This window comes from Schistocerca piceifrons, chromosome 7, assembly GCF_021461385.2.
Source record: "Schistocerca piceifrons isolate TAMUIC-IGC-003096 chromosome 7, iqSchPice1.1, whole genome shotgun sequence".
NCBI classification, from domain to species: Eukaryota; Metazoa; Arthropoda; class Insecta; order Orthoptera; family Acrididae; genus Schistocerca; species Schistocerca piceifrons.
Genome location: NC_060144.1, coordinates 447,236,422 through 447,443,542, shown reverse-complemented (window position 1 = coordinate 447,443,542; position 207,121 = coordinate 447,236,422). Strand labels below are relative to the sequence as shown.

Below are 207,121 nucleotides of genomic sequence, written 5' to 3'. Positions count from 1 at the left end.
ATAATGAAGATTTCAGAACCCTTAAGAGTATTACCGACCTCACTACCATACCAAAAGCTGATGATCGTGCTAACAATGTACACTGCAGAAATTTTACAACATGATTTCAGCGTCAGCTCCACTGCACTCCCTGTAAAAGAATCTTAATACTAACTAAATTTAGTGGAAGGGGTTCAAGGCTTTCCTATTTTTAGTTAGCTGGTAAAATAACATCGAAAAAGCAGTTAAGTTTACCATTGGAAATTTTATTCTACTCACAAAACATTGTTTATAAATTGCACTATTGATAAAAGGAAATGTTTTAATACAGGATGGTAAAAACCAACTGCGTTCAACAAAAATGTGAACAAATATTCCCTGAATGGGTTTCCAAGTTCTACAATGGATCGAAGGATGACCTATGCCATATCACATCTATAATCTAGGTTTAAATTAAGTTTCACAAAAGAGAAAACTATCAAAATGGTCTACAGTGACCCTCAATTATCTTTAATTACTTATCTAACTTGTTGTAAATTACAGTGGCTGATGTGGCTTCTCAATAACTATATAACAGAAAAATCAACGCGTTTCAGATTTTTACTTCAAGTGGCAAATGTGAACACCATGAGCTTTAATTGACGGTCGACACTAGTATTACGCAAAAAGGGGGTGTAACAGATGAGACTTCTGCAGTTCTGAGTGAAGCTTTATGCGCTGTTATGCGGCATCGCGTGCGTTCATTACCTTGTCGGTGTTCGTCAGGGGGCGGCGAACAGCGCAGCTCCGCTCACCTCGCCGTCTCGGAAGCAACTCTCTCCTAACTTCTCCTTACTACAATTTACCGAAGTTGGTTTAGAAAACAAAACTATCTGGCTGTGTTTTCATCTGACCAATCAGGGTCTCAATGTTAACCTTAAGCTCCGTCTCAAAAATTCTGTCTATCCAATGAGAAACGTTATACTTTTCGTGGTGGGGCAATGTTTTTTAAAGTTTGCAACGTAACAGAGACGCGAGAAAGTGTCACGCTAAAACTTGCGGGTGGTGTGGTCCTAGCGGTTAGCTGGCGACGTGGGTGTCCCTTATCGTAGGGCCTTCCAGCTTAACACGGTTCTGCTCTCGGCTTCTGTTCTCGTTTCTCCCCTCAGGACTGCGTCTGTCTCACGGTGGGAAGGTATGACTTGCATTTAGGCATTCTTGTGTTAGTCTGTGGTATTCCAGTTGCTCACTCGTTACTCGTATTACTTTGGTTAATTTAATGTCACGATTTATTCGGAGCTATGTGACATACTACTGGATTTGCTTATCATGTCAGGGTTTTCATGGAAGGTGTTGGATTTGCCTGACACCTTACAAGTTATCTATTTTTTTTTCAGGAATATTGCAATTTAAGATCCCAAAGTTGATCCTCTCTTGGCCCTTATGGTGGAGCAGGGGGTTCGAGTTTGGTCTCATTGGAAGTCACTCTTCAAAATGAACAACTTCTGTTACAATCTATTCTTAACCCGATTTGAAATTTTCCATGTGTTCCAAAACAGTTTCAGATGGCTCGTCCTGTATACAGAGCGATTTAGCTGCCTCTACCCATGAGTTTTATGCAACCCACTGTGCCTTCAAATATCACACACAAGATTTTCATAGTCTCTCACTCTCTACTTGCAGGCTATTTGTTCTACAGAAAGAATGAACAGGAGATTACGTAGGAAATTCAATGAAGTTAAATTTCGTATTGTGATATGTTTTCGACAGAGGCAATATTTTTCGAATTATTCAAGAGAATCGTACAGATGTGGCCTTCAAACGCGTTTTTCTTGAATGCCTCGAAAACTATGGCCACCAGCAGAAGCGTTTCTCAGTAAAATTTCAGCCACATTAAATTTCCTACGTAATTTCCCATTCATTTTTTCTATAGCAGTAATAGTTGGTGTGCAGTGAGCAAGATAATATGAAAATTTCACATATGGCTTTTGAAGGCGTTGTGGGTTGCATAAATCCTATCTGTAGGGGCAGTTGAACCACCCTATATATCAGGTATCGGCAAGGCGTGCCAAATTTCACACGTACTCGGAAGTTCCCGGAACAAAGCCACAATTCATTTAGTATTGCGGTGCGGCATTTAGCGGTCAGCACAACTCTTTGATTTCGGCGGAATCGTGGTTTTAGCTCTGTTGACTCTTCGCTGTTTGTTCGTGGAACGGATATTCACAGGACCAGTGGCTGTTTGCACATAAAAAGGCATTCTTGTGATATGTCGTCATAATCCTTTTAAATAACTGGGAATGACAGATGAGAGAAGATGAGAATTCTCAATTCGCTTAAGCGATGGGTAATGCTTATTTGCTATGAGATGACGTAATAGTATTATGTAGAAATAATTTAAACTATTACATGACAATGAAAGAGCAAAAAATCGCAGCGATCAAGACCCGGGATTCATTGTTGTATATTAAGAAGCATTTTTTGCTAAATTTGCAGGTATGGAGCACTTGAAGAAATTGATAGTATGAACAGTAAAATTTCCATTTTTAATTGCAATAGTTTTCAATGGGAATGAACGAAGAGTGTGGAGGTTTCATATATTAATGCAAAGTATGTTGGTTAAGTCAAGAGGCTTCCCTGGAACGATTTTTAGATTTAAATCTCACTGTAGCTGATTTTATGAAGGAAAACAGAATGGCGGAAGCAAATTTAGAACATCAGAAATAAATTGTAGACATCGAATTTTAAGTAGTCACACTCCCCACCGTGCGACACTCAAAGGTAACTTCTTTCTGGTTTGATGGACATGAATTTAAAAAGAAAATCTGACAAAGGCAGTCCAGTTCCCTAAGGTCACTGGCGTTGAAGAAAGCACGAGGTTTGAAGAACTCATTGTGGCCTTGCAAGAATTACGATAGTTTTATAAAAGTTTTGAGGATACTGTCAATCTTACATCTGTTTTAGAGCTGTTTCCGAGACCGTTTGCCGTTTCAATTGAATGCGCCATCGCGCTCGTGCAGATGTAACTGTTTAAGCTGCGAGGTAATTTCAGTTTTAATTACAAATCTTTTCCCGTTAAAACTATGCAGTACGTCTACATCCCTTTTATCAGCTAGATTTTGCAAGTCTCCGTAATGAGGTTGCAAAAGTGCTACAATATTTCGATCAACATATTTATGTGAAAGACCTGATTTGGATTGCGAAACTAAATGACACGATTACGTGGCAATTCCAGTGCGAAACTTTGTGAAATTGTTTACGTTTATCTGTATGCCGACATTTTGCACCAGAGACAGATTATGTTGTCTTCATCACGCCAAAAATAATTACTTAATACTGAAAACTTATTTAGTATGTGGTCTGTGTTGTTGAGAAATGTTAAATATACAACCAACTTGTGTGCAGTACGACTGTACTGCCGTTTAAATGCGGCATGTTTGCCGTTTTACCCTCTTACCCCTCCACACGATCAGACAGCGCGGCATGGTGAGGGGTGCGGGGAGGATGGGGGAGGGGGAGGTAGGTGGATGAAATGTGAAGCCAGACTGAGTGCTTTGGCACTCGTGCCCGGTCATGGCCTGTGAACCGAATCTCGGCCATCTCTGTTGCATATGATTATTTTTATCTTTACCACACCAAATAACTCATTGTCCAGAAGCAAAAGTAAAAAGTTTATCAAATAAATGTTGTTTATCTATGAGAGAGACATTAACCAGCGTGACTGCACTTCTTGTAACTTTGTTTGTTATTAAGATACGTACAGTGATTAAAGATTTTTGTGTGTACAATATACAATAGTACCACAACATTTATAAGGATGGCAAAGTTTATGCTCACTGTCTGGTGTGCTCTTCCATTCCCTCGAATGTAAGCTCTTGCTCCCAAGTAAGCGAATTTTCTGTAAATGTTGGATCGTGTCTATTCACTCTAGTGGAAACAGAGCTTCAGGCTTGTTTACAGCAGGATAGGTAAGAAATGGCCCAGAATATATTTCTAACCCTGACATGGAATTGACAGTCATTAGTGAACAAGAAAACTGCCCACTACAAAAAATTGTGTAAACCATGATTTCGATCCACCAATTGGTTCCTGTTACATGTCTGCTCATGGTGCATAAAACACTGGATTCATTGCCGAGTGTTTTGCGAAGCACAGTTCATTGAGACATGTATGGGAATGTTTGTGCAAAAGTTTAAGACTGGAATTTTTTTGCCAAACGCTTTGAGCCATTCCCAGTATGTTTCGTGATCTTTATTAATGAGGATCAGTCCTGTTTCAGTAGTATTGTTTTCTTATTGTCTTATTGTATTTTCTGGGCCAGTTTTATGTACTGCACTCTGCATTATACTAAATCTGATTTTGACGCCATGTGAGGGATATGCTCATAGTCTCTGTTAATGAGATGTTTACAGTAGCTTTGTATTTTTGGGCCGGCCACTGTGGCCGAGTGGTTCTAGGCGTTTCAGTCCGGAACCGCGCTGCTGCTACGGTCGCAAGCTCGAATCCTGCCTCGGGCATGGATGTATGTGATGTCCTTAGGTTAGTTAGGTTTAAGTAATTCCAAGTCTAGGGTACTGATGATCTCAGATGTTAAGTCCCATAGTGCTTAGAGCCATTTGAACCATTTTTTTTTAATATTTTGGTGAGGATGCTGCATAGTTGAACCATACTATAAAATCCAAAATAACAGTGAATGTCATTTGGAAGCAAAGTTAAACTGATCATCTGCGTTGCTTTAATGAATACTCATAACTAGCGACGTGTGACGTCTAGTGCTAATATTTATAAATAATAACGTTGCAGCGAATTAAGAACATATGTTGTATATTTCCTGATTACTTCTGATTATTCCGAATTAAACGTTTTTTTAAGCACATGTGTCAATACACAAATCTTATAAACATCATAAATATGTTCCCGATACTTTAAAAATTTACTGTTACTCTATAAAACTGATTATTATTTCTAGTCGAAACGTACTGTTACGTTAAAGTAAAACATGAGTTGTTGTATCATGTGATAACTAATACTTAATCACTAGTAACTGCTGTAAAACCCTATTTCGAACTCCAGATAAGAAATAAAAGTATACATTGTTGTAGTTAACAACTTACAATGCCATTTTTTAATCATTTGGATAGAACATTTTAAATAATCATCATAAAGTTCATTATTTAACTGATGTTGCGCTAAATGATGACACCACTTTCTCCAAGTATGTTCATGACATTTAAACGTTTTGCAGTTGTGTAAGAAACACTACGATGAGTCATGTACCGACATGGTTTATTGGTTTGTAACCCACTGACACAAGTAACAAACAATACCAGAGAAGTTTTGTCAGCATCCAGTAATCATTGCTACCTTAAATTAGCCATCACATTGATTTCAATATGATGTTCAATGTCAGATTACCAATCTTAATCATATCAATTATTACATTGGTATGTGTCTTACGAAATCAATTCTCCGTTTTGTAACCAAACACTTTATTAACGAATGACAGACCTGCCAAAACAATGTTCTTAATTTGAACTGTAATAAATAGAAATACTTCTGAGAGCAGTTTGGTTTCAAACAGTTAATTTTGAATAGCAGTTATTGTGAAAATATTTGGAAATCATTATCGGTTATTTAAAAAGACAGAAAAATTACTAAATTCATTATTTCAATTGGCATAAAGTACTTAGTGGCTGTATAATCAATGTAAAAAGCGCAGTTGAACGTCTTTTCATATGTATTATTTTAAATGTAGAAGCAAAACAGATAACTGAAAACATTTTAAATTAATAAAACGAACCGCATAATAGGGCAAAATAAATACACAATTCTTAATAGTTACAAAGGTGGATGGTAAACACTTTTAATAAATGTGAAACTGCTTTGTGAGATGACACACAACTGACATAGTTAAGCATTTTGATTGTTCAGAAGATATTTTTAAATGCTTTCTTATTCACAAGAAGTAGGTTCCAGATGAAATATTTTGCATGAATAATAACCTTCGCTTTTTCTCTGGTTTTTAATCAGGCTCGCTTATATTCAAACCATATCTCAGACGTTATCAAAACCTTTGCCAATACATTACTACGAATACGACGAAGTCCATCACTCTAAGTAACCCCAAAACTTCACTATCGTCGATAGTGGGCGCCAAGGAGGAATCCCAATTCTTCTTTCAGAAGGCTCAGCAGACTAAACATCGCCAAGATGCATTATTACCCAAATTATCTGACATCTACAACACAGTTCGGTTAGGTGAACTGGAAGTGACACATTAAGAGGAAGAAATGGCTACTCTTACCTGTTCTTACCATGCAGTTCGTATTTTGTCCCACTGTTACCGAACAGTATGTATTGGTGAAGCTACATGGGGAACATACGATCGAGGTGGTTCCACCGACTATAATATAGGCTGCGATGTGCAAAATTTGCGAACCGGGAATATACTTTTTGATCAAGCATTCTCGGTCATATGGACAACTTTAGTCGTATACTAACCCCCGTTATGTTAAAGATAGATTCCATTTTACCCCAGGTAAACAACCACCACACTGAGCATTCCGAACCAAGAATGGGATTTCTACTTGTCGCTGACTTTTGACAATAGTAAAGGTTTTAGAGTATTTCGGGTGAAAGCACATGATTGATCCCGATTAAAATCCAAAGCAAAAGCAGTGGGCTATGTTCATGCAAAATTTCTGGAAGCTGCATGAGCTTTCAGTGAGAAAGTATTGAGATGAAATACTCTTGCCCTCAGTCAAATTGCTTTCATATACCAACGAATGATTCCAATACAGCAGATAACGTTACAAACTGAGAGTGCGGACACGTAGTCGTGTGGGGGAACAATATCTTCTGCTGTATCTAATGATTTCGATATCGAGTCAGAGAACAAGACTGTCTACTTGCTTCCACAAGCTAGATGGTGACCAACGAGGGAGGTGGTCACATCGGACTTATTTTTCTGGAGCACAGCTATCTTCCTGCCTCCTGCCTGCAAGCTTGTTGTCAAACAAGACGGAGTACACTGAGACGCTACTTGCTCGTGTCCCCACTGTTACAGAACACTACTACACACTCCGAGTGGTGTGTCACCGTCAACGGAAAACAATCCAGACGTTCTCATCTCCAACAAGTTTACCTCGTCAACAATCCGCTTTGTGTGTGTCGCATGCGGGGTGCCAGACACGGAAGATCATCTTTTCTTTTGTGGCCCGGTCCTAATGTACTGCAGCCATAGTGGCATCGTCAAATGTTAAATGCGGAATCAGCACCAGCATCGTCAAATACATATAAATACCATCACGTGCACCGCACGAGTCATGTTGTCAGTAGTACTACTGTTTAAAACAAGCTGCCGTACAATAGCCACAAGATGTTTGTGTTGTAAGTTCACCAGATGTCGCTGATGTCGGCATACACTAGTTTTCAATAATTAATTGAAACAGCGAAAATATAGGGGGATACAATAGTTGAAGTCTGTAATAAGCTTATAACGTATAAAAGGCATTACAGTAATAAAAAGCAATAAAAAGAAGAACACGACAGAAATAATATTGTTAAAAAGAGAAAGAGTTATGAAACAGTGGTTAGCATGTGCTCTAGCGCCAATATTCTAGATAATGACATAAATATTGGACACCGTTGATAGGGCACCGGTTAATATTAAAAAACCATAAAACAAATCGCTGAAGGAGCCACAATTGTAAGAAAACATAGTGCTGCACATAATCAGCGCCCTCTGTTAGCGCTAATGCCAGAATTCCGCACAGGCGGGAAGTAGTTGGAGGAACGTGACCGGCAGAGGACCTCTCGTACCCTGCGGTACTCCGTTGCAAGCAAAGAATGATAAAATTCCGTAATAGTGGATGATCCAAGAACATACTAGAGTCATGCGTAAAACGTATGAAAACGAAGTAAATATGTGATGCACTCAGTACTAGGTGAACTTATCAACACACTGTATATAACAGAGGCGTGCAGTGCTTAGAGTAAAACATTGTCAAATAAATCAAAGTAGGCATTGGACACAAAGTCATTTTGCCAGTTAAGCGATTTAGTTGGTTATCTGTTTTTTGCTTTATGAATTTCAAGCTCGTCTAACAAATTAAGAGTACGGCCTTTTTCCACTCTGTGAAGAATACGAATACAATGTGCAGCTCTATGTTTTCTTTCATTTGTGGCTACTTTAGCGATTTGTTTTATGGTTGTTTAATATTTATGTCATTATCTAGAATATTGGCACTAGAGCACATGCCAACTACTGTTTCTTAACTCTTGTCCGCAGCTCGTAGTCGTGCGGTAGCGTTCTCGCTTCCCGCGCCCGGGTACGATTCGCGGCGGGGTCAGGGATTTTCTCTGCCTCGTGATGACTGGGTGTTGTGTGATGTCCTTAGGTTAGTTAGGTTTAAGTAGTTCTAAGTTCTAGGGGACTGATGACCATAGATGTTAAGTCCCATAGTGCTCAGAGCCATTTGAACCATCTTAACTCTTCCTCTTTTTAACAATATTACTTTTGTCGTGTTCTTCTTTTTATTGCTTTTTATTACTGTAATGCCTTTTATACGTTATAAGCTTATTACGGACATCAACTATTGTATGCCCCTTTATTTTCGCTGTTTCAATTAATTATTGAAAACTAGTGTATGCCGACATTAGCGACATCTGGTGAACTTACAACACAAACATCTTGTGGCTACTGTACGACAGCTTGTTTCAAACAGTAGTACTACTTACAACATGGCTCGTGCATGTGATGTCATTTGTATGTATTTGACGATGCTGGTGCTGATTCCACATTTAACATTTGACGATGCCACTATGGCTGCACTACATTAGGACTTTGTTTTTATGATACAGGTATGCCTCTTCATATTTAAAGCGCACAAATGTAAATTTTGTCAGTACTACTTTTCATTATGGTCTATGTATTGTTCATAAGCTGTATACAGTTTGCGAGTGTATTTGTTTTCCCCATTTTTGCTGCAGATCGCCGGCCTGAGTGGCCGAGCGGTTCTAGGCGCTACAGTCTGGAACCGCGCCACCGCTACGGTCGCAGGTTCGAATCCTGCCTCGGGCATGGATGTGTGTGATGTCCTTAGGTTAGTTAGGTTTAAGTAGTTCTAAGTTCTCGGGAACTGCTGACCTCAGAAGTTAAGTCCCATAGTGCTCACAGCCATTTGAACCATTTGCTGAAGATATGATGATGGTCATTAAAGACCGAAACCGGTAATCTGTCAACAAAAAGTTTGTGACCATAGACGTAAATTAAAGGAAACTTATTACATATACGGGTCACTGTCTTTTCGCGACGATGTCGTAGCTTGTGATATTACATATGGTACCCTCTCCTCCTCTTTCCTTTACACCTTTCCTAGCTATGTAGACCTATTGGGATAGGCGTAGTTAGGGACCAACGCCCGAAGTTGCACAGATTTGTTTTTGAGGGTCAAAGTGGCGGTGACGAATAGACCATTTTTTTCAGTGTAGGTTCCTTTATGAACAGGAAAGTGAGGGTGAATAAGAAAAGTGATAAGCGTCGCGGCTTCTCAATTCTGAAGGGAAAAAAAAAGAGAAAGTGGCTCAGGGGTTACCGCACTGGACTACAGTCTGCAGGACGACGGTTCAAATTTACGTGCGGCCGTCCAGATTCACACTTATCGAGATACCCATAATCGCTCAAGGCAAATGCCTAGACGATTCCTTTCAAATTTTACTGCCGATTTTCTTCACAATCGTTGCAAAAAGCCAAGCCTGTGCTCCGTCTCCTCGATGGCGACGGAACGTTAAACCCTAATGTATGCAACGTATTCGCAGTTGCCAATGTGAACACCCATCAGCTGTGTAATCAAATGACGACAATGAAAATTTATGCTGGACGAAAACTCTAGCCCGGATTTCCCACTTATCGCAGGCACTCTTCTTACTACTACCCTATACGAGTACGACTTGCGGGCACACCCAAACTTCCATGTGTCTACAGCTGTACTCGTGCATTCACTATATATATTTCTGTACGGGGGAGACATTTTAACTGAATGTCGCTCGCCCAGTGTCGGCGGCTAAATACGATATAACATTGGCGGTGTTATTCAGATCACGATGCAATTTTTCTTCTGGTATGCCCGAAACAACAAACCCTGCCCGACTACATGAAATATTGCGATTGCGTTTAATGTATTTCCTAACGGCTGTAGTTGCCGCAATAAATGAGCGATGCGACTAATACAGAGTGGGTTCACGATAAGTTGTGAACTATATTTTCGCTGCTGCCTCGAGGGGCCATATATTGTCCCAGCGCGAACCTGTGCTGGTTCGCGATATTTTATCGGTTGTTATGAAACTTCCCCTTTGAATGTAAACAATAACTGTGCTGGTAAGACTTCTACGTTACTTGATTTTCAAACTCCAGAGTGAAACTGAACGTACTGACTCTGTTTTCTTTTTACTTATTCTGATCATCACACAACTGACACACAAAATTTTAGCGCAACTCAATCTGACTTTCAGTAATCCCTACAAAAGAGTAGTCCCGACTAACAATAACCCATACCCTTCATGTATCACTTACCTCACACAAAAATCTTCGTTACTCGAACTACTGCAATACAGCGAACGCCAATACTGCCAGCTGAATGAAAAATTCTAACTACTAAAGGCACTAACTACTGATAGGCATATAGCTAGCAAATGAAAGATTTTGGCAGAGAACAAACAATGTATTTACCTTGATAGTGTTCAAACATCCAGTTTAACAGATTTCCTTTTTCTGACGGATACACGCCCAGATCATCCTCTCATATTAACATCTCAAAACTCTGGGATTTCTCTCCCCACATCCATCACTCCTGGCGGCTCAACTCCAACTGCCCAACTCTACGGACTGTTCACGTCCAACTGCCCAACACTACACTGACGAATAACTTCCAACAATGAGTGCAACCAGGCCACAGACTGCACACAGCGAAGTCCGCGATTTTAATACAGAGCGCTACGTGGCGTTTCCAACGTAAAAGCCTAAACAGCCACCGAGCGAGGTGGCGCAGTGATTAGCACACTGGACTCGCATTCGGGAGGACGAAGGCTCAATCCCGCGTCCGGCCTTCCTGATTTAGGTTTTCCGTGATTTCCCTAAATCGATCCAGGCAAATGCCCGGATGGTTCCCTTGAAAGGGCACGGCCGACTTCCTTCCCCATCCTTCCCTAATCCGATGAGACCGATAACCTCGCAGTTTGCTCTCTTCCCCCAAACAACCCAACCCAACCTAAACAGCCTACTTACAGTTGTACTAAAGCTGAGCTGATCACTGACGGGTCTGAATATCCGAAGGAACATTGCGTCATAATTCTGAACAACACAGGCACTACAATATCGTACTAAAGCCTAATCTTCTTTCCTTTTCTGGATGATTACCAGCTATACAATAGTTTTCTCCGTGTTGACAACGTACGCTGGGGACTTCAAGTTTGGTGTATGTGGATAGTGTTTCGAATTGAGGTTTATTTCACGGACTTTCAGTATCTCAGAGTGCTAATTCCATGCGTAACCGCCATAAGCCAGAAGTGCGTGTCGTTCTATGAACTCTTAACTTGTGCAGAACGTATAACCAGATTTTGAGTTTAAACAAATGAAACGGTAAGACCGTTCCTACACTTCTCATGTGGATTAATGGTCTTAGTGACTATCACTTCTCCATTAGTTAAACCATAGAACTGTTGCCCAAGTCTTGTGTTCTTTCGCCAACAACATTCCTCTGACGTTTAACTACCGAACGAACTGATGTCCACCCTATGAAAAGGTATTGGTCATCCGTGACCAATAAACAGCAGCAGAGTTTCTCTCCTCTGATTAGAATTCAAATCTTACAAATCGCTGTATCTTCTTTAACAGTTCTCCTTTATTGCCGAGGTTCCCTAAAATGTTGTAGGCAAGAGCCTGGTTCTCCCTGCTTTATTTATGCAGTGACCTCTCAAACGGCAGCATATCTTTTGCCCATCGAGCCCAGTCACATTCGATGATGACATGGAGCATGAGTCGCATGAGGAACTCCGCAATCATTACAGTAGCTATTCACAGTGTGTGCTGAAGCCAGCCACGACAAACTCCCCACAGGGGCAGTCCAACGACTTACAAGTGTCTGTTTCATGAAACTAGTGAGGCCAATAGTTCGAAAGTTTGCTGTCTTTCTTCTACTTTGATGATTTCCTTAATCTCTCTCGATGCTGAAGCTATGTTTTCATCTAAGCCTAACTACTACGATGGTCATCCAGTTTCCCTTTTTTTCTACGAAACAAAACATAGTTACATGAAAAACTTTACTGGCAGCAGATACAGTAATGTGTCAGCTATTTTTAGACATAATCATCACCAAAACTGAGATATTTGTTATGTTAAGGAATCAACTTTTGTACTCCTTTGCTCTGGAGGTCTGCCGTCTGGAAATGTAATCAGCGTATTACAATCATCTGAAGTTCTTCGTTATATTGAAAATGCTGATCGGCGCGTAGGAATTTCCTGAGATGCGTAGAAAGATGGGAATCGCTGGAAACGACTTCAGTACCGTATAGTGGGTGATCAGACTGCTCGCAGATGAACTCATTTAGAACAATTGTTATGTACTGAGCTGTATGTGGGCGACGGATTGTCATGGATCAGCACAACGCCTGCACTGAGCATTCGAGGCCTTTTGTTTTGGACGTCTCGCTTGATTTTCCGCGGTATTTCACCGTGACCGTTTCACAAATTAAATGGGCAAAATGTCTTTTGTGTCCCAGGAGGTCGCGCACATTATTTTTCGCGCCTACACAGTCTGCACGTATTCTTGATCGGAGCACTGTGACGCCAACGCATCGACTGCTACTTGATTTCCGGGCTAAAATGAGCAATCTTTCGACTTAAAGCCAATGACAACCCTGCCGAGGACCTCGTCACTGTCATCAATGTACCTGTGGAGAAACTTCCTGGCAGATTAAAACTGTGTGCCCGACCGAGGCTCGAACACGGGTCCTTTGCCTTTCGCGGGCAAGTACTCTACAACCAGGCGTGAGTCGTGCTTCGGTAGCTCAGATGGTAGAGCACTTGACCGCGAAAGGCAAAGGTCCCGAGTTCGAGTCTCGGTCGGGCACACAGTTTTAATCTGCCAGGAAGTTTCATTTCAGCGCAAACTCCGCTGCAGACTGAAAATCTCATACCCGTGGATAAATATCAACGCTGCTCCTAAGTCATTCGTTTAGTGTGTTCTGGTTTCAGATTTTTCGGCAAACACCTGGCGCAAAATTTTCTGACCAGTAGTTACTTAATGAGAACCAGTAATTTGTGCCCCCTACCACCAGTTATTTAAAGAATCCAACTCCCACACATAACACAGCTTCCAAAGTCTATTAATTTGCGCTCCGTTTTAAGATAAAGCTACTTTATCATGAATTTCAATATTTATTGCGTCGTATCTCCAGAAATATGTGTCGTATGATGAAGTTATCGACGCCTATTTTCGTAGTCAACGTACAATGACCACCCACAAATGGCAGGCACTAGCAGTGGAAGGTATATAAAGCGTGTCGGGAAAATGCTGATAACACGCAGCCGTTCTCGTAATGTGGAAATGGACAGATTTATCTAACGTCCCAACGTGCACGATCATTGGCTTACAGGCCCAGGGTGGACGCATTTCTGCTAAGTTCGAAAAGTGTTCTTATGCCACCGTGGTTAAAGTGTAACGCGCTATCCAAAATCGACGCCGAGACAACTGTAGTGCACTTCGGGACAGAGGCGACTGGGTGAACGATGGCTGCAGAGATGTGCACGGGCTAACAGACGTGCATCTGTTGAGCGTCTGATCGCCAAGATGAACCAGGGGGCTACCGACAGACCCTCCTCAACGACCGTTCAGCAAGCGAAGCTGCGTCTGGACGTCCGCAGCAGACGCCTGCTTCATGTATCCATATTGATTGATGTTCATCGGCGACTAAGGCTGAAATTAGCACGACAGTACCCCAACTGGACGTCCACTGCGTGGCGACAGGTGGTGTTTTCAGATGAATAAGGTTCATGCTCCATCGGACAGATGGCGGTTCACTTGTACGGCCGTTGGCTTTCGGAAGAACATCATCCACACAATTCCGAAGTTAGTAAGAGCCAACAAGTGTGAGAATTATCCCACAACCAGCTTAGCAGCTCATTTATCCAAGTTCCTGATAAGAATAACATACGCAAGAATGGAAAAGAAAATTGAGGATGTGTTAGATGACGATCAGCTGGACTTTAGAAAAGGCAAAGGCACGAGAGAGGCAATTCTGCTGTCGCGATAGATAATGAAAGCAAAAGTATAGAAAAATCAAGACACATTCATACAATTTATCGACCAGCAAAAAATTTTCGATAATGTTATATGGTGCAAGGTGTTCGAAATTCTGATAAAATTAGGCGTAAGCTATAGGGAAAGATGGGTAATATAAAATATGTCAAAGAACCTAGTCGGAACAATAAGATTGGAAGAAGTGCTCGGATTAAAAAGGGTATAAGACAGGGACGCAGTCTTTCGACACTACTGTTCAATCTATGCATCGAAGAAGCAACGAGGGAAATAAAAGGAAGATTCAAGAGTGGGATTAAAATTTATGGTACAAGGATGTCAATGAGAATGTTCGCTGATGACATTGCTGTCCTCAGTGAAAAAAATGGTTTAAATGGCTCTGAGTACTATGGGACTTAACATATGAGGTCATCAGTCCCCTAGAACTTACAAGGGGAAGGCCTCAGACACGGCCAACCGATTCGGCTCAAATTTGGCAGGTCGCTTGTGTACAACCTAATACGAAGGACTCTAAGATATTTTGGGTCAACACTCCCGCAATCTTGAGAAAATCACCCCGAAAGGTTATGACGAGCAATCGACTCAAAATTGGAGGGATCGATAGATAATTGTAAATAGAGAATTTTTCATCATCAGGAATGTGGTCCGCAAACGCAAAATTTTCCAGAAATCGAGGAAAGAAACTTTTACAAGTGCCGCTTCTGTACCCACATGGTAAACGACTTTCGCCGACAGCGCCGATAGCGCAATGGCCAAGGAATCGGAAAACCCGGGTTCGAATCTCGAAGAAACGTAGCGGATGTTATTCTTTTCGTTTGTATTTTTCCATGTCTCAATTGATAGGGACAGGAGGGTTAATAAGGTAAGTAAATCAATAAGGAATGGTAATAATACTTACCTTATTAACCCTCCTATCCCTATTAATTGAGATATAGAAAAATATAGCCGAAAAGAACAACATCCGCTACGTTTCTTCGAGATTCGAACCCGGGTTCTCAGATTCCCAGCCAGTTGCCTTGACCGTTGCGCTATCGGTGCTGTCGGCGAAAAGCGTTTACTATGTGAGTACAGAAGCGGCAGTTGTAAAAGTTTCTTACCTCGATTTCTGGAAAAGTATGCATTTTCGGACCCTATACCTGATGATGAAAAATTCTCTACTTACAATTATCTATCGATCCCGCCAATTTTGAGTCGATTGCTCGTCATAACCTTTAGGGGTGATTTTCTCAAAGTTGCGGGGTGTTGACCCAAAATATCTTAGAGTCCTTCGTTTCAGGTTGTATACAAGCAACCTGCCAAATTTGAGGTGCATCAGTTGGCCGTGTCTGAGGCCTTCCCCTTGTTAGAACTACTTAAACCTAACTAACCTAAGGACATCACACACATCCATGCCCGAGGCAGGATTCGAACCTGCGACCGTAGAAGTCGTGCGGTTGCAGACTGAAGCGCCTAGAAACGCTCGGTCACACCGGCCGGCTGTCCTCAGTGAAAGTGAGGAAGAATTGCAGGATGTGTTGAATGGAATGAACAATCTGATGAGTACAGAATATGGAGTAAAGCGAAGAAAGACGAAAGTAATGAGAAGTAGGAGAAATACGAACAACGAGGAACTCAACATTTCAATTGGGGACCACGCAGAAGACTATGTTAAGGAATTCTGTTACCTTGCGAGCAAACTAACCCACGACGGACGGTGTAAGGAGGACATAAAAAGCGGACCAGCTCTGGCGAGAAAGGCATTCCTGGCCAAGAGAAGTCTTAAAGTGGGAATGAAACTTCTGAGAATGTACGTTTGGAGTGCAGTATTGCATGGTAGTGAGACGTGGACTGTGGGAAAACAAAAACAGAAGACAACAGAAGCCTCTGAGACGTGGTGCTACAGACAAATGTTGAAAGTGGACTGACAAGAAGAAGGGGCACGATGACAGGTCATCAGTTAAGTCATCAGTGTATACCACAGTACTGGAGGGAGCTATAGAGGGTAAAAACTGTAGAGGAAAATAGAGACTGGAATACATCACACAAATAATTGAGGACGTAGGGCGCAACTGCTAAATTGGCACAGAAGACGAATTCGTGGCGGGTCGCACCGAACTAGTCAGAAGATTGATGATTCAAAAAAATAAAATGAAAGGTAGCCCCTCCAGACCCTTTCAGCATGGTTCAATCAGTATCTCACAAAAAAGATTTTCATGAGAGCAGAATAGCCATTTGTGAGAGACTCCGAAAATCACTTATTTTCAGTGAATTATCCACGTAAGTGACAATATCGTTAACTAAAAATTATGTGAAATATAATATGAATCAGAAGACAGAGAGCGGCTTTGACATATTACTCAGTTGACACCATGAAAGGTGGCTACACTGAGCCACTGCGCCAGAGATTGCGCCAAAGAGTATTATTAAGCCGCCTCCACAGTGCTTGTTGAGAGCTCGTAGAAGTCAGTGCCTGTTAAGAACTCGTAGAAGTCAGTGCGTGGGCAGAGCTCGTAGAAGACAGTTCGTGTTGAGATGTGCTAGTGGGCAAGGCTTGTCGAGATGTTGTAGTAAGGAGTGTTTGTTCCATGTTTTATCCAGTTATTTGATGGGAGAGATAGCAGATGTTATTCTAATGAAGATATTGTAATGATCAGAGTGCATTTCGTCAATATATATAAAGGTAAAAACCACTGTGTTCTTTATTATGTATGTGTCTGAAATAATGCATCATTACAGGTTCAGTCAACAAAGCATCTGGCTTGTGTTCTTGTATTAGAGTGTAACTCTGCTTTCATTACGCGATTATAGTATTTGTAATTTTCTTTTATCACGTCAGTAAAATTGGTATTTAAAAATTCTTGTCTTGTTGAAGAAGAACCGTGCCAGATGTGCGTTGAGTCATACTTCCACATACAGAACAGTGATACTTGTGCTTGGTTTAGTAGGTTTTATAGTTGCTGGGGACTTAATTAATTAATTGTGTCAACGAAAAATTTCATTTCATTCTTGTTGTTGTTCTTTGCAGTCAGATAGCGTAATAATACTAGTCAGGGCCAGCCGTTTACGAAACAGCGTAAACGGACATAATAGCTACCAAAAATATTTTCAATCATATTTAATTAAGCCCCCATGCACGTGGCGACCGCTGCTTCGGATCGTCCCTTGAAATTCTTCTGATTGTAAAAATAGTAGACCGTAGTATTGTTGTAGCAATTTGTAGTTAGTAATTGTAATCTATTTTGCATGTGTAGATTCTTCTAATGGTATTTTCCAAAATTTAAATTTGTTGTCTTGTCTATGGGTTTGACAATTTAGTGCAATTATTTCAATTGTTCGTTAATCGTGTTTGAGGGAAACATCTCGTGTGAATGGTATTGTTGGAGATGAGGAGTCATTGTGTGTAATTTTCGTACAGTGACGAATTTTTTATGTTTTGTAAATGATTACGCGATCTATGAAAAAGGCAAAAATGATGAATAGTCAGAATAACGAAATTGTTGACAATGCGAACTCGCCAACACAGGACAACAGTATGATGAATAATGGTATTGAAAACAATTTAATAAGCAGGGAAAATAGTCCGGAAACAGTTCAAAATTTTTCTCAATCAGAAAATTCACAGATTACGTGGTTAACGACAGAGGAAACGGAGCAGTTGATGAGTGCAATATTAAATTTGGGATCACGAATGGAAACACTGTTAGAGTCACAGTTTGGAACAATTAGAACTGAGATGAAAGCAATGACAACACGGTTATGCTCAAAAATAGCAACAATTGAAACAGAAATAGGAACAATTAAAACCGAGATGAAAGCAGTGGGATCATAGTTACGATCTGAATTAGAAACTGATATGGGAACAAAGGAAACACAGTTAGGGTCACGAACAGGGAGATGTTTCAAATACATGAAAGACGAATCAAATAAAGAAATTAGAGAAGAAGTACAACCGATTTTGAAGGCTCACAATAATAGCTTAATTTCAACAGAAATCAGACAAGAGGAACAGGGCAGGAAACAGGAAGAAAAAGATCGCGTGATAGTACAGAAATTTTCAGAGTTAAATTTACAACGTGCAAAAGATAAGGAAGAAATATTTGAGAGAATCGAGGAATCCGTACCAAATGACAAATTAAATAACCTAACACAACAGTATGAACAGTTAACTACTAAATGTGTTAATACTGAAACCCGAGTCGCGACACTTACGGAAGACGTAAATAAACAGAAAGAACAAATAGGTGATTTATCGGAAAGAGTTGAGGAAATTTCAGACAAATTGATAAATCTTAGTTTACTTGGGGACAGAGATTCGGATGATACAGCTCCATTACCATTCGCAGAAACCGAAGAGTACCAGAACATAAATAAACATGTTGAAAATCAGGAAAAATTTAATGAACGCGTTAAAAGGGAAGTTGAGGCATTACGAAAGCAAGTCAAACAGATCGAAGGCGAAATTGTAGGAAAAGACAGCAAAAGAAATTTGGAATCACAGATAGCAGAGGGGTTTGATGAAAATAATTTGTTTCATTTACGGGATGCGACAAGAGAGCGCCAGGCGCGCGAACTTGACAATAATCGTCATTGGGACTGGGAGAGACGCGGTAGGTCTTTGTCGCCACGAGGCGAAAACTTTGACTATAAACACTTTTTGACTGTTCGGAAATTTAAGATCTTCCGCAATTCTAAGAATGACATACATCCATGTGCATGGTTAGATCAATTTACGTACGCACTTCCGCCAAATTTGCCACTAAGTCACAAACTAGAAATTATGTGCGGCTATTAAGGTCCTCAGGGGATTCACTACTCTAAGTGAATATGTGCCGTAGCGAGCATAGGGCCCCGAGCTGTAGTGGTGCTATTTCCCTTTTAGTTTTCTGTACCGCTGCCTACTCTTTTACTATTCTTTGCATCTGTCAAACCAACTCTTCGACTATCAATCTATCTAGTCAGTAAGTAAACAATAACCGGATATGACTGTTTTACCCAAAAGTGACTTTGGAATTTACCATTTGGACTTATTGTACCTTCAGCAGCATTCTTTCGTAGCCTGGATGAAATTTTACCTTTTTATCTTCGTGACAACATTACTTCATATGTGGACGATATTCTTATTGCTAAACATTCTTGGAGTGAGCACAACAAAATTTTGGATTCATTGTTACGTATCTTTGCAAGAGTTGGTATTACAGAGAACTTGGAAAAATCTGAATCTGGTCGTTCTCAGGTGAAATTTCTCGGTTACATTATTGCTACAGAAGGTATTCTTCCTGATCCAGAGAAACTAGATGCTATTCAGTTCGCAATGACATTCTTTTTAAACGAAAATCGGTCGACAACTCAGTTTGGTTAGTTTGTATTCCTGATGAGTGGGTCAATAAATTGATTTGGTATACGCATTTCAGATATGCACACTTTGGTCCCAGCAAATGCTTTCATAAATTACGGGAAAATTGCTACTTCAGTAATATGGAAAAACGTATTCGATCTGTTCTGGCCAAATGCAAATTATGTCAAAAGGCTAAGCCGCCAACAGTTTCTCACAGAGCACCGTTGTTTCCTATCATTCCAGCGAAATTAAAGGACATGGCTGCAGTTGATTTGTTCGGTCCAGTGGTTCGATCTACTAATGGTTTTGCGTACATTTTCGTAGCAGTGGAACTGACGTCAAAATATGCGTGTCTTACACCGTTACGCAAAGCAACAGCTCGTTCAGTATCTAATGCTTTCATCAAACATTTTCTTAAAGAAGTTGGTCATGTTGATAAGGTTATATCAGATAATGGATCACAGTTTCGTTCTAAAATTTGGCTTCGTACTCTACAGCGTCGTAAAATTAAACCAATTTTCATTTCACTTTTTCACCCTCAATCTAACGCTCCAGAGAGATGGACGAAGGAAATCAATAAATTGTGTCGTCTTTATTGTCATCAGAATCACAGAACGTGGGCTCAGTATCTTCATATTTTTCAAAACATTCTGAATGAACTCCCTAATGATTCAACTTCTTTACCGCCTATACTGATATTAAAAAACAAGGCACCGACAAATCGCATATCTGAAATCGTTCCTTTTCCGCCTTCACGGAAACTGTGGCATTCTGAAGTTGTCAACCTGGCTCTACGAAATATTGCATCTGCGGCTGCTAGAAGAGAGGGATCAGCTAAGCGTCCTGGTCGTTCAAAAATCTTGTCAGTTGGTCAGAAGGTGTTAATTAGGTCTCATCGTTTGTCGCACAAAGGAAAAGGCTTGTGTCGCAAATTTTTTCTGCTTTATAACGGTCCATATAGAATTCGTAAAATTATTCATAATAACACTGTCGAAGTAGAAACTCTTAAATCTCGACGCTCTAAAGGAATACATCATATATCTAACGTAAAAATTTTTGTGGAATGGCATACTTTAGAGAAACTCACAGCTACATGTAAACATGCGGAGAGTACAAGGATACCGCGCTGTGTTTTGGCGGCGGCACATACTCAAAGCAACAGTCAAGTCGGCGCGCCGCACAAGGCAGTCGTTGACCGCGAACAATTGCTTCCTACGTCACGCGCCTACAGCTGATCGAGCGCGATCGAGTGCGAATGCACTGACAGCCGTAAACAAATACACAGTTTAATTTCTCCGATTAAATTCAGTATAAAGCTGTAGTGACTTGATGAATTATGTTATTAACATTCAGTATTTTTCAGGATACGGTTGTATAAAATATTTAAGAGCTCCAGGTAAATTCTGTGTGTCTCCGACGTTAAGAGGACTTGCTATCGAGAAATTTTCAGGAAGAATGTAATTTCGAAGAAGAAACTAATAAACTAAAAAGGTAACTGTTAATTGAGTTCATTTTTCAGGTAACATATTTCCACTTAGGTACGTACTCTAGACGTAATTTGCTGCTCGCGATTACGTGATTCATACTTTGTGCTAAATTTCATGTTCTATGAAATTACTTGTGAAGCGACGTGCTTGCGTACGTTAACTGATTTTGACAATGATTATTAATGAACTGGGTTGTAACTTGTATATATTATGCATCGCTTGGCTGCTATGCTTTTTCACTGATGTCATATTTTTTTTTAATTATGTGCCTGCTGTGCTTATTTATTTAAATTATAATTGTAACCTGATTTATTGTGCTGATGTGTTTAGGTATGTAAGTTATACTTTGTGATTTATCTGCTTGCGCCTTCATGTTTGCTTATTAAGATGACATATGAACATTTATTTGCTTATGCTGATATGATGCTAATGACATGTTTACTACTTTGCGTATGGATTGCATATTTATACATATCTGTTGTTGTCATAACTACTCTTTAATTTGGTATATAGAAATGCTGATATACTGTGTACAAACATAGAGTTTAGGTCACACTATTGTATCAATTATAGATTGTTTGCTTGGCAGAGCCTCGTTGTAAGAATGGTGCTGCATACACTTGTTGACATTCTGTTCTCTACTGGTATATTTACTCGCTATTGCTTGTTTTGCTTACGCTCAGTGCCTTATATTTTTAAGATAAGAAAATGAACTGCTATAATTCGACGAACGACATTAGTACAAGAAACTTCATAGAAGTCACATGAGCTGAGGTTTTATGGACGCTGTATAAATTTATGTTAATAGGAAAGAAGCTAACGACATGACATACCGAAACTAGGTTTAGACCATTGACAGTCATTACTCTGCATTTTTCGTGAGCAATTGAAATAGGAAGTGACACTTGATACAAGAAATACTCCACATGTTTGCTTCTGCCATAATTCTTGAAGTGGTGTACACACTGTGAAATATTGTGATCATTCACATTCCGTAATCGTACTTAATTACTGAGAGTTATTCGAACTAAGTCTGTTAGAGGTCATGTATGCATTTCTTTTGTTTATGATTCATAATGAGTAGAAGATTTGGCTCAGATGGATTACACAGAGGTTGTGTGTTGACAATGTGTCTTCGGATTGTATGGGATGATGAGGTTTGCATTAGGATTTTATCTGTACTTGTTCGAGGAGACTGACTAGAGGAAAGAGTTGTTATGGAAGTGAAATGATATTGGTAATAAGGTTTATATGTATCGACGCATTGAAGAGGTATTATTGAGGTATTATTGAGATTGTGTGAAGTTGATGATTATTGGAGTTTTGGTGGATAAGAGGTAAAGTAAGTGAGGAGCATATATTGGCAATAAGGTTTATATGTATCGACGTATTGAAGAGGTATTATTGAGGTATTATTGAGATTGTGTGAAGCTGATGATTATTGGAGTTTTGGTGGATAAGAGGTAAAGTAAGTGAGATGCATATTTCTTTTGTTGGTCTTATGGAACAAGGAGGATGAAGAGAGCAGACTAGAACACTAAAGTAGAAGGAAGATAATCTATACACACACTTTGTTAAATCACTAAGCAGTATATACTTTTTTTTTGAAGAGAGGAAGTATTTGCATATCTTGGCTCACTGACAGTTGTTCAACAACAGTACATTTGCTCTGGCTTGGCAAACATTGGTCTTGACATGATGACTATGACGTTGACTATTATTGACTGTTATACTTTGCTGCCACTACTACTTGATACACATGATGAACATCAGATTTTGACAGAATTACATTTACACAGTTAACACTATTCAATTACACAGTAGTACTTAATGTGGACGAAAGATGAATGAGTGTGTTTTGTGTGTTTTCCTTTCCTAATCCTACCCACCTATCTCGTAAATATTATTTTATTTGTTTGTAGTGGCTTGCACTGACACCCATAAATATTATAGGTTTACTGGTATTTGTGTATTTGTAATAGTTAATATGACAATTATCTGACATCATTTGTGTGTTTATTAGAAATTGTATGTTTAGTGTAAGAGCATTGTAAAAGCATTTGTATGTGTATTCAAACTATTGTTCATGCCTGAACTGTCTGATTAGTGATGGTAAATATTATGAACTGTTACCTGCACTTTATCAACGTAATGTGTGACACTTAGGAATGATTAATTTCTGCTGATGAACTGACTGATCAGTGATAGTGAATATTATGGACTGTTACTTGTACTTTATCTACATGATTGGTGTCACTAGGACATGTTTAGTTTCTGCTGATGAACAGTGTGATTAGTGATAGTGAATATTATAGACTGCTCTCTGGACCTGCTCAACATTACTGGGTGCACAGATGAAGCTACTTCTATGGAAATGATGTCACTTGCCGGTGTCTGCACCTACTCAACATTGCTGGGTGCCACTGATGGACTGCTGCTACTGAACTAATGTGACTTGTTGCTGTGTGTACCTCTTCAACTTTACTGGGTGCCACAGATGGAACTGCTTCTACTGAAATGATGTCACTTGTTGGTGTCTGCACCTGCTCAACATTGCTGGGTGCAACTGATGAACTGCTTATACTGAAATGAAGTCACTTGTTGGTGTCTGCACCTGCTCAACATTGCTGGGTGCAACTGATGGACTGCTTCTGCTGAAATGATGTCACTTGTTGGTGTCTGCACCTGCTCAACATTGCTGGGTGCAACTGATGGACTGTTTCTACTGAAATGATGTCACTTGTTGGTGTCTGCACCTGCTCAACATTGCTGGGTGCAACTGATGAACTGTTTCTACTGAAATGAAGTCACTTGTTGCTGTCTGCACCTACTCAACATTGCTGGGTGCCTCTGATGGATTGCTTATACTGAACTAATGTGACTTGTTGCTGGGTGTACCTGCTAAACTTTACTGGGTGCCACTGATAGACTGCTTCTACTGAAAAGATGTCACCTGTTGGTGTCTTTTTTTTGTATAAACTAATCATTGAAAGCATTTTATGTGAACATTTGTATAAACTGATTTTTTGTGTATTGTGTGAACTCTTATGTAAAGCCACATGTATGAAAAGAAGTTGTATTGCTTACTGTGTTTCATATATTAGGTTATTGAAAGGTCAGTGCAAAGCCAAAATTTTAACTAATTATGTGATATTTAGGTATTAATATTATCTTTTATTTTTGTCTGTATTTTTCTGGACGAATTTGGTGGTATTTTCACCACCAATGCTGGCAAAAATACCATCAAATTCTGGCCTGTGGAGGAGGGGCATATGAAAGGTGGCTACACTGAGCCACTGCGCCAGAGATTGCGCCAAAGAGTATTATTAAGCCGCCTCCACAGTGCTTGTTGAGAGCTCGTAGAAGTCAGTGCCTGTTAAGAACTCATAGAAGTCAGTGCCTGTTAAGAACTCGTAGAAGTCAGTGCTTGTTGAGAGCTCGTAGAAGTCAGTGCGTGGCCAGAGCTCGCAGAAGACAGTTCGTGTTGAGATGTGCTAGTGGGCAAGGCTTGTCGAGATGTTGTAGTAAGGAGTGTTTGTTCCATGTTTTATCCAGTTATTTGATGGGAGAGATAGCAGATGTTATTCTAATGAAGATATTGTAATGATCAGAGTGAATTTCGTCAATATATATAAAGGTAAAAACCACTATGTTCTTTATTATGTGTGTGTCTGAAATAATGCATCATTACAGGTTCAGTCAACAAAGCATCTGGCTTGTGTTCTTGTATTAGAGTGTAACTCTGCTTTCATTACGCGATTATAGTATTTGTAATTTTCTTTTATCACGTCAGTAAAATTGGTATTTAAAAATTCTTGTCTTGTTGAAGAAGAACCGTGCCAGATGTGCGTTGAGTCATACTTCCACATACAGAACAGTGATACTTGTGCTTGGTTTAGTAGGTTTTATAGTTGCTGGGGACTTAATTAATTAATTGTGTCAACGAAAAATTTCATTTCATTCTTGTTGTTGTTCTTTGCAGTCAGATAGCGTAATAATACTAGTCAGGGCCAGCCGTTTACGAAACAGCGTAAACGGACATAATAGCTACCAAAAATATTTTCAGTCATATTTAACTAAGCCCCCATGCAACCATAACAACGATGTCACATGCGACCATGTGAGAAGCGGATCACTCAGCACGTGCCGAGGCTCTTGGCACAATATCGACGGGTGTAGCAGACATCCACTTCGACAGCTGTAGATGTACGCTTTCCGGAATGGCGTTGTATTGTTTCTGCCGGGTGTGAAGAAGGTGGCAACACTGATGCAGCACAGTAGTTCAGCGTATCTCATTCGTTTTGTTGCTTCGTCATGAAAATCATATAAACAAATATTACGCAAAATTTTTGTTTGATTTTTACAAAGTTAAAAAAGACACCACACTCTTATCGTGAAGCCATGGGCCGTCAACCCTGGACAACCATAAGATAAAAAGGTATTCCCTCGGATGTTATGGATTTCGTATTTCGTCTTATCAGTGGGGCTTTGTGTTATGCCATCAGTCAATTACGGTATTCCGCCAATCCTACGTGCTACAGTTCCTGGCAGCTTGCTGTCTTGTGTGAGCGTTCGTTGCATCATGTAATATTATTTATTTTCTTTTTTTACGGTTGCAGGACCGAAAGATGATGCAAATAGGTTTGTACAAAGTTATGGGGTGTAACGTCGTTTTCATCCTTTAATATGGAGACCATCTTCAGCGTCCAGCGAGGCCCGTTCTCAGGAACTCGGAGCTTATCACACAAAATAAATAGGTAAAAGTGTACTTACACTGCCGGCAACTTTTCCGTTGTGGGCGGAGGTTGGTAATGGTTAGCGTGACGAATCATAAAGTGTCAACGAGACGAATCATGAGACAGATGTAGGTTCTGATTGAGCCAGTCGTACCTAATTCCCTGTGGTCTGCATACAAAATTAGCTGATACTTTGCGCTCTTAGAATTTAACCACAACATCGGAATTTTCTGAAAAATCAGAAATAAGACATGTAAGTAGGTTATTGCAATGGCGAAAGTGTATCTTGGGCTACGCTACACGTCACTCTATTAAGGCAATCATATTGTACTGTTAAAATTCGTTGGCTTCAGCAGCTCACAAGAAAATTATCGCATTCAAATCGAACGCAGATCTCAGACTGCAGTATAGATCAGACTGTCAGCACATCTAACTTGCCGGCCGGTGTGGCCATGCGGTTCTACGCGCTACAGTCTGGAACCGCGCGGCCGCTACGGTCGCAGGTTCGAATCCTGCCTGGGGCATGGATGTGTGTGATGTCCTTAGGTTAGTTAGGTTTAAGTAGTTCTCAGTTCTAGGGGACTGATGACCTAAGAAGTTGAGTCCCGTAGTGCTCAGAGCGATTTGAACCATTTGAACGTCTAACTTTTGTCCATCCACATTCACTGGTTTCGTCAACTCACTACTAAACTGTCACATTCCAACGTACGTCGAGTTCTGTGTACGGTAAGGGTCACTCTGTCACTTGAACCAACTTTCTCCAGTTACCAAATAAATACGAAAGTCAATAAGTATCCTTAAAATTCATAATAATCATATCAATAGAAATCATTTCGCTCTCCCTGTATCGTAAAGTAAGTCTTCAAGTTCTATTTTCTGCAGAAAGAAATAATTAGATTCAGCAATTATCATTTGTTACCTTATACTATCGCCAGACTGGCTACGGTCAACGTCAACGAATTGTCAACATCAGGACGCAACACAAGAGCCTTGTGCTCTACATCATCGACAGTTCTGTTTTTAGCCCGGTTATTTCTGTTTTTCTTCCTCTTACAGTGTACCATACCCAACATTAGGCGTTTTCCAGTAGAGCCATCGGATCTGTACTGGCTCTTTCAAATCTAGATATTTATGGAGTCTTTCCCGCACCACACTAATGCCACACGACTCTTCAACTTCCACTATCGACAACAACATCAAAGTTCCTAAGCTGCATCTCGAGTTTAAATAATTACTATGGCCCTATTTTAAAATGTAATAAAGTTATTTCTGTTTCTCATGCAACTACACAAAATATACATATTGGAACATACCATTACATCCATATCGACAGTTAGCGGATACAAAACAAAAATTAAAAATCTAGTTCCGAAACATAGTTCATGTGACAGTACGAAGCTGACACTTTCCCTACAGGAAACCGTACAGAGTAGATATTAGTACTTTATTTAGTTGTACAAAGGTTCAATATATTTCGCTGCTAGTACAGATAAACTGAAAATATGTTAAGTAGGAGATGGTACAAATCAATGGACATGTCTGTACAAAAGTGAGGCTATATCGTTACAATTTCACATGTAACTGTCTCCGCATCTAATTGCAGCGCAAGGCTTTCTCTGCAAACGTGCTGTCGCTGTATTTCGATAAAACACAATACTCAAGAGTTCTTTACTGTACAAGACTTGACGACACCACAATGAATAACGGTTGGGAGTAAATCATTCTGCGATTAACTTCGACTTTCCCTGTTTGTTGTGCCAACGATTATCGCGACTCTGACGAGGCCTGGGAGCAATCAGCGACTCGCGAATAGCGCAGTTCTGGGCCTGACAGCCTGAGAACGCAGTTGTTGTAGCTCTGAGAACTGTGCACCCTGCCACGGCGGCTGCTTTAATCTGTATCGCCCCGCGCCAGCTGCTTACGAAACGGGAGTAAAGTCCCTCTCCTGGAGAGGTTATCCTCTTTCCCGGTGTGGGCCTGAAGTGAGATCGAGGCGGGATTGGTTCTCGGCCAAGGGAATCTCTGAGCTGGCCCCCTCTCCCGCGTGTACATATAGCCGTGCGTATGCTGCTCAGTCTCGTAAACCGGTCCCCACTCAGTGTCCAACTTTCCAGCGCGAGACACATGCACTAGTAGAAGGCGTAAGTACTGCCGAGTTTCTCATCTACAGCTGATTTTTGTGCTAATGGGCTGTCACTGAACACAGATACAGCACAATACGTGCTGTAGCAGGATCTTGAGAAGGGGAATAATCACTACAGGATAACCACAAGGATCGGTATTAGATCTTCTCTTTCATAAATTTGCCATTGTACATCCAAGAAGTAGAAGTATCTCTTTTTGCTGGCGGTGTAAGTATTATAATCAGGCATAATGGAGAAACTCCAACGTTTGTTTGCTTGAAAACTAATAGATGATTCTCTGCAAATGTATTGTCACTGTATTTGGATGAAACGCTGTACTTTTAGTTACTTACTGCACGTGACTTGACCACGCCATAATGAATAACGCATGGGAGGAAATAAATGAAATAGAATATTCCCCATTCTTAGGTGTTTACTTTGTTAATATTCTGAACTTGGAGGCACATTTTACAGATCATACACGTCCAAGCTATGTGAGTTTTACTTTACGGATAATATCAGTTTTTGTGATGAAACTGTCAGAAGGCTGACGAATTTTTCCCATTTTCAGTCACTAACTTCCTACAACTTGATGTCCGAGGTAATTCGTCGTTGACAAAGAAAATATTCATTACACAGAAGGAGGTAATTAAGATAATTCGTGCTATCAACTCTAGGACTTCTTCTAGACAGCTCTTCAAACAATTTGGCATATTGACAGTACACTTACAGGTTTACTAAATTCGTTTTCGACTACCAATGAGACTTAGAAACCAACTGTAATATTCATAAATGCGAAGTGTCTTCTAAGAGTAACGGGCACTTTTAATTAGTCCGATACGTGTGATTTTTTCGTTGTTGTGGTGCGATATATGTCTGAAACATGTCTATACAATCAGACATTCTTCACAAAACTTTAAGTGGCTGGCGGAATGTGGTGAAGATGTAGATTTAGCCTGTTGTCAGCTGTCGAAAAGATTACGTTTGTTTTCTATGAAAACGAATCAGAGAATTCAACGTTATGTCTTCCATGTTGGGCTTTAGTAAGGAGCTGCGATTGTTTATGACAGTAAAAGTTCAAATAAAACAACTATATGCGATAGTTGCTCTTTTTATTTCATCCCACGATGCGTTTGGAGAGGTAACACTCACGTATTCAGGTGGAACAGTGACATTGTCTTACATATTTGCTATCTGTATGCAGCGGGTTGTTTGTTGTTGTTTCATTTTGCTACAAATACATTTGATAGGAATTTGTTAGCATAATAATTTCAAACGGTGATTGAGTTTTTATAATCTTTGTGCCTTATTATGCTAACAAATGACTCTTATACGCTTCTGTAACGTCCAAGTAGCAAATATGTAACACAATATCATTGTTACACTTGAAGACGATAGTGTAAACTCTTGAAACGCGTCTTAGAATTGTTTTATGAATTTTTCTTGTCAGAGTGTTTATATTAAATTTTTCCTCGACAAAGGATTAAATCTAAAATATTGCTTTTCGTGAGCCTGATGAGCAAAACAACGGTTTACGAGTGGTATACCTGTTTCGTAGAAGGCTGTGAAGATTCTGAAACTGACGAACGCTCAGGTCGCCCCACCACATTATCAACTGTCTAAATGTGGGCAGAGTGAAAGAAATGATTACAACTGATCGCCGAATCACAGACATTGTTAAGGATGTATTTAGTATGAAACGCGTGACAGCAAAATTTGTTCAAAAATTGTTGAAATTAGAACAAAATTTGTTGAAATTAGAACAAGAATTGCTGGAATTGGACTGAAAACGATGCCAAATGCAAGTGGCATTGTAGTAACTAGATGAAGTCAGCAACGAAGCAGAACTACTGAAATGTGTCATGAAAAGTGCTGAAACAAGATGTGTTTGTCCACTACATTTCCGGCATGGTCCAGCAGCAGTAATCCAATTTTCAAATAAAAAGGCAGTGTACGTTGCAGAGAACATCACCATTTTGCGATATGCTTGTTCACCGCAAGTCTATCAGCATACCGATTTTCTCCATGATTTGGCTTCCGATTTTATATTTGATGATTGCGCTTTCCCAATCCATGAAGGCTATCTTATGGTGTTTACTTCTGGACTAGTGACTGTTTAAGAAATTCAAAAGATATGCCACTGACACGAAATGCGTCAATTTTAAAACAAACACTTACAACGAAGACTCCCTTTGTATTTGATGATGAAGCATGGGTTTAAGGATATGACGTCGAAACTGAGGCTCAGTCGTCCCAGTGAAAGCATTCTGGATCGCCAGACGGGAAAAAGTTGGACAAGTGCGGTGAAATGTGAAGATTATGCTCGCTCTGTTCTTCGACTTTAACGGCATAATGCGCCATGAATTCTTGCCACAAGGTCAACGATCAATAAGGAATACAATGGTACGGTTATTAACAAAATGTGTATCTTCAACCTGGTTCGTCGGTCAGATGATTGCCTCAAACCCCACCCTGATTTTTCCTGACTGGCATACCGATTCTGAACTATACGGTATTCCGAAAAACTTTTTGATCGCTCCTTATAATCACCCCTTACACTAGAGGGAGAAATGACTCACTCCATTCGTCAAGCTTTGTGTCGTGCAAAGGGTACACGAGTGGGCCTTCGACTCCTAAAGCCCATATCAATGATGTTTCGATGATGAATGGTTCACTTGCTGACGCTTGTTGCTGGCCCAGCATTGAAATCTTCACCAATTTGCAGAAGGCTTGCACTTCTGTCACGTTGAACGATTTTCTTCAGTTGTTGTTGGTGTCGTTCTTGAAGAATGTTTTTCTGGCTGCAGCGATGTCGGAGATTTGATGTTTTACCGGATTCCTGATATTTACGGTACACTCGTGATATGATCGTGCGGGAAAATGCCCACTTCATCGCTACCTCGCAGACGCTGTGTCCCATTGCTCGTGCACCGACAACAATAAAACGTTCAAACTCACTTATATGTTGATAACCTGCCGTTGTAGCAGCCGTAACCGATCTAACAACTGCGAGAGACACTTGTTGTGTTATATAGGCGTTGCCGATAGCAGCGCAGTATTCTGCCTGGTTATGTATTTGAATACGCATGCCTATACCAGTTTTTTTTTTTAGTACTTCAGTGTAAATTGTTCGTGTACTCGTTGACAGGTTCTCATCAGTGTGATGCAGTGGAGCCTCTTCCTTTGAGCCCCACAGTTACGCTTGCTGACGGTGAAGGTACCCTTTCTCGAAGCCGTCGCGTAATTGTAGCGAAAAGGGTATGCGATGGAGTCGAGCGTTGTGGAAAACCATCTCGATAAAGGCGACGAGCAGCTCTTCCATTACCGTGAGCTCCGTCTTTCAGAAGGATCAAGTCGGTGTATTCTGCAAACGTGTACTTAACCATGCTGCTCTAACACCCACAGACAATTGAATGAGGCTCGAATCAGGTCAGGGAGGTAGGAGAAACATCAGCTGACATCAGCTGACATCAGCTGATACGACGTATCGACCCCCCACCATGACTGTCCTGTTGCGTACCTGCTAACAAACATGTCTTTAAACGGCTGTAGCACGGAAACGGTGCTTTTCCAGACATGGGTTTCGATTCGAAATGTTATGTACTCACTCCGCTCCACAAGTCCTACAAGTTTGTAACGGGAATTCACAAAACCTCTGTGTGTTAATGGTGGGCATGTTATCATCTTTTTTACTGAGAATCTATACTACAATTGTCAAACTGACTAGTCCCACATCAAAGAGAGTGTTCGCACTTGCTGTTCATGGCCCACGTAAATAACGTGCTCACTAATTAGGTCACTGTTCAGCGCTGAACGATTATTAGTGCTGGTTTTCGTTTGTTTTTTTTTTACTTTTTTTACCCTATTCCACAACAAATGCAGGTACTGTGGGTGGAGGGGCTTACGTCCAAAGAATTTTTTGGTGTACAATAAGCGATGTTTGCGTGGCTTGGTGACTTAATGGATAGGTGTTAGACCACAAATGGAAAGCTGTGGAGTTCCATTTCCAATCGACCACTGCACTTTCTTAACCTGTTATCTCTGACAATGATTTGATACTGTAAAGTAACCCGAGGTGCATCTTGCTTCAGAATGTAGGGGCCCCCTATAACTCGCTGGGTGAGCCAGTTCAAAGGCCGCCGGAAGACAACGGGAATGTTTTGTATTTTTCCAGTTACGCTTATTGTCATCAGGATTTAATAGGCCGAATTTTATAGGTCTGATATTTACAGTGGCTACTCCACTTCTGCTACAGTTTAGCATCTACCGTGATTTGTACTTTAATTCAGTATCGTGTGGTGGATGTTCTGAAATAGGATAGCCGATAGGAGGTTCATCGAATATGTAACTGAGGAACCGATATCTTGATTTTAGTCTTTTTGATCCATGAAGGCTATCTTATGGTGGATGACGCTCACCGATAGTCTTTTTGAACTGCTCGTTATGAGCTATCATGTTAGACATGAAACTGCTGAAAGCTGATGCTTGGTATTTTCCAGTGGAGTGGGCTTCGTGCATCTCGTGGCTACATGAAGGCTTGTTTCGATCTTCAATGTATTTGTTGATTTCGACCAGACAGGGCATGCGTACTCTTCTGCGGAAAAGCAGAGTGCTAAGCCGATGATTCTAAGCACTGCAGGTTTGGCGCCCTACTTATTGCCATTTAGCCTTCTAAGGATATCGATCCTTGCAGCTGCCTTATTTCGGGTTTTCTCGCAGTGATCTTTGTATGTCGACCTGACTTAGAGGTATGTCTGATGAATGGTATACCCATTCTAGCTAACGTGGATCTTTCTGTTTGCAAGGCGTCTGTGTAGATGAAACCTTCGTTTTAGTTGGACTTGATTTGGGAGAGTTGTCATCGTAATCTCTTGACATAGTTTTTAGGGACTCCCTCAAAGGTTCATCCTTGTGCTGTGATACCCAAATCGTAAGCATAGAGAAAATGTCTCGTTTCTTTGGGTATTGGCTGATCGTTGGTATATATATTGAACGGAATGGAATGGTTCGAATGGCTCTGAGCACTATGGGACTTAACATCTGAGGTCATGAGTCCCCTAGAACTTAGAACTACTTAAACCTAACTAACCTAAGGACATCACACACATCCATGCCCGAGGCAGGATTCGAATCTGCGACCGTAGCAGTCTCGCGGTTCCGGACTGAAGCGCCTAGAACCGCATGGCCACCGCGGCCGGCTGAACGGAATGGAGCTAGAATAGTTCTTTGAGTTAGGAGGTTTGTCTGCTTCCAAGAGCAACCCTTTATCCGTCTAGAGTGACGTAGAACTGTTGGTTCTGCAGCAAGGCTTCTATAATTTTTACTGCTTATATTCTCTAGTAATATTAAAGATATTGAGCAATAGTTTTTGGTGGTTTACTGTATAATAGGTGGCAGTTAGATCGACCAAAGCCAAGCCCGTTATTAATTTATTTTCATGTTGTTGTGGTCTTCAGTCCAGAGACTGGTTTGATGCAGCTCTCCATGCTACTCTATCCTGTGCAAGCTTCTTCATCTCCCAGTACCTACTTCAATCTACATCCTTCTGAATCTGCTTAGTGTATTCATCTCTTGGTCTCCCTCGACAATTTTTACCCTCCACGCTGCCCTCCAATACTAAACTCGTGATCCCTTGATGCCTCAGAACATGTCCTACCAACCGATCCCTTCTTCTAATCAAGTTGTGCCACAAACTTCTCCCCAAACCTATTCAATACTTCCTCATTAGTTATGTGATATACCCATCTAATCTTCAGCATTCTTCTGTAACACCACATTTCGAAAGCTTCTATTCTCTTCTTGTCCAAACTATTTATCGTCCACGTTTCAGTTCCATACAAGGCTACACTTCCTACAAATACTTTCAGAAACGACTTCCTGACACTTAAATCTATACTCGATGTTAACAAATTTCTCTTCTTCAGAAACGCTTTCCTTGCCATTGCCAGTCTACATTTTATATCTTCTCTACTTCGACCAACATCAGGTTTTCTGCTCCCCAAATAGGAAAACTCATTTACTACTTTCAGCGTCTCGTTTCCTAATCTAATTTCCGCAGCATCACCCGATTTAATTCGACTACATTCCATTATCTTCGTTTTGCTTTTGTTGATGTTCATCTTATATCCTCCTTTCAAGACACTGTCCATTCCTTTCAGCTGCTCTTCCAGGTCCTTTGCTGTCTCTGACAGAATTACAATGTCATCGGCGAACCTCAAAGTTTTTATTTCTTCTCCATGGATTTTAATTCCTACTCCGAATGTTTCTTTTGTTTCCTTTACTGCTTGCTCAATATACAGATTGAATAACATCGGGGAGAGGCTACAACCCTGTCTCACTCCCTTCCCAACTACAGCTTCCCTTTCATGCCCCTCGACCCTTATAACTGCCATCAGGTTTCTGTACAAATTGTAAATACCCTTTCGTTCCCTGTATTTTACCCCTGCCACCTTTAGGATTTGAAAGAGAATATTCCAGTTGACGTTGTCAAAAGCTTTCTGTAAGTCTAAAACTGCTAGAAACTTAGGCTTGCCTTTCCTTAATCTATTTATTTTCATATCCCTCTATATCTTTGTGCATGCCATGTCTGGACAGTACAAGATTTTCTGCGGGATTAACTTTGAATCAGTGATGTTATTGATTCGATTAATGGTCAGCCTTTTCTACAGTTTGAATAGGTAGTAAGTAATGTATGTAGTGGAGGTTCAGTGTGGGCTGTACGTATCGCAGCCAAGCCAAGTAGGTATGCCAACGCGGAACCAAGCGACGCTGGGAAAAAATTAGTTGCAGATTTGGCCACCAGGTGAAAAACTGAATCTAAACACTGTTTGTATGATGGTATGATATTCTCGCTGTCATTTGACAAGCCATACCGTGAGTGAATAGTATGGCCATCGAGGAGAGAGAACGAGCGAGGCAGCACAGTGGTTACCGTACTAGACTCGCATGCTGGAGGACGACGGTTCGAAACCGCGTCCGGCATCCGGCCATCCACATTTATGTATTCTGTGATTTCCCTAAATCGTGTAAGGCCTTTGCCGGGATAGTTCCTCTCAAAGGACACTGCTGGTTTCCTTCCCCGTCTTTCCCTAATTCGAGATTGTGCTCCGTCTCTAATGACCTCGTTGTCGGAGGGACGTTAAATACTATTCTCCTCCGGGCAGAGAGACCGGCGCTGTTTTATGTGAACCGCAGTAATTGCAGGGCTGCATTGAGAGAGCATCGCCGACTGAATGATTTGAGGAGAGCGCCGATGTCATTAAATGATGCAAAGGAAATAATGAAAATCGAAAACCCGGGTGAGCTTGGTGTGGCACCTAGAAGAGGAGGGCGTCATATCCTGGTGAAGTTATCGACGATGTTGCTGTTGCTGCAGCTGACCATCCAGAATGTGCCCTGGGTAATGTTACTGCTCGTGAAGTTTCATGACAATTGTCCATCCCATGGTCAACAGTGCGGAAAGTTTTTCTGTCCCAAAATAAAAATTATTAACATTCCGTAATATTATACGTAACTGATGGCGACAGGAATACAAAAGTTAAAGATGTCTGTATAATTTCATTAGAACTACTACTGACATCTTGTTTCTCAGCAAAGAGCTTCCAGAAAAATGTCTGTTGTCATGTTGTATGCGTCAGGCAGTAGACCACGTAGAAGGAAATTCACTACAAACAATCTCATCAGTTTAACGCACATATTATCATTATTATCATTAATATTAACTTTAACAAGCTTCACAACCTATGAAAGCTGCTTGGTGTTGCTTTCACAAGCCTCAATGAGTGGTGCGTATTATTCGCGACTGCCTCCTTGGACCAGTCATCCTTTGCCTCAGAAGCCAGGCGTATTTGCTCTCCCTGCCAGTGACCGTGCCTCCCCTTGTGTAGAACGCGCCTTCGGTAGTACGAAGGGTAGTGTGGCTACCACATGACGGTGCTCCAACTCTTGTAGCCTCTTGACTGTGGAGTGAAAACACTAGTACAGGCACGAGATCCTCAATTGCCTGGTGTCTCCTCATGAGTGCTTTCAGTTATTGAAATTTACACTGTCAGAGATATTTTATCTTCAAGTGGGTGTACTTTGGGTGTACCTCTCCTGGAACATATTTCCGATTATATGTCCGTATCACCCGTTCTGCTCCTTGTTCTGCAGTTTGTCACCATTTAACAAAATCGTACTATATAAAGTGTCTTAGGCTTTTAGAAAGTTATGCAATGTCAGAAGTGGACTTTTTCGGCAGTGATATCGCTCCTCTTTTTCCAGTAAGACGATGTCAGTGACGGGCGAGCCGTTGAAACACCCCCTGGCGGAGCTTCTGAGTGCCGGGTTCGGCCACCGCTATCGGGAGGGCTTCGTGGTGACGCAGCCCGGTGGCATCGTAATGCCCGCAGAGTTCCTGCTGGATGCCCAGCGCATACTAGACTTCCCAGTCAAGGAGGACGACGTCTGGCTGGTCACCTTCCCCAAGTCCGGTCAGTCCTTAAAAAAAAACAACTAACAGTGTGTTTGGTTAAGATGTCGACAGTATGAAATAGTGGAATGAAGTAGCTTTCAAACTTTCTTTATTGTCTTATTTGTTTTCTGTGGTTTTAGTATGTAGCAGGTAAGCACGCAGAAAAAAAAAGTTTACTACCCGTTAAGAGAAAATGTTAACTGCTCTGTCGCAGTGGTAACACCGGTTCCCATCAGATTACCGAAGTTAAGCACTGTCAGCCTTTGCTATTAGCTAGGTTGGTGAAGGTCAGGGTTATATCCGATCGCTGTTGGCAAGCAGAGTGCACTTACTCAACCCTTGTTAGGCCAATTGAGAAGCTTCGTGATGGAGAAGCAGCGTCTCCAGTCACGAAAGCTAACAAAAGTCGGGAGAGCGAAGTGCTGACGGCTTGCCCCTGCGCGGTAGTCTGTTTATCGGTCTTAGTGGGCGTATAAGACATGTGCCGGGTTGGGGGCAATTACATGGCCCCGTTTAGCCATTGTGGTACTGGTTGACTCAAAAAAGCTTTTCATGCTTACCCCGCACGGGATCTCGTATACTACTTGGCAAATTTGCTGGATTTTGTAAGTGACTGGTACGATTTTCACGTACTTAAATCAAGCGCCAGAAACCCAGGTCATGTGTTAGATTTCATCCAAATAAAGTATTTGTCAAGTACAACAGGAGCGAATTTATCCATTACGGAAATGTGCGTTAAATAAGTTGTATTTCAAAAACCATTCGGAACGGAGAATATATCCGCATGAAGTTTTTTACTACAAATGAGTATTTCTGTTATATCCCTGAATACGGACCATTCCCTTGGGACATCCTACATGCTTTCCTCACCGCGTCACCAGGCGGTATACAATCTCGTAATGGGAAATTATCATCATGTTTTGTCTTATCACTGCATAAGGCAGTTCGTCTGTGAAACAAGAGCAGCAGTTGTGCTCACCGCAGCAGATCACTAACAGGATTAATATTTAGTTACTTATTTATTTTTTTATTGTTTATTTAACCTGACGAAATTAAGGCTTTAAGACCCTCTATTAAATCCGACCAGAAGCAACGCATACAAAAGGTATTACAGAACGTCTCAATAGTAATAATAATAATAATGAAGTTTTAAACATGGCTGCATATTATAATAATAGTGAGAATAACGATAATAATAATATTGACTGACACTAATGACAATAATAGAAATAATTACACTCCTGGAAATGGAAAAAAGAACACATTGACACCGGTGTGTCAGACCCACCATACTTGCTCCGGACACTGCGAGAGGGCTGTACAAGCAATGATCACACGCACGGCACAGCGGACACACCAGGAACCGCGGTGTTGGCCGTCGAATGGCGCTAGCTGCGCAGCATTTGTGCACCGCCGCCGTCAGTGTCAGCCAGTTTGCCGTGGCATACGGAGCTCCATCGCAGTCTTTAACACTGGTAGCATGCCGCGACAGCGTGGACGTGAGCCGTATGTGCAGTTGACGGACTTTGAGCGAGGACGTATAGTGGGCATGCGGGAGGCCGGGTGGACGTACCACCGAATTGCTCAACACGTGGGGCGTGAGGTCTCCACAGTACATCGATGTTGTCGCCAGCGGTCGGCGGAAGGTGCACGTGCCCGTCGACCTGGGACCGGACCGCAGCGACGCACGGATGCACGCCAAGACCGTAGGATCCTACGCAGTGCCGTAGGGGACCGCACCGCCACTTCCCAGCAAATTAGGGACACTGTTGCTCCTGGGTTATCGGCGAGGACCATTCGCAACCGTCTCCATGAAGCTGGGCTACGGTCCCGCACACCGTTAGGCCGTCTTCCGCTCACGCCCCAACATCGTGCAGCCCGCCTCCAGTGGTGTCGCGACAGGCGTGAATGGAGGGACGAATGGAGACGTGTCGTCTTCAGCGATGAGAGTCGCTTCTGCCTTGGTGCCAATGATGGTCGTATGGGTGTTTGGCGCCGTGCAGGTGAGCGCCACAATCAGGACTGCATACGACCGAGGCACACAGGGCCAACACCCGGTATCATGGTGTGGGGAGCGATCTCCTACACTGGCCGTACACCACTGGTGATCGTCGAGGGGACACTGAATAGAGCACGGTACATCCAAACCGTCATCGAACCCATCGTTCTACCATTCCTAGACCGGCAAGGGAACTTGCTGTTCCAACAGGACAATGCACGTCCGCATGTATCCCGTGCCACCCAACGTGCTCTAGAAGGTGTAAGTCAAGTACCCTGGCCAGCAAGATCTCCGGATCTGTCCCCCATTGAGCATGTTTGGGACTGGATGAAGCGTCGTCTCACGCGGTCTGCACGTCCAGCACGAACGCTGGTCCAACTGAGGCGCCAGGTGGAAATGGCATGGCAAGCCGTTCCACAGGACTACATCCAGCATCTCTACGATCGTCTCCATGGGAGAATAGCAGCCTGCATTGCTGCGAAAGGTGGATATACACTGTACTAGTGCCGACATTGTGCATGCTCTGTTGCCTGTGTCTATGTGCCTGTGGTTCTGTCAGTGTGATCATGTGATGTATCTGACCCCAGGAATGTGTCAATAAAGTTTCCCCTTCCTGGGACAATGAATTCATGGTGTTCTTATTTCAATTTCCAGGAGTGTATAATAGTAAAGGGTATTTAGAGTGATATAGATCAGCTTAGCATATTTGAAGCCATGTCTAGTATTATCAGAATCGGAATGGATAAAGGAAGAGAAAAAGATTGAAATGACAGTGACAGTCATTGTTAGGAATATAAGCAGAGAACGTTGCCGACAAGGGGCAGGGAAAAGTTGTGGGGGAGGGGGTCTAACGAGAGCGAGCTGCACAGCATGTGGGAGAGATGGCTATTGTGGTAGATGGTTGACACTTAGCTATCTTTTGAAGTTTGGAACGAATTTAATTTCTCTGAAATTTTGAGGAAAGTTGTTCCAAAGTCGCATTTCTGACACAGAGAATGACTTAGAAAATATGACAGTGGTACAGAGAGAATTTTACGTCGTTGAGAACGAGTATTTCTCCTGCCAGATAGTGGTGTAGAAGACAATAAGAGGTAGAGCAATGACTGAGAAGAAGAGCAAATACAGAGTATGATAGTCTCTACGCTTATCGCCACACAGCCGTGATAATTGTTCGTAGTCTGGTGTGATATGGTCGAAAAAGCGTACATCACAAATGTATCGTACAGAGGCATTCATCGCCAATTCCAGCCTGCGTGGGCTTTCGTCAGAAATCCTTGGAGAATGGCTTCATCGTATTCGAGTACGGGGAATATTAGTGTCTCTACGAGCTTCTTTTTAAGCTCGAAAGGAAATACTTTTTCATATTTCTGTAATGAGTGAAACGGCGCTGGCACTTTTCTACGCACTGCAGCTGTGTGTTCAATCCAGTCTACAAGATGGTTCAGAATTCTTCCCGAGATTTTTGCGGAAGAACAAAAGGTTATTTCTGTGCCATTTATGATTAACAGTGGAACAGATTCTCTGAACTGAGGGGTAATAACAGTGAAGTGGCGTGATCTTTCTTATTGCTTCCACATTATCCTTGAACGAGAAAAACGGTAGTGGCATCAGAACTATAGTATCGTAGCTTTCCTCGAATGCAAGTTCTCTAAATTTTTGAACTCAACTTGTTTGACATGTAAGAGAAAGATACTAGAAAGTCTTTAGTGAAGTTCATTCCCTGATTAACTGAAGTCAAGAAGTTAAATATCCATTGTGCAGTTGCTTTGTTATAGACCATTGCGCCAAATTTAATTAAGGTACGATGGCATAGTAGAAAGTAGCGCTTCCGAATATTTTCTTTAAAGACTCCTATACCTTTTTATACAAATCCATGTTATTAACATTCACTATCGTTATTCTTCATGTTTATACATCTACAGCGCTCTGACACTAGAAGGCTCCGAATTGTGGCATGTAAAATGGAGGTGTGTAACGTAGCTTTGTCGGTTTGCGAGAAACAGCGTGCTGTAATCGAGTGGAATTGCGTGTTACTATGCACATTGCGGGAAAGTTTAACGAACTAAGTTGACTGCACGTTCACATTTATTCACAAAACGAGCTCACTATCGTTATTCTTCATGTTTATACATCTACAGCGCTCTGACACTAGAAGGCTCCGAATTGTAGCATGTAAGATGGAGGTGTGTAACGTAGCTATGTCGGTTTGCGAGAAACAGCGTGCTGTAATCGAGTGGAATTGCGTGTTACTATGCACATTGCGGAAAAGTTTAACGAACTAAGTTGACTGCACGTTCACATTTATTCACAAAACGAGCGTTGTCTTCATCTTCAATGAACATTTAACACGTATAAAATCCTAACACCGTGCTTACATAAGGGGAAATTGTTTTATCATATTGATCATCATTTTTCAGTGATGATTATGTTACATAAGGAACACAATATAGGCTCTCGTGTACTCGCACACAAAGATTGAAATACTCAAAGAATAACCGCAGGCTGAATGCACAATTTCCCAGTAAAGGCAGAGTCGTCGAAACTTGCGCGTGACTTACAACAAAAAGAAACACGATGCTTCATCGGGACGACGATATATGAAGGGAGTCGTGACCAGGTAATGAACAAAGTCATCCCTATCTAGAACTAGGTGAAGGACAGCAAAATTGTCACCTTTGACGAATGACTTTGGGAATTATAGAAAGTTTCTAAAACGAAAATCTGAATTAATTCCCACCGAAAGGCTAAAAAATCCAACCTGCCTAGACTCCATGGACAGAGACAGAAAATATCTCGAAGGCGGCGAGTGACCAATGGACAAACGAATTTTGCAGAGATACCAGGTGTCTCCTCCGATTAGAAGACAGGAGAAACAATGCTTGGTTCCTTTGGTTACAATTTTTTTCATCTGTTCAACTTCTAAAATTTGAAGATGTACTTGCATGCTCACGAATATGAGGGAACCAATCGCGAGGCCTTGCTTTAAGGAAGTCTTGCTTTGGCAGACAGACTACCCACCCCAAGCCCGCTTCGAACAATTAAACTGAACATTCCCGGGCCCTACTAGGCTGCGAACCCAGAAAGTAAACGTGAACCTACCAGTGTGGATACATTCGCAATTACACCTACATTCATACAACTTAGGAATCATTCATGTTCAGGAAAGGTGATTAAAGGTACAAGAGCTGCTGAATATCAGATGTAATAAAAATTAAGATAAAAAAATCTGTCAGTTTCGTTTCCATCATGATCTTCCTCCCACGCATTATAGTAGTATAAGGAAACACAGGTAGAGAAAAAACACTTCCCAGGACTCGAAAAAACTTCAGAATCACATGAAATGTGGACTGACTGCCCCCTTTCACCCTTCAAACAAGTCTGTGTCTGCAGATATTCAGAAATGATTGCAACTAGTTACCCATTGTGATGGTAGAAATTTTTTAATTTCACCATTACCGGTTTCAAGTCACCTAGCAACTCCTCAGCAGACTGTATACCGTTCTTTCCGATTGGCCGAAGCAGTGTGAGGGTCGTTGTGTAATAGTGGCAAGAAGAAAAATCTTCACAAGAAGCATTTTTATGTGGCGAAGTATCTGGAATTATTTACATCATAATATCGACCTGAAAGTCTTACAGTTATTTGCATGCATGGGATTACTCCTGGTGAACAAATCACTGTGGAAAGTATAGTTTACAATTTCCAATTGCAACACAGCTGTATCAAAGTTTATATAGTGCCATATATATATTTTAGTTTCCACCTGAGTGATTTGCCATGTAATAATACAATGATATTTAACATGGAAGATACGAAATTGGATATTATGATAATTACGCAATGAACTTAGATTCTTATTTCTAGGAAAAAAACCAGTTTCTTCTGTCACTCTGTCAATAACAGTTTTCTCATTTCTGGATTACTGGTTTCTGTGCAATGTACCCAATCTTGAGATCTGTTAAAAATATACAAGCAAATGACAACTGTGAACCTAATCATACGTCATTTTGCTGTCAGTCTGTCTATCCGTCTAAGTCCCTTTTTCTCAGTAACGGGTATAGGTGTCAAGTTGAAATGTATGCAAATACTAAGCTCTACAGTCCCTCGTCGGTGTAAAAAAATTAAGCTTTCAAGTCAGTGCAGTCAAAAGGTACGGCTATTTTTGTCACATACAATTATATTCCCAACATGACTCGTCAGATTGTGCAGAGGAACTATCTACGTACATAATTAAGTTTGTACAGGATTGACAGAGCGCGAGCCCTAGTCGCTCTTGTCCAGTTTTCTTATATCGCAATCGCAAGGCATCTCAGCTATTGGCAAAAATAACCAACTGCAATGGACAAACCGCTTGGTGTCACGAAATTTAAAGAAAAAAGGCACCCGTTCACAAAAAGAGTTGTAGCGTTACGATTGTACGACAGCTTACTCTGTAACTATGTTCTTTCAACATCGATTGATGTCTTTCTTCCATATTTAGGATACTTAGTCTAACACACTGAGATACGTGCTAATATGTACAGTGACATCATTATGATAACGGAAATTGTTAACAAGCTGGGTACCATTTTTAACAAAATAGACAGTACATGAATTAACATGGAAAAGGATAAATGTTGCGTTGACATTTTGGCAAAACAAAGGTCCTGAAGGTATGTAACAATGCCGTCTACTTCTACACTGAAGAGCCAAAGAAGTTGGTACATGTGCCTAACATCCTGTGGGGTCCCGCGAGCATGCAGGAGTGTCGCAACACGCCGTGGCATGGACTCGACAACGTCTGAAGTAGTGCTGGAGCGAACTGACACCAACAATCCTGCAGGACTATCCATACATCCGTAACAGTACGGGGGAGTGGAGATCTCTTTGAACAACACGTTGCAAGGCATCCCAGATATGCTGAATTATATTCATGTCTGGGAAGTTTGGTGGCCAGTGGAACTTAGAAGAGTGTTGCTGGAGTCATTCTGTAGCAATTCTGAACGTTTGGGGCGTCGCAATGTCCTTCTGGTATTGCCCAAGTCGATCGAAATGCGCAATGGACATGAACTGATGCAGGTGATCAGAAAGGATGCTTCCGTACGTGTCACCTAGACGTATCAGGGGTTCCATAACACTCCAGCTGCACACGCCTCACATCATTACAGTGTCTCTACCAGCTTGAACAGTTCCCTGCTGACATGCAGGATCCATGGATCATGAGGTTGTCTCATTACCCGTACACGTCCATCCACTCGATACAATTTGAAACGAGACTCGTCCGACCAGGGAACATGTTTTCAGTCATCAACAGTCCAATGTCAGTGTTAACGGGTCCAGGCGAGGAGTCAACCTTTGTGTCGTGCAGTCATCAAGGGTACACGAGTGGGCCTTCGGCTCCGAAAGCACATATCGATGATTTTTCGTTGAATGGTTCGCACGCAGACACTTCTTGATGAGCCAGGACTAAAATCTGCAGCAGTTTGCGGAAGGGTGCACTTCTGTGATGCTGAATGTCTTTCTTCAGTCGCCGTTGGTCCCATTCTTGAAGGATCTTTTTCCGGCCACAGCGATATCGGATAATAATTGAAGTGTTACCGGATTCTTGATATTCATGGCACAGACGTTAAATGGTCGTACGGGAAAATCCCCGCTTCATCGCTATCTCGGAGATGTTGTGTCCCATCACTTGTTCGCCGATTATAACACCACGTTAAAACTTCCTTAAATCTTGATAACCTGCCATTATCGCAGCAACAGCCTATCTAACAACTGCGCTAGACACTTGTAGTCTCATATAGATGTTGCCGACCGCAGCGCCGTATTCTGCCTGTTTACAAATCTCTATATTTGAAGACGCATACTTATACCAGTTTCTTTGGTGCTTCATTGTAATAAAGTAATAATTTGCAATAGGTAGAGTACGTATTTACAGAAATGAGTTAAATTCTAACAAATATAAGAGTGTACTGATAGTAAACGATAATTATTATGTGATCAGGTGGGTAAGAATTGGTGGCAACTATTCCTTAATTTTCTCACTTCATTCAGCATCTCTCTTTGGTTCTTGCTTTTATTAACAGCTGATTCTAGTTCCTTTGTTACGTGCATCGGCCAACTGATAGGTAAGTGTGAAGCAAGTGATCGGTGTCGCTTTTCTTGAAACTGTGGCCTGCTCCTAGGATGTGAGAAGCTATGGCACATTTATCAGTTATATCTGGTCTGAAAAAGTCAAGACGTTACTGGAATCGAATTTTCAGTTTCCTTTATGTTTAGACAGTGTAGAATGTATGAGACGGCTGTCTAACTTAAAGAGGAATCTTCTCTTAACGATTTTGTTTAAAAATTTGTAAAAATTTGAAAATTACCTGGTGAAAATCGACTACGTTTTATCGATAACTTATTCGAGGCACTTTACACATGCGAACATTACGTAAATATCCACTGTGTGCCTCATTGTGCATAATTATTTCGCACCCAATCCTTAGCGCCAACGAATCACCAAAAGAATGGAGCAGCACACACGAACATGACGCGGGCGCGGGTCTCATGCCTGACTTTGATCCAGAGTAACCTTCTGTACACCTTATGACGCTGCCCGCCTGTTTCCACCTAAGTATGACGGTACAAGCTATGTGGTTCAATTTCCAATTTTGTAATCAAAAATAACTCACAAGAGTAACGAGCTCCGAGATATATTCATAGGTTAGGAGCATACCATTTTTACTCATCATTGTAATCATTCATACAATATGTCACTGATCATCGCTACTCCATTCCACATTTGCGCCATTACTCAACTCCACACTGATACGGGAGTCAACTGGACAGTACGACTTCCACTAACACAGACTCCACTACACTGATTCGACTCGACATCTTCTACCATTCCTACACAAACAGCGTTTAACACTGTCAACCGAAAATTGATCTGTTTTATTCAAAGATTAATTTTATAAGTAGGTTCGCCCAGCAGAGATGGCGTACGTTCTGAATCGATTATATCGATTATCGCTGCTCACTATCGTTTAAACAGAATTAAAATTTCCGTGAAAACTTGACATTTGGAGACACTGAAACCTCGCAACCTGTTCGAGCTTAGATATATCTTGTAAAATGATTACCACTTCAACACAATCATTCAACAGGTACCACCTGGACACAGGAGTTGGTCTGGTTACTGATGAACGAGATGGACTTCAAAACCGCGAAAGAGATTTGCATCACCGAACGGTTCCGGTATATCGAGTAAGTACACCGTACTGCGAACAGAACTACTATCATGATGGATTCTTTAAAGTTTTGCATGAAAAATGTCTTTGGTGGTGACAGGCGCATGAGTACGCTGCCCAAGGCGACCAGACAGGGAGCCCCGGACACGATCCAGCTGGCCGCGGACCAGCCGTCCCCCAGACTCATCAAGAGCCACCTGCCGCCGGCACTGCTACCGAGGCAGTTGTGGAGCGTCAGGCCCAAGGTACGTACTTCCAGATCCTGGCGTTTGGTTTGGTCTGGGGCTGTAAGTTTATCGAATAGAAGTGAGATGTTCTGTCTGCCGCTGTTTCTCCAGTCTGCGTCTGCAACTGCATCTACATCTACATCCATACCCCGGAAGCCACAGATGTGTTTGGCGGAGGGGACCATGTACTGCTACTAGTATTTTCCTTTCCTGTTCCACTCGCAAAAACAGAGCGAGGGAAAGACAACTGTCTAAAGGCTTCCGCACGAGTCCTAATTTCTCTAGTCGTATCCTCGTGCTCTTTATACAAAATTTACATTGGCCACTGAAATCTGGTTTCGCAGGACAGAGCGGATCAGGTTGTGGAAAGGGGCCAAGGTTAATTACTGTTAGTTATACAAGAACACACACAACTTTATTCCTTAAACCAGAGCACAGTTCTCTCTTTAAAACAACAAAGATCAATTCATGGCTGAGGGCCCAAGTAACTTCTTAAAAATAAGTTTAAATGATTGCTTTTAAAACACCAAACAGGAAGACGGCTGCAAAATTTTGCCAACTCCAGCACACCAACATCGAAAAATCGAAAGCAAAGTAATCATCTTGTGGATGTTGCTGTTCTTCCTATTTCCCTGTTTGCTAAGAAAAAACTGGAGAGCAATTTTGTCTTGTGCAGGGCAAGGTTCTATAGTTTTGTTTGCACCCAGACATATTTCAGCACTTTTTGTCCTATCTTAGATGAGTTTATTTATTTATTTTCTTTCCCACATGAAGCTATTAGTTGTTTATTCTAGTAGCTTTAAATCGACTACCTTGTCTACAGCTTGTCAGGGGTTTCGTGTTATGCAGTTTTTCCTTATTATACACGCATTTTGTAAAGGGAAAAACACTATAATATCAAAATCCATGACAAGCTATAGTGCGTGTAGTAGATTTAAAGGTACCAGCATAAACAACTAATAGCTGCGTGTGAGAAAACAAATAAACCCACTTAAGGTGAACAAAAATTGGAGAAACACGCCTGGTTGAAAACAAAACTATAAAACGATTCTTGCATAAGGCGTAATTCCTCACCAGATAGCAAAATCTTACCTCTGGGAATGAAAAATCGTCCTGGAAACATGTTTCTTAGGAGCACCACAAGTGTCAGTCTTGTTTGCCTCGTGCATCATTGATTTTGTCTTCCTGTAAATAGCATTTCTCTGCCTAAGTGTCAGACCTGAAGATATATAAACACTGCAACTAACCAGATGAATGATGATCTGTCTACAGTGGTAAAAAAGGCGAAAATTCTCGGGTTTATATTAAATGCAGACAAGTCACAGTTAATCTACGTATCCCATCAGAAATAAATAAGTTCAGAATTCGGCGAGCAGTTTTATTCCCTTCAACTCGGCGGCATCCCAAAACGATCTCACAACGGAACCTCCCCATCGCACCCCCCTCAGATTTAGTTATAAGTTGGCACAGTGGATAGGCGTTGAAAAACTGAACACAGATCAATCGAGAAAACAGGAAGAAGTTGTGTGGACCTATGAAAAAATAAGCAAAATATACAAACTGAGTAGTCCATGCGCAAAATAGGCAACATTTAGGATAATTTGAGCTCGGAAGCGCCGTGGTCCCGTGGTTAGCGTGAGCAACTGCGGAACGAGAGGTCCTTGGTTCAAGTCTTCCGTCGAGTGAAAAGTTTAATGTTTTATTTTCACACAATTATCAGAGTTCTGGCACTCACACATAATCAACTTCGCTCTCCAAAATTCCAGGACATGTTCAGATTTGCTTGGACATATGCACGATTTGACGGTCTGCACACGGAAAAATTTGAAAACGTTAAAAACATATGTTTTGACAGAACACACAGAAAACTGTGCGACTGTGAAACTGTTGCATTGATTTGTTGCAGTTTATGTGACATACTCTTATGTTTTCATCACTTTTTTGGAAGTGATTATCACATCCACAAGAAAACCTAAATCGGGGAAGGTAGAAGAATCTTTTTACCCATTCGCCAAGTGTGCAAGTTAGGTGGGTCGACAACATATTCCTGTCATGTGACGCACATGCCGTCACAAGTGTCGTATAGAATATATCAGACGTGTTTTCCTGTGGAGGAATCGGTTGACCTATGACCTTGCGATCAAATGTTTTCGCTTCTCATTGGAGAGGCACGTCCTTTCGTCTACTAATCGCACGGTTTTGCGGTGCGGTCGCAACACACAGACACTAAACTTATTACAGTGAACAGAGACGTCAATGAACGAACGGACAGATCATAACTTTGCAAAAATAAAGTAAGTAAACTTTTCGCTCGAGGGAAGACTTGAACCAAGGACTTTTTGCTCCGCAGCTGCTCACGTTAACGACGGGACCACGGCGCTCCTGAGCTCACATTATCCTTGATGTTGCTTATCTTGCGCATGGACTACTCAGTTTGTATATTTTGCTTATTTTTTCATAGTTCCACACAACTTCTTCCTGTTTTCTCGATTGATCTGTGTTCAGTTTTTCAAGGCCTATCCACTGTGCCAAATTATAACTAAATCTGAGGGGGGTGCGATGGGGAGGTTCCCTTGTCCCTTGTCAGAAAGCAGTGAGGAATTTGGGTACAACTTTGGATGAGCGTTTGAATTGGGCAAAGAATAGGGTCGCCATGTCCCGGAATACCTCCCATTGCCTGTATTCCCTCAAATGATTTGGAACATATTTCCATAGGATGTGCAACGCAAAACTCGTGAAATCACTCGTTCTACCGAACCTCCATTATTGTAGTTCGTACGGCACGACTAGCGCAAACGCCAGACAGAATTAAAGATGAATGCTTGTGTGCGTCACATGGGGAATACACGTCGATATGAGCGTGTCAGAGCTTCGTACGCCCCGTTACGGGGGTTGCTGCCAGACAAGTTACGGGACTACCACACGCTATGTCTGCTTCACTGGCTCCTCAGTGATCAAGCACTCCAGTAGTTCGCTTAAGAGATTAAACATTATTCGGCAATCATAATATGAATACAAGGTTTCAACCGTCTAGTATCCCAGCTGTATCCTTTTATAAAACAAAAACATACGCAGACTCCATTGCTGACACTGCTGTCCAGTCCGCCTCTGGAACTAGCAGTCCTGCGCCCTTCGCGCTTTCGAAGCCTGCTACTTTTCAGATAAAGTTAACGCACTTTCTTCTGTCAACTTCTTAGCGCTTCCCCAAAGTTAACGTATCACTTTCTTCTGTCAACTTCTTAGCGCTTCCCCAAAATTAACGTATGTGGCCAACTTTACCTCTGTCAAACAGTAACCTACACATGGTAACTGCGAAAGAGACGGACGCTAACGCATTGTGGCAACTTCGTCACTACTACAAATAAAGAAGTGAAGCCGACCAAGAACGGCAACGAAATGGGACTGGGAGAGCATCTCTCATTAGTTTCGTAACCTCGAATGCACCAGAGCAGTGTGCTTTGAGGGATTGAAAAATGTCCCTATTGCAATTTGACTAGAGGTGGCAACGCTCTTGGTCCTTACTGCTTTCTGACGGCAGGGCAGCACGGCCTCCTGGAGCTCAACTTGGTGACACTGTGTGGCGCCAGTTCTTCAAACGTGGGAGAGACTAGCGGCCTAATATGCCGGCTTGGCTACAAAGCCTGAAGGTGGAAGTAACGGCTCCGAACGTCAGCAGATTTTCACTATCTTGTCAACCTTCTGAATTAGTTGGTTGGTGGACATGAAAATTGTGCTACTCCCACTATTTAGCGGTCGTCTACTCAGGCGACCCACTGACGGTTTCACTTGGTTGGGGAAAATTCATTTTAATGTATAAATTGACTGGTTAATTTTATAGACATTTTAATGAGTTGATTTATAGGCTCATGAGTACAGCCGTTGAAATCATGGTAACGTAAGCAGTACGAATCAATGACTGGAAATGTGATTTCAATTTAATTCAACTCTTTATCTCCACTGGCCAGCTGGAGCGAGGCTTCGCCTCGTGCTTTATAGGTCTCAGAAGTCTCTGGGCTATAGTGTTACAGCACAGTTCTGACATCGCTGCGAGAGGAAACTTGATAGCAATCCGTGAACAAGGACCATTGGAGAACCCAACAGTCCGATTAATTGATCTACCGGAAAATCCTACCAAGTTCTGGGCATACCTAGTTAACAAATGAGTCCGAAGCTTTCATTCAGTCGCTCGTGGATCTGTCTTGTGTTTAAATTGAATACAACAGACGTACATTAAGTATGCCGATGTACAACATAGACTCAGGAAAGAGAGATATCGATAATACCAACCATTAAAAGAATCACGACTACTTAATGCTAACAAAGCACCAGGACACGTCGGGATTTCTGTTTCATTTAATACTGTATTGTTTACCTTTTCCTCGGTCTTCTGACTGGTTTGTTGCGGCTTTCCCCGACTTCCTCTCCTGTAGGAACTCCATCTCAGTGTACTACTTTTATCCGACGTCCTCAATCATTTATAGAATATACTCGAATATCTGTCTTCTCCAAAAGTTTTAATCCTATATAGCTGTTTCAAGTACTATTTAAGTTATTCATTGATGTTTGAACTCAGATCGTATCATCCTGCTCCTTCATCTTGTCAGGCCTTTCTATACGTTCCTCATTCCTTTCCTTCTTGGTCGACCCAATTTTCAACATTCTTTTATAGCAACACACTTCAAACGCTCGCATTCTCTTCAGATCCAGTCTTCTCACAGTCCATGATGCACTACCATACAATGCTGTGCTCCAAAAGCACTTTCTCAGAAATTTCTCCTCAAATTAAGGCTGCTGTTTGGTACCAATAGAATTCTTCTGGATACGTCACAAAATTAACTTGTGCCGTGGATCATATTTGTCTAGAATCGCTTGGGCAACTTCAGCCACGTTTAATTCGAAAACGGCGAAGGCTTCTTCTGTGTGCCAATAAGGTTATAGGTCCGATGCACAGACTCATAGATAAACATCGTTAGCGCACGTCTGTTGCAGTTTCCTAGAGCATAATATTATCTCAAATACTAAGACATTTCTCGATAAATAGTAAGAAATAGTATCGTGTGCAACACAGCTTGATTTATTCATACAGGAGGTAAGGGAAACGATAGATATAGATAAATAGGCAGATTTGGTCTTCCTATATTTCCGATAGGCTTTCGAAGCTGTGTGCTAGACAGCTAAACACGATACCATCATACGGGGTATACCCGTGGAGATGTGGTTGCTTGAAGGACGTTGGACTACTAGAACTAAGTATCTTACATTGGTCTACATAGATAAACAGACGCGAAAGTAATGTCGGGTGCGCCCCAATGAAGCGTAGTAGCACCTCCAATATTCTCGATATAAACAAACGGTCTGTCAGTTAGTGTCAGCGGCATTATCCCATTCGTCGCCGTTGATATTGTCAACAGGAAATTATCGCCGTTTGACGATCGTAGGGGAATGTAAAATTTCCACTGCTTAAATGTGCATAAATCAACATAGTGCCTACATTAAAGAACAAACAAACCGGTATTATCGGATTACAAGGCTAGTGGTAAACGTTTTCAGGAGGTTGAGTCATGTAAGAAGAGATACGAAATTGGATGCTAACGTAAAATCGGCACCAGGGCAGGAGAATAGGAAACTTGTACGGTTCTGCTTGTTCATGAGCGGCGCTTGCGAAACATCTTCAATACGCTGCAAATGCAAGTCGTAGTCAGAACAGAGGTATGTACAGTAGTGAGTGAACTCAACCGTGGGCAGGTTGCTGGTGCTCTTATGATGGATGCTTCTGTAACCAAGATAACCATAGTTTTTGTTGCAAGAGGTACCATATCCAATGTTTATACCGTATACAGGGAAAGCAGAAAACCAACATCCGCTAAGTCTCAACGTGGTCGGATGTTTGAGCGATTGTGAGAGATGGTCACTGAGGAAGCTCATGGCGAAAAACAAGAGAACGGCAGCTACAAAAGTCACCGCAGAACCGAGTGTCACGCTCGCGAGCCCTGTGAGCACCGAAACATCAAGAACTGTGCTCCAAAAGCAAGAAATTACAGTGTCAGCTGGAATTCCAGCAGTATTTATCAGCGATACAAAGCCCATAACATGAAAACATGGAGCTGAAGCCACTGTGTAGCCATGGAAGCAATAATAAAGTCATCTGGTCGCATGAGCCTTGTTTCACACTGATTCCAACTTCAGGCCGAGCATGCGTCCCAACAGTAAAATAGGGCAGTGACTGCAGAGATGATCTGGGCAGCCATATATGGTATACAATTGTCTCAATGGGTATTCTGTCGCATTACTGCCGACATTTTGGCTGAATAGATCCATTCCATGGTACAATATTTGTTCCCAAAGGTGATGCTGTGTTTCAGCTATTAATACAGCTCGAGTCGTCCAAAACTGGTTTTGTGAACACGAGAACGAATTGTCGGATCTCCTCCGACCACCATAGTCGCCAGATACCAATATTATTGAGCGTCTGCGGTCTACTTCGGAGAGAAGGGTGTGTCTTCACTATCCATCTACATCATCGTTACCTGAACTTGCCACTATTTTGCAGGAATCATGGAATCAGCTTCCCTTGAAAACCATACAGGACCTGTAATTATCCATTTCGAATTGGCTGGAAGCTGTTTTGAAGGTCAACGATTTTCCTACACCGTATTAAGCACGGTAATGTGATTTTTGGGGTTTCCATATTTTTGTCAACCCTCTTTATATCTTGCGTAGCGATCATGAGGATAATTTTTTTTTTTTTGAGTCACCAATCTTCATACTGTTTTGATGCTGCCCGCCACGAGTTCCTCTCCTGGGCCAACCTCTTCACATCAGTTATTTGTTAAATGTATACCAGCTCGATATGCAAACGTAATAGGTGAGAAAAGCGGTAATATTGGTACTATATACCCTCCGTCATGTACTACAAAGTATCTCTGTTTTCCAGATCATATACGTTGCCAGAAGTCCTACGGACGCCGCCACCTCCTATTACTACTTCAATCGTCTCGTTCACGGAATTAGTCTCTCACTGGATGAGTTCCTCGAGTGTTTCCTCGCGGATGTTGGTAAGTGAACCGCGATAAGACCTGTTAGAGCACAGCGATGAAATTAATCAAATCAGATTGTTGCTGTGTTCAAAAATGTTCAAATGTGTGTGAAATCTTAAGGGATTTAACTGCTAAGGTCATCAGTCCCTAAACTTACACACTACTTAACCTAAATTATCCTAAGGAGAAACACACACATCAATGCCCGAGGGAGGACTCGAACCTCCGCCGGGACCAGCCGCACAGTCTATGACTGCAGCGCCCTAGACCGCTCGGCTAATCCCGCGCGGCGATTGTTCTTGTGGTCTTCAGCCCAAAGACTGGTTTGATGCAGTTCTCCACACTGTATAACTAATGCATCCTACAACCAACTGAACCTGCTTATGTAATCAGGCTTTGGTCTCCCTCTACATAGCAACTGCTGCTACTAAGTATTTGAGTGAATCACTTGTGAAACGGTTTGAATTTACGAAACGCAGGGGTGTATCGTACTGTGTGGCATTATCGTTTATTTTGAGAGTTGCATATGGGGCCTGAACATGGCATAGTGGAATGCCGAAACTGATTTTCGTCAAAATAAAATGAAATAACATCCTAGTTACATGGCTGTTGGATTGACAGTTAAGAATTTTGTAGTATCCACTCTATTTATTATTTCCTTACCATGTGTTACACTTACAACCGGTCTAGTAGCCCTAGATGGGCAGAACGGAATATTTTGTGCCCTTTCAAAATTGGGTGAGAGCTTTCACAGGAGACCTGTCAATGACACCATTAAGAACATTGTTTACCATTTATTCTGTTTGTTTATGTATGCTTGGATTGAGTGCAATACTAGTGTCATATGCAAAAAGAACTAATTCTGCTTTTTGGATATTAGACCGAGGGTCGTTTACATGTATGAGCAACAACAGTGGACATAAGATTGAGGCTTGTGGAACCATATATGTGATCTTTCTCCAGTCAGAATTACGTCACTGGGCTATATTGGTTAAATTACTAAGTACAACTATGATTCACACAGTCAAATGCTTTAAAAAGGTCGCGGAAAATTATTGGAGTCATTAGTCTTTTGACTGGTTTGATGCGGCCCGTCACAAATTTCTCTCCTGTGCATACCTCTTCATTTCAGAGTAGCACTTGTAACCTACGTCCTCAATTATTTGTTGGATGCATTCCAGTCTTGTCGTTCTCTACAGTTTTTTCGCTCTACTGTTCCCTTCAGTACCATGGAAGTTTTTCCGTGATGTCTTAAGATACGTTCTACCATCTTGTGCCTTCTTCTTGTCAGTGTTTTCTATACGTTCCTTTCCTCGACGACTCTGGGGAAAACCTTCTCATTGCACACCTTAAGTAAACCTAATTTTCAAGATTCTTCTGTAGCACCACATCTCGAATGCTTCGATTCTCTTCCGGTTTTCCCACTGTCCATGTTTCACTACCACACAATGCTGTGCTCCAAAAGGACATTTTCTAGAATTTCTTCCTGATTTTAATGCCTATGTTTGATTTGAGTAGACTCCTTTTTTTGTCAATGCTAGTCTGCTTTTTTTTCTCCTTGCTCCTTCTATCATGGCTTATTTTACTGCCTAGGTATCAGAATTTCTTAACGTCATCTACTTCGTTATCACCGATCCTCATGTTAAGTTTCTCGCTGGTTTTGTTCCTGCTACTTCTGATTATTTTCATCTTTCTTCGATCTACACTCAGTTTATATTCTGTACCCATTAAACTGTTCATTCCATTCAGCAGATCCTGTAATTCCTCTTCATTTACGCTGGGGATATCAATGTCATCAGCAAATCTCGTCATTGATATCCTTTGACCTTGAATTTTAATTCCACTGTCGAACCTTTCTTTTATTTCTGTCATTGCTTCTTCGATGCAGAGACTAAACAGTAGAGGCGAAAGACTACGTCCCTATCCTCCAGACTTTTTAACCCGAGCTCTTTGTTCTTGGCCTTCTAGTCTTATTGTTCCCTCTTGGTCCCTCTTGGCTCTTGTACATATTGCATATTACCAGCCTTTCCCTAAAGCTTATCCCAAATTTTCTCAAAATTTGGAACGTCTGGCACCATTTGACAGTGTCGAACGCTTTTCCCAGGTCGACAAATGCTCTGAACGTGTCTTGATTTTTCTTTAGGCTGGCTTCCACTATGAAGCGCAACTGTCTGTCTCGTGCCTTGACCTTTCATAAAGCCAAACTGAGCGTCATCTAACACTTTTCCATTTTCTTTTCCAGTCTTCTGTAAGTTTTTCTTATCAGCAACTTGGATACATGGGCTGTTAAGCTGACAGTGTGATGATTCTCGCACGTGTGAGCTCTTGAAGTCTTCAGAACTGTGTGGATGATATTTTTCCGGAAGTCAGATTGTGTATCGCCAGTCACATACATTCTACACACCAGACTGAAAAGTCTCTTTGTTGCCACTTCCCCTAATTATTTTAGAAATTCTGATGGAATGTTGTCTGTACCTTCTGCTTTATCTGATCTCAAATCTTGCAAAGCTCTTTTAAACTCTAATTCTTACACTGCATCCCATGTCTCTTCTACATCGACTCCTGTTTCTTCTTCTGCCATGTCTTTCTCCTCACAGAGTCCTTCAGTATACTCTTTCCACCTGTCTGCTCTCTCCCCTGCATTTAATATTGAAATTCCCACTGCACTATTAATGCTACCACTAACGCTCTTAATTTCACAGAAGGTTGTTTTGACTTTTCTATATACTGCGTCAGACCTCCAGACAATCATCTCTCTCTCGATTTCTTCACATTTCTCATGGAGCCATTTCGTCGTAGCTTCTCTGCAATTCTTATGTATTTCATCTCCGAATGACTTGTATTTCTGCATACCTGAATTTCCTGGAGCATTTTCGCATTTCTTTCTTTTATCGATCAACTGAAGTATTTCTTCTCTTACCTATGTTTTCTTCGCAGTTACCGTCTTGGTGTCTATGTGTTTCTTTCCAACTTCTGTGATTGCCCTTTTTAGAGACGTCCATTCCTCTTCAACTGAACTCCATGCTGAGCTATTTCCTATTGCAGTATCTATAGCCTTCCATAACTTCAAGCGTATGCCTTCAGTCTTTAGTAGTTCCGTATACTTCTTCGCGTAATGATTCTTTCTGACTAGTCTCTTAAAATTCATCCTACTTTTCATCATTACTAAATTATGGTCTGACACTGTATCTGCTCCTGGGTACGCTCTACAATCCATTAACTGATTTCGAAATGTCTGCCTGACCATGATGTAATTTAACTGAAATCTTCGCGTATATCCCCGACTTTTTCATGTATACCTCTCCTCTTATAATTCTTGAACAGAGTATTCGCTATTACTAGCTGCTATTTAATGCAGAAATCAATTAGTCTTTCTTCTGTCTCATGCTTGGTACGAAGTCCATATTCTCCTGTAACCCTTTCTTCTACTCCTATCCCTGCAACTGCATGACAATCCCCTGTGACTACTAGATGTTCATTTCTCTTGAATAATTCGTTCAACATCCTCATCTACTTTCTGCAATGTCGGCGTATACACCCGAACTATCGTTGTCGGCGTTGGTTTGTTGTCGATTTTATTATTCAGTGCTTGTTGAGAATGGTGAGTGAAGATATAAATGGCCTTCACAGTAGAGCAACTCTTCTGAAACAGAGATTATGATTATCTGAGGATATTGTTGATAGGTGAGATAAAATTCTAGAATATGTCTGCTTCTCAAAAATTTTGTAAAACGATGTTTGCAGTGAAAAAGTTCGGTGGTTATTGACGTCTCCCCTATCACTTTTCTTATGTATGAGTTTGACAACGGCATATTTCATTCTCTCTGAAAAATACATATTTCAGGCAACTCTGGGCTTATTACATGGGTACAAATCTTTAGTACTCTACTAGAAACATCATCAGACCCAGATGAGCTTTTATTTACGAGAGAATGTGTAATTTTCTTAATTTCAGGCGGAAAAATTGGTGATACATTCACATGATTGAATTTTTCAGCTCACTCCTGTGGTTTTTCTCGTGAAATGTTTCTCACTGTACCTTCTATTATATTTGTGTAACGATTATTAAATATATTTGCCTACCTCATTATTTATAGCCCTTCCATTCAGTTCAGTAGTGACGGTATCCTGTTCTTTGACTGGTTTCCTGGCTCTTGTTTTACGAACGATCCCTCACAGTAATATTTCCCAAAAAGAAGGTGTTCGCACATTGATCTCTTATCCGTCATCGCATCGTAAACGTTGGGTTTCAGTGAGGTGATTAAAAAAACAACGGAATGGAACAGTATGCACACTTGAGCAGAGATCCGGGCTACATCCTTTTCAGCATGTCCACACTGCGGTAGTTCGATATCACATTATCCCTATCTCTTCCACCACGAACTGTTACATTCCAAAACTTCTGTTTTGGGAAATCCCTACCCTCACTGCATGAGTTAACATACAATTTTCAAGCAAATGTTTCATACTTTGACATATAACACCTCATTTACAGCTCTTGTGAACCTCCTGGTCATAATTGTAGGTACGTAGTATTGCTTCATCAGTCACTTGATCTTCTGCTGCCTTTACATCCGTTAACTTTCAAACACCGTCACAAGTGTAGAATTTTACCGATAAATTTCCTTGATGGATGGCAGAACAGACACACCTTGGTATTTTGAAATCATTTTTATTTGTTTAACTGTGGGAGCTGGTGTATTTCCTAGGTAAGAGCTAGGACAGCGAAGTAGGATTACATGATGGCTAAGAAGCAGAGCATTACTCGTATAGTAGGACTGCATGGCGTCTAAGAAGTAGAGGGCTTTAGTGCCTAGGAAATGGAACACTATAGTAGGACTACACGGTGACTAAAAGGTAGAGTACTATGGTAGAACTACGTGGTGTCTAAGAAGCAGACCACTATAACAGCCTACGTGGTGTCTCAAAAGCACAACGCTAACGTAGTTCTACAGAGTGTCTAAACAGCTGCTGTAGTTCTATATGATTTCTAAGAAACGGAGCACTATTGTAGGACTTCATGCTGTCTATGAAGTAGACACCTAACGTTGCTCTACCTGATGTGTAAGAAGTGGAGCACCATAGAATGACTACACGTTTTCTAACAAGTAGTACACTAGCATAGTTGCACTTGGTGTCTAAAAAGTAAAGCACTAACAAAGTTCTTCTTTGTGTCCAAGCAGCAGTGCGCTATAATAGTACAACTTGGTGTCCAACAAGAAAAACACTGTAACAGGGCTACACGGTGTCTAAGAAGCAGAACTCGATGATAGGACTACATGGCGTCTAGGAAGTAGAACGCTGTAGTAGTACTACATGGTGTCAAAGAGGCACTGTAGTGAAGTAGTACCATAGGGCTAGAAGATAGAACATCAGCACTATTATAGTACCATGAAACTACTGACTGATAATCAAGGCACATGATTGATGAAGTTTACCAACAGCAGTATTTAAAAAAAAAAAAAAATGGTTCAAATGGCTCTGAGCCCTATGGGACTTATCATCTGAGGTAATCAGTCCCCTAGACTTAGAACTACTAAAATCTAACTAACCTAAGGCTGTCACACACATCCATGCTCGAGGCAGGATTCGAACTTGCGACCATAACAGCAGTGCGATTCCAGACTGAAGCGCCAAGAACCGCTCGGCCACAACGGCCGGCGCAGTATTTTCAAATGTCGCTTATTTAGCATCGCTTTTCGCGGGAACATGTACGCTATCAAAGTCACTTTGTTTATCGTTATGCACGTAAGCTGTGTGTGTGGAGTGATGCAAGGTGGGATCCATCTTCCCACTTGCAGCGCTGGTCAGAGGGAAAGCAACGTGTTACGGTGGGATAACGGAGAGCGGTCAGCCGTCGCTGATAACTCCAGTGATTCTCGGTGCGACAGCTGCTTGCTTAACAGTCTCCGTGGGACTTGTGTTGAGACCTTAACGTGTATATAGTCAGCTGGAATCTACGTCTACAGCGTACTCCACAACCCACCTTACGGTGTGTGGTGGAGGGTACTTGCGGTATCACCATTATTTCTCCCTTTTCCTGTTCCAGTTGCGAATGGACCTTGGAAGTAATGAGCGTAGGTAAACGTCCGTGTGTGCTCTGATTGCTTTGCTTTTCTCGTTGTGGTTATTTGGCGAGATGTGTGTGGGAGATAGTAGTATGTTGCTCGTCTCTTCTGCAACGTGCGCTCCGGGAATTTCATTAGTAAATCTCCACTCACGTACAATGTCCCTGTTGTAGCGTCTGCCTCTGGAGTTAGTTGACTGAGCCTCTTCGTTACACTCCCTTACTGACTAAACGATCCTGTGATGGAACTCACCACTTAATTTGTTCGGTTCTGCATCTTTCCTCTTTATCCAACCTGACAAAGATCCTAGATTCACGAGCTATACTCAGGAATAGGACGACCGAGCGTTATGTGACTCACTTCTTCGGTGGAGGTATTACATTATTGGGAGGGTCATTCTTTTCAAGCACACTGAATTTACTTACTTGATGTGCTGGTAATATCATACAGGTAGCAGGAGTAATAGTAGAAACTGGATCCCAGACACTACACACACGGTTTCTATTTTCTGTTGAACTTTTCTGAAACTCATTAACATGGTTCGCTAGACTCACAATTGACAGTTTTAATTTTCATATTTCTTGAAATTATTGAATAAGTGCTTCACTGTTAACTTATTATCACTGATCTCTACGCCTTTTATTACCATTTCTCGTCGTAAATTAACACATTGACTGTATTTGTTTTGATTTGTACTCACCTATTCGTTTGTTTGAAGTTCTGCTTTGCACATTATGATGATATCGTTTAAATTTTTCAATTTGGCTGTACACGATTAGCAAATTTCTGGGCATTCTACCTCTGTTTTATGGCAGTTTGTACTCAGGAGACTATGTTTGCATTTCTGACGCAGATCTAGAAAATTGTTTGCGTGCACTCGTCATTTTTAAGAAGCAATAAGGAAATAAAAGATCGTTCATGAACGGCTTAATACTCAGGGTGAAGAGAATGACAAGATTCGCTGACGACACTGACGTCCTCAGTGAAAGTGAGATAAAATTGCCAAAACGGTTCAAATGGCTCTGAGCACTATGGGACTTAACTTCTGAGGCCATCAGTCCCATGGAACTTAGAACTGCTTAAACCTAACTAACCTAAGGACAGCACACACATCCATGCCCGAGGCAGGATTCGAACCTGCGACCGTAGCGCTCGCGTGGTTCCAGACTGTAGCGCCTAGAACCGCTCGGCCACTCCGGCCGACGATAAAATTACAGAGCGTGTTGAATGGAAAGGACGGTCTAATGATGATACACCCATGTATTCAGAGTAAATCGAAGAAAGACGAAAGTAATGAAGAGTAGCAGAAATATTAACATCAAAATTGGTGATCACGACTAGACTAAGTTACGGAATTTTGTTACTTCTAAGCAAAATATAACTTGACCGACGAGGCAAGGAGAATATGAAAAGTAGGCAATAACGGGCAACGATAGCCTCCCTTACGAAAGGAAGAAGGGATAGGATGGTAGAACATTTGTTAAGACAGAGAATAACTCCCATGCCGCTAGAGGGAGTTGTAGAGGGTAACAACTGGAGAGACAGGCAGAGATTTGAATACATCTAGCATATAACTGAAGACGTAGGAAGATGGAAAGGTTCGCGTTGGAGAGGAATTCGTAGTAGCGGACCGCATCGAACGAGTCAGAAGACTGATGAAGAATTTGACATGGCAGTACTCTAAGTAAGCGAATGTAGTTACTGCAGTCTTGGTGCAGGTCTTAAACTCAGTTGACTGCGATACGTAGAAACGGCTGCCTGCCTCTCCCTCCGATTTGCAGATGACAGTCTTATTTAGTTCCATAACATTTCCAGGAAAAGATGGAGCCGGCCATTGTGGCCGAGCGGTTCTAGGCGCTTCAGTCCGGAACAACGCTGCTGCTACGGTCGAAGGTTCGAATCCTGCCTCGGGTATGGATGTGTGTAATGTCCTTAAGTTAGTTAGGTTTAAGTAGTTATAAGTCTAGGGAGCTGATGACCTCAGATGTTAACTCCAATAGTGCTTAGAGCCATTTGAACCATTTGAAAAGATGGAGTAACAGATCAATGCAAGCATGTGAGTTGATCTGAATACTGTGACAGTAAACTTTCTGGCGGAGTAACTTGAGTATTCTAGCCGGGTTCGCAGCCGGGAATTCAATTCAGTTTGACACAATATTTCCACAGTCGCCCTGGTCGTCAGATTCACGTGAAACTTTGCTTTGGTGAGCCTCGTCCAAATGATGCCGCTCTGTAGCCGGCTCTCCTATGCATGATGTAAAAAAACTAATTTTACTAATAATATTGGCTCTACTCCACACTGGCTGTTTGACGCAGCAACCGGTTATTAATATTATTAAATGTAACCGGTCTCGGTTGCAGTATTTTTTTTTTATTGACAGCAATTACGCATTGCTTCCTTGTATGGCATCATCAGATTATCTGGAGAAAATCGAACAAAAAATTAATATGACAGAATGGTTAATAGAATGAGACATGGTTGTAAGCTGTGGATCCAGGTGTATAAGGCACAGTAATGTATGCATAGAGACGTTAAAATGTATTAGAATAGGCTTCATCCCGCAGCTGATGCGAAAGGGCATCCAATAAGAATAAGAAGCGCCTGGATATAACATACGGTCGTCAAGTGTCTCATCAAACACGTAAAGGAACTAAACGGGAAGTAACAGTGAAACGTAAAATTAACCAAGACAAATGCTGATTGTTGGGAGAAACAGGAATCTAAAGCAGGTAAAATACTAGACCAGTAGGGTACTTTATGCGTATTAATGCATTCTTAGCACGGTTTAGACAGTAAAGAGCCATGCGTAAAATATAAGGACGCAAAGTAGTAAACAATTCAAGAAGCACGTCCGCCCAGCACAAGGACAGAGATGTGAGGCGTGCGACTGAACATGTCACGCTAATACAGACTCAAATGTAACGGGTTACACTAACTGCATTTCTTAATGCCGACAATTTAAAATTTGTTAAAATATATGCAATGCCGCTTAAAAAAGGACAGTTACATAACGGAAAAGAACTAATGGAAACTGCTAATAACAGTTAAAAGTACACAGAAAATATAATGATGCAAAATGAATGAGCGCCATATCCAAGAATGCTTATAACAGCAAGATAAATAAATATAACAGCATTACTAAAATAATTGCAAATTATGGCGTGGACAAAGAAACAGCTTTGATGACCTATGTGTCACAAATGTTGGAGAGCTACAGGGCCAACACATTAACTTATAAATTTAAATTGCAATAGTCTATAAAGGGGTCCAAGGGACTGAAAAATATCTTCTATGCAAAGATGTTGTTTATGACATCACAATAAAATTAAAACGACTGTTAAAATTTTAATTTCTATAAAAATCCCAGAAATAAACGAATAAATACTAAGAGAAAAACACACATTAGCACAGAGAGAATGAACACAAGTTATGCAAGGTGGCGTGGGCTTCTGACCTTCATGTCTTACATATTCCATCCTCACAATCGTATTCTGCACATCAAGAAGCTTCATTCGAACCCAAACTCGATAAGGTAGAGTCAGTTTTGTATGAATTCATGTAAACAATATGCGAATCTAGTAAGTAAATCGCAAGTGCACACCGAGGTTGAAAAAGTCGAGCCTGGCGTACACAACATGACAGCCACAGGAATTTTCGTTCTAAAGAGGCAACCAGCCCGCTGGGAGGCCCATCCCTTCAGAAGGGTGACTCAACACACACCAACTTCAGCTGGAGCGACCACCCAGAGAGAGGACAGCTTTAGCCAGAGTCAAGGGATAATGACCCCCGTGTTTGACTTAAAAACAAATTCCTCTACATAGTGTGGGAGCACCCAGAAGACGCATTTTTTGATGGACCGACTGCGTAGTTACGGAGTTCTCACAGGAGGACAGTATACGCCTAATGGAAATGCTACATATTTCCGCACTGGTCGACTTAAACGAAACGTCATTCTCCCGTTTAAAAGAGCAACGCTGATTGGCGGAATATTTCTGATGCAAAGAGCCAGAGCAGTGAGGGAAGACAGTGAATGATAATCCCTTGCAATTTTTTCAGGAAAAGAGCCATTCCGTTGTCGCTCTTGGAGCGGGAACACGTAACGAGAGAGAGTGCACTCGTACATCTATGCAAAGAGAGAGGAACAAAGTCTCTCCTCAGTACTTCACTGGGAGAGCACCTCTGTCGTTAGTGAATCGGAGTGATGCTCTATATTGAGTCGCTCACAATTAAGTGTTGTTCACTGTGTTGGCCACCACACGTATTGTGCAGTGTGAACACAGACAGAGTACTAGTCAAACGCCCTCGAGTGATTATTGAGTGGCATCACAGTAGACTGGCTATCTGACCTGTGTACCACGCCAATAGTTAGACTCGGGGTGGATAGGAATCCTTGACTTCATCAAGGCGTAGGGAGAGTTTGATTGACGAAGTTCAATCCAGATAGAATGAGATAGTTGTGTTATTTGTCAGCAGCAAGCGACACAGGCAGCAGTCATCACAGCTCACGGTATTGTGCACTACAGCGTATGCGAGCCCTATCTTTCCTCCCTAACAGTACACTCCATTACATTTCTCATGTGACAGCCTTGACCATACCTAGAAAAATTATTCAAGTTGTGTAAGTATGGATCTCAGCCATTCTCCCGAGTAAATAAGATTCTTAAAGAAAAGGGAGAAAAGAACCTTTCCACACTTTGTAAAATCATTGCATTCCTATCCATAAGAGGCAATCTACTGTTGCAAAAAGAACAATTTATTATTTTATAAGAAAAAATTTCACTTGATTTCTCAGAATTTTTAGTAATAAATAATATTTCTCGTCCATTTAATGTTTTTCTTACATTAACTAGCAATACTCCAGTACCCAAGTATTCCACTAGTTACGTAAGAATATAGAATATTTTTTGTTTTTTCCTTACAGTGGACGACTCCAGAAGATATTTGTTGCTGAATGTTTTTCAATCAGTCCTTGTTGGTACATTAGGACCGCCTGTCTGACTTCTGTAGTAGTGTGAGGTGGAAATTGTTTCTTGCAGAAGCCAAAGGGTACTTGTTGGACAAATCCATTGCGCAACTTGACAAAATAAAACCCACACACTCACAGTTATGCTGGCCAAATCTGGAAGTAAACAATTTCATGGAAGGAACCAAAGAACTTCACAGTTGCTATCACTATGTCGCAAAAAAGAAATAGTTTTAACTGGCCAACTGATCGTGCAAGAGATAGTCATTAAACACTCGTGCGATAATGAAGAAATGCAACTGAACTATCAGTTGGTTGGTAAAAAACAGCTTTTTTACTATATAATGAAATTATGCTATTCGTACCACCAATTTTTTCATGTGCTCCATGCCTCTAAATCTAGCGCAAGGTGCTTCTCGATGTACAGAACAATGAATCCCGTCTGTTCATCGTTGTAATTTGTTGCTCTTTCATTGTCATCAGAAAGTGTAAATTCTTTCTGCGTGGTACTATAGCGTCGTTTCGTAACAAATAATCAGTACCGCCGCTAATGCGAATTCTCATCCAGTCTCTGCTGTCATTCCCATTCATTCTTAAAGGTATGCGGCGATGAGGTCGCTGTCCAAACAGCCACCGGACCCGTAGACGTCCTTCATACTGCGAAGAAACTGCATGTGGTAAACAGCGCTGATACCGCGATTCAGCCGAAGTGAGGCGAGTTGTGCCGACCAAAAAATGTCTCACCACAATACTCAACGAAACGTCACGCTGTTGGCTACTACCAGGAAGGACCTAGCAAAGCTGTGACAGGCCGTGCCTTGGCCCGAACCCGGTCCGCAAACTCTGCTCCCGTGAAATTTGGCACGCCATTGCCGCCCCTGACATGGTGTAATTGCCACTTTTTGCGCAATACAGATATCTTGTCTAAATCACTTTGCAATTGGTTTTCATCTTTTACTTATTTATTTATGTAGCATATTATACATAGCAATCACAATCACACATAAAATAAAGTACTATGGACACATTAAAATACACTTTACATCTTTACATCTAGGCCATTGATTCAATCCACCACTTCGGAAGTAACCAGGTTCGAATCCACTAGATTTCCAGGGAAGGCACGGAGGGGGCAGTCAACTGCTATATGCTTCATTGTTTGTGGAACGTCAGCACAGTCACAGTATGGGGTGCCCACCCAACCTCATTTATGAAGAATCAAAGCACTTCTTCCCACTCCACATCTGAAACGGTTAAGCCTGCTCCAAGTGTATCTTGGCAAGCTGAAACCACTGAACCTTAGTGTTGGATCTTCAACTTTCAAGATGCCCTGTGTAGAAGATGTCCATTCTTTCCGCCAGCTGCCTTTGGGGTTGAAATGTTTGCTTGACAATTCCATGGCCGTTTTACATGCCCGTTTATGGGACTTCAACCTGGATGATTCTGCCTGTCTCACATCTTCGTGCATTGGAAGTGACGAGTTATTCAGTGTTCTTGACCACAGATGACCAAGACGTTTTTTTCTTCTGATGTGAGGACTGGAGTAGCAATTAATGTTCCAGATATGACATGCATAATGTAACGAACTTGAATGTCCACAGGGTGAGTATGGCAGCTATTAAGCCATACTGCAGAGCAGTACTCTGCTGAGGAATAGACGAGTGCTAGGTCAGATGTTCTCAATGTGTTGGCGTCAGCTCCACATGATGTACCAGCTAGACACTGAAGAAGGTTATTACGGCTCTTCAGTTTTGAAGCAGATTTACGTATTTGGGCTTTATATGACAGAGTCCTTTCCAAAGTCATACCCAGATATGTAGGTGTGCCATTGAACCGTAATGCTTCCCCTCTAAAACTGACTCTTGGTTGGTAATTTGAGAGCCTATTGTCCGGATGAAAAGTAGATACCTCACTTTTGTGAGGGTTCGGTTTCAAACGCCATTTCTAAAAGTATTCATCTAGGAGTACAAGGTCTTGGTTGAGGACATTCTCTGCTTCTGCAAAATTAGTGCATTGAACAGTGAAGTTGATATCATCCGCATATATGAATTTGCGGGAGAGTGTGTTAGGCAGATCATGAGTGTATAAATTGAAAAGTTCTGAAGAAAGTACCGAACTTCTAACATTCTGCGTGGTGTCTGGTGTTCTATATCGTGTCTCCCTACCACTTTCGCGCAACGACGCTCTGAGCGTGTTTTTTAGGGAATTGACTAGTTTGAACGTGGGACCTGTTGCTGGTAAGGAGACGTCAGACCACACATGACATGTAGAGTTCAGAAGAGTTCAGTGAGACTAGCGATGATATAACCATATACTTAATGATTTCAGCGTCAGCTCCACTGCACTCCCTGTAAAAGAATCTTAATACTAACTAAATTTAGTGGAAGGGGTTCAAGGCTTTCCTATTTTTAGTTAGCTGGTGAAATAACGTCGAAAAAGCAGTTATGTTTACCATTGGAAATTTTACTCTACTCACAAAACATTGTTTATAAATTGCACTATTGATAAAAGGAAATGTTTTAATACAGGATGGCAAAAACCAACTGCATTCAACAAAAATGTGAACGAATATTCCCTGAGTGGGTTTCCAAGTTCTACAATGGATCGAAGGATGACCTATGCCATATCACATCTATAATCTAGGTTTAAATTAAGTTTCACAAAAGAGAAAACTATCAAAATGGTCTACAGTGACCCTCAATTATCTTTAATTACTTATCTAACTTGTCATAAATTACAGTGGCTGATGTGGCTTCTCAATAACTATATAACAGAAAAAATAATCGCGTTTCAGATTTTTACTTCAAGTGGCAAATGTGAACACCATGAGCTTTAATTGACGATCGACACTAGTATTACGCAAAAAGGGGGTGTAACAGATGAGACTTCTGCAGTTCTCAGTGAAGCTTTATGCGCTGTTATGCGGCATCACGTGTGTTCATTACCTTGTCGGTGTTCGTCAGGGGGCGGCGGGCAGCACAGCTCCGCTCACCTCGCCGTCTCGGAAGCAACTCTTTTCTAACTTCTCCTTACTACAATTTACCGAAGTTGGTTTAAAAAAACTATCTGGCTGTGTTTTCATCTGACCAATCAGGGTCTCAATGTTAACCTTAAGCTCCGCCTACAAAAATTCTGTCTATCCAATGAGAAACGTTATACTTTTCGTGGTGGGGCAATGTTTTTAAAGTTTGCAACGTAACAGAGACGCGAAAAAGTCTCACGCTAAAACTTGCAGCTGGTGTGGTCCTTTTAGCATTATTGTAAGATCTATACTGTTCTTCTGGAGGGCTCTAGTTTTTAACATGGGCTGAGGGTGGTCCTGACGTAACAGAGACGCAGAGACACGAAAAAGTCTCACACTAACGCTCTAGCTCTTAACATGGGCAGGGGGGTGGTCCTAACGGTTAGCTGGAGACGTGGGTGTCCGTCCCTTATCGTAGGGCCTTCTAACTTAACACGGTTCTGCTCTTGGCTTCTGTTCTCGTTTCTCCCCTCGGAACTGCGTCTGTCTCACGGTGGGAAGGTATGACATGCATTTAGGCATTCTTGTGTTAGTCTGTGGTATTCCATTTGCTCACTCGTTACTCGTATTACTTTGGTAAATTTAATGTCACGATTTATTCGGAGCTATGCGACATACTACTGGATTTGCTTATCATGTCAGGGTTTTCATGGAAGGTGTTGGATTTGCCTGACACCTTACAAACTTTGTGGTGGACCATTACTCAACTTGCGGAATTGGCTTCTGCTGTTTTCTGAGAGAACTTGAATTCGTCTGTTACTTAGCATATTTTCGATTAAAGTTGATATCTTCACACAGGGGACCACCTTGATCAGTTTTAATAAAAGACCTTCCTTCCAACTGGTGTCGTAAGCTGCCGTGAGATCAAGGAAGACAGAGACGCTCTTCAACTTATTCTCAAAACCAGCTTCCGTAAAAGTGATCAGTGAAAGGGCTTGATGACTGCAATCACGTCCGGGGCGGAATCCCGCTTGTTCAACTGGAATTAACTCTTCGATTGCTGGTGCTATTCTGTTCAATATCAGTCTTTCCAAAAGCTTGTACGTGGCAGAAAGCAAGGCTATTGGTCGATAACTTTGAGGTAAGTGTGGATCTTTCCCTGGCTTCAAGATAGCAATGATTTTGGTCTTCTTGAATATTGCAGGTAACTTCCCTGATTCCAATATGCTACTAAAAAACAATGACAACCATTGTTTTGTAGCCAGGCCGCAGTTCATCTTCTGATGACTTTACTAGACCGTAGATGACGGCATCATCTGGAAACAATCCACGGGGTCTGTTCAGAATGTCCCTTAATTGATTTATAGAGATTATGAACGTCAGAGGGCCTATAACACTTTGTTGGGAACGTCAGATACCATTTCTGTTTTACTCATTACTTTCTGTCAATTACTACGAACTGTGACAATTTTTATAGGTAATAGCGAATCCAGCCATGCACTTTGATTAGAAGTCGCTTATGAGAACTGTGTCAAAATCTTACTTGTATTCTTAGACATATGGATCAATTTGAGATCCCCTGTCGATAGCACTCATTACGTCATGTGGATAAAGAGCTCATTGTTTTCCACAAGATGATATTTTCTGGAGCAACGCTGAGTATTTATCAATACATCGTTTTCTTCGAGGTAATTCATAATGTTCTAACAGAGTATATGTTCCAGCATCCTACTGCAAATCGACTCAGTGATACCGGTCTGTAATTCAGTGGATTACTCCTACTTCCTTTCTTGAGTACTCATGTGGCCTATGAAACTCTCCATTGTTAGGTGCGGATCTTTCGTCAAGCTAAATGTTGTATTTGATTACTAAGTATGGGGCTATTGTATCAGCATACTCTGAAAGGAAAGTAACTAGTATACAATTTGTACCAGAGAACTTGTCTTTATTAACGGATTTAAGATACTTCCATACACCGAAGATATCTATCTCTAGGCTTCTGATGATGGACACTGTTCTTGTTTCGAATTCTGAAATATGGATTTCTTCATTCGTGAAGGAATTTCGTTTAACCGCGTTTAATAACTACGATTACATTATTGTTGCTATCGCGCAGTGAAGGAATGGATTGTGTCTCCCCGCTGGGGGACTTTACATACGACCATAATCTCTAAATTTTCTGCCAGATTTCGAGACAGAGTTTCGATATAGAAACTACTATAAGCATTTCCCATTGAATTCCCATCTGAATTTCGAGCTGCAGTAGCTCATCGTTAGTCTTTGAGATTAAGCGTCGTTCTAAATATGGTATGTATTTTTTGTTGTTGTTGTTTCTACGACAATATTCTGACATGTTTTGTATAAAATGGGCGATCAGTACCATCTCTTATTAATTTATTTGGCATATTCTGTATCTCTCAATTGCTGTTGATACTATTTCTTCGATTCCAAGCCACTTCTGTTCAGTGTTTACATAATTAGTTTGGAAGGAGTGGAGACTGTTTCTTAGGAAGGCGTCAAGAGAATTATTATCTGTTTTATTAAATGAATATAGTTTACGTTTGTTTTTGGTGGTTTTGAATATTCGGATTTCAGTCTCACCACTAATCTCTGTATTCGTCATAACGTACCCTATTTGCTCAGGATTATTTGTTGCTAAGAAGCCAAGTATGTTTTCACAAATATTTGAGCTTCGAGTCGGCTCCTGAGCAAACTGTTGAAAATAAGTTTCGGAGAAAGCATTCAGTATTATTTCGGACGACGTTTTATGCCTACCACCGGCTTTGAATGTATATTGTCGCAAACATGCCGAGAGAGGACTGAAGTCCCCACCAACTACAATTGTATGAGTGGGGGTGCGTATTTGAAATGAGACTCAAGTTATGTTTCACTTCATCAACAACTGTATTATCTGAGTCGGAGAGTTGGTAAGAGCAACCAGTTATTTATTTATTCTGACTGTCAAGTGTAGCCCTCTACCCATACTAACTCACAGGTTCCATCCAACTCAGTTTCACTAAACGGTAAACTACTTCTAATAGCACTAAACACTCCACAACTAACTCTATGTAATCAATCCTATCTGAACACCGTTAGGTAGTTTGCAAAAATTTCAGTTTGACTTATTTCCAGTTTTAACCAGCTTTTAGCACCTATAACGATTTGAGTTCCAGTGGCTTTTTATTAGTAGTGTTTCCCAACGCAGCTACCGCAATTTTCTAGGTCTCCACTCGTCCTGTGTCTGCAATGCAGCCTTTGAGATGGAAGACTTCCAGTGCTCTCCCGAGATGCTTTGACCTAAAAAGTCACCCAGTGCACTGCATACACACCCCGTTACCCATGTAGCTGCCTCTTTTGGACTGCTGACATATTAAGCGGAACCCGAAACCTTACCACCCTATGGCGCAAGTCGATGCATCTGCTACCTAAACGATGGTAGAACCATCTGAGCCTCTGATTCAGACCTTCCACTCGTCTCTGTAGCGAGGGCCTGCAGTCGGCCCTTTCGAAGATGTTACAGATGGTGAGCTGTGCCTTCATCCCGCGAACAGGAGAGGTAGTCTTTATCATCTCAGATAGACAACCGAAGGCAGATAGAATCTATTCTGGTCCACAGTGACACACATCACTACTACTAACACGAGCCACCACCTACCCTGTGCTCTTAGTGATACCTGTTTCACAGCTAGGGTGGTTCCACTCAGTATGCAAATAAAGTCCACATTGACCATATTCTGCTGCTTGGCAGTCACATACCCAAGGTGCCCATTACACGCCTAACTTTGGATTTCCCAGATACCAGTAATCCCAGATTTGTAGACCGAGAGACTTTCTCTGAAAGAGGGCAAGTGATGGCTTCTGGCTCAGTATTCCTGCCAACCGCATATAGAGCCCAAGCCTGTTAACCAGACGAAAAGATGAAGCCTGTCGCTTGGCCTAGCCGGAAAGTCTTTCGCTGCCTGCCACACCTTGAAATGACTCGACCATAGGTAGAATGCGGACTTCAGTGCGAGCACAGAGCAGTTACAGTAGTGGACCAATCGAGGGACACGTGGGACATGCTGTACGTACCTTGGATCCCCGTGTCCAGGTTCCTATAATGTCGTCAACTGCCAGCAGCCTCAATATGCATTATCACGGCCAACACCGCCGGAGCGGCGAGCGAAGGCCCACCAACTCAGCTTGCATCCGCTCACAGCAATCACAGTCCCAATCCATACTAAACACAGGACAGTGCCTAGTAAATTTGCAAGAAATTTCAGAATTAAATTAAAATGGACACGAGAAAATCAAAATAAGTCGCTTCTGGTTAGAAGCTCGTAACAACTCACAAACAAAAAGATGCGATCTGTTGTGGAGATGTATGGGCAGAAGCTAGCTCTAACTGAAGTATTGCATAACTGGCTGTTAAAACTAAAATAAACGACTGTCGCAATGCAAACGACGGAACTACACTCTACACAGCTGTTAACGCGCTGGACTTTTCCTAGTAAAATACATACACACACGAGATTTAAGAATGTAAATAAAAGCTCAAATGAAAATCAAAGTAAGTCACATCTAGTTAGAAGCTCATAACAACTCACAAACGAAACGTTGTGTTCTGCTGTGTTGCTGCACGGACGAAAGCTGCTGCGTAACTGAATTTTGAAGTGTGTCCCACTAACATTCAGGCAACGTTCATGGTTTCAGTATGATGGGGCCCCGCTGTCGGACTGGGAGGGGGTGAAGCGTTTACTACATAATACACTGGTAGACACTCCAGAAGAACTTCCTGATCTCAACAATAATACTGATTATTTAGTACTCTCAGAATTAAGGTGTTCTCTTTTGTAAGAAACGTGTCAACACCTTTCTACTTGTCTCACTGTCAAAAATATTCGTGTACTTCGTTATAAAATATATTGTCTTCTTGCAGTTCAGTTCACTCCATACTGGACAAGCGTTCTGGAATTTTGGAATCTGCGGAGTGAGCCTAATATTTTGTGGAACACCTACGAAGAAATGAAACAGGTAAGTGGTCACCATTCCTAATCTTCGTAATGTGGGTACAACTAAAGAGCATCTTCCTGTCAGCGGGTGAGCGTTATAGGCATGCTCAACAATCTCCAGTTGCAGACATTGCAAGATAGGCGTTCTGCATCACAGAGAGGTTCACTATTGAAATTTCTAGAAAGTACTTTCCGCGAAAAGTCGGGCAACGTGTTACTTCGTCCCACGTAAAGAGCGGGAAAAGACTACAGAAGCTTACCGGTAATCATTCTTCAGACGGTCCATCAGCGAGTTGGAACAGGGAATTGAGTGGAGGGGGGAGGGACAGTTAGTGGTACAAGAACTGCCCTCTGACACCCAGCGTCAGTGGCTTGCTGAGCATTTATCTAGATACAGAATATTTGTTCCTTTGGCCTGTTCTCATTCATTCGGTAGAGGTGCCCGAACAAGATTAACCATCGCTTTGCCATTGCTTCCGATATTTTCTCTACATTTCTATAGGACTTCTCCCATTTCATTTTCCAGTCATCTGTAGTTTGTACTTTAACCATTACTTTTTATAATAGTACATCTCCCAAGTACCTACGTTCTGTGCAGCTTGTACTAGGGGACATCTGTAGGTAAGTTACACTTTATTATGGCAGGCAAAGTAACATTTATTGAATGCTGCACTATACGACAAAGTAACGCAAATCCATCACCCTCGACGATACAAATCCGCTCCACTGTCGAGGAATCAATTCGATAACCACCGTATGAACGTTATCATTGTTGGAAAATCTCTTTCCCCACAGATGTTCTTTCAGCCTGCCGAAAATATGGAAAATCCGAAGGTGCAAGATATGGACTGTACGGTGAACGCTACTAAACCTCCCATCGAAAACGTTGAAGCAATGCACGTATTGTGTGAACCATGTAGGGAGTTACTTTGGGATGCAGGATAACAGTGTGCTTGATTTTTCCACACCACTTTTTCTTTACGTTTTGCCCACAAGATTCGTACTGTCCCGCCTAGTTCAGCTTTGGAGTACGAATCCAACTACCGCGACATTTCATTTGCACCCTGTCACACTCCTGTTATCCGTACAGCAACAGAAATGCGTCTGCAGGAAATGTGTAACATGTACTCTCTGCTCACACAGCGCCACTCTTGTTGCGCAGTAGTTTTGGAGTAGGATGAAACATATAACTTACTTTCTAAAGCCCCTACGTAGTTCATCGTTAACCATATACACTGAAGCGCCAAAGAAGCTGTTGTAGGCACGAGTATTCAAATACAGAGATATGTAAACAGGCAGAATACGGCGCTGCGGTCGGCTACGCCTATATAAGATAACAAGTGTCTGGCGCAGTTGTTAGATCGGTTACTGCAGCTACAATGGCAGGTTATCTAGATTTAAGTGAATCTGAATGTGTTGTTATAGTCGTCGCACGAGTGATGGGACACAGCATCCCCGAGGTAGCAATGAAGTGGGGATTTTCCTGTACGACCATTTCACGAGTGTACCGTGAATATCAGGAATCTAGGAAATATCAAGTCTCTGATATCGCTGCGGCCGGAAAAAGATACTGCGAGAACGGGACCAACGACTGAAAGTAATTTTTCGGCGTTATAGGACTGCTATCTTCCGCAAATCGCTACGGATTACAATGTTGGTCCATCAACAAGTGTCAGCGTGTGAACCCTTCAACGAGACATCATCGATATGGGCTTTCGGAGCCGGAGGCCCTCTCGTGTACCCTTGATGACTGCACGACACGAAGTTTTATCCCTCGCTTGGGCTCATCAACACCGACACTGGACTGTTGATGACTGGAAACATGTTGCCAGGTCGGACGAGTCTCGTTTCAGATTGTATCGAGCGGACGGACGTGTACCAGTATGGAGACAACCTCATGAATCCATGGACTCTGCATGTCAGCAGCGGACTGTTCAAGCTGGTGGAGGCTCTGTAAACGTGAGGGGCATGTGCAGTCTGAGTAATATGACACCCCTGATACGTCTAGATACGATTCTGAGAGGTGATACGTACGTAAGCATCCTACCTGATTACCTGCCTCCATCCATGCCTATTGTGCATTCCGACGGACTTGGGCAATTCCATCAGGACAATGCGACACCTCACACGTCCAGAATTGCCACAGAGTTTCTGCAGGAACCCTCTTCTGAGTTTAAACCCTTCCGTTGGCCACCAAATTTCCCAGACATGAACATTATTGAGCATATCTGGGATGCCTTGCGAAGTGCTGTTCAGAGGAGGTCTCCACTAAATCGTGGTCATACGGGTTTATGGGCAGCCATGCTGCGTTCGTGGTGTCAATACTCTCCAGCACTACTTCAGAAATTACTGGAGTCCATGCCACGTCGTGTTGCGGCACTTCTGCGTGCTCGCAGGGGGTCCTACACGATATTAGGTGGGTGTACCCCTTTCTTTGGCACTTCAGTGTATTAGCTGAAAGTACATCACGTATAAGTTCTATCAACCTTGGAGACACTTATGTGTGCTTGTGCTTGTGGTTTTTGGTGTACTGAGTTGTAAACGTCAAAGACCGTTCGTTGGATGACCTAAGGTACCAAAAAGATATAATGACTACAGATTAAATCGACTGTCAGCATATCATAGATGCTACTACTGAATGTGTACACTAGACTTTACAACATTATTATTTCACTGTCTAATTGTATTTACTGATGGCTGTATAACATCCGTAAAAGAACTGTGTATTACAATGAAGTGATAAATACGATGAAAATAATAAAGTTCGTTGTCATATCATATAACGTTGTCGTACCATGCAACAGTATTTAAAACTTAATTTTTTTAGATCGAATTTACATCTTCCCCTTTTACAGCAGCCTATGCCATAACAATATTTTTCTTAAAAGTTGTAACATGAAATTGCAGTCCGTACACCATACCAAGTTATTAAAACCTTTTCTATTCGAATGTCTGGTTGACTCATGTCACGCTATTTAAAATAATAGATTGGCTATGACCCCCCATACCTTCCAACATTTCTTTGTGGCCATGTACATGGCTATTGTTACATTGATTTTGTTTCAAAACAGTGAATTACTTTTACAGGTACACTTTTTATATAGTAGTATAAAAGATGGAACTTATTGGTGGGACCTGAAAAGGCATATCCCCACATATTCTGTAACATAATAATCAATCACTGTTGGTTACCGTCACCAAGCCCACTAAGCTGCACTCACTGTCTAATTTAATGATTATCTGTAGCCACAAATCATATCTCAAAAAAGGCTGTATATGTACTAACACACAGTAAAAAATTTATTAGTACGATCTTTTGTGATTTCTCCTTAATGATAAAATAACAAATGTATCATTGTATTTCAGTAACATATGCCACATTATTCATTTTCTTAAGAATTTACCTAAGCAAATGAGCTATGGGCTTCCCCATCACTACCATATAACATCGTCTGGAGGTGTTAATCTACATTATATAACTATATCTGTAACGAGCTGAAATTGCATAGACATACATGAAGTAATGACGCCCACTGTCATTAAACATAGACTAACAAAAGTATGAAGTTGCAATATGGCTTTATATATTGAAGGTATTTAGCTTATGTTATTCAATCATCTAGATGTACAATAATTTCATGTACAAATTTCATCTTTTTTATCTTGGAAGCAACCAATTTTATACCATTTCATAATCAGTAGTAATTCTAACACTTTGATCCCTTTACTGTGTTTAGTTACACAGCAGAACATTAAAACAAAAATACTTCTCCAAACACATACAGTCATAGTTACATAGACCATACCAAATACCATATTATATCATTTATATTTAACATCTTTAACAAAATACTTTAACCACAAACATTTTAATCTGGTGCAAAGAAACTACATAATCACGGACACTAAAATACACTGACAGAAAAATAAATGCAATACCAGAAAATAATTAATTTAGAGTAATGAAATTTTGGGAATACATTTGCCTATGTAATACATTTAACTGATTAATAATGCAAGATCACAGGTTAATATAAATGTGAGATAAGTCATTGCAAATGTGAAATGCTGGTATATTAATAACCGATGTAACCGCCAGAATTTTGGATACACACATGCATGCATTGTGTTGCACAGGTACCAGATGTAAATACATGAGATGGAGTTCCATACCTGTTGTACTTGGCTGGTCAATATTCGGATGGTTAATGTTGTCTGTGGATCATGCTGGAATGTCATTGGCACCTATTTTAGCAATTTGTAGCAAAACTTTTTCATTGGTCACGGCTTCATATTGCAGGAATATGACTGTGGGAGCCAACATCATAAGTCACATTATGTATGTCATGGTCGGTACATTGTACCAAATAAAATGTTATATCATTTTGGGTTAATATCTGTAACAAAACTGGAAATCACACACTTTCTGTGCAGGTGTAATTGCCTCTGTCAAATCACAGAAAGTGAAATACAATATTTTAAAATTATCAGTGCATAACTAACTACTGTAAAGAAGAACTTTTTTATCTGTGTATCTCCCCATAGTCACTAGCTGAACAAAACCATAACTGTCTCACTGGAAACAGTATTATTTCATTTAAACAGTTACTAACTAAACAAAATGTGCATAGATATATAAGTGGACAACAGCTCAATAACAGAATAAAACTAAAATCTATTTATGTCTGATCAGCAGTACCAGATACGTTTGATGATTTGATAACTGTCACAACTTTTTAAGAACAGATATATAAATAGATTGAAGTAAAAAGTCCTTCGATCCACACCTTTATCTTATGAGATACTAATGTGGGAGCACCATATTAATTAAGATAATATGTGTTGTAGTGTAGGTGTACCCAATAGTCAACAGTTGTTAATGCTAGGGTATAAGATGTCTGTTACCATTGTTAATTAAGCCTCCATTGGTAATTAAACTTCCATTATTGCTAAAACTTCAGAAAATTAGTAAAATATTTCACACTCTGAACAACTTTTCAGTCATAAATATTTTGTCAGGGTGAACTTTAAGGTGGTATACATCTCCACTTCTTCAAGACAATTAATGTGAATACTTTTTTCGACTTTATGTACTACTTTCGTGTCTACTTCTAGCGTGTCCCCTGTTGTTTGTTCTCATGTCTAAAGGTGGTCACTCAAAGTAGCTTTGTGACTGGGGAATATGTGGTTACACTGGCTGTAGGTGACCTTATGTATCCCCAACTGATTATATATTCATTCCTTCTCAGTTTTATGTCTCACACTGTCTTTACTTCATTTCTCTTTCAAAAGCAACTTTCACAGTAGTGTTTCTGAAAACCTGCCCTATTTTATCAGCGATTTTTCCCAAATATGGCTAGGTTACAAACATAGGATTTTTTCCCATTTGTAAGTTTCTGTAATGTGATCTCCTGCTGCCTTAAGTTTTCTTTTAGTCTAATCTTTTTCATCCATAACTTATCCACTAACATAGTCATATATAGTAATAAATTGTTGAGTTCTAACCAACCTGTTAAGCATGGCATGGAAAAATGCATGTTTTTATCTCAAAGGATGACAAGACAGTTGTAACTAGAGGTGTGGTAGTGGATTTTCTAAATATGTTATAAGTTAAGTCTGATTGTCCCTAAATCAATAAAACTTTTAGAACTGTTTTCTCTTGAAAGGGTCATGTAGCCACCTTTCATTAGTCCGGTAGCCCATTTTCACTAGTATTTCCCTTTCTTTTCCTTGTTTCTCTTTTCTCATAACTCTCATTATGGTGTGATTGAATGAATGTGGTTGTGTGTCACTTTGCTAGACGGTGGCGTAGTCTGCCGCAGAAAGTCTGCGATAGTCATACAGATTCGGCAGCAGTTGTACAGAATAGCCAACTCTCGTAGTGGTCAAGTAGGCAAAGAGGTTTGCGCTACTCGTGAGAAATTCACCTGCGTTAGGTTGGTGGCGGCAATGGCATCTTTGGATTTTCCGGGCCACGTGGAGCGTGGAAGAGGCTGGAGATGAAAAAGGGAGGCAGTCTGCCTCCGGTACGGGAAGCATCCACAGCTGTGTTCCAGTTGAAGAAGGGTGAGTTAGACTGACCGCGTGGCGCGTTGTTACTTGGCGAGAGGAGAGCTGTTAGCTTTTGGTCTCGCTTTACAACTCTGAAAGATTGCTTTGCCTTGTCGCAACAAGGAATGCAAAAGTTTGGCAGATTTTTCTTTTAGAAAATTTCTATAGCAGACTAGGATCCGCCGGAAGAGTGTTACACAAAGGTATCGATAAGAAGTGAGCGCTCGCTCGTCTGTGAATGTCTGTCTACCTTCAGCTGTGCCTGTATAGGCTTTCATTTTTCTAAATATTTATAGCTTTGCCTTCTCGTAAATTTTCCTTGCTTTATGTATCTTTCGTCCGTCGGGAGCCGACCATGTGGTTGAACATTATTGTTGGGCTACCGTCATCACTAACTGTCCGATCTCATGTTTGTTTTAAAGAATGTTAACTGTTCATGATTGTGTGATGTGATACTGCTGCAACTTGGCTACGATACCTAGAAATTGCGTCTCCACAAACCACGTGGGCACGCGGATGTACTGCGAAACGTGTACCGTTTCACGAGTTATTGCGATCAGTTATCAGGCAACAGCAGTTGTATGAATGATTCACACCGATGATTTTAGGTGTAGATTATAACGGTGAATGTATCAATGCTTTTATTTAATGTTTTAGTAATTAATGTTATCAGGAATTGTGTACATGCCTCACATCCATATCTTAGGAATAAATGATTTTATCCACAATTTTCTCTTGTACTCCGAGGTTACGTTTTTGCACTTAAGCCACTCACCTCATAGCTTTCCCGTTAACACATCCAACGCGTTTCCTTACGCACATGTCCAGTGATTAGTTTCCCCTTTTATTTTAAAACAAATGCTTTAGATTAAGTCTTATATTCAGGTGTGTTGCTGGGAGCTGATCTTCTGCACAGTGTTCATGCATGTACTATTTTATTTTAAATGGTTGATTCTCGTGGACAGTGCACGGGAAATACTATTAATTACATCGCATCCCCTATGAGCGATATCACGACGTACTTATTTTTATGAGTTTTTGGTCTGTGATCAAATTAATTTATTTTCCGACTCGACCAAACCTTTGATTAGTTGTATGTTTAGAGTCGGTGGAGACCCTAATCTTCTCACGTTAATTTCACAATAAATAAGCATTTCTATTCCCACTCTTAACGTAATAACCCCTAGTAACAGGTTAGTTACACTCTCACTTCAATTTTGAAGTTGATATTCGGCTATACATCATTAAATTTGTTATGTAAACTTTGAACACTGTTGTGCATCCTTTGTAACATTGCTACTGCCGTTCAGAGAAACAATTGTTCCCAAGATCATTTTAAAATTTTTTCCTAGTGCTCCTGCCAGGCAAATATTCACGGCTAACCATGTGGCTTTTTATAGAAGGCACTACTGAATAAAAAATAATTTTGAGAATAAACTAGAAGCCGACCTCGGGGCAGATCAGTTTGGATTCCGTAGAAATGTTGGAACACGTGAGGCAATACTGACGCTACGACTAATCTTAGAAAATAGATTAAGGAAAGGCAAACCCACGTTTCTAGCATTTGTAGACTTAGAGAAAGCTTTTGACAATGTTGACTGGAATACTCTCTTTCAAATTCCGAAGGTGGCAGGGGTAAAATACAGGGAGCGAAAGGCTATTTACAATTTGTATAGAAACCAGATGGCAGTTATAAGACTCGAGGGGCATGAAAGGGAAGCAGTGGTTGGGAAGGAAGTGAGACAGGGTTGTAGCCTATTCCCGATGTTATCCAATCTGTCTATTGAGCAAGCAGTAAAGAAAACAAAAGAAAAATTCGGAGTAGGTATTAAAATCCATGAAGAAGAAATAAAAACTTTGAGGTTCGTCGATGATATTATAATTCTGTCAGAGACAGCAAAGGACCTGGAAGAGCAGCTGAACGGAATGCACAGTGTCTTGAAAGGAGGGTATAAGATGAATATCAACAAAAGGAGATTTATGGAATGTAGTCGAATTAAGTCGGGTGATGCTGCGGCAGTTAGATTAGGAAATGAGATGCTTAAAGTAGTAAATGAGTTTTGCTATTTGGGGAGCAAAATAACTGTTGATGGTCGAAGTAGAGAGGATATGGCTCTGAGCACTATGGGACTTAAATTTTGAGCTCATCAGTCCCCTAGAACTTAGAACTACTTAAACCTAACTAACCTAAGGACATCACACACATCCATGCCCGAGGCACGATTCTAACCAGCTACCGTAGCGGCCGCGCGGTTCCACACTGTAGCGCTTAGAACTGCTCGGCCACCCTGGCCGGCCGTAGAGAGGATATAAAATGAGGACTGGTAATGGTAAGGAAGGCGTTTCTGAACAAGAGAAATTTGTCAACAACGAGTATAGATTTAGGTGTTAGAAAGTCATTTCTGAATGTATTTGTATGGAGTGTAGCCATGTCTGGAAGTGAAACGTGGACAATAAATAGGTCAGACAAAAAGAGAATAAAAGCTTTCGAAATGTGGTGCTACACAAAGGATGCTGAAGATAAGATGGGTAGATCACATAACTAATTAGGAGGTATTGAATAGAATTGGGGAGAAGAGAAATTTGTGGCACAACTTGACTAGAAGAAGGGATCGGTTGGTAGGACATATTCTGAGACATCGAGGGATCACCAATTTAGTATTGGAGGGCAGCGTGGAGGGTAAAAATCGTAGAGGGAAACCAATAGATGAATACACTAAGCAGATTCAGAAGGATGTAGGCTGCAGTAGGTACTGGGAGACCAAGAAGCTTGCACAGGATAGAGTAGCATGGAGAGCAGCATCAAACCAGTCTCTGGGCTGAAGACCACAACAAAGAGATTAAACAACACTGAATATGTTACACATCTCTACAGTTTTATTATTAATCATGTTCTTTTATGCCAATAGATTATTTTCAAAGAAGTTAATTGTTTCCTGAACTGGTACATTTGTATATAAATGAGTTACATTTAGTGAGGGGAAAGCCGCCTCAGCTGGAATTACAATATTTAGGGTAAAAAATACAAGTTCTGTTACATTTTGTAGCATGTGGCAGTTTGTGGGTGCATAGTTTCTGTTATAATCTTAGTCAGTTCTTGGCTTAAATGATAACTTGAGCAGTTCATTTAATTAACAATTGGTTTACCAGTATCCCCAGTTTTTTTTGGTTGAATGTTGAATGCTAAGTTTAGCAGCACGGGGGTTCATGACTACACAACTTATCTTTTGAAAATCTTTAAATAGTGAACAAGATGTATTAACTACGTTTTTAATTTTGTCATCATATTTACCAGTGGGATCCTTAAGAATCTTAAATATTTGATTAACTTTCAGTCTTCTCTACATACTCATCTTCAGTAAGGATAACAAGAGAATTGCCTTTGTTTGCTTTGAGGGTTAATGACTTTTCTTCATCTAATTTGCTACTGAATTTTCTATTACTCATATATCTTAGTCATTACTGTAAGGCCTTTGCCTATTGCTAGCTATTGGATGTTCTTTGATAATTTTGGCTACTTTACTTGCTATCTCCTGTTTCTTTCACGCTGAACCTGTCATCAAGTATATTGCTAGTTTAGTATGAACTAACAATTCTTTTGCGTTTTCATCATCAAGCCTTAGTGCAACATAAATTTTTTGCTTTAGTAAGAACTTTCGTGTCATTGGTAGTGAACTGTGCATTTACTGAGTTTCTAGTCCTTTCATAGAACGTAAAATTTACGTCAATATCCATGTTCAGTATATTACAAACCCCTACCAGTTTATAAATTATCTTTTGGTGTCCTTCTTTGATTAGTTATTGTTCATTGTCAATGAACTCATCTACAGCATAAATGACCATGTGTACCACACATTTCTCTAAATTATTACCTAGAGTAAGGTGTACAGCGTATATCTGTGTAGAGAGGATGGCCTCTTGTCGGTGTTTTGCTTTTAATTCATACTTAAGCCATTCTTATCCACAATTTGTCTTGAAGTCCTCTGATACTTCGTTCTTGACATTAATATTCGCTTTTGCAAACACTGGAATCACTTCACCGCAATACACTCGTTTATAAAGTACTTTTCTTGTACACGCACAAGTCATGTTAAGCACTAATCTTGCTGTCCTGTCCAAGCCATTTTCCTTTTTCTTATTGGTGATTTCCCTTAGAAAATTCTGTAATGTTGTGTAACATTTACATTCTCAATTAAAAATATTGTTTCCTGCACTGCTATGATTCCTATATGTTTCTTCTGTAGAAATAATTCCTGTTTCTCCTATTCACCAATTTTCAGAAAAGACTTTGTATTTAATGTTCAAAAGTAGTGCTTCTTCTTGAACTTAAAGTTAGAAGGCATTTCAGTATATTCAATTCTTCAACACAAACGTTGGGACTCTGCAGTGCTGATTCTCAACAACATCCTAAATCACAATACTTTACTAGGCGTAGTTGTGGGTTCCTCATGAGAGTTACCATCGGTGGTAGTGCATCCACTACATGATCATAAAATTACAGAGAGCAAGAAATCCAGGTTTATCCCTGAATTCGCAGTGAGACCATGTTGTTAGTTTGGAATTCATCTAGTTCAGCCGTCAATGGAGTGTGAAACAGAGCTGCCGAGTTACCGCTGCTGAAATGCGCAGCTGTAGTGCCCTTTGTCCATTTTAGCCTCGGACATGACGGTGCCTCTTTCCCCACCTTCACTGTTCCTAAGTCTGTCTTCTCCACCTTCATTGCCGTAAGGTCTTCACTCTCGCCCTGCCAAGGGGGCGTAGACCAAGCTTTTTCAAGAGGTGTTACTTTTCTATCATTCCTACTTTATCTTTTTTTGTGAAAGGCAATCTTGGAGACTGTAGGACCCAGATTGTCAGAGTTATTGTGTGCGTTTGATATTTACATTAATGTACTGTACAAGCTCTTCGCAGTTACTTGCGCTTCACTTTTCTGCAGTACAGTAGTCGTATTTAACTATAAGGCGTAGATTGTAGCTGACATCTTCTTGATATGACCTCCCAGACTATGGTTCCCTGTCTCAAAATTTTACCTGGGGTAGCAACTGCGTCCTTTTTAATTTTTTCACCCTTTTACTGAGCCATATCTTCTGGTACACACTTCACACTCCTCAATTACGATCATTTCGTATCTGCTGCTTGTATTTACTTCTCATTTCTCCATGGCTCACTTCCCTACAGCGGTATTTGTGTTTCTTATTATTTACAAATATGTTCTCACTCATGAGAGCAGGAAGAGCTCTGTTTCGGACGATGGGAGGTGGGAAAGTTGTCATAAATTATATGACCAGTTTATCGCCATCTGTCATGACTTCTTCTGCCATGCCAACCTCTTCATCTCAGAGTAGCACTTACACACAACATTCTCTATTATTTTCAAAACATATTCCAATTTGTGTTATACTGTATAATTTTTTCTTTGTACATCTCCATACAAGTGTAGTACAAGTAATTTACGGCATACTATCTTTTTTTCCGGTTTCCCATCAGTCACTTCCATACATTACTGTGCTCAATTTCTCTGGAATTTATTTCAGAATTAAGATCTATGTTTAGTACTTGTACACAGGGAATGTCACTTTTGTCTATCTTAGTATGCTTCTTATGCCCTCATTCCTTCGTCCATTACGAGTTAATTTGCTTCAAATGTAGAAAAACTCCTTTATTTAATCTGTTACGTTTCTTTCAGTTTTGATGTTAAGTAACATTTCTTCCCTTCACTGATTTGGTATCTTTTTACCCAAATTCTATCGGACTCTTGAACTATTTTTTATTTCCTTCATTGCTTCTTAGACATATTTGTTAACAAATTTTGCAATTGGTTTTAAACTAACTCCGCGATGAGCTAGAAACTTGAAACTTTCAACATGACTCACAACTGCATCATAATTCAGTTTTAGCTCGCTTTCTTCTGTGGTGTATGCGGAGGGTAATTTGCGACCCACCGTCTTTTTTTTTTTTTTTTTCTTCCTGCTCCAATCGCGGACGTTTCAGGGTAACAAAGATTGCTGTAAGCGTCCATGTGAGATCGAATAGCTCTACTTTTTACCTTTATGGACTTTTGTGATTTAGGTGAACAAAACTGAATTTAGCATACGTCTCTATTGTCGTCTTCTCAAAATGTTTGTAAACGACTGAAACATCTGATACGAAAGACTAAAAAGCAGAAAATAATTATTGAAGCAAAAACCTTTTTAATGTAACACTTTTCAAAACTAACTAAAAAGTGTGAAATAGTTTCTCCTAGCCCCATAGGGATTCATAACCCCATACAAATAGTCTTGAAATTTGTGCTTGTGAATTTTTAATAGAGAGAGTTGCCATAGTTGAGAAAAATCACGCAACTTTTCATATTGTTCGTAGTGCAATAAAACAGTTAGTGACGTATGTCAATTATTCATGCATCAATTATCTGTTGCACGTGCCTTACGTTTTACAAATATTGTCATAGATATTAAAAATTTGAGAAGCACAAATTTTCATGACTATTTGTATGGAGTTAGGAACCTGTATGGGTCTAGGTGATATTATTTTTACTCTTCTGACTGTTTTAAAAAAGTGTTATATTAAACAGTTTTTGATTTAAATAAATATTTCTGTATGATTTTAAACTTACTGTTTCTTCTTACCCTGTCGAAGGATTTTTCGAGATCAAAAAATCTTACGAAAGTGCGTTGATTCTTTTGTCAAGTCTTACTTCCTTTGTCAGGCGTAATGTCAGAACTGTCTCTATGGTGCCTACTCCTAAGCAAAATTGATTATCATGTACACATCCTCAATTTTCTTTTCCATTTTTGTGTATTTTGTTCTGGTCAGTACCTTGGATTTACGTGCTGTCAAATTTCTTCTCATATAGTTCACACACTTCTCTGCCCTTGGTATTTGCTGGACTGGTTGACGATATTCTTTCAAAGGTGCTGTGGCATTCTTACAGGATGTCATAGTTGGTGATTTCTGTGCAGGACGTGGGAGCAGTCATCCGCAAGACAGCCGCATTCCTGGGCAAGAGTGTGACAGACGAGCAGTTGCACCAACTGGAGGGCCACCTGAGCTTCAGCAGCATGAGGGCCAATCCGGCCACCAACTGCAGCGACGTGATGCTCAGTTTGAGGACCAGCATTGGTCTACCGCCGCCGCCCTCCGATCAGGCCTTCATGCGAGAGGGCAAAGTGGGCCAGGCCAGGCTGCGCATGTCCCCAGAAATGAACCGCCGCTTCGACCAGTGGATCCAGGAAAACATTCGTGGCACTGGGTATGATGGCCCTATCTAAGACAGCTACTGTTATCAGTGCATCAGAGACGTCATATATAGCACTGGATGTAATGACGACATCTGAGACCCAATATCAGAATTTAACAACATACACAGTAAGCATTGAGCCATATACAATGTTACACCAATGCACAACCATCTAATTTCCCACACCCTATGCCTTAGCCATACTCTCCAGCTGTAGCTTCAACTAACTACCACTTTGAAACCATGAAAACTGTGCTGATATGTGTCGGTTGTATCATCTACAGTCCTCAACACTGTACCTCAACGTTATTATAACATGATAATGGACGACTTTATCATAATATGTGTTATGTCCTAGCCAGTAATGCCACCCGAGCCCGCTGCCAAAAGGTTGGCAGCATCAAAGTCCGGACGCCGTCCGCATAAGCAGCGCCAGCGAGACAGCAAATCGCCGCAAGTCTGCGCGCGCCACCGCTGGCTTCTGGCTTCTTAAGCGCTGGAGTCGCGAGCGCTAGGACAGTTCTGTATTCGCCGCTCAGTTGTATACTCGCCACCGAATTGTGTACTTGCTAGTCAGTTGTGTGTTCATCGCAGCAGAGTTGTTGTTTGTCGTCAGCCGACGCTGACCTAGCCGCTCCGACTCGAACTAGACAGATTTCTGTAGACACGGAGTTCACTACTGTGTTTCTGTATCTTCGTAATAAAGATAAGTACCGACTTTTATTTAACCAGAGTGTTTGGGTTTTCATCTTTCTGTTCACTGTTCCAGCGGACCGGTCGGCCCGCTATTAAAAGTGTGGCGGTGACTTCGTAAGCCGTTTCTACAGCGAATTGTTTGTCGCTACGAACACCGCCACAAAAATATGTATAGCAACACGTATGATGTGAACCACTAGAAGCTGTCACGAGGAGTCTGGTGTTGGTGTCATGCATTTTCTTACAGTCTGCGTCTTCTGGATGAGTTCTTTCATTTACAAGATTTTTGCAAGTCGTGAATTAGAAACTACTCAGAACTAGAGACTTCCAGTTCATATATTATTATACAAATTTTTAGGGGTACGCGTGGAGATACTTTTATTGGCGACTGATGACAGTGTACTGAACAACATTACAACATTATTTACTTCATCTGTGGATTAATAATTACAGGCTATTAGGAGTAGTATGCTTTTAGTTTGGTTATTATCGCCAAGTTCATGTGGCAAGGGTAAGCCGTAATGCTTATTTTCTCCTGGGCACAGGTTAGCTTTGTAGTATGAATCCATGGATGCAAGATGGTGAATCTATACCGCCAGATGTAGTCCACTTAGTAAAGCAGTTACAACCGTCCAGAAAACACCAGGTAGTATTTATGTGACGTGTTTCGAAGAAGGGGACTATTAAATGTACAGGAAAAACAACTAATACACTGAAGTGGGTACACATTAAGGTATCAATACATGTGCTTTAACTCCTAAAACCATGTATGTATAACTGGGATCGGTGAAAACGAACAATTTTTTTATCCCAACATATCCTGTCCTTTGTATCCTTCCTACCCCCAACCATTAACCATTACAATTTTGTATGCCTGCTACAGTTCCTCAAGGTCCAATTAATGTAAATTTCTTTTCATCTTCATCATGAAGATTATTGTTTTCCATGGATAATCAGCATCACCAGAATATCGTAGAAACACCGAGATAATTATATCTGTTAGTTTGCAACTGTTATGTTAAGAACATGATTGTATTATATATCCATCGAATTTTCATTTTCTGTGTAGTCCTTAAACTCTTATTTGTTATATATTATACAACTTTGTAAAACATGATGTAGCGCTTTGGTCGGTGAGTGGTTTTATTCGCTGCCAGTCAGGTTACTTTTGAGGAACTAAAATAACATTAAAGGGAAAAAATACTGATTATGTAGAAGTCACACGTCTATTAGCGAATTAGCAGTAGACTCGTGTAAATCCGCATCCTCATCCGTTATACCAATACCACTGAATGTAGAACACTTCAGTCGATACTACATGGATGCAACCAATTTTGAAATGTTACCAGTGATGATAAATGTAAGGGAAATTTTACAATGGTACTAATAACTTGTTTTGTAATTATTTCAGTAATAAGCTGTATTGTATCCTGATATATGCAACAGTAGTTACTCAAATGTGTTCACACATTACTTACAGGAACTAAAAACAGCACATTTTAGTAGAAATCATTTTACTACAATCATTTTCCCACTCCAATGAAAATTTAAAAGCACCTTGCGCTGCCGTCAAGTGGGCCAGGTGGCCTGTTAATCTACAGCTCCAACCATTGCCTCGAAATGTGTCAGTCATTTGGTTTGAATAGTCAGTGACCGTTGGAGACAGCTCAGTAAGGAGCTAGTTTCCGTTTGTGACGCACTTGAAGAGTAGCGAGTTATATATTTAGCTGTTTCTGGGTGATATTCTGATTTACTTCTCAAATTTCGGAACATTTAAGAGTATTAAAAAGTGGCAGTACATATTCCACGTTTGGAAACCACTACATTAAAAACGACCACGACACTAGAAATAGAAACAGGTCCCCAAATGTCAATGACCAAACAATACTCTACAACAATACAATATTCAGTACTTTAAATGAGCTATCTGACAACACAAAATAAAAACCACACACACGAACAAAACAAATTGAAAACAAACGGAACAAACTCGAAGTTCACGGTTGTCAAGCCGAAACAAGACAGTGAAAGAAATGACAGTCAGAAGGGCATAATAAACGGATATTGTGCAGTGAAACGTTTGTCCAAGCCACAGTAACATAACAAGGCGCAGAATTTCACAAATGAGCAGAAGGAACCGAGTGTTCATTTAGTTATAAACGAAACATAATCTATCAACAACAAACCGCACCAAATAGTTCTCCATATCACATCTTCACAAAAAAAGACAAGTATTGAGGATGTCTAAAGGCCAGCCCAACTACGCAAGTACAACAAAAACACGATCTGAATACATACACGAACCAGCCACAGCTCATAACAAGCCAAACACAGCAATCGTAGATCAACGATATTTAACCGGCATAGATATTGTGACGGTTGAATTATAAACAAAAATTTAACGCACACGGTATCCTAACATCGCTTATGTTCATGTATGACATTATATACATATTTTCTCCCGTGGCTGACTTCGGATGGCAGCCACAAGAGACACACAGTGTAAAATCAAAGGTAAAGTACATATTTAATTTAATGAAATAAAGAATCTGATGTAGCATATTTTCTAGATTAAACACAATATGTATGACGGTATTTCAGGGAAGTGAAAGAAAATTTCCGAGGATGCTACAAGTGTGGTGAAATATGTTTGAGTGTTAAAACAAGTCACTAATGTGTGCTTGGAGAAAGGTGGATCCATCCGCAATTGCTTTTGAATTAGGATTAGGTATAGGATCTTATTGCTGATAATAATAACATGAGAAAAATGACAAACATTCAGCACTTACTTACAACTGCAGTAACTTTATTTCGTTAGAATGCAATGGGACCACCTTCACATGCTTAACAGTCTGAACGGTCTTCTCTAAAAATGGTCGATTTCTTATTTACAGTGGTATCGCATGTTGGCCGTCTTCAACAATCCAAGAGGCTCCCATGTGCATCTCTGTAGTTCTTCGAATAAACACGGTAATCCTCTTTGAGGCTTTTGGCAGACAGTGACTGGCTCCCTGCTGCTCTCACACGTCTCTTTTAATGCAAATAATGTCGTATCTGCAATTATTCCAGAACCCTTCACACTCAGTTGCGAGTTTTTGGTGCGTCCACACAATTTCTTGACGATTAACGGTGGAAGAGAGCCGGAGTGGACCTCATGCAGCGCTTTTGATCAATTTCCAAAGAACTTTGGAAGACCACCTGCTCCCAACAATTTCACTTGACGATTCTATGCTCTGACATGTAACAGTGTATATACACTTACATATAACTAACGATCAATCCATTCGCACGGGTAGGACTAAGTATCTGTAGCTGGACGACTGGCCTGGCGTAGCGGTAATTTTGACACCGGGTCGCTGCGTAGGATTATGATTAAAATTCAGAGAATAACGCTAGGTAACTGAATATTAACTCTAAATTATGTAAGTGAAACGATTTAAGAAACGTACCACGGAAAGCTCTTAGGAGGCACGACTTAATCGATAAACGTCATCATAGTTTAACCAGATTGGCTGAGACATTTATAAGTTATGTATACAAACACTCTTCGTCAATCACTCTGTTAGTGAAAACCATATCAAGATCCTTACAGCAGTGACTGAAGTTTGCCCTCACACAGAAACAGAAAATGCGATTAAGAACTTTTACGTACAGTACGTAGAGATAGACATGGGTCAAGCTCCACTGTTCTCTGGAATTGCGGCCGTTCTTCATTTTACTGCTTCTGTCGCCAGCCACCGCCTCCTCTGTAGTGGACCAGCTCGTAGCTCTGATCGTTTAAATATGGAAGAAATAACAATATATATGTTACGTACTCATCGTTCCTATACACTGAGGTGACAAAAGTTATGGAATAGCGATATGCACATATACAGATGGAGTAGTATCGCGTACACAAGGTACAAAAGGGCAGTGCATTGGCGGAGCTGTCGTTTGTTCTCAGGTGATTCACGTGAAATGGTGTCAAATGTGATTAAGGCCGCATGACGGGAATCAAGACTTTGAACGCGAAATGGTAGTTGGAGCTAGAGGCGTGAGACAGTCCATTTCGTAAATCATTATGGAATTCTGTATTCCGGGATCGATTGTGTCAAGAGTGTGCCGAGAATGCCGAATTTCAGGCATTACCTCTCAGCAATGACAACACAGTGGCCGACGGCCTTCACTTAACAACCGAGAGCAGCGACATTTGAGTAAAGTTGTCAGTTCTAACAGACAAGCAACACTGCGTGAAGTAACCGCAGAAATCAGTGTGTGGCGTACGACGAACTTATCCGTTTGGACATTACGGCGAAATTTGACGTTAATGGGCTATGGCAGCAGACGACCGACGCGAATGCCTTTGCTAACAGCACGACGTCGGCTGCAGTGCCTCTCCTGAGTTCGTGACCATATCGACTGGGCCTTAGGTGACTGGTCACACGAGTCGAAACTTCAGTTACTGAGAACTGATGGTAGGCCGGCCGCTGTGGTCGAGTGGTTCTAGACGCTTTAATCCGGAACCGCGCTGCTGCCTCGGGCATTGATGTGTGTAATGTCCTTAGGTTACTTAGGTTTAAGTAGTTCTAAGTCTATGGGCTGATGACCTCAGATGATAAGTCCCATAGTGCTTACAGCCATTTGAACAATTTTTTGAACTGATGGTATATTTCGAGAGTGGTGCAGATCCCACGAAACCATGGACACAACTTGTCAACAAGGCACTGTCCATGCTAATGGTGGTTGCGTAATGGCGTGGGCTGTGTTTACGTGGAACGTACTGCGTTCGCTGGTCCAAGTGAATCAATAATTGACTGGAAATAGTAATGTTTGGGTAGTTGGAGACCAAATAACGATAGGATTTTTATAGACGACTGCGCACCATCTCACCGTGTTCGTGATTGGTTTAAAGAACATTCTGGAGAATTCGAGTGAATGATTTGGCCACCCGTATCGCCCGACATGAATCCCATCGAAAATTTATGGGACGTAATGGAGAGGTCAATTCGTGCACAAAATCCTGCAACGGCACCATTTTCGTATTTATGGATGGGTACAATATTTCTAGAGGGGCCTTCGAAGGAATTCTTGACTCCATCCCACATCGATTTGCCCTACTACACGGGGAACGAGGAGGTCCGACGCAATATTAGGAGGTATGTTATGGCTTTACTCACCTCAGTGTAATTATAAATTATATAAACGAACCATCGTTGTGAATAAGTCTGTTAGTGAAAATGATATCAAATTCCTACAGCAGTTTCTGAAATTATTTGTAAGATAAAGACAGAAAATCGCGGTTCGGGACTTCAGTTTAGAATACCTATAGAGTTACAGATGTGGAATATAGTACAAATGAAATTTCATAGTTTTACAACTTTTGTATAGAAACATTGTTTAAATATACAGCATATACTTCAGAAAAAATAGTAGCTGTCATGGTTTGAAGTGCGTTGATTTCTTAGAAGACTATGTAGATTTTTGACCCCCGCGAAAGCGCAAGATCAACTATATATTCTACTACAGTGTGCCTATAATTAAAGTTCGAGAAAAAACGCTGTAAAAAGAGAACAACTCTTGAAAAAGACGTCAAATTTGAAAAGCGTATTATTGACGGGAAGAAACGTCATAGAGAGAAAACAATTTACACGAATATTTGAACAACTAGATAGCGTTGTAAGCGTCAGGCTATGCCACCAGCAGTCACACGGCACTCGGCTGTATCTCAGTTTGCGCCCGCGACGCCCCACATGACTGACTCCACGAAGGATCGCGCGCTGCTGGTAAAAACTCTTCTACAAGAAAGGTGACTGCGCGTCAGTAGCCCAGCAGAAGTTCCGGACCTTCAAGGGTATGAAAGGAAGGAATTAATCCGATATCCGCTAAGGGTATGAAGAATAGTAATGACATTTAGTCAGGATAAATAGTACAGAACTTTGACAGAAGTAAAGAAACACAATTAAGAAGGCGATTTCAGGTCGTAAAACATGTTTAAACAAGATTTTGAAACATTTAAAGGCTACAACAAAGTATTAATTGTAGATGTTTGTGGTTAAGCGCCGTAAAAACAATTTTTTTGCTTTGGCATGAATTTAAGAAAGACAAACAATGGTTATAAAAGTTCCCCAGCTGAGGTAAAATAAAACACTTAACAATATTGACCCGTTTTCATTCCAGTCAGAAAGAGAACAGGTAAATGACCTCACAATGAATTATATTCATATACAGATACATGAAATTTTAACCATGACGTGTTGCAGTAAGTAAATATCTAGCGCCAATTTTTCAGTGAGATCCGAAGAGATAATTTTAGCATAAAGGCCTCACCAAATAATTTTCGCAATGATCGCCCTGGAGTAACAGTTCGGTCGGCTTCTATAATGTCTGCCAGACTTCGTCCACTCTGCCTAACTTCCATCTCGCGGTCCTTCTCTACGTTAGCAGCCAGGCCTGAACTACAGGAAGCGCACCGGAAATAGATGACGCCAAGTAGAAGTTTCCCACTCGGCCACAACGTGGATACATGTAGCAACGTAGCAACTCTAGCCCAACATCGGTGAAAATGTCCCAGCTAGCACCAGCACACGAGAGACGTGCATGCCCGACCAATTTGCTTAACTCGACGTAGTGCTGGCTGTCCCCTTTGGGCACGGAAGGCAAACAGGTTCTCTGAAATTACGCAAAGATATTCCGTGTGTCCATAATTAAAGTTAAGTTTCAAAACGCTGTGAAAGGGAACCACTTCTCAGAGCGACATTAAATTTGAACAGAATATTAGTGACGCAGGGGGAAACGTCAAGGCAAAGAAAAGAAAATTTTTCCAAAAGTAAATCGGGCCGGCTACAAATGACAGATGAATCACAGTATGACAGCTATTGCTAAGGCTACACATTACATCTACCTCAATATTGACTGCACAATTTCTTCACTCAAGTCAACACTTGTGGCAATGTTATTTAGGCAACCCCAACAAACACGGTAAGGTCGTACCACATCAGACGGAAAAAAAAAAGTTTTTTGTCCTGAGGCCGTTAACAACACAAAAAGCAAAATGACATCTGTTTTTCATTGTTCTGTTATCAAAACCCTTATAAAATGCAAAATGTCATCGGTTTGTATCAGTCGTAAGACTAGTACAAGACAATCTCAAAATGCCATCCAAATTTTCTGCCACAAGTAGAAACCGAGAAACAGCGTGTTTCACAACAGATCGGAGAGTCTAGGTGGAGAGGGGTGGGGGATGCAAGTACAGAATGCGTTGCGCAATGCGTGCCTTCAGTTCAGTTACATTCGTAATTGGAATACTGAACACATCATCTTTCAAATAAACCTACAGCCAGATGTCACACGGAAGAGGATCAGGTGATCTGGATGGCCGGGCTACAGAGATGACCACTGATAACGCCTCAACGCCTCTGCAGCAGCCGCTTCACAAGTATAAAAATAATACTACTTACACACGCACGCTGTTGAAGAACTTTACCAGTGACGTTACAGGTAACAGGACCCTCAGCACTCATCTCCTCGAAGAAAATACGGCCTTACGGTAAACGATGCCGTTCATCCGCACCACACAGTCACCTTTGCAGAATGAAGTGGTACCGGTTGCGGTGCATGAAGATTTTCCTTACCCATATTTCGCAGTTCTGAAATTGACACGTGCTTGGAGATGAAAACTGGCTTCGTCTGTCCACAGAAAGTTCCATGACCATTCATTGCGTACTTTCCTGCGAGCTACAAATTCCAGATCGAATGTTTGTCTTGTTGACAGGTCAGCAGGACGCAACTCCTGAACAAGGGTGCTTTTGCATAGATGCTTCGTACGATATTATGCACCGCGCTCGTGGGCATGTCCAACCTTCTGGCAATGCCCCGTGGAACGCATGTTTCCATACCACCGTTCTAAGCCTTCTGCAGTGCTGCAGCCACATGTTCAACAGACGTCGGATCAACCGCTTTCCGCCGGCCGAGGTGGCCGAGCGGTTCTAGGCGCTTCAGTCCGGAACCACGCGACTGCTACGGTCGCAGGTTCGAATCCTGCCTCAGGCATGGATGTGTGTGGTGTCCTTAGGTTAGCTAGGTTTAAGTAGTTCTAAGTTTTAGGGGACTGATGACCTCAGATGTTAAGTCCCATAGCGCTCAGAGCCATTTGAAGCCAAGTGCTTTGCTCCATCTGCCATGTGCACTTCAAAAGAACCTCTCTTATTTTCTTGAAGTTAAATTTTTCATTAACTCTGTATGCTAAAGGCATTATATTAGCCACATAGAGTTTTTTAACTATTGAATTGAGTAAATGTCATTTATGATTAAATGTTAATATATGTTTCTCAAGAAATTATACGTTTGCTATTTTGGTAGAGGACTAAGGTGAATGATATTTGTGCTAATTTGGTCAAAATTATTCCTGGAACCTTACAGATTACCTACCTATTACCTATCGGTCCTTTTAAACTTATGGCATACGTGTGAATTTTGTTTATTTCTGTCGTATATGACAAAACACTGGTGCAACGCCCTTCTACAGTTTACTATTGGGTTTAACAGTCATCGCTAATAAATCACTGAGAAAGGTATTTGTTTTAATTTATCATCTTTGTAGATAACTGTTGTACAAACTAATTTCTGTAAAATACCTGTATGTTTGTATGTGCATGAAACCGTTTGTTAACTAAACACCATTACACATTTTTTGGTAGCCTTGGGGAAACCTAGACAGTAAAATAAATGAAAACTTAATAACACTGTTTGTCATCCCTCTTTTCAATAGCGTTTGTAGTGTTCTCTTTGAAAACTGTACGGTCATACAGCAACGTAAACTGTAGTGGACTGACAAAGCAGCCAGTCCACAGTGACGGGTAGCCGAAAGAAAGGCACGCGTACTCACACACGCCGACTGGCGTGAATTCTGGAACAGGATAAGTATTGAATGCTAATAAGAAAAGTATTCAGCTCCTCGAATACTTAACTTTTATTTATCCTTGTTGTATACATCGTTCTTCTTGTTGAGACATTTCATACGATAACTATCAAACTATGTAAGGCTAATGGCGCCTTGCTAGGTAGTAGCCATGGACTTAGCTGAAGGGTATTCTAACTGTCTCTCGGCAAATGAGAGAAAGGCTTCGTCCGTATAGTCGCTAGCAATGTCGTCGTACAACTGGGGTCGAGTGCTATATCGTATATCGAGACCTGCCTTGTGGTGGCGCTCGGTCTGCGATCACACAGTGGCGACACGCGGGTCCGACATGTACTAAATGGACCGCGGCCGATTTAAGCTACCACCTAGCAAGTGTGGTGTCTGGCGGTGACACCACATAAACAATATGTTTACATCTTCTTTGTTGTTGGCACAGAACATCAGCGAGCGTATTACACTACAGGGGTTAACAGTCAATGCTAAAATGTATTGTTTATTGGCTAGACAGGTTTCGATGTTTCTGTCAGTCCCAATAGGCCTTATTAACATGTCAGTTCTCCTACTGAGTCCCCTAGTTTAGTAGACATGAGGAGATGCTAAGGTCTATTGAGAATTACAGAAACATCAAAACCGCTCTAGCTAACAAATGATACCTATTAGCATTGACTGTTAACCTCTGTAGTGTAATGTGCTCGATAATGCTCTGTGCCAACATATGGCAGGTGTGAACATACTGTTTACATTTCTTTATGAGCGTACGCTGTTTTCAAAGAGGACACTACAGACGCTACTGAAAAGACTGATGACAGAAGTTGTTATTAAGTTTTTCATTTACTTCGCTCTCTAGATTTTACCAAGGCTACTAAAAAAATATGTGTCTGTGCTTAGTTTACAAACGGTTTCGTGCACATACAGACATAAAAATATTTTACAGAAGTCTTAGTGCAACAGTTATTTACAGGAAAGGTTAATTAAAACAGTTACCTGCCTCCGCCACTTTTATTTTCTCCCACTACGCGTTTCGATAGCTTACACCCTCATCTTAGACAGATCGATGATTTTCTTGATGTAGCCAACTGTCTATTTTGATATTAATTTCGCTACAAATAAAGGATAATTTGCATTTATTACAGTATATGGCATAAAAATTATACATTTGAATCGAAAAATGATGTTACTTGTAAGATGTATTTATTCTTTAAGATTTATAATTCTAGTGGCTCATTAAGGTAAATGTGCAAAGTGTACTTTATTTGTACCGAAATGAAATACAAAACAGACAGCTCGCTACATCTAACAAACAAAATTGTAATGTAGAGGATCTCGGGTAATGATGCCATCTTACCGGAAACCGATTTCTTATCTCGTTAAAAGCGTATTTTTCTTACAGAATAATACTACAGCTTCACCAACTAATACTTATTTATTACATTTTTTCAGATATACATCTTTTTAAATTTTAGTTTTGAAAATGTGTTGTAAAAATACACACAGTAGCTCCATCACGCTGGGTACCAGAGTAATAAGGCCATGTCCCTGGGCTAAGCACGGCATACATCTGAAAACTAAGAGGAAACATACACTCTGAAAGAGTTTTAGTAAACAAGTAATGTAACTGTTGTAATTTACATTTATCACCCTTTTTTATGAGACAATGAGAAGGCTTAATAATACTTAGTCTTGATTAAGACAACTGGGAAAAAATCATAAATTTAGCATAGCATAAGCTCAATACTCGTATAGCAACTGTACCACTTCATTTTGCCCAAATTCTCCACAAATGACGCAGATTTCAGCGTTGTCATCATGAATATTGAAGGTGTCATGATCCTCGTAATCATCACAGAAATTATAGTTAGACTCATCATCATCAGATGATGATAAAGACCGAAAAATGATCAGGCGCCTGCGTCGATTTTTCATTTTTAGGTTATCTTGACTTTTGTTTTTATTTTCTGCTTTTATTTTCTTCTCTCATTCAGTTTTTTCTCTTCTGTCCTTTTTGTACTATAGCTCTATCTTTTTTCTTGGTCTCCGGGTCTTTCAGGACTGTTTTTATTGGAGTTCCTGTAAGTATGGTTGAATGTTCTCTACATTGGTGTCCCTCGTATTACTGCTTTGCATTCTTGGGAGTAGGTGAAATTTTATTCAAGGCTTTTGAAAATTCTTTTTCCAGATGGTTCAGTTGCAACGAAAGTGGGCTTCGTCTCTTTCATATTTTCCTCCGGCAAAGCTTCTTCTGCCTCGTCAGTTACTACAGACTGTTTGCTCTGATGTTGTACTGCAGTAAATTTGATCTCTTTAAACTTGTCTGGACACAGTGGAAATATACCTCATCTATTAGGTCCAGAAATGCCCATTTCAACGGTAGAAGCAATGATGTAGAATTTATTAAATATGTCAACTATATCGTAAGCCATGATTTTATTTTGTATCTTCAGATTAGTCAGATGCTGGTGAAAACACACGAAACGCATTGTGGAAGAAAGTAAAAGTGACTGACACGGATAATTTACGTTATAAACAGTGACACTTTTCAAAACCCAATCCAACACAGACGAGACAAGGCTACAGTTATTTGTTGCAAATATAAACACTTCTACGATTGACAACGAATATAAATATTTCTGGTGGCCATGGACACCACTGACTGAATACAGACCCGGGTGTGAGCCCGCTGCCTGAGTGTGCGTGGAATAGTGCAGGTGTGTAAGCTGACGTAAGAGCCCGCCGTCGCCCCTGGAGTGACCCCCGGCGGCTGGCCCGCAATTCGTCACGCCCACTGCGCCTCGGGCGGTCGCAATCCGTCACGGCTGGAGCGCCCTCACGTCAGCAGATGGGAGCACCAGCCAACAGGCCGCGCTGCGCTGCTTTACGAGCGGGGCTCCTCGCATTCGTCGACGCTTCCGTCAATATCTGCGCGTCTTAAAGCACACCTCGAGGTAGCTCTGCCCAAATGCACAGCCTGCTGAAAACCATATCTACACCTGTGTTCTGCAAGCCACTTTAAAATGTGTGGCAGACAATCCTTTGCTTATTAGTCTTGTTATTTTCACTGGATGTCCATGAAGTTCCTCTATTACTTCAAAAAATCATTACACGGTAACTATTATAGGTAGAGGACTGTGGGTTGTTGTGAAACATTTGGCAGCTGTCAGAGTTCTTTTCTATTGTAACGGAATTTCAATATGTGCCCCACTTCCTCTTCATAGCGTATCAAGGCGATACTCATGATCTTCCCATGTACTGGTCAGCACTTCAGCACCAACAGTTCTGATAGTTGTGTAGATTCGTGGATGGAGAGTAGCAATATCATTGACTGGTGTTCTGCGCATGCCATTCTTGACGTAATCCTACAGAAATATGTCTAATAGTGTGACATAAGAAGGTCTTTCGAAAGGTCCGTCATGGCCTGCACATATATCAGGAATTGTATCGCTCATTATGTCCCACACCTTCAAATTCCAAACTGGGACAGTATCATCATTCTGGAAAATTATGATGGATGGCTGCAACTCTCCCATCTGTGGTAGCAGAATCTGTTAGCTCATGTCAAGATAAACATTTTCCGTCAGATTTTTCTCTATGGAGAACAATGGGAATATCACTGTATCGTCTAAGAGGCTTCACCAAACGGTTTTAGTATCCCCAAATACTGCTACTGTGGCAATCTGTGCGTCCAAAAACGTGGAACGTTGCTTTACCTGAACACTTGCAGTTTTTCAGGTTGTTTGTTGTCAGCATCTATGGAAGCCAGTTTGGAACACACGAATGAATACTGCAGAGTACCATGATTAGGCAGCAATGCTTCGGCCATTTGTACTTTGTAATCAAAAAGGACTAACTATTTATTTAACTCTTTATGGACAGCTCATCCTGCATCCTGCAATTAACATGACACACAACGAATTAAAATTTGGGGACTGAACTGAAATGCAGCTTGTGCTCTGTCAAAAAGTGCTTGAGACAAAGGGGAACCTTCAATAAGGCCTCTTTAAAGTTTTTGAACCACCTCAATATAGTGTGGGTGTGTTTCAATAAACCTTTTTTTAAGAAAGCTGTAAATTGATTTTAATGTATGCCCTCTATTCAGAGAAAGTACAAATTACGTTCACATACATGCACCAACGACAAATTACCGAGTCTGTGACAACAGAACAACAAAACAGTACACAAGGATGAGGTTGCGTCTATGAACAGTTGCTGAATATTAAATAAATTTGTATTTTAGTAGTCTCATTCCATTAATGTTGTACATAGAATTCTATCTTCGCAATTATAGAGACTGCATTAAAATCCTGTTCCTAGCAGCGTTTATTAAAAATCATCCTGGAGTCATTTAATGATGCTTACGAGTGATGCCACAACTCTTTGTCATTTGTTATCGGGAGAATAAAAAATTCCCGGAATACAATGCTGCACCACCTAGGAATTTCTAGATCATTCGAAAGGGTAATTAAATTACGAAATTTAAATTGCATCCTATCATAATATTACTTCAATTTATGGGTAGTAACGACACCAATTATCCAAAGTAAAAATATTCAACAGATCAATATTACTTTGAACCAACAAAATATCATCGACAACATTAGGGTTGGTCAGTTCAGGTTTTGTTGAAGGGGGTTTGACTGTGCGCTTACAGGAATAAGTGGGATGGGATTGGTTGCAGGTGTTGCAGAAGGACAGGTACTGAAAGTTACAACTGTGATGGTACATATGGTTATGTTTGCAGTGGGGTCAGCTGGACGACGTTTTGCAATTAGGAGTAAAATGGCTATTGTAGGTGAGGCATTTGTGGCTACGTTAGGTTTGGGATTGTAAAGGTTCTGCTTTGTGTTTGTATTGATGGGGGTAGGCCCCATTCTGAAGTAGGTGATGTATGGTAGATGGGTTGTGACGGCTCCATGTGAGCCGATACATGGCTTGTTACAAGAGTCACATGCTCAAACCACACCTGGGTGCATTCCGACATTCAGGGAATTTTAATCCGGAATTATGGTATATTATCACTATTAGTATAGTCTGCAAATGTGAATGCTGGTCGTCTGCTGACGTACGCATGGGCTGTCTGCTGTGGGTTCTCTAAATGTGGAGATGCAGTTTAGCCAACCATTGTATCAAGTAGAGTGCGACTGCACTGGACCAGAGAGACATAAGTTCCCCACGCGTTAGCAGGCCCCGTTAGGTTGGCAAATAGCCGCTGTGCAGACTCTCTGAGCCCTTCCAGCCACCGCGTGTGGATCCCGGACGAGGGGAGACGGTTAGGCATTTGCTGCTGAGACTCTGGTGAGTATAGACGGTCTGCGTGATGGCTCCTATAGTCATCTTAGTTAGGAAAGATAGTCAGGTTGCATAAAATTGCTATTTTTCTTTTGGTATCACTGACGATAGGCCAGCATTCCATATAACCATACCATTAAGTAAAGGAAGTGATCAAGGATTTGTTTTCATGATTTTATTAAATAAAATGTTGTTATCTAAAATTATTTGTCTCAGAGCAACGTCGTATTTCCGTTACCATTCCAATTAAGTTATTCAGACTATCAACTTAAAGTTAACAAATAATCAGAAATTTTGTAGTGATATTTGCTCATGCAAACGGTCGTAGGCGTCTTTCACAAAAGATACAGGTGCCATTTTCAAGTTGAGGATGCCTGCTAAGGGTTTGTGGAAAGCAAGTATCATGCAGGGTCTTCTGAAAAACATGAATGGATAAAGTGGGGTTACAGTGGTGATGAATACAGAGGGTTTTTTGGACATGGAAATCGTGAATGGAAATCAGGTCATGCGCTACATCACCGATCTGGGGAAGTTCGGCTGCCAAAGGTGTAAGTCTTTTGTTTGATGCCACAGTGGGTGACCTGCGTGTTGATAATGATAAAGTGGTAATGAAGCCAACACAACTGGAGAAAATTTCCAAAAATTTCCAACCTGGCTGGGAATCGAACGGGAGCCCACTGCTTGGCAATCAGACACACTAAACACTAAGCTAATCTCCTACTATGATCTCAGGGTCAACTTCCTTTATCACGGCGCCAAGAATTGGCAGGTGTTAAAGGGGAGGGGGAGTTGTTTAGAATGTGGTGGACTAAGTGGGAGCAGGGAGGCATGTGGACCAAATGTGACTGTAGTCTTTGCGATAGGTGGGCTTCGAAATCAGGATCCAAGTACGTGGGATTATGGATTCTTTGTGGAGTATGAATTATGATGTGTTAAGGTTTGAAGCTCCCATTTTATTCCGAGGAACAGTGATGTAGGACTGAGAAATTTGACGTCTGGATGTGATAGGATGAAGGAATCTGATGGAGATGTTGCGGATGGAATGGGAGGAATTCCACAGATTCAGGGGGTGCGGGTGGGTGGAGAAATCTGGTGTGGCCGTTTTTGGGTTTCAGAGGTAGGTAGGGTATCTATTTTGAAGGGAACGTCTGAGGATGTGATGTTGCGGATGTTGGAAATGGAATGAGACAGGATTTTACACAGCTATCCATTTTATTATCTGGAGCTGTTGAGGTTGAAGCTAATGCATATGTGGCATGTGGTGTCATAGATGTGGCATATGAGCGTGGTGTGTGCTTGGCTGTTGCTGGAGTAGGTATTGCTGGTGCTTCTCCTATGGGTCCAGTTGCAGTGATGATGGATGTGACAATGGTGAAGTGGTACGGACTGATGCCCCTGCTGACACATGCTGTTCTGTATTGGTGGGAGAGATGTTGGTAGTGATGGAATGATGCCATTTACAGACGAGGAGTCAATTAAGTCTGGAGATGCAGTGAATGGGAGTGGAGAGACAGATTGAGTCATCCAAGTAGGAAGAGCAGGAGGGGACACTGGGGGCGAAGGAATAAGTGTAGATAGGAGTGAGAGTGGAGTACAGTTACGAATAGTTGTAGGTTGATACATAGTATAGTGAGGAAAACAACGGCGGTGACAAGTAGCTGATGAAGTGGTGGTGACCAGCTGATGGAGGAGAAGACTGGCAGAGAAGATGTGGACTGGCGGTGACCAGCAACAACGGCGAGGTCCGGATGCACAGGCGACGACTGACAGTGAGGTCTGGCAGCGAAGTTGACGACCGACAGCGAAGACTGGCAGCAATTACTGGCAATGAAGGCGTTGACGGGGCATGAGGTCTGGTGGCAATGGTGATGTCGTAAACAGCATCAGCTACAGCGACAGCTGGAAACCTTTCCCTGAGAGAGCGCAGACAGTTTTTATTCCTGAAGGGAAGAAAGATTCCATACTCGAATGGTGTCACCGTCACAAAATACACATCTGGTTACATAAACCAGTTGTCTCATATGTGGGACTATATCTCCATACAAAACAGTGCTTATCTGGAAAATGTAGTGGCGTTCAAAACACAGGTGTAAGCTTCATTTCATTGTTTCTAAACATCATCTAATGAAACGATCGTCAGAGATCATCACAGAGTTATCATATTTGAGCCACGTCATCCATGATACGTCAAGGAACATGGCAATGGAACTGTTTATTTATTTACCATTATATTTACCATTATATTTACGTGATAAACCCTATTTTTAGGGCTATATTTTAATTTTGACAAATGGATCTATGCAGACATTTGTAAAAACGGCGATGATACATCAGTCCATACTAATGTAAAATTGCCACCTTCTGAAGAAGACAAATTTAAATTTGTTGAAACCTAGGTAAAGAATTCTTTATCCTTTGCAACTGGTCGGCTGTTTATAATTTTATTACGTGGAACCGCTGCTGTTGTGCAGCTATGTTTAAAATACATTATTATTACGTTATTTTGCAGTAAATATTGCGATACATTGGTTGAAGCGTGTAACACTGAGCTCCAACTTCAAAGCTCGCATTACAACATCTTAAAATGCGTTCTCGTAATACCAGTATCACGAACCATGGTTGTTCCATCTCTTGAGACATTTAACTGTGTAGTATGTGTCGCATTATATAAGTAAATAGTTGTACACATCATTAAGAATTACTAAAACCTTGTATAAAAGCTTTAAAGTTTTTACACTGTATCAAGTGCTCGAAAACATAGAAACGTCACAAAGAAAGGACGATGTGGTAGGAGAAGGGAGGAAAATGGGGGAGAAAAAACGGGAGATAGTGGTGAGGCACATTAGAATTAACAGAAAGTAAAAGAAAATGTAAAAAAAATGGAGGGGGCTAGAAGGCTTTTGAGAGGCTAAGTGGGATACACTGAGGAAGTAGGTGACGAAGGTGTGACGGAAGGGGGGGACGGGGGAACAATTCACACAAAGTTGTTGGAAAAGAGTTCTGCGTTTTCTGAAACAATTTATTATTCAAAATGATTATTGAAATCCTACTGGAATCAAGAATTACTAAGAAATTGTAAGCCGTATCAGGTACTTCTTGAAATGCTAATACCTCATTGTTTCATTCGTCAATAGTGGCTTAAAATTTATTTGTTTTCTTTTTTATTGAAAATGTGAAAAATCCCACTGCTTGTGATATTCTGCCTTTCGAAAAATGTATCAAAATCTGCATAAAAAGTTCTTGGTTAAATGGCCACCCCAAATCTTGATAAAAATTGGCAATTTTTCAACGATAGTTTCCTTCATCGTCGCCGTTATGGACTAAATCCGACAGTCGTGGAACGTTTGCCTTTATTATTATTTCAGTTTCCCACAAGGGCGAGAGCAAGCAGCGAATAGGAGCGCTCTTATCCCTCAGTACTACATGTTTTACAAGGGTGTATAATATAAAAAGTGCTTGTGCTCAAAAGTGTCGGGACACCCTTATGTAACGAAGAATTGACCACTAGACGTCGCTAGAGGCGTTATCGACGGTATTAAAGGAGATGGGGAATATTTTGTTGTCAGTAGAGATGCAGTTACTGCAAGATGGGTCGGTCAGCGGAGCCCGATGGCTTAGTACGTGGACTACTCGTTTGATGTCACCTGAGTAACAAACCCATCAGGGACTTCCCAAACCTTCGAAAGCTGTCTAAATCGAGTGTTGCGACAGTGAAACGGAAATGCGAAAGCACAGCCACAGTGACACCAAAGCCAGGAAGAAATCATGCACTAATGGACAGGGACTATTGGGCATTGTGGAGAGTGATTGAAAAAATTCGCATGAAATCAGTGGAAGGATTCAGTCTTAATTCCGTGAGTGCTACCATCAGTCCAGTTAGGCCAATGCCAAGCGCAGGGAGGTACAGAATGTTGTATAATGGTCGGGCAGCTACTCATAAGCCATGCATTTCTGTAGTCAAAAGTAAGCGACGCTGTAGGTAGTGTAAAGACTAGCGTCATTGTACAGTGAATGATTCGAAACGAGTGTTCGTGAGAAATGAATCACGCTATACCCCGTGACAATCCGATGGAAGGGTTTGGGTTTGGCGAATGCCTGAAGAATGTTACCTGCCAGCATTTGGTGAAGTAAATAAAGGGTGTTGTTACGGTAGACAGTTGGGTTTCAATCCTCTTATTGCCCATAAAAAAGCGAGAAATGCAGAAGGATATGAACATATTTTACACCAATGTGTACTGCATCATACATGGGAACAGTTGGGAGATTGTGACTGTATCAGCAAGACAATGCACAATGTCGTGAAGCAGCATGTGTGAGGCAATGGTTTGTGGACAATAATTTTGCTGAAATGGACTGGCCTGTCTAGAGACAAGACCTGAACCCAATGGAACATGTTTGGGATGAGTTAGAACCTCAACTTCACCCCAGGCCCAAACGTCCAGCATCACTGCCTTCCCTCATTTCGACCTTCGAGGAAGAGTAGGCTGCCATTACTATGCAGATATTTAGGCAGCTCACCGGAAGTGCCCCCAGCAAGTTCAAGCTGCCACAAAGGCGAGGGGAGGACATAAACCGTATTAATGTCCATTAACAGGTGTCTACTTCTCATCAGACAGTGTAGACGAAAAATTTGATGAATGTTCAATAGAGACAGACGATTTACTTGATACTTAAAATAGAGAGCATACTGTTAGTGTGATATTATAGTGGAGCTATTGATGAAATCAAAAACAATTATGTTCACGTTATAGATGAAAGGTGTTTACAGTAAAGAGATCATGAAGAACTGCAAGAAACATAATGGTGAGCATAGACAAATGGAACGAGGAAGAATGACAGGATAAGTTATATATGCTGGAACTGAGCTTTGTGGGGAGTGGTTAGTTGACTTTGTATATCTTGGGACGGATTTCTTGTTTAGGTGGAGGGAGTTGATTTCTAGGGTTGTGGATGTACTTGTGTTGTGGGTGCACGGCAGATGGAATATAGGCGGAATGGCGCGACAGTTAAAAAAGGCGCTGGGAATGGATTTTCCAATTTACATATAGAACTGCAAAGTACTCTAGGAGGAGAAGATGTTGAGGTAACTGGATGAGTTGATGTGAGACAAGAATTGAGGAAGGCAGCCAGATGCGAAAGGTGATTTGGAATGCCACTCTCCCTAAGGCTTCTTCGATTTGTAAACTTTGGGAGTGTTGGAGATACAGACGACGTGGCAAGGGTTAGGACGAAATGGATGAGGAGTCTGTCTCTTGTTTACTCTTCTGCCATTTCAGCAGGGAGTGGGTATTAGGGGGTTTCGAAACCAAAGGAGTTTAATAGTATAGTTGTCTCCATCAATTCATTCAACATGCAAACCCTCCCGCCCAGCTTCTTTTTTTCAGAAGGCTTTTCATATTTTTCTTTTTTTTTCTTTTTTAAATACTGTTTCCCTTTAGAGGGAATGAGGAATTTTGAAGTTTAATAGGAGAAGGATGTAGACTTCAACTGTGGCCTGTTCGTAACTTTATTAGCTTTTAGCTATTACCTTACACCACTTGTTGACCAAACCGAACGTTTCTGAGCCCAAAAAAACCCTTCGAGGATGGGAAGAGCTACCCCAGAATATACCATACGTCATAAGTCAATGAAAATAAGCAAAGTAGATTACTTTTCATGTCGAACTATCACTTACTTCATATACTGTTCTATAGTAAAAATGGAAGCATAAAGTCTTTGAACAAGATCCTCAACATGGACTTTCCATGACTGTTCGCTACCTATCTGAACGCCTAGAAATTTGAGCCTTTCTATCTCGCCAATCACAAGCCTATTCTGTGTAATGAAAACGTCAAGTTTTGTTGAATTGTTTGTCTGAAACTGTAAAAAATCAGGGAACTGTGATTTAATATTAGTTTATTTTCTACGACCCATGAAATTGTGTCTTGAACTGCACTATTTGAAACAGTGCCAACGTTGCACACATCACTTACTACCAAGCTAGTGGCACCAGCAAACAGAAATATTTTAGATTCGCCAGTAATACTAGAAGGCATATCATTTATATAAGTAAGGAACAAGTAAGGCCCAGCACTGACCAGTGTTGCATCCCCCATGTAACCGTCCCCGCTCGGATCCCACATCACAGCCATGCTCAGTGCTGTGGAAAATCTTCATCTACATCACACTCCGCGAGCCACATAATGGTATGTGGCGGAGAGTACTTTTGTACCACTAACTGCGCCCTTCAACACTTTTCCACTCGCGAATACCACATGTTAAAAACGATTGTCGGTAATCATCTGTATTGGCTCTAATTTCTCGAATTTTCTCCTGGTGGTCATTACGCGAAACATATTCAGGGGGAGGGGGAGGGGGGGGGGGGAGGTGGAAGCAATATGATGCCCGACTCTTCCCGGGAAGTGTTGTGTCGAAATTTCAGTATTAAACTTCTCCATGATGCACAACGCCTCTCTTGTAACGTCTGCCAATGGAATTTGTTCAGCATCTCCGTAAGGCTCTCGCGCCGGGTAAGCGATCTCGCGACGAAACACGCCGCTCTTCTGCCGATCTCCTCTTTCTCTTCTATCAGTCCTATCTGGAACGGATCCCAGGTAGAGAACAATATTGAAGAAGCGGTCGAACAAACGCCTTACAAGTCCCTAAGACTCTGCCTATGAATGTGAATCTGACATCCGCTTTTCACACTCTTTGTTTTACGTGGTCATTCCGCCTAAGGTCGTTCTGGATAGTTACTCCCAGATATTTTAAGGTAGATACTGTTTACTGCGGTTTGGCATCAATAATGCAGCTGTACAGTAGTGGATTTCTTTTCCTATATATGTGCAATATGTTACTTTGCTACAGACAACTGCATCATCTGCAAGCAGCCTTAAAGAGCATCCGATGCTTTCTTCTACATCAGTTATGTATATCGTAAACAGTAACGGTTCTGGTACTTCAGATATTGCCTTTACAACTGTCGATTCTGTTCCATCAAGAGCGACGTGCTGAGTTCTGTTTGGAAGGAAGTCTTGAATCCAATCGGAAATCTGCTCCGATACTTGATAAGCTCGTATCTTATTCAGCAAACGGCAGCGCGGGACGGTGTCAAAAGTCATCCTGAAGTCAAGGAACACGGCGTCAACTTGAGCGCCGTTGCGTACCGCACTGCGAATCTCCTGGAGGAATAGAGCGACATGAGTTTCGCGGGACCTCTATTTGTGGAATCCGTGTTGATTTTTATAGAGGAGATTTTCATTCTCCAATAACGTCATAATTCTAGAACACAGAACACGTTCCATAATTCTACAACAGATTGAAGTCAACGATATAGGCCTATAATTGTGGGCAACTGTCCTACGGTCCTTCCTATAAACGGTAGTGACCTGCGCCTTTTCCCAGTTGCTAGTTACCCTTCGTTGCTCAAGCGATCTACGATAAATTACTGCGAGAAGGGGAGCAAGTTCTATCGCATAATCTTTGCAGAATCTTACAAGTATCTCTTCTGGTCGTGGCGCCTTTCCACTTCTAAGCGATTGTAGTTGTTTTTCTATTCCAGAATAGGTTATCTCAGTATCAGCCATTTCGACGTTCGTACGCCGATTGAAAGGAGGGACCATGTTACGATCTTCCGCCTTGAAATGATTTCCGAAGATCGAATCAGTATTTCGGATTTCTCTCTGTTATCTTCCGTTTCGGTGCCAGTATGGTCACTGAGTGAATGAATAAATGATTTTGACCCTCTTAGTGATTTTACATTTGACTAAAACCTCTTAGGATTTTTACTCAGATCGGTCGACGAAGTTTCACTTCTAAAGTCATTGAACGCATCTCTCACTGCTCTTCTTACTCTCATTTCTGCTTGGTTCTGCTCTTGTTTGTCAACTAGGTTTTCCCTTCTCTTGAATCTGAGATGACGTTTCTTTTTTTTACGTAGCTGTTTTTTAACACGACTCTTAAACCATGATGGGGTCTTTCACATCCCTTAAGACCTTACTCGGAACGTATTTGTCTAGGTAGGGTATTGCATGACGCCTTTGAATTTTTTCCATTTGCTCTCCACATCTTCGTCCTCATCGCGGAATATTTGATGCTGATTGCTCAGATACTTTGAAATTTGTGTCCTGTGATTCTTGCTAAGCAAAAATATCTTCCTATCTTTCCGGCAAGTAGAAAAAGAGAGGCAGGAGGAGAGAGAGGGTGATATATACGTGCAAGTAGAAAAAGAGAGGCAGGGGGAGAGAGAATGTGATATATACGTGCGTGTGATAAACCCCTAGCCTCTAAAACTTCTCTCCTCCATTTCTCGTCTGTGTTGCCACAGACGACGTGTCACTGACTTCATTTAAACTGGGATTTCAGTGCACGCGAGGTGACTATTTGCTTCCACCGCACTGAGTGGAATGCATAAGTTCTAATTAATGTTCACGGTTGTGGGGTCTCCTGTAGTTGTTGTCCCCTGCGCACAAAACAGCACGTAGGTCGTGAATCCCTTTTCTTGGGGCTGTAATAAACACTTAGCGAAGAACAAATACGAGGGCTGTCCAGAAAGTAAGTTACGATTGATCGCGAAATGGAAACGACTATGAAAATCCGATAAAGCTTTGCACAGTTGTGTTGGGCAGTGTCTCTAGTGTGACCCTAGGTAGCATCACGTCGGTCTTCTCATATCTGAGCTCACAGTGAGCGTGTAAAGATGTCTAGAAATTAGTGTGTCCCGCCAAGTACGAGGGCCTGCTGAGATATTTCGCCTGAAGCTATGCAGCCAACATTACATAACTGTCGTGCTGTTTCTTCTTCAAGACAATTCTGAGCCGGATTCTGCAGGGGCAATGAAGATGCTCCTGCATCGTTTCCAATTGTAAATGTTTGATTACCCACAGTACAGCCCGTAATTGTCTCCCTCTGATTGTCATCTCTGCTCATATGAACCACTGGCTATGACAACAACATTTTGGCACAGACAACGAGCTGTGTTGATTCAACGCTACGACAGATGTCTCAGTGAGAACGGCGACTACGTAGAGAAGTAGCTCGAAGGTGTAGCTTTCTATAACAAATAAAATATTTCTGATATTCAATGTGGTTTCCATTTCGCGACCAATCGTAACTTACTTTCTGGACAGCCCTCGTATTTTAGAAATAATTAAATTTCTAATTAGTTTGTTTATGCCACTCGCTTTTTATTAGCAGAACACGAGGAACTGCACAGTTACATTCCACTTTAGAGTCACAAATAATTTCCATTCTTGAACAAAATAATGAACTGCGTATTTCGGTAATTAGTATCACACTGTTCTCATCTACACGTCCAAATAACCACACATTGTCAATAAAGTCTTAACCTGATTCCGACCGCGGTAGACAACACGTACAGCCGAACTACGTCGCCCGCCATCCATGTTAGGCACGATCCGAAGATCACGGAAGTGCTTCGTCTGCCTTGTCGTTTTGCTGGTTATTAATACAAATAATGGAATAATAGCACGTTATTGAGAGATGCTCTAATTTGAAATCCAAGTAAATAGGCGGTTTAGTATGTCTAATATTAATAACAGAAGATTATTATTTTGGCGCGAAACTTCCGAACGCAGCAGCCAATCGCGGGGGAGGACCACAATTTAAGCGGTCTTTCTCACTATACTCTTGCTAAACAAATCATCTGTCGTCGGTGCCTCACACCACATTACGTCGTCTTGCCACTGCTACCTTCTCAACTGTTCTAAGAAGAGCTTTATGTACCTGAATAAAATTGCTACGAAGCCAGGAATAATACGGTTTCTTAAAATTCTTTGTAAGACCCGTAGTCATAGATGCTATCACAGCCTTATGATCACTAATACCTTCCTCTACGTTAACTGATTCGATCAGTTCATATCTGTTTGTTTCTAGCAGGTCCACGACGTTACGTTCACGAGGTGGTGCTCTTATCTGCTCAAAGTAATTTTCGGAGAAGATATCCAGGACAATGTCACACGAGTCCCTATCTACGTCATCTGCTTTGACAGCATTACACGCCCAATCTGTACTGACAAGTTGAAGTCCCCCACCCCCCCATTACAACGGTATGCTTATTAACGATATTCTGCAAGTTCTGTCTGAAGTACTCTACCATTAAGGCTCCTGATCCAATTACCATTCTTGGCCGATCTTTGATACTTGACTTCATGCAGATTAATGCAAATCGGAATCCGTGATAACATCGCCAGATTTTATCGAATTCTTTACTACAATAAACCGCCGCCACCTATTCTTACGATACATATTCCAAACTGAACTTAGGATTTCATAGTCGTTAACTTAGGGTTTCGACCAGCTTTCTGTCCTTAACACTACCTGTCCATTATAGCCTTCAGTAAGCGAAACTAATTCTGGGAATTTTCCTTGGATACTGTTGTAGTTGACTAAAATCATATTCTTTTCTATGCCCGATTTGCTACGACGAACATTCTCGGAAGACACTGTGATTAATTTGTCAGGCAAATAGTCTTTTAACAGAAAGAGAGGGTTTCTCTGACAAGCCAAAAAAGATCCATGTGCACGCTACAAGTTCTCCGCTACAATAGTAGCCGCTCCGGCGTATAGTGGAGGCCTGACCTATTGAGGGAACCCTACAATTCTGCACCCCATAGCGGAGGTCGGGAAATTCGCATCTGATGCCGTCGCAGAGTCGTCTGTGCCTCTGGTTTAGACTTTCCACTCTGCTCCAAACCAGAGGACTGCGATCAACCCTGGATACGATTCTACAAATAGACAGCTTAACCTGTACCCTGCGTGCGATGCTAGTTGACTTCATCAAATCAACTAGGGAGCCGAGGAAGTTCTCAGAACCCAAGCGGCAGGCGACATTCCTCCCGACATGTGCCACCAACCGGTTGCACCAAAGCGCTCGATAGTCACCGGCAGTGCCTCCTACACATCACGGACCAGATCCCCCAGCAAACACACTCAGTGCACACTGGCATTCCTTCCCGCCTTGCCAGCTATTTCCCTGAGGGGTCCCATCACCCACCTAACCCTGGAGCTTCCAACGTCAAGCGTACCCACCCTCTGCACATGTCCGAACTGGGCAGGAAAATCGGCCGCTGGCCCAACAGGAGAGGCCTCCCGTGCTGGCTCTGAGTCACTGTCAACACTGGGTAGCATCTAGCACCTGCTACTAAGGCGTAGGGAGCGAGCCGCGAGACCCTCTCCCTATTTCGCCTTCCGTCCAGTGACACGCGGAAACCACCACTGTCTGCCACTCACTCTCGAGTGAGGTCTGACCGATCAGATGTTGCTTATCAGAAGATGCAGCGCCACCTGGGTCTCCAGGGGATTCCAGTGACACCAAAGGTGTCGCAGGTCTCGTCGCTAGCGCCCCAATGCCACCTCAGCTTTGAGCATTTGCCAGAAGTATGTCGATAGCAGCCAACTCAGTTTCCAGCTGTTTCCGACAGCAGCCAGTTCTCCTTGTGCCTCTCACAACAAGCACAGTCCCTAGCCATATCGTAGTGTGTAAAAAAAATAGATAAGGGAAGTCGAGATAAAATGACATACTATTTTGTTTTTAGGTTATTATTGCTTCATAAACCGAGATGTTAAATAAAATTTGTATCAGGACTGTGCCTCATTGACTTATGGAATTTGCTATCTTGATGCCTTGTTCTTAAATTAATATAAACCATACGTTTTTGAAATTCTTGCAAAAAATTCATAATATGTCATTTTATACCGATGTCAGGGCAAAATGACATAGGAGTAAACAAAGTAAGAAATTTAGATAAACATTAGTTACCTGATATATTGAATAGTTTTTTTACTTAACAAATAAAAGAATATTCCTGAAACAATTCTTCTACATCTTTCTTTCTCTTACGCCATAGTCCCACAGCGATCGCAGGGTCGGCATGGTTTCAACGGATTTGGCAATGTTAGTGTTAGGGATGGCCAGATGCCCTTCCTACCGCCACCCCGTACCTCCCAGGACGGAATCAGTGTACCCCAACTGTCTGCGTCGAGTGTATATCGTGAAATAGTGCGGTCGTGTTTCAAGTGTCTGCGACGCGTGTAACTGTGGCGGAACGTGGGGACCAGCCCGGTATTCAACTAGCGGGAAGTGGAAAACCGCCTAAAAACCACATCCAGGCTGGCCCGCACACCGACCCTCGTCATTAATACGCCGGGCGGATTCGATCCAGGGCCGGCGCGCCTACCCGAGTCCAGGAAGCAGCGCGCTAGCGCGCTCGGCTACCCTGGCGGGTAAACAATTCTTCTACATCAGTCATGCAATCAGTGAAGACTGAAAGTAGGATTACGAATGTTAATACACGAAACAACAAAATTAGTTCCGTTTTAGAAAAAAAACTTCTCAACAATCCTTTTCATCTGCAGACATCACAAATAAACTTTTTGTACCGTGGCCTACTCCAGCACATCGAGTGCGTGCCCACAAATTACACTGTCGACACCTTAAGCAATGTTCTTCGGATTTTCAATGCTAGTATTGTTCAAAACAGTACAGAGAGTGACAACCTTCGTAAGCATCACAGTTGTCACCAAAAAGGTCTTTTTCGTACAATATTTCTTTTCCTAAACCAAGTTTCCTCTTTGCTTTTCTCGGCTATTTAACGCAAATTGTCTCACCACCGCCTTAGTCATGCCAAATATGCGAGACTCTAATAATTACAAGTGTTATACCAGGTCACTCTCCAATGCAGTGTTGAAAGTTGGCTGGAATCTACCCAATCCTTTCTGAACGCATTGAAGGTTTTGTTCGTGTTCCTAGTTCGTCTTCTAAGTGTAACCTGGGGATCCCCGAATGCTTTCCACGTCTGCAGCCATCTCATCTCGCCTCTGGTAACAGCATCTATAGCCTGCGGCATCTGCACCGCATCCCAAGACTGTTTTGACAATTTTTTTACTTTGTTGCTCGCCATCTGAAAAGGAAATTCAAATACTTATACTTGGCCTACGTAAACTTATTACATTTGTGTATAATTGCAAATTTATCAGTTCATGGTTAATTTTTCGTTTAATTCGTTTCATTATAGAGTGCCCTACTGCTATTGTTAAATTTAAAGAGATACTTAAAATAAATTGCTTCACTAATATTAAAAAATCACACAGGAGGTAAAAAATGATATACTGTTTCTTTTTTCCCTGACACATGGAATGTTGTTGTAGTCTGAAACGCCGTCATTCATTCGAGAAACGTTCAGCTACTTCACGTTCTGGCAGAACCTTCTACTTCTCAAACCACAGCTAAAAGTACGCTTTGTAAGATAACCTATACTTTTCTCAAACATGTAATTACTTACAATACTAAAGAATGAATATATGTGAATATAAGTAAAAACTTGGACGTCCACCAGTAAGTTCTTTGTTCACAGTAAAAAGACGGAAGCTGGCAGCTCGTAGTCATATATGTAGAAACAGGGTTGCCAATCGACCTTTCTATACCGCTTAGTGCAGGCGGTGCCACAAAGCTGGTTTCGTCCATAGCCTTGCTGTCACTTTGCCAAGGTATGTCATTACAGCCTGACTTCACCTAAAAGACCTCAAATGGCGCTACTGAGTTTGGAATTTATGCAAAATATAACGAGGAGAATAACGAAACACTAAAAAGTGCTCTGCAGATCTCACTATACTCTGGGACGGCAAGCTCGTAAATAGAAAAAAATTCTCTACTGACGTGGTAGTAGCTACAGTCACCTTTCCCTAGAAACTCGGCTCCCCAAAAGCTACTGCGCGAAATAAGTAAGCAAACTAGAATGCAATGATCTAAACTATATGCCGAATACCAACTGAGATTTAAACTTAGTGGCGTGAAGTGGAGCTTCTAGAGACGGGAAATTTATACTAGGAAGCCGCCTCACACAGGCAATGCACCAAGATTCACACGAAAACAAAAACTTAGAGTATTTTGCTAACCACTAGTCTACACAGTAAAACAAACAGGTGTAATTCACTTCTACGCAGGAACACGTGAAAAAATAAACAAAAACTAAACTAAATTACTGTGTGTCAGACAACTGTTGTTAAGTTCGGTAGACTCGGCGTCCGGTAGATCGGCGTCCTTCTGCTGTCTGTTCTTAAACTAAGAGGTGAACCAGTTGTGAGCCACTTCCCATATACCATACTGGTCCAACTTCTGGTGCAATATTTTGTGTTCAACACCGTCAAACGGTTTAGTTACATCAAAAAAGATGCCTAGCGTTTGAAACCTTTTGTTTAATTCATTCAGTATCTCACAGAGAAAGGATAATATAGCATTTTCAGTTGTTAAATCACTTTTAAAACCAAACTACACAACTGACAGCAAATTACCTGAAACGAAATGATTTTTCAATAACTTTAGCAAACACTCATGGCATACAAATTGGTCTAAATTTGTCTTCATTACCCCTTTCTCCTTTTTATAAAACGGCTTTACTAGTAAACACTTCAGATGTTCAGGAAACTGACCATTCCTAAGGGGAAAATTACAAATATGGATAAGTACAGGGCTACCATGTGCAGCACAGTACTTTAATATTCTGTTAGATACTCCATCATATCCATGAGAATCCTTAGTTCAGTGATTTAATTATTGACTCAATCTCCCCCTTGTTAGTATCACAGAGGAGTATTTCAGATATCAGTCCTGGAAAGCAGTTATATGATTCCCTGTAGAAATTATTTAATTCACCAGCTGTGTTCAGAAAGTAATTATTGAATACTGTGCGTATATTTGACTTAGCAGTAAGAGAAACATTTTTACTACGTTCTGACTTTATATTCTCGACCTTGTGTTACTGATCAGAAACTTCCTTCACAACTATCCACATGGTCTTCATGTTATCCAGTGAACTAGCTTTTCTATTTGCTTACCACATACTCTTCGCCTTCCCAATAACAATTTAAGTACCTTACAGTATTGTTTGTAATGGAATACTGTAGCTCGATTGTGACTACTTCTAAAATTTTAATGCAATTCCCACTTTGTTCTACATGATATACTTAGACCACCAGCCAGCCACCTAGGCGGCCTTTTACTGCTGTTGCCCTGTTTTGAACGTTCTAATGGAAATCAGCTTACAAAGAAAATGAGTAACGTGTTAAGGGAAGTATTATATTTACTTGTATGCAACTGCGAAACATGTCACTGGAGCTATCTGCGGCCTGTTAAGTCTGAAATGCTTGAGTCAAGCACGCGAGTTGTGGAATTCTGAGTGTTGGCGATGGGATTGGGGGATAGTTTTTGCTTTCGATTTGCTTATGGATTCCATTCTGCGTGTGACAATCCTGGATTTGTGTGGATGGGTGCAAACTGGGTATGATTTGGGACACAATAGTACATCTGGAGGATGGCAGGTAGGTGACCGCTTTCAGTTAGATCTAATTCTAATGTGTTTCGTCTCATAATATGAAAAGCGAGGATGGCATCAGGGAATGTATTTGCGTCTGGTAGGGTGTGAGTAGAAATAGGAATTTCATGACTGTTATTTCTCGGCTGTTGGTTGAACTGTAGGATAAAGCCAGAAGCTATTATTTCCCGTAAAATTTCGTGATTACGAAACTATTTTCGTGTTATTAGGTCATCATCAGCGGGCAACTGACTAAGGCCATAAGAGACGTGTAACAAAAGATATTTTCAGTGCACAAAATTTTGATTGTATTGTTGGTAGGAAATGCCAAATCGAGTGCTTTTCACTCGAGTTATATAACAAGTGTTTTAAATAGGTGATGGCCTAAAGCGGTGCTTGTCTATGGGGAAGAGATTAAGAGTAAATTACATTGTACATGGTTGTAGCTGCACGAGAGACATATTTCAGCTAAAATATATCATGGGTGTGCAGTATCAGCAATTAGAGCCCCACATAAATGCTGCTACACTGACATGAACTTTGAGCCTAGAACGTCAATTCCATCCCATATACAATACCGAGGATACCGAGGGGCAGTTATAACAGTGGTGGGTCAACGGACTTACAGAGTATCTGAGAACCATAATCAGTGTATATAAATGTTAGCCTACGAATGGCTCCCGCAGTTTCATTCAACTGACACAATTCTACGGACATAAAAGAATTATAGCTGTGGTATCGAAGTTACTACGTAATGCGACAAACTACGTTATATTGTTGAGGTATCAGTATAAACACACTGTTATAACATTTTTTTAGAACAAATATTATTAAACTTTTATGCAGAAAATCTTCGAGCTTCTGAATAGATCTTTTACTGGATTTACAGCTTTCTTTAGAGACACATGTCCTAGAAGACAGTTGGCAGGATCACATTACCGTGTTATTCCCGGATTAATACGGAGGGTATTGCATGTGAAGAAGCTACAGTGAGTTCGAATTCGTCTTCTTTATCACCTTGTTTTCGAGGAAGAGGAAGAATACAAAAACTTAACCTGGTAGAATGACCGAAAACGGAAGTCGTAGTCAATGGATTTACATTCGAAATAACACTGAAATACAGGTGATATAAGAATGCGATAAGAACGAAATAGCCATTTATCTGCGTGGAAGCGCCCTTCCTTATCGGGGCGAGAGGAACAGTAGGCTAATGTCAGTCGATACCAGTGCCAGCGATCAGCTAGGGGGCATAGCGTGTCCAGATACTATTATGTTCACCGACTGCTGCATAAATCTGCTTTACGGCAAAGCTCGCTCCATAATGCCAATGCAGTACTTTGTTCGTTTCTGTCCTGGTGTCTACTTTCCCTACATAAAGAGTGTTGTATAGGGAACGTAGCAAAAAATAACTAAACTGGCTTTTATCCTCCAGTGGAATGTTCAGTAATTCGTATTGCCTGTTGCACACCATTTACTTTTCCAAATGTAGAGATGCGCTTGAGGTCTCAGGCAATATACCTTGTAACATGTCGCGAAAGTAGCCAAACGTCTTACTACAAGACAGTGCTGTGCTATTTTACTTTTTAGAGCATGCACACAATTGAGACGAGGCTATGAAAGTGCAGCGATGTGATAGCACGCATTCTGAAAGTTAATGTACAAGATTCACAATGCTGTTGATAATCAGACTCACTTGGTTTTATTTGTTTTTTATTCTGCTTTTAATACAGTTCCACAATATCGATGGACCAATGAGGTATACACTTTGCTGTGTAGTCTAGCGGAATATCGAAAGTTGTCACACTGCTGTTCTTACCGCCTTACAGAAAACGGGTGAGATGACGAAATACACTACTGGCCACTAAAAGTGTTACACCACGAAGATGACGTGCTACAGACACGAAATTTAACCGACAGGAAGAAGATGCTGTGATATGCAAATGATTAGCTTTTCAGAGCATTCACACAAGGTTGACGCCGGTGGCGACACATACAACGTGCTGACATGAGGAAAGTTTCCAACCGATTTCTCATACACAAACAGCAGTCGACCGGCGTTGCCTGGTGAAACGTTGTTGCAATGCCTAGTGTAAGGAGGAGAAATGCGTACCATCGCGTTTCCGACTTTGATAAAGGTCGGATTGTAGCCTATCGCGATTGTGGTTTATCGTAGCGCGACATTGCTGCTCGCGTTGGTCGAGATCCAATGACTGTTAGCAGGATATGGAATCGGTGGGTTTAGGAGGGTAATACCGAACGCCGTGCTGGATCCCAACGGCCTCGTATCACTAGCAGTCGAGATGACAGGCATCTAATCCGCATGGCTGTAACGGATCGTGCAGCCACGTCTCGATCCCTGAGTCAACAGATGGGGACGTTTGCAAGACCACAACCATCTGCACAAACAGTTCGACGACGTTTGCAGCAGCATGGACTATCAGCTCGGAGACCATCGCTGAGGTTACCCTTGACGCTGCATCACAGACAGGAGCGCCTGCAATGGTGTACTCAACGACGAACCTGGATGCAAGAATGACAAAACAACATTTTGTCGGATCTGTTTACAGCACCATGATGGTCGCATCCGTGTTTGGCGACATCGCGGTGAACGCACATTGGAAGCGTGTACTCGTCATCGCCATACTGGCGTATCATCCGGCGTGATGGTATGGGGGGCCATTGGTTACACGCCTCGGTCACCTCTTTTTGTATTGATGGCACTTTGAACAGTGGACGTTACATTTCATATGTGTTACGACCCGTGGCTCTACACTTCATTCGATCCCTGCGAAACCCTACATTTCAGCTGGACAATGCACGACCGCATGTTGCAGATCCTGTACGGGCCTTTCTGGATACAGAAAATGTTCGACTGATGCCCCGGCCAGCACATTCTCCAGATCTCTCACCAATTTAACACGTCTGGTCAATGATGGCCGAGCAACTGGCTCGTCACAATGCGCCAGTCACTACTCTTGATGAATTGTGGTATCGTGTTGAAGCTGCATGGGCAGCTGTACCTGTACACGCCATCCAAATTCTGTTTGACTCAATGCCCAGGCGTATCAAGGCCGTTATTACGGCCAAAGGTGGTTGTTCTGGGTACTGATTTCTCAGGATCTATGCACCCAAATTGATTGAAAATGTAATCACATGTCAGTTCTAGTATAATATATTTGTCCAATGAATACCCGTTTATCATCTGAATTTCTTCTTGGTATAGCAATTTTAATGGCCAGTAGTGCAATTAAAATTAAGGTATCCGAAGGCAGTTGATTTAAATTTATATACTTAATTTGTATCTTACTGCAACTGTTTTTAGCATTAATGTTCATTTAGTTTGTTTCATGCTGAGACCAACCGTGCCGCAATACAACAATGGTAGAGTCTTCACCGTCAGCTGCCTCACCTGAAGCAATGCCCAACGATAGCAGAAAGACTCTAACGGCGACAATTGTAAAAATAGTGCTTTAAGTGGGTATCAATCGGTGCGACTATAAAATTTTTTTAATTGTAATCAAATTACAATTATATGAGTCGGTATGCTGTTGCATGATATTTAGGACGTACTTATTGTCTTCTGTATGAGGAAAGAGCCTTGCCGCAGTGGATACATCGGTTCCCGTCAGATCACATGTTAAGCGCTGTCGGGCGTGGCCAGTACTTGGATGTGTGACCATCGGGGCCGCCCTGCGCTGTTGCCGTTTTTCGGGGTGCACTCAGCCTCGTGATGCCAACTGAGGAGCTCCAATCACAGGAAAGCGGTGTGCTGACCACACGCCCCTCCTATCCGCACCCTAGGCTGATCATGACACAGCAGTTGGATGGTCCCGATAGGCCATTTGTGGCCTGAAGATGGAATGCTTTTACTGTATTATGTGTAAAAAGACAAAGGTACATAGAACTGAAAATTAATTTTACGTCATATTTACGTCTGAATTAAAGAAGTTTATTTATTTTGAGAAGGAGCTGAACAAATAGTTCATCAGCTGCTCATACATACATCGTTGAGTCACGTTAAGGTGATCACCTGTCAAAAGCTTGAACAACCTCCTTTTTGCAGCATGGACTGCTACAAGACATTCAGGACGAGAGTCAAAAAGGCTCTGGAATCTACCGATAGGGATGCGGAGGCGTGCCAACTCCAATGCCATCACCAGCTGTGCTAGGTTTCTTGGTTGAAGATCCGTGGCATGAACAGCTCGATCGAGGTAGCTCTCCAGATCTTCGGATGGGTTTAAATCCGAGGAGTTTGGCGGCCATGCCGAGGAAAATCAAACTGCATGTAAAGGTGGATATCGTCTCCAAGGATAGCTGCATACTTTGAGAGAGGACGAGTTACTCTCTGACCTAATTTTTCGTATATGGAAAATTATTAAAGATTTTACTACAATCTGAGACACCTTGAGTGAGACCCTAGAAAGATAACGGCCTGAGCAAACGTTGATGGAGCCTGGTAGGGCACTAAAAGCATGAGGTATTTTTACGGTTCTTAGCTTGTAGAAACGACATATTGGGAGTTGGAAGCAATTGGCGGTGAGCCCATCCCTCAGTAAATCTTTCCAGACAGGCCCACAGCTATTCAGGGCAGACAGAACAGCTCCTTGTTCAGACAGGTCTCCAGCATAACAATGCCACTATGCCTGCACTGGCGCCAGTCGAAGGCTGGGCCGGGAGTGATTGACTGAAGGGACGCGTCTACACAGTGGAGACGTAAACCAGGCATTGTGTCCAGAGCCACGCATAATGAAGAATTCACAAGTTTTTGTGTTTGCCGATACTGCAAATAGGCCTGTGACCCACTTCCATTGGCCGCCTCAGTTGTGTAAGAAACTCCGGCGTCTGAGAAACGTTTAGGGATAGAATCATTATTACACTTCATAGCTAGGACTGAAAAGCTACTAGGCACAGGCGATTTAGATAAAGGTCTTTAAGATTGTATCTGTTCGCTTGTTGCTGCGGGAAGCGACCTGACTTTGGAGAAAAACATTTTCCCCCTTCACAAAAACTTAGAAAAGCCAGTAGTTGGGAGTTTCTTCTTATTCCAGAGAAACAGGTTCCTTAACTCTTATCCTGGGTCGACAAGAGTTTGTGCTGTCATATGGGAGGGGAGATTCAGCGCCAATAGAGTCCCGTGATTGGCTCAAGATGGCGTGCACTTTACGGGAATAAGATTTTTTTTCTGGTGAGGTGCGAGGCACAGGACCCACTGACGCTCTGGCATGGTTGGCGCTTGGGACCTGTCCTGAGACTGACTTCACTTGCGAATAGTTTGGACTGGGGAGCCTGTGGTGAAGTTCTTACTGTACCGACAGTGTGACTTCAAACGTCTCGGACTACTCGTTTGCCGAGGAAACACTTACTCGGTTTTGGTTTAGCAATCTCGACGTTTGGTATCCTTGTGTGCTCTGTCATATAAGTGAGCCAAATTGATCCTTGGTATGACCAGCAAACAAGCGTGTCATACAATGAAATCTAATGTAATTTCAGGGCTCTGGTAGAGAGTAAATTGCGATCCGTCTGCCTGATCACTAGACCGTGAGATTTTTTCGTTTCTTTCGTGGTCGCGATTGATTCACAGGTGCCGCCTCATGTCTCAACTCCTGCGCCGCACACATCTCGCCAGCTGCAAGTTACACCGCTGCATGAAGCAAACAGGGCAACGTGCTGTTGGTCCGTCAGGGCATACAGACCTCAATCGCCAGCTGCTTTCAGCTGCACCTATATAGATAAACTTCTGTAGATTTGAACAATCAAAGTCTGCTCAGAGTCAGATCAGTTCAGATTGCGCTATCCACATTTTTAGGGCCAGATTACTTGACTCACTTCTGCCACTGAAGATCCTTGTCCATTGAGGTCTTAAACCATCTGTTAGTTGTTTACGTATTTTGTCATGACTTGTTTAGCATAATTTATGTCTGTCTTTGTCTTGGGCAAATAAATGTAGTCAGTAAACTAAATTTTGTGTATATTCTCAATCATTTTTTATAACAGCCTCACAGGGTTAACTTTCAACTTGTGTGGGTCCATAGTGTCTTCCACAATGACGAGACCACACACGGAATGCCGAGAAAAAATTCCCCGGGCATAATCGCCACTCATCCGGCCTGGACCCATCCGACGAATATTGCGGGGTGTTTGATTTCAATTGTTCCATGCCGTGCACGCCGTCTGTCCGATGGAGCATAAAATACGGCACATCCGATTAGGCCACCTGTCATCACTCAGTTGACCACCGGTGCAGTACTGGAGTGCCGATTCAAGTCTTCGTCACTGATGAGCAGCAGTCAGCATGTCTGCATGAACCAGTTGCGAGTAGCAGAGGCCTACTGTTGGTAGGTAGCCCATTGGTTCATCTGGGCGGTCGGTTAATCAACAGTTAAATGACTACTCGTCCATATATATTCCCACAGTGGTCGTTTATCCTTGACATCTACGGCCTGTGGTGCACTACAGTTGTCTCAGAGCCGGTTTTGGGTAGCTACATATTGCCACACACGGTATGCTTTAATCTCGTCGGCACGCGAACGGTTTACAAACTCAGTTGTTTCGGAAATTCTTCCACCCTTGGCCAGAAAGACAATGATCGTGCCCCTTCGCATTATAACATCGACTCCATTGTTATTCGACTTACCCCCCCCCCCCCCCCCAACACGCTTTACATACGCTCCACTGCTAGTGCTGCCACTTCCGTCTGTAAGTGGTCATTGCACGTTGATTTCGAACGTAGGCTGTGGTCACACAAGTTTTCCAGGACCGTGTACATAACAGTGAAACTAGAAGAAGAAATTTTTCAATCGTAGAAATAATTTGAAATCATGATTTCAGTCTGTGATAAATGAATTTAATTACGAATTTCAGCAGTATATAGAGAATCGTCGACTGTACAGTGTCGGACTAGCAAATTTTCAAGAGAATAAGTGAACGAATTTATTGTTCCCAATCGAGTCTCTTTCTGATTTACCGGACGTGGAGGTTTATTAAAGAAATATTTCATTATTTTGATTAAAAACATTGACTTAGCCTCCTCTTTGGCTACATGAAATCCGAGAACGGTTGACCTGATTAACCGGTCTTAACCCAATTCTTTGGATCAGAAGCATAGCGCCACAACATGCGGGTTATCGGAGCAGTCGTGATGACTTGTTGTGAAGTAGCAGTCGGCATACACTACCTGATAAAAATGTAAACATCCAGAAGGGGAGGGGGCAAACCACAGGTTGAGAAAGTACCTGATATTATAGCAGTGATTACAAAGTCGAGTCAGATTTACGAAGCACATGGCAGTATGAGCCAACTTTTCAGTATGACGTTGCACCCCTTCTCGTCTGGCTGCTTGCACTAATTCGTTTGGGCAGGGTATCATTAAAGTCTTCGTATCCTCTCGCACGGTAGTTCACAGGTGTTGCAATTGGTCCTTGATATTCCAGACACTGACAATGGAATGGAGTTATGAGAGCTTGTCCCACACATGTTCTGTTGGGGACAGATATATGGATTTTGCTGGCCACATGAGTAACTCAGCATCACGAATTCAACAACATCGTCAGTCGTACCCAGCTACCAACAAGGTTGAACCACCTGAAGTTGTCGGACAGTTGCTCCGAGGAAATATTGTGGAATTTGCACAATGTGATCCGGGACCCTTGAGTACTATTTACAACATATCCGCCGGGAAGTCTTGAAGAGTCACATCACGCAGAGAGCTCATAGAGACGAGAACCTAGAATAGACGAAGGTTGTCCTGCTGAAAAATGGCACCGCGATGCTGCCGCATTTGAGATAACACATGAGGACGAAGGATGTCCATGAAGTACCGGTGTGCCGTCAGAGTTCATCACAAGCCAGCTTTGACCTGAAGTGATATCCCGATGGTTCCCTTAACCACCACGCCAGGACTAACAATGCTGTACCTCTCCAAAACACTGGAAGAATCGGACTTCTCCTCGGGTTGCCGCCACACACGCCGACGGCGGTCTTTAGGTACAGAGCAGAACCGCGATTCATGGCTCAACACAGTGCGACACCATACATCATCGGGTCATAATACCCACTCACGGCGTCGCTCCAAACACAGACGTTAGTGCTGTGATGTTAGCGAAGCGTGCGCATGGACTGTAACATCACAGTGCTGCAGCTGCTAGTCTACAACTAATGGCACGAGACGGCACAGAATGTTGCAGGGAGTTCATTACTCGTCTCACATGCAAAATGCTGATGTGAATGGGGTACGATGTGACTGGTGAACAGTACAGCGATCCTTCCTTGTGGCGGTAGCCTGGAACCTTGACGACGAGCATATCTACTGTCATGTCCCCATTGGGCGACTGAGACATATGTATGCCCCACAAATCTGGATATTGTTCTGATCAGCAGGTGAAGGGGGCGCGCACAACGACACCCCTTTCAAACTCCGTTAGATGGTTTGATGATATTTGGTTTGTGGGGCGCTCAATTGCGCGGTCATCATTGCCCGTACAAAATCCCAATCTGTACGCAGTCCAATCTAGCCATTTTTACGAATGATGATGGAATGATGACGACAATACAAACACCCAGTCCCTGCGCAGAGAAAATCCACAACCAGGCCGGGAATCGAACCCGGGACTCTGTGATCCAGAGGTAGCAACTAGACCACGAGCTGCGGACTAAGATGGCGATAACGCTATCGCATACGAGAACGTGGTGTCTCCTTGTTTTTCGCAGTTATCAGACAACATCTGACTTTTGCGCCTCCTTGCATAATCCACCTGGCCTAGTACCAACTCTAAAAACAAGCAACACTAGTTCACAGTGTAACTCCAATCATTTACATCTTTCTCGATGGTGTGTATGTGTTCAAAGTTACATTAACGTCCTCTTATGTCTTCCGGTTTATTCGAATTCTTCTAAGGCAAGTTCAAGCAAACAGGGAAGTACTGTAGTCACTGGTGATAGACAGTGAATAGGATAGACAATCATCTATTCATTCATAAATTTTATTCACTGCTGTTGCTGCTGATTGTTGCAATATTTGATGGAGAAATTGACAGAAATAACTATATCAGTGTAAGAGGTACATGACTAAGGGATTTACTGCTAGCGCACTCGAGCTGATGTAACTTCGATGGATTGCTCACGCACTGCCTGCGATATGTAAGCTATAAGAGAATCTCAGACCAGAGAGCAGTGTCGGCAGCAGCAGCAGCAGCAGCAGCAGCAGTAGTAGTAGCTCGCAGTCGGGCGGTTGGGCCGGTCGTGGAGGGCGATGGCGCTGCCTCAGTGATGTAGTATAAGGTAAAACCAAAAATTACTATTTACAGCAGCGCGCATATGTAATGTGTAAAAACTGATTTTGTACTATTGTTCTATCAAGTCTCATGTAAATGTTTTTTTAAAAAAACTTATAATAATAAATTTCTTATAAAGATAACTTTTGACAATCATTCATCTGAATTTAAAGATTTTACTAATTTCTCCTGTCCATGGTCATCCAGATTATCGTAAAGAAAAATCAGTTGTTTCTTTTTATACATGACAAATCTAGCGGCCAGCATTGCACTGGGCTGTGGCAGAAAAAAAATCTTATAGGAGCAGATTATACGCGTTATCCAGCGACATAATTGACGTAAGATTTTTTAGTTTATTCAGAATGACTTTTCAGGGCCATGACGCAGCCTTACTGACGTCCAGATTTACCAGTTTAGATTCACAGTCAGTTAATTATTGAAAGGTTACATATAAGTCACAATTTCATTGACAGGTTAGTCACATTTTTATTGCGAGGTTACGGTAAATAAACTGTTGGGAGGTTACATCAGAAATATTAGTTCATGGCGCACTGACGGTAAATTCAATATACTGTATTAGTGGACTACCATATTTGGTGACAGATCGTACTCTGCATTTGGACACAGCGTTATTGATAAAATGCTTGAGCCGAATTCCTCAGAATAACGGCTTCGAACTATACACACGTGTGCCATCAAAATTTCGACATCCATTCGTGAAAGCACTATTCGATGATCTTGTGGATTATGTACGTTTATACAACACACATTACGATTTACAACACTGAATAAATGAACGTATGTATGCAGTAGCGATATCTGCTAGCATAAGTCCTATAAGTGCAAAATCGGTAGAACCTAGAATTGCAGATGAAATAACTAAGTGTGTTGTTGCTCTTATTGGTTTGAACATTAGACTAGCAAAGTTTATGGCGTATAAAAGTCAGCAGTTTAGGCAATATTGCAGGAATGTAAGGCAGAACGAATAATTTCTGTATGAAAAAATATGTCAGTAAAACAAAGTTAATTCACAACATCTTTTCTTTTAGCGATACTGTTCCTATAATAATACCACTAACAGCAGCAAAAAACATTTCGTGATTCTACCATATGTGGTAGAGCATCATTACCAGTACTGTCATCCCGTCACTTCAAGTAATCGTCGACCCCGAAATTATTTTTGTGACTGCACGGCTCACACCACCAGCCCATCTAAGGGAGAACCTGTGTCTGTAAGGTATGGATACATTTTTGAACGAAGACCAACAAACTCCTCGATCTGCATGCCATTCGCCTCGTCTTAAATGAGACAACTTGTTTGTAGTGTTAACTGTGTGAAATACGTTAAAAAATCACCACGAAAAGTTTCTTTTTAATGACACCACTTAATTCAGTCCTACAGATAAGGGCTTTTCCCAGCAAGGTGGACGAAAGATGTCATCTTCGAACAATCCTCTTGTGAAAACGACATGTTGACTACACACAGAGCAGAAAGACATGCACAGATAAAGACGTCTTTCAGCTTGAAAGACACGTGTGAGTGAACGCTTTGGCTTGTACTAGCAGCAACACGAGACCGTTCCACATAGTCCGACGTGCGGTCATACCGTCGGGTGTGGCGCGTCGAAGCTTGTCGCAGCCAGACGCCAAAATATATCGTGTACTGGAAAAAGGTACGGCTTTCTTTCCAGCGTTAAATACAATTTAGCGATGTTGGCTACATTTATTACACAGCAATATATGCCGCAAAATGCATAAACTTAAAACTGGGCAGCGGTGTTGTACTCTGCTTTGAAGTAGCACTATAACTAAGTGTAGTAACGAAAAGAAAACCAGTTCATTGGCAGGCGTGCTACAAAATGCGGAAAAATAATTTTTTATCGAATAGTTTCCTCAAAATCTAATGAAAAATGCAGCATAGTCGAGAATCCCAAAACAGTGGTTTTTACTTGAAAAGTAAAAGCTTTACTGAGAAACTAAATACATAGCTTTGCTTCATCCACATAAAACAATTGTTTTGAGGTAAATCCGATAACACGAAATTTCACTCACCACATATTGTAGGGAAGCAGCCTACTCACGCTGTAGTAAATTCACATCAGTTTCCATTGTGTGCCAGCCGGTCTGCTGTAACTAGCTCTGACGTCATAAATGTTGCGCAATACCTTAAAAATCAAGCAAATGAACTAAAACTTTTCTAGCATGTCAGAAATAATACTAAATTAATGTGTGTTAAATATCAGTTCGATAACTTCAGCCATTTCCGAGATTTGGACGTTTTTCTGGAAAAATCATTGGCGCAACAGAAAAGAGCTAGAGACTTCAAAATTTATATTTAGATTCATCTTTCATAATGATTTAATAAAAACAGTACTTTGGATTTCACAAATTAAGACTTTAATGGAAATTCATGATTTTCTGGTTTTCGTCTCAAAACTGAAGGAAGCAAGATAGATTAAGTAGGCTAGTAAATAAGGCTAGGATGTTTAGATTTAAATAGGTTGGAGGTCCGCTATGATTATGAAGATGTGTAAAGTTTCTTTTTAATACCTATAAAATTATAGCGATAGCGGATCTCAAAAAGGACAGTTCAGAGCTCATCTGCTGCGTGCAGTGTATTTTAATTAATTCTCTCGCCCAAAGTATTTAACTTAGCCACGTCAAAATTTTATTATCAATACTTACCTGCGTGCTGAATGCACGTTTAAATTAAGAGCTTCTTCGGCCATCAGCCAAAGAAGCTATAAATTATTATGTAACTTGAAGTGGTGCGTTACTAGCCCAGCGGCTAGTCGGGAGAGCGGATTTGATCAGGCGTTCCCTCAGCCGTCCGCACCGCGGCTTTATATATAAGGACCTACGCGAGGAAGAAGGCCCCAGTTCTCTCCAGACGCTGAATGACACGCCATCTGTGTCGGTAGTCGCGTCGCATCAGTGTATCTGCTACAAACAGCCTCGGGTGCCATATTATGTTACTAGAGATACACGGAACCATGAAAACATTTCATGTGAAGTGTTAATTCTGGGATGATTTTCATTATCTAGCTTCAGTTTGCATATTGTCGTATTTTCACGTGCCGTCGCGGGACAGACATTCTACCAAATATTTAGCGTGGCGTTTGATGAAATATTTTCATCAAATTATGGCGAGCATTCTTTTTAACATTTAATTCGGACATTTATAGTTGCATCAGCGCATTAGACTCTGAACTGCTCTGTTAGTTAGGTTGTAGGGATACTTGTGTTGTTTATCAGTGAATTTCAGAATATACTCAACTACTTTGGAAAACCGTTTTTGATTAGAAATCCCGGACAATCTCCTAATTCCTCAGAGCTATAAGCTGCAGCTATAATAACATTCTCAGGTAAAGTGGGCACTAGGATATTTATTTACTGGCTCCATGTTTTATTAAATCACTTTCTGGGTGCCAAGAAGTAAATAGAGAGCCAGTGTTGAGAACGGCAAAAGACAGCATTAACAACATTCAAAAAGTCAGAACTGATTCAACATGCAAGCATATATCCAGCAATCAGATTTATTATTACAAACTTACATCCGCCGCCCCACATATGGTGCATCGGCCGGGAAATGTTACAACATTCACGCAAGCATTTATACAGTAAATTATTAGCTACAAACTTACATCCGCCGCCCCACATATGGTGCATCGGCCGGGAAACTCAACTAAGTGATTTTTAACTATTCGGATTCGCGAGTGAAATGCGACACGCAACTGAGAATAGAACAGTGAATGTGTTACGTGTGCATGTGGACGACGCAATTGGATTAACAACGCATCTGGATTGACGGAGCTGGCACTGAGTCTAGCGGTGCTGCCGGCATCGCGAGAAGCCAGTCTCGCCGTACCGCAGTCGTCCCCTGGAGCAGCCGGCGCAGCGCCTGCAATTGCGGGCTCCGCAAACACACAACAGCCGTCGGAGAGCCGTCTGCAGTTCAACGTGCCACGTCGCATCAGGAATCCTGGTACGCCGCGGCGGCAACGCCATACGTCGTGCAGAAGGAACTAAGTTAAGTGAAAAGCTGTTAAAAATTTTACTAACCTGCACTAAAAGACTGTCGGCGATGGAACCGCCAAAAGAAACTGAGGTTAAACTTAAATCAGAACCTATGTCTGTTGAGGGAACTGTAAATCCAGACAACGGTTCAAGTGTAAATATGCTTGAAAGTAGTAATGTTAAAGTGAAATATGAAGTATTGTCTCCTGACAGTAGTGTGCGAAGGGGCAATGATTCAATAATAGAGACCCCTGTAGTAAAGCGGAAAGTAGAAATTGTAAATTTATTGGATGATAGTTTCTCTGATGAATTAAAAATGAAACAGTCATCAGAGATGGTAGAGTTTAAGGAGGAGCAGTTAGATATGACTAATCAATCAGAAGTTTCAGGTAGTTTTGATGATTCTGGTATTGGAGCTAGTTTTTCATCACCTGAGTGTGATAAAAAGCCAGCTCGTGAGCAACCCAAAGATGCTGGGGCTGTTGATTTAAATGTTATATTACAAGCAATAGCTGCCAGCAATGCTGAATTAAAGTCTGAAATAACTGAGGTCAAAAGCAGTAATGCTGAAATGTCAGCCAGTAATGCTAGAATGAATGCTGAATTAAAATCTAATATAATTGAGATAAATAACAGGATTGTGGCCAGTGAGACTAATTTTAATAAACGATTGGAGGTAATGGACGATACCTTCAAGGCTGGTTGCAATAGGTTGAAAGAGGATCTAGACAGTTTGAATTGTAAAATTGATTGCAATCATGAGGATATTAAGAAAAAGGTTGCTCAACAGTTTTCTGAAATGTATAAAACAGTTAAATCCGAAGTTGCTGAGGTTCGCAAAGATTTCCAAATGGAAGATGCGAAGCTGGAGCACAAGTTAACAGAAAAGATCGAGGCGGAATCTGAACTGTGCTCAGATAGATTTAAAGATGTTAATATAAAAGTAAACATATGTCAAGCAGAAGCAGAAGCAATCAAAACTGACACTACTCATATTGTGCAAAGAGTAGATAATGTTGAAATGAAAGTAGAAAATATCAGTACTAACATTGCTAACATTGAGAGTAAAGTAGCATCAGTAACTTCTGGTAATGGTAGTATACAACAAGTTGTAGCTGCAAACGCCGCTTTTATCGGGTGTCGGCAGTTCTTGCGGTTCGATCCAGATAAACATATCCACCCGCTAGATTTCTGGAACGATTTTGAAGATGTGATTCCACCAACTTGGTCTGAACGAGAGAAAATCTCGTTTATTAGAAGCCATTTAGCAGGTGACGCCATGCGTTGGTCAGCTGATGTTATGTTAAAGTGTAAAACATTAGCGGAGTTTAAAACAGCTTTCATTAATGGGTATTGGTCTAGCAATAAGCAAAATGAAGTGTTGAGAGAATTTTGGAGTGGAAAACGCTTCAATGCAGGCAAGGAATCAATTAAAGAATTTGCTAGGTCATGGATTTCACATTTGTCACATTTGGCGGAAAAGCTAAAACCAGAAATGATTATACTAGGTCTGGAAGCTAAACTGACATGGTACTGGCAAACTAGAATTATATCAGCCCCTAGAGACAATCTGGATCGTTTCATTGAGTATTTGGAACGTGTAGAACGTGTTGCTGCCAATGAGGAGCAAGCACGTAATAATAGAAATGCTAATAATAATGGTAGTAATTTTAGGAACGAGCAAAATGGCAATGTAAACATCAGAACAGTAGGTGTTCGCCATCCTAAGAGAGGTAGGAATTGGGGAAATAATTATCAGAACCAACAATGGCGTCCAAGGAATAATAATTTTGTTCCAAACAGAAATATGCAGGTAAACAACAGTACGGAAAGTAATGCTGTGCCAGTTAACTATAATGAAAATAAAGGAAACAGCAGTAGGCCGAGGCAGGAAAACTAGTTCCCGTCTGTGAGGACACTGGCGCTCACCAGGCGGTTACTTTTCCTAAGCCAGTAGTTAAGGGAATTGGTAAGACAGATCAGAATACTCAGACTGAACATGTGGATGAAGAGTCGGTAGCACCTAAGGATACAACAGAAATATTAGATCACTCACAGTATTTGATAGATACCGTGTTAGAGACGCTTTCTAAGTGGGAAGAGAAAGAGAAGGCTCAGCAGTGTAACGATAGGGACGAGCTACAAAATACTGAATTGACAGGTGAAGAAGCAGAAGAAATTCATGCTTATATTTACGATGAGGATGATGTGCTCTTATCTAAAGTGCCTGTGCAGGATGTTGATAATGTACTAATAGATTTAGGACAGGAGATAAGTGGGAATGTAGAGGGTAGGCTGTTTGGGGTCGATGAACCCAGTAGCTGTGACCAGTTGTCACTTGAGAAGGAAACCGACGATAATGGTGAAAGTGGTTTAGCTGTAACTAATGTTATGCCCGGTCTGGAGGCGCAGAATCGCTCAGACTACAGTAATTTGGGTTATGTTCAGCAAAATAAATGTAATGAAGTCGTGCGGTGTTTCGATTTAAAATTAATAGACCGACTGGAAAAGGCAGCTGAAAATGTAATTCAGGAAACCCCTACACACTGTGACCTAAATGTAATGAAGACAGATGTCGATCACTTTAGTTGGAGACAAATCCAAAAGGAACTACTAGATGAATTTGAGGAACCACCTGTACAACCTAGAATAAGCCACCCTATAATAATAGTGAGTATGTTGGGTATCAATGTACGTTGTCTCTTAGACAGTGGAAGTGAGGTGAGTGCAATATCTCAGTCCTTCTTTGACGCATTACCTGGTAAGGACAAACTTACAGTAATGAGGGTATCAGGACTAAGAATAATTGGTGCTACTGGCAAGGTTTCAAAAACGGCAAAGCAAGAAGCTTTACTACCCTTTAACATTAATGGTAATTTAATTGATCATCCATGTTTAATTGTAAACAATCTCAGTATTGAGGTTTTAATTGGCATAGATTTCTTGTCGAAATATCAGAGTGTTGTTGATTTTGAAAGAAGCCAGTTAAAAATGGTCTTGCCAATAACCGGAGTAATTATAGTACCTTTTAGTGATAAACATGTAATAACTGATCATGAAACTTGGGAGCTGCCTATACGAGTTCTGAAAAATAGGAGGTATTGGGACGAAGGTGTTACTCTTAATAACAATAAGCTGAATACAGAAGAAGAAGCAATTATTTTAGACAAAATAGAAACTAAATTGCAGGAAATCGATAGGATTTCAGCCAATCAGAAGGAAGAACTGAGACAGGTTCTAAAAAGGCATCATAAAGTATTTTCAGATCGACGTGGCGTGGTCAAAGGTTATGAAGGAATGCTGTAGGGAGGAGGTTGTTCTGTAACCTCTACACAGTGTGACAGCTGTGCAGTCCCAGCTGTGTGAGATCTTCTTTCCCTTTCAGGTCTCACTCATTCTCCATCTTTCCTATCTACAAAAAATTCGACATCTTCTTCCAACACATAAAATTTTCCGTTATGGTTACCAAGCCAACAATAAACCAATGAATGCTGTAGGGAGGAGGTTGTTCTGTAACCTCTACACAGTGTGGCAGCTGTGCAGTCCCAGCTGTGTGAGATCTTCTTTCCCATTTCAGGTCTCACTCAATCTTCATCTTTCCTATCTACAAAAATTTCGACATTTTCTTTCCAAATACTAAATTTTCCGGTATAATTATCAATACAGCATTAAGCTAATGAATGCTGTAGGGAGGAGGTTGTTCTGTAACCTCTACACAGTGTGGCAGCTGTGCAGTCCCAGCTGTGTGAGATCTTCTTTCCCTTTCAGGTCTCACTCATTCTTCATCTTTCCTATCCACAAAAATTTCGACATCTTCTTCCAACACATAAAGTTTTCCGTTATAACTATTAAGCCAGCATTAAACCAATGAATGCTGTAGGGAGGAGGTTGTTCTGTAACCTCTACACAATGTGGCAGCTGTGCAGTCCCAGCTGTGTGAGATCTTCTTTCCCTATCAGGTCTCACTCACTCTTCATCTTTCCTATCCCCAAAAATTTCGACCTTTTCTTTCCAAATACTAAAATTTTCCGTTATGGCTATCAAGCCATGAGTTATGTAACCATTCTATCTACCGATTAGTGACAAAAAAAATACCTAATGTGACAAACCTAATAGTGACAAACAATAGAGAAGTATAACGTAATTAAGATATAAAATGTATTTGAGTAACAAGTATGTATAGAACCCTGGTAATATAATAAGTACAAAGTGTTGTTTTATTGGAAATGGTCCCACAACAGTAATTTAAAAAGATATATGAATTCATGTACAAGCAGGATCTGAAGTGCTAGTGAAGCCTAGTGTATGCATTAGAGCTAACTAAGAAATAGTAAAAGAGATTGCTTAGTGTTAGGAAAAATATGCAGATAAGTTGTAAGGTTGAACTCACCTGGTGTAGCAAGGAAAAGCAGTGTAATAGAATTGAGCAGTGTTTGTGGATGAGACGTGAAGGACACGTCCCTGAAGTATTTATAAGGTTGGAGCTGGCCATTATTTTAGTGTAGTGTGTGACAGGATACACCTACACGTATTGAGGTTATGAGTTGGAGGCGTGAATGCGACCATAGGTACCCTTATGTTAGATGAGACAAAGCAGCTCATGGTGTCCTATAGGTTTAAGGAATTTAGCATTACGCTCGTCCATAATTACTTGATGCACTTTAGTGGTAGGTCTGAGAGAGACTACCTGAGGTTTCAGCGTCCGATCGAGTGGAAATGGATTGCCACGTGAGCAAACTAATCAGCTGCAATACACTACGAATATGAGCTAAATGTGCTATCCTATGCTTTAAATATTAATAGAGTGAGTGTTAAATAAGTACATACACTAGCAAAATAAATCAATAACATAATGGCAGACGTAGAACATTATTTTAGCTCAGCATAAATACACTTCAAAGTAAGTAAGTACGTAATTGCAGATGTGGAACTGACAACAGCAGAGGACCAATAAGTGGATTTTGTAGTCAACTAAACGTAGTGTGTTTTGAACACTCACAACTGTACTATTACCAAAAGTTACTCACATGTACATGGAAGCTGAGAAAACAACCACTAATCATACTCATACTATCTCTAAGAATAAGGTAATCAAAGATGAGACAGTTAAATAAATGAAATACAATTGTGTCACGAATGTACAGAGCATTGGTTCAGTGTTCCGGACCAGAAATAATAAATTCAGATTAAATATGATTTATGATTGTATGCCTTAGGAGCATATATTTTCTCTAGTACATGACTAAAGGCGTTTTGAGCCATTTGTTTAACGATTTTATGACAGTTAAGTAACCGCGAGAGTAAAAATGAAAAAGTTCTGTTAACTTTGTTCCAGTAATATATTGAAGGATAAAATGTATATATCCCCATTTCTTTGTGACCCACCCTTAGGTAATAAGTGAACAGAGTCTGAGGCACTCTTTTTGTTTGTTCTACAGGACAAACCAGATAATGGCAGCCTGGTAGCTGCGTGAAAGCGTGGAGTGACTTGGACACAACTCACAGTGACCCCTCCCCTTTCCCCCATGTAATTTAGAGAGAACGTGAAGGACGCACACCATAGCAACTTCCCCTCCTCTACCCTTGTGAATGGAAGTGTAGGACGCCAGCCAAAGCGGCTACAATCACGTGTGTAAAAATTATTTGTGAACTTTTTCTTTCAGGTTTAGAAAAGACTGCTAAGAGATAATCATCTGTTTATGTGTCATGTTATTTTCTTTGAATTTGTGTGTGTAAAAATGTATTTAATGTAGTTAAGATTTTCATAATTTTTCAATTTGTATGTGTTTGCTTGTCTAAGGCAATATGTATGCCAAAATATTTCGTTGACTTTGTTTTAAAAATTTGAGTAATGACATTGTTTAAAAGGCAGTGAATATGCCTACAATTTAAATAATTAATGTAGGTAATCAGTTTTCTTAAATGTGTCTACAGGTTTATATTTCAATTTTGATTTTTCATAGGAAGTTAAACTGTACTCTTGCTTCCCTTTTTGTAATTAAATTTTTTTTCATTCATTAACATTCATAAACAAAAAATTTAAGTAGAGGGTGATGTAGGGAAGCAGCCTACTCACGCTGTAGTAAATTCACATCAGTTTCCATTGTGTGCCAGCCAGTCTGCTGTAACTAGCTCTGACGTCATAAATGTTGCGCAATACCTTAAAAATCAAGCAAATGAACTAAAACTTTTCTAGCATGTCAGAAATAATACTAAATTAATGTGTGTTAAATATCAGTTCGATAACTTCAGCCATTTCCGAGATTTGGACGTTTTTCTGGAAAAATCATTGGCGCAACAGAAAAGAGCTAGAGACTTCAAAATTTATATTTAGATTCATCTTTCATAATGATTTAATAAAAACAGTACTTTGGATTTCACAAATTAAGACTTTAATGGAAATTCATGATTTTCTGGTTTTCGTCTCAAAACTGAAGGAAGCAAGATAGATTAAGTAGGCTAGTAAATAAGGCTAGGATGTTTAGATTTAAATAGGTTGGAGGTCCGCTATGATTATGAAGATGTGTAAAGTTTCTTTTTAATACCTATAAAATTATAGCGATAGCGGATCTCAAAAAGGACAGTTCAGAGCTCATCTGCTGCGTGCAGTGTATTTTAATTAATTCTCTCGCCCAAAGTATTTAACTTAGCCACGTCAAAATTTTATTATCAATACTTACCTGCGTGCTGAATGCACGTTTAAATTAAGAGCTTCTTCGGCCATCAGCCAAAGAAGCTATAAATTATTATGTAACTTGAAGTGGTGCGTTACTAGCCCAGCGGCTAGTCGGGAGAGCGGATTTGATCAGGCGTTCCCTCAGCCGTCCGCACCGCGGCTTTATATATAAGGACCTACGCGAGGAAGAAGGCCCCAGTTCTCTCCAGACGCTGAATGACACGCCATCTGTGTCGGTAGTCGCGTCGCATCAGTGTATCTGCTACAAACAGCCTCGGGTGCCGTATTATGTTACTAGAGATACGCGGAACCATGAAAACATTTCATGTGAAGTGTTAATTCTGGGATGATTTTCATTATCTAGCTTCAGTTTGCGTATTGTCGTATTTTCACGTGCCGTCGCGGGACAGACATTCTACCAAATATTTAGCGTGGCGTTTGATGAAATATTTTCATCAAATTATGGCGAGCATTCTTTTTAACATTTAATTCGGACATTTATAGTTGCATCAGCGCATTAGACTCTGAACTGCTCTGTTAGTTAAGTTGTAGGGATACTTGTGTTGTTTATCAGTGAATTTCAGAATATACTCAACTATTTTGGAAAACCGTTTTTGATTAGAAATCCCGGACAATCTCCTAATTCCTCAGAGCTATAAGCTGCAGCTATAATAACATTCTCAGGTAAAGTGGGCACTAGGATATTTATTTACTGGCTCCATGTTTTATTAAATCACTTTCTGGGTGCCAAGAAGTAAATAGAGAGCCAGTGTTGAGAACGGCAAAAGACAGCATTAACAACATTCAAAAAGCCAGAACTGATTCAACATGCAAGCATATATCCAGCAATCAGATTTATTATTACAAACTTACATCCGCAGTAAATTATTAGCTACAAACTTACATCCGCCGCCCCACAATATCGTACCAGTTGTGTGGAGCGAGCAACATTGCGTGTTGCGCCTGGCGATATGACAGAGATACGGATCGGTGTCGTATCGCCATCGTCCCGGAGTGTGAACTAGTTAAGTCGCTTACATTATGTTTCTGTGCGCTCCGCCGATGAGGACTGCTTTCGCATTATATCGCGTATTGTATCGCATACGGCATCGCGTATCATGCTACGTATCTTATTGTCTCAGCGTGAACCGTGCTTTATAGTATTCCGTGGCATCTGGTTATAGTGAAAAAAATAAACACTAACGATAAATGTTATCATCAATCGGAAATCTCGTGTACGACAATTACATCAGTGTCGTGATTCGTAAGGCGGGGTAAGAGAGAAGGAAGAGATCTACGGCGTGATTAGCAGTGGACTGAGACTGTATGAGTTTATGACAGCCGTGTTGTGTTACTTCCTAAGTTAGTTGCAGAATGTCTGCGAAGAAAGGCAACAGCCCATATTTGAAAGATTCTGGAACTATTCTACTAAAGAAGAAAGGAGACTAGAGCTACTTAGAAAGCTACTGACCCATCGGTGTCCCCTCTGTAAAGCACAATATGGTCTCTAAAACCATGGTTCGATTAAGCAAAGGAAAACTGTCTGTAAACGCGGATATAACTCTGTGTACAACTTGACAGTTGGTGCTCAAAAAACCTAGATCACCAGCAATGGAAGCAATCTCAATGGACACACAGGAAAACCATTTTGAAACCATCCTAAGCCTCCAACACAAGGAAACAGCCTATAAATATAGTACAACGGAAACAACAGAAAGTCACACCTCTGTAACAACACAAGAAATACGCCAAGTGTTAACAACGGCAAAAAAAAGCAAAAAGGTTTCAGGACCAGACACCATACACCCAGACCATCTCAAGAAATCCTATCACATGTGGAAGACTACTGGTTGGAACTCTTCAACAAAAGAGTGAGCGCAGTTAAAATATCAAAACAATGGAGAACATCGACGATCAAAATTCTTTTAAAAGAAAAGAAGAAACCCATAAATCGGAATCATACAGAGGCTTAGTCCTCGAAAACACTGCTTCCCTTGAAATCACTGTAATGTGCTTAATGTGGTAGGTCATTATTATGCGCATGCTGTAAATTGTATCGGGCAGCTTTGAAACGCAAAAATACCAGTTTTTGTAGCAAGTGCACCTTGTCCTTCTTTGAATACCCTTAGTTTTTCGTATGCACTACACGGTAATGTTGCTGCGGACTTATTCGTAATATATTCATAATGGTTTTTTTAGTATTCTGCGGATGATTTTTCATGTACGTAATTATATTCAGTATTGGCTCCTTAGACGGCGATTGTCGTTAACTACATTTCACTAGAGACGGGATTTATTGCTTCCCGTCCGAACAGAATGATGAACAATATGACTCGATACCGGTTTCACTATCACTTTCGCTTATTAGGCACGTATCGTCATCATTGTATTCATGTAGAATAATCGTCCGCACACTCGACCGTATACGGCGCTACACATTCCACTGACTAGCCTTGCAGAAACTCTAACATTACATCTGATACTCTTTTCTCACACTGCGGTATTGCTTGGGCTCCTTTCAGACGAAACGTCAATTTCGGCAACTGTTATAGATATACTACAATGCTGGCTTTGTTCAACGTTGCCATAGCTCTACTTTGTATCAAAACCACTAACACTGTAGCACTATTGTGAAATAGACAGTTCAACTACGCTCCGTAGCATCATGTTGTGGTTGCCACCTGGTATCTCTAGTCCTGTCCCCTGTTGCCATTAGCAGCTATTACTATGGTTACATGGCAGACAATACATGGGACATCGAATGCCGTAAACATCAATGGCCTTTTGCGACCTCACAATCAAGAGATTCCTTGCCAGCTGTTGCTCACCGGTAACTGGAGAATGACCATCCAACAGCAGCTCCAGGCGGGTATCTGGGACACAGACACTACAAGAAAATGCCGGAGCTGAGCAGCACCTAGAACATTGTCTACATTGCCAACCTGTTAATTACATGCCTGAGAAACACAACGCTCGAATATGGTAGAAAGCTCCTCTGTCTGCTTGCAGAACTAACACTCAAGAAAGAAAGGATATTGCGGAGACATGGCTTAGCCAAAGCCTGGGGGAGATATTCACTCTGCAGCGGAGTGTGCGCTGATATGAAACTTCCTGGCAGATTTAAACTGTGTGTCGGGCCGAGACTCGAAGTCACGACCTTTGCCTTTCGCGGGCAAGTGCTCTGTCAACTGAGCTACCCAAGCACGACTCAAACCCCGCCCTCACAGCTTTAGTTCTGCCAGTACCTCGTCTCCTACCTCCGCAATATCTTTTCTTTCGGGAGTGCTAGTTCTGCAAGGTTTGCAGGAGAGCTTCTGTAAAGTTTGGAAGGTAGGAAACGAGGTACTGGCAGTACTTAAGCTGTGAGGGTGGGGCATGAGTCGTGCTTGGGTAGCTCAGTTGGTAGAGCACTTGCCCACGAAAGGAAAAGTTCCTGAGTTCGAGTCTCGGTCCGACACACAGTTTTAATCTGTCAGGAAGTTTCTTATTTGGGGTTATCTGCTGCGCCGTGGGGTTCTTATAATGTGTGTTGTTGGCTTCAGTTAACGCCAGTGTAGTTAAGCGGCGTTTATCGGTATCTGTACTGATAAGCTTGCCTTTACTTCACGCTTGTCTCTGCCTGTTACCTATGTGCTCTCTTGATAATTTATTGCTGTTAAGATTGGTCCCTCTACCGCAAAGGCAAGTCCAAATTTCTGTGTTACTTGAAGACATGTGAGCGTTCTGGTTCTAATTTTATTTATATACTTTTTTAGTGGAATTTGAAATCAAGCCATGTAAACTCACGTCTTACAAATATTTCTGTTTATTGAGTGCTAGCCCAACTTATAATTTAAGTGATATTTACGGTGACTTAGGCATGCAGGTTTAAATACGTGTATATCACTTGCCTATTTGCTTTACAGTGTTCTTTAATAGAGTGTCATTGTCCGTTCTGAATGGATTACTAAATGTCCATTGATTTGGTTGGTTCATTTGAGGGGAGAGGTCCAAACAGCGAGGTCATCGGTCCAAAAGTCCATTAATGTTAGGTATATTGATTTGTAATATTTGTTAATGAAAATGTTTACTCCCTATTTTTGTTTACATGTGTATGTTTGATGTATGTTGGAATAGAATTACTGAAGAGGTTAAACTCAACAGTTGACTGTCTCGAGTTAAATTGTTCAGTTTATAATCCTAACATTTTATTGTGCTTTTCCTTGTATTTACTGAACTTTCTCAGACTTATTAAGGGAATACTAAGGAGATAAGTAAATATTTTTAGTACCATTTCTGATAAATGTGATGTCTTTTGTCGTTCAATTTTGTTTGAATCCGGCATCTTATCACTCCCAGCTTCTCCTCGCTAGCAATGGCATTTCACAGTCTAAGGAATATCTGTGCTACCAGCCCTCCAGGAACAGCATTTTTGCAACTCATGCTAGTGTGTTGACCAGCACACAGTGTAATACCGGGTGGTTATAATTAAAGTACAGCTCCTCACGGAGGTCCAGTGTGGGCTGTTACAATGATATGCTAGCCAAACTTGGATAGATACGCTAATGCGTTAATGTCGAACCGATTTACGTCGGAAAAATTAGCTCCAGTTTTGGGCACCAGGCGCAGTATTCTGTTGGTATGACATCCACGCTGTCATTTTTATGAGCCATAACGTTTAGTAATAAAATCAACATTATGCATTTATCACTTGTTTTGTCTGTAATATTGTTCCTTGCAACTGTAGTGTTATCTTGAAGCTGTGAGAAAGGACAGGCGCTCCAAGTCGCGAAACCAGAGACGATGCGCGAAAATGCAGACGCCTCCAGACGCGTTCCCAGGGCGTTAGTTACTCTGCAAGGAATTAACATGTAACTTCATATGTCGTCTAGACGCTGTGGTAGCTTGACAGCATAGAACTTTGTAACCAACAGGCAAGTACTAGCGTATAAAGCCAGCTTGATACCAGCCATGGGAACAGCAACGTCAGTAGGCTCACAAGGGTTAGAAAGAGAGCAGTCCCTACACCGGGGGGCCCGAGGGGCGGGGCTAACTGACGTATAACAATAACGTTGCAAGCCTTATTTGGCAGAGCAATTACGTTGATACCAAATACGGACTTAGTTAGTGCAACCGCATTAACATCTCCGACTTAGGAGACCTAAGGGGGACCTGACTAAACGTGATTGGCAGGCGCGTGCAAGAGACCTGCGGGATTGGCTGGGCGGCTTTAAGTGGGAAAACAGTGCCCCCACGCGACTCTTTAAAACCCCTAAATTCCGCATTTTGGTGGAGTTCTCAGTCAGACGATGTGGGCCCCGAATCCGCGTCCGTCGACTCCAGCCTCGGACCAGCTCCGCGTAAGTCTGCCCTCTCACTTGGAGTTTCTCAGTGAACAGTGTCACATTCAGTACGTTTTGCTTTGCAACTAAGTTTTTGCCTTAAGATGCTGCTAGTGTTTGCTACTGTGGTTAGCATCCACTCCTGGGACGTCTGCACTGGCTTCTGTTGTAACAATGTTACTCATGCTTTTTCTAACCCTAGAACTAGCCTCCAGTGTATTAGTTAGTCCTGTCTGGAATAAACACCTATTTCAAAACCCTGTTTGTCCAAGAGTCTCCATAACGAGTTCCCTACCGAGTCTCACCACCTGCATTTCTAGTAAATGCCTGTACCAGTATTGGCTCAGACAGAAGAAAACAACGAATGCCTTCACTGTGAAATGTCCTTCTGCTTTCTGCTCTGCACCGCTCGGGAGCGCAGACTGACCAGTGACCCCTTTTATCCCTCTCCCACCTATGTCAGGACACGACATTCTTTTGTACCGACGCCCCGTTCTTAATCCATTACATACCTATATTTCTATACTTCTTTCTTGTATTCACAGAGACAGATTTGTAACGTATATAGGACCCGCATTAACCCATCATTATATCTACCAAGTTTCGCTGCCGTACGATAATGACTGCCCACACTGGACCTCTGTGACTGGCTGCACATTAATTGTGGTCTCCGGGTACAAACGCAACAGGTTGCACTTGACTTCACCAGGATACTCTGAAAGTGATAAGCGAAAGAGTCAGGCAAGCTGTGTCGTCACAACGTATTCTGGACAGCCCCAGAGGAGTTTTACGATACTCAAACAGGTAAAAAGAAAAATAAGTTTAATGACTTCTTGGACAGGACAAGACATAACAGAAGAGTAAAAATCGCCAAGACAGATTTGGTAAAAATAGTTTTCATAACTTGGGTTCCGATTCACGCGAGAAGAAAATGTTACTGTATTACCAGCTTCCATTCACGGTGGAGAGGTGTTGACTTCTGATGCGAAAACCGTTCAGACGTTGAGGGCTCATCAGCAGAGAATGGCGATGTGTAGTTTGGGAATTTCTACGATTTATGGAAAAACAAATCAGATTAGGGAACAGACTGAACTGGAGATGTAGATGAGAGATACCAAAATTTTAGTACTTTTCAGATTTCGTTTAGTATAGCCCAAACAGTAAGTTACCAAATCATCATGTTTATCTGTATGATGCAGTTCTTGGTATCGGATTTACAGAATGAAAGTTCTGAGAATAATAAATACGCTACGCTTATTAGTAAAGGAAAGAATTGTCGGTATGAGTCTTCGATCATCGTGAATATTTTATGAATACAACTGTCTAGATCGGTAGTTAGAATGTGTATATTTGTTACGACGTTTCGGTATTTTGACAGTGAAAGTTGTTTTACGAGATCAAAGTTTTTTATATAGAATAACAGCAGAAGCCGAAACACCGAAATAAACAAGAGCTATTTATATCGCTGTCTAGACGGTTTTATTTATGAAACACTACGCTTAATTTTATAAACATCTGCAGACGGTACAAATTAGGAATCTGGCTTCCTAATTTGTACAGTGGGCGCTAAATTGCACCACCCTTGTAAACTATGTCCCTGAGCTTAAAGATACGTACTACTTAAGTTTCAGGGAAGTGTCACGTTTTAGTATCACATAACTATTTGCGGGCATTGCAATGTAACTTTTCCACTTCTTTACCCATCCCTGCACATTTTACATGAATCCAAATTTTGCATTTCATTTTTTCATTCTATCTCCCCCGCACAGCTCCCATACTGTTTTACGAATGAGTATCCGAGGTGCGTTCATTGCAGTCTCCAAACCACTTCCTTTTCACTGGTGGAGCTGTAGTTCTATGTTTCATTTTCTTTGCTCCGATTAGCATTTTCTGCGTGGGCTTCCCTTCAGCTCACAGGTTCCTTGGCTAGACGTTGAAGTTTTGCGTGGAACTTTCATCAGTTCCCTCAGATTTGGCAATATATCTTGGCGGCCACGGCTTCTTCCGAAGTGATGTATTGTCCTGCAAAGTCGAACGCCAGTTTTCTTACGCCCTACATGCCTAAATTGAACATCATCTCTTCAAATGTGAAAATATGTTCTAATTCATTTTAAGCTTTCTCCGAAAACACTTCACTGCGGTCAATAAATTTTATACAGCCGTTTGCGATTTTGTCTTTATTTTCAGTATGCCTCTTAATTTTTGGCTTAGGCACGTTTTATATTCGTGCACATTCATTTAATCTATGTCCATTTAGATATGCTGTTACAACTAAATGCGATTCATCGGTGCTCCGCTTTCCATACCGCCTGAAAAGATTCTTGAATTGTACCGGTACAGTATCGGGAATTTGCAGCGGTGCATTATAGGCAACATCCCGATTTTCTCTATGTCAGTTTCCTATACACGAACAACAACGAATACTGAGGTTATTTCATTTGTATCCACCCATAAACAAAACAATAGGTTTCCACTTTCCTTATAACACCAATTCGCTAAGGGCGGTGTACGTGCACAATTGTTGAGGCACTTAAAACAACACATGAAAATTTGAAGAAAAAATGCCGCTAACAGCAGCATCTGAAGAGACCGTTGAGGACCGAGATCCGTTATGACTGCGTTGTAAAAAAAGTAATTGTGTTCAAAATAAACAAAACCTTATAATACGCCAACCACCGTCTCCTTAAACGGAATGTCGTTGTTTCCAAAAACTTGCTGTTACAGATGGTTACGTCCGACGACTTATACATTCTATGCCAAGACGCATGATAGAAGTACAAAATAATGAAGGATTCTGATAAAATATTAGAGTCCTTAAAATGTTTTGTTATGTCTTCTTATTCGTCATTTTTACTCATTGGGAGCTAGTGGAAGATCGTGTGGCAACAGAAAAGATACAATTTGGGTTAGTTTTCCTTTGAGTTGTCTTTTTAATTCAAGTGGTTTTCTTTTGAATATACCGTTTGTTAAATATTCTATTTTGATTTCATTTATACCCTGTCTAGGTACTTACAAACTAATCAGCGTAGATGGACTCTGTCACAGTAGTTTTTGTTATTTCAAATACATCTCTCTCTTCCCCTTCATCCATGAATACACCCTCCGTCCTCCACACAATTCGCAAAGGATTTCATGTTATATTCACTCGTTGTTAATATCTCCTCTATTCTCTCTCACACACACACACACTCTCTCTCTCTGACACTATCCCCGCAAGTGCCCTTCTACTCCATTCCCCCGAAACTTTATAAACAAATCTCGCGGTTTCCATTGACGCTACATTTTCTCTTTTAATTGCTGCTGTCTTTACCCTTCTATCATTCCTCTCAGCACCTATGAAACCGTATTCTTTAGTCTCCCCTTCTCTATAAACCATTCTTCGTTCTGAAAACAGTCCTTCCTTATCTCTCGGTCCTAAGATGAAACGAACTGTGGCACACATCTAAGTAAGCAATACTTTGCAAGCATTTCACGCTTATATTTTGCACTTGTGTACTTCTATCCATTCCCAGCTCCCGCCCTCCTTCCTGTTACCCGTCCCTTGACGTCTGCATCTACATCTAAATGAATACTCTGCAATTCATAATTATGTGCTTGGCAGGGGGTTCTGTGGTCTGGTGGATTAATCTTGTATTGATGTGTAAATCGTGTAGGTTCACATCTCACGTCAGGCGTAGATTTGTAACATACACAAGTAACTGTCCTGCACCCCTAGTAACACCAAGTGCAGAACGCCAATAAGCTCCGTAGTTCAATATCCGCAGTAAAAGTAACATCCCTTCGCTGCCGACTGGGGCAGAGCGGCATTCGTTTGAGGTGTGACAGATGGAGAAACCCCGGAAGGCAGAGACTCTGTCACCAGCAAGCCGTCGTAAACTAGAAAACGTATTTCATTTAATGAACCAATGGCCATGTAAGTTCACAAAGGTCTTACTTTATTTGAAACTGAGACGTTGAAAATTGTGGTGCTGGACTGGGATTCGAATTCGATTTCACTCTGTTCCCCAAGATTGCAAGCTCTTCTAGGCCTCCTCTAAAGGAACCTATCTGGTTTCGAATCCTGATCAGCACAAAATATTCATTATTTCATTTCAAGCTCTAGCATGTGCACTCCGAACTACTAGTGAAAAATAATTGCATTTTCAACGTTTCTTCGTGCGTTTTCAGCCGTAACGTGTTCTTTTCAACTCACAGCCACATGACGAGCTTTTTATCACAACATTACAAGATCAAACGTGTCCTTACATCTTTTCAAGTTCAAATATTCCTCTCCATCCTACTGGCGAAAACGGATTTGGGTTTGACGTTGTGTTCGTTGTGATCACCAACGACGATATGTTGTGGATTCAACTTCTAGCCAGCAGAGTATTTTCCATCACATCATTGAAAGTACAAACATGCCACTCTTAGCTATTATTGGAAAAGAATTGATAGTTAAAGTGTCTTCATGACCACGTGTGCGGGGTTTGAATTCCATTCAGCACAGAACTTTTCGTCGCCTGAAGTCTAGCTAAACATGCGCACATCTCGCTACTGGTGAACCAACAAAAGCTATCTATCGTCTGTTCCTGGCTAGAAAACGACGGCGCTAGATGCTGGGTTCGAATCCCAGTCAGACAAAAACGATTATATCGTCATTTAAGGTTCCAAAGTCTCGCTATTGGTGAAAACATTTGATATTTAACTTATGATTTTACGTACTTCGTTAACAGTCCGATTAGGTGCTGGGTTCGCATCTCTGTCACAAGCTTTACATGATGGAATTTCAATTTTAAACTTGAGCATACCTTGTTCCTTGTGAATGACACCATATTAAGCGTCGTTAGGGGTAGCTCCCAGGAAGGTAACTGTTATGACAGGATTCCCAGTTCAGTACAAACATTTTCGTCGTTTAGCTCAGGATCTGAATTGATAATTGGTACTGGTGCAAACGTCTATACTTCACGTCTCTTTATGTCTAGTGATCGGGTCTCCATAAGGCACTAACGAAGCTTAGCTTAGTTAGCAATGGCTTTTTAGTGCTGGGTTTGAATCCAGGTCCATAACGACGACGTTCGTGATGTCATTTAGAGTTCAAATTTGTGAACACGTAGCTGTTGATGTGTTACGAGAACAATGATATTACTGGTGACTCGCTGTTAATGTTGAGATTACCGTAGAGTGCTTGTTGCCGTTAATCGCGTTTTTTACTGGTTCGTCCAATATCCAGTTTCCAGAGCCACTCGCTGTTGAGCGACGTTCAGCACGTGGATGGAAAACCTTTTCGAGAGCGAAAAACTTTTTTCCAATTGCCGTACAGCTTTGTAACTCCATATATTATCTCAAGTATTTAATTCTGACTAAGGATTACTGTACGATATATGTTTAGTAATCAGTTTTCTCAGAACTTTTGGAATGTCACTTGTTTTAATTAAAGCTAGTTTATGAGTGTTATGGGGTGTCTCATCACTAAGAAAGTGTTTTCTAATATGTTTTGTATGACGATATTAGTTGACGCTTAGATTGACTGCCATAAAGACCTTTGGTCTCTAGTAGTCTCTTGCAGTACCCAGTGTGTGTGTGTAGTCAAACGACTGTACCCCAAGGGGTTTGGTGTTTAGAGGACCTGCAACACAGCTACGTTATGTTGGTTGTATTCGGCAGTGACCCACTTCTTTTTCTGTCAAGTGTACGTCAGTTTGAATAAAAGTAAATGATTTTCTAACACTATTAGCATGTTCTAGGAAAGCAACAGAAGCAGGCTAGTTTAGTGACTATATTCCTTGTACAATCATCGAACAATGTAGAATGAAGTACTGAGAATGAAACGCACACTAGTCACAATCTTGTGGAATGAGTGTACCCACTTCAGTAAGAGCTTTCACAGTAAGTTAATGCACTTATTACGGATAACAAATCAAACATGAAATAATTATCTCCTATCTTACCTCTGCTCACCTTACTGCATCATATTCTGCTTAACCTGTGTGAGTTCTTTTCACGGGAAGAAGCAGCTCGTTTAACTGAGAATGAAACTGCAGCAGAAAAGTAATGTTTGCTTCGACCTTACACAAATTCAGAGACTATAGACAACAGCAGTAAACCCACGATTCCTTAAAGAACCGAGCTCCCACGTATCAAACAGTTCCAAACATCTGATTACAAATGAGTTAATGTGTTAACTATTTACTTTAACGCTGTAAACGAGAAGAATTGCAGTAACGGTTTGAAATTATACTCAAAGATTGTTAGAAGTCACTAAGTGATGTTATTATGAAACATTGTAAAGCTGGTTTATCATGCACCTCAATGTTTATGACGTCATATCCCTGGAACTTTGTGTCATTCAATGACATAATTTTGCAGACGTATTCAGCGATATATGTAATTTACGCAAAGTCTGTTTCCAACAGAACTGGGAGTAAAGCAGTAATAAATTAATGTATCATGCTTGATGTCGACGTTTTATAGGCAAACTCTAGTGTTTCGTGCATCTATATGTTTATTACTTCATATCGCCTGACCTATGTGTCGTGAAATGATATGATTAAGCAGTTACATTTCACGTTTTATGTAGATCCTGTCTATAAACTGTGTTGCGAATAGTGTTAGTAGCAAAGAAGGAATAAATTAAAACATTGTGTCTCGTGCTGCCATGTAAATGCAGTTAACAATAAACGTATTCCGTTTCCTCGTTTTGTGGGGGATTTCAGCGAGGTAAAGTGTCGAAATTATTTGTAAGGTTTGTTGGAAGTCTCTATGCGCTATTTTCATGTACTGGATGAATAATGTCTGGACATTGGTACGCCGTCAGCTACGTTGCCCTGAGACAAACATACAGTTTATAATTGTAGTACTTGCCTTTTAACATAAGATTAAACCTCGTAATGAGTAGATTATGATAGAATTTTAAATTTTTAAATCTGGTCAATAATTAGTTGAAATATTGAAAATAAAATTTTTGTTGTCTCTAAAAGCAACCTGCAAATGGACTAGAATACGCTGCCATGCACCCGTTTCCTGGGTTGTCATTTAATAATAAATTCACCCTACAAAAATTAGCGATCCCTAGAAAAATCATTATAAGTGTAATTTAATACTGTGTAATTCCACCCCTAGACTTGATAACCGCATGGATTCGGTTAGGAACTGAGTCCTAAAGTTGGAGCAGGTCCGCCGGATCCTGGTTTAGGCACTTGCTGAGGAGTTGATGCACAGTTCTACCAAATTGCCGGGGCTGAAGTCGGTGTTTTACCCGTTGTTCCAACATGCCTCACAAATTTTCTACAGGGTTCAAGTAAGGTGACTTTGTTGGCCAATCGAGGTTTAATGGGGTTGAGGAGTGTTCAGAAAAGCAGTCGTATATTCTTGCAACCCAATGAACTTTGTTGTTGTCGTCTCCATATGCTGTTTGAGCAAATGCTCATTGCATGCAGTGCGCGTGCAATGTTTTCTTGCTGACAGGGTCGGATGGATCTTCATTCACTGCCTACAGCAATTACTGTAGGATTAGGAAATTATTATAAATTATGTGTCCTATGGAAGTCAGATCTGGAGGCTGGAGAGTTCTGGAGAGGTTGAATAAGAGCCTCTGACCGTTATTTCCTTGAACCTGCCGTCTTCTAAAGTTGTGTTCCTAGCGCAGAAGATAGCTCGTCGGGAGTAGAATCTTCTTCGGCGGAGGCTGCTACGCTGTCAGTTCGAACCTGTGATTGTGCTTTTAGAGGGGAGCCACTTGCCCAGGTTAGTCTCTGTATCTAGAGAGGGCAAGATCTGTAGTACTGTCAATGATGGTAGGCGACACTTCTCATTAATGTATCCTGTTTGGTTATTATTGAAATATTCACACATTTACACAGTCTTTTACTACACTCTACTTAGCTTTCTTATCTGCATGGTAACTTTTCCTTCCAACGTCAGAAATACGATACGTATGTCCGGCTCTGCGGTACTCACTAGAATGAGTATTACATATTCACAACTAAGTTACGCCCGATGTAGAGTCTTACATGTTCAGCTCTGAGAACATCCGAAACGGAGTGACTATTGCATATTCCCAACGGAGCAACGCACGATACTGGGATACGTGTCCGACTCGCCAGGACGCAGCCGAAGATCATGTCCCAGGCGCTCCAAAACGACCCGAAGGTGTCCGAAGCACTTCGGTTGCAATATCGCTACTCTTATGTTTCTCAAAACAAGCGAAATTTAATAAACAAAAGCAATAGAATCGCAGGGTCAACCATGAGAGATTGTCATACTAAAAGCTGGGTTCAATACAGTGAAAAGTATACAAACAATTAATGAGAGAAGTAAGGTGTTTTGGCGCCTAGCACCAGAACGCGCCGACCATTCAAAAGCAAGTTCTATATAATTGGCAGTCTCTCCAACGGGACTGGTAAATACAGTATCATCTGTCGCCTGTACTTCGCTCCACGTGTATCAAGCTGCCTCAAGGCGAGCTTCTAGCAAAATAAAATACTGGCAGCCACAGCCAGGAATATCATAACGTGTCTCCCGCCCCTTTCAGCTACGATCTATTACCTCAATTCTGATGTCGTTATTTCGCGGCCATGCACTGTAGACACGTTGAACCGTCCGCTACAAAACGCGAACAAAGCCAGCAACTTCACACAACCTCTGGCCATGGGCACAACAAACACGATTGCATCTTTTTGCCACTCTTGTAACATCCTTACATTTACGCATGTTTCCGTACAATGTCGGCTTGGAACATAAATGTGTCACTGATCGTCAGTGCTTATGCTCACGTAGGGGCAGCGCGTATGTGGTTGAGCACATGACTCGATCGCTGTGTTATCTGTAAAGGCTTAATAATAATCTGAACATGCACAGTGGGGTGCAAATTTTTTGTGGTGAGTTTATAAATATTTCTGTGTTTCCACGCGAGATGAAGTTACAACTTTGCACACAATATTTCGACTGCTAAGTCTGTTTGGGAAGCTGGTATAGAGTTCACAGCCGTGTTCTTGAGGAAGAAAACACGGGCAGTGGACCGAATATTGTGCATAAAATGTCATCATCACCAAGGATAGAAAGCCGGGAACACATGAAAACTTTAGGAACTTCAATAGAATCCATGCTCGTCAATATCCTCAGTGGTATTAGATGGCCGTATTATCAGTTGCACATAGTCATAATCTCTTGTTGTTCAATGCAGTTACTATTTAATTAGACAATCTTGTTTGCCAAATATATTGCCTGGAACATCGTATTGGGTGCAGCATATTTTCGTATTATCTGCATAATTGTTATGTAATTTTAATCGGAGTCCCACAGTGTTCGATCAATGTTTCTCCTTTACGTTAATGATCAGCCGTTTTATTGGAATCAGGAGTCAGAACTGGTCCTGTTTACAGATGATATAAGTACAGGTGTAAAGCTAAGAGATAAAGCATGAACAGAGAAAATAGTAAACGTTGTTTATGTGAAAATTACTGTTAGGTTTTGCGCAAATCGGTTACCTTTAAACTTTGAGAAAGCATACTTTATTCAGTTTTGTACTCTCAAAAATATTACATTTTTCAATAAACTAGCAGAAAACTTAGAGTGTTAAAGCAAGACGATAGACCTCTGTCTGTGACTGACAGAAACAAAATTTTAACAAGTACAACAGTACAAGATAAAATTACTGCATTATCCTTTAATGAATCTTATTTTGGCACAGGAAGGGGTGAAATGCGTACCTATAAATTTTTTTGTCAGTTTACCCTTGAAATAAAATGTCTCACAAGTAGCAGAAATGTTTTCAAATGTACATTAGAGATATTTCCCCTCAACAACTCCTTCCATTCCAAAGATAAATTCTAGAACACAATAATTGTCATATTTGTAGAAAATGACCTGTACATACAAATATGTGTGTGCATGTGCGTGTATGTGTGTGTGTGTGTGTGTGTGTGTGTGTGTGTGTGTGTGTGTGTATGTGAGCGTCTGTGTGTGTGTGTGTGTGTGTGAGAGAGAGAGATAGAGGGGGAGAGAGAGAGAGAGAGAGAGAGAGAGAGAGTTCCATGTTTCTCCTCTTGACAGGTTCCACATCAACGTTTATCATGAATATAGTCTACGGAACAACTAACTAATTATCTAGCTAACTACCTTTTAACCTCCAAAACTAACGTAGACTTACAGAGGAAATGAGAGATTACTATTTTCATTGAATACATCTATGGACTTGTTCATTCCCTGGGATTTTTGTAGAAGCGGTATTGCGAAATTAATTTCAATAGATGAGAAAGTGACTGTTAACCCAGTTATTATTTCTTAGCACATGTAGCTGTTCAGCTCTGTCTGGTGGAAGTAAATGACAAAGAACACAAGAAATTTTTTCCTTGTATATTCAGTTGTTTGAAGCTGATTCTTCAGACGGTTATCCCTCAAAACTTTTTAAATAACACAAACGTTATTAATATTTTGTATATGTATTCTTCATGTCTGCATATTTATTTCCCAACATGATCACCCTGACGACGAACACATTTCTTCGAATGAGAGACCAGTTTGTTGATACCGTGATTGTAGAATGTTTGACTTTGTTGCCGGAGCCACAACCTCAGCTCTGCTCGCACCTCTTCATCACTATCAAAGTGACGTCCTCAAAGGCGCCCTTCACGTTTTAGAAACAGATGAAAATCGGATGCGACCTAATCAGGCTTGTAGGAAGGATGACCGATGACGGTAGTGAACCCAAATCATCGTATTTTTGCATATGTCGCAGAGTTCGTGTGTGGTCTGGCATTGGTTGTCCTACTGAACCTTATGTGGATGAACTCTTCAAACCCGAAACGCTATTACAGCACGTTGTTTCTTACGCACCGACGTAGTTACGTACCATGCACCAAGTTACACGTTACAATTCGGAGAGACAGGGGGCCGCAAATATGTATCCATGAAACATGAAGATTTAGGATGTTAATAACGTCTGTTTCACCTTAAAATCATAAGAATTTTCACATATGAAATTCTGAGACATTAATACGCCTACGTAATTTTAGCCACTGCTTTTCAGTATATTTATTCATGATTCTCTAGCTTTCTACACCGATAACTAATAGTGACCAGCATTTTTTAGTTTATTGTGTCACTTGGAAAACTACTAATAATTACATATCATTCGTAATGACAGTCGTTTATTTATACTGTCAATGGCTTGCAGCAAAAATTTTGCCTTGTTAAGTCCCTCGCCAAGCATCCACATTTGTAGTCATAAAAATATAAATCCAAAATAAAATTTGGTAGCTTTAGTTTTACTCCGGTAATAGCGCGACGAGAGAACGTACGAGGTGTTTGTTAGTCATAGTCAGTTGATTCTACACTTTCTGTGTCAAGAATGCGAGGCTCACAATGACGCAGATAGCACTGGGAATATCGTGCAGACACCCATTTCTATTTCGGAAGCTCATGCTTCACGTCATCGTGTGATAGAAATCGTTGCTATACATCAGACCACAAACGGCTTTAATTTCACGTTGAACTTCAATCGCTGATGCGTTCTGCAACTGTGGGACGTTACTGTGAGCCATTTCAGCGCCCACATTGACGAACTGCGTGTCACCAGATACATCTCATTTTACGTCATTCCCTTGCTTCCTATAGACAACGTAAATTTTTGTGCTTCCATTCATAAGTAATTTTCTTTCCACCATATCCAATGAGGTACAGCTGTGGAAAATAACTCTCAACTTACAAAAAACGTAAATAAAAAAATTTAATATTAAGATTTAATTTTTTAATACTTTACTATCCGTCGGTACCGTGGCAAGTGAAACTTTCTTTGTGGGAAGACACAGTGAATGGTTCAATAGTTTACTGAATAATCATCATATTTTCAGTCCATTCTACAATCACGACAGGTAAAACGCATGGAAGTATTCGACATGAGTGCGTTCAGCACGTACATTCAAGTTACCATCTAGATGAGGACAATGACGATAATACAATCGGATTTATGATCATCCAATGTAGCATACACACCAGAGAGAGGGAAAGTTCGTCGTCAGTGACTAGTTCGTAATCGTGGTTTGAATTTAAAGATTGCTGAGTTGTAACACTTCCGTAGCTTTCTTTCCGATTTCTTCATTTGTTCCTGCTATTATTTCCTGCTGTTATTCCGCATCGAAGAAGCAATGCGGGAAATAAGATGAATGTTAAAGAGTGCGGCTCAAATTCAGGATGGTATGATTCGCTGATGACATTACTGTCTTGATTGATAGTAAACCGGAAAAAGACAAAGATGACGAGAAGAATCAGAAATGAAAACAACGAGGAGCTAAACATCAAATTTGGTGGTCACATAGTAGATATAGTTAATGAATTGGAAGTATAATAACCCATGACGGGTGGAGGAAGGAGGACATAAAAAAACAAACTACAGCAGACAAAGAGGGCGTTTGTGGGCAAGAGAAGTATACTAGTATCAAACACTGGCCTTAATTGAAGCAAAAAATTCCTGTGGATATACATTTGGAGCACAGCATTGTATGGTAGTAAATCAAGCACAGTGAGGAAACAGGAGCTGAAGAGAATCGAAGCGTTTGGGTTGTGGTGCTACAGAGAATGTTGAAAATCAGTCGGATTGATGAAAACAGGGACGACGGGGTTCTTTGCAGAATCGGTGAAGCAAAACACGGAAAAGAAGAGGGCACAAGATGAAAGGACACATGTAAAGGCAGGGAACTGTAAAGAATACATATTTTAGGAAGAGACAGAAACTGGAATATATCCAGCAAATAATTGAGGACGGAGGACGCAAGAATCAATAGGTAGGCGGAGGAGTGGGATTCATGGCAGGTCGAATCAATCCGGTCAAAAGACTGATGACATCATTAATTTTCCTTCCGAATTTGTATCTTTCGCGAAAAAAACAGGCATCTGAACACCTGTGTGGCTATTGTAGAATTACAAATTGTTTGGATTAATTCAGGGCAGTGGAGCTAAAATTGCCATCTGACAACTCAGAAATATGTTGAGCGTGGTTTCTGAAATCGTTGGAGTGAAATGTCATGAAAGTTTCCTTACGACCCTAATAGGAGCCTGAGTTCTGCCTCTAATGACCTCACGATTTGTTAAATCTCGATCTTCCTTCTTTCGTTCGTTCCTTCTTCCCAACCTATTCAATCTTCAGTTGAACCAAGCCATATAACTTTGGGGATTGTGGCAGTAGGTATTTTTCACTTACGAGAATGTGAATTAGAGATGCCCGTTCTGCATTTCCGGGAAAAAAATGCACGATATTTAAGGACAACGTCGTATATTGACAATTGGGGTGAAAGGTGGTTCATCACCGTAGGAGTACATGATAATAAATTCAGACCAAGTGAAAGACATCTCACAGCAAAAGATACCCAAACAATCGCTACGATACCTAGTGTATGTCCCTCTGGCGGCAACGAAGGCGTGTGTTCTCACATGCAAACGTTAATAAAAGTGCCGATTGTCATCTTGCATTTTGCTCCTTTTCTTGCAATTCTGCTGTTGCTCTTGCAGGCCCTGGAGAATGAGTAAGTTCCCGCCTCATCATGTGCGATACGTTTTCAAACTGAGGAAAGCTTTGATGATCTTGCTGGCTAGAGTAATTATACACGGCGAAGAGCACGTTGCGCCCAGCAGCCTTATGTGGACGTGCACTGTCTTGCTAGAAAATACATCAGCTTACTGTCGAAGAAATGGTAGTAGCACAAGGACAACAGCCTGTGCAATATACCAGTCACCAGTTACTTTGCCTGCAAGAACACCAAATGTGAGTGTGACATGGTCACACATACCACGAAGCATGGGATGGAACCTGTATGTCGTGAGCGTATATAGCTGGAATAGGAACATCATCAGGGCTATGCCATGTACTTTTATGCCCATCGCTCACTTACAGGTGAAATCTGTTCTCATCACTGAAGACAACACAGCATCATTCCACTCTTCAGTCAACTCTTTCACGACATGTGGGTAGCTAAACTCAGCGGTCAGTGGTAGACTGGAAGAGATACACGTGATCTTAATCCTGCTGCACAACAGGTGCAACATGTGCCCAGGTTTCATCCCCAGACGATAACTGGGCAGCCACCATGTCTCGCACAATACATCGAACACGACTTTCATCTGTACTAAGTGGACGTGCAAGACCCCGTCTACAAATGTGGGAATATTCCACAGGCCACTGTTGAAAGTAGCGACACACCACCGATACCTTGTGCTGAAATGTGCAACAATCATTCGATATGACCATCAAGCTTCCCGCAAGTGCACAGTGTGACATTGTTCAAATGACTGAAGTTGGTCAACGGAGTACGTACTCGTCGGTGGTGCATAGCTGTACCCTAGAGTGCATGTTGCAAACACTGTTTATCTCTAAACTTACCACATTTACTGTCTACAGAGTCAAACAGAGGTTGCACAGACATGCCTCTTTAGCGCCTTTTGATCGCCGATGAGCGTGACAAGTGGATTACAAACAATACACCCCTGCAGTAGACATGTATTACCTTGGTGCCTCTGAACACAATTCTAGAGTGTGTTGCACTTCTTTTAGGGCAGTGTATAACACCATTTTCAGTTCGGGGCTGTGGTCCACTCGACACAGCATGGAATACACAAGTTACAAAATTCATTTTAGCGTCATCATGTTGATCCTCATTTCCAATTAACACCACAAAACTCAGAGAGGCTGGTAGGATCAAGAAAATTAAGAGTTTATATTCCTGTCAACCATGTCTCCACAGTGTTCTGGAGATGCCCTGAAGATGCCCTGATCCAGAGCAGAGCGAACACCTTCATAGGATACAGATCGAAACTCTTCGTTCCAGGAAGGTGAACAATAAACAGCTACAGCGTTGCATTATGCTTGGCATGTTCCATCGTTATCATCATTCGTTGATGTTCTGCCTCGTTAGTATACAGTTACTGATGTTGATAGTAAATATTTCTGTTATGCTTCAGACTATGGAGGCATGGTTGGGTAATGGGTGTGCAGAGAGGAAACAACATCCAATCAAATACCCCCTCATGACTTCCCGTCCTCTAATGACATTCAATCAACTGACAATGGTCTGGGATTAATACCAGCTGTATTTCATTTAAAGTAGACCTGGGCGTCTATAGTATACCTATACTGTCACATTGTGTCTTCACAGGTGGCACATGTGTGTGTGTGTGTGTGTGTGTGTGTGTGTGTGTGTGTGTGTGTGTGCGTGTGTGTGCGTGTGTATGTGTGTGTGTTCCTGTGTCGCGTGAGGTTTTCAATATCCTCTCGCTCTCTTCGCTTAAAGTATTAGCACTAGAGAAAAAAATAAGTACAATGCTTTTCGTAGGCTATTTAATGCGGTGTCATTTTGTACTGTGGCACATTTTTGCCAGAGAGCGCAGTTTTCTACATTTTCAAGAAAAGCATCACCACCTCCGCATTCACCACCCATTGCTCAGGATTTTATGTACGTTGTTCATGGCCCTCCTACCACTGTACAAAATTTGCGACTGCGTGAATCGTTCCCCACATTCGGTTTTTTTGGTCATCATTGACTGGGCTATTACGCCACCGGCTTCTCTGTGCATTTACAAATTGTAAGAGTGAATTTTGTGTAGATTTTACATCAGTATTTTGGAATTTCGACAGTGTACAATTAACGTTAAAATCATTTTGTTTGTCTGCCATTCTTACTACGTAATTACTGTGTTTGTAAGGGTTAAATGTAAAGTAGATCGAACTGTAAATTCACTAATTTCAGAAAAACTCTTTTTCATTCAATAGCATCAAGGCCAAGTTTAAATTAGTAATTTTAACAAAACAGCTAGCTAACCTAAGAAATTTCCATGGCCAGAACTGGGTTTGTTCAGAAAACTTATTAGAATTCAGTTCTTTCCCTTCCATAGATCCCATTTTCATAGCGCCACACAGGAAGAGTACGTGCATGATTTAAAACCTCCTGAATAACTGCATTTGATGATCGTTCGTCTGCTAAAGTGGTAGACTTCCATGTAGACTACATGAAAGTGGATAACACAGACTCCAAAATAAGTGTCAGAGAAAAGTGTTGAAATCCATTCCAGACTGTTCGATTATGTGAAAAAACTGGCTCAGTGGTAATGGGGATAGGACTGCATCCTCGTCTCACCCTTTTCAACCGGAGCACTTCTGTTATGGACTTGCTTACGGATCCATAAACGATTTTGTACAGGAATATTTATGTTCTTATTCGTTATCCTGTGAGGTGTAGACCAGATTCTTTTGTATCCAACATTATTTCCGTTCCGCAACCCAAACCGAGTGTCTGCGAAGTGTTTATGGAAGCACTGTTAAGTTACGTTGCGATGTTGGGTAGACATGCGATTTTTCCAGGTAGACATTTGCAATAACACGTGCTTCCATAAACACTTCGCAGATGCTCGGTTACTTTGTGATGTTTGGTAGACATGCGTTTTCCCAGGTAGACGTTTGCAATAACACCTGCTTCCATAAACACTTCCCAGATACTTGGCCCTTATATACGGTACATTCAACACTAGGTTGTGGTTGACGTATTGCCTTTTGCAATGTTAGTTCATGCATCATATATGAGTGTGTCGATTTTAGTTATCTTAAATTCAGCATTATGCTTACCAATTCTTAAGAAACCTCACACACTGACTGTTACCAGTGCTCTGATGGGATCTCCACTTAACGAAGGTGATACCCTTTTTACATGCCGGTATTTTGGTTAACACACTGTAAGCAAATTTGCATATGTCAGTGTGAAAGCAGGCATCTTGCGTGATTATCCCACGGTTGGAGTGAAGCGGTTTGGTGCTGCCTTTACCCTACTTGTAATTAATTCAAAATCGTCACAGAGAGGTAGAATAACTGGGGTCTTTGCCCACTATGATCCCTTTGACCCCCCTCCCCCTTTCCTCTATAAATACCAGTTACTGGATTACGTTCTCTCTAAACTAAACACAGCCTTCCGAAATTCCTTCACCAAAGAAGATGAAGTAAATATTCCAAAGTTCTAATCAAGAACAGGTGCCAACATTAGTAACTTACAAGCAAACATCCTCGGAGTAGTGAAGCAAATTAAATCACTTAATATAAGCATATCTTCCGGTCCAGACTGTATAGCGTTTAGGTTCCTTTCAGAGTAACTGATGCAATAGCTCAATACTTAACAATCACACACAACCGTTCGCTCGACGAAAGACCTATACCTGAAGGTGCTCAGGTCACACAAATATTCAACAAAGGCAATAGGAATAATCCACTAAATTACAGGTCCATATCATTAACGTCAATGTGCAGCAGGATTTTGGAACGTATATTGTGCTCGAGCATTATGAATTAGCTTGAACAGAACGGTCTATTGACACACAGTCAACACAAGCTGCAGAGCGCAGTGGACTCGGACTTAGATAAAGGAAGATTTTGACCAGGGACAACTGCCTCAGTACTTGACCCGAGACCTTGACCTTAGGTCTTGCCCCTTGATAGCATAGAGTGCTACTGTCGTAAAACATCTGTTTGCTAAGATAAGTCGCAGGGTAAGCATTGCCTCACATCCTACGTGGATGGCTTGTGTGTCTCAACGATACCGGGTGCCGTGCCCTGAGTGCAATCACGTTGGAGGGGTATCAGGAATACGGAAAGCCATGTACGGTTCCTGCCTTTGTAGTAAGTGCAGTGATAGTAATATGACTGATCTAGTCTTATACGAATACCATTAACCAACATGCAGCACTAGTTTGGTCGAGTGATTCTAGGCGCTTCAGTCCGGAACCACGCGGCTGCTACGGTCGCAGGTTCGAGTCCTGTCTCGGGCATGGATGAGTGTGATGTTCTTAGGTTTAAGTAGTTCTAAGTCTAGGGTACTGATGACCTCAGATCTTAAGTCCCATAGTGCTTAGAGCCATTCGAATCAGCTCTAGCCGCGCGGGGTTAGCCGAGCGGTCTTAGGCGCTGCAGTCATAGACTGTGCGGCTGTGTCTGTGTTCGTCCTTAGGATAATTTAGGTTAAGTAATGTGTAAACTTAGGGACTAGTTTATAGCTTAATGATTATAATATCCTCTTGGATAAAATATTACTGACGTAAAAAGGCAAACCATTTGGGTAAATGACGCGACCTATTAAAGAGGATTTTCTTCTTTTTCTTCTGCCTTTGCACTTCATCGGTGCAGGGTCAGCATCATTATTTACAAATTTGTCATTTTTAGTTTAAGGGGTGCCCAGATGCTCTTTCTGTGGCCAACCCGTTACCCAAAAGGACGGAATATGTGTAACCCAACTGATAGTGCCTAGTGTTTGTTAGTCATGTGAAAGTGGCCGAAAGTTGACTAAAAGTGTACAAATGATGTAGCTGAGGTGGAACTTGGGTACCAGCCCAATATTCACCTTGTGGGATGTGGGAAACCGCCCAAAAAGCTCGTCCAGGCTGGGTGGCACACTGACTCTCGTCGTTAATCTGCCGGGGATTTTATATCTGCTGCCAACGCAACTTCCCGTCCCGGAAGCGCCATTTTAAGGCAGATGGTTATCTGGGTAGGAATTATTCAAGATGAAGTCTCATCAGGAATAACAAAACTGTATTCCTAAGGATATGAGTTTGAAATTTTGCATCCAGTAATTGGATAAATAGGTTAGAGATTTTAAACATATAAACTGAAGTTACATACAGTATAAATTGGTTTAGTGCAAAGTCAGCAGTAACAGGACCTCTGGCCAAGTGTCCACAGGTCTATAAAAACAAAATAGGATACGGGTAATGCAGGAATAGGTCTAATGATGAATACGAAAGTAGGAAGGTGAGAAAACTACTACGAACTGCAAGGTGATCGCGTTATTGTAGCCAAATTATTTACAAAGTGTTTCTGAAAAGACGATGAGAGATCTCGGATCGCCGGAGTACCTGCACGTTGTGAGGCATCTTGTCACGATCCGCACTGTTCCCCCAGTCGGAGGTTCGAGTCCTCCCTCGGGGATGGGTGTGTGTGTCATCCTTAGCGTAAGTTAGTTTAAGTTAGATTAAATAGTGTGTAGCCTTAGGACCGATGACCCATAAGACCTTACCACAAATTCCCAAAAAAGGTCTCGGAAAAGAAAGGAAAAATGAGTTACAAATAAAATTTCTTTACTGGCCACCAAAAATTCACCGTTAGCTACAACACGCAACTGACATCGGTTGTAAAGCTGTTGGAAACTGTCAGAAAAATTCTTCTCTCGGAATCGCTCTAAATACCATGGCCACGGTGGTCATGTTGTTGGACATCCGCACCATTACTTGACATTATACCTGGTGCAACCAAAACTATCCGGAAGCTAAGCGACGGTCAGCGCATGGGTGTTCATCGGCTTCCCCTCTCCGTCGGGTAGAAATTCATGATGGGACAAGCCCTTGTTGCCAAGAAAGGCGATCAACATCGTCTTAATCTTGGATTTTGTGTGTCTACGTTTTGTGGTAGACGGGGAAGGTGATGAACACCATGCCACTGAAAGTCGCTTTGTCACCGAATCGTACTGGTAGTAGCAATGGTAGTGATGCTGATGCCTAACAACGCATGACCACTAGAAGCGTTTCCTAAAAATTTCCACACGTCTTACAACCGATGTCAGAATGGTTATTACTTTGAAAGCCAGTAAAGGTATGGTGTTCGTAACTCTTATTTATTTTCTGAGACCGTTCACTGAACTTTTCAGACTCGCCTTGTATAAAGCTAAGATACACCACAGTAGTACAATTCTATATTTATTACTTACTAGTTCCGCAAATGACGAAGATACGGTAAAAATGTGTTGTTAGAAAAAAGAAAGCGTTTTGTTCGTCAAGGGCAATGAAAATAAAATTGTGATAGGCGACAGGGAACAGATAGTGGGAAAAGGAAGAGAAGGAAAAATAATAGACGGCCATAGACTGAGGAGGGGGATGGGGGGGGGGGGGTTTAAAGGAATACAGGAGGAAAGCGCCTGATAGAATTTTGCATAGAGCATAATTTTATCGACTCCAGCACTAGGTTCAAAATCATCAAAGAATGCAGAAGTGACCTCGAGACAGAGGAAAATTTCACTTAGACAGAGAGTGAGAAAATATTTACAGGAGCAGACGTGGTCTTTGGCTATTGTTCATTGATTATGAACTGCAGATTAAAACTAAAGATATTATATTTGTAAGGAAATCAAGGAAATACGACCTGGAAGAAGTACGTCTATTTGTACATCCATACACCGAAAGCCACAGTATGGCGCTTGGCGGAGGTTACCTTGTACTAATACTAGTCATTTCCATAGTGCGAGAAAAAAAAACGGCCGTGTAAAAGCTTCCGTACGAGCCCTAATTTATCTTCACGGCCCTTACACGAAACGTACGTTGACAGCAGTAGAATCGTTCTGCAATGGGCCTCAAATACCGGTTCCCTAAATCTGTGCAACAGGGCCTTGCAGAAGGAGCATCGTCTACCCTCCAGGGATTCCCAATTAAGGTAATAGCGCCTGAAAGAAGTACATCTACATGTACATTCACACTCCGTAAGCTAGACGTTTCCATAGAGCTAGAGAAAAACGACTGCTAATGCTATATGCGATCGTCAGAGAATTATTTTTCCTAATCATTCACTTTAACTTATGTTTCTCTACATTTAGAGCAAGCTGCCATTCATTATACTAATTAGATATTTTGATCCCTGCGGCACTCCTGATGACGATAACCTTGTGTCTAATGAATACACGTCGTCGAGAACCATGTGTTGGGGTGTATTATATAAAAAAGTCTTCGAACCACTTCATATCTGGGAAACTTAAGTCTTATGTTCAGACCTTCGTCAACAGTCTGGAGTGTTAATTACTTTCCAAGCACCTGGGGATTTGGAATATGCATGTTGCCCTCCATTCATAGTTTGTAGGACTTCATGGGAGAAAAGGATTTGTAGTAGTTAATAATGTCCAGTTGAGCATTACGCAATTATTGGCTGAAAGAGGATAAGGGAATATTATAGAAAATGGATTAGATATACAGTTTCTAAGAGAGAGTCGATCTGGCCACTGGCTTCTGTTGTAAGTGAAGTAAGAAAAAATACATTTACACTGCAGCAGAGTTAATATCATTGAATCTCTCTAGCTTGAGATTTGCGAAAGACAAGAAAACGGTCATAGTAATGCAATGTTGTGACTTCTCTACAGGGGGGATTACAAGAAAAGCGAAGAAGATTCCCTTCTCTTGTAAAAGTACTGAATTATTTTCCGACAGGAGAGAATGAACGCCCAGTTTTCTCTCTGCTCTCACTGGCGCTAGCCGCCTACAGGTATTTGTGCGCGGAATAAGGAAGCCGCATGAACGACAGCGATGAAAGAGGAAACCTGAGACGTCATGCATTTGCAAGATAGCAACTATTCGAATATAGTTGGTGCTTCCCCGCGGGGGGAGCTGCTGTCAGCAACAGCAGTTGGCGGTGCTGTTCGGGCTGAAAACTCCAGCGTGCAAAGTTACCTCCGTGGCAGCGTGCGTGCGGGCAAACTTTTATTTATAAGGCCCGAGCCCCGGCGAGGTAATATCGTCGGCGCTCCGTGTTCGCTGCACGTAATAAAAATGTTCAGTTGGCAACAGTGGGCGAGCCCGTAAAGCCAAACAGGCGCCGCTGCCGATGGCGCGCAGGGCCGCCAACCGATGCGCCGCACATGCAAATGCCCACATTTTCGGCTGCCTCGGCAATGGCTGCCAATCGCCGCCACCTGACGCCGCGCTCGACCCAATTGTGTGCCGCGCCGGCGCAGAGGTCGGCGGAACCGACTTCCCCAAGTCAGCCGCGCCCACTGATCTGCGGGACAGTCAAGGCGGACACCGCAACCGTCCGAGGAAGAAGTGGCCGCTCGTTGTTATAAACCCAATGTTCAAATGTGTGTGAAATCTTATGGGACTTAACTGCTAAGGTCATCAGTCCCTAAGATTACACACTACATAACCTAAATTATCCTAAGGACAAACACACACACACACACCCATGTCCGAGGGAGGACTCGAACCTCCGCCGGGACCAACCGCACAGTGCTTGACTGCAGCGCCTCAGACCGTTCGGCTAATCCCGCGCGGCCCTAAATTATCCTAGGGACAAACACACACACCCATGCCCGAGGGAGGACTCGAACCTCCGCCGAGACCAGCCGCACAGATAAACCCAATAATAGCCTAGGGTGCGACAGGACGTACGACTCTGAGAAGTAACATCTGCTGACGCTGCTGGAGGAACATATACGTGTCATGTAATATGTAGGTAGTTTGTTTTAACTTGAAACAACTAAATACCTCGAATATGATGCATCGAAGGAAAAAGACGATCTCGGTAAAAGTGAATATTAGTAAAGGGGACAACTGCCACCTCCTGCATGAGTGGGACCAACTTCGTATTTTCAAAAGGGAACCGATCCCCCTCCCCATTTTTATTACATATTGATGTTCTACCCCAAGAAAATACGGTTTACTCAAACCATTATTCCGATTCGTGGCAGATGGCACTGTATCGACAAATATCAAGTGTGCTTGCAGAATGAGATTTTCACTCCGCAGCGGAGTGTGCGCTGATATGAAACTTGCTGCCAGATTAAAACAGTGTACCGGACCGAGACTCGAAATCGAGACCTTTGCGTTTCGCGGGCAAGTGCTCTACCAGCTGAGCTACCCAAGCACGACTCACGTACCGGCCGACGTGGCCGCGCGGTTCTGGCGCTGCAGTCTGGAACCGCGAGACCGCTACGGTCGCAGGTTCGAATCCTGCCTCGGGCATTGATGTGTGTGATGTCCTTAGGTTAGTTAGGTTTAACTAGTTCTAAGTTCTAGGGGACTAATGACCTCAGCAGTTGAGTCCCATAGTGCTCAGAGCCATTTGAACCATTTGAACCACGACTCACGTCCAGTCCTCCCAGACGAGGTACTGGCAGAAGTAAAGCTGTGAGGAGACGGCCTGAGTCGTGCTTGGTACTCAGTTAGATGCCAGCACGGTAGCTCAGCGTGTTCGGTCAGAGAGCTGGTTGGCCTCTGTAATAAAAAAAACTGAGTGGAAAGATCAACAAACGAACTGTAACGGATGTCATGTGACGTCCGCAACGACTAAACGCAACGATCACCGACGAACAAAATGAAAAAAAAAAAAAAAAAAAAAATAGTAGAGCCGTTGCCTGCGAAAGGCAAAGGTCCCGAGTTCGAGTCTCGATCCGGCACGCAGTTTTAATCTCCCAGCAAGTTTCATCAAGCGTGCTTATTTTTCAATTAATAACCGAAGCATTTGATTCTACATTTCATTTTGGTGTAAATGTGATCCAACGGTTGATATTGATGTTCAAACGTTATTCGAGTGCTGCAGATGTTACTGTACAGTACAAATGATGTATTCAGTCATTGACATTTCTGCCAAATAAATTACTTGTATGGTAACGTAGTTTGGTGTTCCCTATCGGGTTGATTGTGATGAGTCCTCAAACCGTCTGAATGCTTCATTTCGGTGTCCGCCTTTAAACCCCGCCAACTGATTTCGGTGTGCGTTTCCCTCCAGACGCCGTTACTGTCACGCTAGCCGGTAAGCGGCTACTGGAGAAGCACAAACCACAACCACTACAATAAGGTAGAACGCCGGCGAGCTAAGAGTGACAGGCGGTCCTGCCGTGGTGACTCACCGAAATCAAGCAATCCAATGGTGAGAGGCAAAGAGACCCATCGAAATCGAGCAGCCCAGGGGTGAGACACAAGGATATTCACAAGTATATTCAAGCATCCCAATGGGAGCAGAGAACTATTACATCTACGTCTTCTTTCCTGGATACCGCTAAACGCAGTTTCTAACAAGACATTGATATCGCTATTGGAGGGCATTGGAGGGCAGCGTGGAGGGTAAAAATCGTAGAGGGAGGCCAAGAGATGAATACACTAGGCAGATTCAGAAGGATGTGGGTTGCAGTAAGTACTGGGAGATGAAGAAGCTTGCACAGGATAGGGTAGCATGGAGAGCTGCATCAAACCAGTCTCAGGACTGAAGACCACGACAACAACAACAACAAATGACAGCTAGAATGAAATGCGTCGGTTCTTAATTGCAAAAATTGGCACACTTAATATTTGTAGATTTCAACCCCTTCTACGACGAATGAGAAACAATGGTTTTAGTAAACAGTACTTAGAATCCCAATATGCAACAAAAAGTGGGCGGGGATTCGCATTTTGAAAATGCAATGTTAACCACGACCACGTGGAAAAGGTAGTTAGGAGGTGGCCAGTTGTAGCAGAGGCAACGTCGCCTTCACTAACTTTCACCTGCAACCTTTTTTTTGTATGAAGTGTCGCTTTCGAGATATTTAGTTGTCTCAATTACAACAGTGGTTTCTTGAGAAGGCCCGCATGAAAAACGAGGGATACTAGGACGATGAAACTGCACATATAGTTCTAGAAAGATCTGCTAATGATATTTTCATGGATATTAATAAATGGTTTAAATCCAACTCACTGACATTAAACTTCGAAAAGACTCACTATATGCAATTCAGAACCTGTAAGAGTTTCCACGCAGCATATGCATAAAGTATGAAGAAGAGCAGATAGAAGAGGTTGACAGTCTTAAATTCCTGGGATTACAACTTGATAATAAATTCAGTTGGGAGGAGCACACCACAGAACTGCAGAAACGCCTGAACAAATCTGTATTTGCAATTCTAGTTTTAGCAGACATAGGCGACATAAAAATGAAAAAGCTTGCATACTTTGCCTACTTTCATTCCATAATGTCATATGATATAATATTTTGGGGTAACTCTTCAAGTCAAACAAAAGTTTTCAGAGTCCAAAAGCGTGTAATACGTATTATTTTTGGAGTTAATTCACGGACGTCCTGTAGAAACCTCTTCAAAGAACTAGGTATAGTAACTACTGCCTCTCAGCATATTTACTCCTTAATGAAATTTGTCCTAAATAATATATCTCTTTTTCCAACAAACAGCTCAGTTCATGCATACAATACCAGGAACAAAAATGACCTGCACAAGGACTTAAATGCACTTAGTTTAGTTCAAGAAGGGGTCCACTACTCAGGAGCAGTCATCTTCAATAATTTGCCAGCAAACATAAAAAAATTAGTTACAAATAAAGATCAGTTTAAAAGGAGCCTGAAAGACTTACTAGTGGCCAACTCCTTCTACTCCATTGACGAATTTTTTAATAGAAACAAATGATGCATTGTATATATTCATACTATTAGTACTGTTATTTCAGCTTAAAACAAAAAAAAATTGACATGTTCCACATCCACGAGGATCTCCTCAGCACGGATCTATGGAACGAAAAACTAATCTAATATGCGGAATAGAAATAACGAGTAAACTATTGAAGGAAACACATTTTAATCTCCACATGAGATGGTAACATTTTGCCTAAGATGTTTACACTGCAGGTTACAAACATTGCTCAGTGTGGCGACCATCAGCATCCACGACTGCACATTTCACAATGGCTCCCAGCACGTTTGGAACGGTGGACCATAGAACGTTCAGCCACCGTGACGCAGCTCGTGCATTGTTTGAAGATGGCACTTTGCGTCCAGCATTCTCAGCCACCGAAACAGTAACAACTTCTACAATTTGTGATGCAATTGGCCGTCGGCCTCTCCTCAAAGAAATTGTCAAATCGCCAGTTAATTTGAACATCTGAATCACTTTCTCTCATACACAATGCAGGAAGAAGACGTTTCTGTATTAATTAATGCATCTACATTCGTGAAGAGCAACAGCACTACTGCTGTTGTTTTGATAAAAACCACTTAACGAGTAAAGCCCTGATCACCTTGTCCAAACCCATATTGATTGTCTGCAGCTGTAATGCACACTGAGCCCTATGTCGCCGTACCAGTACCGGCTCCCAGCGGCGTGTCACGAGATGAACACTACCAACAACGCAAATTCGGCAGCGGACAGGCTGAACACCATTCGCGTAAAGTTTGGTAACCGCATGGTAAATCGTTTTCCGTCAACTTTGCCCAAAGCAGCGAAAATTTAATTATAATCACCCTACCTTTTATTTACTTATGTAGATATGGAGTCTGTTGTTTCGGACTTATCCATATAAGTATACGGTTCTGACAACACCGGCCATGACCTTCTTCTTCTGTGCGGATGCACACATATTCCCCGAACTCTTACGGGACTTGGTACGAATGTCTTCCACGTGTAACGAGTGTGTTGGGGTGGGACACTACGAATATAGTGTGTGGACATACAAGGTGAGAATGTGGGTCTCGCAGGAGGCGTGCGCGAGATACTCACTGCAGTCGCGCTATCTTCTTTGACCTCGGTGGGTCAGATGGATGCCGGCACGGTAGCTCAGCGTGTTCGGTCAGAGAGCTGTTTCGCCTCTGTAGTAAAAAAAAGCTGAGTGGAAGGATCAACAACGAACTTAAACGGATGTCATGTGACGTCCGCAACGACCAAACACAACGATCAACAACGAACAAAATAAAAAGAGCTCCCGGGTTCGAGTTCCGGTCGGGGCACACATTTTCATCTGTCCCCGTTGATATATATCAACGCCCGTTAGCAGCTGCAGGTATTAATATAATTCTAATTTATTTCTACGTTTTATTGTCTTTACTGGTTTTGGTTTAAAACCTTCATTAGAGTATCTGTATACAGCTCAAAAAAGCATGAGACAGTCGGGAATTCACAGAGTGCATTCATACGTGAGGCAGTTTAAGCCAGTACAAAAGTTTATACTGTACATTATAAGGGGCAGCCAAATGAAAACGAGACACGTGGAAAGAAGTAATTAAACTGCTTGTTATTTTAAAAGTAATATTCATAACCTTTAATACATTTATACTACTGTGAGACAAGACGGTCAATGCCTTCTTGGAAAAACGTTTGCCGTTGCCCAGGGAACCATAATTGCACCCAGGCCTCACCTCATCTACCGAAGCAAATCGACGGCTACAAATACCTTCCTTCATGGCTCCAAAAATACCGATATCACATGGGGAGTGATTGGCACTGTATGGGGGTGTGTAATAACTTCTCCAGCATACCCGAAACTAACGTGGCAACATGAAAGTGGGCATTATCCTAATTCGGTATGAAGCCCACTATCTGTGAGCTAATTCTAGCGTCCTGTCCGTTAAGGTCAATGAGCAGCGGGCTCACGCAGTAAAAGACAAAGGTCATCATGATTTTCCCGGAGCTTGCGTGCCTGTTATTTCGACTAGGTCCTACGCTGCAGAAGTTTCGCTGGCCAGCCCTTACACATCCTTCATCCAATTCCAATTCCGCCCCGCTCCCCCCCCCCCCCCCCCCCTCTGCCGTCCCCCCCCCCCCCCCCCAGCGATTTCCATATTTTCTGGAGCCCTAAAGAAAGTCATTCGTCGTCGGCGATTTCCTTCGCTTCGTTGTTCACGTCCGTTATGTACTCTACCAGGCCTGGCAACAAAATTAAATACGAGTAACACCAGTGCACTCTGGTGGCCGTTCTACCTGTCACAGAGAGCTGCGACTCTAATAATTTACTTACTTGGCGATGGATCCGCAGGCAAGCGAAAACATTTTTCCATGAGGACATTTACCATCCTGTCTCTCTGTGGGATAAATGTATTAATACTTATGGTGATTACTTTTGAAATGCTAAATGGTTTACTTACTTTATCTTTATAAACCACAACCACAGCAATAAGATAAAATCTCCATGAACTGAGATTGACATGTGAATCTGCCATGGTTACTGACAGAAATCAAGCACTCCAGTGGTGAGAGGCAAGGGACTCACAGAGGGGCGTGACTGCCCATTGTATTTACATATCTTGTCGTGTAATGACAGTGTTATTAATACTGCCCCATCGGAACTGCTGAGCATCAAAAAATCAGGTATCCTTACTCAAGAGGTGGTGAGCCAGATACGAAAGCATACTGATCAGCTCCTAACGGTAAACAAATCAAAAGCAAATCAACCGTAGTTGGATGATATGAAGACAGAATCAAAGCAAAGAAATAGCTAGTATTGCTTCATGCTTTCAAAGCCTAAATCACTGAAACATGTTACATAAAAAACCTACCCCAGGCACAAAAACAGGATCAATATACAGAATAAAAGTACATTCAACTGAGCAATAGCATATTGAAAAAAGAAAAGTAGTAACATCTCAGAGCCAATAACGTAAAAGTATAAGAAATGTAATAATATAAATTTTACATATAACTGTATACAACGAAAATATGAACAGTTATTTCCTTTTCTTTTAACGTTCACATTTATCCTGTTTCAATCTGCAGGGTCAACTTTCTTATGATCATGTTTTGGTAAACTTTAATAGTGGATGTGTGAAGCAACACCTGCTGTATCTTTGCTTTGGTTGGTTCTTCGTAATACACATCTACAGCCGGTCACTGTTTCACTTGTTTACATTTAGCTGATGATGAGGTAGAACTGCACTTTCACATCGGACGTCGTACCTCTTGTGTAACGATACCTGTTTGTTCTTTTGATATTCCGATGGCACTGTGTTAACAACACTGCCGTGCTGATATGGCATAACATTGTACATAAGTAAAATATCAGCTTTCGTATTGTATTACGCCACCTGATATACGCTGCCTGGTGAAAACAGTGAGTCACAGAAGAGACATACTCGTATGTCAATGTAGTTTCCCACTCGTACACACCATCTGCAATATCTAAATTATTATAATCACAGTTCTGCATGACAGGTAAGACGGCCACCAGAGTGCACTGGTGTTGTTGGTATTTAGTTTTGTTGCCGGGCCTGTTAGAGTACATAATGGGCGTGAACAACGCCAGGTGTTGATTGATATCTGTGAAAGACACGCGCACTCGTGTGAGACAGCGCTGTCATCAGTCAACAGAGTGTGTTCGATCGGCTGATCCAGTCGAACTATATCCATATTTGTGGGTCTTTGGGTTGTTAAAGTTTTGTGATGTTGGACTGCATGGAGACTTCAGTGACATTTATGGTCCAGGGTTCGGCTGTCCACCAGGGAGGACTGTAGTATTCTGCACCAAGCACATGATAACCCATTCATATCTGCACCTGCCATCCGAGAACAGTCCGACCCTGATAGCTGAGTGGTCAGCGCGACGGAATGTCACACCTAACGGCCAGGGTTCGATTCCAGGCTGGGCCGGAGATTTTCTCCGCTCAGGGACTGGGTGTTGTGTTGTCCTAATCATCATCATGTCATCCCCATCGACACGCAAGTCGCCGAAGTGGCGTCAACTCGAAAGACTTGCACCGGGCGAACAGTCCACCCCACTGGAGGCCCTAGCCACATGGCACTTATATTTCCATCCGAGAACAAGTAATGTTCTTCCTGCAACAATCTGCAACAGAAATATTGAATTTAATTGATGAAAGGAGAAAATATAAAAATGCAGTAAATGAATCAGGCAAAAAGAAATACAAGCGTCTCAAAAATGAGATCGACAGGAAGTGCAAAATGGCTAAGCACGGATGGCAAGAGGACAAATGTAAGGATGTAGAGGCTTGAATGAGATTTTCACCTGAAGCGGAGTGTGCGCTGATATGAAACTTCCTGGCAGATTAAAACTGTGTGCCCGACCGAGACTTGAACTCGGGACCTTTCCCTTTCGCGGGCAAGTGCTCTACCATCTGAGCTACCGAAGCACGACTCACGCCCGGTACTCACAGCTTTACTTCTCCCAGTATCTCGTCTCCTACCTTCCAAACTTTACAGAAGCTCTCCTGCGAATCTTGCAGAACTAGCACTCCAGAAAGAAAGGATACTGCGGAGACATGGCTTAGCCACAGCCTGGGGGATGTTTCCAGAATGAGATTTTCACCTGCAGCGGAGTGTGCGCTGATATGAAACTTCCTGGCAGATTAAAACTGTGTGCCCGACCGAGACTCGAACTCGGGACCTTTGCCTTTCGTGGGCAAGTGCTCTACCATCGTTTTTTTATTTTATTTTTTTATATATTTTTTTTTATATTTGTAGTGGACCGGTGGGGGCTCGGGGGGCGAAGTGGGCAGGGGTCGAAACCCGAGGCCTGGCCACAGTGTCCTCCTCACCACCACCGAGCCTGCGGTGCTTAGGGAAATGGGAGACACAGGAATCAACAGTAGTGGAAGGCGGTGTTAATTATTTATTTGCATGTGTTTTTGTAATATTCACCAATATCATGAAATTATGTGAACACATCGGCGAAAGAGAAAAGAAATGTAAATTCTGGTTAAAGAAAAAGAAAGGAAAAAGGAAAAGCAACAAGAAATAAATCCGCGCAATCTGCGACGCGCTCTCTCATCCGCGGATGTCAGAAGTAGAATAGATCGTAGGCGGTTGAAACTCAGACACAGCCGGGGGAGGAGGGGTGGGTGCCCTCTGAGCCAGGCACCCCGCAACTCAGTGGAGGTCTAACAAAGACCGCTCGAAGATAGTTTGCAAATAATGTTCGGTAACGTGGCGTGTTTTCTAGAGCTGCATGGGCTGTTCCTATATAGGTCCAGAAGTCGAGGCGGGATTTAGGTCCCTCATGAGAGAGATAAGCGACCGCCCACCCTTTGACCCACGTAATAGCATGACATTTGGCGGCGGGAAAATGTCTGTCCTCCAGGTATAGAAACATCCGAGGTTCGATTGTGTCTGGTGGCACCGGGAGATAGCAGGCAATGATTTGCTGCACGAAGCGCCATACATCTTGCAATGAGGCGCATGTCAGACGGTGTTCATCGGTGTCCAGTTGCTGGCAAAGGAGACAAAGAGGGGATTCTGACAAGCCAATGTTGTGCAGGTGCTGCTTCGTGGCAAATTTCCTGTTGACTATGTGATACCACAGTGCCCGGACGTTCGTAGGGAGGAAGGGCTGGTGGACACTATATGATGCATAGATGGAATTTCTAAATCCGCGTGATCGTGGCGTCGCGTCCGTATCACGACCCCTTGCAGTTTCCGGCGTGCCAGGGCAATTATCTTCGCCTTAGTTCTTTGGCGTTCCAACTGGTTGTCCGGGGTTGGCGGTTGAGCGTCCAGATCTCGGAGACTCGCATAATAGAAGTCAACAGTAGTGTGATGCCAGTCGGCCATGTCCTTCCCGTATCTCATCAGTGTCCTCCGGATCGCCGGCTTGGCGCAGTCCAACCACCACGTCAATGTCGAGTGGTAGCAGGGAAGGCGTCGTTCGCAGGCTGTCCACGTTTCAATGACTTGTTGGCGACATGCCAGGTTATGCAAGTGTGAAGTATTGAGTTTCCATGGCGCACGGCTGCGCCATACTAATTGCGGCGTAAGGTGGACCGTACAGATGTAAGCGCAATGGTCGGAAAAGGCCAGCGGCCAGCTCTCGGCGCCCCGTATCGCAGATCTAAGAGTTTGTGAGACATATATCCTGTCTAGTCGGCCAGCGGAATGACTGGTAAGAAAGGTATGGCCAGAACTGTCGCCGTGTTGAACTTCCCAGGTATCGGGAAGCAGGAGGTCTCGCACCACTATACGTAGTTCCTGGCATGTAGTATAGTGGGGAATCTGATCTTTAGGATGCAGAACGCAGTTAAAATCACCTCCTAGTAGGCAGTGGTCATAACGCCCTAAAAACAGGGGAGCGATTTCCTCGGAATAAAACTGGGCTCTTTCACGCCGTCGGTCGGTGCCTGAGGGAGCGTAGACATTAATGATGCGTGTCCCCATGGCAGTGAGTGCCATGCCCCGAGATGATGGAAGGAAGGCGACATCGGTCACAGAAATTCCGTGGCGGACGTAGATGGCCACTCCGCGGCCCATAGGTTCACTCGCGGAGGCATAGGCGGTATAGCCATTGATATCCGGGTGAATAGCTAAGTGAACTTCCTGCAGAAGGGCGAAATCAATATCCGAAGCCCAGAACATCTCCTGCATAAGGCGGATTTTCACCCTGGAACGGAAGTTGTTGGTGTTGATGGTTGCTATCCGGTAGGCCTGGTGTCGGATTGCTGGAGGCTGGTCCACTCCGCTGTCCGCGCAAGGGTGTGGGCGTCGCAGCGGAACGTTATCCCGCTGGCCCGCAGGGGAGTCTGGGGAGAGTATGATTAGTGGTGCGGCCGCGACGGCGCAGGGTCCCGTAACGGGTCCCGCTCCTCGACCTCCTCGTGCCACGCCGTGGAAGCAGACACTGGTGTATCTTCCATTTTGTCTGCAGAAGATGCTGTAATGGTGTGTGGTGTAGTGTCGCCTGTGATAGTTCATGATTTAGTTCAGCGTCAGCACGGGGCGCAGGCACACCGATAGATGTCTCCGCGCTCGTAACGTCTTCGTCAGCAGTAGCGGGTTCTGAGGCCTCGTGCTGGTCGACGGTTGCGTCCTCCTCGACTTGTAACGTCTCCTCTTGGCCGGAAACTGTGCGACGTCCTCGCCTGCGACGTTTCGGAGAACGTTGTTTCCTTGTGCGACCCTCCGTGTCCGAAAACGGAAGGGAGTCGCGTCGTTCTGGCAGAAAGGCCGCTGTAGGAACGATGAGCGAGTCGATCTCCATCGTTTTTCCGAGGTCAGGGTCAGCGTCTGGTTGCGCCGGCATCTTCGGAGTGGCGTCTGTGGCCGGCCGAGGCGGCGGGTCGTCCGAGGCGCTCTCCGTCGGTGTCTGGTCGGGCTCGTTGGTGACGTCGTTTGTGGTGACCGGGCGACGTTGCAAAGCGGTAGGAGAAGCTAGAGCAGCGGCGTAGGTCACCGGTAGCACTGTAGGTTGCGACGTGGGTGGTTCTCCGGCAGCTGGAAGTTGCGTAATACGCCGTTGTAGGCATTCGGATCTAATGTGGCCTTCTTTGCCGCACCCGGAATATGTCCGAGGCTGGCCGTCGTATATAATTATTGCACGGCATCCGCCGATCTGTAAGTAGGACGGGATGTGGCTTCGGAGATCAATGGTGACCTATCGGACCCCGTTTAGGACAGGATACGTCCGAAACTGTGTCCACTTCTCCGCAGTGTGGCCGTGGACTGTGCCATATGGGCGTAGTGCCGCGACGACTTCCTCACCAGGAAGTTCGAATGGCAATTCGAAAATGTGTATCGTTCGCATACCTAAGGCTGCGTGGTCGACGGTTACCTCCCCCACATTGCCTCAGCATGACAGAAGCGGAGCCCCTGTTCGGTCTCACGTAGTAGGCGTTCGCACGCCGCGTCATTAATGATTTTCACATAGACAGTGCTGCTCACGATTGACAAATGTATGCCGATAATGTATATATGGTTCTCGGGCGAGACGTCGGATGTCATAGTGCAAACTCCACAATATTTCGTCAGCGCAACTGGCCGACATCTTCAGGTGCGACGAACACACTGCTAAGGCAGGACCAGGGCCCCCTATTTATGCCAGTTTTAGACAGGAAGTGCGCATGCGTGGAGGGGCCAAATTCGATGGCCAATAGCGACGATATCAGCTAGTAGCTGGAAGGACAGTAACGCCACCAACAGGATGAAGAACCAAATACTTCGGCGCACGCGCGGAGGCTGCCGCCGCTGCTCTGCGCTGCCATCGGCCGCCCCAGCGACCTCTGTCGGAGGCCGCAAGCGCGGAGGCTGCCGCTGTTACTCTGCGCTGCCATCGGCCGCCCCAGCGACCTCCGACGGAAGCCGCAAGCAAAACTGCGCGTCCACGTAGGCGCCTTGATTATTCTCCCGTTGTCAACAGAATATTTATGTTGCTGGCGAATCGTCGTCAGTCTCATGACCAATAGTATTCCTCTCAGCTCGAAGCGACTTCAATATGGCCAGTGCTGGATCCCAAGCTGTACTAAGCTGAAAGCCCGTGTCTCTGTTTACCCAAGATTCGTCGAGTTACGTATTTCCACTGCTTCCTTAATAACACTGTCCCAGTACGAACTCGTCGATGCGAGGATTTTTGTATGTTGATAATTCATAGAATGGCCTGTACAGAGACAATGCTCGGCCACTGCAGACTTTTCTGGTTGCTCCAGACGAGTGTAGCGTCGGTGTTCAGTGCATCTCTCTTCTACAGTGCGACAAGTTTGTCCGATGTACGACATGCCGCAGCTACAAGGAATCTCGTAAACACCGGGTTTTCTTAGGCCAAGGCTGTCCATAGATGAGCCCAAGAGAGCTCTGAGTTTTGCCGGCGGACGAAAAACACATTTAACTTTATGCCTCTTCAATAATCTTCCTATTTTTGAAGAGACACCGCCGATGTATGGCAAGATGACCATTCCCCTTTGTTCTTCGCCTTCTTCCACTTCCTCACGTTGGGTAACCCGCTTCGGTTATAAGGCACGGCGAATCTCCCGTTCGGAATATCCATTTTGTTGGAAAACGGTGCGCAGATGGAGTAGCTCATTGGATAAGCTGTCTGAGTCTGATATGGCTCGTGCTCTGTGGACCAACGTCCTCAGTACGCCACTTCGTTGCGAAGGATGGTGACAGCTGGTGGCCTGTAAGTATAAGTCCGTGTGTGTTGGTTTACGGTACACTGAGTGACCTAACGTGCCGCCATCTTTTCTCCGTACCAACACGTCCAGGAATGGCAGTTCGCCGTTTTTCTCCATCTCCATCGTGAACTTGATGTTGGGATGAAGCGAGTTAAGATGCTCAAGAAAAACATTCAGTGACGCAATGCCGTGAGGCCAGATAACAAAGGTGTCGTCTACATATCGCCAAAAACACGTAGGTTTCAAATCCGACGTCTGGAGTGCTCTCTCCTCGAAGTCTTCCATAAAAAGATTAGCCACAATGGGTGACAGGGGACTACCCATTGCGACGCCGTCAGTCTGTTCAAAGTATTGTCCATTAAATAAAAAGTATGTCGAGGTGAGCACATGTTGGAATAAGTCTAAAAGTTCCCCATCCAGCTTCTCGCTAATGAGCAACAACGATTCCTGCAATGGTACTAGAGTAAAAAGTGAGACTACGTCAAAACTCACGAGTATATCTGATGGTGCGAGTCGTAAGTTCTTGAGCCGACGAATGAAGTCTTGTGAGTTACGAATATGATGCTCACACTTTCCTACTAAAGGGCTCAATTGCGCTGCCAGATGTTTCGCGAGATTATACGTTGGTGCCCCGATATTACTCACAATAGGCCGCAGTGGCACATTATCCTTGTGAATTTTGGGCAATCCGTATAGCCTGGGAGGTACGGGCGCCTGTGTACGCAGTCTCTTAGCAACCACATCGGAGATCGTGCTGTTTTTGAGGAGCTCCAAAGTTTTTCGCTGAATTTTTGCTGTTGGGTCCTTAGTTAGGGTGCGATATGCAGAGTCGTCCAGAAGCTGGTGCATCTTGCTCAGATACATCGACGTGGAAAGGATAACAGTCGCATTTCCCTTATCCGCCGGTAAAATCACAATATCAGGATCTTCTCGTAGGGATCGAACCACTGACCTCTCTGCAGCTGTTAGATTGTTCTTAGGCACTCGAGCCCGTGTCAGAGCACGGCAAGTCTCCCGCCGGATCTCCTCGGCAGATTCCCTGGGAAGTTTCAGGATACCTTGTTCGACGGCGCTAATGATGTCCAGAACAGGTGGTGTCCTCGGAGTGGGTGCGAAGTTTAATCCTTTCTCCAGGACCGATACAGCCGCGTCAGGCAAAGGTTTGTCCGCTAGATTGTAAACAGTTCGTCTACGAATTTCGTTGTTCTCTTCTTGTGGTAAACGGTCTCTGAAGCGATGAAACTTATCAATTTGACGTGCTGCGTCTTGTTGTCGTTTCCAGTCTGAGAACGCCCAAGTAGCGCTGTCAACCCACGTCCAAGAGTCAGCGGACAGTCTTGACGAAATTTTCAAATGAAGTGCCAAGAGCTCTCTGGATACGAAGTCCAGTTCTCGCCGAGTATGGTGAATCCTTTCTCTTACCAGTGCATGGCTTGCTCGATTTTTTATCCTTTTAGCGGCTGCAGAGGTTATGAAATGCGTCACCTTAGCGAACGTCGGATGATCTCGGCATCTTAATAAAAACGTAAGGGCACATAGCAGTCTGCTCCTCTTATTCCGTAGTTTATAAAAACTGTTAACTTCTTTTACCATCTCCTCCCCGTACAGGTATCGGATGTGTTGCTTGAGGCTTTCCCGACGGACATGTTGTATATATGGTTCTCGGGCGAGACGTCGGATGTCATAGTGCAAACTCCACAATATTTCGTCAGCGCAACTGGCCGACATCTTCAGGTGCGACGAACACACTGCTAAGGCAGGACCAGGGCCCCCTATTTATGCCGATAATATCGGTCGCCGGGATATTCATTTCCTCTCGCAGAAAACGCTCCACCTCGAGTGCTTTGGGTCGGACGTAATCGTTGGAGAAAGTAAATCGGAGTGTTGATTTACGGTAACGGTTCGCCATGGATCGTACAAGGGAAGCCGGCGCTTAAGCAACGGCCGTCAGAATGTAAACAAGGCGAGCTCGCGCTCCGCACGAAGTCAACACGTACGCGTCCGCTCTGTTGCCGTGCTGAAGGCAGACTGCCCATCTAAGCTACCGAAGCACGACTCACGCCCGGTATTCACAGCTTTACTTCTGCCAGTATCCCGTCTCCTACCTTCCAAACTTTACAGAAGCTCTCCTGCGAACCTTGCAGAACTAGCACACCTGAAAGAAGGGATACTGCGGAGACATGGCTTAGCCACAGCCTGGGGGATGTTTCCAGAATGAGATTTTCACCTGCAGCGGAGTGTGCACTGATATGAAACTTCCTGGCAGATTAAAACTATGTGCCCGACCGAGACTCGAACTCGGGACCTTTGCCCTTCGCGGGCAAGTGCTCTACCGTCTGAGCTACCGAAGCACGACTCACGCCCGGTACTCACAGCTTTACTTCTGCCGGTATCTCGTCTCCTACCTTCCAAACTTTACAGAAGCTCTCCTGCGAACCTTGCAGAACTAGCACCCCTGAAAGAAAGGATACTGCGGAGACATGGCTTAGCCACAACCTGGGGGATGTTTCCAGAATGAGATTTTCACCTGCAGCGGAGTGTGCGCTGATATGAAACATCCTGGCAGATTAAAACTATGTGCCCGACCGAGACTCGAACTCGGGACCTTTGCCTTTCGCGGGCAAGTGCCCTACCATCTGAACTACCGCAGCACGACTCACGCCCGGTACTCACAGCTCTACTTCTGCCAGTATCTCGTCTCCTACCTTCCAAACTTTACAGAAGCTCTCCTGCGAACCTTGCAGAACTAGCACACCTGAAAGAAAGGATACTGTGGAGACATGGCTTAGCCAGAGCCTGGGGGATGTTTCCAGAATGAGATTTTCACTCTGCATCGGAGTGTGCGCTAATATGAAACTTCCTGGCAAACTGTGGGCCCGATAGAGACTCGATCTCGGGACCTTTGCCCTTCGCGGGCAAGTGCTCTACCGTCTGAGCTACCGAAGCACGACTCACGCCCGGTACTCACAGCTTTACTTCTGCCAGTATCTCGTCTCCTACCTTCCAAACTTTACAGAAGCTCTCCTGCGAACCTTGCAGAACTAGCACCCCTGAAAGAAAGGATACTGCGGAGACATGGCTTAGCCACAGCCTGGGGGATGTTTCCAGAATGAGATTTTCACTCTGCAGCGGAGTGTGCGCTGATATGAAACTTCTGGAAGATTAAAACTGTGTGCCCGACTGAGACTCGAACTCGGTACTTTTGCCTTTCGCGGGCAAGTACTCTACCATCTGAGCTATCGAAGCACGACTCACGCTCGGTACTCACAGCTTTACTTCTGCCAGTATCTCATCTCCTACCTTCCAAACTTTACAGAAGCTCTCCTGCGAAGCTTGCAGAACTGACACTCCTGAAAGAAAGGATACTGCGGAGACATGGCTTAGCCACAGCCTAAGAAAAGAGAACCACTTGTATGAATATCAAGAGCTCAAATGGAAACCCAGTTCTAAGCACAGAAGGGAAAGCAGAAAGGTGGAAGGAGTACATAGGGGGTCTATACAAGGGCGACGTACTTGAGGACAATATTCTGCAAATGGAAGAGAATGTAGATGAAGACGAAATGGGAGATACAGTACGGCATGAAGGGATTGAAAGAGCACTGAAAGACCTAAGTCGAAACAAGGCCCCGGGAGTAGACAACATTCCATTAGAACTACTGACGGCCTCGGGAGAGCCAGTCCTGACAAAACTCTACCATCTGGTGAGCAAGATGTATGAGACAGGCAAAATACCCTCAGACTTCAAGAATATAATAATTCCAATCCCAAAGAAAGCAGGTGTTGACAGATGTGAAAATTACCGAACAATCAGTTTAATAAGCCACAGCAGCAAAATACTAACGTCAATTCTTTACAGACGAATGGAAAAACTAGTAGAAGCAAACCTTGGGGAAGATCAGTTTGAGGCAATACTAACCTTACGACTTATCTTAGAAGAAGGATTAAGGAAAGGCAAACCTACGTTTCTAGCATTTGTAGACTTAGAGAAAGCTTTTGACAAAGTTGACTGGAATACTCTCTTTCAAATTCTAAAGGTTACAAGGGTAAAATACAGGGAGCGAAAGGCTATTTACGATTTGTACAGAAACCAGATGGCAGTTATAAGAGTCGAGGGACATGAAAGGGAAGCAGCGGTTGGGAAGGGAGTGAGACAGGGTTGTAGCCTCCCCCGATGTTATTCAATTTGCATATTGAGCAAGCAGTAAAGGAAACAAAAGAAAAATTCGGAGTAGGTATTATAATCTACGGAGAAGAAATAAAAACTTTGAGGTTCGCCGATGACATTGTAATTCTGTCAGAGACAGTAAAGGACTTGGAAGAGCAGTTGAATGGAATGGACAGTGTCTTGAAAGGAATATATAAGATGAACATCAACAAAAGCAAAACGAGGATAATGGAATGTAGTCAAATTAAGTCGGGTGGCGCTGAGGGGATTAGATTAGGAAATGAGACACTTAAAGTAGTAAAGGAATTTTGCTATTTGGGGAACAAAATAACTGATGATGGTCGAAGTAGAGAGGATATAAAATGTAGACTGGCAATGGCAAGAAAAGCGTTTCGGAAGAAGAGAAATTTGTTAACATCGAGTATAGATTTAAGTGTCAGGAAGTCGTTTCTGAAAGTGTTTGTATGGAGTGTAGCCATGTATGGAAGTGAAACATGGACGATAACTAGTTTGGACAAGAAGAGAATAGAAGCTTTCGAAATGTGGTGCTACAGAAGAGTGCTGAAGATTAGATGGGTAGATCACATAACTAATGAGGAGGTATTGAATAGATTTGGGGAGAAGAGGAATTTGTGGCACAACTTGACAAGAAGAAGGGACCGGTTGGTGGGACATGTTCTGAGGCATCAAGGGATCACAAATTTAGCATTGGAGGGCAGTGTGGAGGGTAAAAATCGTAGAGGGAGACCAAGAGATGAATACACTAAGCAGATTCAGAAGGACGTAGGTTGCAGTAAGTACTGGGAGATGAAGAAGCTTTCACAGAATAGAGTAGCATGGAGAGCTGCATTAAACCAATCTCAGGAGTGAAGACCACAACAACAACAACATGCAACAATCTATGTCATTCCACATCACTGGTCTGTGTAGGCTGCCGTTAATATCACAACACAAACGGTTCCTTGTTGAGCGGTGTCGTGACAGGGAAGCATGCACTGCTGATGGAGTCGCATTCAGTTCAGCGATGAATCGTTGTTACCACTACCCCAGATGACCCAACTCGTCGGGTATGATGACGAACTCGGGAAACGTCCCATTCTTCCAATGCTATGAAGAGACATAGCGGTGGTGTGTAAAACTCGCTGATATGATGTCAGGGACGGCTGGTAGTGATTGAGGAAACACTGGTAGCACAATAATACGTCACGGACATCCCCCATCCTCAAGTGGTACCTCATTTGCGTCAGGACAATGTTCTTCGACAAATGGCAAGTGTCTCTAAACTGTGTGTGTGTGATGTTGAGAAACTCCAATTGCCAGCAAGATCCCCAGGTATGTCTTCGGCCCATTGCTAGAGTCGATGATATCATGGAACAATTTCAAAAGTAAAACATTTCTAAAACACCTTCAGCAGTCTATATTTCAAATTTTATTTTACTTACGCTACCAGTTTCGGCGTTTCACTATGCCGTCTTAAGGCCCCCTGACGGGCGAGTAGAGAGAATCCAGTCTCATGTGCAATCAAAACAGGGGTCAGCATTCAGTAACTGGTATCCGTAGACTACTTTTTAACAATACGACGAACGTTGTTATAAAAGTAATCTACGGATACTAGTTACTAAATGCAGGCATCTACTTCGAATGCACATGTCATTGAATTCTACCTACACATCGGTCTGGGGGCATGAAGAGGGCCTAGTGAAAGCCAAAACTGTTCGCCTAAGTAAAATAAAATTTGAAGCATAGACAGCTGAATGTGTTTTTGATTTGGCGTATTATACTGAACAGCCGAATTCCGTGAGTCATCCAGTATAAAAATGGACATACAGAGAATGTCAACAGTTGTGCACCAGTTTGCCTCATGAAACGATACAACGGCTTTATCATACCTTTTCCTAATGAATAAGTACATGCTTCTAGAGGGGTTGCCAAGTCATAGTGATAAATGGACTCATTCTGAGAATTTTATTGTAAATTCGACTTTGCTACAAAATCAAGGGACAGTCACATACCCTCTCTAACTGAAGCTTCATTTTCTCCCCTTCCTCTTCTGGGTGTTTAATTGATTTTGTCAGGCAGTGTATGAGTTTCTGGTTGTTCCATGCTTTTTTGCTACATACGAGACTCTTATTACTAATCGAACCAGGTACAAATAATGAAGGACAAATAGACAGCTTCTAACATTCTGCGTGGTGTCTGTTTAAGTCGTGTCTCCATACTACTTTCGCGCAACGACGCTCTGAGCGTGCTTTTTAGGGAATTGACTAGTTTGAACCCAGGACCGGTTGCTGGTAAGGAGACGACAGACCACACATGACATGTAGAGTTCAGAAGAGTTCAGTGAGACTAGCGATGATATAACCAAATACTTAATGATTTCAGCATCAGCTCCACTGCACTCCCTGTAAAAGAATCTTAATACTAACTAAATTTAGTGGAAGGGGTTCAAGGCTTTCCTATTTTTAGTTAGCTGATAAAATAACGTCGAAAAAGCAGTTAAGTTTACCATTGGAAATTTTATTCTAGTCACAAAACATTGTTTATAAACTGCACTATTGATAAAAGGAAATATTTTAATACAGGATGATAAAAACCAACTGCGTTCAACAAAAATGTGAACGAATATTCCCTGAATGGGTTTCCAAGTTCTACAATGGATCAAAGTATGACCTATGCCATATCATATCTATAATCTAGATTTAAGTTAAGTTTAATAAAAGAGAAAACTATCAAAATGGTCTATAGTGACCCTCAATTATCTTTAATTACTTATTTAACTCGTCGTAAATTACAGTGGCTGATGTGGCTTCTCAATAATTGTATAACAGAAAAATCATTGCGTTTCAGATTTTAACTTACATAGCAAATGTGAATACCATGAGCTTTAATTGACGATCGACACTAGTATTACGCAAAAAGGGGCTGTAACAGATGAGACTTCTGCAGTTCTGAGTGAAGCTTTATGCGCTGTTATGCAGCATCGCGTGCGTTCATTACCTTGCTGTTGGTTAGGCAGCATCAGGGGGCAGCGGGCGGCGCAGCTCCACACCTTGCCGTCTCGGAAGCAACTCTCTCTAACTTCCCCTTACTACAATTTACTGAAGTTGGTTTAAAAAGCTATCTGGCTTTGTTTTGAACTGACCAATCAGGGTCTCAATGTTAACCTTAAGCTCCGCCTACAAAATTCTGTCTATCCAATGAGAAACGTTATACTTTTCGTGGTGGGGCAATGTTTTTAACGTTTGCAACGTAACAAAGACGTGAAAAAGTCTCGCGCTAAAACTTGCAGCTGGTGTGGCCCTTTTAGTGTTATCATAAGATCTATACTGTTCTTCTGGAGGGCTCTATCTTTTAACATGGGCTCAGGGGTGGTTTTGGTGGTCGGCTGACGGCGTGGGTGTCTGTCCCTTATCATAGGGCCTCCTAGCCTACACGATTCTGCTCTTGGCTTCTGTTCTCGTTTCTCCCCTCAGAACTGCGTCTGTTTCGCGGTGGGGAGGTATGACATGCATTTAGGCGTTCTTGTGTTAGTGTGTGGTATTCCATTTGCTCACTCATTGATCGTATTACTTTGGTTAATTTAGTGTTAGGTTTTATTAGGAGCTATGTGACATACTGCCGGATTTGCTTATCATGTCAGGGTTTTCATGGAAAGTGTTGGATTTGCCTGACACCTTATAAGCTGCACGCCACCCTCGTCGTTAAGTACTTAACAATCGCCTTCAAAAATTGATTAATCTTGTACTATGGACTCTTGAGACAGAAACGCACTTTTGCGATCTTCTTCCTTTACTAAAAAGCAAAATTCAAACTCGAATAATAAGAGCACACTGTCTACAGATGTGGCGAGAGACTGTCAGAAAAACGTTACGATTGTATTTAGAGTCCCATCCTTCTAAAATTCTGGTGTTTCTTGATTTGCCAATGTTTCCCAAAGGCAATGGTGAAGCTTACTGGCTCAACGTGGACTACCGACCACTTATCTAGAATGCCATTTATCTAGAATGCCTGATTTTTGCACTTGCTTTACTTGGTTTGCTGTAGCTCGTTATTTAATTAGGTTGATTCTGAATCAGGCGTACCACCAGATACCTCTAGCTGAAGAATCTAGTACTCTGACTGCTTTCTGCACTGACTGGAACTTATTTGAGTTCAACAGAGTTCCCATCATGTTATTAACTGATGCAGCAGTCCTGTTACGTTTGCTAGATTCCATTTTAGGTGAACTGAAGTTTCATTGTGCCGATGTTTACAGAAATATCACTGGTGAGTCTATCCAACATTTTACATAGGTTCTCCATTTTAAGAAGGCGGAATTAAACGTCAAATGTACAAAGTTTAATTTCTCCAGTTTCAAGATTTCCTTCCTAAGTCATCAAGTTTCAATGGCGTTAAAATAGAAATCGGAGCAGCAAGGACACTTACAATTTTCCACCGCGTCGGTATAGGAAGGCAGCTACACCGTTTATCAGAATGGTGCAAATTTTCAGGAAGCTCACTCCACACTTCACTCAACTAACCATTTCTTTAAGAGGAGGTTTACTATCTTTTGGTTCAAAAAATAGATTTTTTAAAATTGAATTTTTGGACCCATAAAAGTGTTTAGAATTCACCCCTGAAACGGTTTTTCCGAATACGGAACGGAAATGATTGTTATTCCCGGTTGAACAAAAAAATGCACCTGCCTGAGATCGGCCTTTTTCACGCACCAATTTTTTTCTTTCGGAGGACGTGTTATTGTACCGGTGCTTGGGAGGAAACACACAAAATTCAAATGAAAGTTTGAAAGCGTGTGTTTGGAAGTTAGTCCCGAAGCATTCGCATTGGTGCGAAGACTCTGAATATTGCGACTTTCCTGGCAGTGAGCAGCTTCAACGAAGGGTATTCAGCAATTCTGAGGACGTCACCCTGGAACTCTGTTCGACGCAGTTCGCCAAACATTCGCACGACAATCGGATTCAAGCGGCCGAAAACCGCTTGTCACCGGCCGTACGAGCGGCTCTGGAGCAGTGCAGGATGGCACTCATCGAGCAGAACGCCCTATTTGAGGAAGAGGAAGAAATAGTTTATGGACCCAGGACAGCAGATTGAACGCAAGTTTCATAATATTGCATTTATATGTAGTCAAAACTTCAAACGCGTTTTTCTCGAAATGACTTTTTTCCATTCAAATCTACTTCAAATCTACTGAATCGATTGGCATGGTTCTTTGTTTTCGACGAAGCTATCTAAATTGTCTAAGAGCTGTACCACTTTTATTCCGACCCATCAACTATAAATATTTTTACACACCCGACGAAGTCGAAAAATCGATGGAAAAAGCCCTATTTTTGTCAAATGGCCGCCATATTTTTCCTATGGTCCAAAGAACTTAAGCAATGTACAACTCCTAAAGAATCTTATATACTTCACAAACGTTAACTCAATATTGATTTTAGACGAGCCGGCTGACCTGTGACATACCGCGCGTAGAGGTCTACATCGAAATTTTGTTTCGTCCCGACGGCACGTCCGCATTTGCTCTTCGACATTTCCGGTCGAAAAAATTCAAGTTTGTAGAGGAAATATCAATAAACATTTTGACTACATTTGAGACTGATATCAATAATACATCCCGGGAAAATAATTCTCAAAGGAAATGCTGTTTTCGGGCCAAAGATAGTAAACTTCCCTTAAATGAAGTTCGTTGGAAGCTAGAGCCATTTCTGAGATCGGTATTCAGTAGTCAGCTTCTGATCCACTGAAGCGGGCTTTGAGTAATGCCCCCGCGCTAGCCATTTCAAATTTTCAGAGTCAGTTTATTCTCGACAGAGGCCACCAACTCGGGAGTCCGCCATCCTATTACAAGAACCCGATGGAGCTGGCCGGGTATGTTTTTAAGGGCTTTCTCGAAGGCGGAAGTTACATCCTCTGTATACGAGTTGGAAGCGATGGCAGTTTTATTTGCCTCCGAGAAATTTTAGTTCATTTGGGAGCATAGATATTTGTAATTAGAAACTGGCAATCAAGCGCTAAGCTGGGTGCTTCTTAGCTCCGTAAAACTGTAAGGCTAGCACACTGCGTGGTTTGGATTTCAGCTTTACGATTTGTCGTAAAGCACATTAGGAGTTCTGACAATCAGCTGTTTAATGGGGATCCGGAATCCCTTTGAGGCTACGCAGTCAGACAATAGTCATCAATATACTGCAGGTGTACTAACCAACATCCCATCACTTTTATGGGATTTAGAGGAGCAGCAGGAATGGAAGCACGCACTCTTGAGTATTAAGGATCAGCTGGCTAGTGGGAAGCAAGTAACTGCGTATCATTTCAACAAATGTCACCTATGTTATTGCATGAGCTACATTGGAAAATTAAGCATTTCTCTCCTCGAAGAGTTATTTCTCGGTATTTAAATACTTCTATCATCCCTTGTGGAGAGTGATTTAGGTACTTCTAAGACAATTCCGAAGATTAAAGAACGCCTTGCGTGGCCATCCCTTAGTTTAGATGTTAGAAAGTTGGAAAATCAATGTCAGAAATGACAGTCTGGCAAGCCCAGTCTCAATTTTAATCGTCTGTTGCACTCTAGTTAGAGAGAGAGGCCATGAATGAACTGTTTGTCGGTCATTTAGGGCCATCCATGCACTCAGTGTGGTGATAAGTATATGTTTGTTGTGATGAATGCTTTCAACCGGTTTTTGTGTCATGTCCCAAGTGGGGATGGGAGTATACGTTTGACAATCCAGCCTTTTGAAGAAAATATTTTCTTACTTTGCCTTTCCAGTGCATTAGTCAACGATATTGTGCCTACCTTCACATATAGAGAACTTATGAAATTCTGTTTTGGTAGTGCCATACCACATATCACCACCAACTCACCCTATCCTCAAGTATCATTTTCAGAATGTGTTAATCCAAACCTTAAAGCAGTGATGAACGGCTTAGCCAGCATAAGAATAACTGGGCTAAATCCATCAAGTGGCTTCATTTTGCTTTCAGTTCCAAGGCACATGAGGCGTCTAAGACCACTCATGCAAAATTAATGCTTGCATACGTAATTATCTCTCTGATATCTAATCTTTGGTCCATCAGATACCAACTATCAGATGAAACTGGTCTTTACACCACTAAACATTTTTGGGTAAGACTATTAATAATACTTGTTTTGCCCACAGGCTAGGGTCCAGCAGCTATAACGACTATAAGGGGGCCTATCTGGCAAAGGATTGAGGATATTGTGAAGAAATTTTAGGCCGTGCGTAGGAGGCTGACATAATTTCTTTGAAGCTATGACAGCTTTTGTTTGGGGCATGACAGTTTCTAAATATGCACGCCCCAGTTAATCTCCTAGTTAAAAATTTAGCTACCGGTAAACTCCATAGGGTTCATCTCAGTCAGGTCAAGGTTGGTGGTCCTTCTAATAATTATGAGGCCAACGAATTTTAATAAAAAAACAAGAGCAATGCGCTAAAGACGATTATTCCCCTCCCCATACCTCAAGTTTGATTTCAATTAAAGTTCGATATAACTTCTTTGCCGGTAGCTAGGCAACCATCCCTTTAGATCCCCGTCAGGTGGCAGGTGGTATTTCTGTAGCACTGACTGAAAGGCGGCGTCGATGAGCTCTGTCTCAGTCGCTCAACAGCATCAGCTGGAGGATGGCACTCACGTGGGAGGTGCACGCTATGTGCCATTGCTGACATTGAGTATTATTCTGAGCAAGTGGATGGTGCTTTTCTTTCAGGTAATACGCCCAAGAAGCCAGCTGCTCGAAATAGGTAGATGGTGAACCTGGAACTGCTATTTATAACGACAGAATTCACGGGAAAAGTAGAATTACTGAACCGTAACGATTGACGCCCTTTGGACTTGCTTGATAAGCACAGTGGTGGGTATACTGTAGGAACATTTGGAGTTATCAGCTGGATTATAGGGCCCATTAAGTTATATCTTTCAGCTTTCATTTAATTTTATTTAAAATTTGTAGTGGTGGCCAAGCTACATTGCTAAAGGTTTCTGTCTCTTTATGGTAGAATAATTTTGGTTGAGCGGATCTGTGTTTAAGTTTTTAATTTACCAGTACTCTTGCGGCTAGTAAGTGTGTTTAATTTGGACGTTGCTGTTTAAATGGTATTTATGTTTGCCCTTACGCTACCACCCTGAGACACTTCTATTTTGCCTAAGAGTTTAAGTAATATTTGCATGATTTAGCTAAGCTTGTATTTTATGATTGCCCATTCCTTCTGTTTATTTACTGTTCTCAAATGTGTGTTGATTACTAATGTATTCTTTTTCTTTGATACATGTGATAACGATGATGGCCTAAGAAGCCGACACCCGGTTTATTAACGAACTATTAAATGATTATTATTGTGGAACATTAATCTTTGAATTCAAGTTATGTCCCAAAAATATTTTTTTACATTTAATTAGCTTCAAGTTATTTGGAATTCCGACTGAAAGTTTTACAAACGTTAGTTGTTGAATATTTTTTCTATGTTCTTCCATTGAATTGGAACTTCTAAATTTCTAGATAAGTTCTGCATGGAAGAGCAAAGGCGGCCACAGATGAGGTACCATGAAGTAACGCTATGAGCTGACGCTTAGGAAGCACTAAGTTGGTCCTATTACCTTTTGCTGCCACACCGAACGTTTTCCGACAGTCTGGGCCGTGACATTCATCACTCTCTGCTGGATGAGAGTTGCTGACCCAGGCTCACATGTAAAAATATGTTCTTTATTATCAAATTGCATAGCTACATGGGAAATAATACACTGTTGCCATAGACTACTTAATAAGAACGTTTGTAGCGCCTTGGAGATAAGTTTTCAACGAGTTTCCAATTCATATTTAATTTAGTTTAGTAAACATTCAAAACTGGCAAAAACTAGTGTACACTGATATGAAACATCCTGATAGATTAAAATTTTGTACCTGATTGGGGTCTCGACGCTAAGACATTTGCTCTTCACGGGCAAGTGCTCTACCTATTGAGCTACCTAAACCAACACCTTCCAACATACAGGGCTCTCCATCAAGACGAGCAGGCTACGTAACAAAATTTCCAGTAGGCCATTTATGGGTGAACAGAACCTGCTACAATTAGCGCTAGCGCTGCTAGTGGCCAGAGATGGATTTAATGGCCATACCAACAATGCAACTAAAGCCACCTATTGAACGAGTCGTTCATTTCATTTAATACATGAAACACTGCAAGAAAGAGAATCGACGGTTACAATATGCAGTGAAAAATCTGCACTGTATAATAACTTGGTTAATTTCAGTGGATTTATCTCTATAAGCAGTTCGGAATAAAGCGTCTATGTTGGCTAACCTACCTAGTAAACAAAATTTTGGTTACGGTTGACGTTGATTTCAGAATACGAATATACTGTTTGATCGTGAGGTTTCATCTATCGAAATAAATCAGTTTTTAATTCTAAGGTTTCGATGTAATCATTCGAAATGGTGTACAAGTGTTGTGTGCCACGTTGCAGAGCAAATTATGGGAATGAACCACGATTAGCGACGCTTTCTTTTCCTAAAAGCACATAACTCCAGCAGAAAGAGACAGCTGAAGTACACCATAAAAATTTTCAGGTTACACAGAATTCGAAGGTAAGCTCAGCTTCTTTACAATTCAGTTAGACTGTCTCATTGTATGTGTGCTTTAATATAGAAAGTATGAGCAACTTATCTTGTGTTTAAGTTAGCATGATGTCTAGTTGTTCATTAACAACGTGGTTTCGGTTGCCTGATGGCTTTATACAGTAGTCATACAATGAAGGCTTTCACGATCGGATGTTTCAGCTGTGTAGAATGCTTCCGGGTTGTATGGCCATGGTCCATACAGTAGAGCAAGTACACTGTATACACTACTGAATCACTGACAGACTGTGATTTACTTATGCAGGATAATTTTTAGTCTTATAACTTGAAATACTGAGTCAGTATTAACTGATTTGTTCTGAAAGTAATCGACTCTAATTTCATGTTTGTGCTAGTGGCATAATTTCCCTTGGGCCTTGTCATATGTAGCTTATAAAAGTTTTCCTTATTATTTCAAGGTTTGCGACCTCCATTTATCTGAGGACCTCATTCTGAGACATAGTGAATATTTCTACAGTTCCACAGTGAAGTAATATTCTATTCCTCTCCAGAAACCTCGCCTTCAACCAGGAGCCATAACATCGATTCTGTCTAACTGTCTGAAGTACTTTTCGTCAGCTTCTTGTTCAAGGGAAAGTGGAGATGAGAGAAGGGAGCGTCTGGAAAACAGAAACAAGGAAATAGCTATTGCAGCCAGTGTAGCAACTCATGACCAGTATAAACAGGAAAGAGCTTTCGTGGACTTTAATGGCATTCGTAAGTGTGTAGAGGGGGTCAAGTTGTCCAAAGAGATATTGTGAAGTCAGATAGTACCATTAGATTCGTTCTAATAGAAATAACAAATATTGCTTCACTCTTATGTTCTTTTCTGGTGAATGCTGACCAGAGTATGCAGTTATATGTTGGTAAAAGTGTAATCACAAAACTTGGTACAAGGAAGTTCCTAGGAGTATAAAACATTTAATTGAGTTAATTGACATTATTGATGACATGGAAAACTTCACCAGAAAGAACAATGATAGTTCAGTAGCAGACTACTTGGTACTCATAACCAATTATCTGAAAAATATGGACTTTTTTATGAGATTGAAAATAGCAAAATTCATTTTTTATGTGAGCAATTGAATGCAATGGCTGTCCAAAAGAACCAGTACAGATACTTGTCAGATTCTATTATGTTTTGTAGTATTTTATTTTCAACATCACCACATGCTTACAAGCTTATTAGAAGCACACAAATATCTTGTATTACCCTATTCTAATACACTGCATAAGATTTGTTCATATTTTCAAAGAAACCCTTCAGCTGAGCAGCTAGGTAACAATTTTCTGTTGTATACAAAACAGAAGTTTCAGTTTCTTTGCGAATTAGATCATGTTCTTTCACTAAAACCTGATTTCGATTTCACGGGAGGTAACCTTTTGGGTGCTGCAATCAGTTCTAAAAATGTAGCAACTAATAATTAGATTTTTATGATAGAAAGTCTGCTTTCTTCATATAAAGTTGTAGTTCAGAACCTTCCCAGTCAGAAACATAAATGGCGAAGAACTCTTCAGTCTAACTAAGAAAATAGTTTATGGACTACATGCCATTGGTTTTAAGGTAGTAAGTGTTGTTAGTGACAACAATTAAATTAACAGACAGGCACTGCCACTCTTTACTTCACTCTTTGCTTCACTTCAATTGTTTAGCAACACCATTGTGATGACTCTCAACCCTTTTTTTATGTTTCAGAATCTGTTCACGTATTAAAATTTGTCTGAAACAACTGGATCAATACAATAGATCCTGTGACTCTTCAAGCTTTCCTGGCGGATGTGTTGGAAATAGTCTTCACGGGTTTGCCGCCGGATCACGTTGTGCAAAGTCCGCAATATTTCCTCGGAGCAACTGTCCGACATCTTCAGGTGGTTCAGTTTTGTTCGTGGCTAGGTACCTAGCCACGAGCAAGGTTGAACCACCTAGGTACCTAGCCACGAGCAAGGTTTAACCACCTAGGTACCTAGCCACGAGCAAGGCTGAACCACCTGAAGATGTCAGACAGATGCTCTGAGGAAATATTACGGACTTTGCACAACGTCATCCGGCGGCAAACCCGTGAAGACTATTTACAAAAAAAGATCCTGTTCAGATAATACAGTACACCCATTTGAAACTGTTTCAGAAAGTACACAACTGTTTACGGTAAGGTTCTCTGGAGTTAAAATGCTACATGACGTTGAGTGTACACAAATAATAAAATCTGTGAACAAATTTAATTTAAAGTCTCTCTATCCAGCAACCTGGAGCGACAAAATGTCAAACTTGTGCTTAGTATTTTTAATGAGATTGTTATAGGTTAATGTTAGTCAGGGCCATTCTTTTGTAGGGATTATTGAAAGTCAGATTGCACATTAACCTATAACTTTCACAAATCACTTACCTCACAAAAATCTTCGTTACTCGAACTACTGCAATACAGCGAGAGCCACTACTGCCAGCTAAATAAAAGATTCAAACTACGGAAGGCACTAACTACTGATAGGCATAGTTAGCAAATGAAAGATTTTAATAGAGAACAAACAATGTACTTACCTTAATAGTCATAATATACACTCCTGGAAATGGAAAAAAGAACACATTGACACCGGTGTGTCAGACCCACCATACTTGCTCCGGACACTGCGAGAGGGCTGTACAAGCAATGATCACACGCACGGCACAGCGGACACACCAGGAACCGCGGTGTTGGCCTTCGAATGGCGCTAGCTGCGCAGCATTTGTGCACCGCCGCCGTCAGTGTCAGCCAGTTTGCCGTGGCATACGGAGCTCCATCGCAGTCTTTAACACTGGTAGCATGCCGCGACAGCGTGGACGTGAACCGTATGTGCAGTTGACGGACTTTGAGCGAGGGCGTATAGTGGGCATGTGGGAGGTCGGGTGGACGTACCGCCGAATTGCTCAACACGTGGGGCGTGAGGTCTCCACAGTACATCGATGTTGTCGCCAGTGGTCGGCGGAAGGTGCACATGTCCGTCGACCTGGGACCGGACCGCAGCGACGCACGGATGCACGCCAAGACCGTAGGATCCTACGCAGTGCCGTAGGGGACCGCACCGCCACTTCCCAGCAAATTAGGGACACTGTTGCTCCTGGGGCATCGGCGAGGACCATTCGCAACCGTCTCCATGAAGCTGGGCTACGGTCCCGCATACCGTTAGGCCGTCTTCCGCTCACGCCCCAACGTCGTGCAGCCCGCCTCCAGTGGTGTCGCGACAGGCGTGAATGGAGGGACGAATGGAGACGTGTCGTCTTCAGCGATGAGAGTCGCTTCTGCCTTGGTGCCAATGATGGTCGTATGCGTGTTTGGCGCCGTGCAGGTGAGCGCCACAATCAGGACTGCATACGACCGAGGCACACAGGGCCAACACCCGGCATCATGGTGTGGGGAGCGATCTCCTACACTGGCCGTACACCACTGGTGATCGTCGAGGGGACACTGAATAGTGCACGGTACATCCAAACCGTCATCGAACCCATCGTTCTACCATTCCTAGACCGGCAAGGGAACTTGCTGTTCCAACAGGACAATGCACGTCCGCATGTATCCCGTGCCACCCAACGTGCTCTAGAAGGTGTAAGTCAACTACCCTGGCCAGCAAGATCTCCGGATCTGTCCCCCATTGAGCATGTTTGGGACTGGATGAAGCGTCGTCTCACGCGGTCTGCACGTCCAGCACGAACGCTGGTCCAACTGAGGCGCCAGGTGGAAATGGCATGGCAAGCCGTTCCACAGGACTACATCCAGCATCTCTACGATCGTCTCCATGGGAGAATAGCAGCCTGCATTGCTGCGAAAGGTGGATATACACTGTACTAGTGCCGAAATTGTGCATGCTCTGTTGCCTGTGTCTATGTGCCTGTGGTTCTGTCAGTGTGATCATGTGATGTATCTGACCCCAGGAATGTGTCAATAAAGTTGTCCCTTCCTGGGACAATGAATTCACGGTGTTCTTATTTCAATTTCCAGGAGTGTATATAGCAGTTCATGACATCCAGTCTTACAAATTTCAAAACTCCGCCATTTCTCTCCCCACATCCACCACTGCTGGCGGCTCACCTCCAACTGCGCAACGCTACGCGCTGTTCACATCCAGCTGCCGCTGCCCAACACTACAATGGCAGACAACAATACAAACTAGCCACAGACTGCACACAGCAAAGCCAGTGATTTTCATACAGAGCGCTACGTAACGTTGCCAATAAGAAAACATAAACAGCCTACTTACATAGCCCCCATGCTCCCCACAAAAAATTTTACAAATTGTTTTGGGCAGTGGCCAATAATGATTTGAAAATATTTTTCATAATTACAATAACAAAGATATCAAATGCACACACTTATTGATACAATGTTGGTCAAAAGCTAAAATTTTCTCACAGTCCATCATAAAGACAGTCCTGATCATTCGTCACAGTAAAATTGCAGTGTTTTTCTCGAAGTCTGAGCAGTAAAAGAAAATGCACACAGAAGTAGTGGATTTCCATGCAGTCTTGAAGAAGTAGTTTTGTCCTTCCAACGGAAAGACAGTGCTGACTCTCGACATGCAGACGAGTAATGGGTCACAACAGAGCAAACCCACAGCAGAGTCATTCGAAGTTTTGAAGAATATTGGTAGGCAGGTCATCACAGAGTAGACCCGCTGTAGTCCTGCTAAAGATTACGGTATTGCTGGGCCACCAGAGGTGCAGACCCACTGTAGTCCTGGTAGAGATTGTGGTATTGGTGGGCCACCAGAGGTGCAGACCCACGGTAGTCCTTGTAGAAATAATGGTATTGGTGGGTCATCAAAGATGCAGACCCACTGTAGTCGTTGTAGAAATAATGGTATTGGTGGGTGACTGTCCAAGGTTTGTCAGCCTTGGGGAACATCATCTCATAAAAAGTTTTGAGAGCACTGTTAAATTCATTAAATTACTTTGTACATTGGGGAACATTTTAAACGTTAGCTCACCTGGTAGAGATCTCGGTTTCAGGGATGCACTTCGGGAAACCACTCTCCGGCAGAGTGGATGAAAATATCACATATTTTGAAAGATTTTTATCGTCGGGATATATGGAAACATTGTCCTCATGATACATTTCGATTATCCGATTACACAAATTTGTCTATATCACATACCATTCATGCTGTTCTAGAAAACACGAAGTATTGCACTGTACACACTCCACTACGCAAACGAGTTATAGTATCCTGCGTAGATGATCACAACTTCTACACATTCCCTTCACAAAATATCGGTTCACAAATAGTTCTCCAATAAATATTGACAGTTAACTAGCTGAATCAACTACTTGAATTTTAAATGTTGACAGGAAAGGTTCAGACAGATGCTCTAGAAGCAAGATTTGGAAAATATCGAACAATGGCAGGATCTCAATATTTGGTATCTTTGAGACAGGTAGTTGAAACTGAATCGTAGCTAAGAATGTATAACCTGCTATCCTTGAAAATTTCATCATCTGCTCTTGCAGAAGTTGGCATACATTTAAAAAAAAAATGGCTCTGAGCACTATGGGACTTAAATTCTGTGGTCATCAGTCCCCTGGAACTTAGAACTACTGAAACCTAACTAACCTAAGGACATCACACACATCCATACCTGAGGCAGGATTCGAACCTGCGACCGTAGCGGTCGCGCGGTTCCAGACTGTAGTGCCTAGAACCGCTCGGCCACTCCGGCCGGCGCATACATTTAGAATCTTTTGAAACTGACTGTAAAGATGATGTCACCTTACCACCGACCGCCACCACTACCAAACTTTGTAATGAGGAACAAATTCAGTCTATTGAAGAATAGTTGTCTGTTTTCACATACTTGTGAGGCTAATGTGGCAGAACTGTTCTTAAGATACTGAAATGTGAGACATGTAAAAACTTATTTAAAGCTAGATAAAACATTTTCAGTAAAAGAAAATGGAATTAAATGAAAGGTGGAGATAGGTGGATAGTATTTTCCTAATAATGAGATTATTATTGCCATTATTTTTACTTACTTGGTACCTGGAGTACTTGAACACAGATTCATGAAATTCTCGTCCCAGAGAAATTTAATTACAAGATTAGATGGTGATGAAAACGAAAGAGAAGACTTATTCCCAGGGGAGCGCTTTTTTTTTTTTTTGAGTCATGTAGGTCACAACGGCGACAGGCTTCTTCAATGTGTAGTAAAAGTTGCCTGTAATATGTTTCTCAATAATTATGTTAAAAAATTCTACGATAGCTATAACGGCAATTAGAGCAAAAAGAGAAAGTTTTCAACAATAAAGCAGTTTGGACTAAATTTTGTGACAAGTTAACAAACATTTACATTTGTCATTTTCTTCTCATTCCTACTTTCCTCTTGTCGATATGTATAACTCCACTGTTAACACTGAATGTTTATTTTATTTACGAGGATTTCATTTAATTAACAACAGCACTCTGGTACATATTTGACGGTTTTAATGACACAGACAGATTCATAAAATCTCTCTTTTTGCTTTGTTGGTTACAAATTAGATACATGCGCGTTTATAATTAAACTATATCCGGCGATCTTTGATGATTTATGTTCCAGTGAATTAAATTTTTGTCGAAAAAATTAAACTTACGATCACTAGAATAATTACATCATCCTGTCTATTAACTTTTACTGCAAGTACTTCTATCACAGAAACTCTATTAGTGTAAATTTGCATACTATCTCAAACGCAATAGAAGTAAATTACAGTGACACATAGTCAGCACGGTTTCAGAAAGTATCGTTCTTCTGAAACATAACTAGCTCTTTATACTCATAAAGTAATAAGTACTATGTAAAATTGATTCCATATTTTTAGATTTCCAGAAGGCTTTCGACACAGTTCCTCACAAGCGTCTTCTAACCAAACTGCGTGCCTACGGAGTATCGCCTCAGTTGTGCGACTGGATTCATGATTTCCTGTCAGAAAGGTCACAGTTCGCAGTAACAGACGGAAAGTCATCGTGTAAAACAGAACTAATATCCGGCGTTTCCCAAGGAAGGCCCTCTATTGTTCCTGGTCTATATTAACGACGTACGAGACAATCTCAGCAGCCGTCTCAGATTGTTTGCAGATGATGCTGTCATTTACCGTCTTGTAAAGTCATCAGATGACCAAAAGAAATTGCAAAATGATTTAGATCAGGTATTTGTATGGTGCGAAATGTCGTGACCCGGAATAAAGAAAAGTGCGAAGTTATTCACATGAGTACTAAAAGAAATCAACTAAATTTCGATTACGCGATAAGTCACACAAATCTGAGGGCTGTAAGTTCCACTAAATACTTAGGGATTACAATTACAAATAACCTAATTTGGGACGATCACATAGATAATATTGTGGGTAGAGCAAACCAAAGACTGCGATTCATTGGCAGAACACTTAGAAGGTGCAACAGGTCTACCAAAGAGACTGCTCACACTACGCTTGTCCGCCCTATTCTGGAGTACTGCTGTGCGGTGTTGGATCCGCATCAGGTGGGACTGACGGATGACATCGAAAAAGTACAAAGAAGGGCAGCTCGTTTTGTATTATCGCGAAATAGGGGAGATAGCGTCACAGACATGATACGTGAATAGGAGTGGCAATCATTAAAACGAACGCGTTTTTCGTTGCGACGGGATCTTCTCATGAAATTTAAATCACCAGAGTTCTCCTCCGATTGCGAAAACATTATGTTGCCACCAACCTACATTGGGAGAAATGATCATCACGATAAAATAAGAGAAATCAGGCTTCGCACAGAAAAATTTAAGTGCTCGCTTTTCCCGTGTGCCGTTCGAGAGTGTAACGGTAGAGAGACAGCTTGAAGGTGGTTCAGTGAACCCTCTGCCGGGCACTTTCCTGTGAATAGCGGAGTAATCACGTAAATGTAGCTGTAAATGTAGAAGTGATAAAGAGCGGCACAGTTTCTTTGTAAATATCACACAGATTGATAGTCGAGAAGTAAGTCGTATGATTTTGTTATACTTCCACGAAAGAAGTACATGCTCCTACACTGATGCTAGTTTCAGCGATAGTCCAGTGGAAATGACGGTACAGTTATGCCTTGAAACCTGTGTATCAGAAGATGCCTAAGCACTACTCAAGAGCCATCCTCTCAACTTTACTTCCGCTGCTACCTCATCCTCTATCTTCCAACCTTCCAAGAGTGCTGCGAGTTATGAAATGGTAATTCTGTGAAATTGGGATTATGTTTATGGAATTTTCGGATTTTTTCGTGAGAACTGAAATTTACTTCCAGAGGCCAAAAATTTCCAATGACGTGCTGTGCAGTCGTAACACTGAACGTTTTAGGCTCCAGATATTATAATTGGCTTAATATTTGAACGACCCTTCAAATATGTTAAACACCCTTTGTATTTACCGATCATTTATTAGCCAATAAAAAGTGTAACTCATTCAGTATCAGATCTGAATGAAAACCTTAAACTAGTGGCTAGACAGAGACTGTGTTGTGAGTGTTAGTTTGCAGTCTTATAGGCAGAGGTATGGAAAAGGAAAAATAAAACTATATTTCACACATACTTAATCACATGCCATAATGGGTACAACCAATCTCACGACACCAAATCCAAAATGTGGCATTTCCTGATAGAACCTCTATTTGAAATTAGCGGTATACGGCGTGCCTTGAAAAAGCTCTACCTGATACCTGAACATCAGCTAGTCCGCATTCCAGCCACTCAATGACGCGGCGTTGTTATCGCGGTCGCTCACTAGTCAGGGCAGCACATTATTTGCACTGTCCACTTCTAGTGTGGATAATTTCTACTCGACAACACGACGCTACATACCGATAACGCTGAATTCAAAGGCTCGACAATATAGTCTAGATTAACAGTTGGTTTAGTTCGTTGTTTTCATGGCGCACAGTATCCAGAGTTCATTTCAGTAACTGTATGACACGTCCGTCACTGATGACTTCAATGTCGATAGGAAGTCAATCCCCAATCTTCCTTTCTTCCTTCCTGTGTTACACTTCTGTACGGGAGTGTCCATCTGGTAACAACCACGACGAGTAAGACCGCATATCACACAGCTTTCTTCACCACACGCAGCGTTGAAATTAGGTGAGTGTTAGCAAATACTTTATACATTTCAGCACAGATCTTGCCCTTCATAAATGGGTGAAACTGTCTAGCCATTCTCTCGCACTGTACACACTCCACTCTGCAAACGAGTTATAGTATCTTTTGTAGATGATCACAATCTCTATACATTCCCTTCACAAAATATCGGTTCACAAGTAGTTCTCCAATAAATATTGAGAGTTAAGAAGCTGAACCAATTACTTGTCGATAATGTCACTGAAACAGTGTTGGGAAAGAGGAAGTACTTCTGATTACAATAAAGTTACTTACACCTCTTTAGACGTGTACAGCTACACAACACAAAAGAATTAATGGGTCAGTTTTTGAAACTCCGCCATTTTGCCTCACTGAGAAGTACGAAATTTGGCTACAAGATGCCTAGAACCTTCCTCAGTAATATTGCAAAACTGTGGTGACCTGCGACGTCACCTCGGACTCGGCGGTGCATGAAACAGTAAGGTGTCGACACACGTGAAAAAAATGGCCAGATGTCAGAAGCTCATGTGAGGTGTAAGGTAGTTTAATGACTTCACTGAATAAAGGCATTCTGAACCACCAGATCAACCGGTTTCTTTTCCAGCAATCGTCATCACTGGAGGAAAAGCATTATATCGACGGATGTAAAATATGTATACATGAAGCCGGTAGATCGAAATGCTTTTCTTCAAATACTTGACAGCCATAAATAGTTACCTATAAATCGTTCTAATTATAGTGAGATCACGTGGCACCAAATTTCACCACAAGTCTATCGAATTCCACCATGGATGTGTCTCACGATGGAAAGGTCGTCACCCCTTCCCTCTTAACCAGATCGCACCCCTTTCCTTGACGCCTCTGTGATGGCGGCTAGCTCTCCCGTTTCGCGCCCCCTTTGCTGTGTCACACGTGGGATGAGGCCGGAGGGGGTGGGCTGGGGTTATAGGTGCAACATTGACGTGTAAATGCATAAAACAGGGATGTGTCCCTTCGTGATCCCACTCACTGGCCATATCCGTGGAGCCATCTTTATTAATCATCTTAAAAATGAACCTGTACAGTCAACACTTGACCGATCCCTACGTGACTGTGGGGAGATAACCCATTCGACTCCCTCAGATTCTGCATGGCTGAAAGCAGCTGCTAGAGCAGAAGTGTAACGCCACTGAGCTACACGGTGTCTGACACCCACAGGCACCAAGAAATCCATCATGGGTTGTTTGTGTATAGGTCCATTTTTAAGGTGTTCAACATAGTTACGCGGGTGGCATCGAAGATAGTACCAGGGTGGGTGGTGTTAGAGGTACCCCTTGTATGGTCCATGTTGTACCCCCCCCCCCCCCCCCCTCCACATGCCTCAGGTGGCCACGAAACAGGAGTGAAGAAGCATCACTTCTTTTACTGTTTTGGATCACCTTCGAATTTCGTCGGATGATTCTGAATCGTCTCTAGTGGTTCCACTCTGTATACCAGAGCAAAAATTGCAGTCGCACCACACTCCAAAGGGGTCAGATCACGTTTAATGGTGTTACAACCCCATGGTATCCTTGTAGAAGAGGTGAATCGTCCTGGGGGTGTCAGCATTGTCAAAGATTGTCGAGAACGTTGATCTCTTACAAATCGCACTGCAAACTGTTGTTTTCGAGTGCGAAATACACTCCTGGAAATGGAAAAAAGAACACATTGACACCGGTGTGTCAGACCCACCATACTTGCTCCGGACACTGCGAGAGGGCTGTACAAGCAATGATCACACGCACGGCACAGCGGACACACCAGGAACCGCGGTGTTGGCCGTCGAATGGCGCTAGCTGCGTAGCATTTGTACACCGCCGCCGTCAGTGTCAGCCAGTTTGCCGTAGCATACGGAGCTCCATCGCAGTCTTTAACACTGGTAGCATGCCGTGACAGCGTGGACGTGAACCGTATGTGCAGTTGACGGACTTTGAGCGAGGGCGTGTAGTGGGCATGCGGGAGGCCGGGTGGACGTACCGCCGAATTGCTCAACACGGATGCACGCCAAGACCGTAGGATCCTACGCAGTGCCGTAGGGGACCGCACCGCCACTTCCCAGCAAATTAGGGACACTGTTGCTCCTGGGGTATCGGCGAGGACCATTCGCAACCGTCTCCATGAAGCTGGGCTACGGTCCCGCACACCGTTAGGCCGTCTTCCGCTCACGCCCCAACATCGTGCACCGCGCCTCCAGTGGTGTCGCGACAGGCGTGAATGAGGGACGAATGGAGACATGTCGTCTTCAGCGATGAGAGTCGCTTCTGCCTTGGTGCCAATGATGGTCGTATGCGTGTTTGGCGCCGTGCAGGTGAGCGCCACAATCAGGACTGCATACGACCGAGGCACACAGGGCCAACACCCGGCATCATGGTGTGGGGAGCGATCTCCTACACTGGCCGTACACCACTGGTGATCGTCGAGGGGACACTGAATAGTGCACGGTACATCCAAACCGTCATCGAACCCATCGTTCTACCATTCCTAGACCGGCAAGGGAACTTGCTGTTCCAACAGGACAATGCACGTCCGCATGTATCCCGTGCCACCCAACGTGCTCTAGAAGGTGTAAGTCAACTACCCTGGCCAGCAAGATCTCCGTATCTGTCCCCCATTGAGCATGTTTGGGACTGGATGAAGCGTCATCTCACGCGGTCTGCACGTCCAGCACGAACGCTGGTCCAACTGAGGCGCCAGGTGGAAATGGCATGGCAAGCCGTTCCACAGGACTACATCCAGCATCTCTACGATCGTCTCCATGGGAGAATAGCAGCCTGCATTGCTGCGAAAGGTGGATATACACTATACTAGTGCCGACATTGTGCATGCTCTGTTGCCTGTGTCTATGTGCCTGTGGTTCTGTCAGTGTGATCATGTGATGTATCTGACCCCAGGAATGTGTCAATAAAGTTTCCCCTTCCTGGGACAATGAATTCACGGTGTTCTTATTTCAATTTCCAGGAGTGTATATGTAAATGAACGCCTTAAGAGAAGGGACGGTTTCATTAACACACTTTATACCAACGCGTGAGGCCATTTTGTGCCAGTTCTGAGCGGTGGTGTGTCTGAAATTTCCTCAGCCATACTTCGTGACATCAATGCTAAGCGCTGTGTATCTGAGCGTCATTGCAGGGACATCAATAGAAGGGGTGCTATGTTCTTAAGTGGGAGGGGGGATTGAGATCAGCTTCCTATCGAGTGACACGTTCACATTGCGTTGGACAGAATTTTTGTGAAATTTGGTGCCAATGTGACATCATTATTCCACCTTACACATCACATGAACTTAGCTCTGGCCTTTTTTTCTGCTTGTGTGGACACCTACTTGTCTGAAGCGTCGTCGAACCCAAGGGAGACGTAGGAAGACATCACAATTTTGTGCCGCTAAAGAGGTAGGCAGTAGGCAGATTTTCGAAATTACACAGTTCTGCGTCATAGTGGGGGAAAATGATGGGGTTTCAAAAAGTAACCTTTAGTCCTTACATTAAAATTGATCTAGCTCTGGCATAACTGACTGAGCAAGGTATATGAGTCACACTTAACGTGGCTCACGAGCAAAACAAGTAATATTCTCTGCATCAATGTGTCATAAAACCTGCGGAGGGTCAGTGGCACCTGGCGTGACACCAACGCATTGAGGTACAGTAAAATTCGTGTCATTTTAAACAGGAGAGTGTTAATATAAACATAATTTATTTAGTCAAGAAACACCAAGTGAATGATTTAATAAATTCCTTAAGAGTAAACGTATTTTATCGAGTAATTAATCTTTGGAGCATAGAATCTTCTAGAACTTTATTTATATTACATCGCTCATAGAATCTTCGTATTTGTAGATTTTCATTTTTTTCCTGCATTGGTACTGGTGCGACAGAACCGATTCTGACTGGTGTCATGAGGTAAGTGTTATGCGAATATATGCATAGGGTGACAATTATTCAACTACATGAAAAAAACATAAATTATTTACAAACTACTACGTGCACACACTTTATTCAACATGTAAACGTTAATACAGATATTCGGATTTAGGTTATGACATGTTCGATATGGTGATGCTGTGGCGCAGACGACTAAAGAAATCCTGCATGACCCGCTGAAGTGTCGGAACTTCGGTTCTGTCGATGACCTCCTGAACGGCTGTTTTCATCTCGGCAATGGTTTTGGGGTTATTGCTGTACACCCCGTCTTTAATATAGCCCTAGAAAAAGGAATCACATTTCAGATTCGGAGGATATGGCGGCCAATCGAGGCCCATGCCAGTGGCCTCTCTGTACACCAGAGCCATAATGCGGTCCCCAGAGCGCTCCTCCAGGACACGAAACACTCTCCTGCTTCGTTGGGGTCGAGATCCGTTTTGCATGAACCATATGTTGTCGAAGTCAGGGGATGAAATCATCTTCCAAAATCTTCACGTACCGTTCGGTAGTCACCGTGTCTTCAAGGAATATCGCATTGATTATTCTACGACCGGACGTTGCACATCACACAGTCACCCGTTGAGAGTGAAGAGACTTGTCAATCACGAAATGCGGATTGTCAGTCCCTCAAATGCGCCAGTTTTGCTTATTGACGAAGTCATCCATATTCACATCAAAGTCGTATTCGTCAATTCTGTGGACAATAGTGTTGGCGAAACACAAACGTTGTTCCATGGCCCAGGGGCTTAATTGCTGGTGGGTTTGAATTCTGTATGGGAAGAGATGCAGGTCTTAAACCACAATTTGTCGCAGTGTCTCTACCTGTTGTGCAGCTCGTCTGATCGATTTCTTGGGGCTGGTTTGAAACACAGAAGTGTCTTCTAGATGTTTTCAGGCGTTTTCACCATGTTTTGGCGACCATTATTGCCAACACTGCCATCGCGAGCGCTACTCGTTCTCTGTCATCGCGAACACTACCCGTTCTCTCAAACTTGCGAACTAATTTCTTGATTGTTAGCATACTTGGATCGATTGTCTTCAGCTTGAACCCGGTCTCAAAGTCCCTTGAGCCGCTAATGTGCTGTTATTATTCGCATAGTAGGCCTTGACAAGCGCTATACGCTCAGGCATGCTGTACTGTGACATTTTCACGTGCAAATGGCCGACAACAACGAGGCGCGTGCGCATGCGCATACTAATTCCCATCATGCCCCACAGCCAACCGTGCAGTGTGATCATCCTAATGCAAATCGTTCAGAAGTTATGACGATTTTATTTCATATAGTTCAACAATTGTCACCCTGTTTGTTAGAGTGGTATACACTGCTGAGGCACGTGGTAATTTATGCAATGCTATGTGAACTGATTTACTGGACTGCTAAAAGGTGAAGGTAAATTTACGTAAACACAATTCTCGTTTGTATCTCAACGATCTGAATAAAGTTATTTTTCATTAATATTCCCTCTGCTTCAGGACATTATTGATATTGTGGCTTTCCTTGAATTAATGATTCAAAAACTGTGAGAGCCAATATGTAAAGTACACTGACGCGACTTTTTACCGTTGCAGACAGTACCAAAATCAGTTGTAAAAATGATAATATGAGAAGGGAACTTATATTTCAAATCAGTAACTACCCAAATTATTGATTATTCGCATTTGAATCAAGTAATTTAATGGTAGATAAAGACTTTAGTTAGTTACACATTCCATTGTTCCATTGTTCATTCATGCAACTACAGTTTAAAAGTAAGATTTTATTCTTTTATCCGGTTATCAGTTTTAAGCTGAAATTTGTGAATAGAATAGAATCAGTTGTACAGGAAAAATGCTTTCATATCAGATTTAAAACTTACTTTGCTTGCAGTCACATATTTTTTCACGTTACTGGACAATTTATCAAAAATTTTTGTTGCTGCGTTTTGAAATCTTTTTTTAGCTGCTGGCAGCTTTAACAATGGGCAATAAAGGTCTTCATTCGCTCTAGTGCCATAAGTATGGACATGACTGTTGTTGTCAGACTGAGATGAATTATTTATGGTGTATTTGATCAGTGAATAGATGTGCTGCGAAGGCGCGTTTAAAATGCCTATGCCCTTAAAGACGTACCTACATAATGTCCGTGGGTGAACAAATATTATTCATATTATTCTTACCATTCGCTTTCGTGCATTCAACACTTTCGTTATAAGTGGTGAGATATCCCAGAAAATACTGCCGTAAGACATTATTGAGTGGAATTATGCAAAATATTTCAGTAGGTTGATTCGTTTGTTTCCAAGATTAGCAATTAGGCCTCTATGAAGAGCAAAGGCACGTGACCTTAATCGTTTGACAAGTTTAGTAATATGCTTCTTCCAGTTCAGGTTTTCATCGATATGTACATCCAAAAATTTTGAGCTTTCTACCATATTTACTGACTCCTGCTCATAGGCTACATCAATTGTTGGTATGACTATTTGCTGTACACAGCTGAATATAGTGTGTTTTTTCAAAATTTAAGGATGGTCCATTTTCTGAGAACCACTTTATAATTCTCTGTAAAATGTCGTGTACCATTTTGTTGTATACATGGTTCCACGTAGTCAGCAGGCGCAGTGCTCGTCCGTCTCCGCACTACGAGATGGCGCTGTCTTAGAGACGGACCAAATTCTGCTTCCGCCGATCCGCTTATTAATATGTAATGCAGCCAATGAGATTGCTGCTAACGTGGATCACACTCGCGCAGTGATACCTGAGCGCTCGAGGTATTATAACGAGTGTACAGTCCTCCGATTAGTCAGTCTGCATTAGTCTGCATTTGTCTGTACCAGCCTATAGTCAAGTTTCAGTCTGCGCCTAATAAGATTATCATATTCCTGTACATAGCCATGAAGAGAAATGTATAGACACTTTGTCAAGTATCAGAGATATGTGAGATTAAGATTAACGTACCAAGACCAAAGGAACTTCAGATTGTCAATTATAAACAGCATCCAGAATCAAGTTACGTAATATCTACGTTTTTTATTATTTTAATAAATGTGTGTGAAAATTAATCAAGTTTTGTTTAAAGTTGGTCACCGTCAACCTGCTACTCTAAGCGTGCAAGTGGCATTTCTATCGTCTGACCTAACGGCAGAAGATAAACACGCCACGATAAGACCACGAGACGTATTGCTGACACTCGCCTACTTCGTTAGAGCGACAAGTCAAATAATCTGATGGTGTGTGTACCGAAGGTCTTACAGTACGCCCACCACACATCTCTTCTGTTGCTTTCTCTCTAACGGGATTTACCACACTAGTATCGTCTGCAAAAAGTACCAGCTTTGCTTGTTGAATGTTAAGTGGAAGGCTATTGACCTATATGAGGCATAGGAGTGGAATCCTCTACAATTATTACACACTCGTATATTTTTGATTACTCAGATGCTGTAGAAGGCAGAACAAAGCAAACTGCATCACCACAGCACATTAACACAGGTGCTAGCAGCGATCGCCAGTAGTTTGACAGAGAGGACCCGACTTGTCCCTGCGCAAGTGAGAATAAAAAAAATGGTTGAAATGGCTCTAAGCACTATGGAACTTAACATCTGAGGTCATCAGTCCCCTAGACTTAGAACTACTTAGACCTAACTAACCTAAGGACATCACACACATCCATGCCCGAGGCAGGATTCGAATCTGCGACCGTAGCAACCGTGTGGTTCCGGACTGAAGCGCCTAGAACCGCTCGGCCGCGGCCGGCAAGTGAGAATCGTTCAGAACAGGGTGATGCGCATTTTGCGGGCTAAGAGATGGCACCCAAACAGGCTGCAGACATAGCAACATCGGTTCTTCTCCTTTTTTATCAGATGAGGCAAATTTTTATGTCAATGGTCATGAAAACAGTCTAAATGTCACGTACTAGATGTATATCAATCCACATCGGATGCCAGACTGTAAAACTCTAGGTGTGAAGAAACTGATGGTGAGATGCGGGATTTTGGACAACATTGTTCGCTCTTTTTAATTGACGGAAGCCTCTGTATAATGGTCTCCCTCGACATGTCTAAAAATGACAAGTTCATGTCAATCCTGACAAAAGTGTGGACTTCCTCGGGAAAAAACGCATTATGGCGACGATGTGCACCAATGGTCAGCCCATCTGCCCATCTGCTTCCCTGACATTGTATCGTTCGACGCGGTACGACGTCACCCACGTCAACAGACGTAGGTCAGTCTCATGGACGTTTACCTCGGTGGTGGTGGGAGCACTTAAAAGCGAATGCATATCAGCAGAAAATCTGTAATTTGGACTGTCATAAATGTAGAATTACTCCAACTTGTCAACAGGCAACATGAGAAAGTCTGTCACGTGTTCACCAATGTGGTTAGTGCGAATGTCATTGTGTGTAGGCATGGAAGGATAACGTTTGGAATATATTCTGTAATTGTAGTGTCATATGATACCATTTGCACGAATTAAGTAGACATTAGGCCCCCCTTTTACCATTTATATGGAGAGTTGTGACTCACTCTACACTGACGATCAACATCTTCTTCCGTCCTATGACTGATCACGAGCTCAGTATCGTGTGTCTGCGACTGGCTAGGAGACAAACGTGGGCAGCAGAACAGCGCACGAGGCTATCTGTGATGCCAGCTGCCTCTGCTGCGTTAGAAAGCACGTTATTTCCACAACATTAATACGAGCGGAACTACTCAGATCTGCGAACAATGAAATTTCGTGCCAGGAAGTGCACGGGAAATACTTTCGCCGGCATTAAAAGTGAGCATGCGAGAGAAGTGGAACTCCGCCGCTGAAACAATAACACGGCAAATTGCGAATAATGAGCATCCCTTCCCCATAATAGACGACAATTCGTCTAATGCACTCACTTTATAAACGCGAACAATAGCCCTAATGAAAAGGAATGCAGGCGCTCTCGGGCGGCATTTAACAGGCGACGTGCACCGAATGCTGCACGCCAAAGCATCTGTAGTCAGAATTCGCAACCGAAATTAAACAGAATCAGGCGCCCCGAGTGTTAGGACAAACAGCTACCCGAGAGATCCCGCCGTGCCGATCCAGATTAACTGACTGTCGCCGGCCCATTCAGCAGCCTGCCTGCTCGACGATTTGTTTTCGGATCACCGTTGGCCGGCGGTGTACCGACTGGCTGCGGCGGCGCGGCCGGCGCTCTGTGTGTGTGTGTGTGTGTGTGTGTGTGTGTGTGTGTGTGTTTTCTCCTAGCCACTTCATCAGCCGAACCGCCATGTGTCCGCTGTTGACGTGAGCAGCGGCCTCTCAAATGGACACAGGCCTCACAAGGGCAAACACACAAAGCAACAAATGAGTTTCGCCAGCAGTACGTTTAGTGCTCCAGGTCGATTCACAGGCCACCTATACTTTG

At 42.0% G+C, this 207,121-nt stretch overlaps 1 protein-coding gene across 1 annotated transcript; it reads left to right on the top strand.

The window, feature by feature from the left end:
• Window positions 1–36,202: 36,202 nt before the first annotated feature.
• Window positions 36,203–162,440, top strand: LOC124709001 (luciferin sulfotransferase-like). The gene is made up of 7 exons (XM_047240635.1): window positions 36,203–36,404; window positions 45,510–45,609; window positions 45,694–45,838; window positions 52,755–52,875; window positions 71,770–71,864; window positions 84,853–85,142; window positions 162,143–162,440. The coding sequence occupies exons 1-7, from the start codon at window positions 36,203–36,205 to the stop codon at window positions 162,438–162,440; spliced, it is 1,251 nt and encodes a 416-aa protein (XP_047096591.1).
• Window positions 162,441–207,121: the final 44,681 nt, after the last annotated feature.

Excerpts from the sequence above, each read along its gene's own strand:
- LOC124709001 (XM_047240635.1), top strand. The coding sequence starts at position 36,203 with ATGTCAGTGACGGGCGAGCCGTTGAAACACCCCCTGGCGGAGCTTCTG. Across the intron at positions 36,405-45,509 it reads GGTCACCTTCCCCAAGTCCG|GTACCACCTGGACACAGGAG; the intron begins GTCAGTCCTTAA and ends ATCATTCAACAG. Across the intron at positions 85,143-162,142 it reads GAAAACATTCGTGGCACTGG|TGGGCGAGCCCGTAAAGCCA; the intron begins GTATGATGGCCC and ends AGTTGGCAACAG.